The sequence below is a fragment of the Amblyomma mixtum genome, chromosome 3 (assembly GCF_055824585.1).
Source record: "Amblyomma mixtum isolate Tamu chromosome 3, ASM5582458v1, whole genome shotgun sequence".
Classification (NCBI taxonomy): domain Eukaryota; kingdom Metazoa; phylum Arthropoda; class Arachnida; order Ixodida; family Ixodidae; genus Amblyomma; species Amblyomma mixtum.
In genome coordinates, this window is record NC_143014.1 from 176,810,614 (window position 1) to 177,098,971 (window position 288,358).

A 288,358-nucleotide genomic window follows, 5' to 3' on the forward strand; every position below is an offset into this window, starting at 1 on the left:
GTCAATATTCAGGCACTGACTGAATTGACCACAAAACCGCAATACTTTCTAAATGTTCTAAATGAACATAATTAAAGGAAATTTCTGTATTTTCCCCGTAGCGACCTGGCTTGTGTAACTAGAAATAAATTATTTACTGCTCGCAGCTTGTCAATCTTTGTCGCATTGCAAGACAGCTAGTGGAGAATGGTCTCCACTGCCGCGTTTCTTTCCTCTGCAGCTGCTCTTCACAAACGACCTACATTTATTATTATATATCCTTTCGACGCACACTTTCCATGAAAGATATTGGATTTACAGTGGTAGTCTGCTTGTAACCATCTATGCCCACAGCCCAGGAAAATTGGTCCGCTGTGGGAGTCAAGTAAGCGAAAATTAAGCACGCACAGGAGAAGCAGATCACTTATCAACGAAGGAAAAAAATCTTTTTGCATGCAGTGAACATGCCAACATTTTCCCTTCTTGTCTTAACTAGCATAGAAGCAAAGTTCTTTGAGGCATTCACGATAATCTCTCGGGCAACTCATTGTTCTGAGGTAAATATATGAGATGGACTAAGAACCAATAGTGTTGTTGATCTGCCATGTACAGGATGAATTCAGCAGATAAAACAAGACAAAGGGCTGAACCACAAGAAAAGCTCGCACATTGCACTACTAACAGCATTTCATATTCAGTGTTTATAGGCTAAGTAGATTACAGGGCTGGTTACAAATTGGTTGTATTTTCTGGGAGATAAGTAAGTTAGGCAATAGAGCAGAAGGTTTGACAGCCGTCGCCGTAGCTCAGAGGTAGAGCACCGGACGCGTAATTCGGAGATCGTGGGTTCGGATCCCACCGGCGGCATGTGGTTGTTTTTTCTTCTGCTTTCCTAATCAATTAGCTTTAAGCGATGACATATTAAGTAATATTCTAAATTGATCAACACCACAAAATAAATAAATAAATTTAAAAAAAATCCCCTGTGCCCCTTGGTTTCTGTGGCTGTTGGCTTCTGTCATATTTACAACGAGCCCCTCATTCCCCTTCCTTGTTTGCTTAATTGCTTAGCGAGGGCCTCGATTCTGGCAGCCTTGATGCCATAGGAAGCATAAGAGGGTTCTCACACAGCTTCCATCCTCTCCGTTCGATGACGTTCTACGTCACACCTGCGGTAAATGAGGACGTTCCACGTCCGCCGCTTATGAACGTGGGTGGCGCTGATGAACACTCTCAAGGTTAGGTTACTTGTAAACATAAATACCCCCGAAAGCAGAAGGTTTGACAGCCGTCGCCGTAGCTCAGAGGTAGAGCACCGGACGCGTAATTCGGAGGTCGTGGGTTCGGATCCCACCGGCGGCATGTGGTTGTTTTTTCTTCTGCTTTCCTAATCAATTAGCTTTAAGCGATGACATATTAAGTAATATTCTAAATTGATCAACACCACAAAATAAATAAATTAATTAAAAAAAAATCCCCTGTGCCCCTTGGTTTCTGTGGCTGTTGGCTTCTGTCATATTTACAACGAGCCCCTCAATCCCCTTCCTTGTTTGCTTAGGCAATAGAGGGTAGACAAGATGTGGCCCGCTTATGCTTGCACTTTTTGAGAAATCAAGATTTGGTATGCTCGAAATCATGGTCACTCATGTCACAGAGTAAAATACTAAATGAATTCAGCAAGTACCCTCATATTCTTTCATAAAATGTGTCCATAATTAGGAGAAACGTGTTGAAATGACTAAGTGGGTACATCATTTGGTGTGCCATTCCTTGTCGCCTGTATGCACAATGATGTGTAGTGGAACAGCTGCAGATGACCGCCATCCCGGGCTAGTAGACTGAAGCGGCAAGGCAACTGCGTATAGGCAAGAGAGGAAGATTCAGGCCAGAGAGATGAAGCAACCACGGTCGGTATAATATACGATTCTTTCCCGAATCGATGAAATTTTTAAATTTCCCGCCCTTCGTCATTGGCTGAAGCAACACCACTGCCTAGGCTTCCGTCAACAGCCAAGAGCAAACGTGGCGTGTGGTGTCACTTCAGCCAATGTGGAAGACCGGGAATTTCATAAATTCTTTGGAATCGGTTAGGGAATCGTTAAAATACCACCCTAGTCACAGTGATGTAAACAGACGCAACTGTCAGTTAAGCGCCCCCCCAAAAAAACAACAGCACCCTGACAGGGAAACTTTGAAAAAATTTGGGCTGAGTAACAGCGTATAAAGTAATTTCAGATGCAATAGCAATGCAATAAAAGCATGAAAAAAACAATACTTTACTTTATCCAGCTGTGTCTACCACTGCTAAAATAAAGGCAGGTTTCATGATATTAAGAATGTATGATGCTATCATCGCCATGACAAGTACCGGTTGGTACATATGGATAGTATTTATTCTCATGTCAACATGACCGGTTAACAACTGAATTCAAAAGTTCTGTCTTTTGTTTCTGCATCGGAGGTGTTAAATAGATCAAAAGCTTATATATATTGCACGCTGTACAAAAAGCCATCGCTCTCAATCCGAGTAGCACCGCAATACCGCTTGCCTTTATTGCAGTCCCTTTTGGAGTTGTAGCTCGGAAGACCTAATCGCACTCGTTTGATAATTGACATCTGGGTGATGACTACAGCTCTAGTTCTCAAGCCAATCCCTTGACTTGAATGTCTGTTCTCGACTGCATGCTGTCGTCTCAATTGACTATGTATTTACATTTGTTGCTTTCCCGGTTGACTTCGCTATTGCGTTGACATTTGATGGGTACGTATTACTTAAATTTTGCTCTAAAATACAAATCGCGATTTTATGTCACAGTATGAAGGCCCTGAACTGTTTTAACGTCTCATTAGAATTCCAAGCTATCTACGCTAAATGCATACTTGCATTGCGTATACTTTTCAACAGGTAATGTTTTCTGAATCACGTGCAAGTGGTATTATTCTGTAGCATTTAGTACTGAAACAGGCCAAATTTCATTCAGTGTGGCAAATGTCACTCTGCGAAATGAAAATAAATCATTCTGTGTGACAGAGCTAGTGCTTAATATGTATTTTCTATTTCTTACATCTCGCACACTAAACTCTGCGATGCCGCGGTCTAATAGGCCGCGAAAACTCACTTTGGTTACAAAGTGCTTTATAAATATTGGCGCAAACTTTTTTCAGACACGTAAAGCAAATAGCTTGAGTAAATTTGGTATGCCACCATATTACAACATGAATGCCGGTCCTCACCGCGCACCTATCAGGAAGTCATAAATATGTGGCGACTCTGTAAAAGACAGTATAGCAAATGAAGTCCGTAAAAACATAGCAGAAGAAAAATGTAATAAATCAAGTTTTTATGTATAAGAAAAGACAGTGCTCGAACGAAGTGCTCGGGACCTCCTAAACCCTTCGTTTAAAAGCCACTCCGTTCTAAAGATGCGCTATATTGGTATATCGCGCGCAATACAGTGAGTTAAGCACGTTCAGCAAAAGGAAACCTTTACTTAGCGTAAATTGAAGAGATACTTAATGAAATAAGTCGATAATCAGCATACAGTCGTAAGGAAACGCAAACACTAGGTTCGCTTTTATTCGCCAAGAAGCAGCGCGTTTTTGTGGCCTGCCTCAATTCCCCGTAATTCACTCTCCATGCTTTCGGATGAAATTTTATTTTTCTTTGCTGTAGACGTCACTATCTTATCGCTTACTGCTGACGTCATGCGAAACGATGGTGACGTCACTGAGCGGTTTTCGGACCACTAGTGCTGATCTCGTGCCGATGTGCCTTATGTTTTTGGTTTAAAATAATACACAGTCCGCTCAGCTTATCTGGAACGTAAGTGGAATGGATTAAGAGTGTAGCTATAGTGCGCAAGAGACGGGTCACAGGAAAGAACGCCGCACAACACAGCGCCACACAAAACGGTGAGGACTGCGCCATGAGGAGCCGTGACTGCTTGGTAAGGGATATAATTCGTTGTCACGCTACAGGAAGGCTTCAGGCTTAAGAATTCGAGCGACATTTTCGTCTTTTCCTCGGCGGTCGCTAGGGGTTCGAGAAATCGCCTTCTGCAACTTCATAACATCAAGGACCGGTCAATGCCTGCCCGGTGTTCACTCGCCTGCAGTGGTCAGACCCTGTGCACAATACTCTGCGACAGGCCCCCCTTTGAACATAGGAGTCTTTATCTTGAAGGAGCTAGACACCGCAGCGGACACGGGACAGGGAAAGAAGACGACACAGGGCCGTGTCCGCTGCGGTGTCTAGCTCCTTCATGTCTCACCAACTGGCCTACACATCTACCCTCCTGAGTCTTTATCTAACAGTCACTCTTCTTGTCTCCAGCCGGTTTGTTCTTCTTCCGTTTATTCTTCGTGACGTCACGTGACGCCACGGGCACCATCTTTGGGTCTGTGGCTTTGCTTCTGCAGCCTACGCGGGAACTGGTTGTCGATAAGCGAATTAGCATAACTCCAAGGCTTTCACTGCGACGTCACGGACGCCATATTTGGGTACCGTGGCTAGCTTCTACAGCGTAAGCATGTACCGGCTGTCGATAAGCGATTTAGCAATTAAATGCCCAGTCTTTTACTACGCTTTCTGGTTTCGAAGATGGTGGCCGCGGTGAAAACTAAGCCAAAAGTTGTACAACTTTGCAAGCCCTGCTGTCTCGCAGTAAATATACAATATATACGTAATGGTCATCGCAGGCCACGCTGATGTCGTGTCAAAGAGCGATAAACTATGCCGTTGCGGCATTGAACTGAAAATTGAGACACCCGCATTTTCTAAATATACACTTGAACCTTCGGGACTTCGTCAGTAGTTTTATGTGGTGACAAACGCACCGCAGGAAACGCCGACCGTAGAGCAGCTGACATAATGTACAGTGTAATCAGTGATTTGGTTGGTCTAAAACGCATTAGTCCTTCTGAAAGAATGTTTTAAGCGATACGGTAAACAATTCGTACTATTACTTCGCCTCCTGTCCAATAGAAAGAAATGCACCTTACTACACAATTGCAAAAGCAGTATTGGGCCCCGCCGCGGTGGCTCAGTGTTTACGGCGCTCGGCTGCTGACCCTAAATACGCGGGTTCGATCCCGGCCGCGGCGGCCGAATTTCTGTGGAGGCGAAATTCCAGAGGCCCGTGTACTGTGCGATGTCAGTGCACGTTAAAGAACCCCAGGTGGTCGAAATTTCCGGAGCCCTTCACTACGGCGTGCCTCATAGCCTGAGTTGCTTCGGGACGTTAAACCCCAATAAACCAAACCAAAAGCAGTATTGCGTCATTGCTCTGAAATAATTTTTGTCTAGATCAAACTGATACTCTCGGTGATGAAGACGCAAAGCTGCAATAGTACGTATACTAGTTATTCCATGTACTACGGCACCATGTAAGTGAATCAAAATAAGTGGCGGTCATTTTTTATCTTCCGGCATAATAAGCCATTGTACGGACAGATCTGCCTTGCGTGAGTTTTTCGTCCGGTGAATTAAAATACAATAAGCTGCGCTTACACGAATCGTCACTGCGTTGAGGCATATCGATCTTTCGAACGCATGGTAATCGCGCTGCTGCATGAGGCCTTCTAATTAGTAACAAAAAAAGATTTGTTGAATGAATGGACCGTTACGTGCTAAAGCAACACTTCGAGCTAATTCACGAGGTAATAGAAATTTAGTGATTAATTTCTACCGCATGGCAGCTAGCAGATACGCCCCCCTGGGCAATGAGATTGCTGAAAGACTCGCCCATCAAGGGTTGCCTTCTCAGCTTACAAAAGTGCCTGACGACGCCGGGAGGTACTTCATCCACTAATTTTAGAGCGGTTGGGTCCCTACCAGACCTGTATGACGCGTGTCCAACATCCTTGGACAAAAAAATTTAATATTGGAAAGCTGTAAGGTACTGCTATGGAAATATTGAAGATAATAGTCCATTCTTCTGATGTGTAGCAAAATCTTCCATCGCTCGCATTTCCATCGCTTACCTTGAGCATTTAAGGCTGCCAAAGAAAACCAAGGGGTACGCTTTTGAGGATAGTAAAAACATCAATAGCAAAAAAAAGCAAGCTGCCGAGGGGAGATCTGCGGATGTATTGATTGTTATTGTGAAATATTACAATATACGAAAAAATACGTTCATAAACTCTTTACCGTTCAAAAGTGCTTTTGTCCAGAATTGTTGGGTATGAAGCGGCTGAAGACACCAGACGCCGCATTGCCGTACCACTTACGCACGTGCTCGGCAGGAACTTCAGCGCGGATGCACAAGACAGGCACTTGCACCGTCTCGTCTGTGTTCCACGTGAGGTGTGATGATGCTTTGCAACATCACCTTCAGGGCTGCCCAGAACATGACGCTGAGAGGCGTGCCCCTGCTTACCGCACTCGCTACCATTCAATGAAGAAGGCAAGAGTGTCATGCTGCTCAGTAGAGATCGCTTTCCCGTGCGGGAAACTGGTGTCTAGGAGGGAGGCTTTGGGCTTCTTCTTCGATATCTCCATGGCACTTAACTGAGCGACAGGTGGCGACAATGGCCGCTAAAAAGATTTCTGTTTCTAGGCGCTCATTTGCGCCACGAACAGTGAAGTTTATTATAAAGCGAACGCTTTACTAGTCTAGTCAAACCCAGGTCATCGGTGCCGCAGTTTGACCTTCAAATGGAGGAGCGGTGGAGGTGTGGAAGCCGCGTGACATATCTTCTCTCATTCCCTTCTTTATCCCTCCCCTTAAGGCGTGGTTCATGTGTCCACCGAGATGTGAGACAGATACTGCGCTATTTCTTTTCCTCAAAAACCCATTTTCAATTTCTTCTTTCTTCCTTTCTTCTTTCACTCCCTCCTTTATCCCTTCCCTTACGGCGCGGTTCGGGTGTCCACCAAGATGTGACAGTGACTGCGTGATTTCCTTTCCTCAAAAACCAAACCAAACAAATCAAGTGAGTGGGTCGCCGGCGTTCATTGGGTTCATTGGCGTTGGCTTTGACAACGTTGTAGAGTCCGTTGATTTTGACGAAAGGAAAGGCGCACAACTGGCTCCCTGGGTCAGCGGACACCTCAATCTCGCTTACATGTACTATCGCGCTCAATATGAGTTGCAACGCGCGGTCATCGACCGGGGCTCGTTCCGTGGTGTGCCTTCTCCAAACAGTTGCTCGGAATTCTGGGAGAAACTGCTGTTCCAGGAAACAACAGCACCCTCGCTCAGGAAAAAGTTTCTCCCAGAATTCCGAGCGACTGTTTGGAGAAGGCACACCACGGAACGAGCCCCGGTCGATGACCGCGCGTTGCAACTCATATTGAGCGCGATAGTACGTGGCATTGGTGTCCGCCTGAAAAACTTGCTTTCGCTCAATATTCCGTGCTTAGCAATGCTAAACTGCCAGCAATTTTTTTAAGCGTCTCTGTGGCGAGCAATTTTAGGCAGCACTCGCAATTAAGGCTTGTCACACCCATAACCAGCGACCATTTAAAGCTTAGAATTTGCCCAGATAGTCATTCTTCATTTCTTGTTTTCGCACATATTTGTCCTCCCTTTATTTTCCCAGAGATCACTATTTATGAAAGTACTCATATCGTGCGCACATGATTCGAAAGTCCAGTCTACGAAACCCAATGCGCTTCTGCGGGTTCAGCACTTGCTTCTCGCAGTTTCTTTGCTTTCGAACTCTTTTCAGATTCTGTGCTGCTAAACGATCACTTTGAGACAGTCATAATTTTAAACGTGCGCTACAATTGAACGTCAATATCAAGTGCTGAAGTAAAGAAAAAAGGCGCCGAGGAAACGGCTTTCAGTCCGCCATCTTATGAGTTAACGTGTTTACATTTTTGGTTGGTATTGCCATTTTTTTTTTCAAGGGAGCCTGACGAAAGGTCGCGTTGCTACTTATCAGCCTTGCCTCGACTAATGTCAGCTACGTGATATTAACTATAGTTGGATACAAATTAATAAAACAGCAGTTGGTAACACTGGGCCATGGCCCGCTGCATCCTGTATTACTGCGCCGGCCGGACACAACAGTAAATAAAATGAACTTTTTAACGTTTGACTATATTAAACAAGCCAGGTACGAAAATTCTAGAGCTTATATTGTTATCTTCCGATTTGCTTCCCGTTTAACTAACAGGAAAACTTTCAAGAACGGACTGCTTATTTGTCGTGGAGGAATGCTGTGCGGCGGTCCTGAATATAGGCGGAGCTTGACTGCACACTTAAGTTGTATCCGACTATGCGTGATGTCAACTCAGGACAATTGTATTACGACGTGTGCCTGCTGTTCCTTTAAAGACATGAATAGACGTGTTTTAATCCGCTATAATGGCGTGATTTAAAGGTGCACTGAAGAGGAATCTGAACTCGTATTTTTGCCGCTGGAACTCGATCAACATGTTCCGAGCGTTCTTCGAAACTTCGAATTATTGCCCTGTGCGGCCGATTTCCCTAATTTAAATTTGATTAACGTCGGGCTCCCGTCTTTTTTTTTTTAATTCCCCGCAAACGGTGGAAGGAGTCGACCAACCTTACACCCAGTCCCGTGGCGGCTTGCCGCTCTGCTATCGGCGGAGTGATACGTAGTAATCAGCGAAAGCAAAGACTCCACGCATATTTTTATTTTCGTGGACCGAATTTGCAGCTATGAAGTCTCTGACTAGACCTATTTATTCACGGAAACCTAAAAAAAACAAAATAAAAGCGAGAGCAAAGTCGCCACGCGACTGCCTGAAAGGCACTCCATGCGTTGGTCGACTCCTCCCACTGTATGCGGGGAATTTAAAAAAAAGGTGGGAGCCGGACGTTAATCGGATTTAATTAGGAAAATCAGCCGCACAGAGCAATAAATCGCAGTTTCTACGAACGCTGGGAACGTGTAGATCGAGTTCCCGCGGCAAAAAGACGAGTTCAGATTCCTCTTCAGTGCAAGGAGCTCTGTGAAATTAGTTATCAGTGTTTACGGAGAACTTCGCGGGCTATTTTTGCAGTAAATGCTATCTGTGTTCTCCCAGTATCAAAAATTTATGCTCGGCACGTAGCACGTCCTCTCGCATTGTAGTCAATTGTGTAGCGCTTGCCAACCATGCTTGTGCTGCAACAATCCGTTGTTTTTTTTTTTGTTCTTTTTGCTTCCTTGGTAAAAAAAATCTCGCTTTTACGCAATGATGTGCCAGTCCAGCAGTAACAAGAAATCGCACTACCTCGTCTTTGGTTACAGCGGCTTTCACAAGCTCTGGGATAGTTAGGGAGCGTTTGCTGATCGAATAATGAAATCCAGCATTGAAAGATTAGAATCGTTGGATCGCGTCAAAAGTTTCGCCGAGGCAATACGGAGCAGGCAGCCCGAAACGGTGAAAAGACAGAGGGCCGGGCGTGTTTATACCCTGCCTTGTCCCGTGTTACCGAGCCGAAACCTTTGGCAAGAAAACGTTTTGAATTTATTAGCCCTGCTTCTTACAGTAATTGAAAATCATAACCCGACACATTTCTGTCCGCTTGGTTGTTTGCATGCGACTTTGTAACTCCTAATATTCATGACATGGTTATACTATGCTCTAGCTATGTCTAGATATGTAGCTAGACTTCGATAAAGGGCATGTAGAGTTTACAGCGCATATACTAAGAGACATTCCTTGTACCCGGCAGGAACAAAAGGCTGCGTGTGGCAGAAGTAGGCTAATTTTGTTGTACTGGAGAATGCTTAACTACAGGAGAAAAACCATTCCAGTATTCTTCAGAAATATTTATTTCTCGGCGAAATGCATGAATATATAAATAACATGAAGTAGCGGCAGAAATGTAAGCACTGTAAAAGACATGTCACCTGAAGATGTATATTGAAGCACTTGGGAATTGTACTGCAGGCTCAGACCACAGGGAAAAACAGATTGGACTCCAGTTTGTTTCATGGAAAGGATGTTATCTTAATCAGCTGCATTTTCACGCAGCGTCACTCGACAGTTGGCTTGTAAATGTTCATTCGGTAATCTTACATTCACGCTCGATTAATTAACGGTTTAACCCAGCTTCGATTAGGGGTAGGAGTAATGTTGACTTAAAGTTAGCACTCTCCTTGGCATCTTAATTTGTTTTTGTTGCAGCACGCAAGGATTTTTTGAGCTGCGAGAGCCAGGGCAAGCATGAGGCTACATTTACAGTTTTTAGTCGATTGCACAAACAAAAAAATAAAAAATCGCTCGCAGAGCGGTTCTTTACACAGCTGCAATGCCTGCTAAACTCGTTCACAGCCCCGCATAAGTAGGGTACACGGGTATACACATCGCCGTATAAAAATATATATTGCTGTACTCGTGAGTAAAGAAAAAAAAACTATTAGTGCATCTGCAAGATTGCCACAGTGTCCACGTCATCTTTATGAAGGCTCATGTAAAGGGGTTGCATTATTTTTGGCACCAAACGACAGTCCACGCATTTACATAACTCGCCCCATCTGTGTCCGCTCGGAGCGCAACGTTCCCTTCATTTTCGGACTGTCCAAACACACACTGTCCACACGGGGGCCTTTTGAAGAGCTGTGGGCGCAGGCGTTCCTCATAAGGTCTCGTAAGTCGCGAAGCCGCATTCGGAACCAGAGCACGACGAGTCTGAAAAGTCCACAGAGCTAGCGGGTGTCGAAATGGGCACAGAACTGGGACAGGACGACAAGTTCCACGGAGTTGAAGGTGAACCGAGGCACGCTACTGAAGGCGTAAGTTGCCTCACGGAAGACGGTGAAGATGTGACGGACAGAGGTGGCGTGTAATAACCGCGTGGCGTCGTGGGCCCACCAGCGGCCATCGAGGTCAGCGGTGCCGTGGGCGACGCGGTCGTAGACTCCTGAAGCCCGGCGGGTGGCGTGGACGTCCCCAGCGAATCCTGACTAACCTGCTGCGACTCCTTCTTCTCTGCTTTAGACTCGACCAGCTTGAGGGTCTCTGAGAGAGCCCAGATGTAGTTGTGCGCAAAGCGAAGCGTCTCGATTTTTGTCAGCTTGGTATCATCAGGGAAAGTAGGCAAAACACAACGCAGCCGATCAAGGGCACTGTTGAGATTATGCATGCGATTTCGCTCCCGGTCGTTGGCCTTAAGACGACGCGTCTTCTTCATCTTGGGCGGCGCGGGAGCCTTGAGTCCTGCCGCTGCGTTCGCAGCAGCTGTTCTGGATCGGGCCGATGGCTTCGGTGCCCGCTTGCGTCTGGAAGACGCCTGAGAGGCTGCAGTGGTGGAAGAGGAGTCGCCGGACTCAGCCTCGTCAAAATCATCCGCGTCCATGTAGGATGAGGGACACGGACTGAGCAGGTCTTGAGAAGAAGAGGTCGGCGAGCGGTCGTCCGGGAGGTCGTCATCTTCACTGAAACTGCCGGAGACACCGTTGCGGAAGGCCGCATCTTCTTGAGGAGACATCGGGGCCTCTGACTTCAGGGAAAGCATGGCGGGCGTCATTCGCGAGCCGGATCCGTCTCACCAATGCCGGGAGCTATCTTTTACGCCCGAGCGGAGCTGAATATGGCTCTTGCTTCAGGACGCCGGCAAGACAAGCCTGCAAAAGTAAAACAGAAGAGGAAATGGTTAATCGTCTGTTATTTAAAGGCGTATGTTTGTTTTATTTTGGGTCAGAAAAAAATATACACGTCACACACCGAGGTAGAGAATCGAAATAGTACCTGCTAAAATGATTTCAGATTTTTCGCCTTTTCCTTATTCAGTACCTTTCGGGTAACTGAATGCATATTCTGATGATAATCCTGCACAGTAATTCCAGGCACTGATCCCCTACTGTTTACGAAGAAACTCCGAGTTTATATAGTTCAAGACCTGAGCCATCGAACGCTAACAAAAAGCAGTCCTTACTACTGGTTTGAACTTCAGCGAACTGGTATACGCCGATGCTTTCACAGCACTTGTGGAAATACAAACTAAGAAGTGCAAGGCACTGAACAAACAAAAAGTTCTCATATTTAGATATTCACAACGTGAAAACCGATAAAAATGTTCTGGCGAGCATACTATAATCGTTTTATATCCGCTCTCAAATTTCTTCACTGCAACATTGCAACTAGAGACTACAAAAGTAAGAATTAAACTGCCAAAGTTATACAATGAACCTAGCGTGTCGTTCTTGAAGGAGTTCCTCTTTCAGAAGCACATACTGCACTGTGCATATCCGTGTACGCATAGAAAGAAGACTTCTATTCTTGAGCGCGGGGCTCCAAGCACTGCCCTTGTGAAATTCGATCTACTCTTGGGCGTGAACAGAACTACTCGGTGACGGAGCACTTGTACTGGACACAGCGTAGCGGATCTTGTCAAGAACTGTTATTCAGGCATCCAAGTCTTACAAAGCAACTGCACGGCAAAGGTACAGACTGCTGAGGCATTGAGCAGCTCAGGTGCCGGTTCTGCAGTATGCCTCCACTTTAATCTGCGGCCAAGCTTCCAAAAACGACAGCCACCGCTAACAAACCCTCTTCAAGGCTCACACATGGTACACGGGCGCTCGACGACGCGTGAATGAGTTGTAAGCCCGCTCACAATGATCGGTCTGGAACTGCACGTCTCAAGTTTCACAGCCTCATCTTTTCTTGGGCGGCGTCCGGATGTCGCACACAGGAGCCGACTTCTTTCCTCTAATCATGCTCACTGTTCTTTGAGGTTAGAACTTCCTTTTGTAAAGCGCCGCCAGTACTGACCAGTGTGCATCCGCCAAGTCTAACCTGCACACAGACGCGTCACCAAGCCTGACTCTGCCGGCAGCATGCGACTCCAACTGTGTCTTGAACGAACGAGTTATGGCGACAAAGAGACCAGCTCTATTGTGTTCCTGTGTGCGAGGGGCGGGGGAGTTGTGGAGGAGGGTATAGACTGGAGCACACAGTCAACCCTGTTTGGCTGCCAGTGCGAGTTCACTGGCCAGCTTTCTTCAGGTATATGCCGGCCGCTGGACTATACCGCGCCCACAATCCACCCAAGTAATTTATCTTCTGGCCAGTTGTCCTCACGTCAGCTCCACTTTGGCCCGAACAGTCTTGGCTCATCGGGCCGAAAGAAAGGCCGATCGAGAGCACAGAGAAGCCCCGGCTGGGGAAGGACTCCTTCCTTTCTCTGCCAGAAAGCTTTCTCCCTTCCTCACCTAGAAAGCATTATGCAGGCAGCGAACGCTTTGTGCGCCGCGGAGGTTGACTGCGGTCAGCGGAGGGAAGCACATGTAGGGCTGGGGAGCCCTGGCGACCTTTCTACTTCGCCGAGATCATTGATCACAGCACGGCGCCGTGTGCCGCTCGCTGTCCGCGGGAGACGGCTAGTGACGGTCGCCGTGGGGACCCTTTGATAACGATTGAGGGACAGGGTGCAGATATCGCGGTGCTCGGCCGAAAATGGAAGAATCTGTGGTCGCTCGCCACTTGAACAGCACAATGGCACCATGGAAGCAGACGCTTGTACTCGGGCGTCGCGAGCCGAAGCTCCGGTCGCTCTTGAGACCCGGCCTCTGTCTTGGGTGCTTCCGCTGCTATTGAGAAGGCTTCACGGTGCCCCATTGACGCCAACCTTGGCACAGCACTCCGTAGTGGGTGCAGTCCGTTTTGTGCGCCGCGCTGGACACCCGATCGCAACGCCGAGCGATAGTTCGCGCACTTCGCCCGCCCAGAGAGTGTCCGGTTTCGAAAGGAGTGCGCAGAAATAAAAGGTCGAAAGAGAGGACTCCGGAACGAAGGAACAGCTTGGTTGAACCTTTGAAATTCAAATTCTGATCTGCATACCCAATAGGATGTGACAGTGGTTCCTAGCATTTCTGATAAATAACGCGTCTCCGGTGGTACCGCTTCCTCTGTCATTTTATCTGCTCTTTCTGTTCAGTTTTTTTGGGCGGAACACTTACTCATGAATTAAAGAACTCAGGTCCGTACAGAAAGTAATTAAGCGTCACTGTTAATGTATTCTGCCGACTCAAACGGCGTTGCAAAGACGGTTCATACTGTCGTGCTATTGAACAGGAACGTTCCAGGCTCACGGCATCTTTCTTCGTGCCTGCAGTGAGTACAAAATGTTCGCTTCATAGCAGGCGCGAGAAAGAATCCATACAATAAAGGAAGCAGAACTCGAATTTGCCACACGTCGCATTTTTATTCCAAGGATTTTCTTTTCCTCCACCTCTCTTTTGTGAGCGCTAGATTACAGTCAGTGACGGCCAGCGACTGGCAGTCGTTGCTTCGCTTTTATACAGCGGGCGCAATTTTTACCCACGGTTGAAAAGATGCAAAAAAAGAAACTGAAAAAAAAAAGAGGTTCTCATGACACGCCTAACATTCTCTTTCGGGGCGAAACACATCCGTCCAAACCCACAACGCGCCACAGGCATAACGGTCAGTCACTCAGGAATTTCCCCAAATATACAACGCCCATCCCCAAAAAGAGGAGGCCAGCACCGGATAGCGAAGAGACACCACTGCGTTACGTGGGGAATAAGGAAAGGCAGAAGGGGGAAAAAAAAGGGGGGGGGGGGCGCAGAGGCGGTGAGCGTAAACTGTGCATTCCATGGGCGCCCCCTCCCTGGTGGATCGCTTTAAGTTGTTTCCCTCTGCGCAGAAAAGCAGCAGGAGCAGCCTCGCCCGACAACGCGCGAGCGACAAAATAAACGCGCCGCTGTAGTAGTATTTGCATTTCCAGGAGCCGCGGCGCCCCTTTCATTTCCAGAGCGAGCGGACTAAGTGCGGCGCGGGAGAAAAGAAGGGAACGACTCTCTCCCTCTCTCTCTCTCTGTCTCCCTTTTGAGCCGAAGGTGAGCTCCCGTGTTTCTTCCCTTCGGCCGCCTTTTTTATTTACGTCTCGGAAGAGGGTGGCTCCGCGTTGTTACCGGTCGCCGTTCTGCAGAGGGCGTCGGCCGCATTCTTAAGACGCGCCGGCTTCTTCACCGCTTGTTGCGAACTCGCGTCCGCAACTCATGGCGCGCGTCTCGAGCTTCTCTCGCGTCGCAGCAGGGCGAAGGCGCTACCCGCTCTCCCAGGTAGCGGTGGCAGCGCCGGAGCGAAATCATTCTTTACCGCCTTCTCGCGCTTTCCCCCCGCGCCGACCGCGACCCTTCCTTTCGGCGTGCGTTGTTATTCCGCATCTTTTTTCTTTCTTTTTTAAACCCTGAACGCCTTTGTCACGGCGGGGGATCGTGGCGAAATGGGGAGCGTGGATCCTTGTGGTGGTGGTTCTGTTCATCACGCGCGTCCCTTCGGACGTCGTCTTAGGCTATCAGGGCTTCCATTGTTTGTTTCTGCACATTTTTTTGTGCGCTCCGAATGTTTGTCCCAAGGCTCACTGTGCCGAAGTGCTGCTGTTAGCAATGCAGTTAGTTAAGATTTGGTTGAGCCGCCGCGGTGGCTGAGTGGTCATGGTGCTCGGCTGCTGACCCGAAAGACGCGGGTTCGATCCCGGCCGCGGCGGTTGAATTTCTTTGGAGGAGAAATTCTAGAGGCCCGTGTACTGTGCGATGTCAGTGCACGTTAAAGAACCCCAGGTGGTCGAAATTTCCGGAGCCCTCCACTACGGCGTCTCTCATAGCCTTAGTCGCTTTGGGACGTTAAGCCCCACAAAACCAAACCAAACCTAAGGTTTAGTTGATCATGACAGCGCTCAGAAGCGCGGCAAGCTTCCTCGACATGCTCGCCCGCGGTGAATTAAATGATTGACATCAAGCAAGCGCTGACCATCTTGCCCCAGCGCCTCATTTTCCCGCGTGAAAAACAACGCTCGTGAAAGCAGACGAGTGCGCAAGAGCAACCGCGGTTTGTGCCGTTAAATTCTGAAGCGACCAATTCAATACATTTTCGCTTGGAGAACCGCTTCGCCACCAAGGCCACTCTATGCCATCAGTCCTCGGCATGAGTAAGGAGGTACAGCTGCGCGGTTTCGGCGTACTTGTTTTCCGTCTTGCAAGAAAAATCGAGCCATTACGCGTCCTTGCCCTTCCGCCGCACTGCTCGTAACTATTCACGGTACGCGGATGAAGCGCCGGCAAGCTCGGCTTGGAGCATGGCTCAGTCTTCTGGGACACTCCGCCGTCGCCTGGACATGAATGGCGCTTGTGAGGCGACGTCTCGACGGGCATCGCGTGCTGAGCCAGCGGGACGCCGCCAGTCCGTCCCTCTCAAGTTCTAACCACCTGCGGCGCGCGCGTGTGCCTCCGCGATTGTACAACTCCACGAATGCAGTGCCCCTAGCGGGCGCCTCTATCCGCGCTGATGCTGGACAGATATGGCAAGTGTGTCGCTGATCATGAGTATTATTCGTACTCCTTGGGTTGTACTACTGAGGGATCGGCTGGCACACACGCGATAGACCTCACTCCCCTCCTTTCCTTTTTTTTAAACTTTCTGTGGTCATCTGTTTGCTGCAGACTTTGCCGCAGGCACTGCATGCAACGACTTATAGTGTCCCCTATATTTTCTTAGCTTCTTTCTCTCAGCGATCACCGAGCGCTTTGTGAGTTGGGTTAGGTTAGAGTTAAGAAAAAGGACTGGCAGCGAGTAGAAGGTGACCAACGAGAGCAGGCTGATCCGAGAGCAGTCGAGTGCACAGGTCATACGAGTGCTTTGCGAACGGGCTACTGCGCAAGTGCCCGCGTTTTGGATGCAGGCACGCGATATGTTCCTATCGCATGTTTGCGGAACTGATCTACGGTGGATGGTGCACTAACTGCTTTTCTAACCGCGTAGGTGCACAAGTAAAACTGCTCTGGCAGTTCCGCAGAATCATGAAGAAGGCGTGTAGAACTCGGTGGGAGAAAGTCGAAAACAGGTGACGGCAGCAATCCGCTCACCAAAAAGGCGAATGACATCTTTTACGGAGAAGAGCCACGATATACGTACAAAAAGTAAGCTAACAGCAGGGGAGCCGAACTGGAAAGAAGAATGGAGTCAAGCATCAGTGCGTCTATGTTGCGGTTGCGCCGACAACCATCATTCTACGGGGCCGTAGAATGATGCAGGTTCGCGGAAGACGTACGCACGCGCTAAAGAAAAAAAAAAAATGTAAGCGAGAAATCTATGCGCGCATCAATGGCCAGCGGAGATGCCCCGCACGAAACCATAACTCAGGACCTCTTTTCCGACGCCTTTATGGGGCCTTGTCAGCGCCGTCTTTAGATGGGGCGTTCTCCACCGCACGGCGCTTCGATCGCACCGCAGCGACGGAATAAATCGAAGCGCGCCTTCAGGTGCGTGCCACATAATAGGCCGAAGCCTTGCGCACAAACGACGGACGTGCATCACACGCGCCGGTTGCTCCGCCAGCTATTCTCACAAGCCAGCACTTCGTAGCAGCGCGCAAAACAATAAAGAGATGGATGGAAGAGTATTCTTGAGACGTGTTGCCATGCGGCATTGATAAATGATGACTTTCCGGAGGGCGCCCTCTCGCTCTCGTCTACGAGAAAAAAAAAATATAGAGAGAGCTCGATCGCCTTCCGAAATGGCCACTTTACTCCATTAAATAATGTCACTCCCGAGGTGTATATCTATAGCCCTGTTGAGGAAGAAAAGTACACATGCACCTATACAGGCTTGCGCGAGCAGCCATTATGCGTCGACACTTGGGTGTACGCGCAAGCGTATGCGCTGTAAAGAAAAAAATATATATACATGAGGCGAGCTAGAGGAGAAAACAGCGAACGGTGAATGAACGCTGAAAGCCAGTGAGTGCAGAAAAGAGCAAGTTACTGCTCTAGGGCACATACACGCGTTCCATTAATTTTCTCGCCCGGGAACGGCTGGTTCACTTATGTCTGTTTGCGGCATGTCTATAGCTTTGCAAAATCGTTTCTCCATCATTTTGTTCCCGCCTGAAGGTGAGCCCGTTATTAAAAACAGAACGTAAAGAGAAAAAAAATAACCAAAAATTGCTCATAAGCAAGCCTTGACGCTTACAAGCACGGCTTTGCCGAGTCGGCACTGGTTCGACATCGAGGATCCCTGCTCAAAAGCAAGAAAAAAAAAACGTCGAATAAAATAGAAAAAATAAGAGGGAGGAAACACGAAAGCTTTGCATCCCAAACAAATCGCGCTGGGCATGAAGCATCGAGGGGCTGGGGACGGGGGGCGACGGGATGCTGTATAGTGAACGGAAAGGGGTGGGGGCCATCGGGGGTTGGTGTACGGAGGGGTTCGCAAACTTTGGGCCGACCGGGAGATGCCTTGTGCTCCAGTGATGCGAACGTCCCGCGACCTTGGAAGAAGTGGGCTTCCGAAAGTGATCGTGGGGAAGGAAAGAAGAAAAAAACGTGCGCCGCGTTATCAATGAGCCTTCAGAGATAGGAAAAGGAAAGGCAATAAGCACTTGTTCTTACGTTTCAATTTTTTTCTCACTCTCCGCGAGTATCTGCGCGTCTTTTTTTTTTTTTCTGTGTACGCCAGCTTCCTTTCATCCCTGCTTCCTTTCATTTTTTACCATCGTATCAAAAAAGCAGCTCTATGAGCGAGCAAGTGGAATGGTAGCCGCATCCCATTTTTCAGAGCCACCATTCAGCAGTGGCTGCCTTGAAGAGAACGCACGTAAAGAGAGAGAGAGAAAGAAAGAAAGAAGCAAAAGGTTTTAAAAAAAGGCGAAGATGCGCTAGCAGAGCTTCTTTCTTGGTTTGCGTGGAAGGAAACAGGGAGAAACAACTCGTGGGATTATTGTGCGCAAACGCGAGCCCCGGAGAACGGCGTGCTCCTCAGACGCAAGTAGACCGTTCTAAAGAAGAGAGAGAGGGCTGCTGTAGAAAAGAGAGCGATTGAGGTGGGCGGTGGAGAGGCATGCAACGAAGGCACGGTTCAACAGGTTTGGAATCTTTGAAGCCTGGGCGCGTTTAATTCTGCCCGGTGTATTCAAGAAGCACTATGAAGTAATAAAAAGATAAAAGAAGCCAGAAGGGAGATGGGGTGCAGAAGGAAACACTTGGTTGCCGTCCCTTTCCTCCTCCTTTTTTTTTTTTGGGGGGAGGGGGGGGGAGGTTGCCAACCACCCTTGATACCAGGAATGATCATGATTCGTCTCCTGGTAAAAAGTAACAAAGAAAGCGGAGACAAATGGCACATATCAGAGAAATCAGTATCGAGTGCAGTGTGTATGCCTCAACCCTTTATGCGTTCACGCTGAGTGCTTTTACTTCTGGGGCATCTTTTTTATTATTATTAATACTGCAGCGATTCGCAGTGCATGCCGGTTCGCTGCATCGATGACGCAGCGAAGAAGTGTAAAGGGGTCCGCTGCATTCAAGCCCGCGTAAGCCTGCGGGAACACAAAGAAGGTTTGAGCCTCGCGGCGTCGTAAAGCATACGCAGGCCCGGTAGCGTTGCGGCCCATTGGCACAGGGCGTTGAAAACTTCAATGCGACGTCTATGGGAGTTTATGAGTGCAGGCCTTGTGGTGCAGGTGAGTAATAGCTCCCGCGACACAACCGCCGGTCGTTGTGCTGGCTGTAGCCAAAGGGTCGATAAACTTGGTTGCAGCTTGTGGCCCCTTTGCTTTTGTTTTTCGTTTCTCTTGCAAGCCGTATGAGCAACTAAGTACAAGGGCGCTACTTGAGCGGGTCGAACAGTGCGGCACTGCTCATGTGGCGGGTTGTGCTTTTACGACTTCTAAAAATGCATTTAAGCGTGAGTGACGTGCTGCCTTCATCAGTACGAGTATAATCGAATCATTCGTATTTTTTTACTCCATTTTCGGTAAGTTAAACGAGAAATAGTTGGGGTGTTTGTAGCTTGCTCGTGCACCAATGTATCAGCTAGAGTGAAAGCATACCAAGCAGGAATGAGATTCTTCGGCGCTTGGTTAACAAATGAAACACCGAAAACTGGAGGAAGTGCGCCGATTCTGCAAACATTCCAGCGAATAGTATGCGTGACCTGAGTGCTTCTGCTGGTATGGAGCACGAGTTTGCGAGGATATTTGCGAGGCGAAGCCGAAAGGCCGCAAAACGAGCGTTTGTTGAGCAGTCTCGGTTTACGTTCATCGCCTCGTTGCGTACGGCGCCCATTCCTGTCATATGAAACACCCTACCATGACACACACATGAATGTCGTGAAGCTACAAAACATCGTCAGGAACTCACCAAATATTGGCACAAATCTTAATTAATGAACAGCCTTGGCTGTTAGTTAAAATGGCTGTTAGTTAAAGTTAAAATGGACATGGGTAGAACACGGGATGCGCAGACCTGATGACTGACCGTCTCATTTGGTGGAGTGACAGAGCAGTCGGGGGCAGTAGACTGTCAGAGAGAGAGTGACGTGCTTAGGAATGTTAGTAGCATATAGCGCGCCACAAGCGGCGCAAAAAGGTAGTAACTGGGTGGCGTTGGGAGAAGCTCCTTTGACCTGGTGTGAACACAACTCGTCTAATGATCATGATGATTAAGGCATGTGCAAACACTTTTCGATATATACGGGCTCCTTACTGATGTCGGATCGCGCTACTAACAGCAGTCTCACTTTAAAAGCTTAAAGGCCACAGAAGGCCCACATATATGTTTTTTTATAAACACATAGTTACCTTTAGGGACATGCGCTTTCGTTATATTTGCTTTGAAGACGTTTAAGAGCGTTCGTATACGATCGAGCAAAACGTCCAAGAATCTACAGTGACGTGAATAAAGCTGGATTTCCTTACAAAGTTAAAACTAAATAAATAAATAAATAAATAAATAAATAAATAAATAAATAAATAAATAAATAAACCTCTCCTAGATGCCTGGAATTCGAAAATAATGGGGCTGTCGTAAGTGCATAGTTATTCCCCTCACCACCGAGGTTCTATACGCCTGTGCTACGAGAATTTCAATTTCTGACTCGATGATCGACAACGCTGGTTGAAATTGCTTGCTCATAAAGATGAATCAGCCAACGCTCTGAGGGCACATTAGTTCAATGAGTTCAGTAGTGTACTATATGTAATGTAATTACGATAGTATGGGAACCCGGTGAGCACGAGCCAGTTTGACTCCCGGCTGCAAATTTTTGTGAGCTGAATAAAGCCTCAGGTGGTGGAAATTATTCCCGTGTCCTCCATCGCGCAGCGCCTTTTAGCCAAGGTGTACCTTGAGCACGTAATCATCTAATAATTTTTTTTTTTCAGAGAACCTGGAAATGCTCTCAGAGATTAGGTTAAAGCACGATTATACCTTTCACTTTAGGGCACGTTCTCAGCGTGACTAAATGAAAACGGCGTATAAATAGCCGTTGTTTCGCCGCGAATATAAATTCATCAAGCCAGTCGAAGATGAAAATAGCACAGCCCTTCCTTGAAGATATCCAGTTTTCGATTTAAGTTTCTCTTGCTGCGTTCGAGTCTAAACAAAACTTGTCTTGTTACGTTCTTGATTCGATGATTTCACACTTTAACGCGCAAGTGGGTGGAGCTTGTCTGCGTCCATAATCATCATGCTACTTTTCGTTTTCGACGCAAGCTGCTTCATGTCTGCAAATGCCTGCAGTTTTGCAACACGCTGCATGGTAAGCACATATAGTGACGGATATCGTATATACGACGCAGGCATGAATGCGTTCGGTCTAAAATTTTCGGCTGCTCATCCTTCAAGAGGTGTAACGAATTCAGCGCTGAAACTCTCCAAAAGTTAATGCGTAGATCTTCACTGTCACGCCGCATCATAGCCACTGGTAGCACGCTGCTTGCTTGAGACGCCAGCGAGGAATGCCTCACTGAACGGATCTAGCGCCACCTGTCGTTGGCGGTGCCCAGTACAGACTTCACTCGTTATGCTTCTAGGCGCGCAGATGATGGCGTTTAACCATTGCAGATGTGTACAGTTTTAACAAACCTGTACCGTACGTGATCGCACCCGGTAAATACTGAGTGCTTCTATAGAAAAAAAAATGACGCGCGCTAACACATTTGACACCAGTAGCTGGCTCAGCGTCGAAGATGTTTTCTTGACGGCGCGCGGAGAGACAAGTGGATCATGAAAAAACAAGAAGGGGGAAGCCACAGACAAAACGAATCGCCACCAGGTCATTGTAGTGCTTCCACCCATGAGAAATCGGTGGGTATAAGGCAGCGCTGGGGATCGAACACCACACTTCCCGCAGATGAGGCGGATGTATGCAATTCCTGTATGCCTTTCGAAATGAACAGGAATAAGTTACACAAATGAGATAGTCAGACTGGACGCCACTGACGCACACTTACCTGCTAAGTTTGCGCCAGTTTTATAGCGTTTTATGAGTGCCTCATTTGCGCAACCCTCTTTGTTCAAGTCGATATGCATCAAATGGTCCAACAGCCTACCGTGCTGAACTCTTTTGTACCTATGTCAGTCCATCCTTCTTTGACAACTTGTTGGCAGCGCTAAGATGGTCTGCGTGATGTCCTAGCTACGACTATGGCAACTGTATCATCTTCTCTCCTTGATTAGAGAAAGTGGGGAGCAGAAGTGTCTGCTTGCATGTAAAGCTTCCTTTGCACCAACGCGCTTTTGAGTGATCTGCGATCACAAAGGGGTAGTCATGCACTGGCGAAAGCTGAGGACTTGCCTGGCCTTGATTTGTGGGAGATTCGGGACTGAATGGGTGAAAACGATAAGGAAACAGAAGGTTATCGCCGCGACCTAGGACGGCAGCTTTGAGGATGAGGAGATCGTAAAGTGTTGGGAGGAGATAAAGATGAGATGAGAACAGAAAAGGAGGTAGTGCAAAGGAAATGAAGCTAGAAATGAAACAACTGGATGTTCGACTAATGAAAGCGCAGACGTAAATTGCAAATGCGAGCATAATCACTGCTGCGGGCAGTAAGGCACCCAGGCAGCACAAAATGGAAGGTGTTTTTTCCATCTAAAATAGGCGTAATGCATGACGTAGGCGGCTGAACTCGGGGAAAAAAGGGAAAGATCTGACCCCAGAGCAACAGGCCGAAATGGCAAAACAGGCTGTGGCTGAGTTGTAAAGTCGTAACACAGCGAAAGAGGCCACAGGGAAGGTGCCCACCCGGGGCAGAGGAGAAGGGTAACAGCTGACCTATGCACACTGATACCAAAAAAAGACCAGAAAGGCAGTCGTTGTGTTGGTCAGTCGCGACGTGATACGGATGCGAATGAGTTTTCGTCTGCAAACGCTGTGATTCCATGATGTCGGGCATAATGGCATGTCATTTCTGAACCGCACAAACGCGAAAAGCGTGAACATAGCGAGAGCAAGTCAACGCGGACCAGGGCACTTTATTGTGGAGGAATGCGACCAAGAGGAAACGGTTGAGAAAAGGAACCAGCATAATGTGCAAGTGAGTCGTCAGAATCTCAGTCGGTCAATTCGAGAGTGCCGACGCGCTGTTGCGTGGACAAAGAGAAGGTGAACCCATAGAAAGCTACCCCCCCCCCCCCCCCCCCTATATGTTAAAAACTAGAAAATCTGTTTTTGTCCACGGGTATCACACGGAACAGGACACAGACTAAGTGGGAAGAGATCAAGCGCCAGGCTGTAGATCCGCTGGTACTGAAAGCATATTGTGAGGGCAAAGACGGGAAAGCCATAGAACCACATGAGAATTAAGTCTCACCGCGCAGCGCCTCGAATGGTTTGACCGTTAAGCCGCACAAACAGAAATGGAAAAATGTGTTTTCCAAGAAAGAGGCACGATGTTCTTGAAAGGGCTTCTGCCTGCGAGAAGAGCCAGACAGCGCCGACCTGACGCAATGGCAATAAGAAGGGCAAATCGGCCCGAGAGCTAAGGAAATGCAAGGTCGCGAGACATTCCGCTTACGCTTACGCGGGCAGCAAAGAGGCAGCGGCGGACGCCCCTCAGTTGCGGCCCTCCAGCCAATGGTGTCCACCGGTTCTCATGACATCGTAGTTAATCCTTTAGCATAAAATCGCAGGTCACTGGCAACTAGTGACGAGTACATACGCCCAATGGGAATAACGGTGACGTCATGAAAATCGGTCGGCGTCATTGGCTGGAGGGCCTGGTTTGAGGGGCATTTGCTTCTGCACCCTTGCTTGTAAGTTGTTTCCTACTCGTATAGGCATATTTGCCGGTGACACTGCCCAAATGCACGTCTTGCACTATCTGAGCTACCTACTGGGCAACGTTCGACTCCCCACGTGACCCGGCTAGCATCGGTTCCAAGAAGTCGTCCAAAGCTGCTAGCATGGTTCCGCCAGCCATGGGGCCCGCGTGCTCCGGCTGTCGTTGATTTCATTATAGCTCGATCACAAGAGGAGGCAGATCTAATACATGTTCGAGTCTCTCGTCGTTTCAATTTGTGACACTTAGAGTGCGACCAAAAGTTCTTGTAGGCCGCCGTTGGCAATGATAGCGCATCTTGTAAAGAAGACATGTCTTTAATGGGAAAGAATCGACGGTGAGTTGTGACCCTTCACATATCGTGGCGTAGTTGACCCGTATATAACTGCATGTGTCCCGTGTTCCTCTCAACGGACAGCAAATGAGGTCAAATAAGCATCCGTGAGAAGACGGAACGTGGTCATAGACGCACCATATAGATTCTGCCAATTCAACTCAGGGCCGGGTATTAAATAAAGTTTGCCCAAGCTTCTTTGCGGAGCATAAAGTTGATGCAACTTTATGCTTCGCCAACCGCCTGCTTTTTCCCCTGTGTGTCTCAAATGTCTTCGTACACTTGTAGTGTGTCTCGCCTCAAATCATTTACGGCACTTACAGTGGAAAACCTTGGAGCAACTAGTAAACGAAGCATGAGTGCGCACTAACGTGACGGACCTCACAGCGGAGCGCAGCGTGAGGTGCCGGCTGTCACGACGGCGTGTCACGTGCCTGACTAGGCAAACGTGAAATAAAGCAGCAGTGCTTCGTGAAACTGACCTGTTGAGTGCTCTGGTAATGAGCCAGCCGATATTCCAGAGCCACGCCGCCACCACCACGAACGTAGTCTCCCCTTCGCGACGGCACGCACCACCGGCCGGCAGGAGTGGAGGATTCCGCCAAAATGTCCGCCCAAAGCACAGTCCTTGCAGGAATGTCGCTAGCGACCAACGCGAGCCGCAGTTCTGGAGAATTGTGACCACCGAAGCCCGTGTGTAGTGTTCGGCACTCCTCAAATCAAGACGGTCACTCGCAGCTCCGACCACGATGCGCAACGTGTTGCCGCTAGCACTGATCTGTCGGAGTCGTCGAAACCAGGCGCGCTGTTTCGCGATTGACTCGCTATCCTGCTTCGACTCTGGCTTTTATAAAGCCACCCCGGCCGGCGGCTCCACCTTCTTTTTCACTAGCCCCCTCCTTCACTTCTTTTCTCTCGGCCCGCGCTACGACTCAACCCTCCTCTCCCTTTTTCGTGCTTCTGGGCCCTCCGTCGCATGTACCCCCTCCGGCGGCCGGCTCGAGTCGGGAGCCGAGGCTCGTGCCACGAGGCTGTTTGCGAGCGTCCCTCCTCACCATTCTCCTTTTGCTCTCTTTAGCTTCCGTTTTTATCTTCTTTCGTCGCTCTAGTTTTTTCTCTTGCTTTGCTCTTAGGGACTCCGAAGCAGGGGGATCATCCCCTTCCCGAGGAGCACGATGGAGGGAAGGGGGGGTGGGGGGGGGGGGGCGACTTTTACAATGCCCCCTTGCCGGTGAACTCAAAAGGGGGGTTCGAGCGGCGGGGTTTCCTGATTGGACACCCCGCAGGGACTTGTTGGCCAATGGGGAACTCTGAAAAGAGATCGGCTCAGGGGGTGGTAAAGGGGGTTTGGGAGGGGGAACTTTTGGCGGGAGACTGAAGGGACTTGGCCGAGGCGGTTAGGGGGACGACGGCTGGTGCGCCTGTTTGTTTCGGCGCGCACCGCCGTTTAGTCGTGTGGTCCGACTTCTGCGCTTACGCATACGCGTTAACCCCTCCCCATACGCGAGTTTATTCCGGACGTTTAGAGGGCCGTAAGTCTGTAGAAGACGTGTGACCTACAAAACTAAAGAGCCCACTGCGTACGTGTCCTGAGGCGACGCATTGGGAAGTTGTGGAGGGATAGAGAGAGAATAGATTTTGTTGAACTTTTAGTCCCCTGTCCGTGGCTTTTCAGTAGTGGAGTTCTTTTGGCGCTTCAGGCGTTCTGAAGCTCTTGGAGAGTGGGGAGAACTGACCTCGTCGTTGCCTAGACCTTTGGAACGTCGAACGAGCTTCAGAGCGCCAGGCAACCCAGAGCCACCTTCTCAAATGCGCGAATACCCTGCTTACTTTTGATGAAGACTCCAGGTGTGAGATTAGCAGAGATTTGCAGTATGCAGTAATTATGCAGTGCTGCAATGAAAGATGGGCTGCAGAGCGTATCCCAGATATGCAGCTCTTTCCCGAGTTTTGCTTTAAAGATCATCTATCTGTCCTTGTGCATTACACGTTATTTAGCCGCTCAAATATCCTGCTCTTGTGCTGCTGGTCATCACTAGGAAATTACTTGCGCTAAAGAGGTTGTGCAGATCGCTGAATTCAGTGTGTGCAGATTGTTTACCGTACGAGGCAGATTCGTTTCTTTTAGTTACTGCGTTGTTTTTCTTTTCCTTCGTTACAACTCTGCTGGCTACTGAGTGACGTAAAACTGAAGCAGGGGCGGATTTATGGGTCACTTTTGGAGGGGGCATTCCTCAGATTTTTTTCGCCGAGAAAACGGGGGTCAGGGTGGTTTTCCTGTGCAAAATTTCTCGCCTGTGTGGGGATCGCCTCCTCCGCCCTCCCTCACCATCCTTAAATCTGCCCCTTTCTCAGCTGAGCGCCCCAAGAGACTTTGTGTATCGTGAGATGTGGACCTTCACACCTGCCGTTTCCATTTAGTTCTACTGCACATCACAAAATAATATTTAAAAACCATTGAGCTTTTTCTAGTGCTCTCTTAAACAGAAATGAAGAAGCAATGATTAAATGACATTTAAATGGGTGAAAATGCAGAGAAGAGCTGGACTTTAAACAGCCAATTCCGGGCGTGTCCTCCTACCCAAACGTAATACTGCAAGTATTTTGGTAATCGCGTTGTACGGTCACGGCCTAGAAGGCGACTGATCGATATCGATAACACGATGGTCTCATTGCAAATTACAGCTAATAATGAGCCAATGGAATGGGGATTGTGCCAATGCTGCGGCACTGGAATAAAGACTGTGTAATTGATCAAATGTCTTCTTAAAAAAAGAAGAAAAAACTGGCCTTCTGACGACGTTAATTTAGCAAGTATGCCCTCCGTGACCTCGTAACAACTAGACTTTATTTTTTGCATCCAATGCGTAGAAATGGTTCTCTATGTTCCCCACCAAGATAAAGATTTGTTCGTTTTATGCTCGAAAATAAACTGCGCTGTGACTGTTAGGGAAACCTCGAATAGAAAAGAAAAGCAAACGGCTTCTCTTGTAATCATCTGAACTATGTACGATTACAACTTTTTTTTTTAAGTCGGTGAAGTTTAGTGCAATACCTAGCGGCGTCAACATGCTTCCAGTTTCACAAATGCTCCACCATATATTAAGTGCTAATAAAGAAGCAGTAAATTCTCAGAAGATGAGGATTACAGAGCGGTATTAAAAGCAATAACATACTGTTACAGGCAACTATCGTGTGTTAAGTGTGGATTTTTTCATGGTGAAACGTTAAACGTTCGTTGGAAACCTGTATTCTGTCAGGCGCCGTAGCAGTGAAATCTGCACTGTCTATTCCTAGAAAAGCATGGTTATTTTGAAGGAGGATTTTATCCAAGCCAGAAACCAGAACTTTATTCAAACAAGGAACTGCAAATGACAGCTTTGCCATCTTCAAAATTGTCACAGCGGCGCAATGGCCCTGCGACGTGAGAAGGTTTGGAACGCATGGCAAAATCCTCCTACTGCGCATTCTGAGAGCCCGTCGCCGACTAAAGCCGTCTGCCCGTGGAATTTACGCGACCTCGCGCGAGATGTCGCCTCTATCGCCTGCCGCTACCAGCTGCTGCCGGCTCCTCCGCCGCCGACCGCTCTCGCTAAGTGCTATGGAGTTCTGTTGACTGTGGTGCCATCTCGCGGAGCGCGGAGCAGTGAAGACGCATTCGGCGGCCATCCCTCTTCCTGGAAATGTGGCATCTGACTGTAGCTTTCTATTTATTTTTTTACAACTTGCCGCGTGCACTCTTTTGAACCAATCCCCGTATGTCGAGATATATTTGTGTATGTTTATGTTGAAGTTCAGGATCGTGTCCCCATTTGCAGCGCACAAAACATATATTCACCCGTCTCCTGCCTGGCCAAAGCGAAGAGATAAAGGCACCTCGCTGCTATATTCATCAAGTCTGGATGAATTTTTCTCTTGTTTGGCCTGCACCAAACTGTGGGCAATTCCCGACTGTGGCTTTGTGCCATCGCTTCAGCGGCAACAACAACAACAACAACTTTTAATTCACACTGCAAAAATTTGCATTACTCTTTCTCCTGGAACCTAGCTCTCTGCAACCCACTTCGGCTGCTTTGCGTCCATTTCTTGGATTCAATGATTTCCTTCTTGTCGCTGCTGCGTCTGGGCTCCTTGCATATACGCTAAAAACCGTACAGTGCACGTCTGTGCTCACAATTATCTTCAGAGAATCCTACGTGCTTTTCACAATCATCATCCCGCTTCCATCCCCGTTCTCTCCCACTTTGTTGAAGAGGCTTTAGCGCGCGCATGGCTGGCGCTCCAAGGAAGCTATAGCTCCCGTCGTTACTACAGCGTGGAAGCGGAAAAATCGGTCTTGTACCAGACTATGGGCGCAGGATGCGGAATTGGAATGAGAGCTGTAGTGAGCCGGCTAAGAGGGCACGGCTGAGCCAGCATAAAAGGGTTTAACCGCTTCTGCGTGCATCAAACCCTTTGGCGCCAGATCATTGATTGGGGATGGGAGTGAGCAGTGATTCGAGAGATCCGCCCCAATCTCTTTTTCAAAGACTCTTCGAAAGGCTGCACAGCGCCGCGCATCGGGTGTGCAGCTAGGTCGTCCATGCGAATGGAAATATAAAAGACGTCAGGTAAGAGAAAAGGGGTGTCACAGGCAATGCCGTCGAAACAGCGTGGTTCCACTACTCGCCCGAAATCCTTGTCAATGCGAGGTAACGTTCCCTTCTCTTTACTTTTAATAGCTGATGTTCCAGATTTTAAACCGTTTCAGATCGTTATTAGCTTTCAGCAGATGTATACACTTTTCGGCAATCACGGCCAGGCGCTCAGCACACTGACGAAAACAAGACAACAAAATTTCACGAGAGCAAATCCAGTTCGAGGCCACTCAGGTACGATGTATAACTTTTAAGCAGTTAAATCCACTGACAAAACCCGGAACGCTGCGTGATTCGCTAAGCTGTTCGAACATGAGCTCCACAAATGATACGGCGGCGTCCTATTAACAACGGTTGATTGCGATACCTATCACCCGGCTTACAAGGTACGGGCCAACCTCAGATGTGTGTTGTGCTTATAAAAATATTTGGAAAATTCTGCACGAGAACTTCTGCTACAAATGATACGAAGTCGTTAGATGCTGACGTTTGTTTTAAACCTTGCAGCTGACAGGATTAATGTAGTCGACTGTGGACACTTTAAAAAGCGTAGTATTGCACAAATACCTTTTTTTAATATTTGCTTTCACATACGCTTATCCGTTCGTGCACTATTTTGGCTACATATTTCAAGTGACAATCATCTCTCTGCACTCTCAAAGCAAGCCGACAGCGGCTTAACCATGGTTATTTGAAAATGTCTCATTAAAAACCTCTATAAACCAACTCACTTCTGTATTGCTTCAGGCTCAGAGGTCATTTAATCCCTCCAGATAGTTTGAATGGAGCAATACATGTACAGCGCTGTGCATGTACTCCACACGTACACTAATTTATCTTATTTAGCGGTACAGGCTTTGTCAAAAGTATACAGCCCAAGCTGTCTGCTTCTGAACCCTTCAGCGCGGCTCGGCTCGTCTTGCATACTCCGGGACAATCTCACGAAGGCGGGAGGAACTTAAGCCCTCGACCCTCCCGAGCTTAGGATTATCAGATATGCTTAAGAGGCACGCTGCAGGGCTTGAAAGCAAACCTTATGGGCTGTATATTTTTGACAAAGGCGCGCGAGAGCAATGTACGTTATCCTCAAAAATACTCTGCTGATCAGCGTCCCTATTGCTAGCGAAAGGATTAGGCTCAAAAAGAAAAAAAAAAGCCAAATTATACCGTCTGCTGGTATACTTCTTTAAATGTTCTAAACAATTCATTACAGACTTACAGCAGACGTGAAAGCACTTCTGTATTAGAGCAAGAGCTGCACGAGAACGCATGATTTCTGGGCAATGTAAAAGGCTGAAAGAACAACAGGAAAAATACAATACTTCTAGGGACGAAGAGGCTAAATCTAAATCTGGGGAACTCCTTTTCAGGTTGTGAAAATGGGCGTCATACAACGCGTATAAAGAACTCCGCTGTGCAGAAGAGAATCGTTCATGGCTTTTTCACGAGCGCATCGGAGCGATTTCGAGGGCCGATGGGGTTGTGAGGAGCTCACTGAATGGGATGAGTGCCGGCCCGGGAAGGAAGGCCCGAGTGCTCGATAGCTGAACCCCCGGTTCCCCTCGTCGAGCTTGCCCGGCTGCTGCTCGCAAAACGAACAAAAGAATCAGGCGGAGACTATTTTTGCTTTGCCGTTTCGTCGAAGCGTTCGCTTGCTTATGCTATCAGCGTATAGAAAGTATCCGATAAGTCCACAGCGGAATTCAGTCACGAAAACAGCAAGTTTTGATTTTTTAGTACGCCGCTATTCAATTTATATGTGAGAAAGAAGGATTTGAAACCAGAAGGAGGGAGACAACGAGAAGGAGAGAAGTGAAAAAGCTTGCAATGGTCAAATTTTAGCACAACTATGCACTTCCCTGCGCAGCAACCACGCTGCTTCAAGGGGCCGACTCATTTCTTGGAAAAAAAAATAAGACCACTTGTTGTGGACCTTGTCCTTCTATTTTATACCTGAACACGTGAAAGTTTAGAAAATGCTCATTCGCTTTAAATCGTTCGAGCTTATGAATATAGCTGAATTCTAAACTCACGTCCACTTTTTGCCCAATTTATTCGCATTATGTCCTGTTTTTCTTCTAAAAAAGAAAAACGAGAATAATTAAGCCCATAGTTATCACTTTAACAATTCCCGAATTCAAGCTCCAGTAGACTGCGCGAAGGTTCGTATTCGCTGCTGTTCTGGCCTTTCACGGCTATGAAAACCCGAATGTGTCTTCAGGAACCATGATTTAAAAACAACATAAGCAAGCGATTACGTTAGCAAAATGAGGGGAAAAAATGAATGACAGCGCGCATGGCAGTAAGTGGAAATCACTTTCAAAAATTTGACAAAAGGACAGTTATCGAGACGTGCCTCTCACCAGCGTTTCGTCAGTCGTATTCCGTTCTCCGAGTCCTCTAGAATAGGAAAGCAGTGCATTGCCTCCAAGGCGCCGAAATATTTGCGAACACAGTATTTTGGCCGATCGGGTTACTACAGCGGCAGTAGACGTTATGTCATGGGGGAGTTCTGAAGCGAGTCCGTGGTCCGGCAGCAACGTTCCCCCACGCAACGGCTTTGAGTACGGCTCGCCGTTACTGCTTGCCCTTTCAGCACAGAGCGGACTTTGGCCGCAGGTGCGCAGCACGCGCCTGTGATCGTTTCGCCACGATACGAACAAGGCGCTGGAAAAGGCGCCGTCCGGCAGCTGCCTAACGTTCAAACGTGCTGCTGCAGCCCAGTCGAGTTACGTACACATCGGGCTGAACGCGATTTCTAATGGGATACTTCCTTTCCGAAATGTAATATGCTACTGGCAAGAGTTGGGCTGAAAAAAGAAACTACCTTTGATTCGCATCAGAATTAAAGGTATCCGCAATAATATGTTCGCAATTTTTAACACCCTTTTAGCCTTTGTTACTAAAGGCAAGATTGCACTTCCGCATGTTGTCCAATAGTACACAGTTGAAAGGAAGGTTCCCAAGCACAAGTTGACAATACTATACTGGGTGTTAACCTTAGCAGTCCTGTACACGCTGTTCTGAAGCGTCTCAGAGTTCCGCAGCCGTGAAGATTAAATAATGTTTTCGCAGCCAGAGCGCATGCGGAGGGTATGCTTCTTTAGAATGTTTTCGAAAATGCGCTGAATGTAGACTGGAATGAAAGCGGAGGACAGTTTTTCAAAACTTAAAAAAAAAGCAACTTGGCGAGTTGGTAAACGTGTTCTTAGAGTAGCTTAGCTCAATTTGCTTCAAGAGGCGCTCAAAAACAGAATAGAAAAAGAGGACTCTGACGATTTTCTTTATTCGGACTTCCAGTGGAAATTTTAACATTTTGCCAAAGATCAGATCACAGAAGTTTTTACATACTCGACAAATACCCCATATTTATGCCGCTAGTCAGGTGGCTGAAAAATGTGAGGTATACATGTATAATCACTCACAGGGAAAGAAAAACGTTAGAGATCACTGCGGCACCTGCACTGGAGAAATGCGTAAGCATGACGCCACACATTATGACGTCACACCACGTCGATATAACACTCTTCTTAATTTTTCATTTCACGTCCCTCAAATCACGTGACCGGAAGTCTCAAACTGAAACCGGAAGTCGGCTGGCGGCCATCTTGAACCCCAATTACACACTTAGTTGGCTCTAATTAATTTCGCCATTAACCCAAATTGACCATTTTGGTGCTGGTTCAAGTTTTTTTGATGCTCTATTCCACTTTTACAGTGCAGACAAGTTCCCGTCTACGCCGTTCAGGAGTCCATATAAGCGTTTTTCGATTTTTTGGTTCCAATTAATTACCTAATCAACCCACATTAATCATTTTGTCACATGCACATCCTCTTTCGATGCTCTATCCGATGATGCATTCTTTTTTCGATATACCAACTAGTTCCTCTGTTATAGAACCGAGATTATCCAGTCCAGGCCAAAACCGCCTACAGAGCCGCACAATGCTTACGCATTAAACAAAAATATTAGATATAAGCTTACCGTCTTAGTCCGTTAATCAACGACAGCTGATTCGCATTAGCGACTGAAAGGTCTGGAGTGGCAGGCCCATTTCAACCTTTCACTAGCGGTTGACCGGTTGATATCGTCTCACAGGCCTGTTTTGGAGCCTAAACGGTCACGTTCATACTCGCATCCTTCTTGCGCTTGCGGTCTTCGGTTCGATCCCCCCCCCCCCCCCCCCGGCTTACTTCACGGACTCCAGGGTCCGTTTTCACGAATCAAATAGTCTAGTTCCCACTTTAGTCTTATTTCCAGTCTAAACCCTCCTTTGGTTTTGACGAAAGGAATGGCGCATAATTGGTTCCCTGGGTCAGTCGACACCTCAATCGCGCTTTGTGGTACATGGTGATGGTGTCCACCTAACGCGTTACGCATAATGCATTACGCGTAACGCCTTACACGGGTGCCGTTGTACCACTAAATTGCTTCTATGAAATTGCTTGTACAAAGGTATCACAGCTTTCGCTGTACAAGAAAACATTAGATTCGGCTAAAACATTAGCAGTCATGAAGTGAAGCTGCATGCAAAAAAAACAAATGCCGCCACCGTCTGGAAGACGATGAAGTTACGAGCGTTAGCTGTTCGGTAGCGCCATCTATCCTCCATGTGATGTATTGCAACGTGATTACGCTACTTTTCGATACCTTACGGCGAGCGGCCGCCTACCGCCTTGAGGTCGGATGTTTTTGACCAATTTGGGCCGAAAAAGTTTTTCGACTCTTTGGACGGCCATTTTCCCTTACCTAAAGGCGATAGGCGCCCGGTCGCCATGAGGTATGAAGTTGTGAGCTGCCGAGTGCTGACGACATGGCCGCCATGTCAAGCCTGACCATAAGTTAATATTAGCCTAATTAGACAATACTGGTGTCTAACATGTCCTACTCATCGACCCCGTTACGAATATTCGTTGATTAGATCATGACGTTATCGGTTAGCTAATTATCAGCAATAAATATGAGCATAACCACAAGTAAATATTAACTTCATTAGTTAATTTTTGTGTCTAACCTCATCTACTCATATAGAGAATTCCAAATATCTAATTTGTTTTATGGTGCCTCGTTAATTACTGAGTTAAAAGCGACTAAACATAGTCATGTGACTAGTTAATTATGGCGTCGCAAAATCAGTGATGTCACCAATCAATCACCAATTGGGTTGCTGTATCGATATACTATGGGGGCCTCGATCTTGAATTCCTCGGTCTTAGCACGCAGAAGGGAGGTGGTAGCAGACCGCAAGAAATCGAGAAACGTGACAAATAAGAGCTAACGCTCTTAAAAAGCTTTACAGGGACTGCACATGAACTATTGACCTTTCGGGACCGCGGCGGCCACATGCCGATGGCGGGGAGATGCAGTAACCTTCGTGTGCTTTGCGATGCCAGTGGGCGATCAAGAACCGCGAGTGGTCGAAACCATTCCCAAGCCCTATTCCACTACGGTATCTCTTTATCACTCCCTTCTTTCCCTCTCTTCTTTGCCCCTTCCTTACTTCCTTAGTGCACCTTACTTTTCCTCACAGTCGCTCCCCCACCTCCATTTCCCCTTGCCGTTGTTTGCCAATATTAGACTAAACACGTAGTATGCTCGAGATTGCTACGAACACGTGGTCTATGGCCCTCCATGACAGGAGGGAGGGTATTACTCAGAAGACGTGTCAGACACGGTAACACAATCGCGCCTGCAGGTTATTCACAGGTATGCCAGCGAGATGGCGTAGAACATGCTTACATAAGACATTAAGCATGAAGTTCTTTTAGCTTCCACTTTCGGCAAACTCAGGCAAACATCGCCCCGAAACAGTGGCAAAGCCGACGCCAAAACTTAGGGCGAAAAACACTTCGAAATTGAAGCAGAAACAGTCCGAGACCCTCAAAAATTTTTTGTCAGACGGCATGCAGCAAACGAGTGTTCTCTTATACTATAGTCGGGAACCACTTAACTCCGCAGTGAGGCCCCGCCAACATTCAGAATCGCCACACGGAATTTCTGCACGACAAAAAAAGTAGTCGGTTGTTAATGCTTTTATTGTTATGTAAACAAGATGCTAATTGCAAGACAAAATAATGAGCTCAATAATTTGATGCCTCTGGCTTGTTTGATATAGTCAAACGGTCACATAGGTCAGCAAACTCACTCATGAGCCGACTCACCCTAGAGCTCACTCAGGCTCACATTCAGATCATTATCTGCGTCGTGAGTGAGTTTTATTTGGCTTATTTATTTATTGACTACTGCGGACATTTTCCAAGTAAAAGCAGGAGACATAAGAATACATTAATGAATACCAGTGATTATGACATGATACAACAGAAAAGGAAAACGGTAAGTGCATTTGTACAATCCATATAGCCGTACAGAACAATATGGCTAATGCACAATACAATACGATTCGGAAAGCAATGGGACAACATCATAAACAGCTGCCAAGCTAACAACACATCGAGGGTCAAAAAACGGGAAGTTATTAGGTAGAGCGTTCCATTAGGAAGTTGTCCTTAGACAAAATGAAAACGTTGCGCATTGGTGTGCGCTAAAGTTTAAGGCTAAAGCTACCCTCAGGGCGGGAAGCTCGTGTGTAATTCTTTATGATGTGGTTTTCGGGTCGGATACCAAGTCGGGAGAAGTATAAAGACTGTAAGAAGTTGATACGGGCTTTCTTTCTTCTGTCTATCATTGGATCCAAATTTGCAAGCTTCAACGCGGCAGAAGGAGTGCCTGCGCGCCTATAACGATTGAAGATGAAGCAGGCCGCAAGACGCTGGATTTTTTCGAGTTTTTGAGTGTCACCTCTTGTGTATGAATCCCATGCAATGCAGGCGTATTCGAGGCTGGGCCTTACAATGGATGTACATATGCCTTCAGCCAATGCACTAGCGCAACTGCCCATCCAAAACTAAAGGAAGCCGAGCTTTTTGCGGGCGGAAGAGCATATGTTATCAATGTGTTTCGTCCATTTCAGCCGGGCAATTATTGTAACGCCTAGATACTCGTATTATTTAACATCTCGAAGTTATTATTTATGTTATACGTAAAATTAAGTTGCTTTATTTTTTTTTTTACTGATGCACGGGGAGGCTGTTTTATTAAAGTTAATAACCATGTCCCGTTTGTCACACCATTTTGCTAGTAGTTGCATATTCGCGTTCAAAATAAGGTGATAATTCACTGTTATGATAGTGCTAAAGATGATAGTCATCAGCAAACAGCTTGACAGATAATAGGGCTCAAGAGCTTGTGCGAGGTCATTTATATAAATATTGAACAGTACTGGACCCAAAACTGATCCCTGAGGTACACCTGAGTAATCCTGTAAGAGACATGAATCGGCAGCGTCGGTGTCGACAGTAGGCTTCAGTTTTAATAAATATGAAGCGGCCCAATTAATTATATCATCCGAAATGCGTATCGTTTTCGTTTTTGTTATTAGTTTATTATGTGGGGCTGAATGTGAGTTCATGCTCATATTCAGGTTGTGATCTGAGTCATGAGTGAGTCGAATAAAAAAAAAAAGAGTCCGGGCTCAGTCTCAGATCATGGTCCCTGTTTTCGTGAGGACGGCGTGAGCTTAGTTTTTGAAGGGAAAGCTTCACTACGGGACCTCGAAACTTCAATCGCGGACCGTGTAAATTTGACCGTCAGCTGAGTTATAGGTCAAACCGTGAAAAAGAGAAAACGAAATTGAATCAATATCCTTTACTGGGAGCCGAGCCCGCGGCTGCGTGATCAGATCTCCTTTAAGGGCCGCTGAGCGAAACCACTAGGCTATCACCACTTTCTTTTTCTTCAACGTGATATCTATTACAATGATGCGATGTTTTATGTACATGAGCTATCTAAAAACAGTGGCACATCAACACACAAGCAATGAAGGACGAGAAAAGAGTCAATTCGGAGCACATAACGAATACATCATAACACGACACATCTCAGCAACAAATAACTGGAAAAAGAAGGCAATGAACAACACAGCACTCAGAGTGAGTACCACTCCGGTTCATACTCGGTCTGGGCATACAATTCTATAAGATGTACAATCCTTTTGCAGAAATCGTCTTTGGCAGAAACAATAGATTCACAATATCGGTCCATCATGCGTGTTTTCAACAGGCTGTGCAATCCAACTAAAGATAACATATCTAAAGGCTCATCAACAAATGGTAGTGCAGTCAGAAATCGTACAGAATGCGGCGTCAAATTAAGCCTTTTTTTCAATGTCCGTTGCATGATGTCCCAGAAGAGTACTGTATCTTTACAATGGATGAAACAATGATCAATCGTTCCAGGAGCATCACAAAGGCGAAAATTCACCGTAGACACGAAAATACCTTTTTTCTCTAGCCATGTTTTAACTGGTAATGTTTCAGTGTGTAGCTTAAAGAAAAATGTTTTTCTACATGGCGAGAGGGGCATTTTACGTACTCTCTTGAGTATGTCATGTCCCGATAAACCAACATACAAAGAGCGATACATTGGCGGAGGAAAGAGCATACAGATCAAATCCTTGTATAACCGTTTCCTCGACACCAAAAAAAGGAACTCAGGGGAACAATGAACAAGTAAGAAACGAACGGACAAATACACGTCATGCATGAATACCCACAAACACGAACAATCAGAAGCATTAGAAGGCACAATGATGCTCGGTGAAGTATGAACTAAATTTACTTGCAGGAATGCCCGCATTATTTGGTGTGTAGTGTCCCGGAAAAGTATGAAACGTGAAACCACCTGTCAAACATAGAGGTGGACTAAATCGAGGCCACCAGCGCTTACAGGCCGGAAAAGGTTATCGCGCCTCGTTGGTTCAAAAGACGAGCCCCACACAAAAGTTGCGAAAACTCTGTGGAAAGGTTGGATATAAAGTCTTGTGTAATGAATAATTTGCAGTACATAATAAATTTCAGTGGCGAGAAACGGATTTCATGCGGTCGCCCTGCCAAAAAACGAGAGACCATGGGGCACAGTCTGAGAATAGCTCTGAAGAGTTGGCACGCGGTCTTTTCAGTAATGTGCACTGTGCTTATAGGCACTCAAAGGAACGCCAAGGTACTTTGGTGGCGTACGTGTCCATTGTATACCAGCATATTCGGCATGTGTCAATTCCCGCATACCAAACCAGGGACCGAAACTCTTAGAGCGATTAATTCGAGCCCCTGACACTGAACCGAAGTCTTCCGCTAAACGAATAACCTCATCGATGCCTGGCTAATCAGAGCAGAAAAACGCGAAGTCATCCGCACAGGCTAACACCTTCAGTTCGTGACCCATAATACGAAAACCATGGACAGCTGCACTGTTTATAACACTTAGACAAAGTGGCTCCAAGTGTAATGCGAACAGAAGCGGAGACAGCGGGCAGCCCTGTTTCACAAAGGACTGAATTTAAACTGGTTGTGAGAGATATCCATTAACAATCAAGCATGCTGAACGGTTTTTTTAACAAAGGCGTATCCCAGTAGAAAGAACTACCAAGATTGACGTGATTTAGAAGAGAGAAAAAAAACGAATGGGACAACCGATCGAACGCCTTTGCCAGGTCAATTGCAGCAGTGCTAATTGTTCATGAGCGTCACTGCAGTACTACAACACTGTGCACGCTATATGTAGTTTAGATTGTACGGACCGACCTCGCAAGCCACATGTTTGATGAGGTCCAATCAAAGTAGCCATTGCAAGCTCTAGCCGATTTGAGGGGACTTTAGCGAAGATCTTGCAATCAACATTATAAAGCATGATAGATGTGAAGCCATCTACAAATCGTAGTTTTTCCTTATCTAGGCTATCGCCGCAGCCAGCAGGCCTCGTGTTTAACTGCATCACACTTTCGCGCGGTGCACTGGAGAGCGTCGTCTTCATCAACTTCCATCTGTTCCGTACCACGGCACTGCCTGCTCACCGTCGTCCACAAATCTGTGTTTTCGCTCCCAATCGAATTTAGCAAACATTCTCTGAAGTTTTTTTTTTCCTTCTTTACTGGTAGCGGAGGGGAGCAACAATTTACTGCCGCGACCAAGCACGCTTGAGGGAGAGGCAGCTTGGCGACGTAGAAGGTGGACCGAAAAGGATTCCGCGGAGGCGAGGAAGACGGCGTCTTGTTCTTTCCCCATTGCTAGTTTACGCGGGTAAGGGTGCGGTAATGAGCCACGCGGGGATGTGTCAGAAGCTTTGTCAGAGTTTCACCCCGTCGCTGAGCGGAGGTCCGTTTGTCGTGGGCACTTCAGAGAGCCCATCTGTTTCTTGCGTCGAAAAGAGTGAGTGAGCCCTAATGAGTCGTGAGTTGAAAGGAGCGAATGAGCCCAAATGGGTCGTGAGTCGAAAGGAGTGAATGAGCCCAAATGGGTCGTGAGTAGAAAGGGGTGAATGAGCCCAAATGAGTCGTGTGTCAAAATGAGTGAGTGAGCCCAAATGATTTGTCAGTCGAAGTGAGTCGTAACGAATGGCCGACCCCGGACGAGTCGTGAGTCGGAGTGAGTCCACATGTGCTGTGAGCCTAAATGAGACTGCGTGATTCAGAGTTTAAGTGAGCCCGTTGGTTGACCGAACTTTTGTGAGTGATCCTGTGTGAGCACGTGTGATTTTGCCGAGGGATAACATTGAAAAGCTGATTTAGTTTACTGTTGTGACTTGTCAGCGGAGTAACTACAGGATGCCGCGGAACATGGCCCACTGTTACCCCCTGCTGTTTATTTTTTTTTAATTGTATCCCGAGTACGTTTCGCGCCAACTTCGGCCCAAATAGAGCAGCTTCGTTTCCCGACTTCTCAGGCCACTCCACCATTACCGCAATGTTTAAAAATTAATTTCTTGTAAAACTGCATCGTCTCTGAACAGGTTCATGCCTCACGCACGGCCGTGCCTCATGTAACCGGGTCGCATTATGCGATCCCGCCATACGCCATTACTCTGCCGCGAGCATTCACATCAACGCCTCACGCTATGCGTTCTAATTGGTACATATGTGTTCTAATTGGTAAGACCTGGTTGACATCCGAGTGGGACTGCCATTCCTATAGGCCGTCCTGTTTGTTGCGAAAGTTTACAGTCCACCTGGCCGCAGTGCCGTAGAGCAGCACTTAAATTCGTGGTTTAAATTCATGATTGCTAAGGTGTTCTCCATTGACTCTGATACCCAGTCCAGACCACCGCGCTGTTACACTAACTTGATACGCAGCCTTTCTGTAGAGATGTCCCGACGTGCTGGCCGGTGGATATCCCGTTCGGGTGATATTACGGACATATATTTGGATCGCTGTTCATTACGTTTGCATAACGTTCGCGACAAATCCGGCAGAGTGAACTGCTACGTTTTTTTCTAATAGAATATATATATACAACGTGGTCTGCTGATTTTTATTTTGCCGCCGGGCTGGCTCAGTGGTTATGGTGCTCGGCTGCTGACGAGAATGACACGGGTTCGATCCCGGCCGCGGCGATATAATTTCGATGGAGGCCCGTGTACTGTACGATGTCAGTGCACGTCAAAAAACTTCAGGTGGTCGATATTTCCGGAGCCCTTCACTACGGCATCTCTCATAGTCTGAGCCGCTTTGGGACGTTAAACCCCATAAACCAAACCAACCACCATTTTCATTTAGTTTGTTTGATCACAGGTTTATAACTCAGTGAAATAATATTGCCTAATGTGCAAAAGCCACTGGCTCCAAAAAGGAGTGTCTTAGATTCGTTGCTCGTGGATTCGTGGAGATTCGTCGTTCTGTCGACGTATGCGCATTATGTTGGCGCTGCATGACTTGCGCTTTGTAGCGTTTCTGAAGCCTGATATTTGTTTCTCATATGCGTGCTGTTAGACATGTTCGCTTTGACAGCCGGTGACGCTATGTATATTTTAACCGTAAAAATGTCAGCACTAGACCAAGCATCTACAGCACTGTAATAAGCTGTAGGCATTTCTTCACGTTTAAATCGCAGAAAATTGAGATCAGTCTTTGCGAACATTTTTCACTTAGGTCAAGCAATTTTTTCTCTTGGGCCCATAAAAATCACCAGGAAATTCCGCAGGGACCTGGACCTCCCTTGGATACAGAAAGTGCGGCCAAAAGGAAATGCGAGGGATGTCCGAGGTAGTTTCTGCGCCCTTCCTGAGGATATCCGCAGATTTCGCAGGGACATCCCTTGGATGTCAGTATTGTCACTGGGTGGTGGCATTCTTTATTCACGAGTTACCCCGCATTTGCCCGAAGGCGTTATAGCAGGGGGGTTACAGATTGGCAAAAAATACATCTTCACTTCCAGGGGCGGAACTCGCGCCCAATACCTGGTTGAAAGCAAATCGCTAGGTTCTAGTGCGCATGCGCATGGCAGGTGCAAGCGACAGATGGCGGCAGCTGATAAACACACACCGCACACACCTGCCACTTTTCATGGGCAGTTGTTGGCGCCTCGTGGAAGCAAGCCGCGCTGCGTCGCCTATGTGCTTTTTTGTTTTCAACTAGGAAAAAAGTTTTGTGGATAGCAGACGAATATCAAACACTTCCCTTAACGCTATCTTGTAGCAGAAATCACGATAAGAAAACTGATTCACACGGGAAACAAGTAACGCGGAGACCTGCTAACCGATGGCCCCCGAGGGAAGATGAATGTAGTCGAGCCATGCCGACAGTCAGGCAGACAGATTTGATAAAGAAGTTTTATGGATAAGATGCACTCCACTGGGGCAAGACCGAGTTGTTTAGAGATCACTCTTCTCCTGCTGCGGAGGCTATTTAAGACGATTATGACAGCGTGAGTAATGAGGCCTGTCCTAGCTAAGGACTCTGGATTTTTTTCTCCTCTGTGGCTCTTTGATGCGCGCCGAAATATCTATGTACAGGCGTTTTTGTATTTCGCCTCCATCTAAATGAGGCCGAGACGGCTGGAATTGACACCGCGAACTTGTGCTGAGAAGGCGAACGTCATGGCCACTGAGCCTCCATGGCAGGCTAAACTGAATCGAAAACAACAAATTATAAGACATGGCAGCATACGGAAACGTCAACAGTTCCCGTAAACCAGAATACACTCATTCGGTTTTTCTGTGAAGGGTCATGCATAGCCCGTGTTCATCACGTGTTGACGCATCAGTGGCGCACTACATACACGAGTCATAATGCATGAGGGATGTCCACGTTGAAACCTGATCCATCAGGGCAACTTACTAGTCAATGAAGGGAGCTAAAATTGATGCACAGTTCCTCCTAGCAAAAACGTTGTAAGGAAAGTTCTTTTTGTTTGGTTTCAAAACAGTTTCGTCTATTCTCGGTCACTGACATACCGGAAAATGCCTCGCTATTTAGGATTAACGCCCCTTGTTTGCAGACGTTGTTCCCAATTGCAGCGATAACGCTTTGACAACAATCTCACCAGCAAGGAGCACTTAAACCTAACTGCCAGTGTCCCTGTGGGTACGACCCCGCTTTCCTTTCTTTGGTTCCGCACTGCTCCGTCTTCCAGCGTACCCTGGCACGGATACGTGCCTTTTTGTTCCGAACAGACAGTAACAAACTTGACAAGGCGGGGAACATACCTCGTGTGCAGGTAGGCTTCACAAAGTGAGCGAGACAGTGACCCCTTTGGTCGAAGCGTGTAGAACATGAGATCAGAGATTTTTCCTCGATACCATCCGGGGTTCTGTTTGAGTGGTTGTTGACCCCACTGGCTGAGAATGTAACGCGATAGGCACTTTGATAAGCCTTTGACCGTGGCTTTGACGGTGTCCAATCCGTCCCAGCGTTTCTACTCCTTTTGTTTGGAAGAGCTTTTTCAAAACTTAAGCAAAACAAAAAGCATAGAGTGTCAAGCTCACTACAGGCAGACTGCAAACTACAGCCAGGTCACCGGGCCTTGATTATTCGGGGTGGAAGGGGATTCGTTGCAGTGATGTTGAGGCAATCCAGTGCAGCAACTCAACCAAGAATAGGACTTCAGCGCTGTTGGCCGTGTATATGTAGCAAAGGAAACGTGTCACAATGGTTTTACAATAATTTGTGTTCCCGCTTCTAGGTCTGTAATTATTGTAACTGTCCGGCAATGTTTGCAAGCAGGGTGAACGAAAAGGAAACTGTTCACAGAAGCAACCCAACTCAGCCACATTGGGCTTCCTGCGATGACATTTCGACCTTCGCACGGAGACCAAATTGAACATGTGTGCAACGAGGGGACAAGGACATGGCGCATGCTGTGCTTGACAAACGGAGTGCTTTCTGTATTCTTATTTTCCATAGCAAAAACCGTGCCACTTTCAGCCCTGTCCGGCTGCACAAGCCCGTGCTACAAATCGGGATAACCTTGACAGCTGATAGGCTCTTCGTATTTGCTTTTTTTTGGGGGGGGCATCACCTAAAACCAAAACCTCAACCAGGCTACGGCTTAGTTAAAACAATCGGCAAGAGCCGCTGCTGTTGCTGCTTAGTAGCTGCGTGACCAAGACCAGACGCTTAATTACACGGAGCAAAAACAATTAGGCATCCACGGCAAGATCACCACAGACCGCATCCACAGCGGCGTCCTTCCATTTTAGCACGACAGGGTTAAAGGCCCCGCTCACCCGAAAATCTGGCGTCGGCGTTGTCGGCGTTGAAAAGCCATGGGCATGGCTCTGGAAGGTGGTCCTCAGTGAGCATCCTAGGAGGCAGGTGGGCCACCCGGGTCACGTGATCTTGCGGCGTCACCACAAGCTGCTCACCGGGTAGTGAGCAAACTGCCCGTCATGACAGTCGGCAGTTAAATTAATGACCGGTCGCTCGGGAAGAGCAACCTGGACCGCACAAGGCCCACCGCAGGGAGCACCTGCCATCGCAGGGCGTGGCGCATCGCTTAACCGCTGCACCACTGTAAAGTGAGAATGACATTCTCCACATATGGTAATTAACCCATTAGGCTATTGCGTCATGCCCTTAAGACGGAGCTCAAGTGCCCCCTCCAATTTTCACCTTCTGCTTTCTCTCTTGGCCACTTGAATCGGCTTGGAGCGGTGTCAAAAACTACAATGGCTTCCGTTACACTACGGCTCAAGTAGGGTTCGCAATAAAGGCTCCAGTCGTAAAAAAAAAAAAAAAAAATCACGTAGTGACGGTTATCACAATACAAACCACTACTCAGAATATGCACGCAAAGTCACAAAATTTGCGGGCTAAATAATGCCATGCCTAGACTACCCTATTGTAGCAATGCATGCGCGCTACGCCGTGTTTTGTTGCGTTCGAAGCAATTCGTGCTCTCCCTGCTCGTCTGCGGTCGAAGTCTCGCCTGCCCCTGTTTGTATGTGTGCCTCCACCTAGTTTCAAAACAAATAGACGCCGACCAGTAAAATGAAAAAATTGTAATTGACGTTTCGGCGCCTAGAACCCCCCCCCCCCCCCCCCCCGTTCTAGGCGCCGAAGCGTCAATTACAATTTTTTCATTTTACTGGTCGGCGTCTCTTTGTTTTGAAATGTATCCCCCCGGCCAGACGGGATTCCGTCACACTCTCGACTTCTCCACCTAGTTTTGCACAAAAAGACAAATCGCATTTTTTGCTTATTTCTCTACTATAGAATTGAAAATGAGTTTTGGATATTTTAAACCAAGAGGAGAACTACTTAGAAAACAGGGGAAAGTGTGCTCGCCACACACAATTATGGAGTAATAATTAACTGAATGTTCAAACTTTGTTCCGTTTCACGTTGGAGGGACCTGCACACAGAAAGACACTTCTATTTGAAGGGAACCAAGTGCCGCTGTCTTATGAAGATGAAAAAGTTTCGCACCTGATCCAAAAGCTAAAGCCCTTTCTCCTCTCCACTCTGGGATCGCCACAACTTTCTATGAGGCGTGTGCATCTCTTTCGCGCCATACTGAATTCTGTTTGTTCGGTGATAGTTTCCAGCGCTGCGTCATTTCCTAGTCTGACTCGTAATTACGATTCGTCAAAGTGAAATGGCGAAAAACGCTTCCACATAGCGAGAGCGCAGTCATATCGTATCCAATGAGATTTGTACATACGATCAGCAATGATGCGCTTCAAAGCCTTAGTACCTTACTATTCGTGCCTCTCGCCACTGGCGCCCCATGCCACCTTTCAGGCGGCTTCGACGGGAGCGTTTTGGGTACCTGGTTTCACTGCGTGAGAAGAAAGTGCCTTAACTTATACCCCACGTCATTTTCACACTGACATTTCTTTTCTCTCATTAAGCTCCTCGCGAGGCTGTCAGTCACACTGGCATCCTTTTCCGCGGCACGTCCGTGGTCACCGCCGAAGGTGGCTGCAGGCCGCGGCCACCTGGCGCGCAGCGAGGGAGCAACGCGTGGCCGGTGGCGGCGCGGCCGTCTGGGCAGCTCCGGAAGTGCGCGCATAAACTCGGTATTTATCATCGGGGGGGCAGAGACGCAGGACAAGAAGGGGACGAGGTGCGCCGCACGCTGGTACCGACAGGCTGAATGACAGCGTGGAACATGGCAGCACGGCTTCGCCGCCTGACGGGAAATGGTCGCGCCGACCGGTGACGCGAAGCCAAGCCGCCCTGCTCGTGCATCCTGGAAACGAAGAGGTCGCAAGGTCTTCGGGTTTCGTTAGCCAGCTTCCGCGGCAGCGTCCGATACAGAAGCGTTCTCTTTACGCGACTCGACGCGGGTGGGAAATCTCGCTGGCATATTGGTTCGGTGAACGTGGCTGAAAATGAAGCGAAATCAGGGCTGAATCTGCACGTGGTCTGGCTTACTACGCTGGCGTGCTACAAAGCGGCTGCGCTGTGGGCTTATAGTATACACTCTTTGTGCAGAGAAGTTCTGGCGGTGAAGCGAGCCAGAAATGAATAAATACACGAAACAAAAATAAAAGGGAAGCCACCGCTCTCTGGCACCCTGAAAGCGCTTACTTTCATATCGTTGAAAAAAAAAAAAAAAAGCTGCTGAAAGATGAACGCAGCACTAGTGGCCATGCGACAAAGCCCGATGCGAGCGAGCTGACATTGCACCGTCGCAGCAGATGGTTCGACCACGACATTATACAGTAGGTCGTGGGTTCGACGCTACATGTCTCTGCAGGTTTGCGACAGGTGACGATTCCGAGAGGGCAAGAAAGAGGGAATTCCTGAGAATACAAAATTAACGAGAGGCGGGACGGGAGCCTCAGTCCGCCAGCCAACGTTGTCTTCGTATAGGACTTGTCTTCGCCCAGACGAGTACTTGTCGTTCGCTTTGTGTTGACGCCACCCAGTTTGGGAGAAAAAGTGAACCGGGCGAGTGTGATCACCCGATACCATTAACTTCTCAGTCATTAAAAAAAAATAACTGAAAAAAGAATTGTGAATTGTGGGCCATATGTCCCGAAGCGGCACACGGGGAGGGACGTACGGCGTAATGGAAAGTTCGACATAGTGGCTAGCGCACAAGGAAGACGCACACAGAAGGAATCCAGACAGGACAAACGCTTCTGTATGCGTCTTCCTTGTTCGCTCGCCACTATGCCGAATAATAGCAACCAACTAGCCTAATTAAGAGCCTTGGTAGTGGAAAGCTCTGCGCTAATTTAGCCCACCTGGGGTTCTTTAATATGTGCTCACATCTCACAACACACGGGGACCTTTTCCGCTTCACCTCCATCAAAACACGGCAGCCGCAGCTGGAATTGAGCCGGGAACGCGACTGACCGACTATTCTATACCCTTTGACCCTAATGCCATGTTCCCTTCCTTGAGTGCGTAAGGAACGATGCGACCTCAAGTGCAAGCATGTTCTATTTTATGTTCGTGCTGCTTCAGAGCAAATAGCACTGCTGCAGGAAGTCCGGGCACTCTATCCACCGGATCCAAAGCTGAATAAGAAAAAAAAAAAAACCTCATATTCGCCCGCGCCTGAAGTGGCAAGAGCCGAGCTAAAGTTGAGAAGCGAAATGAAAGCAGTTAAATCTATACGCATACATGTTTTATAGCAGTGCATAAAGCTCTGAGCCGATGTACTTTCATGGTCTATTTAATTAAATAATTTTTATTTATTTATTTATTTATTTATTTATTTCTGAGCGGCTTGTATTCCTCTCACGACATTTCTTACGCGCTTGAAGCACGTATCCAGCATCTAACTCACGCACGTGCACCACCTGTCGTTGCACCTGCAACACTCTCGCCATTCAGCCGACCAGATCCGGACGTGCTATTTCGTCGCAACTTGCATCCTGTCAATGCCATCGGTGAGCGTCCTCTCTTCTCGTTCTCTACATGAGAACCAATCAATGGTTGCGCTTCGCCTTGGTTGACAAAGCACAATCGAGACTCACACATCGCGTGCACGGAAGTAGAGTTCTAAATGAAACACTAAGAGGGCCCGGTGAGGTCCTGAAAATTTTTAAAGGAACGCAGAAGCGGGAGTTTCCAAAGACACCAGTAGCAGTGTCTCGTGACAGACACCCGAGTGCATGCCTGGGGTAGGGGTAGGGATAGAGCGCCGGTCTAGTCACCACTCAAAGGATGCGTGGTCATAATAATTGCGCGCAGGTTTCACAGTTATGCATGGGCGACACGCACCTTCGTTGCCTAGTAACCAATTACACAGCGGCATCGGTGAGGTCACCTGCCGAGTGATAATTGGTGTCGACAAATTTTATGACCTGATGTCGGTAGCTGCTGCTATGCTGACAAGTTCGACTCCCTCTTCAGGTGCCTGATAACAAGGAAGCTTATATGTGCCCCATGGCTGTTGGCGCTTCGCACGCATGTTGCCTTGAAGATAACGCCACCGAGCCTGTCCCGAAAAGGTGCTACGTTTCTTTCTTTGTGTGTGTGTGTGTGTGTGTGTGGGGGGGGGGGGGGGGTGCTTAGTGTTCTGCAGAATCGTGGTCAGAATAGAGGGGAGTGCAGCGTCGCTCACATTTCTTATCCGTAGGAAATTGGGACATTATAGCTGAGCTTGCCACCGCCATTGACCCTGTCAAACATAAAAGCACAGCACGCATTTTAAGGGCGGTTTTCGTTGTATTTCAAGAATAGTATGCGTTGATGTCGCCATACTTGTATCGTCGTTTATAACGCAACGCGCAGCGCTTTTAGACCTGTGCGTATTCGGAGTCATTCCGCCAGAAGAAAAGGAGAAGCAGCGTGTACTTGTAAGAGCGCAGTCTAGGTCCTTTTGCTTCTGTATTAAATTAGGCGGTGGGCGTTTACTCCAAAAACGAGAGTAACGGCACTCACTAACTGAAACTACTAATGGGATATCAATTACAGGTTGGCATTGTTTTCATGCGAGCTAGCGGCAAGTGGTAAACATAGAGCTTTATGTACATGAACGCCTATGGTGACTCGGAAAGTGTTAAATGATGTAGAGCACTAAGCTGCAGTTCAGTTTAGTGAGAGTGATCTGCGGGGAAAAACACACGAGCTCCAGATTTCATTAGCTGAACCCCGCAGGATCCAGAAGGTAGAGCGCCAAGCGCTAAGGAAACTCCTAATCGGCTACATCATGCTACCCGCGTACATACGTCGGGGGTGTATTAGCATGCTAAGCCGATCACGCAAAGAGCCCGAGACACTAGCAAAATAAAAAAAAAAATGAAATGACCATGAAACGTCGGAGCAGGAGAGCAAAGCGTGCCTCCGAACGGTGCGTCCGACCTGGTCCCTGGGGATGCTCCCGAACCCTTCGGGCGGGGGAGGGCTTCGCGCTCATTTCCCTACGTGGCGCGTGCCCCGTCCCGCGTTCTTCCTTTTTACCTCTACGCTTTGCCTTTACATGCGCCCCAGCCTCTCCACCGCTCGGATCGTGCGCCTTCATTCCTCCTTTCCATCGTCGCCGCCGCGCCGCATCCACGCGACAGATGGCGCGTCGTGCACTGTTGCCGTTTACGTGTTCCGCAGTCGTGTGTGATTTATTTTTTTCTCTCTCTCTCTCTTTTCTTCCCTTCTGATGTTGGACGCGAGCCCGTACCTCCGCCTATAGTTAGTTGTCGGGACGGACGACGAGTCATCGCGTATTATGCGCGTTAGCATGCCGCACGCGAACGATTGGATTTAGTGCAGATTCGCGTGGCGCTAAAAGTCAGCGGCAGTGGTGCCTCAGCTCGTCCAATATGATTTCAAATGAGTAGTGCCCAGTTGCGTTGAAAGAATTCCGCTCTTCAAAGGGAGGGGCTACAGCGTGGCACATGGATAGCGGTGTTAATGGCCTTGGCTGGTTGAGTACAGAACTAAGCCTCTTCGACCCCAGCATAGCGTACACCTCCGGAAGGGCGCGCAGTCGAACGTATTCTTTAAACTGAATTTCGTGGTGGGTATGGCAAGTTAAATAATATAGCCCGTTCTGCTTCTGGACGCGGCCCTTTGCTTAACATCAAATGCCGTGCATTAATCTTTTGATATTACATCTCAGCCTTCCAGGTCTGTTCAGCGTTTTTCTCGTCTGGAGGAAATATGGTACGGCAGTTTTTAATCCACTGGTTTACGTTCTGTTAGGCTCAGACGTTAATTTTCGCTAGGAACGTTGCGGGCTGCAATGAACTATATACGTTTCCTCTTTCGCTGTTAACGCCACAAATGCCTTTGGAATGCGATATATAACGGTATCTTATATAGATGAAGTTGCTAGGAAAACTGTTGCGATATTAAATAAAACTTTCCTTTCATGATCGATGTGTCAGGAATTCCCGCTTGAATTCACATGAAGGCAAGGCGCGAAAGGAACAGTATACGTTGGTAGGAAGAGCACAGCACGTGCGCACCTGTTTTTCTGTTATGTCGCGTCATTCTTTCATGTGAAACTATGTACTCACCAGCCCAAGAAGCCGCTCTTCTCCTGCGTGAAGTTTTTTTGTCTTCACCCGAAAGGTCACGGCAGATATCGCGAGAGGAAGCAGCAGTTTTTTGTTGTATTCACGTGATAGCAGCGCTATGAATAGAGGATGAGGAGGAAGAAGAGGAAAGGCAGGGAGGTTAACCATTCTGTCAAAGGCTACAGCAACAACAACAACAACCGGAAGAATAATCGGTTTGCTACCCTACACGGGGGGAAATGGGTGAGGGGATAAAGAAATGAAAGGGAAAGGAGAGTAGCAGAAAATTGAAGTCACATGGAAAGTCAGCGTTCGTTAAAGTCACAGCCTATCATGCAGGTCAGAAGTTCGCAAGAAGCGGAGCAGTGCCTTGGAGGCCTTCACCGCCGACGATCGCCGCGGCCAGTGGCCGAGAATCTTCCTTTCCGTCAGTGGGCGTGGTTCTAGACGCTCCAGCACACGGCTGAGAGGCTGCCTTTCGGAGCTGTAGGCAGGGCCGTGACAAAGAATGTGGGATATAGTCTCGTCATAACCGCAGATGGCACATGCAGGGCTATCAACCATAGCGATTAAGAAAGAGTAATGGTTGGCGAAAGCTACACCAAGCCACAGGCGACACATCAAAGTTTCTTCACGTCGTGGTAGGCCGGATGGAAGCCGGGGCTTCAGATCTGGGTCCAAGGATTTTATTTATTTATTTATTTATTTATTTCGAATACCCTCAGGGCCCGGGTCGGGCGTTACAGAGGGGAGTGGAATACTCAACATAATTAAGATAAAAGCACAGGCACATATATATATATATATATACATATATATACACATATATATAGGGGTGTCAAAAACAGTGCAAAAATAGTAAGGAACACCAGAAGGTAACAATAAACATCCAAGAATTCAATACAAGTACTACAAGTAAGGAACACCAAAATATAACTGTAGAACACAATACAAGTAGCAATACGGGGGTAAAAAATAAATAAGCAGTGCGTAACGATTAATCAGGAACACCAAAATGAGCTTTTAAGGCATTTTTGAACAATGTAACATCAGTAATAGACACAAGATCTTCGGGAAGGTGGTTCCACTCTGTTATTGAGCGCGGGAGAAATGAATTATGAAAGGTATTCGTGTGGCATGCGAAAGATCCAATTTTATGACGATGGTCCACGCGATGTGACACATAAGAGGGCCGGTGGAGTAAAAGATTGTGAAGTGTGTCGTGGTAGTATATTTTATGGAGCAAACAAAGTCGCTGTATCTGACGTCTCAAGGAGAGTGGAGGTAGGTGTAATGTGTTTTTCATGTTAGTTGTGCTGGCAGTACGATGATAATTACTGAGAATGTAGCGAGCAGACCGATTCTGAAGAGCTTCGATGGTTGTTACCAGATGATCAAGGCCGGGATCCCATACAGAAGCAGCATACTCAAGCTTTGGACGGATAAGTGTTTTATAAAATTGTAATTTAAGAGATGAAGAAATGTTCGCAAAATTACGTTTCAGATAGCCTAGAGATCTGTTAGCGTTGCTAGTTATATAGTTGATGTGCTGTTCCCATGATAATTTGGATGAAAATAAGACGCCCAAGTATTTGTAAGATGTTACCTGTTCAAGCGGGGAATCCTGAAGAATATAAGAAGAAACATTAGAGTTAATTCGAGATACATGCATTAAGTTACACTTGTTAGAGTTAAGAGTCATTAACCAATCCTGACACCATGCAGTTACTGCGTTAAGGTCTGATTGCAGAATCTTTTCGTCATTGGGATTGGTTATTTCACGATAAATTACACAGTCATCTGCGAAAAGGCCAGCGCGAGATTGAATTTTGGTGGGTAAGTCATTTATGTAAATTAGAAAGAGCAAGGGAGCAAGAACGGAGCCTTGTGGCACGTGAATCGAAAATTGGCCGGAATTCCACGCAGCAAGCGTGATGCCTCGCATAAGTGCGCGAAGCCTGCCCGCTGCGTCTGATCGCGAAATGGGGATCGACACAAAATCGCCGTCGTGGTGAGCAGTTCGCGCGACCTCATTCGCGCGGTGATTGACTGGTAGATAATGTGCCCTTTATTGATGGCAGAGTGATGCAGTTGTCGAATTTCCGTGACCAGTTGTTCATGGGCTCCACGGCGAAGAGCAGCTTTAAAGCGTTGAAGGGCAACTTTGGAATCGGTGAAAATAGACCACAGCTGAGGGCGCTGCTGATTGATGTGTTCAATGGCGACACGAAGAGCGGTGAGTTCTGCACCCGTCGAAGAAGTCTGGTGAGCTATCCTAACTCTAATTTCTGTAGTCCTTGCGGGGAGGACCACGGAGCCCGAATAGAACAGAGGTCTATATTAGGCTCCAGGCTTTGAGGCGCCCGTGATGGTGACTGCAAAGAAAGTTGCAGCAGCGTTACAACAGATCTAAAAACTACCTTATTTCACTTCTTTAGGAGTATCGCTTGACGCGGTCAGAGCATGCGACTTCATGAAATGCAAGTATTGAGGCTTCCGACAGTGCTCCCCCTAGAAGGAGTGCAACAGCAGTGCTGGGTGACAACGGCGCTGGACGGTCTCCTCATTAGCTCTTCTGCACTGGGGGTGGTGATTGACGGACAAAGGCCACGCTGTGTTTACGTACGTCAAGAAAGGAGAGACAGGCCCTTCCGCGCCAGTGAGTCCCGTGACAAACGCCAATTGGCCACCCCTTGGAGTAGAGGGCCTTTGCGCTTTCGATGGCTTCGTTTTCTGCCTGCACTGTTGTATGCGTCCGTCCTCTTCCCCGCGTGATAAGTCCGTGTGTCGAATGCGGCTCGCGCACAACGCGCTGTTCGGAACTGTGGGCTTGTGAGAATGACACTTCATGTTGGCCCAGAGTGACGGCTGCCTGTATTTGATGTCTGTGCTGTTCTCTAATATTTCCTTTTGTTCGCAGGGAGACAGCTACACCTGTGCCCACATGGGCGGTGGGGAACCGAGAACAAAACAGCGAAACAGATCGGACATCTCGGAGTTTGCGTCCATTGTCACATTACGTCGTCAGCGATTCCGTGCCCGATACGCGGTATAGCGAAATTAAATTCGTTCCGTTTACAAGCTCGCGATCGACTTTGAGCGTGAACCATGGGCCGGTTTGAACCATGGGCCGCGAAGAGGGTAACTGATTCGCTTCCCCCTCCCCCGACCGAGGAACTGCCTTCGGAAAAGTTACGCAGGGTCCCCTTTTACGAAAGAAACGTGTAAAGCGCTACGAATTCACCTGGCTTCATTGCGGTACCTTTAATTAGCACTGAAAAATTAGTCTATGTTCTCAGCTATTTCTTTCTGTACTAAGAGCCCTGCTTCGTGTTCCTTCCCTATAACAAGCCCGTTTTTCTACGTTACGTATGCATCGCAACGTCGCATTGTTCTTTGGGAGTGTGTGCTATATATAGCTTTACACAAAAGGTTTACTGAACCTTCCCAGGTTGAGCATCTAATGGCTTCCTCTCCGGACTCTTCTGCTGCTTCACGGATCGGACGGCCACTTGTTCAGGTGTTTTGCAGCCGCGGTACCGGGGACCAAGGATTGAATTGTGTGGTACAGTAGTTTGTTTTATAGTCATTGTCAGATTGAACACGAGAAATGGTTAAACTGGCTTCTGGCTCGAGAAAGGTAGGTTTCACCGCGAAGCGAAAAAAAGGCGCAGAGAGCCCGAGGGGAAGAGCCTGGAGCCGCGCTCCTGCTTTGCGACGCAACCTACTTTTCTCCGCGTTAACAGCTGTTTTAGCCATTTACTGTGTCCGCTCGAATTATGGCCCATACTGCAGATCTATGCGAGCCGGTTGTCAACTACAGCACCACGGTTGGCGAATCTTAACCCAGTGAAGAGCCCTCTTAGTCTTTTTTTTTTTTTACAGTAGCACCTGCTAGTGCCTTAACTGTCAAGGTCGTGGTCTTGTCAGGATCTTCTGCATAGAGGAAGCGAAGGAGGAGAGGGGAAAAGCCTTGCTAGGCGCGCACCGCTAACGTGCTCTTCTTGAGCTGAGGCGATCACATGAAATCACAAAAACACACACACGAAAAAAAATCCCAGCGCTCATCCCCTAATGCGGCGCTACCTGGTCGTGCGACATGCTTAATCGATATTATTGAATCCCCTGGGTTCCTCGTGCAGCTCACTGTTTACTCCGCTTCTCGGCGCGAAATGCGAAGTCCGGGCGAACGTGCCGTTTTCGATCAGTGGCGTGTTCTTGGGGTAGCGCATTTAACGCCATAGCGTTAAGGCTCCCGCTCTGCCGAAAATATGGCGCCGCCGCGGTGGCTCAGTGGTTATGGTGCTCGGCTGCTGACCCGAAAGACGCGGGTTCGATCCGGGCCGCGGTGGCCGAATTTCAATGGAGGCGAAATTCTAGAGGCCCGTGTACTGTGCGATGTCAGTGCATGTTTTTAAAGAATCCCAGGTGGTCGAAATTTCCGGAGCCCTTCACTACGGCGTCCCTCATAGCCTGAGCTGCTTTGGGACGTTAAACCCCAATAAACCAAACTACTTGAAAGTCGAGAATTACCCATTCCGCATGCATGGGCACTCTCCCATGAACGCTATCGCGTCATACCCTTAAGGCGGAGCTTAAGTATTCCCTCCAAATTTTTTAACGCTGGAAGGCAGGAACGGAGTAACGGACGCTCTTTTAAGAGCTAGCTATAGCGCTCTAAACAACATCGTTCTCTCAGTGCCCGGTTGCCGGCCGCGCTTTGCTTGCACGGCCCCATCTGCCGCAGAGGGGCGTGGTTCGCTCCAGCTCGTGCTGGCACGCAGGTCGTCCGGCAGCGCAACGTTCTCACCCTCAGATACGAGGGGAAGCCGGTGATAACAGACCCTGCGTGGTGCTTCACAAGCTTCAGCAAGGTGATGCGGCGTGAAGGCCTTGCGCGGTGCGTGCCGCGAAAGTGGATTTAGCGTCATGAACACCGCACAAACCGAAACAGGTGGCGCCGAAGGCAAGCGAAAGCCGAGGGAGCCATGAAGACATTTCACTGGCAAACTACCCTGCAGTAGGCGTTTCCGGCTACTGACCTCCTACATTCAAACAGTTCACTGGCGCTTGCTGAACTTCCGATTTCATTGCCGTAACCATAAGGTTAGTTATTTGCTACTGCTCAGTGACTCTTTGGACCGCTGCGCTGGCTCAGTGGTTATGGCGCTCGGATGCTGACCCGAAAGACACCGGTACGATCCCCGATGCCGCGGTCGCATTTCGATGGAGGCGGAGTTCTATAGGCCCGTGTGCTGTGCGATGTCAGTGCACGTTAAAGAACCCCAGGTGGTCGAAATTTCCGGAGCCCTTCACTACGGCGTGCCTCACAGCCTGAGTCGCTTTGGGACGGTACACAACCGCATAAGCCATAAATCAGTTGCCCTTTGTAGTTTGGTTGCACCCCCCTAGTCGCCGGATCTATCCGCCTGGATAAGTCGCACCTCACAGGCCCTGTTTCAGGAAGTCGACACTATAGGTATCGAGTATCGAGCGACATATATCCACCGCCCAATAGCACATTTAGAGCGTCAAACTACACCGACATATTAAGGAACGAATAACTGGCTCATTGAGCAGTACTTCTCAGGCCCTATTTTCATGTCCTGTAGCATTTATTCACATCAGTGTACTAATGTATGTGCAGCAGATTAAAAAAAAAATTACCCTATATCTATCAGAATACTTAATATTGCCACAGCATCAATTAGATTCATAATATAATCCCTAGGCATAATTAAGCATTTCATGAGTAGTACGGCTTGGCAAGTAGCTTCGAAGATTTACGTTTGCTTTTGTTAAGAAAATATTTACGACCATTGCCTTCGTTAGTCCGCTTAAACCGGGAGTTTTATGCAAGTACTAGAAATTTTTTCTTGCCGCGTAGTGCTATTACGTTTTTTTTTGTTATCTCCAAACCTTACTCTGAAGAAAGTAGAACGTTTCAGACAGCAAAAAAAAAAAAACACCATTGCTACAGAGAGTGAAAATGAGTGAAAGAGAGTGAGAGAGAGAGTGAAAACACTGAATCGCATCTCGCGATTACCGAGGCAAATTTAAAGTGGTTGAAAATTAAGTGCAAGGCTCTTACCCTCGTATACTAATGCATGCAGGTAGTGAATGATGAACAGAAAAAGCGCCTTTGGTTTTCTTCCATTTTATTTCTTTAGGCATACGTGTTAGGCAAGTGTGGCAGCAAGATATGACTTTTTGCGTTTCATTGAATGACACCTAGGGCAACACTGACAAAATGGCTATAAAGTTCTGGCTTTATAGGCAAGGAGCTGCAGCTAGCGGCTCAAGTTTCGGCGATATGAGGCGTGAACTTAACGACCGCCTGTCTGAAACTAAAAAAAAAAAAAAATGAATGTCCAGGATACAGATTTCCCCTGTGAACTGCACCTCACCCCGCTGCATCTATCCCGCCACTTCTCTATTCAAAAAGGGTTTGGCCTTGGTACTGCCTTGATTACCACGTTGTTTGGCACGCAATACTTAATTTGCATTCATGAAACGAACTCATTGTTTGATTGCTGGTTCGCGTAAGTTACTTCGGGCTCAGTGGAATGCCAGAGACACTATGCCGTGATGCTTGGACAAGTGACGTGAAGTGACGTCTAAAAATAAAACTCGTTACCCCAGTATAGCAGCCCATTACTTACAGTAGACTGGTGTCGTTGTTGAAAAAAAGGCTGGAAACCGTGACGATCGCCTAACCACTTACGTCAAATTTTCTACCTTCAGATCATCACGCTCTAAGAACTTGTACTGTATTTGATCCAGTATCTCGGTTACTGTGCTCACTCTAGCAGCAGTTCACCCCGCTCAAATTTCCCAAGGAGTGAAACTTATCCTTCTGCAAAGAGTAAAACTGCCGGGGCACTTTGTTTATAGCCAGAAGGAGTTCGAGTTGTCTGTACCCTTCACTTATGTAATGCAGGGGTGCTATATAAAAAGAGAACGGTCATGGGCTTGTGGTCAGCGACCAATGGGAAGGTTTCCAATCAAGTAATATCGGAACTTGTTATGGGAACGAAAACTAGGAATTGGTTTTCTAATATTGAGTAATTGCGCTCAGACGACGTCAACGTTTGCAAAAAAATCTCTGCCTCTCCCGTAACCGAGAGTAGAGTAAGCATGAAATGTTTACGGGCCTAATGTCATCTCGGTGGACACCCGAACCGCACCGTACAGGAAGGGAGGAACGCCACCATCCGTTCGGCGCGATGCCTTGCCCTTTGAACGCAGCGCATCTCCCCCGGGCCCCTTTGCGCCTGCGCGACTTTGCTTCGATGCGCGAAGCCCCTAAGAGATCACGTATGACAACTCAAGTGTATCGTGGCATTTATGTGCTTTTTGCACGCGTTATTAGAAATCGGAAATTATAATTCCGTGCATTATCAAACGCACAGCTCGACTGATATCTTGATAAACATTGAGAAGGCACTGGCAGCAGTTATTTTTTGTGACTCGTTTGGAGACCAACCGGCGCTTGCATGCCGGTCGCGTAGGAGGGCTTAGAGAGTCTCGTTAAATCTCGTTAAGTCTCGTACGGTGCCCGGATGTTCTCGTTTCAGAGCCCGGATGATGGCTCTCGGTCTCGGCGTGACGTCACCACTCTGCCGACAACGGGAGCTAAAAGCATTTCATGCTTAAAACGGCCGTGTACGGATTTGACACCGCAGCCTCTTTACTGCCCTGAAACATATTCCTGAAGTCTCTCTTAGCATAACACGTGGACGCAGGAAAAGAGCGGACAGAACCAGCGTTCACTATGTAGCACTTTCCAATCTTTGTCGTTACACAGGGTGTTTCACTTAAGATTTTACGCCAATTTTAAAAGTAGGCTTTTTTAGTTTAGAAGAGCGTTTTTTTTTTCAGCATAGGATTGCCAGCGGTGTACTACATTATAGAATACAGCTAAGACGTGCTAACTAGCAGGCTGGTTACCTAATACTGAATAGTTAACTTCCGAACTATTACTGTTAGGCTTCGTAATTACTGAGAGGCACGTTGCAAACCATAAGTAAAATACATATCAGATTTTAGAATTTCGAAAAATCGGTTACCATCGGCGCTGTGGCCGAACAAACTTTGGCTACATCGTGCCAAAATGCATGCGCTTTCGAGAAGCTTGCAGGCAAAGAAATCTCTTCGGTGCATGTAACTCGTCGAAATAGCCAAAATTTGTTGGGCCACAGTGCCTAACGTAAATGCGTTTTCAAAATTCTAAAAACTGATATGGATGTTAGTTACAGTGGGCTTCACGTCTCTCGATAATTAAGGAGTCCAAGGGTAATAGTTAGAACTTTAACTATTTATTATCAGTTAACCAGCCTGCTAGTTAGCACTTCTAACTCAGAAAGTCTGTTTTCGAAAATTATCACGCGAAAAACGACTTAACGGACACCTTTCCATTTGTAATTTTTCGAAGGTGCTCAGCATGGTCGTTTAAAATGTGCTTTTTTGCGAACTACTGACACGCGCGCTGATATCAGCGAAGGACCACCAACAAATTTGCTTTTTAGGCAATGTTTAAAGTGCCACTGGAAATCGAAGTCGATCATTATGAGCTTAGAGAAGGGTCCTGCGTGTATATTGCGGCAATATCCGATGCTATGTGATTAAAGCAATGCATAGAGACAGGGTATGCACCTTTCCAATAAGGGCTGCCTGGGCGTCGCCACATATCTCGCTGGGCTGTTGCGCGCACCTGACGTAAGTACAGCGGAAGCGGCAGTTAAACGGGTTTGTAACAGCGCAGAGAGGAAGCGTTTCGGCATCCTTCTCGCCCGATGGAAAGGTCTATAGGAAGAAACTCGGACTACACTGATGTCCCGTATTCGTGGGTTGTTTTCTGTACTAGCCGAAGTTCAAACTGCCGTCAAGATAACCAAGGCTACCTTTCATTACTATATCTCTCAAACGTTCGCGAATTTGCGATGACTAACTGACGTGCTGCAAGCACACAGAAGCATATACGTAGAGTGTGTCCTTGTCCTTGGAATAGTGTTAGTAGGCTGGCTTCTATAGTGCGCCAACATGAAAAGAACAGCATACTTGACAGAAATTATTGTGTGTTCTGGCTTTGACAGGCGTACATTACGCGAACTGCCATGGGCTGCGGCAAAATTCTGCACTCCCTAAATATCACCGCCTGCTGTGTAACCAATGGTTTTAAATAGACTCGCTCCATATTAACATTTCGCACAATAAGCCTTTGTCTACAACATCACCGGCTACAAAAAAAAAATGGAAATAAAGTTACGAATGATCGCGAAGATCATGCGCGGCCAATTAGAATAGGTCACCCTGACGGTTGGGGGGATAAGGATGTAGAGGAGCACCTGTGCGCATTCGTAGAACGCTAACCCAAGGGCTGTTAGCGTCTTGCGCATGACCAGTGGCGCCCCGTTATTCAGATACCCCTAACCGATAGGGTCACCCTGTTCTAAAACTCCCTTAAGAGCTCGCTAGCGGTTAGGCAACGGTCGCTTAATAACATCTAGGACTGGAAGAATCTGCACTCATTTTGGCCTCGATGACTTCTCTAGCTGGCATGCAGTGTGTCACGCTTCTGTACCATCAGGACACCTTCACTCAAAGCAAGCACACATTAGACCGATTCGGTTTGCTCAGAGGGCGATGTTTCAGCGCAGGCCGAAAAACCGTACGCAACAGTGTCCGTAATCCTATCGCCACTTCGCTTTCAGAGGATTTAGATTATGGCAGTGAGCGCTGCGCTTTCTCAGTGAGCTTTCTCACTTTCAATACAGATCAGCAGAAACATAACAAGTAAAACGGCAGCACGATGTGTTAATCACGTCGTTCAGCGTAAAGGAAGCAAGGCGGCTCATGGCAACAGCTCCGGGCTGCCTTGGCATTTTTTTGCTTTTCTACAGCCACATTTTCGTTACGCGGATGGAGACAGGCACATGGAGCGTTTACGATGCAGAACAAAACCTTCACTTGACGCTCGAAATCGACTTTGGGAGGAGGCGTATACATTATGGCGCCGCAACCGTCGGCCCCAGCTACCCTGACGCACGAGGTGATGGCTTATGTCCGCGGGGAAAGAGGAGCCAACAGGCAAATGAAACGCCCGAAAGCGGATGAAGACGTCATACAAGTGGCGCTTCGGACGGGTGCGCGATACTCACTCTCCGCTGCTACGCGGCGCTCAGCGTACGCGCGCGCGCACGTCGCGAGCTGCGCGTCACGGATTAGCTGCGATCGGGCGCGTGCCTCGGCTCCTGTGGCTGCTGCAGCCCTGCCTCTCCCGGTGGTGCGCGGGACGGCGTGCGAACGGCGTCGCCGCATCGCGCTACCATAAGCGCCCCTCTCGTACATGATGCATCCGCCCAGAACGTCGCATGCGGCCTTCGGCTTGCACATGCGCGTGCATGATTTCTGTTCCGCGGGCGGGCGGACAGATCGCGGGGCATGCACGCACGCGCCCCGACGTTGAACCCGGCGACAGGAACCAGCGCGCGACCCTGTGCGTGTGTCTGTGTGAGTATGAGCGGACGCGCGCGTTCGCGCAGGTCGTAACAAAACGCTGTCGCCGCCGCCGGCCATTGGGGGAGGGGGGCAGCCTAATGCGGCTGCTAATCCGCTGTGGGAACGCCGCGAACCTGAGTCCTCGAGACGGCGTTGGAGCGGATCGAATTTCGTCGCTACCGCCATCGGTGGGCGCTGCATTCGCTCCCCTGTCTTTTCTTTACCTCTGGCCCCCTCTATCACACCCCCATGCCTCACCCCTCTCCATCTTCACCTCCTCACTCCCCTAGTTCAGCGTTTCTGTAGCCACCCTGCGTAATGCTGCTGCTACTGCTGATACACGCGATAAAGTTCGATAAAGCGCGTTCTCCCGCCCAATGTATGCTTCGGCGCAGTAGAATCGAGCTTTTTTGTTGCTTTAGTTTAGCTGCCCTATCTCGGTCTCTCTCTATCTGGCAACATCAGCACATTTCTCTCTCTCTATTTTTTTTAGGGGTGCGGCCATGCATCGTCGCCCCGTGAAACTTGAGAGAAAATAAAGAATTAATCCTATGATTAATCAGGTTGCGGCCCAGTAGGTTCCGACGCCAACGGTTCTGCCGAAGGACGCGCTAGAGAGCTACTCGCTCTTATGTCGTCGGCGCACGAAGTAGTACCTCTTTACGGTGGCACTGCTGCACAAGAGTCGCTATGCAAGGCTCCCCAATGTGCGTCAGTTCTGCTGCCATGGTGACGTGAATTATTTCCTTTTAGTGGTCTCACGCTTTTCTCACGTACGTGAGGCACTCATATGCAGCCATAGGGAGAATTAACGTTTCATTGGTCGACGTATCTCGCATCGTGTACTCTCAGGATCACGAACGCAGCGAATAACAGTGGCAGAAAGACTCTTCAAGCTTATAGCGGACACCGGCTTTGTGGGACAGAGGTAGAGGCATTTTCATTTAAGTAAGTGACTCAGGCACAACAATAAACACCATCCCCACCATCACTGATTTTGCTGAATTTTAGAGCAGAAAGGAGCCTCAAATGTGTGCATCAGTAAATGTCCAAAGTCGCAATGTGCGATATGCGGATGTGTTTCTTACTAACGGGTTGATGGCATATAAATAACGGTATCGACATGAAAGGCCGGATATGGTTCAGAACCAGGCCCAGGCAAATGTTTTTTTTTTTTTATTTTGGAATATATGTACAGCCATGGACCGAAGTTTGCGGGATGCAGATTCGCGAAAAAAAATTAAAAAAATTAATTTCTGCGTTGCCTCGCTAGCCAGTCAGATAATATTCTTCTACCAGATGGAATACGCATGTCTCCTCATGCTGCAATGTTTTTCATTCACCTGTTGCGCCTAACCGCTCCGCAATAAATCCACATCCCGGATACTTTTTCTCCGTGACTATAAGTATTGCATTCTACATGAGGCGTAAAATGCAATGTACTATTTATTTATGTTCAACATAGCAGACTTGGGTCCTCAGTTGCAGCTGGCAGGTCATAGGTATGTTCTAGATCAATGTTTTCACCATACTAAAGTGATGTTTGCATCGCCATCGAGGGTTTCCAGTATGTACGGCATGTTGCCTAAGAGGGAACAAAGTGCTTTGAATGCCAACAGTGATTGTGGAGTCAAGAATTCGTCGTGTTTCCTCCCTTGTAAGGCCTCTGTGTTCTGTCCGCTTCTGCTGTCATGCCACGAAATGGGCTGTCGAGCAAAACTTTACAGGATGCGAACCTACCAGGAAAAAATTATTTCGATGCAGTCGCGCAAGCCTGTCGCTTGAAAGATCGGAAGGTATGTTCCAACAGCTTGTGATATGACCAGCCGATCGGGTCACGAGTAGGGGTATGCTTAGCTTATTGGTTTATTGAGGTTTAACGTCCCAAAGCAACTCAGGCTATGAGGGACGTGTAGGGGTATGCGAGCGCTCCTTCGTTGCACGTGTCGATGACTTAGGCTTCTTTTTTTCTCCCCTTTTTATATGTTTTCTTTCCAAAAGTTATCCCCGTGTACAGATTAATTATTCTTAATTGTGCCTATAAAACTCTTCTTTCCGTCCATTAAAACCTTCAGTGCGAAACAGCGCTTGCCCCTGGTGATCCTACATGTGTGTATTGTCTGCGCTGAATACGCGTTAAATGTGTATGTCCATCTCTCAGCATGTCCCCTGACTAAAAGAAAAGTATATATGCAAAAATAAAATGCAACAAAGAGTAGCACTATTCTTATACTGTTACGCTAAACCAGCCGAGTAACAACCTTTTAAAGAGTTTAGTCGAAATGAATTATATGCTCCATTAGTGACCAGTCGTGAATACGTAATGCACACGTTGCTAATAAAAACAGAGGCCAGAACAGATAGCCGACGAAATTGCAAATCGTGCCAATTCTTTTCTTTGTTTACCTAAAGTATCTCTTTATAAACACTGGGAGTAAAGTGAGAATATTTCAGGGCTTCTGAATACTCGCTTTCATTCATCACTTCCTGTTATAAGGCATCAAGGGGCGTCGTCTACAGGCCAATCTAAAAATTAGTAAAAGGGTCGAAAATTGGGCGAATTGGTACTGATACATGTTATTGTGGCACCACAAGGACGAGGACAGAGATGTGGAAAGACAGAACAGGTGAAAATTAGTGCCGGCTTACAAGAAGTGGCCGATGAAGTGCTTTTCTCTTGGTCCTCACGAAAAATAGCCTTGTTGGGACGGTGCATTCAACCAACGGGACAAGGCTTCCTCGGGCTTCAGGAGAGCACTAGTCGACTGAGGAAGTCTTAACCTAAAAACAATACGGCAAGGATGTGTACGCGTTCCAATTTCCTTGATTGCCGGTCGAACTGAACTTGGCACCTAATTTAGCGCATAGGGGCTCGGCGTACGCGTTGGGAATATGCTACGGCTGCTAACGGCGGGGTTCGAGGCTCGATGGCGAACCAGAAAAGACCTCGCGTACGTATCGAGGGCGAAGTCGCGCATTTCCCCTTCTTAGGCTCCACACGTACGACACGTGAGGGGATGAGCCAGGAGGGACCACGCTGGATCGAGCCCGGCACGTGCCCGACCAGCAGCAGCGGCGGCACGTGCACTTCCGAGGGGCAAGCGCACGCCCCAACACTAACGTTTGCGCGCCAGCAGCCGGTCGCCGCTGCCACGTGCGCGAGCACACACGCGCGCAAAGCGGCGCCGGACGGGGCAGGCCGCGAGGCGTGGCGCGGCACCCGAATGAGTGATCACGTGAGTACGGACGGTGGCGTCCTTGCTCGGCTATGGACCGGTCGGAAAGGGTCTTCTCGTTTCGCTGCGCAGAGATCGCTAAGCTGGCTGAACACTACCGATAATCTCGCAAATGTGCCTCTCAGGAAAGCGGGCTTTGCTCCAGAATGCGTCGAATGCGCCCTTCCAGAGTCCGAGTTGCGTCGATTGTAACTTTACGCCTTTTCTATGGGACACGACCTTGCAGAAGACGAGTTTCCTCGACGAAACCAGGATTCCCTCAGCAGTGATTCTTGCGCTGGGGACGTCCTGAATGACCGTCACCTAACGTGCAGCATGGCGTGTGTCCATACAATTAGTTTATTCAGGGTTCTGTAATGTGAACGTGCCTCGAGGCGCCTGACACCCACAACTACGCAAGCAGTAGATACGTTTCCATGGAGAACGCAATGTGAGAACCTAGCGGCTTAAGTAATGCATGAAGTTTTTGTTCCTGTAATACGGCCGCCGGCGAATAACGCTCTGCAAGAGGAGGTTCAGCTGGACGAGTTGGAATGACGTTCTATTTCTTTCGTCCTCGTCTGTTCGCGGTGCATTCTAACTGCGAACAGCGCTCTAGCTGCCAGCATGTCGTTGTCTGAAAATCACCGCGTCCAAAGTGAGGGTGAGACGCCGCGGAGGTTCACTGGAAACAAACGTTGGTCAAACACGAAAGAGAAGGAGAGTGGGTGTCAGTAAGCAGCCACGCCTGAGCGGTCCCCCGAGCTAAGCTCATGTTTCAGCCTCGACGGCTTTCTACGTGTGAGCGGCAGGCAGGCCACGACGGTTGCCGTGCGGCGCCTCAGAAGTGCTCGCCGGCGTTGCTCTGGCAGAGGGAGGCGGAACGGTGTGCCACGCTGTGGTTTTACTGCGTCTGCTGGCACACAACCCCTGGGTCCTGAAAAAGTGGAGGAGAGAGAAAGAGACCAGCAAAAAACTAGTCGAAACCGAGAATGAAAGCAAGGAGACAAGGCCGTTGGCCTCGTAAGGACAGCAAAAAGAAACGAAACGCCCAACGTACCGCCTACCCCTCACTGTCGTAGTAGAGTTGGAGCCGAGAAAATCCTCGCGTCTAGACTCCTTGAAAAGAAGGTGAGGCGTTTCTGGCGCCGCATCCTTGATGTCCTATCCTGCAGCGAGTCTGTTTGCAAGACCACGTTGGTTTTTGGAATTTTTCGCAACTCAAAAATTCCTTCCACCCATCAAAAGTAATTAAGGGTTGGAATTACAGCGTATTGCTTTTTTGAAAATTCGGCTGACTTTTTTTTTCGTCTTTATTTCAGAACGCAACTTCCGTTTCTTTTTTTTTTCAGAGAATGTTTCTACGTTGGAATTTTCGTTTTTTTTTTGTGTGTGTGTGTGTGTGTGTGTGTGCAAAATACCGGGTGATTTTTTCGAACTTTCACAGATTTTTTTAAAACCTTCGAGAGATACGACGGTGCGGTCTGTACAGGTGGATTGTACAGCAAGGCGGACATCATGCATGTTATAGAGTTCAATAATCAGATCCTTAATTCTTACTATTATATTTCAGGGGAAAGATTATATTGCCAAATTAAATCCGTTAACATCGGAGGTGAGCCCACTTTCGAAGTTTTCTTAATTGGCAATATGGTTCAAAATATATCGGTTCAAAAAGAGCTAGATTTTCTGGGTGCGTTGACTAACGCCGAAGGTTCTGGTGCGCCACACACAGCTGATTAATTCACGGAATCCTCGTTGCTACCGCTTTTATCTTGCTTTTAGTTCCACACCCCCTTTTTGGGCACGTTTTTTAAAACTTTTACCTTCTTCGCGTTTTTACATTTGTTATATTTTTATGGTTTCACCTGTATAATGTTCATCTGTTTCCTTCATAGTTTTTACCTTTCCCCGCCCTTTTGGCTACTTTTTCATAGTTTTTGTTAATGTTACCTACCTGACCACTGTTACGCGGCCCTTTACACCCTCTTTTTATCGCTTATAACTTTCTTTTGTTCCCTGTTGTGTTTTTGTGTCATCCTGTGACGCGACCACACTGATTGCCGGTTATCGCTGAGCAGCCCTTTTACCCACCCCCTCATGTTTTCTATTTAAGGGTATTTCCACCAGAATAAACTTTCAGTTGTGAGTCAGCGCTCGTGTGTGTGTCATTTCTTCGTGTGTCCGTGTTTCGTCGCGCTGTTTCTTCCTTCAAATGCATTACCAACTAGCCCGGAACCTTGCTCTTCTGCTCTTCAAAATATCTGACGTCAAAAACGCAAATTAGAAAGCTGGTGGAGTTGTTTTACTCGCATTGCATATTTATCAAATGGAGTCACTGTGCGTAGTATCGCCGCCGAAATCAAGTTAGCTTTCTACATCATTAAACACTCAAATGGCTTCTATATACGATGCATAAAAAATGCGAGCAACGCCATTTTATAAATATGCAATGCGGGAAAGCCAGCTCAAGGAGCTCTCAGATGCGTATTTTCGACCTTTGATATTTCGAACCACAGTGCCGACTGAGAAAATTTAAAAGGTAGGCTCACCTCTGATGTTGACGGCCTTTACTTTCGCAATATATCCTTGCCCTTTAAAATGAAAAATAAAACGATGATTAGTTACTTTAATTATTCATACTGCAGTATGCACGCACGCTTAACTCTGTTACACTTATATTGCAAACATTCACGTTATTTGTTAATTGTATTGTGAAATTTGTGCTGTGTTTACCTATGTCGTTGTATTGACCCACTCCCCTCTGTAATATTTCCACCCTGGGGGTATCAATAAATAAATACGAGGGTCGTTCAATAAAGATTTTCCCTGACCCACTTCCTTTGGACGGAGAGCAACGAAACTTTGCAGATTTATTAGTCCTTCTGTACATAGGTGCCACCCAGGGACACACACTTCTCCCATTTTTTTATGCATCTGTAAACACCTGTCTTGTAGAAGTCAACACGTAGCTCCAAAAGCCATGTTGTGACTTCGGAAATCAGAGTCTCATCATCTGGAAAATGCTTGCCCTTCAAATATGACTTCATTGTTCGAAAGAGGAGGCAATCCGATGGTGCGAGGTCGGGTGAATAAGGGGGATGCGGTAGAATTTCAAAGCCGCAGCAGCGTGCTTCCATCTGGGCAACATGAGAGTTGTGAACTGAGGCATTATCTTTCAGAAAGCGGACACCTTTGGTGAGCATGCCACGTCTCTTGCTTTCGATGGACTCCCGCAATTTCCGCCGCAGTGAAGCATAGTATGTCCCAGTAATCGTGGCACCATTTGCTACGGAATCCATCAAGACTACTCCGTGCTGGTCCCAAAAGACTTTGAGCATGACCTTGCCCGCTGAGGGCTGGGCGCGTGCCATCTTTGTAGGCGGTGAGTCCAAGTGCTTCGATTGCACCGACTGGACACTAGTCTCCGGATCATAGTAATGGACTGAGCTTTCATACTGTGCAATCAGTCTGTTGAAAAAGTCCTCCTGGTTTCCATGGCACATGGTCAAAAGAGAGTGGGAGCATTCGACTCGTTCCTGCTTTCGGAAAGGTGTGAGCAGCCGGGGAACCCAGCGAGAGGATACCTTACGCATGCGAAGATGGTTCTGAATGGTTTTTTCCACGAACCCCACACTAATCTTGATATTTTTGGCTAGGTCTCGAACGGTTACGCGGCGAATTTCTAAAATGGCGGCCTCTACTTGCTGGATGGTGTGTTCATCGATAATGGAGTGAGGTCGCCCTGCAATCGGAGCCGTTTCCACGAATGTCCGACCACATTTTAATTGCCGATGCCAGTTCTTTACTACACCATATGATGGGGAATCCTCCCCATAAACCTGTTTTGTCTCATCGAACGTCTCCCTTGGAGTGCGGCCTTTCAAGTACAGGAACTTGATGACTGCTTTGTATTCCACTGCATCCATTATCACACCTCACACCACTTCAGCACCTGTGAAAGGAAGACCGTTATTAGTTAAGAGTTGCATATTAGCACGTGACCTACAGGGACTTAAGTCATTACACATGCGCAGTTTGAGCATCCTGCAATAAGTAGAAGTGAGTCAGGGGAAATCTTTATTGAACGCCCCTCGTAAATAAATAATTTATCATCTAATTATTGAGCTCTGTAACGTACATAATGTCTGCTTGCCTGTACAACACCTGCACAGACCACACTGACGCCTCTCTCTAGTTTTTAAAGCAAATATCTGCAAACATTAAAAAAATTGCCCCCCCCCCCTCCCCCCAAGAAAAAAAAAAGTAAAGAATGCCCCTGTGGGGACATGCTGAGGACAACTCTATGTCGGCTTGATATGGAGTTCAGCTGTGTCTTCTTTTTTAACCACAAGCAGCTTATGTAACTGTATTTAACACATAAATGACTGTATTAAGAGCTATCCTTGCAGGACGAAGTCGCACTGTTGCAACAAAAAGTTAGAATGTTGGAGTTAAATAATGCGGCCTTGAGACAAAAACGTAAGCGGAAGCTTAGTTCTAAAAATTTGATTGCCATGCTCAGGTTGTGCTCAGCGTCGAACGAGTGGACCACGAATCATGTGGTCGGTGGGCTGATGGCAGTGATGCAACTGCCGCTTAACCGTCGTGAACGCCGGAACATAACTTTATAGTCTTTTATGCATGCTGCCGCGTTGACGGCTGCTTGTTACGGTTCCAAAAGTTGCCAGTGTACTTATATGCGGCGGAAAACCTTACTTAACCAAGAGATAGCTGTAAGCATGTGATAAGACTGAGCAGACGGCGCCACGCTAGTCGAACTGAACTGCATTGGAAGTACACCATCATGTCTAAATGAAGCGATGTCAGTGGCTCTGACGTGCACGCCTTTTTAGCGCTTTTTGCTGCTTATGGCCATGAGGATTTTTTATACTGTCGTGTAGGTTACGTTTAACACTGAGGTCATCCCCCCCCCCCCCCCCTCCATTTTTTTCCCGGAATCAAGCTGCTTCATTGCAAACAAATGGCGCCTCAATTTCTCTAAATCTGGGATCACCCGAGAAAATAGCAGTATATAACTGCAACAACAGCAACAGCAACAAAATACAGTGGCTTGCGACCAGCCTGCATTTTTATAAGGAGACTTCCCTCCCGCTTGCGTGGCAAAAGGAGCTAGGCGAATGATTATACCGTCACTATTGGCACAGAGCCGGTACCTATTCCAAGGGAAAGAGACGGATACAAACTGTTTAACGTTTACACTACAAAGCATTGAGGGAACTTAACGACACCTCTGAAAGCTGTCGCCAACAACATTACTTAAGGCCCAGGAATGTTTTTTTTTCCTCGTTTGAAAGCGAAAAAGCGTCGTTCTTCGATGAATTGCCGGTTGCTCTTTACGTTTTTTACTAGCGATGCACCCACAGGGTTTTTAACAGTCGTCGCTGCACAAAAAGCCTCCGAGTACGTTTTCGTTGCTTAGAAAGCCAGCGCTTCCAAGAAAGCGGCGCAAAAAGGAACGGGGGGGGGGGGGGGGGGGGGGGGGGGGGGAGAAAGAGAGAGAGAGATCGGGCCGCCGCGGCAACTTGCTGCACGGCCGTTCTGCGGCTTCCTGGCGGCCATAAAACACGGCTGCAGCGACGGAAGGGGTCCTTTGAAGCGGGGCGCATTTCGCGCTGCGGAGAGACAAACTTGCCATGAAACGACGTGTTAGTTATCGACCTCTCTTCGAAGTCGTGCGGCCGATCTCGGCAGCCGCGTGCTTGGTGTCCGCTGTGGCAAACGCGCAACGAGCGCGCACACAAGGGTATCGAGTTATGTTCCGAGAGACGACGGTGGCGTTGCGGTCGGCTCTGTGGTTTCGGTGGTTAGCTGCGGTTTATTATTGCCTTTTTTTTATGAAGGTTTCCTACAGGTCTATACACCGCTGTTGGAATGGCGCAGTTGAGGCAAGCGCGCACACGGGCTGACGGTATTATCCTCTTGGGCAGCCCTGTCGGGAGAGTGGTGGTGAGGAACGGCAAAAGAGACGAGGCTGAAAGCGGAGCACGCTGTTTCGGCATCGCTCACAAACGCAGCTTTCCTGCCGACACACGTTGCTGAACAGTGTCTGAACGAAGTCTGTCTGAACTCAGGTTGCAGCTGCAGCTTCTCAGCATAAATGACTGAAGTTTAGCAGACTTGCGGTTTGGGATGTGTTATTGCAATGAGAAGGAAAGACAGCTGCAAAAAAAGTTTCGCTTTGTTACTTTTAATGATTTTCAAGTGATTACCTAACATAAACGGCAGGAGCGTTATGAGCGTTGCTGGGAACTAAAATATACTGTTCTGCCTAAGATGGGTGAACCGTTGGAACTGGACCGCAGTAATGTACTCACACAGTACTTCGGGCTTACGTTGTGATATGGCTTTCAGCATATCGGAGACGTATTTGTGTAGATGTAGAACTGATTAACGTATGCCCGCTGTGCAGGCGCAAAGACAGGCGTGCGTCCCACCTTGCTCGATGCCGTGTAACTGGACGTGCGTAGCAGGCATGCGTCCATCCGAGATACGTCTTCGCTAATACGTCTCTGCTATGCTAAACCTTCTCATATATTTTATGCGTTCTTGGGTGATGAACCTGAGGAGTGGCTTTTCGCTGTTTGTCTTCTGCGGTGATAGACCTGAGCAGTGGCTGTTTTCTGTTTGTGAGTTCTGCTGTCACGATCCTAAACAGGGCCTCTTATTTCGAAGAGTCACTGCACTGGAGTTTGGTAGTATTTCTGCCACAGTGCTAATAATAACACAGAAACAAACCATGTGTATTCAGAGGACTGAAAGTTGCAACGGGTTTACTCGCGGAAATGGGTATCGCTTCAACCCTGACATATGGCATCACTCAAAGGAAAGTGAGGTAAAGACGGGAATCTGTATAGAAACAAAATAGGGCGTTCAAGGAGAAGTTAAAACTATGAAAAGTGATCCATCAGCCTCACCTGTAGAAGCTATTTCCGTAAGAAATCACGGAGCAGTAATAAATTTAGTTGGAGATTTAAGTCGTATGTTCTGCATGTAGTCCAAAAGGAACAGAAGATATTTGCTTTTTAGAACAGCGGAAAGGGATACATATATCAAAGAAACAGTAAAATTTCCCTGGGGAAAAAAACAAACAAACTACCTCTGACAACTGTATCTGCCTTGGTTTGAAAGCTATTGTGATCTCTTGTCTGAAATCAACGCATATGTGTTACAGAATAAGCGTTGTTGATATTTCATTGTTTACCTACTTAATTTTCTCTCTTCCTCTCTCTTGGCTAGCAGTTGAACGTAACCATTTAAGCGAGGTGCGTTAAACCACGATGTTTGTTACTGTACTACTGAACCAAAATGGATTGTTACGGCTCCTACAGAACGGCTAGGCCTTCTGGCAGTGTATAACATTTGATCTTGAAATCAAAATGCTCCACAGCGTAAACTTCATTAGCATACAAGCTACATTCAAGACATACAAAGTGCCTTTTTTTTCTTTGCGCCACTGAATACAGTACGGGGTCATTCGACATTTTTTTTTATGTAGCGATCAGTGGGAGGTGTTCCAGCATATATAAGATACCGATCAAAATTAAAACATACAGATGCGTGTAGCATCTGTAGGACCATTTATTCGTCCAGTGGAAATGTTTTGGCGCTGGCCAAGGCAGTTCCCGAAACACATGACATTGAAACTCTGTCTTGGTCACACACTGAACGCTTTTGGAGCTGAGAACAATATTGCACGGATGCGAATGCCACGAGCTCTGTATACTTTACTCTCGGACGATGCATCATTCGCACTAAATGGACAGCTAGAGACGTCAGGGAGCAGTGCCTCGGTTGTATACTTGCTGTGTCATTTGATTTTCTTTGTTTACTATGGACCTTTTACTGGGAGTAGTCGTTTAGTTGTCACTCGCGGCGACTTCGCGACTTGAGTGGCCTGCTATAGGAGCAGACGGCTGCCGCTGATGGCCGCCAGTTGCCTATCTCGGCGCTGCATCTGCAGATCTTTGCTAAAGAAATGTGGAAAAACAGAAGAAAAACGTGTTCGATGCTTGGGTGTATGAACTGGAATGCAGACTTGAAGGTATGAAACACATCTCTTTGTCCAACCCACGCCCTTTACTTCACGAAGACTGCCCGTGTTCTATGCCTTTCGGAATGCATTCATTCCCGCAAGGAGAAAACAAATAAGCGATTCGCCAACATTGGATTTCTAACATGCAGAGAAAGGGCTTCAACCCTACAACACCGGCTAGAGTGAGACACTGTAAAGTAGCAATATCGCTATGGTCGTTTGTTGACGGCAGCTGCAACACCAACTGCCATGAGTGACCGCGCGCTCGGACACCAGTTCCGACGAGCTTCTGCACGTGATTAAACGTGACAGCGCATGCATGCCTTGATTCGCCAGTGTTGTGCGCTTATTGTTCATCTGATTGTAGTGTGATACGATTTAAACACTGGCACTTTCTTAAGTACGTCACCGGCCCCGCCGCGGTGGCTAAGTGGTTACGGCGCTCGGCTGCTGGCCCGAAAGACGCGGGTTCGATCCCGGCCGCGGCGGCTGAATTTCTTGAAGGCGAAATTCTAGAGGCCCGTGTGCTGTGCGATGTCAGTGCACGTTAAAGAACCCCAGGTGGTCGAAATTTCCGGAGCCCTTCACTACGGCGTCTCTCATAGCCAGTCGCTTTGGGACGTTAAACCCCAATAAACCAAACCTTAAGTACGTCCCCGTTAGTAAATGCCATTCGAGTAAGCTAGACATTCCTTTTTGCAATGTAGGTCAGTTTCACTGCAAACAACGTATATGATCCAAATTGTTTCGATATCACCAAAATGCTTTACATGCGTCGCTGCATGCATTTCGTCCTCACCACAACGACGGGGCGTTTGCGAGTGATGTGCGCGCTCGAAATAAGCAGTTCTATCAACTCATCATGGTCGAGGCAATATGTTCTTGGTTTCCTCGAATAACTGCAGACGCCGGTTGCAGGTCATTGCAGCCGTGCTTCTGCCTTACGGTTGCGAAAAAAGTTCAGGCATGCTAGCGTTTTCTTTATGCCAGCCAGCCTCGCTAATGCGCTCCTCAACTGTGCTAGCGGGAATCTGCGTGTCTAAATGTCATGCTTTTCAGGCAACTGGGGCAAACATGGTGAGCAAAAGCACGTTTCAGGGATGCAATATGCTGCGGTGAAAATGACCACACTGAAAAGGAAGCACCTTTCTCAAATACACCTTGAAGAAACGTCAGCAATGAACTATGTCTTAAGAGGATAAAGGAGGAGTAAAATGCCTGGACACTTGCATGGAATGACTCCATTCAATTAAACGTGGGCTTATGTTAATATTCCATGTATTTCTGGCGTTGCAACGAGCCTGCTTACACAGGACATGTTGCAGCCTTCAAAGGCTTTTTTTTTTTCGGGCATGGTCAGTTCATTTTGTTGATGGGCGTTCCACTAAAGACAACCCGTACCAACGCTGCACCTTGGGACATCGGTATGACTTTTTATGTTTCGTTTTGAACTTCATCCTTTTTATTGTCCTTTTGTATTTTTGTTCATTGCGTTACCTAGACTGTCCAACACAAAATGACGATGGAAGCTGGTGCGCCGGTGCCGGTGAAACTGCTCCACCTGTGCCTTGTAGCGGAACGGGCACACACTAAAACGAAGACAGCACCGAAGCTGAATACGTTCCTGGGAATATCGCAATAGTTGAACTGGAACACAAATGCCGTACAGTAGTGTTTACCTATGACGGGTACTGCTTCACACGATGTTGTGTTCGTCTTTTGAGCAAAAAATGTATGTTTGCTTTCAGTAAATATGTTCAGAATTTTAGAATTTCAGCAGCAGAACCAGTTCACACCATATAATGTAGTCGATGCTGTGGGATTCTCAGCAAAAGCTTGCATGTTGGTATTGCCAGCTCTAGCATGATCATGTTCGGTTAACAAAAAACTTTCCTGGGGTCACTCATCCAGAGCCAACCTAATTACAACGGATAGTTTCGAAATAGAGTGTGTCTCTCATGGTGCCACTTGTAAAGTTTATTTTTAAAAAAGAACACGCAATAGCGTTGAATAGATAATACGTATTACGGTAGGAGGCATTAAAGTGAAAAAGGGCACTTCCTAACAATAAGCGCATTAAAGAGAAATAAAAAAATGGAGCAAACAGCGATAACTTGAGTACAATGATTCTATTTTCAAACTAGCATTCGAAAGCGGGTGGCCGCATACGGTAAGAAAGAGCTTCGCTCATTAGACATCAGTCAATTTACTCATGAGATGCTGTTAAATATGGTGATGAAATGAACGTAAAGCCGACTAGGATTTAATTTGAAAAGGTAACGTGTTCCAAAGTCGTATGCAAGCAAGCTCAGTGGTAAATTTTTTATAGTTTATCCTAGCTTTCCAAAAAAAAAAGAAAACAAGTGTTATTAGTATTATTAAGATCACTCATGGAGAAGTGTCAGCGGCAGTATCACGATTTTTTAATCAGTACATGATGAGCTTTAATCGAAAAAGTGGGCAAAAAGCAAATAGATGTGTAACACCCGTGTTCCACGAACAATTCTAAGGCCTTCAAACTCATAGTCTATCGATTCAGCGGCCAGTTGAACGCTGCTGCTCGGGCAACTACAATGGCAGCCGTTCCAATAGCCTATTGAGTTAGCGGAGCAGTCTTCGAGGAACAGCAGCTTGTACTGTTGGATGCGGAGTGCTCCCAGGAACACGCTCGGGAATAAAATCAGAGCTATATAATTGTTGAAAATTATACAAGGTCAAAATATAAGACATAAATTGCAGGGAAAAAGACAGGAAGGACTATATAGAACAGCGCAGCAAGTACATCATTGCTGTCACTGATACGAATAAAAAGAACACCAAGTTTCGTTTGCTTCTACAACTTGTACGAAACGATAGAGTTGATTTCAACACTGAATAATATTATTTGCAACGTGCAAACGTCGTTTTTTAATATTTTCAGAATAAAATTGTGGTCTGACTGCTTGCATGGCTGCAAAACTATTTTCTGTGACGTGATAGAACGCCTCGTGAGTTGGCTGTGTAGCAGCGGCACAGCTCATTCTAGTTCGATCACCACTGAGAATCTTAACTCACTCCATAGCCATTTGAAACTGGCCATGTGACAGGGGTGTAAAGTATGTATTCCACTAGGAAGACAAGCAGTTAGAGGAACGACAAATAATATAAGGCTGAAAATATTGGTGCATTCTGATGAATACTTGTAGGGGGACAAAATATTCCTGGTAATGAACTGTTAATAACTGAGCATGTTGTCTAAATTTCAAAACTTCATCGAAAACTACACCAAGTGTATAGGAGTTGTACTTAGCAGCATTGCAGTAGTTGTACATATTACTTAGAGGCGCAGAAGTACGTAAGCTGCTTTTCAGTGGAGCAGCCACCATCACTGCATTCTTTTTCCCAAGCAATGCTAGTTGTCACATGCAGTTTGTGCTCATTCTATCTTGCATGATGTTTCCCGTGGTGCACGTTCTCCACAAGCGACATATACCACAGCAGCCTCATTTTTAGTCAGTGTACATTGCAGAGCCATCTTATTGCACAGTTCCATCTATCTTCTACTGGAAACTTGACATTTGGCTACATTGGTACAGTTTAAAGCCTTCGTTACTTCAGCAAGTTCACGTCGTTCGTTGTGCAAGGGTGAAAAACCTCAGGATGTGGCCCACGGCTGGATGACCTGCGGCTGCATATTGAAGAATGCCGAAACATCGGGATAGAGAATTCAGGTTGCTCTAGAATATATTCACGGCCACGCGTATGCAACCAGCCGCAAGCAGGCCGCTATTGCTTCTGACAGTGCTTGCCAAAGTGCTTACTGTCTACTCAGTCATTGCACCAAGCCAGTTTCGTTTCTTTACAGGACCGTCAAAAATGACTTTTGACAAGGTGGGTTGGACTCTTTTGACTGTTGTGAAGAGCCTATTTACGATTACTTTTGTAGAGTAGGTCCTACTAGCACTGATGAGGCTGCGCCTAAATCCCTTGCTTAAAGGGGCCCAGAAACACAATCTTAGTTAACTGTTTTGCCCGTTGATTGCATACTGTGAGTTATAATGGTGCTATTAGCGTCGGTAACACCGCGTATATTCCGTTTTTTAATATTTTAATGTCCTCCCAAAAACAACTTCATGGCTCTGATGGTGTCGCCACACAGTGGCGGGTTTTAGCAGCGGATATGACATCACCTGGCGCGAGCTTGATGATCGGACAAACAGGAAAGATACTGCAAATTGTGTGAATAAATAGAGACACATTTTGTCACCTGTCTGCGTTTTATATTAGATCAACAAAAACAACTAGTTTGTCTTAGATGAAAGCCCTGAAAAGCAAGTAAAATAAAATACACCACCAGGGGCGCTCTGGCATGGAAACGACGCTGCCAGTCTCAGCAAGAACGAGTTACAGAGAGCAGGCAACCATGGAGTACAAACTTCCGCGACGTGCTCTGGCTGGCTGTTTTGATTGGTTGCGCCAGGTGCCGTCATTGGGAGAGCGAAATAGGAGTGGGAAGCCTCGCCAAAATCGAGTTGAGGGCAGCGTTTTGTTTGCTTGTATTTTGAAATTTCTTCTCTGAATAACTTCCGTTCCTGTGCATCGATTCCTGTAATTCTTTTTAAGTCAGCATCTGTGTGACATAAAGAACCCACCTGAAGTATAGCCGGTATCCCCCCAAGCAGTGTTTCGCAGCCCCTTTAACGACATCAGCGTGCGTTTTGGCGTATCCAACAAAGCCGGGAGCAGAATTTTCTGCTTTATGGTAACGAAGCTTGCTATGTTACTAGAGAGATTTTAGTGCTCTGGCTGCCCCCTAAAATAATAAGGAGGACATTGTCTGACTCTTTTGAGGAGAATTTTTCTGCAATTTGGTTGGCTTTGAAATTTTCGTTGAGAGGATAGGCCATTTTCTCCGACGAAACATAACCTACGGTGTTTATAAATCGCACAACACGGCCAAAATCCTCCATGTTTTCGCAATTAGTGGGTTTTATTATAATCATTTGAAAACCATCATGATAGTGGACGTGAAAGTGATAGTGGCCGTAATAGTGTCAGTACGGTTCATGGCACTGGAAAGCGGCTTTTTCGAGTGATGAAGGTGACAAGGTGATGAAGTCTTTGCTGACCGAGGCTTCGCCATCGCTGCTCTATTTCCACCATGCGTGAGAGTTTCACTGCCAAAGCTTATCAAAAGGCCAGCCCCAGGTGTGTCGTTTAGAACTTGTAGCCTCGCGTCATCTGGCCAGACTTAGAATTCGTGCGGAAAAGGTCAGTCAGACGTCTGAAGTGCATCAGTATCTTGAAGCAATTCTCAGCGAGCATTTTTTTTGGCGAATAAACCCCTAGCAAACGCCATGCCCATCGTCATAGCTGGGCTCTGCAACCTTCAGCCACTTTTGATTAGAGATCAATGTAATGTAACATCTGAGCCTGACGCTCGATCTCGATCGCATTCAGGCGTGTAGCTAGGAGAGAACACAGTTTAAGAATCACGTGGAGTAGGTCTTATTTACTAGTCTCGTTTCCTTTTGTAACTCTTCCATGGTCTTATGGTGTTCTCAACATCAGCCTAGCTACATTCATTGTATGTCAAAGGCTGATACCGCTGACTTCCATTTAGCCTTTTTCTACCAGCAGTGGCCACCTTATCCCTACATACTTTATATTTTCATCTCCCCACTTGACTGGCACTTTGATATCGGTTGTTTTTGTTTTGCATTACGTGCCTTGACCGCACGCACTGTTCCTTGATTTCAACTCTAGTGCCATTAATGCACCAATATTACCTTATCCCCTTTTTTCTCTTCTTGCCCTTAGAATTAAAGCTATCCTTTTGAATAGCTCCATGTGCTGCTATAAACTTAATTACAAGCTTTTTCGTTAGTCTCCAAATTTCTGTCCTTAAGCTAGTCCTTACAAAGGCACTACTGTATACTTCCCTCTTGAGGGATACTGGTAAACTGCTTTTCACGATGCCAGAGTCGTTGCCGAATGCACTTAATCCTATTTGTATTCTCCAAGCTATTTCACAATCGAGGTGGCAACCAGTAGCCACTACCAACTCCAAGTAGATGTATTCGCTCGCTACTTTCAGTGCTGCGCTGCTTGTCTAGAATTGCTGCTCCTTTCCCGCACCGGCGCCGGTATGTTTTTATACTCACCACGTTGTTCTTTAGATCTTTAATCATCTCGGCAGTTTGTTGCATTACTTATCAGCATTATCAGTAATTTGCAGATTACAATGGTATTTTTCATTATCTTGGTTTCATCTTCGTCGAATGACTGCCCTGCAATCTTCAGATATTTCCCACTACTTATGCATGTGCTTATTCTACACTGGGATTGCACAGCGCCAGTGTGACAGCCAATGCTTTGACTAAATCAAATTTCTATTGATCACTGCAGCCTACCTCTTTTTTCATTTTGTTTTAGCAGATTGGTGCACTAGACCTTCTGTTGGCCTCTGGTCTTTTTGGTTGGTTTATGGCTCGTGAGGTTTAACGTCTCAAAGCGACTCAGGCTACGAGGGACGCCGTAGTGGAGGGCTCCGGATAATTTCGGCAGCCTGGGGTTCTTTAACGTCCACTGACATCGCACAGTACACGGGCCTGAATAAATAAATAGCAGCGCAAGGAGACAAGGACAAGAAGAGACAACAAGGACGGGCCTCTAGCATTTTGCCTCCATCGAAATGCGACTACCGCAGCCGGGATCGAACCCACGTCTTTCGGATCAGCAGCCGAGCACCATAACCACTGCGCCACCGCGGCTGCTTAGGGGCCTGCATATTGCCACTTTGCATAATGATGTCATGAAATCCATGCTAGTAATTTGTGACAGTGCTGCTGTACCTAAAATGTTTTCATTTATATGAAAGCGTGGCGTTGCAACAAATTTGAAATCGGCATCCCAAGCGAGTTGTTACCAACGTTTCTTGCACAAGGATCTAAACTTGCCATAGTATTCATAGATCTAGTGTTTTAGAATTAGAATTTCCTAGCCGTGCAGAGTAAATATGACCGGATACACTCAAGAACGAAGTGTGAATGCCCTTTATAAGAGGCCCTCCAGCGAATGACGTCGACCGACTGTCATTACACTGCAGTCTGATCTGTTAGTCCAGGGTTAATTCCCTTACATCTGCCAGCCCCCTGCTATGTCGTGCTAGCAGTTGTAGAGAGATTAACCGCGGTGTCATCACAGTCAGTTAGTACCATTGGCTGAAAGGAATCCTTTGAGGAGCATCTGACGCTTCGTTCTTTAGTGATATGCAACTGTAGATCACTTCATCAAGGGCTGCAGTCAGTGAGAAAGTTTAACGACACTGAATATTTCTGTGCCGCTAAGAACTTGGGGATCTTATCGGGTGCTGGCGTAGCCACAAAATTTCGGCTGTATGTGCCTCGACACCCACTTCTCAGGGGCAGCCTTGACATGAACTGTGCGTGTCTCACCCGCAGTTATTCTGAGCGAACGTTCCTTTTGTCGTGCTCTACTTCCTTGAGCGTATTTTGCTAGTGTTCCAGCTTGATCAAGAGACAGCAGCACATCGTCCGTGTAGAAAGCTTAGCTGGCACAGCAATATGCCCTCGTGTTGCCCGTGCTCTTGCTGAATAGCTTGAAGTTATGAAGAAAAATGCTTTAATTAATGAGTTCTTTCTGTGTATATTCAGACAGAGCACTTTTTTCTTATTCCTTTTTTTTTAAGCCCAAACTAATATCTGTGTATATTCAGAACGAGTTTCAGGTGGCTCAGACGTCAGCTTCATGCATTTAGCATGAACATTGGGGAATCATGTGTTATGTGTATTTTCAAAGCAAACTTGAGAAAAAATTAGCCAGTGGCCCAGGTTTGTGGAAGGAAATGGTACCAATATGCCAAGCGCAGCCGTTGCGAGGTGATATCGCATTAACACATTTTCATCGCTGACGATGCATCCTATTCTTAGTCAGCTTAGTCTGTGTGTTCGATCCCGGCCGCGGCGGCTGAATTTCTTTGGAGGAGAAATTCTTGAGGCCCGTGTACTGTGCGATGTCGGTGCACGTTAAAGAACCCCAGGTGGTCGAAATTTCCGGAGCCCTCCACTACGGCGTCTCTCATAGCCTTAGTCGCTTTGGGACGTTAAACCCCATAAACCAAACCAAACCTTAGTCTGTGTGCATCAGCGTGAACTAGGTCTGCTTGATGCAATACTGCGTGCCCTAAGATCAAGATGCGCGCTCTACTGTAAAAGTTAATACTGAATAAATTTAACAGCAGTTTCATTATTTCGATAGTTTTAACTGAAGAAACGTTACCTAAGAAACGTTATCAATATAATGTGAAAGGCAATCTTATGTGCACATTGATCTTCGTCTGCAGGTGATTTCTTTCGTGGCGTGAGGATAGGGTGCAGCATGGTGTTCTGAAGCTTGCTGATACCCAGGGGGCATTTTTCGAAATGTTCCATCTTTGCTCATTCGGACAAGTACTGTAGCGTCTTTGGAGTTGATTTTTTGCGACAATAGACTTTCTCCATAGTTGCCAGGGTCACATTTTTTGATGTCGCTTTATTCTACATGCACAGTTTATCTGTGAACGGCAAACCAGTAAGCCCCCTGAATGTGGCTTCAACCATCCTCATGCAGGCTGCATAATTATGAATGCATATTTCGCTCAGTCCTGCTTTGCACGTGCAGCTTGCTGTAACTGTCTGTCCGAAATCAATCTGAGCCTTGTACATCCTGCTGACTGTTTGTGATCTCCAGCACAGTCGAACATTGGGAGTTTCATCTGTCCTTCTGCCATGTGTCGTAGATCGCAGAGCAAGACTCCAGCCGGCGATGAGGCACAGGTAATCAATTCTCACTTTGCGTTGCCATCTTGGGGGCTGTTGTGAAAAATTTCTCGCAGTTTGGGGCAGTTACGCGACGGCTGCATAAAAGTGCGACCTTGTAAAGCGTAACCAGACTAGCGCTGTATCAAGAACTCTTACATCATGCATGCATACTCTAAAACAGTAATAAGCACCCAACTGCAGGTCTTCCAGCTTTGCATTTGAGTTTAAAAAAGGTCAAAAACAAAACGAACCGCGAAAATGCCGTTGTAATCAAACAACGCGAAGGCGTGAAGGCCTACACGATAGCCCTGCACAAATGCGGCTCGAAAACCAGACGAAGGCAGCGCACTTACACGGACGCTGGAGCTTTGGCCAAAGCTTCGTGCAATCCACCCACCGCGTGTCCAGTTTGAAGGCAAATAACAATATTCCAGAGGTTGGCAGGTCCAGCGCAGGTCCAGCGTCCGCATCCTCAGGCAGCGGAATAAGAAGGCCACCAATGGCAGGAGATATCACATGATCAAAATGGCAGCTTACATGAGCCAGCTCTGTAAAGGGTCTATGCACGGTTTTGTCGAACGTTTTTTATTCTGGCAACACTGCGATTTTGCCTATAGAATTTGCCCTATAGAACTTCCTGCTTAAAGAATTTGGACGGGCCCGTTTTTCTTGCAAGCAATAACCCAAAGGAAAAAGAGAGGAACCGAAAGGTGGCACGTCACCTGCACCGGCGCGTTATCAAACACTGCGCGGATTGCTTTGCTCGGCGCGCTGCCTTATCAAAACCAGCCTGACATGCGTCGTCTGCACAGGCTCAAACCTTTTCAAACGCCGCGCCATCGATACTGAAAGCGCCTTGGGGCTAGTGTCATCATCAGCAACCATGTTTGTCTACCAACGTCAAAAAACCGTCCCTTCACAATTTGTAACATATGCATGGGCACCAATTCCATGTACGGTTTTTCGCAGCACTTCGTACAAAGCGGGTAGACATGGGTCGCCTCCTACAGACATGCTGTGGATAAGTTTTCTGAACGATTTCTTCCACATGTCGCCCCTTTTATCCACTTTCCTCGTGCGGGGAAGCCAACTACACGTATTGTTTACTTCTCTAATTATTCTTTCCTCTCTTCCTGTGCTGGTTCTTACGTCGGAAACGCAAGTGCACACTGACCAATAGTTGCTTCCAAAGCGAGACAGCGAATCCCGACGGAGCCTACTGACAAGGCGTTTAACAGTGTGAGGGTCATAGACCTTACCGTCCCTGCCCAACTCGCCACTCCATCCATAATCATGTCCACCTGCTTCGACTATGATAGGCCCAACTGTCACTGAGAATTCAGAACAAATAAAAAGCGCGAAGTAAAGACGGCACTTCTGCATAACAAGAGCCACTGTAGTTCTAAGCAAGTGTTCCGTTCTCCCCACCCGTTCCCGCGACTGACAGCCGCCGGGAACGCGAAGCAGGCTGACGCTGGCGAATGCGACACGCTTGAAGCGACGCCGCGCTGGCCCTCGCTGGATGCGTTTTCTCCTCAGCAGCGCGATTGGCGCATCCAATCGCGGCGTCATGGGAATGCCGCGGGGAGAGTCCCGGTCCGCTCCGATGCATGCTCTATCCGAAGGCCATGGCACGTGCCAGAACGCGAAGGGAACTTCCAGATGATTGCTTTTCCGACGGTGGAACGAATGGTGGCCAGTGCGGGGACACGTCTCGGCACTTTCCGGCATGCAGAATGGAACTGCTCTGGAGAGCGTAACACTTCGCGCTGGCGCGCAGAAGTTGACTTTGCGAGGGTGGCGCTTTCAGCAAGTTGTTGCGAGGTGCGGGGCTTCCGCCTGACACCTTTTGTTGAGAATCATTCTTTTTTTTTTAGTGTAACGACGTCGGCTTTTCAAACTTTCCGTTCGATTGGCTTATTTTATGGCAGTCTCAGAGGGTGGATAAGTTAGCGTGTCGAAAGGTGGCTCGCACTCTCTTTCTAGCTTGGTATATACTTCATATGCCAAGCGTCCTCTTCGCCTGTCGACTGTCGCGTTCACTGCCCAAAGAAAGACCCTCCCGTTTTAAATTGAACGATAAACGCAGGAACTTGCGCGTTTGCGAACACGTGACTTCTTATACACCGCGGCTGAGTCTTCCGGTTCACTTGCGTGAGAACGCCCTGCGCGAGATCTCTTGCGCGGAGTATCATTGAGACCGCGAACGATGGGCGCTGAAGCCACCCGCGTGGATTGGTTGGTGCGGCAAATTACGTCAGGGGCTGTCAGTTCAATTTTTTTGTCGACAATTTTTCGGTGGAGCAATAAATTTTCTCATTTTGTGGTTACCTCCGATGCGTTTTTTAAGGTCCTCTACCGCGTTAACCATCCAACATTAATCACAACAGATGGCCCGAAATCTGTCCATCGAAGAAAGGAAAAACAAAAAAAAAACAAAAAAATTCGCGGAACATTACCTTCTGCTCAGGTCCCCTGCTCATATAGCCTTTGGTGCGAGGCCCGTCGTCCAAAATGTCCAAAGGACAGCGTTTTCTCAGCAGTTGACTACTGAACATTTCTCCTTTTTTTTTTTTTACCTTGGCGCCTGTCTGTAGAAAAAGGTGTATTGAAGTTTCATACTTACAGTGCATTTAAACCTACCGCCTGTTTAATGTATCTGTTTTCTTTGTCTGCGTCCTTTTGCGAAGTGATTATAATTTACCGGTAATATGTGGGCGTACGGATAAAGAAACAATGGTCGCAAGGAAGAAATGTTCTTCATTCTCTTTCACTTGAACTTCGATTTTGATGAAGCCATCTGGTGAATAATTTAGTCAAAACATTTAGATACCCCACTTCAACGAAAGCCGTTACTTCAAGCGCACTGAAACAATTGTATACGAGGTCTGTTAGAAAAGTGTCCGACTTTGTTTTTTTTTTTTTTGCGAACACCTGATGGATATGAAACAAGCGCGCTTGCAACAGCTGACCTTGAACCTTCGTGCGCATGCACGAATTTTTTCCCGCCTGCCGATTGCGTCAGTCCCTGGGACGCAGCGTTTGAGTGAGGCAGTGCGCAGTGCTCTCGTCGGTTTTTTATTCCAAGGAAAATGGTGGAGTGACAGGAGCAGCGCTACTGCATCAAATTTGCCAGAAAGTGGGCGACAGCCAAGTGGAAACCATTCGGAATATTCAGACGGCTTTCGGTGGCGATGCTATGAGCAGCACACAAATTAAGCAGTGGCACAATTGGTTTAAAGATGGCCGCACGTCGGTGGAGAGAGAGTCACGCTCCGGTCGGCCATCAACATGCCGAAACGACCAGGTCATTGCCGAAATGAACGCTGTGGTGATGCGGGACCGTCGTGTGGCTATCCGAGAAATTGCGGAAGAGGTGGACATCAACAATTTTTCTGCACATTCCATTATCACCGAAGATTTGGACATGGAGAGAGTTGCGGCGAAATTCGTGCCGAAGCTGCCCACGGTGGAGCAAAAGCAGCTTCGTGTTGAAATCTCAAAGTACAGTCTTTGTCAAAAGTCTAGAGCCCAGGGGGTTCACTTCCAAGCTTCATACTTGGACTCCAGGAGCATTTATGGAAGTGCTACCTATTGCAGGAGGCAGTACCAGAAATCTTCTCATGTCCAGGAAACATGGAGCGCCAGAGATCCATTAGGAACGACATAGTGTGGCTCAAAAGAAAACACCCTGGGCTCCAAACTTTTGACAAAGGCTGTACATGCTGGATTCCACAAACAGTGACCCCGACTTCATCGACACCATAATCACTGATGACGAGTCTTGGGTATACGCGTACGACCCGGAAACCAAATCCCAGTCGTCACAGTAGTAGCATTCCACGTCACCAAGACAAAAGAAGGCCCGCGAAGTGCGCAGCAATGACAAAGTGATGCTGACTGCTTTCTTCGACTCCCTCTGTGTGGCACACCACGAGTACGCACCCCACATGGTCAAACAATGACCAAAGAGTACTACAGGGGTGTCCTCCGTCGCCTACGTGGTGCTGTGCGTCGCAAGAGACCGGAGTTGAGGTCAACAGGAAATTGGCGCATCCATCACGACAATGCTCCTGCACATTCCAAGCACTTGACTCAGACTTTTCTGGCGAAAAACCAGACTACTGTAGTTCAACAGGCTCCTTACTCACCTGATATGACGTCCTGCGACTTCTGGTTGTTTCCCAAAATCAAGAGGCCATTGAAAGGGGCGCGATATCAGACAAGAGAGAACATTATGGCTGCAACGACAGCTGAGCTAAACTCCACTCCGAAAGGGGCCTTTTCGGAATACTTCCAACGATGGCAGCACCGCTGGGAGAAGTGTGTGGAGTCCCAAGGAGACTACTTTTAAGGTTATTAGGTTTCTAACGCTCCAGCTATGCCAGTTTTTTTTCTCCGGCCAAACGTCGGATACTTTTTTAACAGACCTCGTAGTTGTTAAAGTTAATGCTGTTGCGCCGCATCACGGAAGCAGCCGCTTTAGTCAAGTTTACCCATTTCTGTTTTTGGCACTAAATAACTGAAATGGCTTCCCCCTTCCCCTATTATAAGCGGCAATGGTTATTTGAGAATTCTAGATTATTCAAGAATTCAAATCTATGAAGGTTCTAGGTTAAGGATGCAGAGTATTTTTGTACTAGCATTTAAAATGGTAAAATAATCGTAGATTAAAATCGCGATGATGTTCAGGCTTCTCCTGATTGCGTTGTAGAATGCGGGGAAACTCATAGGGACGTCATTATCGCCGAAAATTGAGATGTCCGTTACTTTCGCCTGCATGCTGCTGAGCGTTATCCGGTGTCGCCAAACAATGCTTCGTGAGCTTCTCCTTCTATGGCATTGGTTTTCTTCTCTGAAAAGACTGTTTCTTCGCTGGAAACGCCACGCTACACTCTCATACGTGACGTCATTATCGGGGCCTCCGCCCGTCGCTGTGCACTGGACAGAAGCCTAAGCGCCGACGCCACTTTATTCGGCGATTACGCCGCCATTTCAAGTGGTAGCACTAAATGATTTCGCAGGCTTTACTTGCATGTTTCTCCCATTTGGTCCATTTAAACTCACCGTATTCTAAAACCACTTCAGTTGCCCTTTAAGTAATCATGATGCACACCTGAAAATGAAGGTGACACGATGCTTTTCAGAGGAGCATTATCCTGAAGTGCACTTTGTTTCTATATTTATACCGCTGTGTTTCTCCAACTTTCAGTACTTACTCGAAGACAGATGATCCAACCTGCATTTCTAACAGCGCTGATAAGTGCACTGAAAGATGTAATATACATTTTTATTTCCAAGTGTTATGCGGCCCAGCCATTAGATTAGAGGTTTGAAAACTGTGCCTGGTTCTGTGCTGTTGGCTCTCTAGACGGTGTCACAAAACGAGATGCTCTTGTGTTTGAAATCACGTCTACACTTCGTTCCTGCCCTTGGCCTGCTTGGCCTCACAGTGAAATTTGATTTGCTATGCTTGCTACGCCTGATGTGTAGCTGCCAGGCTTTTAACATTACCTCATCACGGAGTTGACTGCTTAACGAAGTGTGTTATTGAGTTTTTCGCACTTCTCTATCTCTCTCTCTTTTTGTTGTTGTTGAAAACGGGGGTGCACTAACGACGCCGCTACGCCCACAGCCCTGCTGACGCATACACATGGCGTTCAGGGCCGACGTCGCCGCTAGCACGGCACGTGACGCAAATCCAATAACGTTCCCTGCTTTCAACGCTCTGTGGGGGGCCTCGATGCGTTAAACAAACCTTTAGATCGCTCTAACGTAGGTTTTCCAGGATAAATTCGTTAACTCCATTTTATAGCCGTCGTTTCAATTCTGCTTTACGACGTGCACTGTCCTCGAACTAAAAATCAATAAGAAATCCCCATGAGTCGTCCATTACCGACGGCTCACGCCCTGTCGCAATGAATGCGTTTGGTTTATTCGGGCTCATGGGTTTGAGCTGTTAGCCGGTAAGGTTGATAGACTTATATACCAGTACGAGCGCGTAAAATGTGTTCTGCTTACGAGTCTGATATTTGACGCCCCCTGTGTTGTTAATGGCAAATCGTTAAAAATTATTAGTTGCATTCCGGTAGGCTTGCATCCCGGCGCATGTGTTTTATCTGCTTTTGATTCTTTTATTGTTAGGAAACACACCAGCTAGCTTATGTTTAGTGCCACGCTTTCCTCGCTTCGTAGCACACTGCTCGCGCTCTGCGTGTATGCGAAGCTAGAACATGTACGGGGTGTGTCACCTAAGACTTTACACTATTTTTAAAAATAGGCTTTTTGAGTTCTCTTTTCAGTATAGCATTGTCAGCGGTATACTACATCACAATACATCTAAGACGGGCTAACTAGCAGGCTGGTTAACTAATATTGAATAGTGAACTTTTAACCATTACCATTAGGCTCCTTAGTTATTAAGAGGTGTGTAGCCCACGGAAAGTGACATCCATATCAGTTTTTATAATTTCGAAAATGCGGTACCATCGGCGCTGTGGGCTAACAAATATTGGCTAAATCACGCCAAAATACATGCGCTTTCGAGAAGCTTGCCGGCAAAGCAAGCTCTCCCGTGCCAGTAAGTCGTCGGAATAGCCAAAATTTGTTCTGATATCAATGTACCTTTGGCCATTCTTGAGCAAAAGCGTGTTCCACCTTGTGCTGTAACCGGCGTCGCCGAAGCCGACTTCCCGCTTTTCAAACGAACAACGGATCTCAGTTCATTCCGGTCGCACGTGCACAGGGAAATCGCGGCCGCTGTGCTTAATGGGACGGAACCAAGCAGGCGCGGTGTTTACACTCCGGTCATGACCATTACGCGTCGCTTAACGGCGTCCTCGTAACGAGAGGGCCGCCCGCGTAACTCAAACCCGCACGTGCATGCGCTTCCATCATCGAGCAAAAGCGAGAGTGACGAGCGGTTTTTCTCTTTCCATCTAGATACGAACGAATTGAGTTGCAACCGTCGGATAGGCGTGTACGCATCCCACCCGTTAATGGTTTCAGGTCTGCGGAAATGCGCAACCGTTCTTCCCCGCTCTGGCCGAGGACGGTTATGACCTCAGTCATGCTGGTTTCCTTTTCCCTTTGTTCTTTTCAAACAAGCGCCCATGTTTGTTTGTGTGCGTGCTCAGGGGCGTGTTCAACGTTGTGCAGTTGTAGCGGTGAAAAGAGGACGAGAATAGCTGGGGAAGGGGCCTAAGGGAAAGCTCATGTACTTAAAGCAAGTTTGTGTACCGAGGCGTAATATGTGGAAGGAAGCAATGCACCATGCGCCCAAAAGTACGAGGACATCCTTGCGAATATCTTAAAAGTATATAAAAGCATATTGAAGGCTCTGTATGAGATTGCTCCCGTCGAAATGAGGCGCCCGCTGTTGTTGATAACTAATGAACTGGTTTTTTCCTGCTTGGAATAGCGGGAAGTCCCGGTGGGCGTTCTTTTCCCGTCTTTCTCAAAGAGCCTTCTCCGAAGGAAGCTCCATGAAATCCCTCTTGACCAGCGCTTAATATTTCTCGCTTCATAAAAACTCATTTTTTTATTTTCCTATGCGCGGGTCTATGATAGCTGCGCGGTGTCTGCGTGGCTACAGGGCATCGTTATAGGTAGGCTTCTATCTACCAGTATACTATACAGGGTGTTTCACCTAAAACAAATAACAATTAATTTTTAAAAATCGGCTTTCTAAGTTAGAAGAGCGCGCCCTTCGGAATACCATTGTAAGAGATGGTGTGCATCAGAATACTGCCAAGACGTGTTAACTAGCAGGCAGGCAGGTTTAACTTTGAAAAGCTAACTTTTTAACTATTACAGTTAGGCTCCTCATTTATTCAGAGGTCTGTACGTAACCCGCCTTAGGCGTATCCATGTCAGTTTGTAGATTTTCGAAAATGACGTTCTAGTCACCGCTGCAGCACAAAGAATTTATATTCGGGGCTGCACTCGGGTGAAATCGAAGCCGCGCGTCCGGCCCTGAGAGAGCGCTAGCCATGGTTACGAGTACGCGTCAAACAGCGGCGCGGGTGTTACACGCTCTTTTCGCGGCGCCCCTGGTGGGAGCGGCGAGAGTACAGAACGCGTGACGGGCGCGCCGTTGTGTGACGAGCGCTTACAGGCGTGGCGGCCGCTCGGTTTCGATTTCGCCTATGTGAGGCCCCGAAATTCCTTGAGCTGCAGCGGTGATGAGAATGGCATTTTCGGAAATCTACAAACTGATATGCACATTATTTTTTGGTGCGCTACAAGCCGATCATTAAAGGAGGAGCGTCAGTTCAACAGTTCAAAGTTATTTATTTTAGGTTAATTAACCAGCTTCTGTGTTAACTAACCCGTCTTGGCTTGGTTTGGTTTGGGTTATGGGGTTTAACGTCCCAAAGCGACTCAGGGTATGAGGGACGCCGTAGTGAAGGGCTCCGGAAATTTCGACCACCTGGGGTTCTTTAACGTGCACTGACATCGCACAGTACACGGGCCTCTAGAATCTCGCCTCCATCGAAATTCGACCGCCGCGGCCGGGATCGAACCCGCGTCTTTCGGGTCAGCAGCCGAGTGCCATAACCACTGAGCCACTGCGGCGGCTAGTTGCATTCTCATTCACAGCACCAGTGACAATGCTATGCCGAAGAAAGTGCTGTTCTCGTGTTAAATTTGCAGTTCATTGCGTTAAATTCGTAGCTAAATAGATAAAGTTTAGTTCGCGCATTTAGAGTTGCGCTTTTTCTTGCCCTGTCAATTTTCGCGCGTAACGTGCCGTTAAGTCTCAGAACATCTGAATGGCAACTTTTCACCAAGTGACAGCTCCTTTCCTTCCAACCACAATGAAGAGTGTTCCTAAAGAGCCAGAGATTTGTAAGTAATGTCACTCTCATTTTCATAGGGGGTATACTGCGAAGGCGCGTGAAAACGAGGCCGGTGGCAGGAAACTCGGCGTTTCTAGGAACGCATGATCGCTGCTCGTGCTTCAATGGGCACGACACAGAAATAAACAAATATACAAGCGCTCGGGATCTTTCAGCTCTCTTTAGCTTTCTGTTCAGGCGTTGAACATATCGCACCATGAACCCGCTTTACATTACAACGGCACCAGCGCAGGAAGCCGATTTGCTTCTACCTTCAGCGCTTGGCTCAAGCTCCACTTCCGCTATACTTGTGCGGGCCCCAAGAGCCTTCGCTGCCTTCGTTGAGTTGTAGACAGCTTCTTACTTCCGATGCGTCTAGCGCTCGGCACAGCGCACTTCAAGTCAGTTGCCGGAAAATGTCCGAGCCCGCAGACGAGAAATAAATCACGCGGCCGTCGAAGCGAAAGCTACCCGTCAGGGTATCGAGAATGGCTCGCGCAGTTCTCCGCGTAGGGGTCGCTCTGGGCCGCCTTATTTAGAAGCCATAAAGACGAGACGGCTCAATTGGGGCGGGAGTCAATGTTTTCCTTTCTTCTGCTGTCTAATCCCATAAACCACGCCGCTGCGAGTCCCAGGTTGAACGCATTCAGTGGACACAGTGAGCGCTGTGTGAGCACACAGGGCTGCCTTGGGCCGAAAAGGGGAGTGAGGGTCATTCAGAGAGCGAAACCCGCCTCCCGGGGTTTTGTTCCTTTATTTAGGATCGGGGAAAAAGACCTGCGCGACCTTGACTGCTGACCAGCGCCCTGGATGGCGCTGTCAGCGCAAGTCCGGCTCGAAGGGGAGGATATATACGCACTCTCCTGGAGCGGATGCTGCTATTTCTGGGTTGCCAGCAAGTTGCCTTTCAAAGCACCCGCATTTGCTCGAGATTCCTGGCACTGTCCGAGTGTCGCAATCCACGTGGCGTTTTTAGCTGGTCAACTTTTGAACGAAGTTAACGATAAAAAATTTATTCTATTCGATATTACTCTCCCTAATAACTTAGTTCTTCTTCAACTAATTATTTGTCAGATAATAATACAGGCAGGACTGTATTATTTCATCAGCCACTGCTCATTAGAGGTCCCAAATAACTTTCCACTAAGGCAGGTTTTATTCGTGAGAGTGGAAAACACAGCGTTCATCAAGAGCACAAGAAGCATATGCCCAAATTTCGAAATTATTTAACCCATTGTTTCTATGTAGGGCGGCGCGAATGAGTAGAAATAAAGCAGCTCCTGCTTAAATTTTCCATCAAGTACAAGACGAAAAAGAAGAAGTTACACGATGGGACACACGCACTCGTCTCCGGCACCACTCCAGTGCTTGAGCTCGCACTGCCAGTCCGAGCGCAAACGCATCTCGCCCCAGCGTAATCTATGGCTTGGCTCCTCAAGCTGGTCCCTCCGTTCGCCAGCTTTCTGTTCAGGCTGCCTCAGCTGGGCCACGCACAAAAAAAGTCCGATAAAGGAGAGTCGAGCTGCACGTAAGCAAGCGGAAGGGACCTGATTTATAGGTGTAACGTGCGCGTCTTTGTTATTCCTTTTTTTTTCCGCGGAGGTACGTGGGCGCAGACTGGCCATTTCTTTCGTGGCCATATTGTCTTTCCTGACTGCGCAGTGGTCACTGCTTGCTGCCGCATAGTGGGCCGAAACTAGACTTTGGAGACAAGGATACCCGCAAGCTGCCTCCCCCCTCCCCCCAGTAGCGTCTACACTATAAACAAAAAGGTGTAAAAGGGAGTAAGCTGTCCTTTCGCGCACTCCTTTCTATAATCACAGCGCTCATGGTGTCTCCTTACGGTGTCCCGTCCTTGCGCTGTTTTAAACTTTGATCGCCCAGTTCGCAACCCTTAAATAAAAGGGCGCGCGATAGAGGACAGCTTACTCGCTTTAAACTCCCATATAGGCGTATTCGTGTGTACTCTTAGCTTTCATTTTCTGTTTACCTGCATTCCTGCTTGATTTCATCAGGGAAGGTATAGTGCACGAACATGGGGCATCTTAACTTCATATCTCATAGCGTTATCGTCTGCCATGTGGAATCACAATTCAAAGCCAGATTCATAGCCCTTTGCCGGTTAAGGCTTGTGTTCAAAAGAGCGTGTTGTCGGGCTAGTTGGTTCTGCATAGTATATAAGGGAATTGCGCAACAACTTAGACAGGACACAGAAAGAAACACATACAACAGTCCACAAGCGCAATGCGCTTGTGGACTGTTGTATGTGTTTCTTTCTGTGTCCTGTCTAAGTTGTTGCGCAATTCACTTATATACAAGGCTTGTGTTGTCTCTTTGAATTTAGTCAGAAATGTGCGACGGGCTCAAGATAGAGTTCTTGTCATTGTATTTGCAAGTACACGTCATTGCGTCTAGGACTTCGTTTTCTGCCCACGACGTGCCTTTCCAGAAGCTGAGTGATTTTGAAAGACTGGTGTAGGTTGTCCACTCGGTGGTGTACAGGCGATTGTCAGGGTGTTGCAACAGTTTCTCACAGCCTTGTTTCTCAGGATGCTGAATTAATAATTCTTGCAGAGTGAGTAAATAATAATAGCGGTACCTTATATTACATGCTATTCATAATTATATGTCGCCTCTATGCTATATCATGGAGCGAAAGACGCGTTGACGTGAGCTGTAGAAACTGAAAGCAGTTTTACTGGACCGCGTAAGCTTGCGGCAAAATCATTACAAAGAATGTTGATTCTTTTAAGGGCGCCAGTAAACGAAAAGTAAGCTTCGGCTGGGTTTCCATTATTTAGACGAGACGACGTGAAACAGTTTATTTAGGCTATTAGTTCATCTTTCTTTGGTACGGAAAATTGGCCCGACAGTTCTAAAACTCGTGCCGTAAGCTGCCCAAGTAAGAGAGAAACACCTGTTTTTATTTGTTTGCTCTGCCGTCTTTTGACGTCCAGTCCCTTCAAACGGCAAGAACCATGCAGTAAGAATGCGCATTGTGTGCTCGCGGGGTCCCACAGAAAGCCTGACCCAAAACAATCACAATTATGGCCACCACGGACATTGGAGAACGGCAAACACATAAATCTGGACCGAACCACGCGAACTGGTCGAGCGTTCTTTCATTGTGTCCGAGGGTCATATAGCGTGGTCCCGGTCCATGCATGGCAGGTCGCCGGCGGTTCATGCAGTCGTCGTACACACGGCGCTCGGCCGCGGACCACAGATGGCCGTTTCTGGGAGGCTGCATAGGAAGCGACGGTGCGGGGGTGGTGTGCGTTGCGGCAGGGAGGAAGTGACCGTTCGCTCCTATTCTTCATTCTTTCCTCCCCCTTTTTTTTTTGCGAGCATCGGTTATTACGATAGGTTCGAGCGCACGTGCATCACCGGCCGGAAGCTCGGTCTTCAGAAGAGTTTGGTCAAAATATAACGCCAGAAAAGAGTCGCGTCGCAGCGCTTCTGCGGGGATTTCTATGGACTAGCTAGCTGCACATTTAATTGCGTTAGATCATTTTACCGTGATGACTAACTCTACGGAAGAGGAGGAAAGGTGAAGAAGGTTAACCGGGAGGAGAAACCGGCCTGCTACCCTGCACTGAGGGAGGGGGATGAGGAGATGTAAAGGTGAAGGAGAAAGGGATTTATGGAAAATTGAAGCCAGCAGGAAAAAAGCATGCGGCTAAGTCAGAGCCTATCGTTAAAGTTACCTTATGGATATACAGGTAGTGAATTTAATACAGCCTCTTTTTTATACTGGCACGCTGACGCTAATAGTCACCAAAGAACGCTCAAAGTTTTGGCTCTTTTTCGAGAGAAAGCAGTGACAGCAATAGCCATGCTCACCCCTCTCAGAGGATGGTCTATGGACTCACTTCAGCGCAGGAATTGAGAGGAGGTAATGGCTGATGCAGTCGAAATGCGTAGTGCCGCGAACACATGAGACTGACACTTAAAACCACCAAGACACGCAGTCTCTCACAAGCAGGGAGTGACTTAGCAAGAATCATGAACGGACTGCAGTGCGGATAGAAAATGAGGAAGAAATATCTCTTAACATCTCAGCCAGCCTCCCTTTCCACTCACGCTACAGTCCTTCGTAGAGGCCTTCGAGTCAATGGGTCCTGGTGAGGCGTTGGCGAGGCGGTGGGCTGCTGAGCGTTAGAGCCTGCTGCGCAGCTCTATACCAGTGCTATAGCTGGAAATCAAGGGCGTTGTGAGCGTCGCGCACCCGAAGCACGGTGCACAGTCATCTCATGCGTAATAACGTCGAGGGAAGGTGGACCACCAGTGAAGGCCCTAACACCCGACCGCCCCACGCCCCGCCTGTCGGAGCTTCCCCGCCGCTGACGTGGCCTTGCGCTCGGCTTCTTGCGGCGACTACGCTCTGACAGCCTCCAAACAAAAAGCCCCTCTCTTCTCGTGTTCCTCGCGTTCATAAACTCCCAAGGGGAAGCGGCGTTTGTTGATAGGGCGTCCAACGCACGCGTTGCGTTGCGACTTCTTTGTGTTCCCTGCGTCCCCACTCTCAGTTTCAGTGTTTGGTGGTTCGGCGAGCTTGGTTCCTTACAGTAGCGCTGCGACCGCACCAGCACATTTTCGCCTCTCTCCTGGGGTGTCTCAATTTCTCAATTTTTTAGTGCAATAGCACAAATAGTCGGCATTCCCCGCATTTAGCCGTTGTGTATTTGTCTGTTTGTCTGAAGCTATACTTTGTGGCAGGTTGCTCACCTGCCCACCATGTGGTGGGCAACCTGCCGAGGTGTGGGGTGTGTGTGTATACAAAGCGTCCTGGCTAACATTAGCCATTGTTTTCAAATATGCCGAAGCACTCTAAGACAGCGTGGCCAAATGCATGTCGCTGGATGTAGTATGGAGGAAGTCACCCTATATGTTGTATTATAATAATCAATAGTTCGACGAAAATACGTCTGGTCAGGCATTGAGTTAAAGGAAAAAGAATACGGTCACTGACCAAGTCAAGAAATTTTAGACGTTTCGGAACCTCGTACGGGTTCCTTGATCACTGAGCGGGACAGGAAGCGCCGCCACTTATATACGCAACACATGACGTAACGAGCGTGCGTAGATTGGTGGCATATTTCCTTGCATCCGGTTCATGGTAGCTGGTGTCGACTGGATGATTAGAGATTCCAGTAGGCGCCGAGATGACACGTTCCTTTCCTTCGCGACGATAGTGGCGTGGTCCCAGTCAATCGCGTGACCATGTTCTTACACATGCTGTGCAATGGCGTTAGTCGCGTGATTATTATTTCTTTGCGAGCTTCTGAGATTTTGCCTTGGCAACACGTACTTTTCTTACGGCGGCAGCTTCTACCAGCAGACACGGGGCACGGCAATGGGAGCGTCGATATCCGTTACAACGGCCAATTTAGTAATGGAAGCCTTGGAAGAAAAGGTACTGTCCACCTTCAATCCTGCACCGAAAGTCTACTACCGGTACGTGGACGACTGCTTCTGTATTTTGAAGAAGCAAGACGTCTCACGCTTCTTGGACAGCCTGAATGCCCAGAATGCGCATATACAGTTCACCCTGGAACTTGAGAAAGACGGCGCATTACCTTTCTTGGATGTACTGGTCCGCAGGGATGAGGGCGCCCTCACCTTCTCGGTCTATAGGAAGCCTACGCATACAGGTCGCTACCTCAATTTTATGTCTTGTCATCCGGCCGGCCACAAGACGTCAGTGGTATCATCTTTAATAACACGTGCCGTACGCATCTGCTCAGATGACAACTCATTAAAGAACGAACTGAAGACGGTCCACCGGGAGCTGACTTGCAATGGCTATCCTAGTCGCTTTATCTGCAAAATTGAAAAGCGGATATTGAAGCCGGAAACACAGACCGACAAGACGTTCCAGGCGCGTGCAGCCATTCCTTACGTGCGGGGAATCAGCGAGGCACTATCGCGCGTATTTTCAAAATACGACCTGCGCATTGCCCACATCCCGACCAGCAAGCTCCGTAACCAGCTCGTGAACGTGAAAGATAGACTGCAGATTGAAGAGTATCCAGGCGTGATATACCAGATACCATGTGCTGACTGCCCCCAGGTGTACATTGGTGAGACGGGAAAGTTTACAAGACGGCTCAGTGAACACAAACGTGACGTAAGAAATAATAATCACGCGACTAACGCCATTGCACAGCATGTGCAAGAACATGGTCACGCGATTGACTGGGACCACGCCACTATCGTCGCAAAGGAAAGGAACGTGTCATCTCGGCGCCTACTGGAATCTCTAATCATCCAGTCGACACCAGCTACCATGAACCGGATGCAAGGAAATATGCCACCAATCTACGCACGCTCGTTACGTCATGTGTTGCGTATATAAGTGGCGGCGCTTCCTGTCCCGCTCAGTGATCAAGGAACCCGTACGAGGTTCCGAAACGTCTAAAATTTCTTGACTTGGTCAGTGACCGTATTCTTTTTCCTTTATATGTTGTATTCTGCTTAATTGCAAAATTAGTCAGATAATTAACCAACTTCGCAAGCAATGAAGTTAGGCGAAAAATTAGAGAAGTAGACGAGTCCACAGAAAGTCGAATAGAACAGTTTCTAACTTTCTGTCTATTACGTATTAGTTTTTCCGCTCACTGAAGATGCCCGCGAAATATAAGAATAAAAATAACACCACGTGACATGCCCACTTGCACGCTATGATTGCAGTGCTCTCAAACGTTCCGCCCAACAAACAAACAGCTCATTTAGCCCGGTGTGCTGCCGCTTAAAAGGCGACAGGGCAGCGACGCAGGCGCTGGCTGTATGATTTACGCCGGCGGTAGCTTCCCTCGCGGCGGTTCATGATAGCGATAAGCCGACACAGCCCTTATCGCTAGCGTTCATGAAAAGAAGAGGAGGACCAATTCCGCATATATGGGCATTATCTCTATCCGAACAACTGTCATCCGTGAAAATTGGGTCTAAGCGCCGGAACCGAAGTGAAAACTGAAGTGCTAGCGTACTTAATTCGAACTTAGCCTAACTACGCAAATCGACCATATTTTTTTTTTTTTTTTGCCATCCCGACAACCTTCAGAGGCCCTCATACCGCATCAGACCGTATTCTCGAGCGAACTTCGCCGAATAGGGTGAAAGAACGGCCCACAAGCAGAAACATAAAACGCGAAATGCTTTCCTCCATCGTATCTGCACCATGATTATATTGCTAATGAAGCGCTGGCTCGATGAAAGCTCGGCAGACAGTCTGGTTCCACGAAGCTTGTAGGTGAAAGTGTCCACAACCGTCGTGTCGGCCTGTCCTTTGGCGAGTCGACTAGCGGCTCCCCGCGGGGTTGTCCCGTCTCGGCAATCTATCGAAATGGCCGTGCGAACCCGCCAGTAAGCCCCGGCACGTGCCTGCAGCTAATCCAGCGTGGCGGCAAGGCGCCGCGCGCTATACATCTACAGAAGCGCACTGCTTGCGGAGACGAAGCGAGGGTGCGTCATCGGATTCGTTCGCACGAAGTTGTGTGCAGTCTGGCTACATCCTCTAAGACGTGAACGACGAAAGATTTCACCACCGTGCAATACGGAGTGCTGTGAGCAAGAAGCTTTTGTATTGCCCAGTGTATGTACCTGCGAGGAACTAATCTAAATGAAATATATAGAGCGTACTTTCAAGGTTCGTTAGGAGCCAGTGACAGCACGTAGAACAGAAATCTAAGGCGAAAAAAAAAACAAAAGCTTGTTGTCCTGCAAACTGCATGAGAAAAATGGGTTTCTTAAAAAGCTGAAATTCAAAAATTCTTTCCAAACCTTTTCCTTACTGAACACGAGCCAAAAGTGCAGATGGCGATCAGCGCTAAAGCTTGAGCTGGAGCTGTCGAGAACCCGCAATTGGCCCATATTTTTTTTTAGAAGGCCGAGATATTCGTGACAGCTAGCAGAACTCTAGCGCTTCAGGTACGCTGTGAGCTGCGCGTCAATGAGATCCACTTTGTCGAACCAGTCTACCGCACTGTAGCAGCTTTCTACGGACTAGTTTACCTGCCTTCTTGCGTTAAGCACATGAAATGGTCTGGGATTTTAGATTATCGCTGTGATTACTCGCGATGCTTGCCATTTCAAGGACACGAATTATAACAAAACTCTCACCTGATACGTCGAGTCAGTAAGCCCGAGGCATTAGTCACCTGAGACGGCATTTTTTTTATCTTATGGACCTTGACTGCTGTAACAGTCAACGACTATTCATGTTTTCTGAAAAAATAATGAATATTCCGTTTCCTTTCGGCTTTCAGTCGTGATAGTTTAGCTTTAAAGATGTGTTAAAAAAAAGATTTGGCGCCCTCAAAATGTGAAAGATAATTTCGAAAGGTGCAGTAACCTTGTGCTGAGGCGCAGTAAAGGAAGCCTGTTGCGTTTGTTGAGTTCTTCGTAACGTGCGGCACATTTTTCAACAGTTGGGGTGAGGGAAGGTCACCGACCACAAGTCTCATGTCACTCTTTCCTGTTGCAGAGTAGCGGGCCAGGAAGTGCTACCTCATGGTCGGCCTGTATGCCGTTCCTTGTAAATGAAGCTTTCTCACTGCCTCAACAAGTGCGGTACCAACTCCAGATACATTACCAATGAAAATAGGTTTCGCTCTGCTTTCTAAATCAGCCAATAATCTTCAGCTTCCGCTGTAGTGCATCAAATTGCGCGACGTAATGCGCAGCAGTTGGAGTTCCAGTGCATGTCATCGGACACGCGGAAACCCTCCGTGATTCTCTTGACTGAGTTATCAAATCAGGCGCCTGCCATTTCGTGCGAGAATGGACCCCCGCGTGCGCCCGAGCTGCTCCCACCGTCGGACACGCGCCACAGTCGCCTCCGTGCCGACCCCGCCTCCGAAAGCAATCACTTTCTCCTCGGCACCCGTGAGAATATCCTGGCACGGTGGTGGAAAACCCAGCCCCGGGAGGATTAAGGAGACGTGCCTATTACGGATTTACGGCTTGTAATCCTCATTTTATGGGAATGACACTACTTCTTTGGAACCGAAGCGTTCCTCTGTGTATATCATGCCTCATTTAGTTGCGCGCACCGAAAGAGTGTTTTAGATCGCACGGCGGCAACACGTTGCTGGCGAAGGGACCGAAAACATCGCAAAGGAAGTAATACATGCCCTTACACGGTTGTATATATCGTTGCTGTCTCCTGTGGCCCTGTGGAGTGAAGTACGAGCGACAGGCTTCGAGCCTTAAATGCTGATGGCCTGTTGCGTATAACTGAAGCTGTAAGTCACGGACCACGGTAAGCATTCAACTCCACTTGCTACAGTTGCTTGTCGGTGGCAGATCAGTGTGCGTTACACACCAGGGACATAAAAAATTGACGTTTTTTAGAGCTGATGTTTAAACATTGAAGAGAAGCGCATAAAATATTCGTCAATAGCGGCTATTCGTCAATATTCGTCAATCGTTAACTTACCTGTATAAGCCAACGTCAACTGACGATAAAGTGCCGAAGTAGAGCTGGGGGAGATGGGGTATGTAGTAGTCTGAACGCCTACAGGGTGAACGTTTCATGATGAACTAGACTCGTTACCTGAAAAGGTGCACCGACTAGCCCAGCAACAAATTTTACTACAGTATCATATGCTGTTATTTGTGCACTCCCTATGCTTGAAACGAACTCTTTTACAAAGCTTCCTACTATGTGCAACTGACCTTGACCTTCAAATATACCTTTTCCGTGCTAAGTCCAAAGGAGAACTAAATGACTACATGGTCTTGGCAATGAAGAAGTCGCTTGAGACAAAAGCCATGCTTTAAAGTTTGAGTTCCAATTTCCTCCTCTAGTTTCGCACACGTTCATATAGCTTACATTTCGTGTGCTTACATTTATTCTATCCTGAGTTGATTGAAGACACATCTAGTGAAGTTGCCCTCATATAAACTTAATTCTTTGCATGCATTTAAGCATTTTATTAATCACTCTATTTCTCATCTTTCAAAACAGGATGTTTACGCCGCTTTCGACGAAAAAAAAAATCGTCCTTCGGCCAGCCAGGGTAGTACTGACAGACAAACGTCCAAAGTTTGCATTGTTCTCAAACAAAAAAAGAACATATCTTAAGTGAATTTACAGTGCAGCACGCCGCACATGCAGGAAATAATGCCTATTTTCCCCCTAAAATTCTTTTGCTGTCTACAGCCTCCCTAACTTCCGCATACGTAGAGTGCTTTGATCCTTCAGCAAGGTAGTCCCCTTTTCACAATCACGTTTTCATCGCCTACCTTTCCTACTCACCCAAAAGTAGCCGACTGCGGAAATGTATTCAATCGGAATTGAGCCGTTCGATGGAATGAAACTAACAGTCAAGAGGCTAGACGCCTTCAGAGCGCTGTATAACTTCCTCATCGTGAACAGTAAAGTAACTGCAACAGTTTCGTCGGGTCAAGCTCGGCGGTAAGCCGCGGTCGAGTGCTGACACGCTCGATTATGCTGCCCAGCGGAATTTACTACATCCAACCATTTCAATTCAATCATATATGCTCTCTCTCTCTTCTGTCAAGGCGGCACCACAGCGTCCACAACACACGCGGGACTACATCGAAGAGAGGGCGCGAGCATTGGGCAATGGTGATGGATGGTGATACGGTGCGCGTTGATGAATGCGCGGATTATAACGATGGGACTATTGTAGTGGCTTGCTGTCGTCCGCGTTCGCAGACGTACAGTGTTGTGCGCGCCGAGAATGACCCCGAGGCGGCCTTCCGGAAGAAGAGCGTGCGTGTCTCTCGGAAGCGTCATAAAGTACTCAGGGCTTCGGCGCACTGGAGTGCGACGTCACTTCCGGGAAGGAGGTGTGCAAGAGTAGATGCGCGCTTTCACGATGCGTGGCGGAAGAAGAGGCGGCGCGAAGGGCTGACTGACGTCCCGCGCCAGTCGGCGTGACAGGAGCGGCCTTCGCCCTCCCTCTTGGACTCTGGCTGGGCCCTTGGGTGCCTTCAGCTGCTGCCTGCTGCGCGCTGTGGATGGAGGTGGCATGGGTGCGAGGGGTAAGGCGCGCGGACTGTAAACGCAGGGCTAGGGAGCGGGAAAAAAATGGGAGAGCTGGGGAGCGGACCGGTTTGACTGATGACTCCCTGGCATTCGCAGAGACGTCTCTCTTCCCCTGGTGGGCTCAATGGAGAACGGGCCTTGAATGCCGATACGAGGGCAATCCATCCACTCGCCAATTAGAGCGAGGTTTGTTTCCATCCGGGGTCCTGAGGAACGCTGGGGACTCTACATACTCGTGAAGCATCGGCATGGGTGCGGCGGCTCGATTGGGTCGACGGGGCGTGGTTTGGTTCATTTGTCGTCGGTGATGCTTGCAGGATGCGGGCCCCGCACGACGCAGAATGCGAAAACTTGCGTGCGCAGATACGCGTACAACACTGTCACGATGAAAATGTCTATATACTTTGGCACAAGTTCTCAGAGCGTAATTGTGGAGGATGTGTGAGGCTGTCGGTTCGGCCTCTTGGCAGTGACTTTGTCAGGGCATCATTGACAAGTAAAGGGGCGTGCGCCCAGTGTGGTTGACGGTGTGCTGGCGCAATGGACATTGAAAGGAGACGTGGTTCAACGCCTTTGGCGTGTACACGGGCAGACTCTCGCGCAGCCTCCTGTCGCATTTTACCGCTGATGCTTACTCGATCTCCTTGCACTTTGACGTGAAATGGAGAGAATGAAATGCCGTAGCGTACAACGAGGAAGCTCAACAAACTTGGTTAACGTGCTGACGTCCGGTCTGTGAACTTTGACCCCATGGGCCACGCCAACATATGGCGCTCTATGTACGCGGGGAAGTGTCCTATGGTGCAGGTTGCAGATGTAAAAGTAACGCGTTGTCACCAGCAACAGAAAAAGACAGAATTTGCCTTTCAGAATAAAGAAAAAAATTGGAGGGGACACTCAACCTCTGCCTTAAGGGTATGACGCGATAGCGCAAATGAGTTAATGAATGTCCGCATATGCGGAATGGGTCATTCTCGACTTCACACTCATAGATCCCTGGGACTCAACATACCATTCCTGGCGCAGTGGTGCAGCGGTTAAGGGATGCGCCACTGCCCTGCGATGACAGATGCTGCCATCAGTGGGTCTTGTGTGACCCAGGTTGCTCTTGCCGAGTGACCAATCATTAATTTAACTACCGCCTGTCAGTGTGCCCAGTTTGCTCACAACCCGATGGGCAGGTTGTGCTAACGCCGTAAGGTCGCGGGACCCAGGTGGCCCACCTGGTTGTTTCTCCGGGTTTTTTTTTTTTTCGCTCACAATGACGACGACGCCGATGACGCCTATGACGACGACGCCGGAGTTTCTGCAGCACGGGAGCCTTACGCTGTCGCGTTGAAATTGCGAGAGGGGCAGAACTTAGCACACAGATGTGCTAAAGCAGGAACGGAAGGCTTCTATTTCAGTCTGCCCTATATTAACATCATCAAATACCCCAGGTTAAGTGTGTAATATGAGACCCCTCAAATAAATGTGTGCATCGAGGCACTGTCCTAGAATACATCCGTTTCTGCACGTGAATGTTACTTTCCTGTCACTTCCTGGTCAGAATTTGCTTACTTTTTTTTCTTTCATATTCTCACTTGCTGTAGATAGCACTTGCTCTTTCTAGTTAGCGGTCTTGTTTCGCGGTCAGTCAACATGAGCGCTCCTTTCCAAACACACAAGAAGCCTTAAGATTCTGTCTGGTGAGTGTGCCGTTTCAAAGCGAGTCGGAAATTAAGCGTGGCCGAAACGACTCCGTCGAAACCAGGCAGTCACGTTTCGACACACCCCGTAGTAGGGGTTGAACCACCGCTTCGCCGACGAGCGCGTTTCGCATGACACACTGGTTTTGGCGGTCGCGTTCCGGCTCGTGAGCGTCGGGCGCTGATCCGTGCGCGTTCCACGCGCGCGAGTGAGTTCCCTCAGAGCTAACGTTCCTCTTCCCTCACGATAAAGAAGCACGAAGATGAAAAGGGAGAAGAAACAGTGATTTGTAAAGTGTCGAGAAACGGGGATGTGCACGCCGCGCTCGCTTCGCACCTCGGGCCACGAGCAAAACGGGTTGTCCCGGAAGAACGGAAAGAAAGCCCGCACGAGGAGCTCATGAATCATCCGCCGACTTGTCGGGTGTCACCGTTCCCAACGCCTGCGGGTGGTCGCCGGACCACCGGCGACGGGTTTATTGAGTCAAAGTGCTTGTGAGGATCGTGTTTGCGTTTTGGGAAACGGCGCGATGAACGGGTGCACACAAGCTTGCAGTTCAGAAATGCGCCACTGCTTTCTTTTCCCGAGTTTCCTATATTTTAGAAAAGCTTGGAGCTGCATTGAGGGGGGGGGGGGGGGGGGGGGGGGGGGGATCAGCGTGGATCGGCTCGCGAATCTGAGGCGGTTAACAACTACAACAACGAAACACGGTTTATTTCGTGGAAGGTCGCGGACAAATGCTAATCATTTCACTGTAACTCAATGGCGCGAATCGCCTTGAACAACTCAGTGTCCCGGCATTTCCAAGAAAGCAAGCATTTTATGGCAGTTTCAGTTTTCAGCGAAAATAGTGATTAAACTTCTTCAGTTATCCAAACACAAGCGTTGACAATATTTAAATAATTTTGATTCATAGCACTTTTTTTTATGTCCTCGACGAAATGCAGAATTGGTATTACAAGGATTCGCACCTTAAAGGTTATTATTATATGGCATAATACTAAAAGTACTTCACCCCGCCTATTCCAACGTGTACATGTCTTAGAGAAAAATCAATGCCAATTACAAAAAAAAAGATATAGATATTACTGCGAGTGACCTGAAACAAAAGTACTGACTTAAGAAAACGCAGAAACTGACTGCCTCTTACTAGGTACTCCAACACAGTTGCAAACATACCAAAGGGGAGAAAGACAGCAAAGTGCAATTTAATAGATTTCATTCTGCTGAAAACATAAACACCGCAGAGGTAGGTACGCGCACATGGATCCGTAGCCAAACAAGCTATCGTCGAAACAAGTGTTTCATTTGCCACGAATCCTCATGTTTCTGATAAACCATACCCCAAATCTCGATCGAAGCTAGCACATGTCCTTGCAGCGCCTGAGGCCTCGTTCGAAAAAGGACGCCGAGAGAACTGCGACGATTTCTGAAGTGAAGAGAGTGCGAGTTTGTCGTCTCTGCAACGGTTCAGGGACTCGCTCCTTGTAGCGCAGATAACATTAAGAACAATCACTGTTCGCACCTCAGTTGTGACGCGGATGCCTTCATGACATCCGAATGCGAGTAAATATGCTCCGACGATCTACGTGGCCGTGGCTGGTCGCCTGCAGTAGCCGCCGATGTGTGTATGAACAACGTTGAGAATCATGCCAGGTGTATGAATCGTGTGAAATGATATGTCTAGTAAGGCTAACATGAATGACGTGGTGGTGATGGTTACATAAACTGACTACTGTGGCAACAGGCAACATACGTAGCGGCCGGTCGAGGTAGCATACATTGGCCCGGCTGCTGCTCAAACATATGAACGGTACTTTTTTTCTGTTTTTTCATGTTTTTTTTCTGTGTTCGCGTGTATGAAAGCCATGCCGTCATGCGTCATGCCTCTTTGCTCAGCGCTATCTCGTTCCACCCTCTCCTTTTCGGTATCGTGCCGTTGCGCTGGTTAACTAACAATTACGTCGGAACAACTCGCCCATCAGTTCATATTATGGCGGTTCCCACTGCATTTTTTCTTTACGCTATTTTGTCTGTTTGTGTGCCATATTCTTGGCCGTCTGTTTTGCGCCTGCAGCCACTGCGAGTAATGGCGTCGTCGCTGCGAAGGCTACACACAGCGGTGGCGCTCGCTCCATCCTCGCATGGAGCATTGTTTTAATTGCTGGCAAATCAAATGCACAAGCTGACACAAAAGCTAAGGTAAAATACATGTCACTTTTTGCAGCACAGGAATACCCCATTTTATCACCTAAAAAAAAACCGTTAACACATCCATAAGAAATAGTATTCGCCGAAAAAACAAACTGAGAACTGCACTATAGAATAAACACCGAAAAAAGCCCATCGAATTTTCGAATAATAAAAACCGGAACGTCAAACCCTTAACTATGCGCAACAGTCCTGCGTTAAAATGCTTTTCGGCCTTAATCAGTACAGCACATGCGAAAATTAGGTTCCTTCATCATACTTCAAAATGAGAGGAACCATCGGAGCCAGGTATCGAGGATTACTCCTATATAGTTACGAACACTAACTTTGGGTTGTTCACTAAAACGACTATGTCGCAAGCAATAACGCGAAATTTTCACACAATACCACTTTTTAGGCTTTGTGCGTGTCACTTAATGCGTCGTAGTTACAACTTGATATATGTTCAACAGAACTGGCATTCATTTGCCTTTTATTCGGCAGCCATCATGACACGGAAAAGTTACATGCCGCTGTAGCAGCCGTTCCCGCGTGTTGCGTTTCTTCTTTCGCCCTCATCTGCAAGCGCTGTCCTCTGCTGAGCACCCTCTGTTGTCTCCGAAAAGGCTGCACGCCGTTCCACAACAAGCCGGTTGTTGTCTCCGCAGACACAACAAACCGGTCTTGTTACCCGTTGGGCGCAGCTGAACTGGTCGCATGCAGGAGCAGAGCTCACCAAGAGCACTCTAGGTGACCGAACCGGTCGGCCGTGCTGTACCTTGGCTGTACCCGCCCGTGCGGCTATGTTGGCCCGAAAGACCGGCACAGGCGCGTGTTTATTTTGATTCCGAGACAAACATGCTCTCCGATCGTGGCGCGCGGGCGCGACAGAGGAGTCCCACTTCTCTTCCCCCCTCATCCCTTTGTCGCCCGCGAGAAGGGATTAGAGGCATGCGAGTTGAGCGCTCCCGAAGTCGAGACACTCGTTTCACGAGCACGCTTTCTGCGGGGGTGCGGCACGCATATTCTTTCCTACCTCGCGTACTCCCACTTCGTTTCGTGGGCGCTGCGCAAAAAAAAAAAAAAAAAAGGTGAGGGGGATTGGAAAGAAGGAAAGGAGGAGGATAAGACAGGAAGAACCGAGGTTCCCGGCCACTGGTCTTTCTCGGAGAATACCTGATTTGGTCTGCTCCAAACAGTGCACAGGCCGGTTTCGATTGATCGGGCCTTGCTGCGCAGCGGTCAAGGGAAGGAAAACCAACAGGCGCCGGCCGATTCCAATTGCCTGGCCGGCGGCACCACCGCGCCCGTAGGGTCAGTGGACCTGCGACCCGCGCACCTGAAACAACTTGGGGTCGCGCGTTTCAGACGGGAGCCGCCGGGGTCGATCGACACCAAGAGCACTTTGCGTTTGCACGTACACAGTGACCGCGTCGCGGTACAATGGCCGAGAAAATAACTTGGCGAGGGGTGGGTCATTCTGGCCGCTTTCAGAGCCGAGGAGAGATACGCGAGGAAGCTTCTCTTCTCGCCATTCCTCCCCCCTTTCTTCGCGGCACGCCGTAGCTAACCCCGACAGCGCAAGGGAGAGACACCTTTGAAGTTGTGCGCTGCGCGCCTTTTGTCACCACGGCGTCTTGGCTCCGAATGGTCCTCGCCTCGAGATGGCCTATGCGCACCGCTGCCCCCTGCTCTGGTATGGGAGGTGTAGAGTAAACGACCTGGCTTGCGTGATGCGATTTGTATGAGCAGGTTTGTGTAGGGGGTAGCTTTCTTTCGCTTCTCCTTCGGAATTTGTGTGTTCTTTATTTTCCGTAGATTTTCTTCGGACTCCTTTAGGGAGCGGTAGACTAAAAAAGAAAAAAAATGAAGCGTACGTGAGAATAAAGAAAAAGCAAAGATAGGGATTATTTTTCCCGGTTTTAATCTGCAATTGACCCCAATTTCTGATCTTCCGCTTCACTGCAACTGCGTGCACAGCCTGTAGAAGGAAATGATGGTTACCTAGCGCAGGCACTCAGATTCTCAGATTGCTATTAGCAGGTTGGATGGAATCTTCAGAGGTCATCGCCCGAGTGCTGGGCTGAAGAAAGGAGGAAGAAGAAGAGAAAATCAACAATGTAGCTTGTGCTTCACAGTGTGAAAATCGCGCACTATAATGCATGTTCTGCTGACACGCTGTGACTAGCTAGCTCACTGACAGAGAGGAGAAATTTTGATTGCTTGTTTTATCCCAAATGACAAATCTCAAACTTTGCCGTTATACTTGCAGACACGGGGCACATAGCTTGTTTGAAGTTCAGATGGGAGACGATATCACATACGAAACCATAACGGCTATCAACTATCTATCAATAAATTATATCAATAATCAATAAATTATAATACACTTTTCATACCTTAGTTCGTGATTTTTACCACATTGTCCCCTAAATTCTTGCCGTTTCTTTTTGCTTGCATTAGCTACTGTAGATAATCATATCATTGATTTTTTTTTTAGCGACCATTGCTTGTATATGCGCCATTTAAAAATCACCTCAAATTCCCCCCTCACCTCTGGCCGGAGTGGAGGGGGGCGCATTTAAGGAACAATAATTCCCTTTCGAGGGGGAACAGACAGATGATGATCGTTGTCATGATTTTGTGTCAGCTCTTTAAATTAGAGCTTCCGCATTCTCATCGTCGGAGTTCAGACAACTGACGCTGCCTCGAGTGGCATATGGAGGCATCATTTCTCTCCCTCAGACCTGCGTGACAGAAATACGCCTCTCATCGCTTTCTGCCCGCGACGCACACCCCGCCAATGTTTCCACGCTCAGTGCACACAGCGCTGCCAACTTCATTTAAAGTCCATAAACTCTACATCGCGGTTGCGCCCGCCCGGGCGTTGCAACGCGAAGAGTGAAACTCGCTTGCTTGGATAGGCAAAACTTGGACGCACTGGAAACGACGCGTTTGTGCGTTATGGCCAGGGGCGTTTCTGCAGCTTTTGACTGGGACCAGCCACGCCCACGACCGGGGCTGGTTCCTTGCGTCCTGTGCACCACCACAGCCGAGAGCGCGGGCGTCTTTCTCCCGGGCGGCTACAGGACCGGCCAGACCGGTTTCCGCCGGAACACCGAGCTCTTTTCCTCCGGGCTTCAGGACCCGGTGCTCACCGGCGACTCACGTATACCGTCGCTTCGTTGAGCACGACGCTGCCATACAGTGACGTGTTCCACGGTGCGTAACGCAACTGGTTTCCACTGCGGTGACGTAGGAAATGGATTGCCTCCTTTTTTTTTTTTACCGGTTCACGTTATCAATTGCTCGGCTATAGTGCTTAGAATATACTATAGCTCGGCGTTGCATTGAGACAGACGAACAATGACTTCAAGCTTCAACCCGTGTACTCGCCTTTTCCCGAATACCCCAAAAGTCTGCACTATTTCGGCGTTCTTCTTTTTCTTTGCGTTCCTTTTCTCTGCTTCATAACTGTAAGCAGTATCTGTACTGGATATATCGCCTGCGTTGCGGAAGGTATATAACTGCTAGTATGTAACCACCCCATATAACTGCGCTGCGAAAGAGAGGTCAGTGGACAACGGGTTGGGTGTTAGGTATAAAGAACCACTCGCCAGTGGGTAGCTCATGCCAATATTACTACTTACAGCCTACCATTATCGGGATATGAAATTCGCCGTCCTTTGAGGTCCATGCGAGTTTGTATGAGCGAAAAAATGTGGTTCGAGCCAAATTATTCAGCTTCTCCCCTTTATCCCGCCATCACTAAACAGAAAACTGGAAACGTTCATTCATCGCTTAAAGTTGGGAATAGCCCATATGAAACATTTTCTACATAGAACTGGGCGTCCAGACATCCCACGATGGATGCGTGTTCACGAGAACGAGGCATGCGATTCATATATACTACTGGATTGCCGGAAGCATGACAATTTCAGGACACTACAAAACGGGATTGACAAAAGGCCTTTCAGTTGCCAAAAATATTAGGTCGATGGCTAACGCATGCTCTATAGAAACGGGAAATCATAGCTCTGAAATCATTTCTCGAAGACCGCTGCATCTTTGCGTTACGTTAGCAATATGATTTAAAGGAAGGAACATTCCAAATTGATCCCTGTGAGCACTTTGAGAACGACCCCATGCCGTTTTAACCAAGTCGTGTATGAAAACCAAGTGCATAGGCGTAAAATCACAAACAGCTGAAGGAGCGAGATCATTTGTTTTAAAGAAAGGAACATTGTTATTCCCTGGTGCTGCCAGGAAATGAGAATGGATCGTGAATAAAGAGAGCATCGCGCCCTTTGCGCGTAGAATAGCAATTACCAAACTAGTACGCTGCACAGTTCCCCAACCAAGGTTAGCTTGCACTCTAGAAGCACTCATACGCTAGGGTCCGCGACCTATAGTTGTAGCGAGTTAGAAAATCTAAGGACGCAGTTGCCATGTCAGTAACTTTATATGTGGCCACGGATCAGTACAGCTTTTGCGAAAAGTACACTGGCCATATACCGTCGGCAGCAAGCCCCTGTAGTGTAACTCTTGCAGCACGGCTTCGCTACAAGACTTTGCCGCATGTTCCAGATATTTGGAGCGCAGAAGATGCAAAAGCCGCAATAATGCATCTATCAGAAGTAGGTTAAAGTCTCGTCTATTTTCGACAAAGGAAGCAGATCAAACAGGAGCCTTGTCTACAACGTCCAATTTAGCCTATAGCTTTTCTTTGTGCGTGTGTATATGTATGTTAGCAAATACTAGAGGTTATTCGAGCGAGTTTCAAGTCAAGTCAGCGACTGGCTCCCACACTGAGAGCACTGCGTGCGAGCCAGTAACAGCAGCGAAACTACTGTCGACTTCTGTTAAGGACAAGAGAGCGGAATATCTGGGGCGCGAAAGGCAATAACGCCGGTCTGTTCCTATCCTCATACAAACTCAAGTCAGGTAAATTGGGCTTTAACGAGGAAATTCACAAGCTGAGAAACCGTAAATGACCCCCTCTCACCCTCCCCCAAGACTGCGTAATACGCTTGCGCACTCGACTCATGTGCCTGATCAGACAGAGACGCGGCAGTGAGTGGTTGTAGCACTCCCGTATAGCAGTACTAGTAGTGAAAGTAGTAGTACGTCTGTGGCGAGCAGAGGTAATATAGTCTCACTAGCCTTCGTACTAGTACCAAAAGCAGCGATAAAAAGGTAATTGTAGGTCTGTCGCTCTTAGAGCCGTTTTCGAGTGTTCTCAGGAACTACATGAAACCTGCTAGGCCTCCGAAGACCTCGTAAGCGGAGGCTCCGGGCCTTCTTTTTTTATTGGCAATTATAGTCGATAGTTATGGTAGTCGCTATGGTAAATGAACCTCTTTGATTGTAGATTTTGAGAGCTGAAAATTATGGGTCACTTGGTGCACTACGGTGTTCTTGCACCATGGAAGCACTCTTCGTATACAGAGGACTCGTTTACTTTAATTCGAGTCAAAGAATTTGGCACTTCGTCGCAGCCACCCATGTCAAAATTTAACGCCCATACGATAGCTATGTTTCGTGTGGGTATTCGTTTGCAGCGGGATGCCCAAACGTTTAGTATTGTACGCAGGTCTATCCACTGTGGGCAGCCGATGAGGAAATTGTTGGAACTTTCATTATATTTTAAGGGAACTTAGTGAAGAGAATTTTGCACCTGTAATTTGGCGCTAGTAGTTAGCGCAATCGCAAAATCTAGAGCAATGAAACAAGAAACAAAAGCTAGCGCTGTGATATCTCTCTGCTTTGACGGCGAAGTTATTGAGGGGTGCTCGAGCGCAATCGCTGCGGACGCTTCACTGCACTTATCTTCTACGCGTGGAACCACGTTCACTTGGGCAAAGTCGAGATCAGCCAGGAGTCTGTGCGTTTGCCAATGTTAAACGCAAATTTCAGCGACGCTTCGAAGGCGACCCGCTCGCATATATACGTGCACTTCGTGTGATTTCTTGAGCCGGAATTGTGTGGCATGGGAGGCCTGTTATACTTGCTGGATGTATTGTTTTTCAATGTTTCCACACTGCGGGACAAAAAAAAAATGGAAAAATACCGTTTCGTCTTCTCAAGCGAAGAAAGCAGCTTCTCAGCTTGCAGGGTTTACAGGTTTTTACACTGTTTGGTTTCTCACCAATCGTCGGAAGTCCACTAGCCAGTATTGCAGTAGGCTTATACATTACGCACGTGCCGTAAGTAACTGAACTACTGATCACGGTATTGAAGAAATTTGTGGAGAATTTGAGATTTTTCAACTACAAAAATGTAAACGTTTGTTTTTATGTTCATATTTAGTAATGCCTGCACCGCATGTAAAAAAGTTCAGCATTTCAGCCGACGAGAACCGCCGATCTTCCTTTTTAGCGTCGTTTTCAGCCATAGGAGCCGAGTGGTAATGCCAAACGACAAAGGATCCCTTTTTACCGCACCAAAATGAAAAGGCGACGAGAGAGAACAAGAGACTCGCATCTATGAAAAGGCGCTAAGGTGGTCAGGAAGCCGTAACGACTGAGCACGCCCCTCACTAAGCGGCCGAATTTCCAGCTCTCGCGGCGCGGACAAAAGAAATGGGATGCTTTGTATCGAAACCAGTTTGTCACGCCGCTTCATTGGCTGGTGCACGTTTAATAGTACGGCTTCGTGCGAACAAGGAAAATCGCAACGTGCCGGAGCCGCCGGACATCAAATCGAACAAAAGAAGCCAAGACTTTGCGTACGTGTATTGGCGCTGGCTTTAGTTTTGTTTTCTTTTCGTTAATAACTTCTTTCTTCCAAGCTAGGGTGTGGTTGAAGCATGAATAAGAGAAACTGACAACTGACTAGGCTAGTACCAACCTGTTTAAACCACTCTGCTTGAAACAGAGAGAGACTTGACAAAAAAACCCGTGCCCATCGCGACTGATAGCCCTGTAACGGCGAAAAATTAACTTGACTTGCAACGATTGGCACTCGTGAGTAGCGTGTGAAACTCGCTCCGTCCGTATTAATTCTTTATATTTCTGCATCCCTACCATCCTGATGGTTCCCAACTGCTGATGATGAAATTTGTGTGAACGAGTTATCTTCGGGTGCGCGTGTGGCAAAACTCAAGAGGATAGGCTTTGCATTCCTCTGTGTGCCCTAAATGCTACAGACGGACATTGAAAGCTTAAAACGCGTAGCTAGCTTTTGTAGGAGAGTGCATCATATCTACTGCGCAAGAACTCGCATGATTGATGAGAAACAAATGATAATTTCACTTTAGTTCGGCATTACAGACCGTCATCTAACTACTGTAATGAGGTGAAACTAAGCGTTCAGCCTGAGTGCAAATTATGCGAAAAAATTGTTGTTCCTTCTATTTTTTTTTTATTCTGCATATCAAAGCACGGACTCCATCACTTTTGAACTTCTATGTCTTCCGGTGTCGTATTTGTCGTTCACTTCATGCACTATTTTCTTCAGGAGTGATTATAGCCATAAGGCGTCGAAGGGATCATTATATGAATGGAAAAATGTTTGTTGAACGAACGAAGTCATGAAGGGAGCGGTGATGGAGTCTCTGTGCCCAAGTAACACAGGACGTTGCATCGTGCAGCGAAAAATGTGCCGCTGCCAGGTGCCGGATTCTGGTTGATCTCAATGCTGGGCAGACCCACACCAAGTGGTGGACGGCGGCTTCGACTTCTCAGTAAAGCCACAAAGGACACCCAGTGCCACTTCATGCACTAATTCTGTCAAGAGAAGCAGCTACTGGCTCAGTGTTGAGACACAAACAGCTTCGTTCGCGCATTCATAAATTCAGCGAGAATCAACGAAGCTTGAGGGTGCTTCCAAAACAAGCCACTATCATTTGCAACCTGCCTATCGCATAAGTTGCAGCAGCAAGCGCACGGTCTACTTACCTGTCACGCAGCCGCTAGCGGAGGATGTACTTTTGTTGCCATAATTACTGCTCTAGTTGGGTTTGAACTTCAGTAATGCCATCATATTTTTTTTCTTCGTGTTGTCATCACAATATAGCGTCGCTTTTTCTCCGTAAGTAGTCATAATTATGCGGTTGTGCACACTTTGTCTGCGCGCTTAAAGATTTTGATGCATGGGATTCATTGCCAAATTCGCATGTTTTTTTTATTGTTCAAGCGAAGCAAACGCGCAACTAAAATATTTTCCATATTGATCACTTTTTCTGGCTCGCTAAATTAAATTTCTTTAGACCTGGGGTCTAGTACCATTTCCATAGCATCTTCATTGTACAGAAGTGTGCGCTAGGGACAACTCCGTCCTATTATTGTGATGAGTAAAAAATGATTCTCTGCCTCTTTCTGGCTATGTTGACGTTTGACAGGCAGCAAAATACGCGTATATAGGCCAGAAAGAATGAATTTAAAAACATTCTACCGCCAGCCGATTCAGACTCGTGACGTCCTTACCAACATGGACGAGTTGCCACCGCTTGAAGTGAATGGCGGTGCAGCATAGCCTCCGGGATTCGCATTAGGGATGCGCTGTCGACGCACACATTTTATTTGCCAAATCGGCCGCTGATGGCGGCACCTGTGTTTTGTTTTTTGGTCTTTCCCAGCTTATAAAAAATCCGTCTTCTGTTAGAGTGGTCTTTTTGTGACCAAAACGTGACAGGCTATCGACACAGGCCAACATCTATTTGTTCGCAGTGTCCCTTTAACCCGCCGAGGTAAGTACACAGGACATATATGTCCCCTGAATTAAAACTGGTGTAACTAAAGTAGCACGGCGTATACAACTGTATGGCTTGCGCATGCGACTCTTTTAGGCACACTTTAACGGAGTATAAGTTTCGGTTGGAACAAATGCAACGAAACCCCGCCAAACGAGGCAGTTTTGCAGCCGATGCGCAGCGGTTTTCGCCCAATGCAGCAAGCCAGATTTATTTCGAGTTCCATCAATCAAACAGCCAGCGAAATGAATTCGTAAGGCCGTATAATTGCTTAGAAAGCAGAAGAAATGGTATCATACTTTATTTGTAAAAAAACTGGCCTCGGACACATTTGTCTCTACGTACCATAACGGAACTTCGGTTCAGCTCTGAATTCGTTGACGTGAGAGCAGCTGGTGCCCTTTCGCCTTCATAAAAGTGAGATCAGAAAAATGTATCATATTTTTTTTCCCTCAGTGTGCGTCGGTGAACTATTCTCATTCTAGTTGCTAACCGCTGCTAATTGCCTTGCAGAAGGACAGCCGGAAAGTGGCGCAAATTTTTAGTGTCGGAGGAAGAGGTACATCAGATCGTGTTTGCCGGCGACAAGGATGACGTCACCCTATTAGAACTTGTCGACGACGATTCGGGCTTGTCGGAAAAGAGACGTGAATAACGCTGAGGCATAGATTGACACTGAGCACCCCCTAAAAAAAAGCAGCCTTCAAAAATCTCGCATAAGCGCATCAGAAGGCTCAGAGAGAGGTTATTTACTTTATCGTGGCATGTACACCGGGAAGAACACTGAACGCTCGAAGGAATTTCGGCAGTCAGTGTCCCGTTCTTTTATCGGTAGTTTTTGTGGTCAGCAACGAGCAGTTAGAGTTCGTGTGGGGACGCAGAGACGCGTCGCGACGTTGACGTTGAACAGTGCGTGAATGGCAGGGGATATAAGATCTCCATTTTGAGCAGACTAGAAGCGCGTAGGTTAGGGTATGCTGTAATGACGTCCTTATGCGCCCACACCTATTGTACACAACAAACGGAAACCAATCAGACGCCACGCGACTTCCGGGCGTGCGCACGTCTTCGACGTGGAGTGGACCTCGCGCACGTGCAGCTCGGGAGGGCACCGAGAATACGCACGTGGCCCTGTAGTACCACCCTCCGGGCCTCATCTAGGAGTGCTCGCAAGTTCAAACCCCTTCCTTCCGTTAGAGTGAATGGGTCATAAATGGCGCAGGGTACTCTTGGACCGAGCAATTGCGTGCAGCACTGCTCGGAACTTCAGCGGAGAGGAGCCTTAACATGTGGACTCTAGTAATAAACAACAACATAACCGTGGTTAATTCAGACTCATATGCGGCTCAACGAAAAAGACCAAATATGCGAGTCCGAGAATCCCTGCATAATCCCTGCGATAATCCCTGAAAATGACTGCACGCTGTCATTTTCTGCCATACGCAGATACTGAGCTGTTAATACAGATGTCAAGTACAGAGATAGTCATATAATGCTTACAATCAAATAGTTTCACGGAAGCTAGTCTGTCGAATGGTGGATTTGGAAGAAATAAAACGGCGCCGAATAATATTATAATGGAACGATGCTTCGGCTCGCATGAAGGAGCCTTGTTCACAATCTTTACTGGTGTACAAGGTTCCTCTGTGCGAGAAGAAACGTTATTACACTTGTAATTTCGTCGGCGTCGTTTCGTTTTGTTTTTCTCAGGGTCTTATACGCATTGCAAAACGCTAGTTTGTGCAAACTGGGTGCTTCCGGGAGCGATGTCGGCGCTGTAGAGTAAGTCCCGCCTACGACAAGCACGCTGTTCAATGACGACAGCAAAACTGCATATGGACCTAGTTGGTTTTTCATGCTTCACTTTCTTAGTGCGCTGCTCTGGGCACGAAACAAGGGACGAAAACAACCATGCAGACAGACAGAGCGGGACAGAGCGCAGGATGCGACTCTTCGGGACGACTGCGATGAGTAAACTACGTTAATGGGAAGACCTCAAGTAAATCCCGCCCAGCTCGCAGGGTGCACACACGCTGCTGTGTCATGCACACAGCCGATACTGCTGATTTGGGGAATGACCGGAGCCCACTCATTTCCATTCTAAAAGAATGGACATAAATGCCAAGCTGTAGAGATATCTTTATTTAAACGTTGTGTCTCGGAACGTGTAGACTGCTTTTAATTGTGTCTGCGCGAGGTTTGCTATGGCCGCGCGACCTATGCACTGAAACCTTAAAAGCCTAGAGGAGGGGCCACTTTCGGCACTTCCCGCCCGCTTCGAGTTGTTCGAATGCAGTGACCTGGACAGTGTACGCGAATTGACTGACAAATAACATCTTATTGGGTGCAATAAAAACAAGCTCGGTTTTTGCAGGTGCGTAATGCAGCCCTCATCCGCAAACAATGCACCTTCCAACCAACTCTGAACTTACCCACTACGTGACCATATTTCTCACATTCGTACAGCATGATTCTAATGACAAATTGACCCGTACAAGACTCACACAAACACTACGATCGTCGGCATGCGATGCACGGGGCGCAGGGAGTCTCGTTCCTTGTCACTGCGTGCGCGTATATCGTCGCTGCAGCACGCCCTGTGATGACACTGGCTCGCCAACGTGAGGCGCTTGCGCGTGTCGCGCGGGATTAGAGAAAGCCTCCCGGTCGCTTCTCCGCTGCGGCGGGGAGCACAGCTCGTATCCTCTTGACCATTGTCCCTCCTGGCTTGCGTGGAGAGCACCCACGTGCCCCTCCTGCATCCCTTCCCGCTGCTAGCCGAAACGTCAACGCATGGTGCGTCAGTGGCCCGCGAACATTTATAACCCTTTTCGACCATTTATCAAGCGGATCCCTGCCTGTCTCCTGCCCAGGGCCCCGCACGCGTCACTGTGCACGCGCGACCCTTTCTCCTCGTTCGCGTGTGTACCTTGCGTGCGGGCCGGAGGCGATGACTTGCCCTGCGAACGACTACGCTGGTTCCGTACAGCACTGACCAAGCTTAGTGCGCGAGAAGTCGCCGTCAGCCGCGCGCCACAAATCGTATACCAGATTTTAGCTGCCTGGTAAGGCTCTGACATGACGTTTAGACAGAGGACTCAGTCCCATAACTGAGCTTCTTCAGAAATATTGGGGACTTCCCATGCGCGCAACGTTTCGCGGTTTTCAGTTCGCAAGGCCTGCGGCGCAGTATGAAACATGCCATTATTAGAGTAACTTTATCCCTCGGCGTCAGATACGAATGTGCGAAGCAGCCAGGGCACTTTCTCAGCGCTCGAAGAGCCGCCGTTTGATGCGCAGCCTCCGGGACCGCTTTTGTATAGATTATGCAGGAAGCAACAAAACGCCACGTAAGAACTTCTCAAGTGCGTCGAAACCTGGACTTGCACACTTGGAAACTTCTGCGCTGACTGTCATCTTGCGAGTCATTTACGCATCGAAAAAAAGAATGAAAAAAAAATAGATTCTGGAGTGTCTGCGAGGTCGCTATAACATGAACAACAGCATACACCTCATCACACGTGAAATGCTTGTTCCGATCGCCTGTTGCACAAACTGTGCCCTGTTTGTGCACTGGAGTTGTGAGTCGCGTCAACAATGCTTCAGACCAAAATTGTTTAGGGACGAACGGCGATACTCCGAGACAGCCGCCAACAATTTTCGTCACGTCTTTGTGGCTGATCGTGCCGGCGATTTGAACAAGGACGAAGCCGAAGCTGAAATGTGCTGCACGGAACTGCGAGGACGAAGCCGAATCCCCGATCGCTGGTAGTTCTAGTGCGCGCGCACAGTCGTCGTTCGGCGTCCGCTTTTTGCTCTGGGGAGCCGGGGAATGAAAGAGAAGGAAGGGACGGCTCTCCACAACAATGGCCGCTGCGCGGCGCAGCGACCTGTTACGGGTTTGGAAAGCGGAGAGCGTTGGAAGAGGAGCGGACCTCTCGATGCCAGCGACCGGACCATAAAACCGTTGACCGGTCCGTCGAGTCGGCTTCACCTACCCGCAGTATAGACGGACATACAAACAAGTACGGCCACTACTCGGTTCGCGTGCGTCTCTGGACGCGTTGCTTCTCCCGGGGTGCCCACGTCTACCGAGGTTCATAAATCTGGCCGTTCTTTCTCGTCCCGCGTGTACGCATCCCGGGACTTTCTTCCTCAGCTGCGTTTGTGTTTGTCCACTCGCGCGACCATTATGCGCCTGCGTGTATAGCGCGGGCGTTGCTTTATATTTTTTTGTTCGCTTGACGAACCCCACAGGACGCGGTACAGGGCCGTCACGGCGTGCATCAGCGTACAGACCAGATCAACAAGCACAGCGGGAAAACTGCCCTGGCAGCCCCATCGGCGATTCAGGATCAATGATTTGTTGTGGCATTTTTCCGAAGCATCCCGATTTTATGCTTGCAGTGGTTGGAGGCTCCCGTTGAGTGTGCTCGGGACACTTTAGTTACATTACGCCATACTGGACTGCAGTTACACCACAGATGTGGGAGTAAACGGTTAGCGGCACGGAGTTAATTTAATTTCTGCCAGTAGGCTGAAAATCAGTCAAATATTTTGACACTAGATGGGATTCGTTTGTCGGACGTGGTTAGCATACGTCCCAGCAGTAGAACAGCTAGCGCGAAAGGCTTGCCTAAATAATGGCAATAGCGGGGGAAAGGCAAAACACCACTTGGGCTCAGATTTTCTAATCTGAGGCCGACTTTCTATTTATACCTACCCCCTCGGCCTGGGGTGTCTGTAATATTAGCTAGGTCGACCTTGCGTTTTTATTTTATGAAAAGACATCCTCCAGTACAAGGCAGTGCATTTCTCGAGCTTATTAAAGTATCGAAGTTAACAAGAGGTATACTGGCAGTGCACATTAATCCTAGCCTCACAGATGGAGCCTTTGTCGGCATCTTTCCTTCAAAACCTGCCGCAAGAATTCATCCTTAGAGCCCACTGAAGTTAGACGTGCGCTGGCAATGCTGCATAGTCCAGCCGGCCTTGGCGTGTTTGAGTTCAGCATTCGCACGACGTACAAAGATTTTCATCCGTAAAAGCAAAGACTCTATTTGCTTTAAAGTTTGCGTGATGCTCACGTGTAGCGAAGGCACCTCGGGCAATTAAGTGGGTGCTTTCACGTGGAATGCACGCAGATTTTGTACGACTGACCGTTGAAGAGTAGAGGCGCGGAGTAAAGTATACACAATTCGCTACTGTTTTTTAACTTCGCTAGCACCGTTGGTTCCGACATGCATAAGCGCATTTTCACACTTCCGGTACACCAAGAAACGCATCGGTGGCCTAGTGGTTTGTCTTAAGACGTTTTGGCGGGCTAGTTTGTTATGAAGCATCATGAAGTGAACAGCGCAATCTGAGACGCACGCGCACAGTAGGACTAGTAATGAGACAAACAGAGAGCTGTGTTCCTCATTCTTAGTCGTACTGTGTGTGCCTCAGACTGCGCTGTTGCCTTGATGATGCCGGTGGTTTGAGCATCCGCCTCGCGTGCACGAGGTGCGGTGTTCAATCCCCAGTGCCGCCGAGTACCCACCGGTGATGGATTTGGTACAAGCTTTTGCCCTCGCCTGGCGCTCGGTGGTTCCTTCGGGGTCAAATGTTTGGGAAATGGGTCTCTGACCCCACCTTGCGTACACGAAAATAGCATTTGCCATGACGCTCTTCGACCGCAGATGCCCTTGCGTCATAAAAATGCGTAATCATCATCTTCACTTGCAATACACTAAACATGGATGCAGTGGATAAATCACAGTGCTCCGCCTGCTTTTGTTAGCGTCGCCACAGCACGCGCAAAGTTTCAGTGAGCGTGTCTGATAATGCTCACGAGTATATATTCATTTGATGCGAAACTGTTTGTAAGCATTTTTTCATCCGCAGTGTTATGTACCTAAGAAATTTGGCGCAGCTAGCTTCATGTCAGCATCTCACGAGACTTAAATGCGAATTCGGGTAAAAACATCCGTTTTTACCCGTGAAGATCTCCCTCTACCTCCTATTTCTGTCAGCACTTCTAATACGTCAATGTCCGAAATATGTATCAGTGAGACCGGTATCTTATCCTTACTAGGGAAGCTTAAAACAACATCAGTATCAGATCACCTTGGCTTTAATAACAAAATACTCAAAAATTCATCTGATGGTATTCATCGCATCTTGTCCGATATTTTTTCACAATCACTATCATCAGGCGTGATTCCGCTGGACTGGCGCCTAGCTAAAGTTGTGCCAATTTTCAAGTCTGGCGATCGTTCCTCACCACTAAATTACCGACCCATTTCATTAACTAGCACTGTTTGCAAACTTCTTGAACACGTAATTCACTCGCAGGTAATTAACTATCTTGAAGAACATAATATTATCTTTAAATATCAACATGGGTTCCGTAAAGGTTACTCATGCGAAACGCAACTTGCCGGATTCATTCAAGACATACATTCATCGATTGATGCTGGCATTCAAGTAGACTGCATATTTCTTGATTTTTCTAAAGCTTTCGACAGAGTACCTCACAACCGGTTATTAATAAAACTAGCACTGCTTAATTTTCACCCTCTTGTCATTGCATGGGTTAAAGATTTTTTCTTTTCCAGGTCTCAATTTACAACTGTCAATAACCACAATTCGTCTTTCAGCCAAGTACACTCTGGCGTCCCACAAGGAAGTGTGCTTGGCCCCTTACTTTTCCTAATATTTATCAACGATTTACCGGATTCCATTTCTTCCCATATCAGGCTTTTTGCTGATGATTGTGTAATTTATCGCGAAATTTATTCTAACACCGATTGCCAATCCCTTCAATCTGACCTGGATTCAGTAACAGCATGGTGCTCAACCTGGCTTATGCAACTTAATCATTCAAACACTAAATTGATGTCTTTTACTAACCGAATGTCTCGAATTCAAATAGCATACTCCTTAAATAATAGCTCACTCGAGCTAGTCACCACGTATAAGTACTTAGGACTTCACCTTCATTCAGACTTAGCATGGAACCACCATATTAACCTTATGCTTGCATCTGCTAATCGGTCATTAGGTTTCTTAAAACATAACCTAAAGCATGCTCCTCCTCACCTGCGTGCCCATGCCTATACCACTCTAATTCGACCTAAAATTGAATATGCCTCGGCTATTTGGGACCCTTACGAATCTTACCTAATAAATAACATTGAATCATTGCAGAACCGCGCTGTTCGTTTTATTTACTCCGATTATTCACGTAACACCAGCATCACAGCCTTCCTAAGAGGATGCAAATCACCCGCGTTGTTCCCGTCTTCAAGCGCGGTGATAAAACTGCACTGAATAATTACCGGCCTATATCAATAGTTCCAGTATTTTCTAAGGGCATTGAGAAGATAATTCATGAGCGATTACTCTCATTCTTCAACCGCCACCATTTGATTGCAGACTTTCAACATGGTTTTAGAAAGCATCGCTCTACGGAAACAGCCCTCCTGAGCCAAAAATAAATAATTTTAGACACGTTCAGGTGTAAGCATATGGCGTTAGGCATATATATAGACTTCTCTAAGGCTTTTGATTTAATTAATCATTCCATTCTTCTTAACAAATTAGAAATGTATGGTGTGCGTGGAATCGCCCACTCACTTTTGTCATCTTATCTGTCCCACAGGTCACAGTTTGTAGATGTCAATAACGCAATATCTTCACGGAAGGCAGTTACCACTGGTGTGCCGCAAGGAAGCATTTTGGGCCCACTTTTATTCTTAATTTACATAAATGACATTGCAAGCTGCACAGATAATGCTACATTCGTTTCGTATGCCGATGACACAACCATTTTTATTACAGGCAACGTGGAAACAGATTTAGAAATAAAGGCTAATAAGACGCTGTCTGACTTAGAACGCTGGTCCGCGATAAACTGTTTAAAAATCAACCCGAAGAAAACAAAAGTAATCTTGTACACGCCTAGAGGTAAGATGTTGACAACTAATATGAATTTGTGTCTGGGCAGTGAGCAGTTAGAGATAGTGGACTCCGTTAACATCCTTGGGGTGCATTTTTCAAAGCACCTTACCTGGAATGAGCATGTTGATCACCTACAATCAAAATTGTCATCTGCCATTGGTGTCATTGCTCGTCTGCGTCGCATTCTCCCGACCAAGGTAAAATTAATGTTGTACAATGCACTGGTGGTATCTGTCATGCAGTATTGCATTGTGGTGTGGGGCACAACTGGCGTGACAAACTTGCAGAAACTACATTTGCTACAAAAAAGAGCTGTACGTTACATAGCTGATGTCCATTATACATACTCCACAAAACCACTTTTTCCAAAATATGAAATTCTTCCTGTGTTTTGTTTTTATAATTACAGGTTGATGTTGTGCTACAAAGGTTTTGTAAAGTTTGGCATTGATTACATAACTCATCTGGCAAAACTACAAGAAAACACAAATATTCGTCAGACCCGACATAAAGAAATGTGGTTTGTACACACCCCGAGAACCTCCTATGATGAACAATCTCTATCTTATACATTACCTTCGCTGTTAAACTTACTAGACCGACAAAATTTTGATCCCTCCAGAAACCGAAACTGTCGCATTAAACGTTTTTGTCAACTTCTTCATTTGCGAGACTAAACCATGCCTTCCTATTCGCCTAATTTTGTTCACTAATGTTGCTTATGTGTGTTGATTTAGCTGTATTACCTTTTGTTGCTTCTCCGATTGATTGCCATCTTGTTTCATTCTGTATTCCCCGTTGATTTGTGATATTTTTTCATTTTTGTGTAAGACTGGCCGTCATCCTGCTGTCATGCCAACTAACAAGGGGTCGGGACCTCGTCAAGCTGCTCGAGCTTTTAGTCCCGTTCTCCTCCTTTTCTAAGGAAATAAAATGATTGATTGATTGATTGATTGAAGAAACGCGCAGGTCTCCAGGATTTATGTCTCCGCCGCAAAGTTGCACGACTATCACTTTTTCATAAACTTTATCATCATCCATCACTTCATAACGACTTTTTCTCTTTGCCTCCTTCGATTTTTGATCGCCGCGATCATCCCTTTAAAGTTAGGCATTTCACGTGCAGAACATTTAACTATGCGCATTCATTCTTACCACGCAAAATATCTGACTGGAACACTCTGCCTTCACATATCGCAACCACCACTGATCCTGAAAAATAATTTAATCTTATATCTTCAATAACTACTGCTTAACTCTTCGCATACATTGTTATTTTATTTGTTCATGGCTTCCTTTTTTGCAGGGTAAGTTACTAAAATGATTCATTGCATTAGTGTTCTGTTTGTATAATTTTAATACTGCAGTAATCTTCGTTCTTTGCCGCGCTGCCATTCTTTTGATTCTTTTGCTTATTTATGTCATGCAAAGTGTCTTATTTGTGCTTTGTTGTTTTGTATTTGTGGCTTTGTTTTATTCTGTTCAATTGCCTGTGCCCCCCCACCCCCATATGTAATATCCTCCCGAGGGCCTTTAGGGGTATTCTGTATAAATAAATAAAAATAAATAAAGTAGTTTCTTTCCCATTTCATTCACAAGAACATAGCGAAAAGGTTTTTTTTTGTTTTTTTTTTTCGCTAGAGAGCGACCAAAACTTGCTTCGTGTTCCTGTTAACTTCTTCAAATGATGTGTCCGGCCTCGGAGGCGACATTTCAATGGAGACGAAATGCAGGAACGCCGGTGCCTGGAGTTTTTGGTACACACAAAATAACCAAAAGGTTGCCGAAATCATCTCAAGCTCTTCTCTGTGCCTCGCTTCATAGTCCAGGCCTTGCTTAACATGTGCTGATACCCCCCCCCCCCCCCCAAACCTTCCCAACCTTCCCAACAACGCTCTTTCTGTCATTGATATGAACATGTAAATGGCGACTGACAGTATTGCCGGCTATTCTTGCAATACATCGGGACTGCGATAACCGACAAACAATAAATTCACAGAAAGCACGTGAATGATACTGTTAGCAGGGAATGCTCGATTCACCCTAAAGAACAGGGTGAACATTAATAGCCATGAAAAAGACAACAAAATGCAAAGAGGAAACGTAGGTTGTTTTGCTCAATGAACAATCATAATCACAGTCATAAGAAGGCGCTGGCGTTTTCTTTCGTCAACTGATGCGAGGCGGATATAAGACGCGAAACTTGGTTGGTGGTTATCTCTAGAGTCAATACTGAGTAATAAATATTTCATGAGAGCATGACCTGTCGGAAATTATTGAAAATTCATGATAATTTTGTGGTTTATAAATTTTGATCCCTAAGGTATCATCTAAAATATAAGTCCGCTAAAAGAAAGCTGTAAGTAGCTAGGCGTCTTTCACTCCGTGGAGTTAAGCGAACCTTCTTCGCATGTGAGCAAACCCGTTCCATAAGAGCTTATGCTGCACGCACACGCAACAAGCAGGTCGCTTCGTATTCAATAGGAGCAGGTTCTTATGACTAATAAGGTCAAGGTAGAGCACGAAACATATGCGAACACCCAGATGACCCACACCAGAAATATCTGGACGCACGAATATAAATGCTTTAGGCTCTTTCTTGCCTACGTACGGACGCTTCGAAATTCGTGCTGTACGGCTGGCCGATGCCGCAAGCTATACAGCACCAAGCACGGCGTTTGCTGTTGGCACGCGATTCGTGCGTGCACGTGTCCGCACCGCCTGCTTGTCGTCGCTGAGCGCGGACACGGAAGCAATTGATTTTGATCTACGTTCGCTGCGCGCAGTTGCGCTCTCGGGTATCGTGTATTTAAAAAAGCTAAAAAGTATAACGCAAGCGCCTGTGCTGCCTACAACGTGCTCTCCGACCCCTTCCTGCTCTGCACGAACGCTGGAGACCCCTTCCCTTCATAGCGAGCAGGCTGGAAGCTTGTTGCATGCGCCATCTTCTCCTATCTTTCATCTTTGCGTTAGAAAAAAAAATTCAATTAAAAGTGGAGAGCCGGGCTTTGCAGCTGCAGAGAGAGAGTTACAGTGTGCCAGCGGACGCATTCACGCCGGTGCGGCGGCCGGCGCTCGAGAGCGGCAAAAAGACCGGCAAAAGGGTCGCGTGTAGGACAATGAATGGCCCGGAGGGTGTAGGGTTACTTGTTCACCGAGGAACGGCTGCTTCGCCGCGCTGCCATTTTGCAGCCTTTCACCGGGAGCGCGAGCTGTGCGGCGAGGGTTGAAAGGAGGCCGAGAGGTTACCCGCTCTCGTGCGTATCTGCGCGCACTCCCCAACTTTGTCGACGCGCAGACTCCGAGCGGAGCTACTCGAGGGCCAGGAATGCGCACGCCGGCTTGAACGGCGGCGCAGAAGCACTGTCGCGATAGCGATGAAACTAAGCCGGCCATATTGCGCGGAAGAGGCACTGGGGATTTACGACGAAACGCAGCAGGCGAGTGTAGAGAACGGGTAGTCGGCAGAAGCGAGCCGAGGGAATTCAAGAGGACGGGAGGTGCGCTTTTTTGAGTTATTTTTCTGTGTACCCTTCTACCTTTTAGTACTCTTATCTCTTGGCATCAGTTTTGTTTCCATTGTGCGTCCGGGGTTTCACCGCGTTGCGTGCTCACGGCGGAACGTTAGATGTAAATAAAATGCGGGAAATGAACGTGAGAGAATTTAAAATGGCAGTCCGTTAGGTGTTCAATGGATCACAATAGCCGATGTTACGCTGTTCGTCTTAGCCCGTTTCATCTTTATTTCTGTTCTGGCTTTCTGCGGCCTACTGCATTGCGTGGTAAACTATCGAAGATATTCGTAAAGTAACGATGGCCTGGGACTTCGTTGCTCTGATACGCACTTTCGTTTCACTCTGACGTTTGCTGATCAGGACGCTGGGATTTTGTCTGTGACCACGACTTCCTATTTTAAAATGGATATATTTGTCCTTTCTCGTTGAAAGGGAACGGAAGAGAACGGAATGTGCATATTTTAAGCGAAGCACTAAGAAATACTCATGCCATTGCGCTCTTTGGCCGCAGATGCCCTCGCGCCATAAAAATTCACTATCATCAAGAAATACTCGAATCAAAAAGTAGAGTGCCAACCTTCACGACTACTGAGGTCAGTTTTAGCGGGAATCCGACTATATATTGGCAAAATCTGATCAAGGACTGCCATCTTATTCATTTTTTGACTCAAATCCACACTGAATTTATTGTTGCAAAGTAAATTTGAGTCTTCCGGCTGTGCCTTTTTAACAGAGGACTTGTGGGAAACTACGGGGAACGGCCGGTCCAAGATTCATATGTAATTTTGATATTTAAAAATATTATATCTGTCTGGCGTCTCTACAGCCGCGCTGCGATCTGCCGGTCCCCCGCTGTTCTCCTTTGATTATTATATACAAATACACTGTATAAGCAAGCATCAGGAAGAGGAGATTTTAAAAACAATGCATGGGCGTCAGAGATGTGAGTTGTTAACCGGGCGAAAACGAAATTACTGTGTATTGCCGCCGATCATTGTGGTTTTGTTTGCCCATGTTGAAAGCCGCCGGCACGCGGGTTTATCACTTTGTGATGCTAGATGCGGCCACTCTTACCTCGAATGATCGAAACCACACACACCTGAGTCTACACTGTTCAATATTGTTGTAGCTGCTTTTGGAACTTTATCTCGAAGGCTCTTAGCCAGCTTTAAATTGAGCGCAGCCGAGAGCGGCGGTAATCCTTTCCTCGATGACCGTCGAGCGCGTTTGTCGCTATCGCCACCGCCCAGTTGTTCAGTTCTTTGTGGGTGCAGGTCACCCAATAGAGTTTTTCCAGGGAAGCCTTTCACTCTCTTCCTGACTACTGAACTGACGTCACTACTACGTGACGTCTGGTGATAGTGCTGCATCGTCAACCCTCCATGATTACAAAATGGAGACTGCACCCCAGTCCTCGTCGATGGTCTTCCAACAGTACTGGGAGCCGCCAATTTTCCGCGGCTTAGCTCTTCAAGACGTGCAAGAATGGTTGGATCAGTTTGATCAGGTGGCAACGTTGAACAGGTAGGATGATCAGACCAAACTGCAGAACTTCTTCTTTTCTCTTGATGGCGCAGCACGAACGTAGTTAGAGAATAATGAGAATTCCCTGCTAACGTGAAAAGAATCTAAGAAGGAACTCTTGAAGACATTTAATTCAAACATCCTTCGCAATGGAAGAGCCGGATTGATGCTGCAGGTGCGTATCCAGAACCCAAATGAAAGCGTCCTTGCATACGACGAAGAGATGAAACAACCTTTTTCTGGCACGCCAACCCTGAAATGACTGAAGGAAAGAAGGTCGTCTTTCTAAAGGAGCAGCTCTTCGCGTAAAGGAGCAGCTTTTCGACGGCCTGATACGAAATCTATCCAAAAAATCTTGCTGAATTCGGGGAAGAAGCTTTTACCGTCGGGAAGATCCTCATGCGGTCCTGTCAGTACTACCCACCACATCAAGTGATGTCGGCAAGCTACTCAGACGACACACCTGCAAGCGGGGACAGCTCGCGGGATGTTATCCGACACATTGTTAGAGACGAGCTGTGTCACCTGCTGCCACCTTCTCACAACCCTCATGTAGCGACGCCATGCACATATCGAGAATGAGGAGGTAACCCTTACAAAAACTGGTGTTTAAATTCTGTGGAATTTTTGTGAAGTTGCCTCAATAAGCACCGTTTAAAAGCTGCGGAAATTCTGTGCCATTTTTTTTTATGAACATTGAGCATGTATTGAAAATTGGCCTATCTGTTTAAGTTGTAATTCCGTTGTGGATTTTGGTGTTGATTTTCTGTTGATTATAGACGGAATACAAACTTAAAATCAAAAAAGAAATCCGAGGAATACATTCGTATTGCGCTAGATGGACCGACTACCGATGCAATTTTTGGCGGTATATTCACATTATTCTATTCACATTAATTAACGTGACGCTGACATACCCAGTTGTGTAGTGCTCCACACATACACACGCTCTCGCCTTATACATCCATCAGATGAACAGCATGGAGCAGTATTTCACCCGAGGCTAAACTAAGAGTCATACCTTTTCCATCTTAAGCGCAATCTCGGCTTTACCCTTATATAGTCCTACCCAATGGTGTCCGGATCTGCGTAGGTAGTGGCCTACCGATCAGCAAAGTTATGTAAGTTATTACTATTAATATTTATTTATTTTATGTGTAGTAGAAGTAATCAAGTTCACATGCAGCGTTCTGCCGGTTGAAGACCTTGATTCATTCATAAACAATTAACAGAAATAAAGCACTAATTAAGCGCACTTTTTTATGAGTGCACATACGAATCCTCCGAAGTAGGTATGCCTGATAGAGCATATTGCACTACTAGCACTTTGGTCTATGCAAGAAAATCTCCATGCAGCGCCACGCGTGGCGCTGGTACTGTCGTGTATATATCTCTTTTGTGCCCGCATTTCGCGCAGTTTTATTTGTGCATAAATCAAGAGTAGCAGCTCATTTCTAACATCGCATTACATTCTCCTGTCAGAACAGCTCATAATCGCACACAGTGCCATGGATGGTTGCAAAGCACTTACTGTTGAACATTTTTCTGGTGGGTGCCCAAAGAAAAAACAGAAATTCAGCAGAAATTATGCACCGTGTTTGTGTTGAGTTTTTGGGCACAGAAATTCTATTGAGTGAGTGTTGTGTAAACTCAACACAACTTGACTTTCCATTGAATTTCTGTTGGCTCAGCACATGCTCAACATTGCGTCAACAGAAATTCAAAGCTCATTTTTATAAGGGAAACAAGCATTTGGAACTCCGGGAACAACGAATGCTACGGCTACGGTGCCAGCCATAACGTAGGACGCCCCAAGCCCTCCTCAACGTGAATCTTCTGCGCTAGAATGCCGCCCCATAGTCCACAGCCCCTAGCCGCACAGCCTACGAATGACGCTCCAGCCGCAGTTAGTGCAACGCCTGGAAGTAATCCGACAACCTTCCGCTGTATTTCACCACGGTGAAGCCGGCCACATCCTCCGCCGCCACCCATACCGAAGAATGGGCCTACAAGGCTTCTTCTATGAAGCACCGTGACCACAGCACGGCCAGCTATCTCGCGAAGTCAAGAGTACCTATGTGATGCAAATACACGCCAAGCAGCTCATGGAAGTCCCCGTCGACATGTTCTGCATGGTTTGCATCGCAACGCCACGATTACGCAGCGGCAGTGTGAGGAAGGTCCCCCAGCCCCCGCAGGGAAAATTAAAAAGAACAAACTTTGGAAATAAAGTTGCTTCAGACGAAACCACGGAGATCTTCCAACAACGAGGACACATGACCACCCGGCATCCATAGCGATCGTCCTCTACGACGAGCGACGAAACATCGAGATCATCACGCCTCGCAACGAAAGGACAGCGCCGAGCCCCAGCCGCAGTATCCGACGAAGCCTTGACCCACTCCAAAACCAACCTGTAATTCGCGGACATGAACCACTGTCCTTGATGTCACTATCGACAGCCGCATGGTTAAAATGAGAAAAACCAGAGAAAAAAGGGCGCAGGACCAGGAGAAGACACACACAGACTGTCGCCGGACTTGCAACTACTTTATTGTTGGTGCAACCATGTATTTAAAACCACTTGCCTAGTTTGCCGATGAAGCTTGGACGTCAGAGTCTTACAGGTGCGCTTCCAGTGTCTTGTCGAGGGAAGAAGGGGGCCAAACAGCTGGAGAGTTTCCAAAGGTGGAATGCCAATCTTGAGGCAGTAGGACACAGTGAGTGCCCTACAGGTAGTTAGGGCGATGGCGCTGACGCAAGAGGACAAGACGTCCGTGGAAGAAGGCACATGTAGAAAGGAGCCCAGGGTACAAGAATAGTATCTCAGAAGCGCGAACTGCTGGGCGAGTTGGTACATATTCAAATGAGAAAAACCAGCGAACAGTGGGTCCTCTCTTCTGGTGGGGCCCTCCTGGTGATTTCATGGTTACTGCCTTGATTCGCATGGTTACTGCCTTGATTGACGCAAGCGCAGACTACAACGGCATCAATGGACGATTCGCCGCTCAGGTGAAGAAATTTACTCTACCCCATGAGACTGCCCACAAATCTGCACCGCGAAACACAGCCTTATTACGCCAGCAGGACAATGCGTCGCAAGGGTTATGGTCAACGGACATCCTTACTCTGTCAGCTTCGTAGTCCAGCTGTAGTGGTCGAGTGACGTAATCTTGAGCATGAACTTCCTGACTGAACATCAAGCCATTATCGAGCTTCGATATTCGTGCTCGCTTTAAACGGACGAAGCGGTACGTTTCGAAGACAGCACTATACAATCACGTTGCCCTGAATGCCCTTGAGGAAGAAGTGAGCGTCTCACCCCGGTCAAACATCCTAGTTTCCGTAGGAGTCGATAGTGCCAAGAATATACGTAGATGATGTAGTCGAGGGGAACACGCAGTTACTGTTTGACCGAGTACTCGGCATCGAAAGAGCGAACTTCAGCAAAAAATACCGATATCTCAAGAAAGGCATGGCGATTGTTTCCGTGGGCGAACTAAAAGACATTTGCAGACGTCTTTGCCCTCGCCGACCAATCAGCCGAAGAGCCTCCAAACCGAGAGCATAAGTCCACCTTCGACATTGAGTGGGAAGCGCCACAAGTGGAAACCTTCAAAAAACATAGGCGTCGTTTACTCGTGGGCCAAGGAGCCGTCTTCATTCAGAAAAACGACGGACAGGAAAAAATAATCGCGTAAGCTAGACTTCCCTGTCGAAGGCTGAGGCTAACTATTCGACGACAGAGAAAGAATGTCGAAATTCCACCCGTATAGCTGCACAGGCGACCATCAATCACCACGCTCTGTGCTAGCCTGCCAATTTGAAGGACCTCTCCGGCCGCCTCACTCGTTGGAGCCTGCGCCTCCACGAGTTCGACATAACCGTCGTCTAGAAATCTGGATGCAAGCACATTAATGCGGACTGCCTACCTCGATCCAAGACACCGGAAGAGGACGACGAGGACGAATTTTTGGGACCGATAAGCACCAGCGACTTTGCGCTACACCAGCGCTCGGACCCCGACTTACAGCGTCTCGCTCAGTATCTGGAAGGCAAGGCTTCTCACCTCCGGCAGCATTCTCGCGTGGTTTACCTTCTTCCAGTCTGTAAAACGGCATCCTTGTGAAAAGCTTCGCCCCCCCCCCCCCCCCCCCACCAAAAAAAAAAAAAAGACCGCGCATCTTCTTGTCGTTCCGAACAGTTTACGAGAAGAAATTCTGCAGGCTTCGCCCGACAGTTGGGCGCCTTGTGTTTACCCGCAGTTTACGCCGCATCTAAGATAAATGCACTGGTCACGGCTGGCTGCCGACGTTGCACTGTACGTCAAAACATGCCGTGATTGTCAACGACAAAAGATGCCACCGGTCAGGCTAGCGGGACTATTGTGCCCATACCGTGGATCATCGTGCGCCAAAGCAAAAGCCCTGCCGAATGGTACTGCAATAGAAGTCGCAATTTTTTTTTGTGGAGCGGGTCCTTTTGCGCCACGGCGGAACAGAAGTTCTCATCATAGATAGAGGAACAGCACTTCCACCCGAGATTGTCGAAGTCATTATGAACTACAGCCACACAAGCACCCGTGCATTACTGCATACCATCCGCAGACCAATTGACTTACAGAGCGTCTGAACAAAACTATCTCTGACATACTCGCCAAGTATGTGGACGCCGAACAAAAGACCTGGGATGCTATCCTCCTCTACATAGTCTTTACATACAACTCCGTTGTGAAGGAAGCCACCTAGATGATCTTGTCCACGGCAGGGAGGAAACCACAACGTCGACGCCTTGCTCCCAAACGTCACCGGTTAAGACAACTTCGACGTCGCCGCCTATTTTCAGCGCGCAGAAGCCCGACGACTTGCCCAGAAGCGCCCCGAGGGCCGACGAATCTACGCCGACGCTAGACGGAATACAAGCTCAGTTGAGCGTGTGGGGGTGTGAACACCCGTTCGCCGCCGCGGATTCAGCGAAAAGCTACTGCGCCGCTATTTCGTCCCGTAAAAAATTCTTACGTCGAATCGGAACTTGACAACGAGGTCGTCCCAGATGGAGTGACAGAATATCAGCGGCGCCGTTCAATCCCAGAAGTTTCGCATGTTGTCAGCCTGACGCCTCATTATGGACGCTAATGGACGCTTTGTGCTTGCATTCTTAGTGTTTATTTTTGCCCGCCTTTCTTTTTGTTGTAATAACATCTGGCTGACGCTTTTTTGTGTGGGGAGTAATGCCGCGAAGCATTGCATGTATTTTTATTTGTTCCCGCTGAAAGCCGCCGGCACACTTTAACACTTTATGACGCGAGATGCGCCCAGTTTTATCTCGAATAATCGCAGCCTCACGCAACTGCTTCTTCGTCACCGCCTAGTTGTTCAGTTCTTTGTGGGCCCAGTTCAGCCCCAATAAAGTGTTTTTTTTTTTGGGAAGCCTTTCACTCTCTTCCTGACTGCTGGAATGCCGCCACTAATACGTGACAGTATTCATAACCTGCATTAAAAACCTGAATTAGGAAAATCCCTGCATATTTGCACACTGCCGAATCCGATACTTCTTTTGCGACACTAGCGTAAAGCAAAACTGCAAAGTACTTGGGCATTATTTTAGACAGCACACATTTATGGACGAGCCACATGAACTATATTTGCATGACGATGCATGCTGTTAGTGCGCAGCTCCATCGCAATACGTTTTACGCCTCGGCACTTCAGAAAACTGAGTTATCGGTCACTGGCAGAATCCATAATAAATTACGGAATGTGCGGCTTTACCTAAAATCCACGAAGGAATCAAGTAAATCGAGTAATATATGTCTGAAAAATATATTAGTATTGGTATGGACAATGAACATTCGATAAAAAATCCCTCACCAGGGCATTAAACCATCAAGGGAGGACGCGGCTTTCAGCGTTTGTTTCTATCTTTTGATGTATTTACGTAAAACCTTTGGATCATATTAGAAATAATTTTATCACTGCTCCCACAGCTTCACTGTTACATTTCCAGAAAATTGTTTTCTAATACATACTTTTCCTCTGAATCTTGTGAAAAGGCTTCACAGTCAAGAAAATGCGGCAGAAGGCAGGTTCAACATTCACTACGTTCGTACTGACCTGCTACAGGTGAAATGACTCGTAATTTTTTTTTTGTGGAAAGAACATATTCTGGTTTTCAGTTGTTGCGATCCAATGTCCGCTGACATATCTAGAGGGAGAAAAACATTTTACAGAAGAAATTTTAAATTCACATATTTGTAAAACAAAGAATGTCTTGAACTGCACTGTGGTCCTAGGAGTGCAACAAAACGAACGGGGTCAAAATAGATAAACCAGTAGTGAAGAAATATGCTCCGCAAGCTCAGTATTTTTTAACAAAACTTCTGTTTGGGCTAGATGGTGCATAGCTTATTTTGAAACGAATTCAAGCGCACAACAACACGCACACAAGAGAGGAAAGACACAGGACAGGCGCTAACTTCATCTGATTTATTCGCAGGTAAGAGAGCAGATTATATACATAAATGGAGACATGCGCAGTAAAGAAACACATCGTCAGTTCACAATGCGTGCTCGAGATACCTGTATTCTGCGTGCAAAAGATTAACAGACGTGTCACTCACACAGTCATGCCCCCTCTTCCTGATGTGAAAGGCTTCTAATAGTTCACGTGCCGTCTTATCACCGCCTCTGCCAAGTATCTTTATCTCTTTCAGCCGCGGCTCGCACGCTCTGCAGTTCGCACAATGCTCTGCCAAATGTGTCCCTCCGCCCCTTAACGCCCGCAAATGTTCCCCTGCCCGGTCATAGCGCCTGTCCTGTGTCTTTCCTCTCTTGTGTGCGTGTTGTTGTGCGCTTGAATTCGTTTCAAAATAAGCTCAGTATTTAGGTGGATTTAAGTAGAAATCGCATATCCAGCCCAATACAGGAGGCTTAACGTGTAATCGTGAAAGTTTAAGTCGAAGTCATTGATGGGGAACATTGTCAAAAGCCTTTCGAAAATCCAAAAAGAGAGCTTCTACAGGTATACTTAAATCCAGGTTAGATATATAGAATATGACGGAGGACGCTGTAGTGGAGGGCTCCGGATTAAAGGGAAGCTGAAACGGTTTTTTGAGAATTCGAGGTTATTCAAGAATCAGAACCTATCAAGCTTCTAGATGAAGCATGCAAAGTGTTTTTGAACTAGCATTTAAAATGGTGACATAATCGTCGATTAAAACCGCGACGACGTTTAGGCTTCTCCTCACTACGATGGTGGAGTGCGAGGAAACTCGGTAGTGACGTCACTGTTGCCAAAATTTCAGATGTGCGCTGCTTACGCCTGCATGCTGCTGTGCGTCGTCAGATGGCGCCAAACAATGCATCGTGAGCTTCCCCCCCCTTCGATGGCGTCGGTTTTCTTCCATGGAATAACCGTTTCTTCGCTGGAAACTTAGTGCCGTCATACGTGACGTCATTATCGGGGCCTCTGCCCGTCGCTGTGCGCTTCAGAGAAGCTGAACGCCGACGACGACTTTATTCGGCGATCACGCCACCATTTCAAATCCTAGAGCAAAACGATTTCGCAGGCTTTACGTGCACATTTTCAATATTCGGCAACCTTAAACTCATCCAATTCTAAAACCGTTTCAGTTGCCCTTTAATTCCGACCACCTGAGGGGCCATTAAAGTGCACTGGTATCGCATAGCACACGGGTGCCTTTGGCGTTTCTCCTCCATCGAAACGCGGCCACCGCGGCCACGATGAAACCAGAGTCCTCCGGCTCAGTAGCCGAGCGCCCTGCCGCTGAATCCCCGCGGCGGATTGTTGTCGTATGTTGATGCGGTATTAACAGTGCGTGGACGCAAAGGAGAAACTGATGGTTGTATATGCATGCAGCACCTCCGTTGAAATGAGTTTGGCACCGTAATATTTTTATTTCAGCTTCTCTGCATTCGAATTAACTGTGCTGACCTCCACGCCTATTGGCTGTACCAGATGTTTCAGAGAAGCCGTTCACTGATTTTTTAAAACAAGGTTTTTGAGGTAAAGTGAAGCCTTTTGCGGCATAGTTATACCTGTTTCGGCGAACGTCAAAAAACAGGCGAATCATGTTAACTGCTAAAGTGATCAACTAAATTCTAAGAGCTGACTTTTTAGCTATCATCGACAGGCGCCTTATTGCAATTAGAGATTTGCAACCGGCCGTTAGTAACAGACATGTCTGTTTTTAGAATTTCGAACAAACGATTACCCTCGCCGCTGGGACTCAGGTAATAGTGGCCACTTTTCGCACCATTCGAAAACCGCGCGCCTGCGAGAGGGTGCAAAGCGACGTCAATTAAATCGCCTTAGTCCGTGACGCACGTACCACACAACAATCGCTGCCCCGCCCCGCCGCTTCGCAGCTCCAAAGCGGGCAGTACAGAGAATGTCATGTACAGTGGTGAGCATCCTTGTCTAGAGCGCTTGAGCAGTGCGCACTTGGTAACAAAAACCGAAATTAGAGAGCAGCCCCTCATTACAGGGCAAAGTTTTCGTGCCTTCTTTGTTTACGAGGCTATCTGGCGCTACTTCCGTGCAAGCGTTGCAGCTGGACCCTAGAGGCTGCCACAAAATCTGGATTTGTTTGCAAGGAAGTGCACCGCCCGAGCGCTCTAGACAAGGCTGCTCACCACTGTACGTGCATCACGGAGTGACTCGATTTTATTGACGTCGCTTGTTAGCCCTCATGCAGGCGCAGAGTTTTCGAATGGCGTGAGAAGTGGTCTAAATTAGTTGAGGCAGAGCAGCGAGGGTAATCGTATGTTCGAAATTCTAAAAGCTGATATTGGTATTACTAACGGCCGGCTGCAAATCTTTATTTGCTGCCAGACACCCATCGGTGTTAGTTAAGATTTTACCTATTCGAATTTAGTTAATCACACCAGTTAGCATTATTCGCCTGTTTTTTGATGTCCGCCAGCACTGGTATCTTTTTGCTGCAAAAAGTTTGTTTACCTCAAAAACCCTAGTTATTAGTATTAGTGCCTGGCTTCCTTCAAACACCTGGTAGTTGGCTTAATTCTTTCAAAACATGCACCTTTCTAGTAGGGTAATTATTCACTGAGAAAAAGTAAGAAAGAAGATAACAAGACTTGTGCTGCCATTTTTAGATCGATATAATCTGGCAGTGCGACGCCGGACTGCAACTTCTGACATTCGGCTATTAATGTATTTCAAACTCGGAAGATAGACAAATGAATATATGCTATACGATCACATAATTTAAAACGCAATGCTGGCGTAAAATATCTCTGTCGACCGCTGTATTTTATTTAATAATAATAAATGTTTAAGCCGCCATATTTAACGCCAGCAAAAAACTTGATAATTATAAACTCCCATTATGTAGTTTTTACACATTTCTGCTATATAAAAGCAGATTAAATGCTCCTTTATACTAAAGCATCGATCGATGATGTACTTGCGTTCCTTCTGGCATCTCTGAATACCGAATTCCCCGGGAAGGGACATTCGCATTGGAATACAGGTGGAATGTGTGCCATTCCTGCACATCCAGGTGGAATGTGTGTAATTCCTGGTTAGACTTCCGCGGCCTTATACCAGTTCTGCAAACCTTCTGAAAACCTTATTTCATTTGGCACCCACACTCCTTCCTGTCTCACTGCCTTGCACTTTCTGCCTTTTTAGCTGATTTAAGGGCCTATACGATGTCATGTATATTGGTGAGGCATGCTTCGGAGAAGATCTTACGTCATGATTTCTTCAGTTGAAATAATGTCCATGTAAATGTCCCATAGTAAAGTTGAATATATAATTTGTTTCATTCGGCTCTTCCAGAATATACTGCGTCCCGACAGTAAACGAAGGAGTGCATTTCCAAACGTAAGCCCTCCTGCCAAAGGCTCATTGAGAACCTCGTATTATTTTCCCTTCAAATTTAAGTTACTGCTTGTCGCCTCCTTTCTCGCGCCCCTACATCCCCATAAGTCCTTTGCGTGCTTTTGAATACACCGGAGAAGCGCACGCCTATACTCTAACCATTTGTCCACTTTTGCCACTGTGTTTAACTACTATTACTTGGCACTACCATCTCAGCTGAAAAGGTTAGCTGGTACTAACTGGTTTATGGAACACTTCCCAGTTGGTTCTAACTGGAACCATTTTGAACCACTGAAGTGTAAAAAGCCTTTATGTAACTCTCAGCATAGAAATGGTGATGTGTCTAGAGATACGTCCGACGGACCCATTTCATTCTTATTAAAGGTACGGCGGACGTCACTGTAGGTCCATGGCTAAAGTCATGTGCAGCACGTGTATGCGCGTCATGTTGCCAGTGCCAGTTGCTTGCTACGCGACTTCTCTGGGAGCGTTTGCCTTGCAAGGTTCACGTCACGTTCTCTACTTTCGTGGAGCTGCAAAGAGAAGTTTGCCCATTGTTACATCTCCGGTTGTAGCTCAGTTGATGCGGCGACGAGGAATCATGTCTAGCTCCTCCGCTGGTCGCGACTAAAAGCATCTGACATGAACGAAGGGTCTGCGATCAGCGCTCCCAAAAGTCGCACAGACAGGCGCTTTCAGGCCCGGTTGTGCGCGTCAAACAGCAGCGTTACTTGCACCACGTCGCATAAGCAAGCGGCAAGCGAGGCGACGTATGCCACCAGATGTGTATTCGCTCGGTGCCTTCGTCCAGCTCAGTAAACAGTCTCGTAATCTGTCACCTCGTTTTGCTAGTAATTTAAGCAAGTTATCGCCAGTATTTGTACCGGCGGCAATTGTGCACCGACCTGTGAAACGCAGTGGCATGCTTTCTGGGGATCGAGTGCAAGTACTCATCACAACGCATCTCACCCTGCAGAGCAATCGCCCGTAGTATGCAATAAATATCATTCAAGCTTTTTTGCCGTCAAATATTTACAATTTTTATATTCCGCCTCGCAGCCATGACAAAAGAAATAGTATGTAGAATTTATTTGAGGATTAATGTTACTAACGGGGATGAACAGGCCAACGCGGATGCAGAGTTGAGGATGTACTCCACCACGATACACGGAGACGCTGGGGAGGAGCACACGCAACGTCTGAAGCGTGTATGGGTCACCTCTGGGCAAACATCGACATTTTTGAGAAGGCGAGGAAAGTGAGCTGCTCGCAGCTCGGTCTTTTGCACGGAAGTTCGCGCACAATGAGTTTAAACGCCAGCTGGTTAGAGCGTAGCGCGAGCAGAATGGTCTCCAAAGCCATCGCCACACGACACTGAGCACGGATGCGGAGTGCAACTCAACTTTGACTGGATGACAACGACTCGCCGCAACGAAACAAGCCTGAAGTTCACGAATCTGACTTCGTCACATGGCAAAAAAGCACATGAGCCTCATATACGTTGGCCTGCAACTATGCAGGAAAAAATTTGGAGTTCGCACGACGCAACCAAACAACGTGCGGCAAACAGTGCAACCAGAAGATCCGTCATGGTGTTTGAAATGCGCGTAGAACATGTGAACAGTTCATTGCATGACACTCTCAAAGTATGTGCACAATCCGAACGCAGATCAGGCTATTCCGGGCAACGAGTAAATATTCTTGAACCAAAGGTATGCCTATCCTTGTAGATATGGTAATCCAAAGGAGCGCAACGAGAACAAACCGAGCAGACCATCGAGCGAGAACCAAATGGCCGGAATTTGAAGCATACTATCAGATCTGCCCGACGTATTCGGGAAAAGAATGCTCGAGGTCCGCCCGACGCACCTCTAGCCATGCCCTTGAAAAACACTGGGTCGGATCCGCCTGACGTACTCGAGGAAGAAATGTACCGGGTCCGTCCGACGTACCTTTAGCCACAGCCTAGAAATAATAATTTCTGCGACAATCGGCTGATTGTTTGTGAATATGTTTACTGTCGCTATCATAGGCAGTTTCGTGAGGAGGAAGGGCGGTTAAAGGAGACCTCCAACCTCTTTCCACGAGCAAGAAATTTGCCACTGAAAAACCACGCGGCGGCCTTTTTTTTTTCGCAAATAAAGAAAAAAAGTGCATTTCTCATGCGAAACTGCTCCCTATTGCTTCTGCTCAGCATTGCTCCAGAATGTGTTCAACTGAGACACATTCGCATTGGCTACAAGACGTCTTCGGGAGACGTTGCCCCAAAAGTTGAACTTGAAGTAGTGACGTTCGTGCAAGTGATATTTCAATATTTGCTTTGGGACTGCCAGGTCTACCCTACTCTGCCCTGAGGAAAAATAACTAAGTAGGGAGCGTGATGTCACGCGGACAGCGTTCGCAAGCCGAGTGTTTAGGAAGCCGTTTTCTCCCTCAATTTTACGCTCTCCCAGTTTAGTCCTTTATGTTTTGGTTCTGATATGTTTTAGTGCGTGCGTATGCGCGGCTCGTGGCGCGGCGCGTCTACAGCAAGGAGGTTGATCTACAGTCAGTTTGCCGCGCTAATCCACGCATGCGCGCGCGCAGCGGGGCTAGATTTTACCGCACGCTATCACGTGGTGTGATCACGGGAGGACAAACATTACTTTTTTTACAATATTTTTACTTGTTAAGACTAGGCTTCAAGGCTGTCGCCGGACGCTCCCTCCTCAGTTTTTTTTTCTCCATGACCCTACTCAAAGCAACAACATAGTAATTGGTGGCGCCATCTAGCCATAGCATACAATTCGTGCGGCGTACGCAGTGTGCAACTTCAACGTGTGATGGCGCCACATACCCACTTTATCTAAAATCGCTTCATTTTTTCTGCAGTTATGGCCACCGTTGTCAGTTGTCATGGTCGTATTGTAGTCGGATGTTACAATGTTTTTATCTTTCTCCTCTGACGTTTCCACCTGTTGTTGTTTAGAACAACGTGCAAGTTCACACATGTTCACGTTGGGTTATAATTTGTTCGAGCCCAAGCAGCTTGCTTTCGTGCTACAAAGTTGTCTGAAGGGCCAATGCAGGCATATTTTAGTGGGTCGTTATTTAAAGAGAGACGGTTCTGACACGACTTCGCTTGCGTGCAGTAAATACTATGCGAAAAAATAGCTTTATCTCAGGGTTTACGATTGGACTGAGGTAGCTGGTTGGAAGCTGTCATGACATCAGTGCTAATTTGTAATGCTTCACAAAGTTTAAAAAGAAGGACATTAATAGTAATGCATTAACGTTTTACTAAAACAAACGAGAAACATTGTTTTAATGTCGCGGGTAATGCCTGGACGTGTATTCGTTTACCTTTTGCTTGCGTGTGCGTGCTTCGTGTGTCTGTTTTTCTTGCATAAATACTTGTAAATGGTCTACCCTTCATCCCTTCTACCTTTTCTTCCCTATTTTCTCTTCTCTGTGTCTAAATATCTCTCCTTTCCTCCGTTCTTAGTTTCTAGCTTTTTTCATCTCCTCCTGTCTATCCTTCTACTCTGACCCCTTTCACTTCCTACCAGCTGTCGTTTAGGTGTCCGGCAGTTTCGGTGGCTTAACATTTGGTCCACGGCACCTCGGACAAAAATCTAGTGCCAAAGCAAGTAGAAACTGTTGAAGTGTTGTCAAGTACTAAGAAAAGCAAGACGACGAAGAAAACGAAACGAAGCAAAAATTGAAAAACTAATGACACTGTACACGACTTATGCTAATATACCTAAGCAACGCGCACTAAAGATGGTCTCAAGTGCTAGGTTAGTAAGGAAACAGACGAGATGCAGTAATGCAGTGTTCCACAGACATAAATGCATTCTTGAGTACAAGACGAAGCAGCCAGCTACGAAAGGTATAATGATCAAGGTTGTGTGCAGACATGTCAGATATAGGCTCAACGATGGAGGCGAAATTCTAGAGGCCCGTGTACTGCATGTGCGGTGTCAGTGCACGTTAAAGAACCCCAGGTTGTCGAAATTTCTGGAGCCCTTCCCTACGGCGTCTCTCATAGGCCGAGTCGCCTTGAGACGTTAAATCTCCATAAGTCAAACCATACCAAACCAAACCAACGTATCAAGAAGCCGAGGCAGAGCTGAATGCCGCTGATGCGTTATTGTTTCGAGGACACGACCCTAAGTATTCATAAAAACGAATTTTTGGTATACCTCTTGGACATGACACATACTGAAAAAAGCGCTATTTCCATCTCGCACGTATCCAGCCCTCCGGCACTCATAGTGTGCGGAAAGCCTGAGTTCGCGACAGAAAAAAACAGAGGGTATACTCAGAAATGCGCTACCTAAACAGGAAAAAAAAAGAAAAGTCTGCTCCACAGAACTTCTCGCACGTAAGAGCGCAACTTTGCTGGTCAGCATTTGAACACCAACCATTTGCAACAATGGTTGGTTATAAAATCTGCCGACCTAACGGTACCCTATTCCTGGTAGGGCCAAACGCACTGAATTGTCTCAACGGGCAGGTATGTGACTTACAGTCAGTGAAAAGCATGCCAGAAAACTTAGAAAGCGTGCTGCGCTGTGTTTTATGACGGAAAACCAACTATGGCCATCATGCGGCAAGCTCAAATAAGGAAAGCGCGACCGCGTTGTTGGAAGAAGGTACTTGCACGAAAATTGTGTGCACTCCCAACGGCTGACCCACCACCTGAATTTCGGTGGTGCTATGGTGCGCAGCCGACTGAGGACAAATGAGAGCAACCGACCAGTAGAATAATAGTTTAAGGTTATTAATCATTTTTATTGCGATTAATTAGATACTTCACTGTGACCTTCTTTCCGCTTGTGGCGCTGCTGTCACTATGCTTGGCTGTCACGTGCCATTCGCTACGACGCGCCTCGCTGTCCGAAGGGGCGATGAAGAAGAAAAGCCAGGGAGGAGGCCATGTCTTTGTCGCGGGCGTCCAAGTCCTCGCGGTCGTCAGCCAGCTCCGGAGCGCCTGATTTGTCGGTGAGCAGCGTCGCTGCCACAGGACCTATCGACGCGGGTGGGACCGCACCCGAACACTCGGAGAAGAAGAAGCGGAAGCATCGAGGAAGCGTCGCCAGCTCCAAGCTCCGTAAGCGCCAACGACGCAAGCCGCAGGACATGGCCGAGCCTACAGATGGTGCGAAGACCGGGCACGTACGTGCATACCGTTTTCCTGCTAGTGCTCTTATCTAGCACACTGCACGTATCTCTAGCTGACTGATTGTGATTTGGCTTAATTGCTAGTAAACAACTGGGACACAGTTACATTCTGGATATTAGAACTTCATGCGGCTACGCACATCTGTGTGGTGCTGAAAAATATCCTTAAAAAAAAAAAACGCGAACTAAGCTGACCTGCTCTTATTTTGCTACTAACAACTGTCTTTTGCAATCGCTGATGGTGCACGCAAATACGTTCGCTCATATTCAGTTCTATCTTGCACATATGTCAGTCTCGAGAGTACGTTACGTTGTCCTTGGTTGTAACTTTCGTTATTATTAGTTGTTATATATCCCAGTGTTCTGATTTTTTTCCGCAAATAAATTAAGAACTTGAAAGTCAATTTGTAGGGTGTTGACAGAATTTAGTAAGCACTTCCACGTGCTCTTTCATCAGCTTCTGACGGCAGATTCTTAGTCTATCCGTCTATCATACAAAAAAAAAAGTGAAACGGTTGTGTGCTCCACTCCCACCCTTGCTTCTTTAATACGCCTCAGTATTCTTGGATGCACACAGAAAAAGAGCAGGTGGGAATGCTAGAGGCCCTCAGCCAAGGGGGCCTGCATACCACTTTCACAGACGAAAGCGGCAGCCTATTCCCACAGACTTCCATGAAGTACCGGTGGGTTATTGCAGGGCAACAGAGACGGTGGCAAACGCGGTAACTGTCAGAAGCACGAGGAGAAAGCGTGGCAATGCCCCCGAACAGACAATCACCACTACCCGCATAGGGCGTGGAAGAAAAGTTAATAAACGCGTTTCAACTATTTAGTTGCCATTTCATCGCCGCGACTATATAGTTTACACCGTGCAATCGTTTACTGTTAGTTAACTGGCTGATTTCTGGGGCTTAACGTCCGAAAGCGACTCGGGCTATGAGGAACGCCGTAGTGGAGTGGTCAGGATAATTTCGACCACCTGGGGTTCTTTAACGTGCACTAACATCGCATAGCACACGAGCCTTTGGTATTTCGCCTCCGTCAAAATGCGACCGCTGGGGCCGGGATCCAACCCGCGTCTTTCGGGTCAGCAATTTAAGAGAGCACGTTGTTGGGCAAGTCGGTCGTACATACTTAAACAAGGGAATTGCGCTAAAAAAGACACGGACGAGAAGAGGAGCACCGAGCACCATAACCACTGAGCCACCGCGGCGGCATTAATTAACTAGCGCTGTGCGAGTAACTATATTAGGTTTATACTGATGCACATTTTAATTGCCGGTGTGATAGGGCTTGAGCACCGCCTACAAGCAGCAGGGCGGAGGGAGGTGGCTGAAGATGACTAAAATCGATAGTGACAAGACAAAATATTCCCGGGAAAACAATGCCAGTCTACACAGTCGTAAAGGTGGGCCCAGCGTCTTGTGCTTATTTTTCTTGCACGCCCTGCCACGCTCATGTCAAAACCTGCATCCAGGCATACCTCGCAGTAATCCTCGCCTGAAACAAAATAAGGAGATGAAGGGGAATTAAAGCAAAAGCGATTACCAACAGTCCTGGGGCCATATTTTGTAGAAATGCATTTTCCGATACATGGTTTCCGGTTAAGTGGCTCTGTTTCATGAGGAAGTGGTTTCCGTCAAGAATTATCGTCTGCTCCGAGACATAGTTTGTCTTTGTAGTGTGCAGCAGTATAGTGCAATTACGAACAGAAGTAAACTGAATACGTAATTCACTTCAGTGCGAAAAAAATCAGGACGCACGATGCCTTCCTGTGTCGACGTATATGTAATACCACAGCGTTTTCCCAGAGACCATATAGTATCCCAGTTCCAGCTCGGGAAAGCGTGACGAAGGTTAGATCGCTGCAGTGTGCCCATAGTGTCATTGCACGAGCCCGGCAGGGATGGGCTGATTGTAAGTTTTGGGGCAAGTAAAATGTATGTTTCGGGGCAAGTAAAGTCGTCCCAACCCTACTGTTTTGCCCGTTGTATGCGAACGCATCACTAGCTAGTCGTGATCGCAGTAGCGGCGAGCGGTGCGACTGCCGGTACTGCCAGCATGCAGACGGCGCCTGCAATGGCACGAAAAGCTCTGTTAAGCGCAACACCAGTCCCTGTTTGTTGTGTGCCCTTCCGCTAATCCGAGTTCCTTGTTATACCACGTTTACTTCTGCTTCACCAAGCGCATTAGGCAGAGCGAGCCTCTCCTGTGCAAGTGTGCTGACTCAGCCGGACCCGACGCTCGCTTTGAAAGTTGATAACGTTTACGTGAGCCCTATATGACGGGCAAACTTCAGCCCGACAAATCGATTCGGGTCGCTCATGTCGGCTTCGCGTTTGCGCAGGGCATTTAAATGCCTCTTATGTCCAGACATATCGCCAAACAAAAATTCTCTGAAACATTCCGCTTACGGAAAGGTCTGCGTGTGCAAAGTGCATTTCTGTACAAGATAGCCGGGCGAGCATGCCAAACCAATCTGAATGCCCGGGAGATGACGGCAGAAACGGGCGACTTTAGAAGGTACCGCTAAAGTAAAGACTGGCAGGGAGAATACAAAGGCACTTAATGGCTCATGCAGCAAGAGCAACTCTTTTTTCTTTCTGAATCTTCTGGACCAATAATGACGTTTACAATAACAAGAGAGAGAGAGGAGGTTCTTCGTTTTCATCAAGAGGAGAACGAAACGAAGGTAGGAAGGCCCGTAAGCGTCTCTAAAGTCGCCGTAAAAGGGGACATTAAAGGGACATGTCGAAATGACAAGAGCGGGACTTTGCGAGAGACACGGAGCGAGAGCGCATGCGAGGTGGCTAAGAAGTATCATGCCGTGAGGTTCCACGAAACGGAAGCAGCTGTGAGCATAAACCTCAGAGTGAGAGCATTCCTTTTATTTCAGGGGGAAATACATTCGCGAGTTACAGCTCACAATTGAGGCGCGGTACTCGCAGGCTGATGAGACGGGGGAAATCATGGTGGCTGGCGCAGGAGTGGCGGAGGATGCGTCGCAAACCCCCTCGCGGCTGCCAACGCCAAACGATCCGTTGAATCCGAAATCCTCCGACCTCATCTCCCCAACTGAAGCATCAGCCTCGGCGGCTTGTTCCACCCCGAAAGGTACGTGGTTGAGGGCGGCCAGAGCCTTCTGACATAGCCTCGCAGGCGCAGCGGCACACTGCTCAGCCCGCACAATACGTATTCATGCTGCGCCTTGCTCAAAGAGGGCAGTCAGAGCGGATAGTGCGAGGCAACTAACTGCAAGGATATCATAAATACTTTCTTGTATCTGTCAGTGTTCTTTGCACCTGCAAGACCCCGCTGTCTTGCAGATGAAGGTAAAACTCGTGCCCCTCTTTCAGCCGTGTAGTCAACTTTGTTTGCCACGAATATCTTTATTGTGAACCGGGGTGTTTCCAAACCCTCATCTGTACAGTAAATGTCATCCGGAAGTCTTCAATCCTAGATGTACGCATTGCAATAGCATTGCAGACCTAGTCCACATGGTCTAGACCTGCCCTTCCAATAACGACCCGAATAGAAATGTAGAATCTTGGGACACCTTGTCACTCAAGCACGGAGCAGAAGAGCAACGCAAATTCATCGGCGTCACCCTGACCGCAGCCGAGTCCCAAGGGATTCTGGCCGACGGTTAGGGGAATGAATGGAGGTGTAGGCTAAAGCCTTATCCCACGTCACTTTTGACGGGTGCAAATAAAAGTTATTTCGCTCTCTGTCGCATTTTAGAACAGAGGATATCAGATCTGAAACCAGTTTTTTTACTAGGAGTGAGGTAGAGTAAGTTGGTGTATGGTTTTTGGGGTTTAACGTCCCAAAGCGACTCAGGTTATGACGGACGCCGTAGTTAAGGGCTCCGGAAATTTCGACCACTTGAGGTTCTTTGACGTGCACTGATATCGCACAGTATACGGGCCTCTAGTACTTCGCCTCCATCGAAATTCGACCGCTGCGGCCGGGATCGAACCCGCGTCTTTCGTTTCAGCAGCCGATCGCCATGACCAGAGAGCCACCGCGGCGGCTGAGACAGAGTAAGTTTATTGTTCAGAGGCTCTAACCTGTTCACCCTATAGCTTCTGTGGCTATCGGACAAAAACCTTACGCGAAAGATCGATCAAACCTTCATGTACCTACCAGAGGAGCTCCGTGACTTAGTGCCACACAAGCGCACTGTGCTTAGGAGCAAGTCTATTCTTTTATACAAAATTTCATAGATCTACAAAAGAAACATACAAACAAACAAAAGGCCGGCGAAGACAGAGAGGTAAAGGAGGCAAGAACGAGCCCAAGTTGCATCGTTCGTCCCATCTGTTTGCTCCTCTGTTGTTTTCTTGTTCTTATATTCACTGTTCTTCTAGTTCCTGCGTCTGAATTAAGCATCGGCTAGACCAGTCGGTTGCTATAATTTTTACACATTACTGGTGCGCTAATAATCAAATCTCTATTTTATTCTATTGGACCAATGAGCACAAAAGAAGTAGCTAAAAAATTGGAAGAATTTTTAATCGAGCCTCTCAAACCAAATGTGCCTGAGAGGTACGAAAAAAAATTTCACAGACGATTAGTCGGTATTGCGAAATTTGAGCGCAGCTCTTCACGTATTTTAGTTTTGAGATGCTGAGGTAAAGAATTTCAGAGAGACATGTTTTTCATACGTTGCCACCCTTCTCCTCGCCGCGGCAGGTGGCGTTTCGCTCTGCTGCTACCTGCCACGGTTGTCAGGTGGCGTGTTACGCCGAATACACCGACAACGTCATTACTATACGACGCGGAATGCAGGAATGGGCGCCTAAGAGCTGCGCTAAGAACTTTATTTGCCAGCCACAATTGAACGCTTGCCAGATCAGAAACCTATTGGTTTATACCGTATACGGGTGCAGAGATTGACCGCATAGAATTAGAATCCGCATAGCCGCTTTGTGTGTACAAAGAAGAGAGCGAAAAAAACCGGGAATCGTTTTCAGTGCATATTAGGGCTATACTACGATAAAAGAGAGGAATGTTTAGCGAACAACCCTGTGTCTTGGGAAACGGTGGCCCTGCGACAGTGAGGTGAAAAGGCTGGTTACGATCCTTCCATGTAAACCCGTCCTCAAAGCTAAAAAATGAAATTAGCTTTGAAATTTTCGGATGCGCAGCGGTTGAAGAAGCTGCGAAACTGCCGTTTGAGTTGAACCATCTGCTGATGGTGGTCAGTGCGCTTGCTGAGAAAGTAGTACGATCAGCCGATGTCCTGCCGGACGGTGTTGATGCTCAACATTCTTAACCTCCCGTCATTTGTGAAATGTATCTAGTGACTCAGTAAAACGACGTTTTGAGCGAGTTGGTTTGAATATGACACATAACTTCAGTGGGCGGGGGGAAAAGGAAGCCAAAGAAAAGGTCGTCAAGGAGGAGTAGAAGGCACTCACGCTAGTTACCGTTAAATGTCTGGGACTCCCAGCAGAAGCGCTGCGCTGCTGCCACTTTCAGAGCCGTCCGTGGTGGCGACGGGGCCTTCAGCGGTGACACCTCCCCCCGAGGAACGCCGGAGGCAGGAAAACCGCCCAGACTCGCTGCGGCGCACGCAGCCCCTGGCCGCCATGGCGAAGTCGCACCGGTCGCTGAGCAAGGTCAACCCCGACGATCTGCCGCCGCCCTTTACTCCACCACAACCGGGGGACTCGGATGAGTTGTCAACTGCGCCTGCGTGGCTGTTCGCGCGGGGGAGCCCCGTGCTGGTGACAGAACAATCGCGGCCATCGCAGCAATCGCTGCCGTGGGTTATTGCGCCAGCGGCCCCTTCCACACCGCGAATGGGCCAACGTTCGATGGCGGCAGCTTCTGGCCGCCAGAAATGTATGCGACCTTGTCCACTCGCTTGCTTATGACACCTCATCTACTTTCTCCGTGCTTAGTATCGGTTCCGCGATCGCATTGACCGTAGTTTAGGGTAACTATCCGCTGTTGTAGTCCGAAACTAGCAGATATAGTGCTGTGAAAAGGAATTATAGTGTGAAAAATACCGATATAGATAACGTGTGAAGAAAGCCAGTATTGGGGGCTTATTTGATGCAAAAGCAGAAAGATCACGCCGCTCGCGCCTCTGCATCTATTCTTTACAACAGTTGTCTAGCGTTGCCCTAAAGTACATGATATATAAGCTCTTATCTCCATGATAGAGTTCCGTTCATACTTCCATTTGAGTCTTCATGTTCTGTAGATGCCAGTGAAAAATGAATTTAGGGAACATTCTGCCAGGAACAGGTTTATAGACAACCTTTAGAGGCGGGGGGGTGGGCTCTCCGTACGCAGTGAATTTCTAGAACTTTATTCGATAAAATGAGGGCCAGTGCGCTATTTCCATACCAAAACAGTTATATTGGGGAGTCCTTTGGCATATTTTTTCAACATGCATTACAAAAAAAGAAAAAGGAAAGGTACAGCGGACGCTGCCTGCCGTTCAACTGGCAGAAATTTCTGCACCTGTCATGAACCGTGTATTTCTCGCTTCTCGGTTTTAATGCGAAAACATTATACCGTATTGTGCGTTTTTATCGTAAAGACTTTCAAAAATTTTCCCGCCTCAACCGCTCGATCGTTTGCGGTGAAACTGCGCACAGAGCTTGCGCAATATGGTAACTTTTGTATCGTAGCAAGTTTTACAACGGTGCTTACTTAGTTGAGCCGTGCATGATGCGAAATCGTAGTTGTCTGCGTTGAGATCGTCGAACCAAAACTCGCAGACGCCGTTTTTTCGCTGAAGAGCGGCAGTGGCGCCATCTGTTTTCAGCAGTGAAAAGCGTCACGACAAAGTGCCGCGGCGATTTTGCAAATAATATCACCTGAAAGGTAAAGCCTCGTTAAATCAGTTGTTCTGATATTTTTTTCGCTCAGTTAGCCGAAAAAGCGGCATATTCAAAGGTCACGCGTACAGTGTAGGCACGCGCTTCATGCAACGCTCACCTCGGCTACCTCGGCGCCTTGTCGTGACGCTTTTCACTGCTGAAAACAGATGGCGCCACTGCCGCCCTTCAGCGAAAAAACGGCGTCTGCGGGTTTTGGTTCGACGATCTCTACGCAGTCAAGTACGATTTCGCATCATGCACGGCTCAACTAAGTAAGCACCGTTGTAAAACTTGCTACGATACAAAAGTTACCATATTGCGCAAGCTCTGTGCGCAGTTTCACCGCAAACGAGCGAGCGGTTGAGGCGGGAAAATTTTTGAAAGTCTTGACGATAAAAACGCACAATACGGTATGTCCCATTAGCATAAAAGCCGTCCGCCGCCGTCTATGGCAACAAATTCGGATAATGCAGTACGCCGGTGTGCGATGCCACAACACATGCAAGCGAACACGTATACCTAGTCAGGAATGATAAAATGTAACGTACTATGACCATTGAAAGTCATGACTTTTAGTTAGTCGTGACTCACTACCTTAGTTATGATGCGTAATCATAGTCATGACGCACGACTCAGCACTTTACTTCTGCAACGTAGCACGACACAGCGCTTTACAAGCACCGCAATGTAAGTTGCACAGAGTGTGGACAGAGTATGCAGAGTCATTCCTCGCAGTCATAGTCATGACTCATAGTTATTCTGCAACGCACATGCCTGCCAACCTGAAGGCTTTGAAATCCGTAAAACCTTCGCGACAAGCACACATTTTTTTAAAAGAAAATTTTCGCGTTGCGTCGCTGCTTTCGACGCGATAGCGCTGGAGCTTCTTCACACGTGGCGTCGCACGTGACGAAACGCACGAACGGCGAACAGCACGTGACGAGCGCGGACTTTGACCGCGCTGTACGAATGCAAGTATCATGCGGACGGAAGCGAGGGGCGCCTCCAATAAATAAGCTAGAAAACAAAAAAAATTGTCCGCGGCAACGCAGTCGTAGTTCTAAACGGCGTGTAGCTCGGCTGGCTGAGTGATAAGCGCAGAGGATCGCCGCCGCTGCTCCGGGCTGGCGGCGAAACTCCGAAAACGAAACTACGCGGCCAGACTGTCTATCGGCCTATCACCGGGGGTCTGCCGATCGTCAAAACGTGTGCAGTTGCGCGCATGTCAGAGGGACGCCGGAAGCAATCTAACATGCATTTGAGGCCTGGGGACGGATATATGGGCGATCTGTTCGTGGAGCACGCCATACGGCGACATAGCGGCACCACTTCGGGAGCTCGTCCTAACTGACCGATGCCAGCCTATGGGCGTCCGAATAAACGAGCTCCTGAGAGGCGGGCGTTTGGCGAGACTCAAGCTACAGTCCAGATTATCAGAATTAGGGTTGAGGATTAGGAGTAAACGTCGATTTAGGCGGGTCGAATTAACCATGCTTTAATGTACAGTGTTCCAGCTGGTGCTTCCAATTTCACAGATGGTACTACATATTCCTCTCTGGTGACGGCGCAGTGTACCACCAGCAACGCTGTGGCACTTTTATAGAATTTCAAAGGTTTTCCGTGAATAAGATTTATGTTACGTAAAATTTGAGGCAAGATTCGCAAAATTGTAATACGCAACCAAATTCGTACGTATTACGGAAGATTCAGAAGAGTTGGCAGGTATGCAGTGGCAGCTCAGCATTTAATGGTTTCGCATTCTCACACGTAAGCAGTCTTCAACCGTGGACTCAAGTGTCTCTGCCGAATTTGATTTTTTATTTCTTGGAAACAGCCGGCTTCAACACTGCTTTTTTTATGTAAAATTTCCCTGGTAGGATGGCGAAAGCTCATTTAGAAAAATGTATGCACCTGAGGATGAGGCATAGCACAGAGAGGCCGGTGCCCCTTCTTCGCAGCCGGGAAGTCTTCCCGTCCGGCCGGCATTCTGAAGGTCCCTTCGGTGGGCCGGCACACCACCTCCGCTGGACAGCAGGCTGTCCCCGACATGGGCGTGGTACCGCTGCCTTCTTGGGCCGGCACACCCGATGGAACAGCGGACAGGAAATGCATGCCAGAGCCCGAGTCACCCGCAGCGTGCACTACAGGCGTTCAGTCGTCAGACACGTCGCTTCTAACTCACCAAGGAAAAAAGGCCCGCTTCGGAGTGCCGTCGCTTAAGGTACGCACCTTTTCCTCAGAGTCATGGTGCTAGATAATCATGAAATAGGTCAGCCTTCTCTTCCTTGTCGTGAAAACGGCTTGTGCCATGAAGGACTCCGGCCATACCCAGCTTAAAGCTACCAGAGTCCTGCGTAAGTAGAATGCATGGCGATTTCACGTAGCACGAAGCTTAAACATGATTAGTAGTATATTTTGCAAAAATAAAACTGTACCTGTGTACCCCGCGGTGGCCCGGCGCAGTTTGTTGTGTTCCTTTTTAGTGCGAAAACACTACTGTTATTAATTACATAGGTATTTCGTAAAGCTAAGAACAAACGGCTGTTGGTTGAAGTCGATAGCGAGAATTCCATCATTCATTTCCTGTTGGTTCATCGTGCTTACTCACGTTGGACACAGAGTGAACGCTCTCCAAAACGTACCACGTCTTCCCGGTGGACTGCTCGCCATAAATTGGGCGCTGTTAAAGTGTAGGGGTTAGGCTTAAAGGACCGCGGTACTGCTGTCGCTGTTATACCTTCGCTCTAAGGGAGGACGGAATGCGTGATAGTTTTTCGTAATTGCCAATGTGCGATAAACTTCACTGAGAAAGGTGCAGCTAGTCGCAGCATTCTGCTAATGGCGTACCTTTTATAGGAGCTAATAAGGAAACAAGGGAAGGGGAATGAGGGGCTCGTTATAAATATGACAGAAGCCAACAGCCACAGAAACCAAGGGGCACAGGGGATTTTTTTTATTTATTTATTTTGTGGTGTTGATCAATTTAGAATATTACTGAATATGTTATCGCTTAAAGGAAATTGATTAGAAAAGCAGAAGAAAAAACAACCACATGCCGCCGGTGGGATCCGAACCCACGACCTCCGAATTACGCGTCCGGTGCTCTACCTTTGAGCTACGGCGACGGCTGTCAAATCTTCTGCTTTCGGGGGTATTTATGTTTACAAGTAACCTAACCTTGAGAGTGTTCATCAGCGCCACCTACGTTCATAAGCGTCGTGGTGTAGCGTTATTCTTAGCCCTCTTTCCCGCCTAACGTAAACACTCATAGCAAAGTATGCTGCATAAGCGCCTCTGATAAGAATATCGCTTTGGTAAGCCATAGATTTGGAGATGAGTGGAAATCCGGGCCACCTGGTATACTATGAATAGGAGAACCAGTCATAAAGGAGAAGGACGAGAAGAGCGACGCACACAACGACGACTTGACTAGCAACTGCGCTTTAATGAAGACTGCAACCTCCCAGCAAGGCTAGCATAACAGAGGGAAGATAAGCAGCGTATCTACCGCCGGCAATCGAAGAAAGCAAATTGTTTTAAGCGCACTGAAACATTCTGATACAATTATCGCCATGCATACCAATGAAGTATGTTTGTAGAATTTCGCGCTCTTCTTTGCCCCTATCTGTGCCAAGAATATCGCCATGCGTACCGATGAAGTATGCTTATATACTTCGCGTATTCCTTTGTCCCTACCTCTGTTAAGAATATCTCTATGCATAGTGACGAAGTGTGCTTGTAGAATTTCGCGCTTTTCTTTGCCCCTACCTCTGCCAATGATGTTGGCATTCTTGGGAGAGGTAGGGGCAAAGAAGAGCGCGAAATGCTACAAGCATACTTCATCAGTATGCACTGCGTTAACTGTATCAGTACCACTTCAGTGCGCTGAAAAGAATTTCTCTTAGATCGCCGCCGACAGATGCGCTGCTTATCTTCCCTTTGTTATTTCCCGATTGTTGCGATGGTTGTGCCGCGCATTCCGATGGTAGCCTTACTGGATGTTGCTGTTTTCATTAAAGCACAGTCGCTAGTCCAGTCGTCGTGGTGTACCTTTCTTTTCTCGTCTTTGTCCTTTTTTTGACTGAATCTCCTCTTCACCATAGATTTGGTGGCCGCTGTAGTGGCTCGTTCAAGTTAGCTCAGTCACGGTCGCTGTCATCATGAGCGAGCAGCAGTAATATTAAGCGCCTCTGTAGTGTTGCACATTTCATCTAGAGCGTGCAGACACTATGAGAATCCTTTTTTTATTCAGGAATTGCACTGTTTAGTGCTTCTTTTAACGGTCTTACAAATTTCTCTAGTAAAACTTTTCACGTACGTCCAGCGCTTCAAAGGATACACAATAAATCACCTAGCAGATCTAATTCAGAAAATACAAAAAAATATCCGTGCGTTTGTAAAGCGAACGTCAGTACTACTACTTGAGTTCCATTCTCATGATATGAACCAAGGCATTTTTAAACCTTGGTTCATTCCTCCGTTCTTGCATGCAAGTAAATACAGCAGTAAATAAGGAAGTATGATATTCCATTTTCTCGAACGTAAATGTTTTTTTTTTACCAGCTAGAACTTTCGCACGAGCTTTATAGAAATACAATATCAGACATTTCACGCAATGAAAACAGTATTTATCACCATGCTACCTCACAATTCGTTCTCAAAAAAATGTTTTTTGGTGAACTGCTTTTTGCACTACGTGAATGCACCAGCGATGAAATTGGTTTTTATTACAAAATGATGCATCGGTGTCAAGAATGCCTTCTCTAAATAACGTAATGGCGTCAGTACTTCACACTCAAGCCTTCTACGTTGATCACTGTTTGGCACAGTCGAGGCATTCAATCCAGGAAGCTATCAGTGAACTGCTAGTCTATATTTCCCCGCTCTAGCCATATGTAGCCGAATTTCTCCTCGGCGCAGTTGACTTTTTTTATCCCTCGGACGACGTGCGAAACCTAGCCAAAGATGTTCAATTGAATTAATTAATGTCACTAGAACGAGTTCGCCTCTCCATAAGCTCCACCCTCTTTCTTCTTCTTCAACCAATTTTTCAGAATAAACGTACAAGTGCTTCGGGTGGTCGTTCTTTTGAAACGCATACAAAAATCATAAATTCTGAGGTGCCTAGACAAGCATAATCTTTTCAATAATTCCCAATAAACCTCTTCGCTCATGGTACCTTGGATTCGGTGAGGGGGGCCAACTCCATGAGCGGAGAATCAGTCCTCTGCTATTAGGCTCCCACCTGTATGGTTTAACGTGCCAAGTTGATGACAAGGTCCAAATCAAGTGCACTTGGGGCGACTTAAATAAGTTATCCCATCACTCCCAGAAGACAAGTACTTCAATTCGTCTAACGAAATCATTGTTTTATTTCTCACATATCTAACCCGTTGTTCCTTTGCGCGCATTATCCTGGCAGCCAAATTCTTTTCATTGATGTACAGCTTTTGAGCTGGGCTCCAGGCGTTTAGCTTAGCCCATTGCACATGACGCCTTGCAGTCCATAGAAAGACTATATAGACCATATGCAGCGTGGAGTTCTTCCGTTAGAGACCAGATGGCGCCACAGGCGCGCTCAGAACTCTGCGCCATTACGGGCCTCGTAAGTCGCCGGCGCCAACGCACCCACGCAGCTGTAGAAATATCGCGGGTGGCTGCCGAATGTGCTCTTTCTACGAAGATGTGAAAAGGCAGAGAAAGTATGTGTTGTGTTCTGGAATGAGATCATTTGCAAGCTAGACGGCCCCGAACAGCACAGGGGACGTACTGCGCTGTTCGGGCTCGTTCGCCATGCACCCTTTCCGAACGGGCGAACGCAACTGCGGCTTATTGGATCAAAATATACTCAGAAAGAACAAATAGGCATACTATTTCCAGGATATTTAGAATTTATACGCAAAACATGGAAAGTATAATATATTTTTGGCCGCTACTGATACCGTGCAATTCTTTTTGTATTCACAGCTTTTTACTTTAAGAACCGCGAGAGCTGGGTTAATTAAATTGCGAAATTTGTAATAATTTATTTCTGAGCCATAATGTAATTACACAAGTTCTTATTGATCAGCAAAAGATGAGAAAGAAAGCAACATTCCCCCATGTTTTCTTTGGGTTTCAGTGGCTGCGGGTTTGCTTCATTTGTATGTCCTAAGAAATCCCTCATATTCTTACCTTTGTCTGCTCAATCGATTAATAGACTGAGTTAACTAAAATGAACTAACCAACCTTTCAGTTATTGGATTTAGAGCGCAGGATTATGCTGCGAAATTGAAAGCCGTCAACACCGAAGGCAAACATAGTTTTAAATTTTCTGAATAGGAGCTGTGGTTCGAAACATCGAGAGTCAAAAATACGGTTTTGAAAACTCGTTCAATTGGCTTTTCCTCGTTGCGCATTGACAAAATGGCATCGGTCTCATTTTTATTGCGACAAACAGAAATGTAGTTAGTGTATTTTGTGATGTAAAAGACGTTACGTGATTTCGACGGCATTACCACGCGCAGCGATGCCACTTTATTAATGTGCAACGCGGCTACGCCCGCACAACAAGCTTTCAAAAGCGTGTCTTGACGCTCAGGATTTCAAACAAAGTGCCCAAAGTTGCGACCGACGTTCCCAGTCGACTCCGGTTGGAGGTACGGCGGATGTCGCTGTAGGCCCGCGGCTATGGTGAAGTCCAGCGTATGCCCGTTATACCGCGTCATTCTGCTTGCTACGTGTACTTGGAGCTCAGTCTCCGCGGTTTCTGGGGAGCTGAAAAAAAGTATTTCGTCCATTCTTACATCTCCACACTCCAACAAATGAACACAGTTCGTCGTCTTTACGCCCCGTTGCGCGCAGCGAGCACCACTGTCCCTCGCACCGAGTTGCATGCAAGCTACGCGACCCGGCAGAGGTACGCAATCGCTCGGTGCTTTCGCTACGCACTTAGTGAAGAGTCCCGTAATCTGTCACCTCGAGCTTCTGGTCATTTAAGCAGCCGGCTATCACTCTAGTATAGCAAATGTGTCGTCTGCGCTTCTGCACCGGTCTCTCGCCGTGCAGAACAATCCGTAAGCAATAAATGCCATGCTAGCTTCTCTTTATCGGCAAACAGAGCAGATAGGATGTCCATCACCTATTTTTTTATTTTTTTAGATTCTATCTTATAGCCATAGGCAAGGGCATGTAGAAGCGGCGATGAACAAGCTGGCGAGCCTGCCGAGGCGAAGACGAGCTCCACCGCAATGCACAAGGGAATGACCGGAAAGCCGGAAGCGTGAACGATCCGCTTCCGGGTAAACAGCCACGCCATGTTTGGGTAGTTTGCGAGAGACTAAGCCGGCACCATGCCCGAAGCTTTGTCTCCTCGCGTAAGTTTGGGTATGTGGAGTTTAAACCTCGCGGGTTAGACCTTAGCGCCAGACGAACGGACCCGCTCAGCCGTCGTCACACGCGAGCGGAGATGCGGCGCGCGCACTCAACTTGGACTGGTGTACACGGCTCGCCACAAAGAAAGCCACAACGTTTATGAAGCAAACTTTGGAATACACAGGAAGTCACATGTGCCTTATATACTTTGCACGGAAACAGCCAGCAGTAATTTTGCAGTTCGCACGCTGTAACCAAAGACGTGTACCATATCCGAAGCTCCGTCGCGACTAAAACCACTGACATACGCTTAGAATCCGCGTTAATAAACGCGCACGATTATGTTATGACGCAGGGAAACACTCGCAGTGCTCTAAAAAATTGTACACATCGGCGATTTCACAGCCAGTCGTGCATGGCGCGCCGTAACTCACTTGAAGAGGCGGCGGCCTGGCGACGCGACGGCTAACAGAGATATGTATTCGGTCGGTTCTTACTTCGGCTTAGTAAAGAGTCTCGTAATCTTTCACCTCGTTCTGCTGGTAATTTAAGGAAGTTATCGGCCGCATTTGTGCTGCCGGAAATTCTGCGGCGACCCCTAAAGTATACCTTATACTTGCCAGGGGTCTAGCCGTCGTACCCGAAACAACGCGCATCTTACTCTGCAAGCCACCCGAAAGTAATACGTAAGAAATAGCATGTCCTAGACAAACAGAATGCTCATCTTTAAAGTTTTAAGAATATGCCTCACAGCCATGACAGAAGCAACACAAATTTTTTAGGCCTACGGTTACTGGCACAACGGCAATGACTAGCTCAGGCTCCTTTCGAGGCGAAGGCGCGCTCCACCACAATGCACAGGGGAGGAGCAAACGCAAGGCCGGAAGCACTTATGAGCCACTTCCGGGCAAACATCGATGCATTTACGGTGAAGACCAGAAACGCACCCTGCCCACCAGTTGTCCCCGCACATGAAGTTTAAACCCCCGCGGATTTGAGCTTAGCGTGATCCAAAAGGCGCCCGCTCAGCCATCGCCACAACTGTGTATTTGGAGAACCGATGCAGCGTTCACTTAACTTCGAATCGAGGACAGTGGCTTGCCGCAAGGAAACAAGCCTCCATGTTGTCGAAGCGCATTTTGGCAACGGCAGAAAAGCACATATGTTGACATGGAAATAGCAGAAGTAATTTTTTTCAAAATTTGCATGCTGCAATCAAACGAAATAAGACAAACGATGCAACCGGTGTAGTACAGTGGTGAGCAGCCTTGTCTAGAGCGCTTGAGCAGTGCGCACTTGGTAACAAAAACCGAAATTAGAGAGCAGCCCCTCATTACAGGGCAAAGTTTTCGTGCCTGCTTTGTTTACGAGGCTATCTGGCGCTACTTCCGTGCAAGCGTTGCAGCTGGACCCTAGAGGCTGCCACAAAATCTGGATTTGTTTGCAAGGAAGTGCACCGCCCGAGCGCTCTAGACAAGGCTGCTCACCACTGTACATGGTGTTTGTGATGCGCGTAGCATGACTGCCGGGGTCTCGAAGTGCGCGCACCGAACTACAATCGCGCCATTCCGGGCAGTGATCGTAAAATTCGTGAACCAACTTAAAGTTTAACTAACCCCGTAGATGGTAAACGAAAGGGGCCCAGCGAGAGCAAAATCAAGCAGATCGCCAAGCGAGCATCAAAGGGCCGAACCTCGAAAAACACGTTGGTCAGATCCGCCCGACGTACCCGGGAAAAAAATGTACCTTGTCCGTCCGACGTACCCTTAGGCAGAGCCTATTTCGAACCATAATGCCGATTCAGAAAATTTAAAACCTGGACTCGTCTTTGGTGTTGACGGCCTTAAATTTCGGAACATAATCTCGCTTCCTTAAACCAAAAATAATGAAATCATTACTTACTTTTAATTGAGTAATCGTCCACTGTTTGAACTCTATTACGTAGATAATGTCCGCCTTGTTGTACATTCCACCTGCACAGACTTCACCCACAGGTTAATCATGGTTTTTAAAATACAAATTTGCGATTGCTAGAGAGAATCACTCATTATATTTCATGCTGGAAAGGCAGGATTCATGAACCAAGGTGTAAAAATGTCATGGAATAATAAATCGGGTTCACTTTTTAATTCTCTTTTCGTTGCGCAGCTTGTTTCTCCTTTGACACTGACATCGTCCAGGAGGGGAGTAATAATCCTGAAAATGGCAGCTGTTCTCGCCCTGCTCACGTGCGCTGTAGGAGCCACACTCATCATAATCTTCTGGCTGCGTGGTGATGGCCCACCTGATGACATGTACTGCAACAGCGCCGACTGTCGCCACCATGAGGCACTGATAGGCGCCAGGCTCAACAGGAGCATCAACCCGTGCGACGACTTTGGAGCATTCGTGTGCTCTGCCTGGATGACATCAAGCGCCTATCACCGCGGGTCACCTTCCACTCAGCAGGATGTCGTGGACGCCTGGTCAACGCGGTTCGAGTCCATCCTGCAAGCGGGACAAACTAAGATTAAAGCGCCAGGTTCGAAAGCCTTCGATATGTTCAAGTTGTGCAAAGAGATGCCTCCCAGCACCTACGTTCCCGCGATCAAAGCCCTCCGCAAGTTCATGGACGACCATAACATTAGCTGGCCGCAGCAGCCCGTGCCAAGTGCCCGGCCACTTGCGCTCCTGCTTGACTTGGAGCTGAACTGCGATGTGACGCTATGGTTCCACGTCCGGAACTTGCGGAACGAAGGCAAGCGTGAGCGCGCCTTGATTCTTAGGCCTGCTAAGCGCATTTCCGATTGGCTGCAGCTTCACAGAGAGCTCGTGGCCAGCGGCGGCTTCTTCGAATACTGGCGCAGGCACTACGAGCTGCTGGCTCCGCCAGGAACTGCCAGCGCGACGGAAAATGAGAGCAGAAGGGTTGCGAACATGCAGACTGTTGTGCTGCAGAAGCTCCTAGATGCCGGCCGCACGGAATCTCCAGCACAGGTCTTGCTGAAGGACATAGAAAAGAACATCACCAGTATCCCTTCCCAAGAGTGGATTGCTTTATTGAACAAGAATTTGAAAGCGGAACGACCGTTCGCCGGCGAGGACCGTATTATTGTGACCCACTCCGCGCTTGTGGATGCTCTCGACGAGATCACCCGCACCTATGGAAACAGGGAGATAGTTGACAGCCTCGCCTGGTTGTTCGTGCATGCGTTCGCTCCTGCCACAGACATCGGGCTACTGGCGCCTGTGCGGGGCAACGTAACAGGTGGACCCGGTGGCGCAGCAGCGGCGGCCGCAGCACAGCACGCGGCCTTCTGCGCGGCCCGAGTCGAGTCGGCGTATCGATTCCTCATCATTTCGCTGATCACGCTGTTAAACTTTTCCAACGAGGAGCGTCAGGAGATCGACGCGCGGCTGCGAGCGATCCGCGGGGCTGCTGCCGACAAGGTCGCCGCTGCCGGGCGCCTGGATCTTCTGTCCAAGCGGCGTGCCCAGGAGAAGCTGAACAAGACCACGACGCAGCTGTGGCCCATTGCAGAGCTGTTTGACAAGACAGCAATATCCATCATGTATGCAAGCTTCCCCGAAAACGATACTAGTTTCGTGGCATTCTGGCTGCGCACTCTCACGTCTCTCCGTGGCCTGTCTCGCAGTTACGTGCACGACGAGACGCTGTATCTGCCAGCCAATTTGGCACTGCCGCTTCTCGACTATGACTATGTGCTGAATGACGTTCGCATCTCCATGCAAGCACTGTCGCCGCCTGTCTTTTACTTGCAGGGCACACATGCTATGTTTTACGGAGGTTTGGGATTTCTCTACGCCAGCCAGCTAGTGCGTGCGCTGGACTCCCGCGGGATGCGGATCGGCAGCGACGCCCAGGTCACTGGACTGTGGCTCTCGTCCACATGGCGTCACGCGGCCATGGATGTGGATGGCTGCTTGGGCGCTGGAGAAAGCCACTTTCCCGAAATCCCCGCGCTCGAGGTCAGTTACGGCGCCCTCGAGCAGGCCCTGGGCCAAAGCGATGATCTGCACCAGCGCTTACGAGACGGCTTCACTGAGCGGCAGTTGTTCTTCATCACCCTATGCTTCCTCATGTGCAGCCGACCCGGCACGGACCCCACGGGAAACTGCAACAAGGCTGTGATGAACTTCCCGCCTTTCGCCCAAGAATTCGGCTGCTCGACTAACTCGAAAATGAAGCCCGCCAAATATTGCCCCTTCTTTGACCAGAGCGTTATGTAGTCATGTGTGCTGTTTGTGACGGCTGTAAGTTGCTTAGAGCCAAATCAGCACCAGCAATTGTGACGCTTATTTATGGAAGCAGTGTGTAGTGTCTCCGTTGTTTTTTTTTTTATGGGTATAAATTATAACTGTGTACGGATTTTGATGCTTTGGATTGTGAGAGTTAGATAGATGGGGACAGCGACCTATGCAAAGCCTGCCGGTTTCGCAAAGGAATTGCTTATTCTGCCTATTTCATACCCTTTCTACATGTTTGTTTTCTGGTTTTGGTGATTTTTGTGCCTGCGGCATATGCGTTTCTACCTGCGAGAAATTTACGATTTTTTGCGGCGCTTGAAAATTGGTGGTTTGTTACTTGTGACCATGTTTGAACACAATTTGTTGCAATTTTGTTGAAAGCTTTAATTAACAGATTATGCAATAAATGATTACAAACCTTTATTTTTACTTGATCACCTACAAGGTCTGTACTTTGGATACCCGCACTGGGTCTGCGGCAGGGGGAAAGGCCAACTATTGTGCACTCGGGTGTGTATAGTTCTTCCAGTGGTGCTCTTTCATACAGTGTTCGCAAGGTGTCTGAACTGATGTTGAGCTGATGTTGATGTTGAACTGATGTTGAACTGATCATGATGTTCCACTGCTGGTAAGCACCTCTGTGACGAAGTAAAAAAAAAGAGGCCATGGTTAGTATTCTTATTCATGAGTCGTCGTTGCTACTGTAAAGCCATGGTTTCATATCAGCTAGTAGCTAAAAATAAAGTTCCAAACAATATCAATAGCAATAGCAGTAAAGCATTCTGCCGACCTGTCTGCGTGAAAGAATATTAATGAAGGGATCTTGCATTTAATTTCTATACCTTCATCTCTGGTGGCGTCCTGCTAGTGTGTGCTCCTATCCATGGGTGCCGACCCGGGCAAGATTGTGAGCGACAGAAGCGAAAGTGGCGATGAGGGTCAGGCAGTGCCACAAACACATCGAACAATGCCAAAGCCTCATCGGTTAACAGTGTTGTCTCCAGCTTGTGCAGGCACAAAGTTTACTAAAGCTGAGGCAAGTGTAACGATTAAAATGATGCATAGCTGAGCCAAACTGTTAACACAGCGCGGGGTACCCGAATTCATGACCACAAGGCCATATGCGCGCCTTCTCGCGGTCGCGGTTTCACGTTAGGCGTAACTGCAAATGCTCGCCGGTGTTTCTTTTCGTTTTTACGACACCTGTATGAAAAGGAAAATTTGCTCTTCTCGAGCACCTTCTCGGGACCAATAATTTAACTGCTACCTGCCACACTGGTCAGTTTGCTCACAATCGGATGGGCAGGTTGTGAGGACGCCACAAGATCACGCGGTCTAGGTAGCCCATCTAGGTTGGTTCTCCATGGATTTTTCGCTCACAACGCCGCCGCCGATGACGATGCCAGATTTTCCCACATAACGGGAGCCTTAACGCTATCGCGTTAAACTTTTTTCCTGAAAACTGTGTTGACAACGTCGCTATATATCGTTAAAAAGCGCCCGCGTTCGCCTTCTGGCCAGGGAGAACGTTGTAGACCTAGGCCTTGCACACATTGGCATTCCAGCATTCGAGGGAGGTATTGCTGCCATTTGTTCGCCTTGCAGGGGAGAGGAAAGCCGAAATTTATTGCTCACACCGCAGTTTTTTTTTGGACTAGCTCCGAAAAGAAAAGGGAGACTAGAAAAGTGCAGTTATTACTTGGGCTAGTTAGTAGGCTGACATTCCATTCCTATTATTTAGCGCAAACGGACAGAACACAACATCCGTGTTCGTCTTCCTTTCTGTTGTCCTGACCGTTTGCGCAAATTAAGATGAATGGCTTCTTACCTGCCACCATGTGCACACATGCAAGAGAAAGAAAAGGGACCCTTGCATTGATTATTAAAAGAAACAGACAGAGAAATCTTTAAGGTCCTGCAGGACACTGTCTTGAGGTTGTCTTATATGTTCTATTGCATATCGTGCTCTCCTCGACTGTGTGCCGGCGTAACTCAGAGGTGTTATCTCGCTTGTGCACGCAACGCTGAAGTGCCCCAGTTTCTGACATTTCAGGCACTGCAAATGCGCATGTGGGCACAGTGGACGCCGTACGAACCCTACTTTACATGCGACGGTAAACTGGTCCCTTGGAACGCTAGTTTCACGTAGCTGGACCGCTGAAAGCTGTGAATATAATTGATTTGAACAATAGATGACAGTAGATCCGTCAAGTGCATTTCATTTCACTCCACGCAGAAAATGAGACCTGGTGTTGTACTTCACTGAGTGAAAAATGAGCGCAACCGTATGCTGCATATAAGCTCGACATGGACTTCAGGGTTTCCGAGGTTGCCTGTTCGACACGTCAACAGAAAGGATATTATTACTGGCTTGGATCTGGACGTCACTGACTAGACCAGAAACCAGTCTTTCAAGACAGTTGGTTTGCCTTTTGAGGGAGTTCAAGTTCTCAGTGGCTGCAACAGGCGCGTGGGAGACGTGTGTAGAGGAGTTTACTCACTGGAATTTTGTTTGCAAGGACGCTTAGTGAAATCCAGGCCCACGCTTTCACTCGGAGTCCCGTGGAGCTTCCTTTTTGAGCCGCCGGTTCACGACCCCGGTGTACCCACCATCGTATTCAGTGTCTACCACTGAGTCAGATAACCTCGACTACCATAGGATCTCAAAAGTAAAGCATTCAGTTTCTCCTCGCTGGCTTGAGGCTTGAGGTCTGCTGCCATTGTGAGCAGCCGAGGCAGACAGCCATCCACCATCGTTTCGGATTGTGAGCCCTTAACAGTTCACTTAGTAGAAGAAATAAGGCATAAAAAGGAGGGGATGAATGAAAAGCTACCGTTAATAGCCTCATCTTCTTCATCCTACTGATTCCTGGAATTCATATTGTGGATCAGCGCAAAACGGACAAGGGACCAAGGAAAGAGAACACGACACAGGCGCTGTGTCGTGTGTCGTGTTCTCTGTGTCGCCTGTGTCGTGTTCTCTTTCCTTGGTCCCTTGTTCATTTTGCGCTGATCCACAATATGAATTACTTCCAACTTGCCCAGCAAAACGTATTGTTAAATTATTGGAATGTTCAAAGTTCCCATGGCAGAATGTCAGCCCTATTTCAACTGATAGCAGTTCACCGGCACGTTTGGCGCGCCTACTAGCGGCGTATAGACCTGCACGAAAATCGACCACTAAAACAATTAGGAATGTTGGTGACTCAACCACGTGACCCCATTTAGTTTGAATCCATGTGCAAGTGGCCGCGACCAAACAAAGTCAAGATGTCACGTTGCATCCGTTTAGTAGACCGGTTGCGTACTTGCTTCAAGAGGGGCCGCGGTGCCATTCATTCGGTTCGAACAAAGGACGTCCCTAAGAGACAAGATCCCTCATCATTGTGGCCTTCGTGCCCATTGCCGCAGTCCAACAGCCTGCAGACCAGATCCTGGCCTCGTTGACACGCAGTTGGTAGCTGTTGTGATGTTTTTTCGAGTAGCACTGAGGGCTGCGCGCTAACCAAAAGGAGATAGACTTGAATGAGGCCGTAATGCGGATAACATAACTGATTATCTTGATAGTGTACTCCACTGTGCACTCCAAGGGAAACGGATCAAAGGGTGGCAGAGAGTCAGACTAGGAAATATGGCGGGATGGAAGGGCCGCGGCTGACGCAGGGTGGCTGCTGATTGGAAGTAAATTGGAGAAGCATCTGTACTTCAGTGGAGGTAACATCTGGTAGCATGGCTGCTGCTGATGATGACACATGATTTACTGTACAACCAAATGCGCGAGATATACACGTACGTAAGAGCTGTTCTGGTCTCATAGCACCGGACTCAGTGTTTCACTAACAACGTTCTCTGTTTCTCTGCTGCCCAAGAGCAGACGTCCATCAGTACACGGAGAAGTGTTACTGCCTCGACGATACGGAGTCAATAGAGAATTCTAAAAAAAACAAAAACAAATATGAGCTTGCAAGTAATGCATATAGGCGAGTACCTTCTGTGTCAACTTTCCCTCCGGTTTGTATCAGGTGTGCATGACAGTTCGAAGCCCGCGAGGGCAATGTGGCCAATAAGCTAGGCGGCACGCAAACCGGCGAACGAAAGATGTTACTAAAGCCCCGTGGCTGCCAAAAAAGAAGCCCTTAAACTGTACGGCTGAATTGGCGCTATGTCAAAGGTAATCACTATAGCCCCGTGTATGATAGCCAAGACGCCGGCCATTCGCAGCCCGTTGTATATAACCCTCACTCTGTGCATTAATGGCGTTATGCTGCCGCTGTGTAGAGACAGCGTAAGATGGTAACCGCACCATGGTGGCGTCGGCGTGAAGGTAAATGTAGAGTGGTAGCGTAGATTCCATAGAATCCCATATGTTCAAAATATGGCGGCTTCTGGCGCAGAGCCAGCGCCCTCTTCGAAGTCAGTGGACAACTACATAATGACGTCACATCCACAGACAGGTGGTTTCTGGCGAGAAAAATAAAATTCTTGAATATCTCGATGTTCAACATGGTGTTGTGACCGTACTTCGGACAACGTGGGCCCGATCAAGCAGCTACCGTGAACAATCAACAAGGCCGACAACCTCGCGACGACCATGGGAAGTGGGATGCTTGGAATGCCCCTCCGAGCCTCAGCGGATTAGTGTAGCAGGAATGTCTAGGGCCATTGTCAGCAGTAACCCCAGCGAAATTCCTTGAGCGGAGGTGACCACTATAGCGGCGAAGGCCGGGGACGCGCAGGAGGTATTGTCCGAGCGACCACAGCGGAGGCGACGTGCCGGCGCCGGTCACGCTGGCGGATAATTGAAGAATTCTGTGTCCCCGACTCGCGTTCTGGGCAATCGGCGGGGAAGCAAGTTCATTCACCTGCTGGAAGACTTCGGGAGATTCCTTTCCCGCAGGGCTGGATGAGTCAGCATCTCCCCCTCTCATCGACCCAGCTGCGAGAGAGTGAAAAAAACCCGCACCTGCCCAGCCGTGGGTGGTAACAAGAACGTCCCCTTCGGTCCATCCGATTGGACAGTGCTCGTCGACCATTATTCCCCAGCCAGGGATCTGGGGAAACCGAACGATATTTAACTCGGCCGTGAGTGTGGCCGAGAGAAGCCTGCTAGCTCCAGTCGACTACGGTTGACGAAGACGTTCCCCTTCCACTGAGATCCATTCTCAGTCCCGCTCTATGTAAATAATGTAAATAATCATGTAACAATGTAAATACAGTTTTTCCTTCACTTCCCCTACTCCCCGTCTCCGGCCCACGTTCCCTTCCTCCTTCGGCACTGCGGCGGTGCTCCTGGACCCGATGCCTGGTGGGACACGCTACAAGCACGGCAAAACATATCAATGGGACAAGGACGAAGAAACGGACGACGAGTGCAGACTACCGGCGCTATTTTTGGATAGTCAGCGCTCGTTGTGTCATATTCCTTCCTTTCGCCTCGTGTGTCGCACTGCATTTCAAAGTGTTGACGTGCAACAAGCCCAACTATTTGTCTTAATGCATTAGAGGTACAGTTACTAGTATAGTTGTATTTCCTTGTTTGGGACCTCTTCTTGAGCACCCGATTTTGCGAGCAATGGGTTGTGAAAGAATTCTGTCGATCGAATTTAGCTCACAGAAAAAAAGACAATAGGTAAAATTTTCAATCATAGTCATAATTCAACATTATGTACAGCGCGAAAAACTAAGACAGGGGAAGAAACACGCAAACAAAGAAGCGCTGACTATCAACTGAAAATTTTAATAGGAAACTCGTGGTTATAAAGGCTTCAACCCAGCACGCGCAGGCGTACAAAGCATGAAACAACAAAACAACAAAAACAGCAAAACAGAAACAGCAAACCAAACCACACGTGCGCATTAGCCTCATTGCACTGCCGCAGTACTATCAAGATATTCCAGTTCTACCTGGTGTAACGCCACCGAAGGTTTTGCAACGCATGGAATGCGCGATGTGGCGATCAGATACGCCTCTACTATTTCCCGGCACTTCTGATCCCTGTGCCTGAAGACGACGTCAGCACGCCCCAAGTCAGGAGTACACACGCTGTCATTTTCCTTACTGCTGTCACGGCAGTGCAGAGCGAGATTAGAAGAAGCGGCAGACGTCCCCAGCGACCTCTCGTGCTCTCTCAGGCGGACGTTGAGGCATCTTCCAGTCTGCCCATAATAAATTTTCCCACATGATACGGGTATTCTGTACACAATTTGTTAGTTGAAATCCAGAGCACACAATAATCGGAATAGTGGCACAAGAGGTTGCTGAACTAACCCACGAGATGAATATAAAATTTGCACGCGCAGAGAACGAGCTAATTGCCTGATGTACACACATGACATAATCATGCCGTAAGCTGCACTTTCCCAGTGAAACTATGGCTGCTTTACAAACACATGGAGGACAAATATTTTTACCAATACAATGAAAAGCTATGCACAACAAATGAAATAAAATTAAGCGCTCACAGAATGTGAAAGGAAAGGAAGGCACGGGAGAGTGAACAAATACGAATAGTGAGTTTTGCAGTCATAGGAAACGTGCAAGCAAGCACTACCTCCAGAAGATCACTCAGGAAGATTTCAATAAATGAGCTGACCTCTTTAAAAACTATTCTGTGCCGAACACACATGGAGGAATAGCATACATATTCCATATTACAGCTGTAATAGAGCTCATTGTTGAGCTAGTTGGTCAAGACTAAAACAATAGAAACGTGCAGAGACCCGCGCACAAGGGAGATAATTGAAGCCCTGCGGTTACATCAAGAAGGAGACACTTGCGTCTGCACACCTTCGATATGACTAAAAAAAAGAAATCATGTACCTTGGAGGCTAGGAGTGTTTTGTGCTGTGTTTTATTTTGCTTTAATTCCTTTGACACGTCACTATTAGCCACTCTGTTATCCATTCAAGTAGTGGTGATGGTGGGGTATGCTGTAGTGTCGCTCATGTATCTTTCTCGTCACCCTTCTTTCTTTCCTGCAATACATTTCAATGCGTTCGAATAAAAGTGATCAGTTGTTAGTCAGCGTGCGTACGTGTTACTTTCTTCCCGTCCTCATTTTTTGGGCGCTGTTTCCCACATGAGCATGCAAAATTTTGCAAAGGGAGAGACCATGACATGTTACATACAGCACTATGAGAACAACAGGGCAGTATCACGTCGTCGTAACGTCTAAAAAACTTGGTCTGTACAAAATTATTTTCGGTTGAAGCTTCAAGCACTCAGTAACATGTAAGTTGAGCAAACCTTCAAAGCAGCATTCACTTCGTATTTGCATGAGATAGTGCTACATATCTCTCTATTATGAAAGCCGTGTTCAGAATTTAGAGGGATATGAAGCATGTGTATGCTTCAAATCACTGCCGAGTGCACGCTCGTCATAGCATTTGTTCGCCACGAGGACAAATAATCCTAATGCATTATTTTACTAAGTAAAGTCAACACAAAGCACAATCATTCAGAATGAACATAGTCCACAATGCAACAGGCTCTTTCGTGCGAAATACCAAGTGATCATCCGAAAGTCACATCTGACACCTCCCATACTGGCGTTATAAGGCAACTTTCTAGTTTTTATTGCCACATAGTGAAAACGGCATGCCAGAGTGATTGTAATACACTACCGTCGCAGTGTGAGGCCAGCAGAGCAGTTCGCACTCGGACACTTTCAAACAAAGCATAGTTCTTAGCGTGATATGGGCTGTTAGTCTCGAACCACACCATCCTTTCGAAGGCAGCAGCACCAAAACCTACTGGAACTGTGGCTGGTATGGCAAAAAGCAAGCGCACAAACTTACCCGACGAGAACATAGTGGACGACAAAAAGCAACCAAGCACTTAAAATTGACGCTGAAAAGGTAAGCAGCCGCATACAACTAATTCATGAAATGATGAAGACCTACACAAGCTAACTAAGGCCGGCAGCTAGCTGTAAAACAAATCGACCTCGGTCAAAGTGGATGGCATAAGAGCCGCTGCCGCTGCTTTGCGAGAACGCGAACGTATATATAGTATATATATATATATTTCTTAAACAGACGTATTTTCTAGCAAAATGTACGCAACTCTGACATTCCAAAAACCCTGAGCTAGGACAGTTTTAAATGGTTAGAAAATAAAAATATGCAACCAGCAATTTATCTCTTATTTATGTTTGTCCACTAAACTCATTTCAGTGCTTCAGTTCCACAGCCCTAACTGATGTCACTGGCGCTTGATTCTAGACCATAATCGAGCTCTGCCTTTGAGACCTATGTAAACTGACCTTGTCGGCGTCATGTGTACCGTAATTCTCCGCTTTATCCTGCCTGCCAACGAGGGTGTTGTACAGGTGGGAATGGAAGCCCTCGAGGATGTGCGTTCATTTGGGCGGGCTTTTGAGTGCTCAATTTCATGGGTAGGGGAAAAAAGGGCGCCGTGCGGCTACGATTGCAGATTGTCCTTCAACGCCAGTACAGTGCACATAAAGTGAACAGCAAAAACCCCTTTGAGACACGCGAGATGCGGTATGTCAACAAGTTCGTGGTATGCACAGGAGTAATGGTACACAGAATTCCACCTTCCAGTGGTTAGGAATATGTGGGCCAGACACGCCGTTGCCTGAATTAAAGACTCAAAGCGCACAAGCTGGGGTGTGCTTAAGAGCGCTCCGCATCCCCACAGGTAACAAATTTCCTGCAGAAAATTACATTTGCCCGGATGCTTTTCGACGAAAAAGTTCCAGGAAATAGATTACACAAATAGGACGGCTCCCTCTAAGAGCCGCCGATAAATCCGCCCGTGAGCAAAGGCACACATGCACGCTTCCAAGAAACTTCACAGTGCATTGAGGCAGATGATCCCCAGTTCCCGGAAATATGCAATGGTCGAAGGATAATGGGACTCGAGAGGTGTCATATTAAACGACTTTAGGAAAAAGAATGGAAGTGCGTATAAGTGAGCTTTCGGTTTTAGTGTCGATGCAGCAGATCAACTTTTTGTATGAACAATGATAAGGTCTTCACATGCACCAGTTGACGTAGGATAAGATTTTCATTATTTCCGAGTGGATGTATTTTTTTCTAGTGTCTTTAAGGAGAAGTTCAAATGTTTTAGAATTCGACGAGGTTTAAGGGATGTGTGAAAGTTGGAGGTAAAGCAAGCGAAGTCTTCCTGTGATAGCATTTGAAATGGTGACGTAATAGTCGAATAAAACGGCTTCGACGTTCTGGCTGCTCCGTAGCGCACAGCCCCGGGCAGAGGCGACAACGATAGACGTCATGCACGGCGGCGCTACGTTTCAAGCGAAGAAGATGTTGCTTGAACGAAGAAAACCAACTCCACCGAAGGTGAAGCCTACGAAGCGTTGTTTGGCGGTATCCGACGACCCGCAGCAGCATGTGGGAGAAGGCAGCGGCAATCTGAAATTTAGAGAACGATGATTTCGCCACCGAACTTCTTCGCACTTCTCGGACGCTGTGAGGGAAAGCAGGAGACTCATTAGGCGAGTCGCCATTCCAAATGCTAGCGCAAAACTACTTGGCATCCTTCACCTAGAAGCTTCATACTTTCGAATCCTTGAATATCGCCCAGTTCGCGAATTATATTTCAATTCGCGCTGTATTACACAATGGATTAGCAACTCGCTCAAGCCTCCGTTCTACGCTGTTGACTGCTAATTATAGAGATTTTTGTTCAGAGCAGAAAATCAACGATTCTTTGCCCACGAATCGATTAGCATGAGCCGGCGTTTGAGGAAAAACGGCGGTAAACTTACTTATTGCCATGCTTATTGCTATTGGAATTATCGTGTTAGGACTTGGGAGCACGGTCAACGTTGGGACTGTGTGCTTGGGAGTAATTTGCTAGAGTGATTTCTTCCTTACATAGATGGCACCACGGGGATTACGCATGATCCATTTTTCACCAAGTGTTCATGGTAAAAGTGTTTGTATTGGCTTGGAGATGGCGCCACTGGTACTGGTGCCGGCGTTTCTGGAATGCTGCTAAAGGGTAGGGCATTGGTTCATTGTGGCCTGTGGGTGGCGGCTCACGATGGTATCGACTCGAGGCTAAATCGAAATTCCAATTTTTGAAAGCAGAACGGAGTGTCTGATCTGTTTTTCCAATGGGCAAACTTTTGTGCCATTCAACAGGGTGGGCCAACATCCAACAGTGGATTTTTTTTTCTCTCCGCACTTGGTGCATGAGGTTAACACTGTTTTTTTTTCTTCTTCGCGAACAAGTATCCTAGCAGCGGCAGTAGGTCGTGGAATACTAGCTTTCCTGTCACGCCAGTTTACCAACATTCGGATTCGGATGACTTTCCAACCTTCATAACTTACAAGAGTTAGCAGGGCCTCTGTGGCATTCAGCCAATTTCACAAAGAACAGAAACTTGTCTTTGTGGTCTCACAGTAGGAGCTGTCTTGCTCAGTTGGGTTTTTCTTTTCTGCGGAACAACTGTATTGCCTGAACGTTTTTAAAGACGTTAGTACTCCTACATAGGAGTTATGCGTATCGATGCGCAATGTGAAATAAGTTTTTACGGCTGCACTTGTATTTGAAAGCTCTGCGGGGACCCTATAATTAGACATAAATTTTAAAAATCGCTGCTCGCAGAAGCTCGCAACCGATTAGGGCGACACAGCTCGACGTGCGTCCCCTGCCCCAATGACGTCAGTGGGCAGAAGAGCCAGCTTTCAAGCTCGCCCAGTCTGCCCACTGACGTTATCGGGGTAGGGGACAAGCAGTGAGGTTTGCTGGCCTCATCGGTATCGAGGTACTACTACGAGCAACGATTTTTAAAAATTATTTCTAAATTATAGGGTCTATGCAGAGCTTTCAAATTTGACTCGAGTGCCCACATAGACCACCTCTACGGATCTGTTCCACTAGAATATTCCTATTGAAATCATTAATCATTTGAGGGCCCCTTTAAGGTGCACCTTGCGTTGTGTACACGTTTATTTCAGGGCGAGCAATTGTCTAGCCTCAAAAGGGGCTGTCGGAACGTCGCACGCGGACGTAAGAGCTGTCATGTGACGTCCATACTGCACACGCGCATCGTTTAACGATAGCGTTTACATGATCAGTCATCCAGCTTTACACTTACGTTTTTGCATGCAACCGATCTCACTTCAACGCGGCGAAGACGCACCTCGCAAGTACAGTATATATTGAATTTCTACGAAACACCTTGCCTTAAGCCACGTTATGTGTTAGCTTATGTTAGTCGATGTTTTTGTCTATGCTAGCCTATGTCGTTAGTCTATGTGTTTTAAATGAAGGAGACACAAACTGCCTATCCCGTCGATCTTCTTGCTCGATCTGCTTCCTTGTCTTCCTTGTCTTGTCTTGCTTCCTTGACAATTATTAGTGTCAACCGCTACAGTGGCTCGCTACAGGTGCAGTGTCTCATGGGTGTTGTGTTATGACTGCAGCTTTCTACTGCATAGAATGATAAAGCAATGAGAAGCGAAAAAAAGAAAAGTGCATAGGCAACATTTCTTTATCGCTTTATTTACCGTATTCTCCATTTTTCTTCCCGGCATAGCGTCTGCATCTTTATCACTTGCTTATCCAAGAATACTGGGCATATTTTTCAGTAAGCTTTACGTTTAGAAGTATAAATTGGGAATAATTTTTTTCAGTATTTATAGCAATGGAAAAACCGAGGCCATCTCATGTACTTGTTGTATTGCTGATTGATGCATAGATTGCTGATTGGATTGGAGAATGGTGTATCGATTTTCTTCTGCTCTTCTGACCTCATGTTGGATGCGATTTTTTATAAATCGCATAAGTAATATTATAATATAATATAAAGTAATATTATAAATCGAACAACAGCACAAAACAAATAAATTAAAAAATCCCCCGTGTCTCTTGGTGTCCGTGGCTGTTGGCTTCTCTCATATTTGTAACGAGCCCCTCATTCCCCTTCCCTTGTTTACTTAATTGCTTAGCGAGGGCCTCGGTTCAGGCAGCCTTGACGCCATAGGAAGCATAAGCGGGTTCTCACACAGCTTCCACCCTCGCCGTTCGATGACGTTCTACGTCACGTCACTCAGGACGACGTGCTACGTCCGCCGGTTAAGAACGTGGGTGGCGCTGATGAACACTCTCAAGGTTAGGTTATTTGTAAACATAAATACCCCCGAAAGCAGAAGATTTGACAGCCGTCGCCGTAGCTCAGCGGTAGAGCACCGGACGCGTAATTCGGAGGTCGTGGGTACGGATCCCACCGGCGGCATGTGGTTGTTTTTCTTCTGCTTTTCTAATCAATTAGGTTTAAGCGATAACATATTCAGTAATATTATAAATCGAACAACATCACAAAATAAATAAATTAAAAAATCCCCTGTGTCTCTTGGTTTCAGTGGCTGTTGGCCTCTCTCTCTCTCTCTCACACACATACACACACACACACACACACACACGCACACACGCACACACACGCACACACGCACACACGCACACGCACACACGCACACGCACACACGCACACACGCGCACACACACACACACACACACACACACACACACACACACACACACACACACACACACACACACACACACACACACACACACACACACACACACATATATATATATATATATATATAATGTGCATGTATGTGTGCCTGTGCACGGGTATGTGCGCGCGCATTTTACGGAGGTACTCTGCATCTTCGCGGCTTGAGCTCGGTCGATAGTCTTTACGACGCATCCCACCTCGCGGAAAACGCGTGAGCGCACGGATACAAGCAAAAATGCGCTTCCTGACCCGCCAAAAAGACTCCACTTCCACCCGCGCGGTACATGTACTGGACTTCTGCTTAGCTCGTTAGTCGAGACAGCGGCGGGTCGTCCAGGCGCGCCGGGTCTCATGCCGTCCGAAGTGAAGGGAGCGTCCTTCTCGCACCGTGCCCCTCAGCTACTCAGGGAAGAACCCCGGCACCCCACATGGATTTACGGGCGCCTCCTTCCTGACTGCGCACATTTACGACCGGCCGTTGATCGCGACGCGTAGCCGGACACCGCCAGCTTCGTTATCCCGCCACTCCGGCGCAGCTCGCGGGAAGAAAAACAGAACAGACCGGCCGGGTCAGAGAGCGTGGCTCCAGAGCGGTGCGCGTACCTGTTGACCACCCTCGGCGCTACCGTTTGTGGTATGCCTCATTCTTTCGAAAGCGCTTGCGCTTGCCGGTGGTTCGCCGCCTCGCTGCGATTTCTCACTTATCTGCTTCCTGTGTGCAGGGGAGTGATATCTTGTCGAAAGTGCAAGGCCGCGGCCACTATCACAGGCAGCGCATAACTGGGGAGACCTGGCTAGGCAACGGTACCTCATCAGGCTCCTCGCGGAAATATAAAACACACTCTGCTCCAAGCTGCGAGCAGCAGGAATGACAAGAGATGATCAAGGCATAAATTATGGTTTATTAGCGCCCGTGAAGCTAACTTGCCCAAGGATTCTCCAGAGATAACGGGAAGGTGGGCTAGTTGGTTTCGCATATACATGGCAAGGCAAGACTACCAGGACGACAGACTAGAAGACGGGATGAGCGCTAATAACGAAAAAAAACTTATTTATCGGATATCACAGGTCGGAGGTTTTTAGGCGCCACGTACCTTGCAACAGGTGGGAAGCTCCAGCGAGTGCTGCCTCCTTTCTAGGGCTTCATGATAGCTGTCAGGCAATGTTGATCTTCCTTGGCGTGTCGGGCGATGTCCCAGACAACGTCTCCAGAGGTTGCACACGTGGCTCGATGCAAAACTTTGGGCCTAGCGCGAGGGTTTTCTGGCAGGAATCGACAGCAGTGGCATACCCGACACCAGAATTTTCCCAGAGGTAGCAGCCGAACGAGCGCTCGGTCCGTCTTCTAGTGTGTCGTATTTGTCTTGAGCTACCATATAGAAGGTGATCACTTAAAACTTTACAAAATTTTTAAAATAGGCTTTTGTGTTAGAAGAAGCCTTTTCTCATAGAGCGTTGTCAGCGGTGTAGTACATCAGAATACAGCTAAGATGTGCCATCTCTGTTGCACGAACAAAACCAAAGCTGCAGTACGCAGTGCAAGTAAAGGGCTTATAAGTTTGGGCTTCCTGCTCTAAACGTGTCCAATTCTATAGCATAACGCTTTAAGAGTTGAAAGCGCAGGCAATATTATGCAACATGTCACCGACCTCATGGACAGGCGCAGCTTCCAGTGCGATTGTTAAATGAGGTTAATAACCGCCTGGTATCCCTGAAACTACTTGACACGGCTCCTGGCTTTCGACTGGCAGAAGCCTGCGAAGCCTTAAAGAAAAGCTTTCCTTTTCCCAAGAAAAGCAGTCGTTTCCCGATGTGATCACCGCCATTCATTAAAGGCGAGTGTGTTGCTTGCCCCCTCCACAGTAAAGCGTCTGTTCTCGCAGTAGTGGCGGCATGTGCGCTTACCGCTTCTCTGATTGCTCTCTGCAGCTCCGTATTCCAGGTATTATTTTCTGATTTAGAATGAAAGCCATTCATGCAAATATATTTACAGTGGTACAACCACCAAGAGTGGTTACCACGCCGATATTTTTAAGAATGGACACAATGATTTACGACAACAAAAAAGGAATGAATAAGGTGGCACCAATTGATCAGTCAGTGAGATCTGTTGTTTCATTATAATCGAGTCTGGAATAGTGCCCGGGCAAGTATTCGCACACTAGAGTAGGACGAACTGCGAATCACAGAAAAATTGTAGGCTCGAGTGATTGCTTCACATACTCGTCGCTTCTGGAAGGATAGATAACATGGCACTTTTCCAAAAGACAAAATAAGTTCAAATTGCTTGTATTGTAACGTGACAGGTAAAGTGACACGTAATTGTTTATGCAATCCGTGAATCGTTATAAGTATTTGGGAGTTAGCGCTTGAGTTGTCTTCATATTTTTTGTGTGCCTTGTCCAGTTCGCGCTGTTTTCTACCACTGTCGTGAAAGTACACCAACTAGCCCAAACCTCTGCCTTGATACTTCACTGTAACAGAGCGACACTCCGAGAAATTAATTTTTTTCGGCCGAAGATTTGCCGATTCAGTGCGAAAAATTGAAGGTCCCAGTTCGGTAAAAAGCACACAAGTGAGCTGTAAACATGATGCGGAAAGCAGTGGCTAGCTCTCTCTATGGACCAGGAGGACAGCGTTTCTGTGAAGTCGAAGGGAAAACATACAGCGTGTCCGTCGTACACGAGACCTGCGATATGCTTTTTCGCTGCCCACGTTGACGAGGAATCATCATAAATATTGCGGAATCGGACTCGTTTCCTCTGTCCACGCCAACATGTTCCTTTGGACAACAAGCTTCTGACAGCAGTGTCATAGACGCACCACAAACAATTAAGGGCAGCTGAAGCAATGAGCCAACGCATAATTTTCAATGGGAACCTAATGCGAACGTAAAGAGGCTTACAGATAATGACGAGCGATTATGACAATGTGGTTGCCAAATTTTCACTTTCCAAAGATGCATTGAAGAAAGCGACGCCGTGTTGGAAGGCTCCGGAATAATTCTGAGCACCTTGGGTTATTTAACGGGTGCCGGAGTCACAGTGCACGGGCTCTTGTGCATTTCGCGCTAATCTAAAAGCTGTCTCCGCGGCCGTGTTCCAACTCCCGAACGTCGTGCTCAGTATCAGAACATCGCGGCCTCAGAGCCACCTCTGGGGGTCGTCCATTAAGAGGAAAGCTGGGCTACTTTTCGGCGGGTTTCACACAGCAGGGCTCTATTAACGGAAACTGATCGTCAGTGGCCACGAAATGAGAACGAGCCGAGTCCCGCACTTCGTCAGCGGCCCTCACATCGTCTTCGATTTGACAGGAACGCCGTGACGCACAGCCCACACATTAGCGGCTTTGCAAGTGGAAACCTTATGTAACTCGGAGCGCTGGAAACAAAAAGCAAAGAATGCGAAAACGCGTTCATCGCTTTTGAACTAAAAGCAAAACGCGCGCGTGCCAAGCTAGTACCTCTACACCGGATATCAGTGGCTTAATTCCTCGCTGGAGCTGCGTGCCAGCCGTGACGCTGGGAGTGCGCAGTGCGCAATGGGAAGTTCTTGTTTATGCGAACCGATGGTCCTTGTTTAGTCGGTGATTACCTGAGCGGAAACATCGATCCCCATGCGTATTTCAGGTGCTTCGCTTGAAAAAAGGGCAAAAGGGCGAGGAGTTCGGAATCGGACGCTTTCCGCTTTTGCTTTGTTTCTTTTCGATGGTATATTAGCCCCTAATAAGCATGAGTGCGGAAACAGCACGCGGATGTGCAGCTGGCGTGCTAATGCGCGCCGGCATTTACTTTCCACCGCGTTATTTCCGTCATTAGCGCCTTTAGTTGAATACACGGTGTGACTTCGTGTGCGGCGCCAGTGCACTCGAAGGGTTTATTGGACAAAATTAGTCCAGGCATGTGCACGAGCACCCAGAAACCTGCATAAGATTTTTTTGCACCTTTTCATTAGCAAAGAGAGCGCACCTAATTAGTTATACGGACTGCCGCAAGTGCACTTGGAGCGCGTACTCTGTGTGCTCCGTCTGCATTGCAGACAGCTACATGTGGACTCGAGATTACATGTCTGTTAGCATATAAGCGCACAGTGGTATGGAAATAACGGGCTCGTTGTTGTGTACGTATGAAAGAAACTGGCAGTAATGGAAATCACGAAAGCATCGGGGATTTTTTTAAATGATGGTGTTGATCAAAGTGTGAAATTAGTAGCGTAATTGTTTGTTGCATAATCAACATCATCATCATCATCATAAGCCTGACTACGCCCATGCTGGAGAAAGGCCGCTCCTATATGTCTCCAATTAACCCTGTACTGTGCCAGCTGCGGCTACATACCTCCCAGTCTTCTTAATCTGATCCACTCAACTAACTTTATGCCGCCCCTGCTACGCTCGCCTTCTCTTGGAATTCAGTTCATTACCCCTAATGACCATCGGATATCTTGCCTTCGCATTACACGCGCTGCCCAAGTCCTTTTCCTCTGGGTTTCGACTAGGATGACTTTAACCCACGCTTGTTTCTTGACCCACTCTGCTCTCTTCCAATCTTTTAACGTTGCACCTATCTTCGTCCTTTTCGTAGCTTGGTGCGTTGTCCTCAAATAATTTTAAGTTGAACCCTTTTCATAAGCCTGCACGTTTATGCCCAATAGGTAAGATACAGCTGTTGCATTCTTTTTCTCTTGAGGGATAATGGTAAACTGACATTCATGACCTGAATGGGAGAACCTGCGTAATGCGCTCCACCTCATTCTTATTCGTTTATTATTTATTTCACTCTGCTGGGTCGCATCTGCGGTCAGTACCTGCCTTAAGTAGATGTATGCCCTTATCACTTCCAGAGCCTCGCTACCAATTGTAAACTGCTGTTTCCTTCCGAGACTGATAAACATTGCTTTAGTTTTCTGCATATTAATTTTTTGACCCATCGTTCTACTTTGCCTGCCTAAATTTTTATTGAATGGGTAATATTGAATGGGTAGGTTGAATGGGTAATAGCGGGACCGCTTAGCGAGGCGTTGTTGTGACAGCCATCACGTGCGCCTGATAAGCTGCGCCCGGAAAGCTAGCAGTGGGCTAAAGAAACACGATGCTCTCGGAAATAAACACGGTTATTCTGTTAGACAGCGTATTTATTTATACTTGACAATGTATTTATACTTGTATGATCAGCAATAAACCCTCAGTTGTTAGTCAGCGCTGTGTCGTCCGTTTTCTTGTCGTTTGTGCTCGTCTTCGTTCGCGCTGTTTATTCAAGATGTTAGACAACGCCATTACTCCTCGTAGTTATTTGAGAATGGAACAGCGTTAAAGACACAGGATAAAGAGAAAGGCGGATACACCGGACCGCGTTTTTTTCCACACCTCTATTACAATGTTCTTCCACCAACTCGTCCAGTTTTTTATTCTAATTACGCATCTAGCTCTCATGAACTATAAAAACGCTTGAAATAGTACGTCTAGAGCCTGACCAGCATTTTTCTCCCGTCATTATTTAAACATTGATGCGTAGTACATGGGGCGCGCAAAAGTATTCCATTGACTGCGCAAGCTTCTTTATAACCGTGCACTTGGCAACTGTGCTGACTGAACAGTGGCGTAGCCAGAAATTTTGTTCGGGGCAGGGCTCATGTTGCAGCGCGGCCTCCTCATAGAATTTGTGGAGGGATCAAACGCAAGAATAATAACTGTATTGCCATTGACAATGCCATTGTGTATTAGATAACGCTACGCATTGTCTAGACAAGTGAAATATGTATTTTTTTCAACAAAAGAATGTATTCGTATGTCTTAAAAATCATGGCAGAAATAGCTGATACCAATGCTTCCATGTTTTTGCGTATTTAATAAGTAAAGAAAATATCGCACGAGGTCTAGAACTATACGAGTCCGAAACCAGCAAAGCAGTGCATGCCGCTGATATGAAAAACTTAAAGGCCATGAAATGAGCAAGTACAGGATAAATATTTGAATGAATCTTTGTCGTTCAAGAACCTTTACATTTTTGTACATATGCAATGGCCAGGGAAAAATCTCAGTGACGCCGTCCTTCGTTCCAGTGTACTGCGCAGCAGCAGCTGTCACCGGTCATGTATTGCGAGTAATTTCACCGAAATTTTAGTCGCTACAGCGAGCACATGTATAAACGAGGAGTTCTGCAAAATATACATTAGAAGTGCGAAGAAAGAAATGGAGTATTAGAGGTGCGAAGGTACAACTTGATAAAGCACAGAAAAGTGTCACTGGAAACAAAGTCACTGTATGTATACACAGAACCTCGCAACAAGATATTTAAATACACGTATGTCTCTATTAAATCTACGTATCTAAGAAAAAATCACTCTATTAATGCGTCAAACGAGGTAAATAAACGTCTTGCGCAATCACAGATAGTAGACTTTACACACGGAAAGACAGACGATCCAGGCAAGAACAAAACTGTGATAGCAGAAGTCGCGATATGTACTTGGGCCATGCTGCGGTCGGTGACAGTTCGATATTAATTTCGGGGCGGGGCTGAAGACCCACAAGCACCCCGGCTACGCCCCTGTGACTGAATGAGGAATGAGGTGGAATGAGTGTCCACCTTCCAAGGCACATCACTTTAAAATATTTTTTTAAACACACGAACACAATTAAGTGACTGTTTCATAAAGTTGTCCTTTCAAGCTAAATGAAGTAGTGAGTGACCATTCGCTCTGAGCTCTGTAACCGTAGTGATTTTGATGATGCGCGAACGAAATTAGACAAAAAAAAAGTAATTACAGGCGAGGTCTATTTAGTATGAATTTCTTACTTCTTATAATCTCGAAATGAACAATGGAGGGGAAAACCTCAGGGTGCTTCCCAACATTTCGACAAGAGAACTTGTCTTCGTCTGGGCAAAGGGTTCATCATTGCCGGGGTTTCACTTGCCTCCCTTACTTACTTCCCTTACTTAACTTTGTAAACACTGCAAAAAGGAAGAACTGGCAGTATGATGCGTACTTGCTCAGCGCCCTTTCTTTATGAGCTCGTGTGTGTTCTCTCTGGATCCTTGGTAAACTTTTCAGCCAGTTCATAAGAGAGGAGGCAACTATAGCCAACAAAAAGGTAGCCACAGTTTCTTAGAATAACGCACATAAAAAAGAAAAAGGAAAGAAAAATTCAAAGCAATAACCGGACAGAAGATCGAAGGCGAAAGATGTGAACTAAAGCATATTTCTCTTTGAGAAGCCTAGAAAATGGCGCATGTCCAAGGCCGGCAAAAAAAGAAAAGCGCGTGGTTCAATAGCACAATGTGCACCTGGAAGTCTACCTATTGAGTGGACCTCCCAGGAAGCGCGCTCACCCCTGCGAAGGATCTCTGCTGCCGAAGAAGCAAAAACAACTGCGTGCTACGCCACCCAAACACATCTGGAAGACGGGTGTTAAGCTCTTGACATTAATTGTCACGCCTGCAAACGCAATTCCACGACATCGATTTGGCCTTGAACTTCAGCAGCGCCCACGGTGGCGTGACGAACAAGCTGCCTATGTATGGTTGTGTATTATCCGTATTCCTTGCCATTTTTAACACGTCGGAAATCAACAAGAAAATTTGGCGCCAGTGTTTTTTTTGTTTCTCGATAGCTTTGTGCTCGAGCTATATACAGTAGTGAACACAAAGGAAATACTATTTGAAATTTCTTTTCTATAAATCTAAAGTATCACGGATGTAAAAACCTGTTTTTTATTTCTTAAGGTATTATGATGCAATAATGCCCTGTTCTTCCTAGAGGAGTTCTTGGAGGCATAACGGTTTGCCCTCAGGCCGTTTTTTTTTATTTTTATCCGTTCATGCGCTGTTCGCATTGCATTCATTTTCCACCTGTTCTAAATTCATGTCCAACATTCTCGAACAAAATTTTTGAAAACTGGGAAATTGTAAGATACTGTTATGGAAATATTGAAGGCAATGGTTTATTCTTCTGATATGCAGCAAAGTGTTTCGTTTAAAATGTTTCCATCGATTTCATCGAACATTTAAGACTGCCATAGAAAACAAACGGGGAACGCTTTTGACGACAACAAAAACGTTAGTCGAAAAAAATGCAAGACTGCCGTCGGGTGATCTGCAGATATATTGATTGTTATAGTGAAATCTTACATTATATGAAAAAATTGCGTTCATAAACGGCTTCCCGCTTAAAAATGCTTTTGTTCACAATTGTTGGGTATGTATTCACTTGCTGTCATTTTCAGATGGCATATTCTGCGGTTACGTGTATCTTTATAAGCAGTGGACGGAGTGTGAGGCCAACATATAGTCATGAAGACAGCTGAAATGGCAAATTATCCGCGGCCACAACCTAGAATAAAACACCCTCTGCTTTCACTGGATTTCAGAGTAGCGCAGTCCATGCCTTCGCCTGTTTTGAAAAGATACAAGTTCAGAGGAGCCCCGGTTTTTCGGTCTTCGCAGAACAGACCCCACAATGACCAAGTTGCCGAAAAATATCGCGCGAGCCTAAAAAACTGACTGACTTTTGCCGATATTTCCTAATATTTGCCTTGTTATGAGGCTGTACAATACCATGGGCTATGAGACGTTATGTGCAATCTTCAGAGGACGCCAGCTCTAACTCTGCACATCTGTGAAAAAAATTGAGATGTAGGGCAAGAAACACCCGGTGTGGACATGTCATCAATGGAAAAGAGTGATTTCATTAGACGAATCGATGTTATTGTTGTGCGGGAATGATGGGACTCGTTTTATACGTCGCCGTAAAGGCATTTATATAGACGTTGTTATAAACCTCCTACGTTAAACCAGAGCCGGGAACATAATGGCACAAGCTGATTCTCCGCTAGTGGAGGTTTTCTCCTTGACTGAATTCAAGGTACCGTGAGCGATGAGGTTGACCAGGGCATTCTTGAAAAGGTTATGCTTCTATAGCCACGCAAGAATCTGGAATTGGATATGTGTTCTAACAGAATTAAGACCCGAATCACTTTTCTACTCTTGTGAAAAATTTAATGAAGAAGAGATGGTGGACCTCATGGAGTGGTCAAGTCGGCCTACTGAGATTATTTCAATTGAATATATTTGCATAAGCATCGAACATTGTATCAGGAACAAAAAAGCCAGTAGCGCCGAGCAGAAAGTTCAGAACCTGCAAAAGTCTACATGGACTAGACGTTCACTGACAGCTTCTTGGACACTATATGGTTTTATATATGCGTATAAACTTTTACTTCTGCTTTGTAATCATTCATCTTTAAGTGATAAACACACACACACACACACACACACACACACACACACACACACACACACACACACACACACACACACACACACACACACACACACACACACACACACACACACACACACACACACACACACACACACACACACACACACACACACACACACGCGCACGCGCCCGCACACGCGCCCGCGCACGCGCCCGCACACACACACACACACACACACACACACACACACACACACACACACACACACACGCGCGCGCGCGCGCGCACGCGCACGCACACACACACACACACACACACACACACACACACACACACACACACACACACACACACACACGCACGCGCGCGCGCGCGCGCGCGCACGCACAAAGACGACCGATTTCCGGTGCAGGAAAAATGTAATACAATATCTACGGAGCGAGAAAAGTAAACAGCGGAGAAAAGCGTGGGGTGGGAATGTGAACAATGATTTATGTACAGTGAATGAAGCCTCATCGGAATGGCCATTAGCAGTTGTTCGACCTAACGTTACCAGCTCGTTGTTCGCTATATTTAGCAAATGATATTTCTCTGCACTTCTTAGTGGCTAGAGCGCGCACAATCTGGCGTCGACGCGACTTTCCTCACCACGAAAACAAACGATCGCACTATGAGGGAAAACCACGGGCTACAGTTTTTCACTTCGAATTGCGATCTCATATAGCGGTGTGCGCCTCTATTAATGCGAGACAAAGCATCTTGCAACCAATGCGCTGCCCTCTGCTTTCACCGAAGGCTGATTCAAATGCCGGGACGGAAGCATCGGCCGCTATCACTACAACTGACATTATCTTTTTAGTTGTTGTTGTTTGCCTCTTAGTTGAGCAGCCTTTCTTTCTTCGTTTTCTTTCTCTTTCTCACTGGCCATCCTGCTGCTTTTTTTTTTACTGTGTTATGCTGCGGGAAGTAATAATTCAACGGCACCAAAAGCTGCCGCTGGCTGGGTGCAGGGGAAGGCGAGTCTGATGGGCGGGTGGATGCAGAGGCGCCGCTGGCGGAGTTGTGAGGAGAGGGAGAGCGGACATTGCTTGATGGAGTGTTTTCTCCCCGGGCACGCTCAGCGGTATCGATGTAGTGAAGCAGAAGGTACCCTCAGCCCTCAGTCTCCCGAAGAACCGGAAGACGGGAGAGAGTGAGTTGCTCGCGGGGACGAAATACGCCGAGGAGACGCACTTCGCTTTCTCCCTCTTCGAACTCAACCTCCTGGCATTTATTTTTACACCTGCGTTTTACCATTCATACATGCCATTCTGGCAGCGGTCATACTGAAAGTGCGAAGAGTCAAGGTCAATTTATGGCTCCAGTTTGTTGTCCAGGGCAGCGAAAAAAGACAGCGGCTGAGAAAAAGCAAGGGACTTCGAAAGGGACCGCCGACAGCGGAAAGAGACACCGACAGCGCAAGCACAGAAAGTAATCAGTGGCCGCACATCTCTTTTAATGAAAGTCTCTTCATTGATGCCCCCACTCTTTCCAGCGTCGCATGCACGTTTTTTTTTTTAAATTTAGTTCATTTAACTTGCGCATGTCAGTCTATGCGTCTATACACATTGGAAAACCGATAAGCAGAACTTCCTAAAAAAAATATCATAAAACGAGGTGCTTGGGTTGGGGTGGGTGTGGAGGGTGGCACAAAGAAAGCGGCCTTAGTCTGAACCCGGCACGCGCACGGATCAGACTTCTTTAGAAAGCAGGAACGCTTTTAAGCGCCCGCTTATCCGTCAGAAATGAAGGAGCAGGCTTTCTTCTCGCCTTAAGCGCCGCTTTGTTCCTACCGCGCTCCGCTTTGAGCGCCGCAGCCGAGCCTCATTGGGGCTACGAGAGTGTTTGCGCAAGCCGCCGCTGAAGTGGAAGCTGCTCTACCGTGCGTCGGCTGTCCTCCCTAAACGAGACGCTCGGCAGGTTTCTGCTGGCGGAACACACACACGCACACGCAGACGCTAAATCGCCGAATCAATTTACCTGAAGCGCGGCTTTACAAACAAGGACACGCTTGAAAAGTCAACGCCTCACATCTGCGCACTTCATGTGCCCACAGCCTACAGTATATCCAGTATGGATCGCAACTTTTGAGGTGGAAATGAAAATGACAGGATCAAAAGCAACTTTACAGAGTAAGGAGAGGCTACATGCAGAATTCTGAACGGCACTTTCCAGAGCCTACGGCAATAAATGGAAAGTTTTTTCTTGGTGGCGCGGCAAGAAAGTAGTGCACTTTAAGCACACGCTTGTCGAAGTTTTAAGCATGAAATGCTTTTAGCTCCCGTTGTCGGCAGTGTGCTGACGTGAATGAAACGGGCAATGAAACGAGAGCATCCGGGCACCGTACGAGATTTAACGAGACTCTCTAAGAGAGAGGGCCGCGCTTCCGCGCCGTCCCCAAGGATGGCGCTGCGGTCCCACACTCACGCACGTAAAAGACCGGCCGCTGAGCCTTCAGCTCATAAAGGTTCCCCCTTTGGCAGGCAGCTCGCGGAGTATTCGAACGCGCTGCAGATACATTCCTGTCAGGCCTGCGTCTCGTCGTGTCCGCGTACGCTTCTGCATCATCCTGCATTTCATTGCCGCCACCGTCACAGCTGCTTAAGCCGAGCAATGGAGCCTGACGAAAGGAGAGATAGGAAGCGTCTTGCGGAAAGCGATCGCTTTTCAAGTGATACGCCACAGCAAAAGACTGCTCGCCCCTGCCGACAACGCCATGATTATGCGGCCGCTCCCGAAAGCGACAAGGGCGCCACGGTTCGCGGCTGCCTACCTAAGCCCGCACTATTGCAGGCGATCGCTTCGACGCAACAAGAAGAGTGTGGTGTGGTGTGGTGTGTTGAACACTAGACCCATTTCAAGATTTTGACTAGTAGCATCTACAACCAATGTGTTATGCCCGTAAACATTGCATGCTTACTCTAATCTCGGTTACAGGAGAGGCAGAGATTTTTTTCGTCAACGTCAGTTCCTTGTAGATGTACCTGATTTGCAACAGTGAATACTGACGGCATCCCCTTTACTAAATTTAGCTCACGAAGGGAGCAAGAAACATGATTTGTGGAGGTAGTCTTGCATCGACGTACAAAAATCTATGCTGAGTTCGCAGAATTCTCAGAGGGTGCATTTTTAAAATAGGACACTTTGACGGGTTTTTTATCATCACCGACTGACCTACGTGCAACCTCTGGTTTGGTTTTAAAAATGTTTACCGGGAGGGTTATCAAATGCAGTAGCGCTACTCAAATGCTACATTTTAGTGTCCTTTTCTACTTGAGGCATTTTTCAGTGGCATACGAGGGTCTCAATTCATCCGCACAAAGCTTTCACGAAGGTTGATTTAGAGCTCGCCAAAATTTCCTACTATCGAGGTTGAACCCATGATCGTACATGTAGGGATGAAGCCGCGTTGCTTTCACACTCAAGGTTAGGTTACGTGAAACATAAATAGCCCCGAAAGCAGAAAATTGGACAGACGTCGCCGTTCAGTTGGTAGAACACCGGACACGAAATTCGTAGTTCGTGCGTTCGGATCCCACCGGCGGCATGTGGCTGTTTTTTCTTCTGCTTTCTAACCAGTCATCTTTCAGCAGTAATATAGTTACACTATTATTTATCATTGATGAACACCACAATTAAAAAAGGGTAGAGACATTCCCTTGTCCCCCTTAGTTTGGGTGACTGTTGGCTTTCTTAGTACTTATTCCGCTTGCATTTTCACAAAGGGGTAATGTATTTCAGTTTTTCTCGGAGAAATTAAGGAACGAGTGATTCTTGAAACTCATTTGCTTAGTTAAAGTGAAGGAAACGTAAACATTTTTGGTGAGAAACACTTAAGGTCCTCTATATGCCCCGTGCACGCCCATAGCGCAGAGGAAATGAGGTAAGCAGATATTTTGAGAGCTCCTTAGCTCCATCAGTTGACCCAGACAAAAGCATAACTTCCGGCCTTCCTCGGCAGGTGCCACGGCGAGAGCACATACGGGGAGCAGCTGTCAGATAGCTCTTTGTAAACGTTGCAAGGCGCCGTAATTCTAGACATAATTCGCAGTGATGGAGTTTACTTAACCTGTGTGTTTCACTGAAGCCATTGTGTCCATTGGCGATTGCTTTTGCAGTCATTATTGCAGCGCAACGACGGCACAGAACAAGAGGGGACACAACAGCGCTGTGGAACACATGTAAAAGAGCCCTTTGTACTAGAAATAAAGTTCTATAATACGACATTTTGGGCGAGTTGGTTACCTACATTCATTATTACAGCGCAACGACGGCACAGAACAAGAGGGGACGCAACAGCGTACGAACGCGCTGTTGTGTCCCCCTTTTGTTCTGTGCCGTCGTTGCGCTGTAATAATGAATGTAGGTAACTAACTCGCCCAAAATGTTGTATTATGGTGCTTTTGCAGACCCTTCGTCTGCAACCGGGGCAAATGCCTCCGATATGTTCAAGAACTTTGCATGCGATTTTTTCTCAAAGCACGTGTTGTTGAAAGTCCCGACAAGATGAGGAAGGGTTCAATAACGCAGTGAGCATTGCTAGAAGCCATTAATCTGCATGCGTGCCCTTTGGGCGATCATGCGGGAATACCAGTACAAATAGAAGGTCTCATATGGTTTCCTCAAGGTTGTACCTCAAACGCTCCGAGGCTGGCACTTGTTGCGAGCGACAAATTGCGAGCAGGCTTAACCACGAGATTCTGAAATTTGGGATATACGATGATTCGGGGGACCCTGACGGACGAACCGTTACTCAGTTATGTAACACTTGAACGCTCAAGCTACAAATGCAAGCGAGGCGGCTGCAACGATCAAAAGGGTCCCATGGTGGATCGCCCCACTCTACCGAATTCGTTTGCTCCTGTCGATCGTACTGATAGCCACCGCCTTATTTTCACTGCCGCCACATACATTGACGCCAATAACGTTTTAACACATCAAACCAACTCTGTAGCTGCGGGCTGCACTTGTCTGTCTTCTATAACAGAGATGCAGCATTGGTACAGGGTTTCACACGGTCGGTATTTTGTCGACAAAAGACTCCAAGCATACCTGTAGGTCCCCATAACACGTTCACTGATTGCTAAAAGTATTGGGATGACCGCGCAGTTAGACCGACTGTTTCAAACACGGTACTTACTCGCGCGTTCTTACTTGGCTCGTAATTCTTTCTGTGCACCGCAGCAATCGATTTTTGATGGAGGTCGTAATTTTTAAGGCCTGATAGGTAACGATGCAGGCTCAACAGTCTGCAGCGGCAGAGCTCTCGACAAACGTCTTGCTCGCCGCACGCAGCACTCTAAAATCCAGCTGCTTCCTTTCCTCCAGTTGTTGCTGGATCCGTAGACAACGCAGTAGTGTCCAGATGCCTTCTTATACTTCGAGGAAGATGACCCGAACATGCTTGAAGGAACACTAAGTACGAACAGAGGTTAGCCTGTATTGATAGAGTACCCGGTTCTAATCACAAAAAGACGCCACTCTCACCGAAAGCGGAGTTTTTATAGAAAACGAAAAACAAATACAGGTGTTCCCGCCATCACCTGATTCCGCAAGTAAAGTGCTTGCGTCGACACCAATTTTTGGGGCGGATCTCAGAGGCTACACACACTGCCACACACCTGAAAACGGTGGCAACTCGTCCTTTTTGGTAAAGACGTCACGAGATTGAATCGACCAGCGGGAAGATTTCTAAATTCGATTTCCTCGCCCATAAGTGCGTCTTTATCCAGAAAAAAAGCAAACAGGAAATTCATTTCTATTGAAATCATTAATTGACTGGAGTGGTTCTCCGAGGTTACAACATCTGCTTGCTCTGCATGGCGCGAACACACTTCGTAGAATTTTGGCAGCTTGAGGAAAGATGGCGCCAAGCATCCGGCGCCTGCTGATGCTGCGAGTCGGTCTCGGTGCAGGAGTCGTTATAGTGTACTCTATAGCTCCGTCGGATTCTGGTTCATAGGGGAGCCACTGAAAGCTGTCTAGCAGTCGCTTTCGAAAATGCGCTCAAGGCGGCTGTTGCCACCGTCCATTCGTCGCTACTAGGGTGGCCGACGTTTGCGGATGCTATTAATAGTTTTTTGACAGCTTCTGTAGTATGCAGCAGCAAAGGGGTGCCCTTGTATAAAAGTTAGCGCGCTCATGACGTTGCAGACATTTGGGAGAGTTCAATGCATACATGCGCCAGCGTCAACAAAAAACAAACTTGTATGCCAAACGGTTCCTCATCCTTTTTTATTTAAAATTCTGTTTATCCTTATTCCAAATTCGCAAATGGAAGGAACGCGATAATGCGAGCTCTTGTCCTTCGGCAAATTCTGCGCATAATAAAACCTGCATGCTTTGGAAGGCAGCCAGAAACATTCGAACGACAATAACACTGAACAAAAATCACAGTATTAAATACATGTAGCGTGAGCTTGGCGCCCTATATTTCAAATCGTTTACCTATAGTTATAACAAACGACCATCCTGCCAAACATTACTTCCCAAGTAGCGCAGAAACATTACAACAATGACAATTTTTTTTGTTTTGGTGAAATGTTGATTCAACGTTCTTCTTGGCATCCTTTTTTCTAACGTTCCTTTACTGGAACTCATAAGTGTTAGAATGACCTTTACGGGACATTAATTTAATGTTTAAACAACACAGTATATGTAACATTCTCGAAAAATGCTTAAACCAAGCCTGTACCGGCATGCAGGACCACCACTTGTGAAGGCACACAACTTAACTCTTTCCAAGGACCGTCAATGAAGGCAGCAGTTGAGCTCGACAATAGATCATAACTCATACACTCACCTCCGAACAGGTACAGTGGATTCGAGCTTACATATGAGGGGTGTCCCATGAACAACAGTGGCGAAAGGGTAATAGGCAAAGATTTCTAACAAAATAATGGGCTGTGCATGTAATCCATGCCAGGCACAATGTAACTGATTTAGTTGTAAAGTATCGTTAGTTCAAAAACATTTTTATTATTGTTTTATAGTTATGATTATACCATTATAGTCACGTTTAAAAGATTATATTAAAGCAGTGTTTACTTTAAAGCTAAAGTAATCTTTATGTGACACCATTAACCTTATTTGATAACTTTTAACATTATAAAAATGTTTAAAAGATCATTCGAATAAGGTCTGCTTGGAATGTTAAAATAATGTTTTCATATAACATAAGTATTAATTGTTAATTTTGAGCATTAATCTAACACTCTAATGCAACATATAACTTTACTGCCACTTAAGCACCCTTTCTAACATTATCTTAATGTTCGGTGCAACCTGGGTTATTTGTAATAAAAGCGCCGCAAAATATGCAGCACTGCACTATATGAAAAAAGTCTTAACAGTGATACGTACGAACCAACCATTTTTTTTTTTTTGCTGTCTGAAACGCGAGTGGCAGCGAACGTTTGGCGGCTCATTATGACCAGAAGATTGCTTCAAATAATTTTCGACATAAAAAAATAAAGGCGGGAATAAAAAGCCAGGTAGTAAAGCGAGAGACAGAGAGAAAACTCTAAATTAGAATAGATTAATTAATTAATTAATTAATTAATTAATTTATTGAAAGTACCTACAACGCCCATGAGGCATTATTGTAGGGGGGTTATCACTATATACAATAAAACATGCAAAGAAGATATTGGAAAACATGTCAGCAAAGATAACACAACATATTAAAAGAAGACTAAATGAGTTTACAACTAGTATGAGTGATGGCACAGTGCTGGTAAACACACGAGACCTGAAAAAAAAAATACATCAGACTATCGCTTCAACAGCACTTTCGAAATCAGGTGCACAAACCACATCATTCGGAAGCTTATTCCAGCCCAGGATTGTGTTAGGGAAAAACGAATACTTAAATACATTAATGCGGCATTGATAACTATTAATCTTTTTCGTGTTATCGAGTCTCTCCGAAACGTAATATGGCTGCTTTAGATAAGTGTTTTTATTAATACCGGTACAATCATTGTAAATACTGTGCAAGAACTTCAGCCTGAAGATTTTTCTTCGGGTTGCTAAAGTCTTCCAACCAATACTGTCGCTAAGTTCGGAGCTCTTTATATGAAAATTAAAATTTCCAGTCACAAACCTTGCAGCGCGTTTCTGTACCCTTTCTAACTTGTCAGTGAGTGTACCCGTGAAAGGGTCCCATGCTACACATGCATATTCTAATACTGGCCTGACATTTGTTAAATATAATGTTTCTTTTAGTACCTGGGGAGAGCTTTTGAAATTTCGTTGGAAAAAATACAAAAGACGAGAAGCTTTGGCAGTTATCATGTCAACATGGGCTGTCCAGTCGAGGGATGCTGTGAGTATAACACCAATATATTTAACCTTATCAGTAGTTTGGATAGTGTCATGGTTTAAAAGGTACGATCCAAGAATTTTCTTTTTTTTTGTTTGTAAATTGCACATGGAAACACTTAGATACATTCAATTCCATGCCCCACTTCAAGCACCACTCGCAAACTCTGTCAAGGTCAGCCTGTAATACACAAAGATCATCAAGGCACGTGACAGGGGAATACAAAACGCAATCGTCAGCATACAGTCTGGCAGTGGATCTGAGGCCGACAGGTATGTCATTGATGAATATGAGGAACAGTAATGGACCGAGCACCGAACCCTGTGGCACTCCAGATAAAACATCCACAGGCGAGGATGACGCACCATTGATTGCCACCTGCTGCTGGCGTGCCCTTAAATAATCTTGTAGCCAACCGAACAGATAGTCAGGGAGACCAAGGCATGAGATTTTTTTTAAAAGTAGGTGGTGCGGCACAACGTCAAAGGCCTTCTTAAAATCTAGAAAAATAGCATCTATCTGAAAACAGTCGTTCATCCCGGATGCAATGTCATGAATGAACTCAGTTAGCTGCGTTGCACATGACAGCCCTGATCGAAAGCTATGCTGCGCTGATGTGAAAAAACTGTTGTCTTGAAGGTGTTTTACAAGTCCAGAATAGATTATGTGCTCCAGGGTTTTGCAACAAACAGATGTCAAAGATATGGGGCGGTAATTGGAAACCTGGCTGCGATCACCCTTTTTGTGAACTGGTGTAACATTGGCTATTTTCCAGTCTATAGGTAGTTTCGCGGTCTGTAGTGACTTGTTGAATAAAGTAACCAAAAAGGGACTGATATGTTCTGCACAGTGTTTTAGAATATAGTTAGGAATGCCGTCAGGACCTGGTGCGGAATGCGCATTTAGGTTTTGTAGCAATGATTTGACACCTTGATCGGTTATAACCATATCTGGCATTGCATTAAGCTGTTCCTGCTGTTCCGTAATTGCGTCTGAGCACCAAGCTGAGAAGACGGAGTGAAAATATGCATTGAAACACTCTGCTCGGGCTATGTCGTCTTTCAACAGATTGTCGCCATCCCTGATGGCCGGAATACCAACAACATCCTTTTTGTTGCATTTGATAAAGCGCCACACTTCTTTTGGGTTCGTTTTTAGTTTGTCTGCCAATGAGGATAAGTACAAGCTCTTTGCTGCCTTTAATTCGCTCTTAAGGTTTGCAGTCAGGATTCTGAGTCGCGCGTACGGAGATGGGTTTTTTGTTTTACAAAACCTTTTATAAACCTGAGCTTTCTTTCTAATTGATGCGCGCATTCTTTTATTGATCCACGGTTTATCCGCTCGTTTATTAGGTGATATCAGCCTTCCGGGAATAAACTGATCAACGAGAGACAACAGCTTATTCTTGAATGTTGTCCACAGTTCATCTACATCACAGGAAATGGAACTATCTATTAAAACCATAAAAAATGAATCAAGTTCCCTAATTATGGCGTCATAGTTACCTTTTTCATACATATAAACTTTTCTGTGACATTGTTTCAGCACTTCTACTCGTTTGCATACGACTGTGGCCGTTACCACTTCATGATCGCTAATTCCAGGTGTGGCGACTACGTTTTGTACTAGATCACTTCGATTAGAAAACAGCAAATCTAAGGTATTGCCACCATTCGATCCAACACGCGTAGGAAAGGCCACAAATTGACTTAGCCCGTAAACATTTACAATTTCATACAGTGCGCAATGATGTGCAGAACGATTCCCTTCAGGATAATGGTTGTTCCATGTAATGTCTGACAAGTTAAAGTCGCCCCCTAACAGGATAGGTTCAGAAGCTAGAATGGACAGCGAACGGGAGAGGCCAAGTAAAGGGTCTTTGCTAGTGGAAGTAGGCGGCCTGTAAAACGAGCCCACGGTAAGACTGCTTCCGGCCGAAAGGATTAATTTGCACCAAACAGATTCTGAACGGTCATCACTACAGTCCAGAGGCACACACTGTATTCGGTTATGCACGAGAACAAAGACGCCCCCGCCATGTGCATTACGGTCCTTGCGATAAGCTGTGTACTCGGACGGGAAAACTTCAGCGCTTGAAATATCGGAGTCGAGCCAGGACTCCGTGCCAATGACAACATCAGGCTGCGAAATGTGAACTAGGTCAGAGAATTCCACAGTATTATTCTTTATACTTCTGCAGTTAACAATAATGACGGACAGTTGATCATAAGAAACAGAGCAATGCCTTGGAGCAACACAGTTTGGTTGCTATTGCGCAAGTTCCCGAATTGACCCAGTAGTGTCATCGTACACACAGGTTTTTCCCTGCATTGTTAATCTGTCGAGTTTAACAGTGTATTTGAATTCGTGCTCCTTTGCATAGGCAATTAGCTTACTCCTCGCTTGGCGGATAGTTTTAGAATAATCTTCACTTACAGAAAAACCAGTGTCCTTAAATTTTGAAGCGGCAGACAAAAGGCGCTGCTTGTCCCTGAAGTGACTAAATTTTACTATGATCGGCCTTTTCTTTTCGCTCGATTCTGTTCCAATTCTATGGGCTCTTTCTATTGCAGCGGGGGTAATGGTTATGCCCAGGTATTTTTCGCAGATACCGAGAACTTTCGTCTCCGATTCATCCCACGTTTCTTTAGCAGTGTCAGGGATACCATAAAAAAGTAAATTGTTCCTGCGCGAACGGTTCTCCAGTTCTTCTTGGTTAACTAGTGCATTACGCATTGCAACTGCTAATTCATTTCTCTGGGACACTAATTCTTTCATCTCAACTGTTGGTATCGGAGGCGAGGATTCTATGAGACCATCAACTTTCGAGGTGAGTTGCTGGATTTTATCCTCCATCACATCCTGCTGTGTTTTCACGGACTGAAGTTCCTTAAGAATACTTTCGTTTTGTTCTAGTATTTTTGTTAAGCAGCCCAATGCTTCAACAAACTCCTGAGCCAACGTTTCAGATCGAGGACCGGGGTTTTCTTCCACATCGCCGGATAGGCAGGAGCCGGGTGGTCGGGGCCCCTAGTCCAGGGCTCCGCTGGCGGCAGATGACTTGCGGACTACCTGGATAATCCAGGCTTGTTGGTCCAGGTTCTTGCTGGCCAGGGCTTCAGGGCTTCCTCCCGCCGCTCGAGTGTCGGGTACGGTACTATTAACTTTTTGTCTGGTTTCTCCTGGCATTCCCAAGATGTACGGTAGAGCGTGGGGCTTGCTCCGCACCCAGGACAGGAACTTGGGTATTGTGTGGGTCTGATCTTGTGTAAAATGTGAACACTTGGATATGTGTTTGTTTGTATTCTCCGCCAGTCAATGGTATCCGAGGGGGACAGTTGTTTGTGTGGTGGTGAGAAATGTCTTCTTTCTAACCTGAGGTGGTCTAGCCTGCCACCATACGGTCCTAGGAGGTGGGTGGGGTAGGGATGGCGATCCGCTCCGTTTGTAAGATCTCGGCCTAGATCATTCGCTGCCTCGCTTCCGGCTAGGCCTTCGTGACCAGGTGTACATGTTATTCTGTGTGAGTGTGAGAGTGCACTCAATAGTGTGCCCGCTCTTCTGTGAGGTTTTCTAGCAAGGTAGTCCCTACAGGCTTGTTGGGTTCGTCACTATGTGCGATGACTTCCCCCGTTGGTCTTGAGTCTTCATGGTAATGGCTATGGCTATGGCCAGTGATTCTGCTTCTGCAGGGCCTTTGGCATAGAATGCAGCCCTCATGATTGACCTCCAGAACCGTCTCCCTGAGCTCCTCGATGGTGGTGTGTCCTCTGAGTGCCCAAAGACGTTCTGTTGATGTCATTGATGGGATATTTAGGGCAGTTTTATGGGCTACCCTTATGATGGTATCTTCTATCAACGAATATGATCTCTTGATACGGAAGTCCGTAGGTAATCCTGCTTATGACTAGAGCTTGGACTAGGCGGAGGGTGTCTGCCTCCTTCATCTCTTTCCGATGCCAGTTTACCCTTCTAATCATTCTTGATATTTGGTTGACCGTAGCCTTGAGAGTTTTGACTGTATAGTCCGCTCTGAGATTTCTTTGTGATCAAACTTTGCGCTACTGGTCATTTTGCCAGCAGAATAATGAACAGAACAGCGTTAGCATCTACGATAAGTTTTGTGATTATATTCTGACAAAGACGAAGCTGGCAGTGGCGCGCATAGAGTTTCTTACTATTACCTAGAGGGAAAGCTGGCGACCCCTCTATGGGAGTTTACATGGAGACCCTCGAGACCACTTCAGCCACCATGGGCGCTCAAAGCATCATAAGGCGGTGAGCTACCGACTGCAGAACTACAACTTTTGGCCAAAAAATAATAAAAAAATAAAGCTGTTTGATAACTACGAATGTCCTAACATTCAATATCTTGTCTTATGATTGCAACAAACGAGCAGAAAAGCATTTAAGTGCAAAGTTTGCCCAATATAAGAGATGACTAGCTTTCCTATTGGCCAAGTGATGAACACTAAAAAAACTAATATTTCGTAATTAACAGGCGCACTTTTAAAAGTAAATATGTTTAAAAAAATGCTGTTCCTTAGATACTTTAAAAGGTTTTTTAATGGCATTTTAGAAGAGTAAAACCTTTTATTGGCGTCGTGTGTCGTCGCGTTTTCACTACTATGGCTTTTGCACACTGCGTTCGCGCGAAAGTCGTCTGCGCACACACGGACAGCGTTTTTGAAATGAAACATCTTAGTAGTGCCACTCTGTGTTCCCGAAAAAATACGACTGTCCCGCAACAAGTAGCTCACCACCCTATGATGCTTTGAGCGTCCATGGTGGCTGAAGGGCAGCGCCGCCAGCTTTCCCTCTAGGTAATAGTAAGAAACTCTATGGTGGCGCGGGACGGAGCGCTCGCGCTAGGCCAGCGGCCATTAAATCATCTCTTGTTCATCGTTCATCGCGCCTCATCATTCGGCTGGCCGCCACGTAACGATATTAACATACAACTCGAAAAAAATAAATTGCTGGACATGCCTTGAAGTTCGTGTTACAGCGCATTGGCAGCGAAAGCTGCTTATATCCCAACGTAAACGCCGAAGAAACTTAATTCGCCTTGACACGGCTGTTGAAACGTACGACGAGCGACCGCCACCCTCCCCGGGTGTACTTAGCAGTGCCGCCACCAGAGGCGCAGCCGTCGTTCTGCCCGCGCCTATATCGGTGCCGCTCACAGAAACGCGGAGGTAATCTCCGTACACATCAGCGGGCAGGTAGCGAATGTATGCCCCATATGCCTGGTAGGTATACATTCGGGACTGCAAAATAATATATCCTAGATCGAGGACAGCTGAAAAAGTGAAAGGAGGTAGTAAAGTTTAAAAAGTTGCAATAAAATTAGAGCAAGAACTAGAAAAATACGCCGAAAGTATCAAGCATAAAGAGAGGACTGCTAGCCTCTTTGGCTCCTGTCATCATTAGCACTCATTTTTTTTAATGCGCAGATATTTCCTTCGACGTAACAGAGTTACAGAAACGGCATTCAAGGTGAGCAAGTGTTTTGGCGCTAACGACACAACCTGCTGAGAGTGCTAATCTATTGTAAAACAGGTACCGTGCAGCTCCAGAGGTCACACCCTGGAAACGTGGAGCTGACTGTATTATATACCGCATGCACGCTACTATAGCTTGCTGTTCGCTTCCAAAGCGACACCAGATAATTATTTTTCGTCTACATGAAGGCATCAAGATAGCGAATTGCGTTTAAAGTTGTCGCAGTTAGGATGGTTCTTAGAAGAGGGTAGATTGCCTCGGGCGCAGTACAGTGTGTCATTAATCTTTGTTATCCGTCTTTTTGTTTATTGTGCTGCACTTTTCGCATTTTTTTCCTGGCCAGTCTATACGTTTGCACACTAGAACCCGTTTAATCATGAACATGCAGTCATAGCTTGATTTACTTTGCAACGCGAATCCACTTAAATCAGTAGGCGTATACGGTTTCAGACATATAAGAGCTCGTAAAACATGAATTATGTTTGTAATGCTGTTAGCTCCAAAACTAGGAGCTGTAGTAGAGTTGGCGTACAAACCAAGAAATTAAGAGAAAGAATGTTAAAACAACGAAATGCTCAGTAAAATATAGCATTCATATATAGCAGCATACTTATTCATATAGCAGCATACTTATTCATACAACATGAAACTGGGGCTAATAGTTGACGCTATAATCGAGAAACAGAACATGACTAAGTTCAAACACAGAACTAAAAGAAAGAAGAGCGGCAGAGGGAACATAATTGAGAGAAAAATAATTGTTAGTTAAAACCAGCAAGTATATGAAATGAAAGAAGAAAAAATCCATGTGAAAGCACAGTTTCGAATCGAACACAGAAGAGGCAGTAAAATGTTTTCGTAGAGATACGAGTAGCTTATTCTCATGTATAGATTAGCGCTTGCCAAGCAATAGCCTTGCGCTAACATAGACAGTCCCATATCGTAGTGAGCATGTCGGAAATCGTTACAAGATACTACCGAAGAAACAAAATTGAACGCGTAAAAACTGCGGAAACGCGGTATTCGCACATGAACCCCAGGGAGCTCGTTCAGCTACGCTGACAAATCGCTACACGCGGTTTCCACACCCGTGACGCACCCATGCATCCACGGTACACGGCTGAAAGTGCCCCGAGCATGCCGCTTTATCATCGCCTGAGCTCAGTGCACACGGAATTTGTAGGTGGGTACTGGCTCACTCCGTACCGCCTCCCGAATCGCGTTCCGCATGCCGAACTTTGCGGGGGGCTAACACAGGTTGTCGTTGTGTTCTGAACAATTAATCGGAGCTAATGAGTCGTAACTGCACAGTGAACTTGATGCCCACGATCCCAGCACGTGGTTCACATAGGGAGGCGGAGGCGCAATTTACGACGTCGAATCGATCGTTCGATTAAACTGGAAGAAAGCTCATCGTAGGAGAAGAATCGCCGCACTAGTGGTGGATACTGTAATGTACCGCGGAAATGAAGGCAGGGATCTTTTTGATGAGCAGCGGCACTGGCACCTACAGTGAGAGAGTGGGATAGAGGGAGAGAGAGAAGAGAGGAAGGTTGGGAGAGAGTCAATGGGGTTTCATAAAAAATGTGTTTGAAGCGGAATATGGCGCCAGTGTCTGCGGAAGCAACCAATACAGCAGCTGAATCAGCGTAGGAAAGGCACAAAGCGCATATATCTTTGTAGAGTTGGCCTCGAACATACTTGTGGCTAGGTGACTGCTTCGGCACTATCTCTTGCAAGCCATCCCTCTTTTCTTCCGATCATTTCGATGTCGCTAAACTTCTAGTAGCACCTGGCAGCTCATTGTCGACGTTGTTCTAACAACGCTAACAATGAGCTCCATCAGTAGATTCTAAAGAAACCGCGTGCTCCCGTAAATGATCATGAATGCACATACCAGTTTGTCCAATACAAAAACGACCACCGTCGAGCGAAAACATAACTTCTGTCAAGCACGAAACGTGTGTAGATTTCGGAGTGCTTCTTAATACACACAATTTGTTTTGAAATCCGCTTTCCCAGTAAGGTGCACAGTTTTTACACGGTGTAAAAACGATAATAGTAAAACCGTACCTACCCGAAATCTTTTCACGATTATGAGAAATGTTGCGAGGGTAATGAAGAACTTCAACGTTTCTCTGGCTACTCGGTTATTGAGAAAGGTGTTTTCTTTCTGGCTTGTTATTCCCCGCAGCCGGGTGACAGTATTCGTGCGCCTTCCGCTGCCATACCGGAAAAAGAAGTGCTCATTGCCACGTGACAACTGTTAGTCTGTTTTTTTTTCAGAGATTTCTTCCAAGTGGACGTTGTCATGCATGTGCTTCTGGAAAAGTTTTTTTTTGCTTTTTAACTTCATTTTCGTTTTAACCCTCTCGCCATGGCTCCTTTGCTATGCACACCAGCGCTTGATGTACGTATAAAAGCTCCGGCGGTGTTTCAGCAAATGTTCAGTTACCACTTTGTTGCCTTTTTTTCCACCGTCCTTTTGTTATTTGCTATTTTTGGGTCCATTGCCCTTTACGAAATAAGGGGCAAGTGTGTGGGTCAAAGAGCACAAGAATGCGCACGAGAAAAAATTATCGTCCGCGTCCTTGCGTTGTTTTACCTCGCTCAAAATGAACCAGCCAGTCTGCTTTGGTGTTCTGCCATAGAGCTTATTCATTCGATATGTTAATTGTATGTGTTCGGGGTGAATGCATGGTTTTCGAGCGCTCTTTTTAGGTTTCACTGTTTTATCGCAAAATAAGAAGTACGAATTTTCAAAAACTTAATCATAAAGGTATTGTAGGCTCGCGCATTGGCTATGGTTTCATGAGCGGTCATTATTGTCCTTATATCGACACAGTTCTGGTTCAGACTTACTTTTGATTTGATTAGTGAGCACGGACAGTAAAAAACCTCTGGATAATCACTGGAAAATGTAATTATAAACATCTTCACAGCTGTGTAACCGTGCAGTCTCGTGTCAGCGGCCATGTTCCTTCAAAGCCGATGGCGAACACATCATTGGACGTACGTGACAGACATTGATATTAAAACCTGTTTCCTTTAAACTACATTGCAAACACTATGGTTGCAGGCGCTGATTGGACTTAAGAAAAAACCAGCCAAAAAGACGGGGACAAAGGAGAGACGAGGCACACACAACGACTGTGTCCCTCCAGTCGTTGTGTGTGCCTCGTCTCTCCTTTGTCCTTGTCTTTTTGGCTGGTTTTTTCTTAAGTATGTACCAACTAACCCAGATTTCAACTCTCCTGCAAGGCTGATTGGAGATTTCAAAGGGCTTTAAATCATCTAGGAGTCCTTTTGAGGCGGGAACAGTGACTTTGCGTTTCAATATATAGGGCTGCGTTGCCGGGACGTTGCTGTGAAGGCATGCCACTCTGCCATATTTTCAAGGTACTCTGCTCTTCTGTCAGGAATAGGTGTTATGTTTTTGTAGTAGACGGGGTGTAGATATCGAGAGAAAATCATTGCTACATGCCGCGCATCCCTAGTGTGAGTGTGAGGTAGTGCGCTAAAGCTCTTGCATTATAATCGGGCGTGAAGTTCGTTCACCCGTGAAAAATTACTGTAACTTCTGGACTAGGCCCCGCACCCGTTGTTTAGTCAATGGGCCCAGATTTTTGTTGGAAAACAGTTGTTACTAGACTGTATGCACTCGGTATATAGTCTGCAGAAGCCGCGTGTACAGTCCGCGTAGAAAAAAAAATGCATACCCTCGCTTTTTGCGTTAGATACTTTACGAACGCAAAACCATGCCTTATTTCACTCATTATCAGTTGCCACTACAAAAATTGTCATTCCCGTCATGTTTAAATCTCAGAACCCGTCATGATTACAGTCATAAAAACTGTTGGAGTATAAAAAGGTCTGTCCTTTCTAAATCGACAAACAGCCGTGTTCGCTCTCTTCTGTGATGTAATTTCTTGGGGGAAAAAAAAGCGCAAGAACAGGGACACAAGAAAAGAAGACGACGGGACAGGCGCTGACTAGCAACTGAAGGTTTATTGCACGGAACACAAAAAAAATATACTCTACAAACAACCAGGAGCACGCATGATCGACGCCAACAGCACTGATAAGATGTCACAATCACCCATGATGTTCGAGAAACGATATCTCACAGTCATGAACGAGGAGGGAAGGGGTGCTTACGCATGTGTCGCGGTTTTTCTGAATATGAAATGCTTCGCTAATTTCCCTAGTTAATCTACCTTTGTGATTGTACAAGACCTTTGTGTCGTTAAAAAATGGAACACATTGTTGGGCAGCAGGCGCGGAGGTGTCTCTACCACATTCTTTGTAGTGCAAGGCTAGGTTCGAGGAATGGGCCCCTTTCAAAGAGTTGTGTTCACGCAGGCGGGAATTTAGGCATCTTCCCGTCTGGCCGATATAGTTCTTGCCGCACGTGAAGGGAACCCTGTACACCACACCCTTGGCATAAGGGACGAACTTGAAATCATTTTTTACTTCACACTTTTTTGTTTTGTGTCTTTTTTGTTTTCGTTCTCTGCTTTCCCTATCAACCCTGGTGCAAATTTTTCCCAGCTTATTAGGTGCTGAAGAAAGCACATCTACCCGATATCTGCGGCCTACCTGCTTTAAACGATGGGACAACTGGTGAACGTAGGGCACGACAGCAAATTTCTTTTTAACCTGACCTGAAGGCTCCGGTGTCTCGTGCCTACAAGAGGACTTGATTTTTGTAAGTATTTTATTGCATTCCAGTATTATAGCATCATCCGGAAAGCCTGCCGACCTCAGCCTCTGAACTTGTTGACTAAAACTCGGACTGATAGCATGCACACATGACTTGTTAATCGCAGAACCTAAACAAGAGACGGCTATACCACATTTGACTATCTTAGAATGGCCAGAACGGTAACTGAGCAAGGGTTTCACGGACCTCTGAAAGAAAGACCAGCACACATGGTCTAGCTTTAAAACCAATCTAATATCAAGGAATTGTAGCTCATTCTTTTGCGGTGTTTCAAAGGTGAATTTTAAGCCTTGTCCGCAATCATCAGAAACCTTTAAAATGCTGTCTATCTGTCCCTGGAAGTCACCGTTCTCAACAAGAACAAGGTAATCATCTACATATATGAAGACGCGTTTTGTTCGCGAGCCCAAATTACTTTCAATGGCCTTATCGACATAACAAAGAGAAATATTACTCAGTACCGGAGCCACTTTTGACCCAATACATACCCCCGATTTGTGAGTAAACAGTCTGCCTTGCCATTCAACAACAGTAGCTTTTAGATAAAATGACAACAGCTCCAAAAGGCTCCCACCGAGATTCCGCATTTTGAAATGAATTCTTCCTCATCGTTAGCATCTATTATACATTTGCTGACACGCTGCAGAAGGGTATCGTGCGGAAGAAAGTGAAATGGTCTTTCTTTCAGAGGTCCGTGAAACCCTTCCTCAGTTACCGTTTTGGCCATTCTAAGATAGTCAAATGTGGTATAGCCGTCTCTTGTTTAGGTTCTGCGATTAACAAGTCATGTGTGCATGCTATCAGTCAGAGTTCTAGTCAACAAGTTCAGAGGCTGAGGTCAGCAGGCTTTCCGGATGATGCTATAATACTGGCATGCAATAAAATACTTAAAAAAATCAAGTCCTCTTGTAGGCACGAGACACCGGAGCCTTCAGGTCAGGTTAAAAGGAAATTTGCGAGACACCGGAGCCTTCAGGTCAGGTTAAAAGGAAATTTGCGAGACACCGGAGCCTTCAGGTCATGTTAAAAGGAAATTTGCTGTCGTGCCCTACGTTCACCAGTTGTCCCACCGTTTAAAGCAGGTAGGCCGCAGATATGGGGTAGATGTGCTTTTTTCAGCACCTAATAAGCTGGGCAAAATTTGCGCCAGGGTTTATAGGTAAAGCAGAGAAGAAAAACAAAAAGACAAAAACAAAAACGAAAAGAAAAAAAAAAGAGTGTGAAGTAAATCATGATTTAAAGTTCATCCCTTGTGCCAAGGGTGTGGTGTACAGGGTTCCCTTCACGTGCGGCAAGAACTATATCGGCCAGACGGGAAGATGCCTAAATTCCCGCCTGCGTGAACACAACTCTTTGAAAGGGGCCCATTCCTCGAACCTAGCCTTGCACTACAAAGAATGTGGTAGAGACACCTCCGCGCCTGCTGCCCAACAATGTGTTCCATTTTTTAACGACACAAAGGTCTTGTACAATCACAAAGGTAGATTAACTAGGGAAATTAGCGAAGCATTTCATATTCAGAAAAACCGCGACACATGCGTAAGCACCCCTTCCCTCCTCGTTCATGACTGAGATATCGTTTCTTGAACATCATGGCTGATTGTGTCATCTTATCAGTGTTGTTGGCGTCGATCATGCGTGCTCCTTGTTGTTTGTAGAGTATATTTTTTTTGTGTTCCGTGCAATAAACCTTCAGTTGCTAGTCAGCGCCTGTCCCGTCGTCGTCTTTTCTTGTGTCCCTGTTCTCGCGCTGTTTTTTTTCCAAGATGTACCAACTCGCTCAATTCGCCGTTTTATTGATGTAATTTCCTTCCTCGAAAGCATACTTCCTTACCAATGACTCCATTATCTTGCGGCAAGCGAGGCAAAACAAGCCAGCAGCGCATTACTTTGGCCTATAGTGATATCAGCACGATTACACGCGGGCGTTATGAAGTCAGTACCTGATGATCAGCTACTTGCTTTATGTTTATTAAAGGGACAAGACGAGCAATATTTTTTGAAATCAGGATAGCAGCTAGTGCCTGTGATATCGGTTATCAGTTCAAGCACGTGCCTATGACGTAGGACCGTCTCGGCACATGCTATAAAAGCAGAGGCGTCGTGGAATAAAACACATTCGTTCCTGCCCTCGTTCGTGCGTCGTGTCTTCTCTTGGCCACGATAGAACAGTGCCAGTAACGGGGTGCGAAAACAATGAACGGAAATGTAAGCATAGCACTGGTATGACTGCGAAAATTTTCGCGGTATTTCGAAGTACATCGACAATTAAAAAAAAAAAAAAAGCTTACACTTATAGCCAGCACCTATAGGTAGTCCACACAGAGTAAAATGTTAACCTTTAAACATGCATAGTCCGCTGACTGTATCGCTGAAAATACGGCGCATTTGTTGTGATATTCTGGTCAGAAACGCAGTCCTTCACTCGGCAACTAAATCGCCACAGATGTTTAGGGAGTGGAATTTTTGTGGAAAAGTGCACTGGAGAAGACTCGATTGTGACCAATACTACAACGCCTGGAATGCTTAATCTTTCGATAGGATGAGTCACCCTGTCTGTCCCCACACGCCATGATAAAAAGTAATGAGAATTATGTCCAAGTTACGGTCCTTCGAAACATCTCGTTTACAAGATTTGATCCCATTTCCGTAGCTATTGAGCTCGAGCAGCAGAGGCGGCCGACATAAGAAGTGGAGCACGTGAGGCATGCATGAACAAAAGGAAAAAACAACGGGTTCTGACATGCCTACAGCCAAACAATACAGCGCAGTGTCAAAATTAGGAAATGACCTTGTAAAATGTTGTATTGTCCCCAACAAGAAAATTCAGCAGCAACATTTCTACTGTAGATAGCTGCATCCTTTTTTTAAACGTACCCTGGAGTCGTATTACATAAAAATACAACCATTAATATAAATGGAAGGCGCGGAATGGCTCTACCGTGATTGCATGCGTAGTGTCGATGCCTGAGGCATAATACCTATGACATGCGAACTGCATGAGGATCGAGAACTTTTCTTGAAGTCAGCGTTCCTTGAATGGGTGCAATTCCCGTGCAAGCCCTTTGCTGAACTCACTCGTCCTTTTACGGTGGGACAAGCACTGGTCGCAACGCAATATCTTGTAAAGTGTCTCGCGCAGAGCTGAGCCTGCAGCGTCGAGACAACCAATCTCAGTTCTCTTCAAAAAAAAATCTCGCCTTTGTATACCAGAAAACTGTATGTGAGGCCGTGTATTTGAATTTCCCAGAAAAGAGTTTTTTCAAGTGCAGTAAGAAGCGTTGCAACCCTTAACGGTCTCTTTCTCTGAGTCGCTGTGCCGTCCTTCAAGTCAAAAGGTCGGCTCTTTGAGAATTCTGCACAAGAGAGTCCCTCCTTCGACCATCCACGCTCGCGGACACCGTAACGTGAACAGCTTCAGCGCTGCATCGCTCCATTGAGACACACGAAACCACGACAGGATTGCGTGGTGTGAAAAAGTGGGCGGCTCTAAGAACTGCGTGAGGGTCATTAGGCGGGAAAGTTGAACGGCGTCTTGGTCACCGCGCTGAATTCTCTTGACGCGTTCTCTCACGCGGCGCGCATAACGGTAGCCGCTCGCATACATGAAGAGGTGAGCTTCTGGCGCCAAATTAATGAGGCGCCGCAAAGCGCTGCCTCGCCGTGCGTGCCTGCTTGCGGGTGCGTGTATTACGTACGGATGCGCGCGGCAGGCCCTCCCTGAGCCCCTGACTAATTTCGCGCAGTTCAGGAGCCCTACTGATGCTGGAGCCGCGAGGGAGCGTCGTCGCTGCCAAGTTCGCACGGCTCTTGACCGCTACATTCACTACGGTCTGCCCCCCCCCCCCCCCCCCCCCCCCCTTTAAAAAATGCAAGGAGGGGAAAACGCACGTGCATGCAAAGAGGAGCCGTGTGTAGCAATCCAGGCAGTCACGCTTCGAGCCTATGTATATGTTTTTTTTTATTAACAGAGGCTTGCTCGCTGCGATGAAGACGCCGAGCGGATGCCAATGGGCCGTCACCAGCACGCCACGCGGTTCGTTCTCGCGCGGCATGCGTGCATGGAGGAGCACTCTTTTCTATATATGTTTCGCTGAAAATGAGCCACGCGTCCGCAGAACGTTTTATGGCGGCATTTGTTGTGAAATGAATTACACGGAAGGTGCAAACGGCTGGTCTGTTTTTCCTACACAGTTCTTTAGCTCACCTTTCTTGCCTCCGCCTCCCCCTCCCCCTCCCCTCCCTCCACTCAAAGAAAAACAAGTTGAATGACCGAGAAGAATACAAGAGTACGGAGAGCGAAACGCTCATTTTCACAGAAGGAAGTGCTGTTGACGAAGTCTTAAATGGTCTGACCGCTTGTGGGAAGCGTGTGAATGGCTCTGGCTTGGTGGTAGTTTAGTATAAAGAAGAAATTCGAATGGTGCATGTAAAATACGTAAAAGAAATAAAATACCTAGGAAGGAAAACTTCGAAGGAATCAAAACATAGCGTTGTGCATTAAAAAAGAATTGCTCGGCATCACGGTTTTCTTTAGTGGAAACCACAACTACTTTTCTTCATTTTAACGCAGCGAAGGAAGATGAGGACACGAGGGAAGGGACGATACAAAAGCTGTGTTTCAGTTGAAAATTTTTGGGGAGAACAGGATGAATTATATACAGAAGAACTTAAATAAGCAAATGAGCAAAGACCTTAAAAACAAGCAACTAGCACAGGCCAGAGAAGTTACAAATGATGAAGAAAGTCCAGCTCAACTTTTTCCAACGTGATGGAAGTATAACCAACGAATATTACACAACTGTTCGCAGCCTGGAAGATATTTGTTGATTTACGAATATTTTTTGTCGATCTGCCTCATAGCAGTGGAAGTACAGTGCAAAACCATGAGAACAGCAGTGACTTAATAAATGCAAGTTTCACAAGTACACGTATTTTAGATACTGTAAATGTCTCTCGAACTTACCTTCACCCAGCGTCCTGTTTGGTCAATGTACATTTTCCAATAGGCCAATTTTCCAATGTACAATTTTCCAATTTTCCAATAGGCCTGAAAAGCATTGGTCGAAAAGCTGGCGTGAATGTAGTGAAGACGGCTCCTAATAAACTCTAAAGTCTGTGCAGACGAGTCAATTCCGACCCGACCAAAAAGAAGCAGGGATGCACGGCAAAGCATCGAACCCCCTTTGTGGAGTGTACTGAAGGCCTTGTTTATTCGTTGCCAGTGACATGTGGTAAACAATACATAGGGCAGACTGGCAGGTGCATGAACGAAAGGCTACTAGAACACAAAACTAATTTCGAGCAAGCTTACAGGAACCTGGGAATTCATTGCAGAGATTGCCCTTCAACAAGTTGTGCACCTGATTTCCAAAAATGTAGAGCTTTGGCTAATCACAAAGACCAGTTAGTCCGTGAAATAATCGAGGCAGCTTCGATAGCAAGTCTGCGCGACGATTGTGTCAGCACGCCGTCTGTTGCTTTGACAAAGAAAGAATTTGACATGTTAAAAATGTGATTATAAATCTGTGATTATTTGTCGTATGTTGTAATTTTTTGGACACTTGAACGATATGGTTGTGACGAATATGTTTTTGAGGGGGTGAAGAAGGTATAAGAAGCAGTGTTTCTTCGAAATAAAAATCAGTTGTAAGTCAGCGCTTGTCTCTTGTCCCGGTGTTTTGCGCTGTTCCGTCACAAATGAATAACCAACATGCCCAAGCTAGTGTCCTGTCCAATAGACAGAGCAGCTTGGTAAACAATATTCATTCGATACTGAGTGAAAGAGGTGGCAAGATCGATAATATGATGCTTTTTTTTCCCGTCCATCCCAGCCGCAATCACTCCTTTGGATGGCCGCAAATACGTTACCTAGCTTGTTTTTAGATGACAAGGAAACAACGACTCTTTGCTTGCAGCCGACCTTCTTAAGACGATGAGCTGCAAAATGCAAGTCCTTGAATGAAGGCGACTTTTGCCCTTATTCGATGCGCAGGCGGTGTCTTCGAGCTTTCTACTGACACCTGTTCTTATTTTCTGAAGGGAGCGTTCAGTGGCACGGACAAGAAAATTGACAGCGAATTCGGTAGGCGCAGCCATCCAACCTGTGCGTGAAAATTAGCGAAAGTAGAACGCATGTAGGAACTTGCGCAGGACACTGCGCAAGGCAATGACGACGCATCTAAACCCTTGACAACAATGTCGAAGTGTGCTGGACCTAAATTCAGAAAGGGTATGACGAACCTCAAGGCGTAATCCAGCACTCATGCTTTTCATGAATGGATGGTTGGTTTGGTTTGGTTTGTGGGGTTTAAGGTCCCAAAGCGACTCTGTCTATGAGAGACGCCGTAGCGAAGGGCTCCGGAAATTTTGACCACCTGGGGTTGTTTAACGTCCACTGACATAGCACATTACACCGGCCTCTACAATTTCACCTCCATCGTTTCTCATGAATGATGTAGTGTTAGATTCGAGAACCGGAGGCAGTCATCGTTGTAGGCTGAAGCGTGAGGCTAAGGAAATAGGAAGAAGTCAAGAGCGACAGCTCTATTTGAAGGCTTTTACGACCTTGATAGTGGACTTTGTGCATTTCCCCTCCTCCGACAAAACCGGGTAGGTCCGCCTTCAAGACTCCGCCCCCATGAGTATACAGATTACCGAGCCCAACTGAACCACCTGACCACAAGCGGTATTCAGTGGGAGCTAGCGACAGCGTCCCGGACTATATGTGCGTCTTATGAAACACATCTAAGCACATAACATACTTTATGGTCAACACGAAAACGCAGCTGTTTTAGGTTACCACATAGGACGTCAGCAGGAGGTGCTGTTTACCGTGGCGAAAGTCCCTCTTGCTACTATCTTTGTAGAAGTGCCATGGCAAAGCAAATCTCCGCAGGCGTAGCCGCGAAACTGTGTTTCAAGTGTAAAATAAGTAATATATAAACTTATGAGGAACGAATTTTCTGCCAGTTTAGCTAGAGTTTGTCGAGGCGTTCTACTTTTGGGAAGCATCTAGTCTCGGCATGCAGCTAATGCAGCACCAGGGAAACAGCATGCAAAAAGCTGGTGCGTAGACGCCTTTAGCAATGGCATACAGACGCACAAACATGTGGCGCTCCGTCCGTAAGCGCAGTGCCCCGACTAACACGCACGGCACCTACACCGCCAATGTGATGCATAACATCTCGGAATGCTTCACCTGTGCTCCACTGATGACCCGCGATCCCCCTCCGGGCACCCTTACAACGTCAGAAAAGGGCCCTTGTTCTCCCTTCAGTCCGCTCTCCTAGCACTGGAGCTGACACTACAAGCCTCAGCAGTGCATCACCACCGACGTTGAAATTTCTTGCTAGGTACTGGCGCAAAGCTACTACCTGAAATCTACCTCGTGCTCATGACCCTTCTGTGGCAGAGGACGATTGGTTGGTTGTGCTGCAGTGCTTGACGAACCCCTATTAAAGTGGCTCGAGGTTGGTGTCAGATCCAATTGGCCTACCGCTGTCATACGGCCACGCACGGGAGCTGACCTGTCGTTCATGAGAATGGTGATTTAAGAACTTTTCTCGTGCGGAGATTCCAGGTTAGTCTAGCGTGCGCTTGACACCGCGGCAACTCCTCTGACTGGGGAGGTCGTTCCGCACTGATGCATGCTCGGGTCGCATCATTCTCGCTCGACTCAACTACAGCGGTGCAGGCTGCACGGACCGCCAGCCCTCGGCCTCGATTTCCAAAGTCGATCGTAGCACGCTCCTTCTCCACGCCATGCGTCCGTCAGCATAGGGCGCATATTTCGGCACTCAGGAACTTCTCACGTTCAGGGGTACTTTCGACGGAACCGTACCCTCCTTGAACGCCGGCGCTGACGACCTGATTCGTTCTTGTGGTGACAGCCGCGGACGTAGCTGCTATCACACGTTTTTCGCTGTAAATCCATCCGGCACTGCAGGTGTTTCCTCCAGCTGCTCGCCACGCGCTTCTGCCGATATGAATGCTCCTACACAGGGCTCAAAGCTGTCCGTTGCAGCACAAAGTGCCGTGTGAGCCGCGGTCACCTTAACGCGTTTTGGTGCTCCCAACTCTGAAAGCACATACGCCTAATCTGTCTTTATTTGTTCTTCGCAGGCACCAAACAGTTCAACTTTTGAATCCGTAAGTATTCTTGTATTTCCCGAAATGTCCTCTCAGCTCAAATTTGAATGCCCCATGAGTTTGACTTCCCCACAGCCAAGTGAGGCCGCGTCAAGCCCATGAAGCTGACGCAATAGCCATTTTTCACTCTCCAATTTAGCCCCTTCTGTAAATGCGATTGCACTCTCTCATTGTGCCTCAGTCTTCGCTGGATCTGTCTGGGCCGGTCCGAGCTGTGGACACTCCTGGACTAGATGATCTGGAAATCTACGCGCGAAGCTGCATATGCGTGCTCGTCTGCATTTTTCCTTTGGACTAGTTCTCAGCGCTTCGACACCTACCACCTTTCTTTCAACCACGATCTCAGAGGCACCACTCGCTGCTTCCAGTCTGCGGTCTACCTTTTCCGTTCTCTCGCCTTCCTTGAAACACTCTACAATGTCTGTCCCTTTCTTTGAGCGCATCATCGTTTGTTCTGCAGAGGCCACCGCTTCCCTGACCCTTCTCTCTTAAAGCGATTTTGATCTGGCCAGTTCGGCTCGTTCCAATACCACTTCTGCTTCTAAAATCATTAGTTTCATTAGTAAAATCACCTTGTTAAGTTACATGAGTTGCTCCCTCAACACCATAGTCTTATCAATGCACGACAACCTCGACTCTCCGCTCGCGCATGCTTCCTCGGCGCTTACATCCAGCTCCATCTGCCTATCTCGGACCTTTCGGTCCCCCCCCCCCTCCACCCCCCCCCCCCCCCCCCCCCCCCCCCACCTCCCCGCTGCGGCTCAATGAACTATATGCCGCTCAATTCTCATAGTGCTCCGCGGAAGAAGGATCAATGAGACACCAACCTGTTTAATGTCGCGCTCCAGGAGATGGTTTGGCCCGCTGATCAGCGTCTGAGATTCTGGTTGCTCAGTCCTTATCCTTTGTTGTCATGCCATCGAACTCGACCGTCCGGTTCCGATCGGACAACCCTGTGTTGTATGGCTACCGGAACTCTGCTTTACAGGCCTACCGGTACCCCAGCATGGCAGAATGGACCTCCTTCTTCAGCAGCTCGCTGACTTAAGCTTCCCTTGTCTTGCTGGTTATGTGGTTCCTGTCTTGAACCTCCTCGACGCTGACGCCTGGTTCATTCCGCAGCTCTTTTTACACTAAAAAAATTTACACTAAACATATTAAAACGGAACGGAAGAACAAGAAGGAAACAATTTATAGATGGTTGCCGGGCAGAAAGACCTGACGGAAAGACCCAACTGGGAATCCATTGGGTTTATCCTGCGCTGGTTTCGTGAGGTCTTTCTGCGAAGCATTCATATGCAAATACTTTTCTCCTTGTTGTTCTTCCGTTCCGTTTTATTTTTTTTAAGTGTAAATAAACAGCTTAAATGACCCGAAGTTGTCTTGCAGTTATGTGATCGACCAAGTTCGAACCTGGAAGACGTTCTGTATCCTTCTACGCTCAGCAACATTTCTCCCCTATGAACAACACCTGAGAGAGAGGAGAGAAAGCACACAACTGTACATTTTCCGGCTTTCCTGGGTAACATTCTCATGTGCGGTCAGGTGGACACGGGAAATTTGAATACTTGGGTAACGGCATGGTAAGCTATTAAGGACCACGGTGCTAAAGACCCGAAAGAAGGTCCTGTATGCAGCTACAGTTGTAAAGACGTGATTCGGCTAACAAGGACGAACAGTACACGCATAAATGCCTTGAGTCAGAGGATGAAGAGATGAAGATCAGGACGTCAGTGGCTCCTGGAAATTAATGAAAAATATAGCATGGCCACAAACGAACCGAGGAGCCATTTTCTGGCCAACACTGGCCACATGCTTTAGGCCCGGATAGAGAGTGTTCTCATAGGATCTGCAGCTCACCTTTGGACTTTTAGACTACAACATACTTCACCAGTAACAGCTGTGTCACACGGTTTCACGCCAGTGGAAATGATCGCTCTACCACCCACGTTGCCCGCACGCGCGTACCCAGTGGCAGGCCTGCCTGAATCACATGTTATCATGGACCTTATTCTCGTTAGTGCCGCCCGGGAAACATTGTCATGGGTCATAGTTTTAGTTCAAGACACGCTACGACCGCTACGCCATTTGCGCAAAACAAGATCTTCTGCAGAGCTATTGTTGAAGAGGTCGAGTACTTTACGTCCTTTCCCGGGCCGAAGAAGGCTCAGCAGTAGCTTCAGCGCCTCCTCCACATCTCCCACGTGGCGCACTCCCCGGACCGTACACAGACCACATGGCCCAAGCTCATCATGATGTCCTTGATCAGCATGCTCCTTGCGAAGACGCGGATCTTTCACTGGTCAAAGGGGACTAATGGGTACTCCGCGATCTGTGCTCCACTTCTCTTACAATTCGTTGTGCCTCTCAGGCATTGCGAAGTGTCTTTTGGGCATCGACCTCTATGAAACGAACCAAAAGCTGCGTACTATATATACCGTATTTGTGTAAGGAAAAATGGGATGGCAGGCACGCAGCCAGCGAATGCTCGTGTTGGTGCGCGCTATGACACGGTCTACTGTTAGACCAAACGTTTTCCTGACAATCCGGTCAATTCGGATTGTAAATGTCAATACAGAGAAAAAATTCGTAAAGAAAGAAAGGGTGATGAGTGTGATATGTCAGCGAGATAGAATTCACATCACTGGGGTGAGAAGAATCGAGCCGACTTCCTTCTTTAATCATTACCTAAGTAATAAAACGAGGGCATTCCTAGAGAATTCGAACCCCTTCTTTCATGTTCTCAGCCTTGCCATCTCACTCCAATAAAGTGCCAGATACATTTCGCCGGTTGTCTTGCGCGCGACCGGCGGTCGCATTCATCGAAGCAAATGCTGATGTGAAAAAAAAAAGAACCGACAGATGGGATGGAAATAAGAGAACAAAAGAAGGAGTGAGAGCATATATCTACACGGACAGACAGGGTCGCTTGGAACAGGTTGTGTACCCTGGCCGCATGCGCTAGCGGGAATGAAAGAGCAACGACACACGACAGTTCTACATGGAGCACAACATAGTGAACTCGGAGAGCGACAGTTGTTCCCTGCTGCTTGTGCTAGCAGAAATGAGAGAGCAACGACACGCGACAGCTGCACATGGAGCACACCGTGAACTCAGGAGAGCGCCAGTTGTTCTCTGGCCGCAACTTTTGTCCCAGCCGCAGCTTCGTCGTTTTAGCGCAGCGAAATTGAAACCTGTTGAGTGGGAGCTCCACTACCGCAGCGAACGGCGCTAGCGTCGATCTTGCGCCGCAAGGGGGATCACGTGACTCATTTTGCTGTGGGAGCACAGGGTGCTGAAATGATGTTTGTTTGTTTATTGGGGTTTAACGTCCCAAAGCGACTGAGGCTATGAGAGACGCCGTAGTGGAGGGCTCCGGGAATTTCGACCACCTGGGGTTCTTTAACATGCACTGACATCGCACAGCACACGGGCCTCTAGAATTTCGACTTCAAGAAATTCAGCCGCCGCGGCCGGGATCGAACCCACGTCTTCCGGGTCAGCAGCCGAGCGCCGTAACCCCTGAGCCACCGCGGCGGGGCGGTGTTGAAATGAATATCAGTGTTTTTAAAACACCGATGGCGTTATTCTGTTTATTTTTTTTTGTATTAGTGTGTTCCGGCGTTCGACGTAGTGGTCATATGTCGTCGTAGTAACAGCGATACGTTATTTGTGCTTATGTCACTGGGTTGTACAGTCTAACGTGATTTGCAGGTAATCAGTTCCGGCTTAACCTGCTCAAACTAAACTCCTCTAACAGTTTTTTTTTGTAAAGAACGCTGAAATGAATGCACAAGTTTAGTTAGCCGAAGGATTTCGCTATCCCGCACCGTGATGTTTGTGCGGACTAAGTTTGAGCCGGAACTAATATGATAGCCTTAAAGTTGTTTTAGACAGTACGCGACCAATATTTAACCATTCCCCTTTGACTATTGGCGAAGCAGCTTGAGTGTTGTCCCTAACAGCTGCAGCACATGACCTGAATGACTGCTGCGAAATGTTATGGTGTCTTCGACTGGCCGCCTAGATCCTCTGACCGAGAGCGCGTAGATCGGTAGCAAACTTTGAATCGGAGTCGAAGGAGGCACTGCCCATCCGAATAGGCCAGGCGCTTTCAGAGCGGTCACGTGAATGAAGTAGACCCTGAGAGCCTTTTGGCTGGGACCGACAGATAGCAACGTTCGGCACATTTTATTTACCCATCACCCCTTTTCGTCAAAGCACATCTATACTCCAACCCCAGAGCACTCGCTCACAAAGAGAGGTCTGGTCGGTACAGCAACGTGACACTCGAGCTTGATCAGTGTGGTCACCACCAAAAATATTCCCTAGCTGACATCCACTATCAACCACGAAAATGGTGTTCACCACTTTCGCCGTGCACACACAGGTCTTCTGCGCTGCACGCACTAATAAACACCAACGTCGCATTTGCACAGCACAAACGTAGCCGCAAAGATGTATCTTCCAAAATGCAGGTGCAATATACCGTACAATGCGCTTCGTGCTCAGACTTTCTGTACTTGCAAGCGCCACTGGTGCGTTCATCGACGTTACCGCGTTGGTCACTGCTGCCGCGCAACGCGAAGAGACGTTCCGAGGCTCGACATACTGGTCAATTTCGTTGGATTGAAGCTAGTGCGGAACTTCAGCAGGACCGGCGCCTGCGCCTTCGTGTAGCGGCGGCGTGCCGTCCATGCAAAAGAGTGGTAAGTACTCACGTGACCCAGAGCGCCCGGTCGCATTGACTTCTTTTTTGAAGCGTGTGAGAGCGCTGTGCGCTGGAGGCCGGCGCTCCGAAAGAACCAGTCGATTACAAAAAGTGCGCCTGGTATCGACCAGCCGAATTGGAGGACTCGTGTCGGGGCACTCTAGAGCGGTCTAAAGCGACCAGTCGAAGACACCATCTGTCGCGGCACTGTTCTAGCGGCGGATAAACTCACCGCGTTATTCTGGGACAACTCGTTCACTCGGTGTGGTGGGGCTTTGTTGCTAAGAAAGCCCATGTAATGGCTCAGATGAACAATAAACCGGACCACAAAGCCATGAACGCATTGCAAAGCAGGAGAATAATACACGTGATCACACTTCCAGCATGACGGCGGCGCTGCCGAGAGATGGCGCCACTTTATGACCTCGCACACTATACAGGGTCTGTTCTGAAAGTAGTAGGACTGGTTTTCTCGTGGGCGAACGGGCGGACGAGAGGTGGTCTGCGCGTGCAGGATCGTTGAAGGGGGATGTTGGGAATGCTGGGGAAAATCGGAAGTAGCCTCTAAGCCGTTGAAGAGAGGAGGTCGCTTGTACTGTGAACCCCTGTCGAAACGTCTCGTCACGCAGAATCGTCGAGCGTTTACTGGATCAGCGATACGCGATCAAATTTTCAGTAAATCTTGATAAAACGGGCAAAGAGACTCCCAACATGATTCAGGAAGCCTACGGTGACGCTTGCATGGGTAGATCAGGTGTTTTTTGAATGGAACAAGCTTTTCCGAGAAGGTAAGGAAAGAGTGGAGGAAGACGACCGCTCCAGACGCCCTTCGACCAGCAAGACCAACGAAAATGTGTAGCGAGTGAAACATTTACTTAACAGTGATCATAGAATGAGTATCAGAATGATTGCTGATGACTTCAGCATTTCTCAAACCCAAGTTTTTGAGATCGTGACAGAAAACTTAACCATGAGGAAAGCGTGCGCGAAGTTGGTGCCGGGAGTGTTGTCAGAGGAGGAAAAGGCCAACCGGTAGGATCTTCATCATGTGAATGAGGACCCCGATTTTTTGCCCAGCACAAGGCGGCAACGCTGCCTCAGCCCCCCTACAGCCTCGACTTGGGCCCGCCAGACTTTTTTCTATTCCCGAGAATAAAATCGACGCTCGAGGGGAAACATCACGGATCGGTAGAGGTGGTTCAACAGGCCGTGACGAGGGAGCTAAACAGCATTCCGGTCCAGGCGTTCCTGGAGGCGTACGAAAACTGTAAAACTCATTGGCAGCAGCATGTAGGTGCGGATGGTGCTACCTTGAAAAATTGTAATCGTTTGTACTATTCTCTTGAATAAATTTTGTTTTAAAAAATGAGTCCTACTACTTTCAGAGCAGACCATATATTACAGGATGTATGCAACACAGTTTTAGCGGGTCTGTTGAAATTTATAATGTGACGGTGCGCAGCGCAGCGGCGCGTACGCACTGATGCCCTTCCCGTGACAAGTGCTCTTGGCGCACCGTATAACATGCGAAGCGAAACAGCCCAGACTGTGCGAAGTATACAACAGATAGGCCTATGTCTAAACTACTTAGTTTGACCGACAACAGGTTAAAATATCAGCCAAAACCGACCATTGTAACTTTTGGCGTGATTCGTGTAGGTACAAGGACAAATACAATTTGATTCACAAGCAAGTAAGTTATTGAAAATATCCCAACCGTCTCTACGTGGAACAATTCTTAACAATGAAATAGTTGCCGTCTGTTCCTTTCAGCTCTTGTACTTAGAAGAAGTCTTTGTGTTCGAGAAAACGCTGCCTGCAGCTATGTCCATAGCTGCAAGGAGCAGTAAGGTCGCCTCAACATCGCGACATGGCAAGGGCATGCGTGCTTTCTGACTGGTGTGAGCTGCTGGTTTTGTTGCGTTCATCAGAAATTATCGTTTATTGACGGGTTCTATACGTGCACGAAGGGTGGAAGTTGCTGCGCTGGTGGTCATAGCCCGCAGTTCCGCATGAAAAAAGGAGTACCGGAAAGCCACTCGTTTACGCAGCATGCAGAGACTCTCCTGCCATTTCCGTGTGAACATATATCACTCAGGGTGGCTATGTGGCGATGTGCGCAAGCGTGCAGACAAGAAGGGTGCAGGAAGGAAAATTATAGCGTTGCCGCCGGCGAAGGAAAAATGCAAGTTTCATAACAAAAGCTGTCAGGAACCGGTTCTGTGCTGTGTGAAGACTGACTCTGAGAAAGGCGACTCACAGAGAAGCAGGCGACTGGACACCTGAAGAGACGAAGAAGGCGCACGTCCATCGTTTCTTCAGAGCGTGTCGTCCTTTCGTGCTTCAGTCTTCGTGCAGCAAAAGAAAGAGATTTGCGTAGTAATCCTGTAGCTGACCGGGATTTATGAGGAGGCAAAAGAAGGCATGGTTTAAAATTGCATTAAACTGTCGCGTGCCAGACCGCGCACCGACGGACAGCGAAGGGGCTGCTTGGACACGCTCCGCGAACCGCATGCTTTGCGCGGCCAAGCAAATAATTCAAGAAGCGAGGTTTTGACATGATTCAAGGGTTTACCCATGATTAACTGAACATTCTTGTGAGACGTCTTCTAGAAAAGGCCAGTCAACCGTCGAGAAAACGTTGTTCCCCACTGCTGGTCGCGGGATCGAATGCCATGCATGCGGCGCGTTGAGCGTACCCAAGAAGGCGCTTCGCCGGCCGTCAGTGCGTGGTCTGGCACGCTACAAGCCTTTTGGGCTGTTTTGTTGCTCATACCATACTTGCAAAGGTGGCTATACAGTATTAGTTTTACTTGGAATCAAAATAACGACTAGGAATGCTGCAATATAGTATAATTTCCATATCCATAGGAAAATAAATAAAATCATAAAAGGAGGGCGATGAACTTGCTTTTTAAATTTTTTTTTGCCACGCTGAGACTGCGATACTAAACAAAAACAAAAATGGTCGAAGGCATGCGAAGTCTCTCGGCACCTCGCGTCAAAATATACCGGATAGCACTTGAAACTACCAAGAGTATTGTAAGCTCGTATGTAATATTTCACAGAGAAAAGTTGCAAGCACAAACTGCTTACTATAGAGACTGCCTATCTGAGCCTTTAATCCAATATGTTGGTTTATTGCAAACTACTGCACACGTACAGGGGTGGTCCGGATAGTCTTGCTCACGTCATTGGCAATATTTGCCCACAGTATAACGCATCACAAGGAGCATTACAGTTGCGCTAATATTTTCTCTACGGTCACAGTCTTTTACACGACTCTGAACGCCCGCTGTAATACACCGCTCGTTTCACCTAAGATGTTTTGCATTAAAAAAAATATTTTTGAGTTAAAAGAGCGCTTTTTTCGGCATAGCATTTTCAGTGGTGTAGCGCATTACAATACAGCTAAGATGCGCAAACTAGATGACTGACTAACTAACATTCAGTAGTTAACTTTTTAACAATTATTGTTAGGCTCCTTATTTATCAATAGGCGTGTAGCCCACTGTGAGTAATGTTCATATCCGTTTTAAGAATTTCGAAAGAAACGGTTCCCCTTGGCGCTGAAGCCCAACAAATTTTGGCTATTATGACGATTTGCGTGCACTGGAGAGTTAGTTTGCGTGAAAACTTTACGAAACTTCATGCACTTTGGCGCAATCTAGCCAAATTTGTTGGGCCGCCGCGGTGGCTCAGTGGTTACGGCGCTCGGCTGCTGACCCGAAAGACGCTGGTTCGATCCCGGCCTCGGCGGTCGAATTTCGATGAAGGCGAAATTCCAGAGGCCCGTGTGCTGTGCGATGTCAGTGCACGTTAAAGAACCCCAGGTGGTCGAAATTGTCGGAGCCCTTCACGGCGGCGTCCGTCATAGCCTGAGTCACTTTGGAACGTTAAACCCCAGTCAACCAGTCAACCAACCATATTTGTTGGGCCACAGCGCTGAGGGTAACCGTTTTTTCGAAATTCTAAAAAAATGATATGGACATTACTTATGGTGGGCTACATGCCTATCTATAGATAGGGAGACTAACAATAATAGTTAAAATGTTAACCACTCAATATTGCCTGGAATCTTTGAACTGCTTGTTCGTTTACGCTCAAAGCCGCCGGCACGAGGCATTATCACTTTGTAACGCCAGTTGAGACCATATTTACCTCGATTGATCACGGCGACGCGCAGCTAATTCCACATTTTTCCAGATCGTTGTAGGTTTTTTATGTCGAAGGTTCCTAGCCACCTATATGTTGAGCGCGGCCAAGAACTGCAAGCATTCTGTTCCACGATCGTCGAGCGCGCTTGTGGCTATAGCCGCCACTGAGTCATTCAGTTCTTTGTGGGCCCGAGTTAACTCAATAGACAGCTTCTTGTGGAAGCCCCTTGAAAGCCCTTTTCGCTGTTTTCCTGACCGCCAGACTGCCGTCACCACTACTTGACAATGCTAGCTCACCAGCCTACTAGTTTGCAAGTCTTAGCTGTACTGTGATGCACTACATCGCTGACAACGCTATGTTGAAAAAAGAGCTCTTATAACTCAAAGAGCTTGTTTAAAAAAAAAATGCAGAACCGCTTAGGTGAAATACCCGGTATACCACGGGTAGGCCCCGTATTGCGCTTAGTTCTAGATCAGTTGTATCAATAGGGAGACAGACAATGTCAACCACGGTATAATGCCAACATATGTAGGGAGCATGATGCGCGCACCCCGTTCATAACAGCGACACCAGAAAACTTTAGCTCGGTGAGCAATAAAAATCCAAATGCGCTGAAGCCACCTCTAGCATCTTGAGTTTGGTGACAGCAAAACAGCTGCAGATGGCTCTGAGCTCATAGAACCATTACATCAGTCGGTTCTTAACTGTTTCCTCGTCGCATCAGTTCGAATCGTTGCATTTGAACGATGCCGCGAAACGGCCCGTTCGGCGTGATTCGGGCTGTTCCTGGACACTAACCACATCCAGTGTGTGGCAGAAAAAATGTACGTCGGTTTCGGATACGTTTTTTTTTTTTAGGGGGGGGGGGGGGGGGGTTAAATGGAGGAGTATTTATAGACTCTCCGCGAAACCTCTCAGCAAGGAGCAATCACGGCGAGCATGGCATCCACGGTGGCGCCCTCGTCCCGCATCGATCCTGCTCAGCAAAGGCGGCGTTCTCGCCTGTCAGCAAAAGCGTCCCTTGACTCTGGATATGCAAGCGACAGTTGCGCGCGAAAAGATGACGTTCATTCGTCTGATTTCAGCTCGAACAGAGATGTCCGCTCCGCCCTGCACGGGCTATCGACAGAAGTGTCCGTCAATAACTTTCGTTTTAGCCACCGCCGAGGAGATTCGCTCCTTTCCGAGCCCCTCTTAAGGTTCCGAGGAAGTTTTTGAACGATTCCGTGCCACCAGCAGCGTAGTGGATCAAGTTTTCTTTATGACAGCCCGAGTTCGATCTTGGCACTGCACTGCGGAGTAGCCGAAGACTGTTCGCGCTAGCGGTTGAAAACTGATAATAACCAGTCACAAAAGACAAGGGACAAGAGGAGGAGCGTTCACGCCACAACGACAGTCGCTGTGGCGTGAACGCTCCTTCTCTTGTCCCCTGTCTTTTGTGACTGTTTTTTTTTTTTTTCAATTTACAATGTACCAAGTGGCCCGCATTTCAACCATTAGCGATTGAATTTTTTTTTATTGATGAGGAAGTATAGCATGAAGAGTTCTGTAAAATGCTAGTTTCTGACAAAGCAACACATAAACCGTATGTTCTCGACTCTATATTCTCACATTTTCTGGCTTATTATACTAGTCATGTATTTGTGATTTTTTTTACTCTTTAGCGTCTTTAAAGTTTTGTTTTCTTCGCCAACAATACATACGCAATTTTTGTTTGTTTATTTATGAAGACAGCTTCATTTCTACACTATGAGTTGTTGCAATAAAGCGAAATATTTAGTGTTTTGAACAATTTTTCGACACTCACCAGCATGGAACTGTCTGTTTTGCCACAGTAAGGAAAGGGTTGAATCCAGCAACTGCAGCCTGGTAATAAATATATCGAGGTTTTGTAAATTGTGGAGATTTGACGCCCCGAAATGACTCATGGGCAATCAACTCCGTAGTGGAGGGGTAGGTATTAACTTAGGCCACCTGGGGTTGTTCAACGTGCGCTAGAACCGCAAAGCACAGGAGCGCTCTTCATGTGGCCTTTATGTGCCCTCAACAGGCCATGCACTTTCTTACCGGCTGCAGCGGAGGACATCCTCTACGACAGCTGAGCTTCACGGCATTAAGGAAGCTGTTTCTTACATCCTGCGCCGAACCGCCGACCGTTGGGTTATCTTCACCGATTCGAAAGCATCTCTCCAGATCCTGGCCAACCTGCTGAAGAAAACGAATCACCAGCCAGTTTCCCTGGACATCGGATATCTACATCATTTAGCTATTGCCGCAGGCCACTGCATAACATTTCAGTGGGTACCTGCTCACTGTGGCATTCAGGCTAATGAAAAAGCAGATGAAGCGGCCCGTAAGGGCCATCAACATCGGAGATACATTAGAACTTTTTTTACGAAATCTGATGCGTCCCAGGTGGCCAAAAGTTTTGCTTCCGAAGAAATGTATCGGCTTTGGAGTTTGCCGACATATCAGTACCAATTTCTTCACTCAGTCGACCCACATCTTAGATCAAGACTCTCACCCAGAATTCCTCGACATCTGGAAACACTTTATCATCGACTTCGTCTTAATGCTGCATATACAAACGGCTTACGATACCGTTTTAGACAAATGGACAGTCCGCACTGTGACAACTGTGCCGCGATAGAAACTGTGGAGCATATCTTGCTTGAGTGCCCTGCATATGCTAACGAGCGTGCGTACTATGAACATTGCATGCAGAAGCTCTGCTCAGTGCCCCTTACAATGGACAAAGTTTTAGGTCCCTTAGCCTGCCTTAGGCAACAGAGACTTGCAATGACTTTTCTATTCACATATTTAAAAGACATTGGACATCTCGATAAGCTTTAAATTCACTTGCACGTCACCTTCATGCATTCTTCATGCAGTGAACTTCGTCAGCCCATTTGACGGACTATGCACTCCATCACTCCATAGGTTACATCAATACTCGCCATTGCATCCTTAGTACCCATTTCATGGCCGCATTTTATCTTCGTTTTTTTTTACCTCTTCCACTCTGCTCTCCTTCTGTCTTTATCTCCCAAATTCCCCTCCCTACGCAGAGTAGCATGCCAGCGATTTTTAAAACGCCGGCTAAATTCTCTGCTCTTCATTAAAGAGTCTCTCTCTCTCTCTTTTCATATTTCACCGCTATACAAATAAAGCTACCGCGGTCAGGATCGAACCCTCGACCTTGTGGTCAGCAGCCGAACGCAAAAGCAACTGAGCCACCATGGCGGGTACCAGGTATTGTGATATGAAGTTTGTAGCTTTCTGCTCTTCGTGGAAATGTGTGCATGGGCAGTAGGTGGAATGTATACCTTAGTGCTGTATACTTATTTTAAAATACTTTTGATCGTAACGTGTGGGCTTCCCCAGAGCGCCCCATAGGTACTTTTATATAGAATTAAAAGAATGCGGCAATGAAACTGATGTGCTCTACAATCACGAAATTGAAAGGCTGTGGTAAGGCATTAAACATTTAGGCTCCTTTTGTGCATGTAGGTATGTGTCACCAATTAGTCTTTTTTTATTGCTTTTGAACTAGTAAACCCAACCTATATATTTATAAAAGACAAAAAAAGGGGTGCGGTTAGATGACTCAACAGTGCAAAAACATCTCAGGCACAATCTAGTCTTCATTCTTCCGCTTCAAAACCTTACGTTATTCAAGAAGAGCTCGCATGAAATGTTGGACAGGAAGACGCCGCGGCCACTGGCAAGAGATATTCCATAATCTGGGCGCCGATACCATGCCATTAGTAGGCGGTCCACTATGCCTTATCTTGCATGCCACGTATTATTAAAGCTTTAAGATTTTCCTTCGCAAGTATGTGTAAAAAAGAAATTAACACGATTGCAAGCCATCTGCAAGCCATCCCACATTGCAAACTTTTCAATAACTTGAAATCTGACTCTGACGCGTGTTCATGTTTTACGAATATGCGACTTATCGTTTTTTGGCAAAATGTTGCTGAAGAATAACGCAACATTATGTTAAGGCTCATTGCGGAAGGGAAACATTAATACCGAAATGGAGGGTCTGAAAACTGGAAGGCAGTCGTCTTAATATTTCGGTCCTATGATGGCGCAGTGAAGCATTATTTCTTAGCACGGGAAAAACCGCCGAGGCGTTGGATGCAGAACATTAGAACTAATGTGCATCGAGTAACTTAAAAGTAGTGCGGCGTTGCATCAAAAGAGCGGTCCTCAGGCGCACGCAGCTGCGGTGAATTCTGAACGTTCGAGAAATCAAGTTGATTTCAGCACTCGCGAAAAGAAAAAAAGTCGTGATCGCATTAAAGTCGCGGACACGTACGCCACCCACTTTAATTTGATTTATCTTTCCACTCATTTCATAAGGCGCAAAATACGCAATACCTGCCAGTCGGACGAAGATCATGCAAATACTAGCTTAATAGCATCCCTTGGAATAAGCCGGTGCTATTCATGCGCAGACTGCGCAAGCGTAACAGTGCAGCGCGTCGCCATGAACGTGTAAGCTGCACTTCACTGCAAGTTGCCGTTAGCACGCTGGTCACGGATCCAGCCTGGCTCGAAAAGCGCATCAAAAGTACTGTAGTTTTAGTCTCCCCAAACAACATCCCACGGTCGCAAATACGGGCAGAGCGCTCTTTCGCGACCCGCTTCCGGTGTCAATTCGAGTGGTGCGGATTCGTGCCCCTTCGCCGCGTATAGCTCCGTTTTCGCCATCGGCTGGGCAAACGAGATTGCCCGGTCACTTTCGCCCCTTCTCGCTCTCATTTCCCTGACCTCCGTTTGCCTTGCGCGCTATATCAGCGCAGCCTGTCTTGCTTTACGTGCAACTGATACCAAAAGAACAGAAGGACGAAGGCTGAAGAGCCGACGTCGGGTAAGCGGGATGCAGAGGGAGGAGGGGGAATGGTTTTTCGTATGCGTTTGCAGGGAAGGTCGCGCTTCCGTCCGAGGGCAGGGCGCAGTGCTCGAGCAAGGAGGGTCATGATCATGCGGTCCACGCAACACACGAGCGGGCGCGATGGCCGCGGGCGAGTTCCCAGGACCTTTGACGCCGTCGCGTAGGCCAGCATTCCCGGGGCGGGCGAAGGAAGGAAGTGGTGGAGACGGGAGCGCCTTTGCTCTCGAGCGGAGACCTCATTAAGAAAAACTCCACCTCGGCGACGTGCCGCTCGCCGCCTACCAGTTTTTTTTTTTTCTTGCTCCTGCGCGGTGAGGAGTGACCGACCGAAGTGGCTCCCGCCGGACGGACGCACCCACGTCATCGCGGCTTGGGCACGATAAAGCGTGCCTCTTATACTCTCGCTTTTATCTATCGTGTTGCCGGATGACGCGCGTAATGGGATCCCCGTGCGTAGGATTTCTTAATGGGCACCCGCACTGCCGGGGCCCAGTGGGCACCATTGAAGAAAAGCTGGACACAGCCTACTACGCTACCGTTGGGAATTCTATGCGTGCAGTGAGGTGAATTTCCGGCCAATCCACACTTGTGATGCTATGCATCGCTTTAGTTAACCAGAGCGAAGCCATTCGTTTCTAGTCAACGTGACTTCATGGATCACATCTAGTACTACTGCGTTACATCAGAGTCCTTAGAGGGTAACGTAAAAGCCTTAATACGCCTAGTGAGCCGCCATGATATGATAGTACGATAACAATGAGTCTTCACGTGCCGAAGCAGAAGGAGCAGTTAACGGAGGGGTCCGGGTTAATTTCGACCACCTGGTGTTTTTCCACGTGCATGAAAATCTCAGTGCATGGGCGTCATCGCACTCCGCTCCATCGAAATGCAGTCGATGGTGCCGGGGATGAACCCATTGACCTCGTGCTCAGCAGCTGAAGTACACAGCCACTGATCTACAGCAGAGAGTATCGCATAAAAACACACCCCGCCATTGCCGCAGTAATTATTAGCGCCACTGCATAGCTGTGCATTTGATATTGGACATTTTCATTGGCCAACCTTTTCAGCTTGAAACAAACTAGAGGGAACAGCGTAAAAGACGTTAGCGCAGAAGTAGTTAGCTACTTTAGTATTTTATTTCCCAAACTAGAAATTACTGCAGGGCCACAGATTGGTAAAAGCAGTGGTGGACAGTTTACACAGAATACATTTAGGTTCAACAGAAAAGCAAAGAAAGGGTGCAAGTGCTAAACAAAAAAAAAATAATACATACTTTCAAATCAGCACCAGGTGATTTACACGAAACTAAATTATAAATACACAAAATAAGCATCAATTTCTGGAGCCATGCACGGTGACATTTTATGCAAAAGAGAGAGAGAGACAGAGAGAAAAGTTTTTAAAATAGAGTATTTCGAAGGAGCTGGGTGGTCACGACCCCAGGAACATTCTCACACATGAATGCTGGCAGGAACAGCATGCCAGTCAGCAACAACTTCCGAAAAAAACAACAACGAGTATTTAGAAAGATTTGTGCGGGTAAAAACGCTCAGGTGATGCTTTTTAGCAAAATAATCAGTCGATATTTTTTTATTTTTCACAAATGATTTGTAGCTTAAGGAGAGGTGACTTGGCTGACCTCACTTCTTACCCCTTTCTCTTTTGGTCCGTTTATACTGAAAGTAGCAAAGTATTGTAGTGGTGTAATCAGGCCTACTTCAGACAGCGGGATACGTGTTGCCATATGTTCTTTAGGGCAGTCGATGCTAAATGAGCGAAGTGCAATAGTGTTTGCCGTTGCCGATGACATTTTACCCTGTCAGCAACTCGGCTTCTTGATATGCGTTCGGTCTTGGTGTCTTAAGAATAAATTATCGCAGCAGTTCATACAATTACCCCCCTCCGCCCCCCCCCCCCCCCCGCCCCCCGCCAAAAAAAAAAAAAGAAAGAATGCAATGCGATTGGAATGGAATCGGGTGGGCTTCTATCAAATTGCAAGCTGCAACGAAACGTCGACGTAATGCGTCGACGACAAGCAAACTCGGCCAACTTCATCGCCGTGCAGCGAGAGGGTCAGAACGTTTGCGGTATGGAGCTCAACCGATGCGCAAACACATGAACAGTAGAAAAGAACTTTAATGCAAGCCTAAACATTACGTGTAAACAATGCATCCAGGGACAGTAACGCTTTCGCATTCCGACACGTAAGCAGTCTTAAGTGTCTCTGTGGAGCTTTCCTCTCCAGCAGCTATTTTAACGCGCGAGCGTTAGTACCCCCACGTCGGAAAAAATTGCCCGGCGCCGGCGTTGGAATCGGTGTGGCGGCGCCGCGCTGGAGCGGCCGGTTGCTCCGGCCGCTCCGGCAACTTAGGTGGGCCACCTAGATCGCGTGACTTTTTGACGTCATCACAACCTGCCCATCGGATTGTGAGAAAACTGAACAACGTGGCAGGTGGCAGTTAAAGAGTCCTCGCGAGAGGTTGCTCGACTCCTCGAGAGAGGTTGCTCGGGAAGAGCAACCTAGGTCTCACAAGCCCCACCGATGGCATCAGGGCAGCACGTAATCGCTGCGCCACTGCGCCAGGAGTGGTATGAGGACTCCCAGGGATCTATGAATGTATGACCAACTCCGCACGTATGGGCATTAACCCACTAACGCTATCGCATCATATCCTTCAGGTAGAGCTTAAGTTTGGTTGGTTCGTTTATTGGGGTTTAAAGCCTGTTTCACATGCAAGCGAATATGGTAGCGAATTATGCCGCCGCGACGGAAAAACCTGTTTTGGGTCGTCGCTGCGACGAGCGGCGAGGTTTCAACAAGTTGGAAATTTTCGCAGCGACGCGCCGCTCAATCGCTCAGTCGCTTGCATGTGAACCGGCCTTAAAGTCCCAAAGCAACTCAGGCTATGAGGGACGCCATAGTGGAGGGCTCCGGAAATTTCGACCACCTGGAGTTCTTTAACGTGCACTGACATCGCACAGCACACGGGCCTCTATAATTTCGCCTTCATCGAAATTCGGCTTAAGTGTCTCCTCCAGATCTTGATTGACTCTGCTCGTGTTTCCGTTGTTTTGTTCGCGGTTCATTTGACGCTGATGTTACAATTTATCCAGGGTTGTTGTAGTGCCAGTGTCGTTTTGACTGGCAGCTTGAGAGTCGTTTGATTTGGAGATACTCAGAACTCAGAGCTCGCTACACAGCCGTGGCTTATACGCACGAATGCTGCCAAAAGCAGACCCTTGGTTCGGTACTGCCGGCGTCACGGACAAATTGGATCAGAATGCCTTCGGAAGCAGCGAGCAGTTATCTGATTGCAAAGCACCACTAGCATGTTCAGAAAATGCAAAGGGCGCTATGTTTTAAAACGAAGTATCTTTAGGTAGCACAGCTTCTGGAGCCGGATTTTTAGAGTCTGTTCATATTCAAGAGGTCTGAACAACCTTGAAGTGTGATCGTCTTCGTGCCGTGCGTGCGTACGCTTGCTGCGAAATACATACAACGTAATTAAAGCAAGCTATTTCTGTCCACCCGACTCTGTGTTCGACGCCCCGTTCATGCACTGCAGTATAAAAAGGCCTCATCATATTAGGCTCACCTACCGCGGTTTCGGGCTCCGCGCCATACATTTATGCTCCCGAATGTTCTATCTTGTTTCTTCACTTCTGGTAATATGATACTGCGTGAGCTGCTTAGCGTATGGCTTATAAAGAGGGTCTCAGGAGCGTATAACCATGGCTGAGCAAAGCCATGGCCCCGTTAGCATTATGTGAAGGTCTTGGTATACTAGTGCTTTGCATTTTTTACCCTCGTCGTTGGAGCTGTCTTTGACGTTTCACGCCATTCATTGCCACATCCACACGCCGCGAATCTACTGCACGAAAACGTTGTCAGTTGTGCCCTGCTTTGTGCACTCTGCCACATGCGCCGTCTTAGCAGCCATGAATGGCACCGTGTTGTCCCGTTCCTCTAAGAGGCCCTTTCTTTGCACGTAATGGTGGGGGGCTGACTGCATGCCGTGAACTTGCCCGTCTGTGCCTCAAGCCCCTCACTGAATCTTGTATTCGTTGCCTGTTCTTGAGGGAAAAGGAAACAAAGAAGGTTGCCCTGGCATGCTGGGCATGGCTATGTTCAGTATACTCGTCCTTAGAAATACCTGTACCTTCACTCCAGCTTGTAGCAAGAAGTCTTTTACCTGGTTGAACCCTGAATCCTTAAGGATTATTAGGGAGTATTTTAGCAGTGCAGACGCATAAAAAATTCAGGGGCACTTTGAATGTCTAAAGTGCGTAGAGGCGAAAGCGTTTTCCGAACCACTTTCGCTGCTTCTGTGGCACTGGTGGCGTCACATATAATTGAGTACTAATTACTAAGTGATGACAGATCACTAATGAATGGTTAATTACTGATTAATGCCTGAATACTAATTAACTGCTAATTAATGACGCTTAAGCTTCGCCTTTAGGAGTGGAACGCGACAGCGTGTTGTAGCGCTGCCAGGGAGTCCACGGAACGCCACCACCCGTTCGGCGCGATGCCTTCCCCTTTGAACGCAACGCTTTTTGAGGAAAGGAAATGGCGCAGTAATTCTCTGTCATCTCGGTGGACACCTGAACCGCACCGTAGAGAAAGGGAGGAAGTGGGAGTGAAAGAAGACAGAGAGGGCCCGTAATGAAGGAAATGAAGATTGTATTTGAGGAAAGGAAATTACGCAGTAACTGTCTCACATATCTCGGTGAACACCCGTCAAAATTCAGGGGGGCACTTTTTTTACCTAAAGTATGGTCACTGATGTGTGGTTAAGATGTTAAGCTTCGTCTCTAAGAGTGGAACGCGACAGCATCTTGCAACGCTGCCAGGGTGTCCATAGAACGCCATTGCCCATTCGGTTCTACGCCTCGCTCATCGGTAAATTGGTTTTTGAGGAAAGGAAATGTATCTGTCTCTCATATCTCGGTGGACACCTAAACCTCTCCGGAAGGGAAGGGAGGAGGATGAGAGTGAGCGAAGACACCGTATTCACTACACGCGCCTTTGTTCATTCCAAACCATCGAGCTGGCATGGCGGAGTGGATAGCATACTCGTCTCGCACGCCGAAGACCGGGGTTCGATTCCCGAGCCCGACCAATTTCCTACTCAGTTTTATTTATTTATATGGTCTGACTAGAAAAGTGAATTCGGATAATTGGGTAATTAAGCAATTAACTAAGCTCAGTCTCACTTACTTGGAGCATCACTATACGATTCCTTCAATTGGTTGGATGGTTACTAGGCAAAGTACAATTGGCCCGTTTGAAATTCGCGCACTGTGACGTCACGGCCATTTCGACCAATTGAAAAGCTTGACATTTTCTGTCGACAACTGCTGCTTACAACGATGAGGCATTAAAGGCTTTCGCCTTAAAATCATGTCTTTGTGTTGGTCACGTTGGGAATAGTGGTGCGCAGAACGCCTCTCTATGCGCGTCTCCTGTAAGGTGGTATCATGATGAATCCAGTATACCCCTTATAACCTGAAAAGAAAAAAATAGTCATATATTTTCACAAGTTATCCTTTTGCTGTTTCATGGCACCGTTTTGTGTTGTTTGCGAGAATGCTCTTGCATGTAACTGCAAGTCAGGAAGGCAGTTCACAAGACCAGGTTGCCTGTATATTCTTTATTCATCATTTGTGACGCATGAGTTGGCTGAACCAAATTTTGCTGTTAGAGACCCTCCGTCTGTTGCATTTTTCAACGCTGCTTTCAGTTCCATCAGGATTTCAGTGGCTTTCTGAAGAGTTGAGTCGTCCTTAAAGAACAAAAAAAAAATCATCAAAACGAACTACTTGACCCAGCCTTGACTTCAAAAGCTATATAGGCTTCATAATGCAACAGTGGATAATTCGAGGTACCCGTTTTATCGCATAATTTACTAGCCTCGCTCAGCAGCTCAAATAGCATGCGCTCCACCCATCGGTTGTCATCTTCAGAACGCCGACTTGACCATACAAAGCTAGAAGAGCCATTTTCAGAAAGCTGATCCTTGATCAAACTAAGGTCATTTCTTCTCCTGATAAGGCCACATAATAAAGTTACGTAAAAATTTTAAGCAGGCAAACTAACTTCCTCCCCACTCTACGCAATTGCGCAGACTATTTACGCGGTAGTAAGGCGAGCACAATGGAGATGGAAAATACTCCAAACAGCTACACGACAACCGTACTACGCAAACAGAATGCCCCCCCCTCCCCCCCCCCCCAAACAAAAGAAGTTATAATGAAGCATTTAAAAGTAAATATTGAAAATAGTACTCCTGCTACGGAACTTTTGTATAACCGTATAACCAACAAAACATAGAGTGGGCTGTAAAAAAGAACTAAATATAAAATGACCGGGCAACGGCAAATATATAATGACCGCGTTTTTTAGCCATCGGGATGGGGGACCTTCCTTCTTATTGCCCCCCCCCCCCCCGTTTTCCCCTCAGCGATCTGCTCGTTTCCTTACCTTGCCGAAGCTCATTGGCTAATCTAACCAGGATAGGACAGCAGTTGGCGCTGCACATTAACCTTCCGCCTTGATTTTATTGCGCTGTCCTTCTAGATCCACGCTCCTTGAAAAGACAAATCGTGGACTTTTGGAAGCAGGCCACGCGGAGCGTAATCGCGCGTTTTGAGAAACAGTGAAAGAATATATGAACCGCAATGTAATTTTGTAGAAGCAATATTAAGAATTTCTTCCACGTATCGTACTCGGCGCCTCAGTGGTGCACAAAAAGCGCTGTCGTTCTTTTCTGGATTCTCTGGTTGCACTTCAGAAACTAACGCAGTTCGTTATACAGATCAGGGGTAAGGAGGTACACGAAACCTATTGTGGAGGGGATTTCACTCGAGATTCTGCAGAAGTGGCTTCGCGGCATGCTGCAGCTCGATTGGAGATATAGGCTTGTGCGCTCGCGGAGCGTTATACTTGAAGGTGCACTGAAGAGGAATTTGAACTCGTCTTTTTGCCGCGGGAACTCAATCTGCACATTCCGAGCATTCTTAGAAAATTCGATTTATTGCCCTGTGTGGCTGATTTTCCTAATTAAATCGAATTAACGTCCGGCTCCCGCCTTTTTTTTTTTTTAATTCTCCCTCGTACGGTGGGCGGAGTCGACCAACGCGTGGAGTGCCTTTCAGCCAGTCCCGCGGCGGCTTGCCGCTCTGCCATCGGCGGAGTAATACGTAGTAGTCCGTAGAAGCAAATAGTCCGCGCGTATTTTTATTTTTGCGGGCTTATTTCGCGGCTATATTATCTTCGAATGAAACTATTTATTCACGGAAACCTAAAAAAACAAAATAAAGCGAAAGCAAAGCCTCTACGGAGCTGGCTGCAAGGCACTCCACGCGTTGGTCGACTCCGCCCCCCGTACGAGGGAAAATTAAAAAAAAAAAGCGGGAGCCGGACGTTAATTCGATTTAATTAGGATAATCAGCCACACAGGGCAATAGATCGAAGTTTCTAAGAATGCTAGGAACGTGTAGATCGAGTTCCCGCGGCAAAAAGACGAGTTCAGATTCCTCTTCAGTGCACCTTCAAGTGCCGCTCAACACTAACGCAATCTAACGGTACCAGAATGCGTTAAAGGAAAGAAAGTGGCAGCTCAGGAACAAGCTGAAGGTGGGTCACCATATTTGACAACCATCTTAGAATTTCGATGGCTTTCACGACTGATGCTGTATATCAAGCGGCATTGTCAGTACTTACCTTGGCAAAGCAAAATCGTACCATATACTGGGCGAAGGGCTTTTGGCGGTCGCTAAAGAAGGAACTTCCGGGAAAACTCTTCAGCTTCTGGAAAGTTTGCGCATCGCTGCAGTCACTATCATACTCTTCCTTTTGCTGCGCAAGAACAAAAAAGTGGCAAAGAAAAAACGCGTAGGAAATGCCGTTTTCTTTTCTTTCATAGCGAACACACCGGTTTTATACTCGCACTTTATTTATTCTGCACCTAATTGCATGTCAAGTTTTATTCTGATAGTTCCAGCTCTAACGTTGACTTCTTGGAGACTTGCCGAAACAAATTAAGAAAAGAGCACCTTGGCCCCGTCGTGCCCATTTCGGTATTGTTTCCTTGTGATTTTCGCAGTTTTCATTTGCTGAGGCTATGAGCCGCCTAATAATGTTTTAGGAGACAGTTAGGGAGGTAGATATTCTATTTGAGCTGTTTCTTTCTTCAAGCCAATGCAAGGAAGGGCACATACGACAGTGCACGGGAGAGACGTTGGTTCCGAGCACTCGTTCCTTTACCCCGTACCCTTGACTCTGGTAGAAGAGCCACACGAGAAAAATCCGTCAGGAACGCAGAAAATTTAAGTTTCACGCGACATCATAAAGCTCCCTTTCTGAAGGAAATCCGCCGTTGGCGCTGCCGTCGTAGTAGTTGTGACAGAAAAATTGGCACACAAATTCACATTCAAGCGGCGGATTTCCAAATCAAAACAATAGAACGATGGTGATTAGAAGCTCGCAACAGGACTCAAGCGATACAAAGGATATTTAAGTATATATAGGAAATGAATCGCGCTTAAAAGAAAATTGGAATGGCCGGGAATCGAACCCCTGATACTTGGGTTACTACTCACGAGTCAGACACGCTACCATTAGGACATGCAGACACTTTTTTTTTGTCTTTATTGCCTGTTTTGACAGATTACAACAGATCATAGAGACATCCATACGGCTATATAGGCTACATAGGCGTTATATGCATGTCGTGTGGTATCTGACATAATGATTGTGATCGTGAAAGAGTAAACTGTGTGCGTGTCTACACGGGCAAAAGGAACCGCTGTCGTGTAATACCCTTAATGGCGGAGCTTGAGTGTTGCCTCTCTTCCTCCCACACTCTCTTGTGCCCCTTCCCCCTGTTGAACAGCTCTTCTGCATCGATTATGCGAGCATTGTGGAAAGACGTTATCATCACTGGTAAAATTCTCACCGGGAAGTTGTAAAGGTGATAAAATTACGTCGATATTATGACGACTTCATGGTACAGAATATTTCAGAGCATGCTAAAAATTACAAAAGAGCTGTACGCCCTTATAAGCGACTTTTTGTGCTATTTAGTTGTTGCTTAAGAAAAAAAAAATGCAATGAAATAAAGAAACGAAGCGAGAAACAAAATAGAAGATAAAAACCTTTGTCTGGTGCAGCCAATAGCAGAACTGCAAATGCCTGGGCTCAGTGTCTTCTAACTTCAACTTGGAAGCTTCAAAGACAAATACAGACACGTTATTGAAGACTTCCTTAAATGTTTTGCGAGAAAACACAGTTGAGGTCAATCAATACTCATCGCAAAGCATTTCTTGATGTCACTCGCTTAGAAAGTACCAAGAAACATGTCTAAACCAGCTTCATATTTTCGTATTACGCTGCTGTATACGGTATAATTTCTAGTGAGCTAGCGCCATAAATGGCTAAGTGCTCACCGCAAAGTCCCCCACTTAGTTAACGAGAGGCTTTCGGCGAGGATTGATGCCTTTAAGTTTTTTTCTTAAGAGTGATCTGCGCGTATATTACTGTCCCTCTTCGATTATCCACTTCCAGCTTCCCGCGGGTTACCAGAGCGCGGAGCTAGACATTCGTTTTTTATCGGATTACTTCGCCCACTTCCGGTGGCTGGCCAGAACGCGTTCATTTTTTCTCTGGCAGGGCGGTTTTGGGCTGCGCGCGGGCAGCCAGAGTAGTTGGGGCATTTTTGCGCTGGTTGCGCTAGTGCAGCTAACAGACGACGGAGAGGTGGTATTAAAGCGGGGAGCGCCATTTTTGTATGAACTATCAGGACCGTGGTGCTTCAGCCAACTTTTGTTCGATCTCTAGCGTGACGCAGGAGCTCGTTTCGGCTTCTCCACGGTGCACATCGTCGCTGTCGCCTACAGTGGCGTCTTTTGCGGCAGCTCTCGCTGTTTATTTGCTTATTTTGTGTGGATGTGGGATCGTGCCTCGCCATTCGCAAGGATAAATTCTCGCTTCATTTTGCGCTCACTTCATATTCACAAAGTATTTCGGTTTTCAGGTCTGTGCACCCGATTGATGTGTCATCATGCATGCGGGTCATCATGCATGCAACGCAGTACTTCAGACACCGGCAGTCAGCTGGGAAGACAGAATCGGCGAAGGTGCTATGACGTTTTGCAAACAAACATGTATGACTCGGAGAGCACAAAAACGCCAGAATAACAATGAGTCATCCCGCAGCAACTGATACATATGTGCTCACGAAAAAATGACATTCCTATTGTAAGGGGACTACTTTTAGAGCTTTCAGTAAGACTGCTCTGGGGCTCTGGTGGATTCTCGTCAAGCTTCCGACTCTGCCAAAACTCTGCCAAAAGAGTAGAAATTACATTTTAGATCCTGGCAGAAGGTGGAGCTTTACCGATAAAGCCAGCACTTCACATAGGGATCACCACGTTTTAAAAGCAAGAAACATATAGGTGAAGAAAACACGCTTATTTGCTCCAAACCAAATGAACATGAATGAAGCCATACCTCCACAAGGACAATATATCACTATTTGTGTAAAAACTGAACATTGGCTGCCACAGTTTAGACGAACTACATGGAGTTTTTTACAATTTATTGCAAGACGCAAATGTGTTGCATGTTAGAAGCCACCTGTACAGTAGCTAGAGAACAAAAAGATTAGATGTTTTCAAAATTTTTTGGCATGAATTCAAAATATCACGATATAAAAAAAACCTATTTGTATTTCTGAATATAATGTGATACAATACTGCCCTCTTTTGGGGGGCGTAACTGTTTGCCTTTAGTCCGTTTTCATTTTTTCCCTTTTCATGGGCGCTTTTCGCACGTTCATTTTCCGTCTGTTCTATATTATTATTAACTTGCTGTCATTTTCAAGTGACATTTGTGTGCAGTTACTTGTATTGCTGCATATTTTTATAAGCAACGGGTGGAGTGTGGGGTTAGCATAACACCATCAGGACTCGTCAAACAACTGTTATCTGTGGCAGCAACTATGTGATGAAACGCCAACAAATTGCACTGGATTTCCGAGTAGCGCGTCCACGCCTTCACAAGTTTTGAAGAGATATAGGTTCAGAGGAAGTTGGGTTTCTCAATCTTCAAAGAAGACATGCCAGAACGACCAACCTTGCGGTTGAGAAAGACATTATTCGCGCGAGCCTAAAAACTCTAGACTGACTGTAACCGAGATCTCAGAAGATTTGACTCTGCTATGAGGCTCCACAGTAACTCCATGGACTGTGAGACGTCATGTGCAATGTGCTGAACTAAACGAAAGGAGCCAAGCTCAAACCCAGCCCATCTGTCAAAGGAATTGATTAACCAGGATAATGTAGGTAGAGGAACACCCGGTGTGGATGAATCGAAGTTCTTGTCGTGCGGAAATGATGGGATTCCGTTGTATACGTCGGCCCAAACGGAACTTGTGAACCTCATTGTCAGCTTACCACGTTAAACCGCAGAAGTAGGAATGTAATGGCGCAGGGCTGACTCTACGCTCGTGGAGTTTGCCTCCTTGACTGAATTCAAGGTACCATGAACGAAGACGTTGATCAGGGCATTCATGAAAAAGTTATGCTTCCATAGGCACGGAAGAATCTGGGATTTCAGTATGTGTTTCAAAAGAAATACGACTTGAAGCACTTTTCTACATTAGTTAAATATTGGATGAAGAAGAAGGCGGTGGACCTTATTGAGTGGTCAAGCTATCTTACCGAGATTATTTCAATTTAACATATTTCGATAAGTGGAATGTGCCGTCTGGGCCACAAAAAAGCCAGCAGCGCCTATCAAAAAGTCTAGAAGCTGCTGCAAGAGTGGGTTCCCCACTGACACTGACAGCTTCCTGGACCTAATGGTTTGGCGGTATCAAGCAGTGATCGCCGGAAAAGACTTACGTGTGAAGTATTGATGCATTATGTTATTATGAAAAGGCATTCTTGAAATTGTTGCTTCATTTTGTAATAACTTTATAATCACCGATACCTTCATGCAGCGCAGAAAACAGTCGTTCCATAAATTTGCTTTGCGAACAACTGGTCGCTAATACGATGATAAACATTGGTTGCTATAGTGCAAAAAGTCTTATATTGTCGTCCCACCAAACTCGTGCGCAAATTTTAGTGCGCTAAAAAATGATAAATTAGGAAAACTGAAACCTTATATCTTTTTGTTCGCTACTGTATATGACAGTAATGCGTGATGAATGCTAGCGGGAAAACACAGGAGAGCGCACTGTGGACTACAAGATTCGAAATAACGATATTATTTATAACACACTTTTTGGTGGCCATGGAGTTTGTTTCAATCCGAAATACTTTTTTTCCCCTCCAACCACGCAGTGTCCGCGGCGCGGTCATACTGGACGCGTTTTATTTACTGTTTCTGTTTTCTCTTCATTTAGCAACATTTTCCTATGGTGCAAGTGGTATTTCTTGCGTAGTGCGTGGCCACCATGCTGCTTATCCGTTCTTTTCTGAAAAAAAGGTTTACAGTGACTGGCCAAGCCAAAAAAGTGTGAAAGACGTTTCAGAACTCGTAAGGGACATTGTTTTTTTTTTCCTGTGGCGTTTTAGAGCGAGAGTAATACTTCACAACCAAAGTTGCACAAGCCGGTCCATCGCTGAAGCCCTGACCTTGACCCTGAACAAATAAATGAAATATTGCCAGGACTGGGTGTCGAACCTGCGGTGGCACGAACAGATCAGCTTCTCTGATCTGTTTGTGCCGCCGCAGATCAGAACAGATCAGAACAGATCAGCTTCGCTGACCAGTCCTAGTAAACAGATCAGCTTCGCCGACCAGTCCTAGTAAACAGATCAGCTTCGCTGATCTGTACACTAGAGTTGGCAGAAGGTGGGTCCATCTAGGTGGCGCTTTATTTCTGCTTCGGTCATGTTGGCAAGCGTAGCCGGAATAGTATTTATGGCTACTGCTAGTACTGCTTATATTTGCAACGACAAGAACCACGACTAAAAGAAGATGAACAATGAAAAACTGATGACTGCACAATACTTCTCATTTTGGTGTTAAGGAAATGTGCTGTGTGGTTACCCCACATTTCCACTCATCCGGGTTTGCTTTGCGATTTTGCTCCCTCCATCGCATGTATCAGCGAGCCCTAGCTGAAGAGGTGCTGAAAATAGTCACAGATAGTCAGTGTGCTAGACTACAGCAGCACTTCTTACCTATTCCCGAGAAGTCGCAGACGATGAAGTAGCTTCCTTGCGGCACGGTGGCAGTCACGCCCATAGAGCTGAGAAAACCGCAGAAGTAGTCCCTTTTCTTCTGTAGCAAGCTCGACAGGCCGTTCCAGTATCCTGACGGGTCTGCTGTTCGCTCCATCTCTCTTTCGAGGCCAACAGCTACTGCCTCCTGCCGAAGGTGAAAGGTGAAAAAAGGCAGAGGATGAAGCGAAATGAACCGATGCACTTTGTGATTATAACGGCATAATCTTTAGTCCCTGTCGACTTAGCGTTTTCTGCCCAGAAACGACATCCTGAAGCTGGGTGGTCAGTATCACACAGCAGTGCCGGTCGTGATCAAGTCGCGATAGAAATTGCAGATCTAGTACGTGGTAGGCTTTTCAGCCTTAACACATGCCATAAGTGTACTATATGGCGTATTGTTTGCACACCTCTCCATCCCATTTTGACCTTCAGTCGCTCAACTGTGTGCTCCAAATCATTCCAAATCTTGAGGTGGCCCCGGTTAAAATAAATTTATTTTTGCTGTGTGTTCCGGTCTTGTTGGTTTCCGAACAGAACTGCTGCAAAACATAAACGTTTTGCTGGAGCTGGCACGGGAACGGTTCGTTTTGTCTTACCTGCAGGATAGTGCTGCATGCGTAGACACCGCTATGGTGGACAGGCTGCAGTGCTTTCAGAAGGTGCTGAGGGCCGTAGGCCCAGCCCACCTGTGTAAACATTTCAGGTGTCATTCTTCGATGCTTAAATGTGTGAGGAACCAAACTTACGCAGCTGTATTTTGATGCAAACGAAAGCTGAACTGCTAAAAGTTAGGTTAAGCTGAAGGTATTTTTGTTGGAATGCTGATATTTTATTCTTTTTATAAGTCTGTTACATGTGATATTGTGACGTTAGACTGATTTTGTGTTGTACTGATAAGTTATTTTCTGTATTTTATAACCGTCCGCTAACTATGCTGTTATTTCTTTTGTTGTAATGTCCTATCGAGGTTGCCGTTAGGGTAATCTAAACGCTAGGGTAATGTTCAAATCGGGTCGGACAACACAAAGTGACGAATGGTCTGATGACTCCTTGATAGAGCTGCGATAGCTGCCCTTCGCCTTTCACTCCGCCTGTGAAACCGTGTGCACAGCGCCCGACGTAGCGTGAACTGTTGGTGCCATTGTAGTTTAAGCATGCGAGAGAAAAGCTCAAGATGGTGTTAGCCCTGCATGTGTGACCGGTACGTCCACTCATAGCCGCCTATATTATATAGGAGGCTATGGTCCACTGTCCTCGCTTGCTCGTTGTCGCTAAACGGTTCGTAGCTGTCAGCCCTTATTTTCTATTCCCGTTAATGAAAAAATACTTCACCATGAGATCTTTGCCTTCGTAACAATTTTTGTGGCCAGCAGAACCAGGTTTCGTGTCAAACCAGTGCGACGGCGCACTTCAAATACAGCATCTGACCACCTCGCCGATGAGGGTACTATGAAGACGCATTCACTCGCGTTTTTACAAGCCGGCTTGGCATGCGGTCATAAAAAGTGAAAAATAAAATCATCCACTAAAAATTACGTTAAGTTACGACTACATCTCGTTGTAGTTGCCCATTGAGAATTCATTTTCGGCATTGTCCTCAAATTTTCATATTTTGCTTCAGTATCTGTTCAAGCATTTTCGACACAACATCGTATTGCTTGATATAGATTAATTTGAATCCCTTAAGCGCCATAGATTTTGGCCCGTGCTTTTATGAAACGGCATGACGATATGAAGCGCTCTGACCCTCCAGCCAGTAATGCTGAATGCTTTTCCAGCGCTTCCAATGGTGATGGTCCTTTCCCACATGTCAGGAAGGGTGTCTGAAATGAAAGTAGGAATTTGCAGAAATGTTTGCATCACAAAAATAGTCAGCATATTTTGTCGCTGTGAAAACCTCTAAAGCAAGAAGCGCTTCCTTTCTGTGAAATTCCCGGAGAACCCGTCGAACCCGGTAACGTCACAAGGCAATCATAGTGTACCTTGCTTACGTCGGACATGGAAGCAAGAGTGCTAGAAATCTTGTACATTACCCGTAAAGTTTTTGGACGCGTGAATTCCGTCATAAAGCTTCTATTCCAATGCTAACATTGATTATATGAACGCTCATTATAGCACGTGTAAAGGCATGTAGAGGTCTTAAACACGCAAGATGCAGACAAACTTTGTTAGTCCTAGTGACCAACACATAAATTTAGCGCGGCGGAAAAATGAAGGAGCTATAGCTGTCGATTCCAGTATCGATAAGTAGTCAGAACACATTACTCTAGCTTACGCATTAGGTGCCAGGCGTATTTCTTGCCTGATGCTAAGTCTTAGATGGAGGCGATGAGGAAACACCCGCACCTGAACTCGAAATGTGCTTAGCTCTGAACTGAGAAGCTTCTTAAGTATATTACATACGAAACTTTATATAAGTATATTACATATATTGCTTTAGCGGTGCAATCAAATAACCACACAGGCAAACTGCGGTGTGGAAAGTGAAAAAAAAAAACTAATCCACGGAGTGTACTCGGTCTCCTCGACATCATGCTCCAGGTTTTAGGAGGTTCGAGCAGTCATCGAGTAATAATGAGACGAAATCAAACGGCGCATCTCGAACTAGTGTGGTTCATGATTGGCTGGCAGCCGTGTGCTTGCCGTTTACTGATTTCCACGGCACTGAATCTTCTACAAGACAGCTAGCCTTCTAACGGCGACCAAGTTTCACGAGGCACCTGTGGTCTAAATGAACGCTAGTAAACCACAGGTAAGAAGAGAAGTTGGTAAAAATTATGAATGCTTTCGCATGTGCGCACGCAAAATCACGTATGCAAACAGAAGAGCGGCAAATTCGCTGCCGTCCCTCCGTTGGCAGGTAACTGCACGCGACGTGCTCTTGCGTCTCATTCTCACCAGTTGCTTGTTGCCGTTTCTGTTACTGTCCGTGTCGATAGTGCAAACAAAGATCTTTACAATTTCTTACGATTAAAATAAAACCTAGCATTCCTCTTCGCTTATGCAACTGCTGGCCTGTGGCTGCTTTGCGTTACTAAAATCATCATTTTTCTTTGTTGCGGAAGCAACACTAAGCTAAGTGTGAGCAATTTCGCGGATCCCTGGAGAGCCCCAACTGCGCATGCGCGAGGAGTGAGTGACGTCAAAGCAGCCCGGAGCCGCCGCCGACTGCTCAGCTGCGCGGGTGACTCACAGGTGCCGTTGCCGCTGCGCCAGCAGTACAGAGGCTAGAAGGTTTTCCTAGTGTCGCGACCGGGCCGGCGCAGCTGAAATAACTTGCTATGCTCAAGGCAGATGGCGCTGCCGCCCGCTGGCGGGCGGGCGGGCGCAAGAAGCCCCTATGGGTAGTGCTCGCTGGTTCAGTCGGTTGATCGTGTGTGGGTTGCTATCACTGCTTTGACAAGGCGTTAAAGTGTTAAAGACGGTGCAAACACTGGCATAGGTTCTCTTCTCATTTAGATTCGACACGGACTAGCTGTAACACCGACAGTGTGCCGCGGCAGGAGCAAATGCAAGCGTCACGTCGGGCCTCACCTACTGCGCCGTAAAGAAGCGTAAAAACGCATTTTGTACATGATACCGAAATGAGAAAAGGAATCGGCACAAATTGCAGGGTGGAACGTCTTTATTACGCAAGATTCCATGACAACAATGTACTAATGCCTTTTTTTGTGCGAAGTGCCCTGTGCGAGGCTACTGACAGCGGCTCATTTTCAACAACTTTTTCTTTTCTCGCTGCGCGCCGCGCTCTTTGTTTACCGACTTTACAAGGAAATGCATCCTAGTCAAGGCGTAAAACTTGACCACTTCTGTCGTAATTCGACGTCCATGCTCCGCGCAGCCCACACCTTGAAGCTCACGTCCCTGAAGAAAATGCAGAAAGCTGACCATGCTATCTGCGTGTAGCTCATTGCGGCTGAAAAACACCGTAAATGCGTCCTCAAGCTTAGCTATGGGCTGTTCAATTGGCCTTGATGGATAAACTAAGCCTCCATGGTCAAAATTTCGAGTTAGTGAGGCATTGTTGTTTGACTCGGCTTGCAAAGGCGAAGTGCTGAAACAAGTTGCACATTCGGGGCAAGGAAATCTTTTAAGGATTTTTCTTACAATATACCCAGCTACATAAAAAATTAGTCTGCAGTCACTTTTTTTGTCTACACAGCCCTGATGATCGCTCAGGCTGCTGTGCTCCTCGAGCAGCTCTGCAGCAGAAGCCAAGTTTCCGCCATCCAGTAAATTATCGACAAGTTCAGTTATTCGTTCATTTTTTTCTTTGGGAACATCAGATGGTTGCAAGAGGGCAGTCACGACTTCTGCAGGTACGTTTGCTTCTTTTGGAGGCTCTGCGAGGCTGTAGAAAGAAAGGTTGTTGATAATTATCAAAAACTGCCCCGTTGGATGATCATTGCAACCGAAGAACTGGCGCACAATCCCAAATACTTTCTCCATCCTGTCTTGGCTTAGGTTTGCAGTCAACAAGTGCAGCGACGTGGTCAGGTATTTTACAAGCGACAGTGTGCTTTGCAGCGTTACACGCAGCTCAAGGGCAGTTCCTGCACTTAAAAAGCCGCCACCATACTGTGCAGCATGTTCCTCCCATTCCTTGAGAAAAACAATGAACTCATTAAAAAACTGTGCACTTCTTGAATCAGCACGAAGGCCTTTTGATGGGATTCTAGATGACATTATAAAAATTAGTCTTTCCATTAGTTTTACAAACCGTTCTGTCGGTTCGATGTTTCGGACGTTGTCCCTTTGCAAATGGTCCCGGTAAAAGAAAATACCCTTTAGTACCTCCTGATTGAACAGCTGAAATGCAAGGTTTACTCGCATTTTTTCGAATGCGTTTGGATGCACATGTGATTGCGTGATGTGTGGCATCACCTTCAATGTCACAAATCGCCCGCGCGCACTTGCCAACAGGCTGGGCGAACGGCGCGGCTTGCATAGCGCGCCAAAAGCCGCACGCCTGGCAGCTGCAGCGCCACCTACGCTGTGCATCCAAACCGGTTTCACAGGGGCCCCTTGAAACGGCGGCCGTTCACGACACTAGGAAAACCTTCTAGCCTCTGTACCAGCAGTGCATTCTCCAGGAGAAGTGACGTCACACGGCGCACAGCTGCGGCGCTGGGGCCACCGCCGATTCCTCCGCTACGCGGGTGACTCAGAGGTGCCGCCGCCGCTGCGATTGCCGCGCCGTTGCTTCCGCAATTCTACTCGGGATGGCCATTGGTAAAACCGCCGCAATTTTTTTTTGCTGTGCAATTGCTTGCTCACAGCGGCGAGAAGCAGTGCGGTACACAAACTTACTCATTCTTACGTGCTCGACGCCATCGTAAACGATCCATTCGTAAACTTCGTCCATTACGCATACAACGTCGTGCGCCCGGCACAGCTGCGCAACCATCTCGAGCTCTTCTCGGGAGTAAACCTGTCGATTTGAGGGCATGGAATAATCATAAACCACTATCAGTGACTGCCGTTATCTCCGTGGTAGGAACCGTCAGGCTTCGGGGAAAAAAAAGAGAAATGAAAACGGACTTGCACGAAGGTGCCGTAGCTTATCATTCATAATCCTTGGGCTAAAGAACAAGACGTCAGGTAGTATGTACAACACCCAGGCAATGAAATCATTTATTCTATATTTGGTAGATTGAGCTCAAGCCGGCTGGATGTAGTTTTTTTCGTCATGCGCGAACGAATCTCTGTAATACAATGCCACTCACGAATCATATGCAGAACGACCTCGGTTAGATAGGTGATTGCTTTGTTTTGGTCTTTTTGACTGTTTATTCCAACGCCGCGACACTCGCATTCACATGTATACGTATACAAGGCGTTTCACGTAACTTGAACCAAGGATTTAAAAAAAAAGTGGCGTACGGGAGCTGGGTAAACCCAGACATAATATTTCCCGTCATGTGACGCTCTTCTTAGTATTTTTTAAATTCCGCCTAATTAGTTAATTAGTTTAGATTAATTATGCAAAATTTTAGTATTCGCTTTAGCTTCACGTATGTTTCGATAAGTTTAGAGGGCGTAACTAAACAACCGATCCAGTTTTTTTTAGCAACGAATCTTCCACGTGGTCTTTTTTTCCGTGAATTTAAGAGAACCCGCAAAATATGAAAAAAAAAACACGTGATTGCGCTCCAATGCTACCGTATTGCAGAGCTGCCAAGCGCATCCTGAGTGAGGAAAGCACGTGCGCTCGCCTTCTCGAAGTGAGTGGGCGATGCCGCTGTAAGAATAGTGTTGAAAGTGCACATTCTTCCTAGACATGGAAAGCACGAGCCATGATCTGCGATAAGTGATAGGCAGGCCATGGACAGCCAGTTCAGACGGAGCTTGTACTGAACCGTCGCAAAGACAAAACTAAAATGGAAGCAAAAGCAATGGGCACATTCGATTTTCAGTCCCGGACTGTCCGAGACTGCCTCCAGACTAGAGTCCGGCGTACGATTTTCTCGGGCAGCCCGAAAGCACCGCTCACCAGGTACAAAGTTGCCCGCATCAGCAACGCGTTCGTTCTTCGCCTCTGTCAGTCCGCAGGCTACTTGGTGCTGCGAGGAAGGCAGCAGTCGACAGCTGCCCGGAAAGTGAAGCGCCGCGCTGGCAGCCTTATTGAATTAGACTCTGTGTGGATTCTGAGTACTTTTCGTGTTCCTGGAGGCCGATATCGTGCGTTAAACCTTCACACGGGCTCCGTAGCTGCTCTCTGAGCTATCGTAAGACTTTTCGTTCTTGCATCGTCATTTTATTTTCCTGAAATCAACTACACACGGACGCGCGTTCGGAGCTGCGAGCGCGTATTGTTTGCTCATGAGGTCCTTGTTCGCTTGTTTTGCGACATGCTGTCTGCGCGCTTTCCTGAAAGCATCGCAGGTGAACCACTCGTAGTCTGGAGCCCCTAGCGCTTGTTGTCAACCTTTTTTCGAAGGCTTTACTCTGTCTGCCTTTCCGCAACTAATTGGGCTACTTTGTGCGAACTTCGCCGCGAGCAGTAGCGGCGAGCACACCCCTGAAGATGAGTTCTGTAATCACCTATGCTAAGCTGACAGTATGGTCTTCAAATCGACCAAGTGATCGTGATCGAAAACACGACGTTGCTTCTGCGTCGTGGTGGCCGTGGCTTGCGTCGTCTGCTAGCAGATGCCAGCGGCCTGGTACGATAACCGAGGAGGAGCCCAGCTCCGGCAGCGAGTCCGCAAACAACCCCCGTCAAGTAGGTCATGTGACCATTACGGTTTTTCCTGTGATAGCGGAAGCCGAGACCTGTCAGCAAGTAGTCCGGGACTGGAAAATGGAATAGGCCCAGTGAGGTCGCGTATTTCATGATAGGCTCCGTTTTCTTTTTTCTTTTTATCATTTTGCAGCCCGTCGATATGAGCGACGGCCGCTCACTTGGACACGGTCAGCGCGCACGTTTCGTTCGTTAGAAACATGGTTGGGAGCGCTGGAATATGGCAGCGCATGAGCGCGGTCACGTTTTTTTTTTAATATTTCGCGGGCTGTCTTTAAACGCCTGTAGGCCCACGTAGGAGCTACGTTGCTGCAAAATATTGGATCGGTTCTTTCTTAACCCCCTCTCTAACTTAACGAAGTGCAGGTGACCCTAAAGAGAATAGTAGAAAATTTGCATAATTAATCTTAGCTAATTAACTAATTGAGTGCAAGTTAAGCATAGCTTCAGGAGCGCTACATCACAGGAAACAATATGTGGTTGGTTTAACCCAGCTCCGGTACGCCACTTCCTTTTATTCCTTGGTTCAAGTTGCATGAAACACCCTGTTCGAAGGAAGTTGGACGAAAATTTTTGAAAGTAGGACTTCTGAGATATAGTGGCGGCTTCTGCGGATAGCTTTTGCGGGAAGCAGTTTTGGCGAACAGTTAAAACAGGTGAATCAGGCTAAAAAGTGAGCCGGTTAACTGAATTATAATAGTGAGCGTTTTAACTATTACATATGTAGTCGGATCCAACTCAAGAACGAAGTGGCAAATGCCCCTCAAGCCCATCTAGCCAGTAGCGTAGACCGATTCACCCCCTTGAACGATCCCTTTAGGCCTGCTAGCGTGAAATCGCAGGGGGTTGCATATGAATGGTGAATAACTACGGCTTAATCCGGTTAACCGTGGCGTCATGAAAACCGGTCGATGCCATTGGCATGAGGTCCTCCTTTGAGCGGTATCCACAGCTTCTTTCTTGAGTTTTACCCGACTATATCGCCTGGTTACAATGAGATTCGTAGCTGGTCGTTAATAACAGCCATGCCACTTTTTAGCATTTCGAGAACGCGATTGCTCTCGGTGCTGTGGCTCGTCAAATTTCTGCCGTCATGGGCGCGTTTCAAGGATCGCGCGTCCGTGTTGCTCGCGCTGCAACGCGCACTATCTTACGTCACTCCGTGGTGCACGTGCCACTTGACCTTTCTCTATCCTACGCGTGTTGCGCAGCTTACCCAACTAAAATTTATCCTTAAAAACGCGCTTTCAACTTTGTCGCATACTTTCGCAACAGCCAAGTAGAGTTATTCCCGCAATATACTTTCCTCCCTGTTATACATACATATTCTACCTTGTTATGAATTATCTTACATGCAAAAAATGATTACGGTACTAATTTTTGATTGTTGAACAGCACAAAAAAAAACTTGTGTGCTTTCCTTGGTTTCAGTGAGTGCTGGTTTCCTTGACACGCACGCACACACATGCACGCGCACGACGCACACACACGCACGCACACACACGCGCATTGCACGCAGCGAAATCCATTCTCCCCAAAACGTGCGGTCTGACTTGCCTTCCCTAGTGGATTTTGTGGAGTGTTGAGAACAATCATCTTCGTTTTGGAGTTGAACTTTGAAGCCAGCTCGACCGGATCAAGAACCCAGTCCGCACCGGATATGAGTCCCTGCTTTTTATTCTGGGAGGAAAAGAGGGTAAAAGTTGGTTAAGAGGAGGACACGAGGTTGGAAAGTGTGAATCAGCTGCTTCAGTGAGTGTCATTTAAATTATCACTAAGCGTTGAGGATAAAAAAAAGCTAGCAAGAAAGTGGGCCCTTTTGTGCGAAGGAGAAAACAAGCAGATTTTGTATTTTTGCAGAAATGTCTGGGCGGAAAGGTTGATATTCATGCTGTCAACCATTGTATTGAAGGAATATCTTCAGTACATTATATTGCTTCACCAAATAAAATCCAGTGTACATTACCGGCCGGAGGGGGATGAAGACTGGTACTCCTTGTGCGCTCAAAGCGATTGAATGATAATGTGGGAAGAACGGCTCCACGATAATCACCTGCAAAGTCAGTACAGTGCCAAGTCAGCTTCTCGCCACGAATCAGTGAAGGTATAGTGAGGTTCCCTGGTCCCGCAATTAACATTATCGAGCATCGTAGCACGTGCCAGCACCATCACAATGTGAAATTAGTTAGACCGTACCATTCCATGAAGCGTAACGAGCGGCGTTGGAAGCCCAGCACTTGACGGTCAGTTTACTTGAGCTAACGAGTTCTCCAATGAGGCACTGCCGCAAGCAATCGCTGGCGGCAAGAGAGAAAGGATAGGTTCTTAGTAAAAGGCACCACATTGCCTGTTTAAAAATGCTTTTAGGGTGGCCTCAGGTTCTGCGTTGTAACAGCAAGGAAGAGTATATCTTACGACATGCAGACACTGTCAGGTACCGGCACAAGCTGGCAGGCACACTAAAATTTTGGAAGTAAACGATTCACTCAGCTAGCTGAGACCCAAACAAGAAACTCGACCGTCCGTCCTTGTAACGGTGCACACTCCTGCTATACGCCATGAGCCCAGCGCTGGTTGCGCCGCCTGTCGTCGCTCTTGTGAAGCAGCGACGGGGCTGCCTCCGCTGCCTTGCTGCTTGCCGCGGGCTTGTTGCTGCTGTTCGCTGGGCATATGCCTGAGCGTCTATCTCGCAAACTCGACATAATTGCATGTGCCGCCATACGAAGGCTTTAAGGATTCCTGTGCTAATCGGACAAGCATGCCATTAATCTCAGAGGCAGGTTTAGTTTTCGAAATCGCGATTTTCCTTCCTGCGCAATTCGAGCGCGCTGTCTTGTTTTTGACGTGACTCCCAACCGATCCATGGCTAAATATCAGAAATAAAGAAATTGCTCTGGGGATGTGATCAATTTGAGTCTATCCCTGGCCCGCTTTTCTCCTTCTCATGAACAGCGTTACTCTGTTCAGAACTCCTAACCGTGTACTGGTATAGCAAGCTTCGTTGGTTGCTCTAGGTGACATGGGATGTCTGCTTTTTATGCTGCCTATTTACCTCTGCCATGTACTGTGCAGTGTCACGCTGTGCTTCTTGCTCATTCCTCTGCGCTCTGCTCAACGGCTACATTATCTTTACAATATGCGGATGTTCTTGCGATTTTACTGATATAGTCTTCACTACGACACCTGTGCACAATTCTGCGAATGGTACCTTACGCTACTGATTAGCTGAAAAGGTAAATTTACTGAGGCATGAAACGTCATAGTTTCATGCTTTCTTTCTGCAGCTCTCTTACTGCACCTATGGAAATATCTTTCACTGAAAGACATGATGGTGAAATCTCAGCCACTAACTTGAACCACTGCGGCGGCTAACGAGTTCGGCAGATGCATGCGGGGGAGCGCGGCCGGCGGACCCCGTTGTGTTCAGAACCGGCCGCAAGAGGGATTTCAATGGCGCCTCTACAGGCAGCGCTCATGGCGTAAAGTCATAAATTCCGTAGTGTGCGGCGCTTGGCCGTGCTTGATTTAAGACAGACAGGCCTGGAAAAGGAAAGGAGATATTTGAAGAGCATTTCAGCTCTCTACCTGAACCGGAGGGAGGAAAAGAAGGCTTTAAAATGTGAAAGAAGAAAGAGAGGCATGAAGCAAGTGAGAATTGAGAACCTAAATGACGGACGTGGAAAAGTGGGCAGCAGTGTCACAACCTGTTTAGAAAGCTGGGCATCCTCAGGAAGCGGATCAATGCATTACACGCTTTCAGGGCTGACGATTTAAGCGTGAAGTATGCATGTAACCCACGAGCATCGCTCTCGCCATAACCAAGAATTCTGGACAAAAGCATTTTTGAACGGGAAACCATTCGTGAACGTAATTTTTGTCACATAGTGTAAGATTTCACTACAACGATCAATATATCCGCAGATTACCCAACGGCAGTCTTGGAATTTATTTTATATTAACGTATTTGCTATCTTCAGAAGCGTTTCCGATTCGTTTTCTGTGGCAGTCTTAACTGTTCGATGCGATCGATCGAAACACTTTAAAAGAAAGATTTTGGTGTACATATAAGAAGTACAGACCATTACCTTCAGTATTTCCATAACAGTGTCTTACATTTTCCCAATTTTCTAAATTTTTGTCCAAGAATGTTGGACATGCATATTCCTGACGATCGTGGAAGTCTGCGCGAGCGATCTCTAAACTTCGTGATCAAGGAACCATCTGCAAAATTAGCGCGGTGAAGCGAAACAGAAAAATAAAATTTAAAACTCCTGCAAAAGGCAGTAGAAGGTTAGCACGAGAGAAGCGCACGGCACAAGCGCTTGTCGCGTGTCCTTTTTCTAGTGTGTTCTCTCTTTTTAAAGCGCTTCATCCCCCCACCCCTCTTTATTCCCCATTGCTGGCCAAAGAGGTGATCAGCAAAATTACAGGCGCATGGGTGAACTGATTTTGACGCAAGGCCGTATTAAGCGCGATTATTTTTTGATGCGCATCGAATACTACAACAGGACAATGCATTTAGGTAAAAAAGGGCCGCTACACCGGCACACACGGGTACTCCAGCATAAAAGCTTGTGCGACATTGTCTTCACCCACCTCGTCTCCGGGGTCCAGCAGCCCATGAAAGGTGGCGTAGAGGGCTCCGATGGCACCCACGGTAACGAGCACCTCATTGAGTGGATCAATTCTTCGACCCGTGAGGGAAGAGTAAATATTAGCCAGAGCAATCACCAGGCGCGGATGACCCTTCACGAAAGGAAAAGAAATGCATACAGAGAAGTTCCTATCACCACCGCGGCCAAGAACTGGCAATGCCTAAATGTATTCTAAAGCACGCGTGCTTCATCGAAACGCAGCTTGTGTCGACGGCGACGGCCGTACGTTCCCGCGTTTCATACATTGCGAACAACGTATAAAATTGACGCTTTTAAACCGGACGTCAACGTTGTCTTTGTAACTTAAAATTGCTGACATTCTATATTCGGACAGCGTGCTGTTTGACAGCATTTGTACTATTGTAGTCAAGACTGGACAAGTGTTATGGCGCGCTGCTTGAGTGGGATTAGTGCTGACCAGAGAACTCAGCAGTTCACGGCCCAGCGAGACGATATACACAAGCGAAGTAAGGTTTGTGGAGGTTTAACGTCCCAAAGCGACTCAGGCTGTGAGGGACGCCGTATTGAAGGGCTCCGGAAATTTTGACTACCTGGGATTCTTAAACGTGCACTGATATCGCACGGTACGCAGGCCTCTAGAATTTCGCCTCCACCGAAATTCGACTTTAGCGGCCGGGATCGAACCCGCGCCATTCGGGCCAGCAGCCGAGCACCATAAGCACTGAGCCACCGCGGCGGATCAAGCGAAGTAAAAAGAAAAAAAGAAACAAGCGGTAACATAAGCACGCCTCGTTGTTTCCACGGCGTTCATGCCTCTAGTAAAACCAATTAAGACTTAGTGGCTGTAAGTGAACGAAAAGGGTTCAACTTAGACTGAGGACAACTATGCGAGCTATGGAAACGAAAATGATAGGTGTAACGTTAAGAGACAGGAAGAGGGCAGAGTGGGTGAGGCAACAAACACGAGTTAATGACATCCTAGTCGGTAATCAAGATGAAGAAATGGGCTTGGACAGGGCACGTAATGCGAAGGCGAGACAACCGATGGTCTTTAACGGTAACGAACTGGATACAAAAAGAAGGTAACCGTAGCAGGGGGCGGCAGGGTGCGCGGATGAGATTAAGAGTTCTGCGGAGATAAGGTGGCCGCAGCTGGCACAGAACAGGCTTAATTGGGGAGATATGGGAGGGACCTTTGTCTTGAAGTGGGCGTAGTGAGGCTCCTGCTTCTGATGATGGTGACTGTACAAGCGCGCCATGCAGCGACACTGTCACAGCATCCTCGCGCCAAACCCCCCAACTTAGGGCACAGGTATCGCGTGAAAAGAGTCAGAACGCCGCAGAGTGCTTCTTTTTCTTCAACACGCGCGTGTTCATGGGGCTCTCCTGCGAGCACGCGTTTGCACGCGTAAACACGCAAACATGCCACCACACACACATACACCAACCAAAACCGTCAGTGCAAAGCAAGGGAGAAAGGCGACTGTACGTTCAGCAGCGCCGTCTTCTTCTCGGAAAGACCAGCCGTTATCACAACCTTTTGGCTCTACGCACTATAACATGGTCTGATACGCACATGGGAAGCTTAAACGCAATGCGGAGATTGTAGTGTAGTGCCTATAGTCGAATACACTCCAGAACGAAGCGGAAAACACGCTTCAAAGTAGCCGCTCCAGCGAATGGCATGGACTGGTTCTCCCCCGTGACCGATCCCCATCGACCTTTTGGCGTGATATCACAGGAGGTGGCAGGTGAAAGGGGATCAGCCACGGCTTAATCGAATTAACCGCAGTGTCATGAAAGTCAGTCGACACCATTGGCTGGAGGGTCTCCTTTGAGGGGCACCTGCCGCTTCGCTCTTCAGCTGTATCAGTCTCTAGTAAGAGTGCAAAAAGGGAGTCATTGAAAGGCATCCCTTTTAAAGTTAAAAACAATATGCTGGACAATGGAAACAAGGGCTCTTGCACCGATGTTTATCAATGTACAAAAGTTCGAGGTAATATGTGAATGCAGTCTTAGAATTCTTTACTCTCTTCCCTACCACTCAATGGCTCAATGGCTGTTAGCAGACTGCGTTTTGGATTACAGTCGTGGCGGCCTCTTTTCGGTGGCGATAGAAAGCAAAAGGTTGTCTGTAGCGAGATACTGTGCGCATTAAAGGACACCTCGGGATCTCAGTCAACCTGGATCACTACACCATGGTATGTACGTGTGCCTCATAAGCCACATAGTAGATCTGGCCAGCAAAAATCATATGATTTTAATGTTCTTCGTGTTTACATCTGGAGAAGCACGAAAACACTTGAAATATGTTAGCTTCGCGTGGGCAGTGTACTTCGACTAACGAAGCCCGTGTTGTTGTTGCGTGCCTTTTCGCATGACTCACCTGCTTGTTTTTTTCTTTCTGTAGACTACACGGGCAGTTTCTGTGGGCACCAGCGCCGTTCAGGCTCATTGGCAAGGCAAGGAGGAGGAGGAGGATGTAGAAGAGGAAAGGCAGGGAGGTTAACCGAAAGAATAATCGGTTTGCTACCCTACACGGGGGGGAAATGAGTGAGGGGATAAAAAAAAAGAAAGAGAAAGGAGAGTAACAGAAAATTGAAGTCGCTGTAAAACGTCACTGTTCGTTAAAGTCACAGCCTATCGTGCAGGCCAGAAGTTCTCAAGAAGCGGAGCAGTGCCTTGCAGGCCTTCTCCGCCGACGACCGCCGCGGCAAGTGGCCGAGAATCTTCATTTCCGTGAAAGGGCGCGGATCTAGGCGCTCCAGCGCACGGCTGAGAGACTTCCTTTCGGTGGTATAGGCAGGGCAGTCACAAAGAATGTGGGTTATGGTCTCATCATGCCCGCAGATGGAACATGCAGGACTATCAGCCATACCGATTAAGAATGAGTAGTGGTTGGTGAAAGCTACACCAAGCCAGAGGCGACACAGCAAAGTTTCTTCTCGTCGTGGTAGGCCTGATGGTAGCCGGAGCTTCAGATATGGGTCCAAGGATTGTAAACGGGAATTGCAAAATTGGCCGGAATTCCACGCGGCAAGCGTGATGTCCCGCGCAAGTGCGCGAAGCTTGCTCGCTGCGTCCGATCTCGAAATGGGGATCGACACAAAATCGCCGTCGTCGTGAGCAGTTCGCGCGACCTCATCCGCGCGGTGATTGCCTGCTATGCCGCTATGCCCCGGTAGCCATTGGTAGATAATGTCATGTCCTTTGTTGATGGCAGAGTGATGTAGTTGTCGAATTTCTGCGACCAGTTGTTATTGGCAAGGCAAGTAATCTCATTAAGTCTACGAGAAAAAGCGAGCATACATGCGCACATAAAACAAAAAATCTAGCTGTGAGCTTCTTTTTAAGCCTGCAGTTCTCTTCATCGGCAGAAGTACGCTTTATGAGGCGTCATCACTCAAAATCCTGATCATCGCAATCGACTGCAACAATAGGGCCTAGAGCGCACTATAGGCAATTCGATCACGGCCACGCGAAGGTGCGCCGGCATGTCCTCTGAAGTTTCTATCATAGAGTGCAAGGTAGGTGCCTCTCGTTTGCTGCGAATATCAGTCTTGAAGCGCGGAATGCAGCAACAAAAACGTGGTAAGGATATAAAAAGAGGTCTACGTCAAACAACCTCTGCAGCATTCATCAAGGCTCCGTGACTTTTACCTCAGTGGCGCAGTCCATGGCTTTGGCACTCGGCTGCAGACACCAAGGTCACGGGATCGAATACTGACCTCGGCGGCCGCATTTCGATGAAATGCAAAAACGTGTTTGTGCTGTGCGATATCAGTGCACGCTCAAGAATCCCAGGTAGTCGAACTCACGTGCAGCTTCCGAGTGTTATGCCCTACATCTCATGCCACGCCATGCCATTCCATACCATACCATGTTTGCTGCTCACAATTTCTCGCTAATTTTTGTGGCTGATGCAATTTCAGGATGGTTGGCGCCGCAGACCTAAACAATACAACCAATAGTAACGTTTTACATAACAAGGCAGAGTACGTTTATGAACGGATACTTTAAACATAGAAAAGGAAGACAAGGACGATGAAACAAGGACGATGGAACGCATCGGCGCATTGTGAGTAGAAGATTGTGGGCGTGGCCCGTACTGCGTGACATCTGCCCCTCTAGATTCCAAGGGGGTTAACAGAATATTAAAGCTTAAGCCACTCGGACTGCACCGTGAAACGAGGGAGATTTAGGGAGCCTTGGTTGTTTGCATATTTTAACTAACAGCAAGAGAGTTGCTGTCAATGCATGCGGTCCAAAATCAGGACAGTTACTTACAAATGCTCGCGTGTACTGGTGAAGGGCGCTTCCCAGTGTGGCTTCCTGGAGAGCTTTGACAAGGAAGTCGGGCGGAGGGAAGTCGGGGAAGCCCTGGCCAAGGTCAACAGTTCCAGTAGGCGAAGGAATAGCTTGTCTGGCGCGTGGGAGAAGTTGAAGAAAGAAATTGGCGTTTATTCGCAGTTTTTTCAAGTACTCTATTATGAAATAAGAGAGGAGTTACTCATTAGAATCAAAACCTTGTTTCAAAACCTTCTACACATAGGTGACTCCCCCTAAACACATTGTACTATATTCTGATGTTCTCATAGCTCAGCAACGCTAGAAAGAAAAAGAAAACGGTAATGTTTGCGGCAGGGAGACCACTGAGCTGGATAAGTCTCCGAAGGTTACGAAGCACTACATATAGATTGTTTCAACACTAAACGTGCACCGTAAAATTCTTCTCTCGGTTAAACCGCTCGCTAATTCGCACTGGAATTTCACGCACAGATAGCATACGATAGTCTTGCTTTTTGAATGCACAGTTTGGATGATGAACTTTCCTGATTTGATCCAAATTAATTATAAATCCGCATTGTCAGCAGCATTGGCCGCACCCATTATAAGCAGCGTTTGCATAGTGCGCGTTTAGCGTTGCAGCAGTCAGTATAGAGTATAGACCAGAACACAAAAAAAATTGGATGCCGCTATTTTGAAAGCTCTGTGGCGTCATCTGTTGAAGGCGGAGAGAAACACCACTTTCGGGCGGCCACGCGAGGCACCTCCATGGTGCGAGGCGACACGACGGAGGGCGCATACAGGAGCAGCGGTCAGACGGCACTTTTTAAACGTTGCACTACGTCGCAGTTCAAGGCATAAGTTGCAGTGATCGAGTTTATTATCTACCAACTTTCAGCGAGGCCGTTCTGGCGACGTCCTTTGCAGGCTCCTTGTCCACCGCTGGGGCAAATGCCTCCGGTGAGTGCAAGTGCTACGCATGAGATTTCCTCAAACCGCGTGTCGTTAGAAGTTCGCGAAAAGATTTATCAGTCTTGAATGACGCAGCGAGCATTGCTACAAACTATTCATATGCATGCCTGCACTTTGCGCGATAATGCTGGAATACCTGTACACATAGCAGGTCTAATGCGGTTTCGTCAAGCCAGTCTCTGAAAGACTCCAAGGATGGCACTTGTTGCGAACCACAAATTACGAACCTCCGTAACCACGATGTTACGAAACGCGGGGTATACGATAATTCAGGGAACCCTGACGAAGCGCTACACACTCATACCCCTGTCACACGGGCGCATTTAGGGTCACTTTGAACGAGTGACATTCACCTAAAGTGTCATTCGCGCAGTGTCGCGCGATGAGCTTTAATTAAAGGTTCCTAAAATCATCATCGTATTTACTTTACATGCTTTGAATGAGAACTAGTTTTAGGTCATAAGCAACTAAATAGCGCGCACACTTGAACAGCTACTCTTGCTTTACCAAATAAGGACGACTCCCTTCCGCGATAGGCCTAACGAGTCCGCAGGGTTCGTATGTGCAATTTCGGCGATTGTGGAGAGCGACTTCACAAAATTTAGTGAATGGAAAGGCAGACGAGTGTAGTTTTGAGAAAAGCCACCTGAAATCTACTATTGCTTATACATTACAGGACGTGCCTACAATGAACGGAAAGCACCGATGGGACCCAGAGTGTCGCTGAATGCTTTAGGTAGCCAGCAGCAGTCGTCGCTGTCGCTTGTGGACAACAATTAAAGCCACTTCAATGATGGTAACGGTTGCCGAACATACTTTCGGATAAAGTCATTTAAAGTTAAGTGTTCGTCGCATCGGAGAAAGCCGGGACTATTAGCGAGAAGCGCCGGTCACGCGATGTCAGCAACCCGGCTACCAAGTGTTTCCCAGGTGCGCGATCACATCGGCGCTTCCTGCCGAGTTGTCGCACCGCGCAAACAAGCAACTGTACAACAGGTACAAAAACATATTATGTAATATAACTAAAGCGCAGCTTGCTTTTTTATGTCATGCAAGCGAGCACTAGCTCTTTGTACACGGCGATGTAAACAAGAGCGCTGGAGTCCAGTCGTGCTCATCGGTGCATTTGTTTGGAAATTTCGCGCTTAAGCGGCAAATGCACGCTGGTGTGCTATGACCTTCAAGCACTCGTTTAGCTAGTAATCGAATTATTTGCTAAATAAGCAACAGAAAAGAGCCAGCAACACACATCAAAATCAGCAACCACAGAACCGAAGCAGTGGTCCGGCGTTGGTGTGGGCTGGGCGAAGAGATGGCGACGGCTGTTGGTCAATGCGGGCTGTGTTCGCGTTTCGAAGGCATAACGAAATTTCCAATGTCTTCGCGGAGCTACGTTGACTCGAATGTATCTCAGCCGAATGCCGTTAAAAAATTCGTTAGCAGCACAAGGCGCCTGTAGAGTCGAATGGCATTTGATTGGAAGGCATTCGAAACGCCCATGTAGCGTCGGATATTACTAGTTTCGAATAGTGATGCTTTTTGAAGTTAAGAACGTGTATCCATATGTGGAAATAAAAACTTTGAAAATTTGGTTTGGTTTAGAGGTGTTTAACGTCCCAAAGCGACAAAGCTATGAGGGACGCCGTAGTGAAGGGCTCCGGAAATAAAAAAAAACATCTGAAAATTAACTTAGAGTAATTAGGCTTGAGATAAAATTGTATTATCAAGCGAAAAAACTAATTTACACAAGGTGCTGCAACATCCATCGCACCTGCCATCATTTCCAATTACACTTCGTTTTGCCGTGCGAGAGCGCGCATCGAAAGTGACATTCGTGAAAGTGTCACTAAAGTTGCCAGTGTGACAGGGGTATTCATAGTATTAGAGCACTCGAGCTACAGATGGAAGCGGGGCGGGTCCGACGACAAAATGGGCTAATGGCGGATCGCCCCACTCGACCAAATTCATTAGCTTTTGTTGGCCATACTGCTAGCCACCGCGCTATTTCAGCGCCACCCCATAGATCGACACCGCTAACTTATAATCATAGAAAACCAACGCTGTAGCTTCGACTGCACTTGTTCTTGTCTAGTCGTGCAGCAGCATTGGCACAGAGTGTCATTCGGTAGGTGTCGGGATTACTACGGTGGGTCCACCAAACGCCGCCGGTTCGAGCCCCCGACCAGCCTTCCCCGCAAGTATACATACAGTCGAGCACCGCTGCGGCGCACGCAACCTCATCAGTGAGGAGGGTGGCAGAGTGGTTCGCAGCAATGAAACAGGCTTCCGAGTCCACAAAGGAGGCGTTTATTCACGCCGTCCTCAAGCGACACACACACACAAACACAGATACCCCATCCCGAATTCTCCGCGTACACCTGCACTTTCCCATAACACGGTCACCGAATGCTAAACGTATCGAGAAGGCCATGCAGTTGGCTCGACCGTTTCAAACAAGTGCTCGCGCATGCTTTCATACTTGCCTCGTAATTCGTTCTATGCACAGCGGCAATGCATATTTAACGCAGGTCGGCATTTTTAAAGCCTGTTTGGAAACTATGTAGGCTGAAAACTCCGCAACGGCAGAGCTCTCGACACACGTCGTGCACACCGCACACTGCGCTCCACAACCCAGCTGCTGCTTTTCCTCTGGCTGTCACTGCATGCGTAGGCAAAGCAGTGGTGCCCAGATGACCTTTTGTACTTGCCGGAGGATGACAGGGACATGCTTAAGCATTCTCAGAGATTATACAGCCCCTTGTTGCGCATTGCGCAAAGTCACTTCGTAGCGTTAGTAGCGTTTTGTCAGCCCGGCAGAACATGGCGCCTGATGCTCGGGTTTGAGAGTACGTGCGCACCAGTCCTAGTGTGAAAGTATCCTATTCTGGTCTAAAAAAGTGAACACCGTCCTTGACAGCTGCGCTGTGTTTCCAGCTGCACGGAACAGTTTGGACGTGATTTTACCGCCACGTGCAATTTTAGCGTCGGCCTGTTGACTAGCTCATCACAAAGCAACTGGAAAAATACAGTAGATGATCTCAAATTTCACGGATTTCTTGCTTGCATGTGATCAAAGAATCCGAATTTCGCAGAAGACAGCATGTTTATATGTCAGTTTCAAGCATTTTTTTTGCGTTGCACTACCACGCTTTACAAACCATAGCCACAACGTCCCCTTTCACGTTGCAAAAAAAATAAATCGAGTAAATTGACGTCTTTGGCTTGATGTCCGCGCTCTAATTACTTTATTAGACATGGTAGTAATTAGCGATAAAACGGATACGACCGTGGCTATTTCTCACCGTATCATTCTCCCCAACCCTTGGAATAGTTGCGACACTTTGGTTTGGGCCATTCTGTACCTGTCAAAGTAAATAAAATAAGACGTGAGTACTTGGCGTTCACGATAGAGAGCTCTTGCACACTGAAATCAAAGCATTAATAACTGTTCCATGGTCGGAAACTGGACACACCACAACAGTGTACCACTGGAACATCTTGGGAAGTTTTTGCGAAAAAAAAAAGCATGTGGTCTACATATTTCTCACGACTGGAAAGAGAAACTGAGCTCCTGTTTTTGTCTCGCCAGTTAACGTTCAGCATAGATCACGCCTGTCGGCTACATTCATGCGTGTAGGAGAAGCAGGTGCTTTCTTTGCTTGCACCTATATCGATATCATAAAGAATTGCACCGTTGTTTCTTGTGCATAATTCGGCCGTGGCATAATCATGCGGTGACACTGTGTACGCAAGCGTTCAATGCCAAAAAACTAAGTATTGTGAATATTTATCCCAATATCATACGAAAAGCTGGCAAGAACTTAGAATTCAAATAGCAAGAAGGACAAAAAAAAGTTCCTTTGCACTTTTTAAGGTGAAAAAGGGGTGCGCAGGAACAAGACAATCAGGTTTATTTTCACATCAAGGATGTGGGGAGCGGGGACAAAAAGCCTATAGAGGCTTGACGGAGGTCCCCGCCCCCTACAGCAACTACATTGTGCACAAAAACCCACAATCACACAACGGTACATTATATGTTATGCCTGTGACATATTTAAAACAAAAGCACATTTTATCGAAAATGAACACGTTCAGGGCATCAAAAAACACATAACCATCAAACATATCACGTAAAGAGGGAAGGCATAAAAGCAGGCTGAGTTAGTACACTAAAGAAAGAAACTATAAGCTGTTACTCTTCACTAATTACAGTTTTTCACAAATTGTTTAAAATGGACGGGATATTATAGGACAGCATTTGTCTGCCGTAGTTAGTTCGCGTTCGCGGTAAATACCAGTTGTCTCCGATGCGCGTATTGTAGGGGCGTTCTCTGCATGTTAGTCTAGACAAATCAGCGAGGAATGCAGTTCTTTGATTAATATTTGATGTGTACTTTTTGCGCAGCGGGACAGAGTACAATTGCACAATAGGTACAATGTGTAATGCCTCAAAGACAGGTTTGGTGTGTGCATCATTTGGAATGTTGTTAATTGCACGAACTGCTTTTTTCTGTAGTACATGGAGTTTTGTAATATTGGAGACAGTGGTTGTACCCCAGACTAAGAAACAATAAGTTATAACACTGCTGAACAAAGAGTCGTACAAAAGTTTTTTTATGCATTGTGGAAAGTAGTACCGAAACTTGGAGAGGTACCTACTACTCTTGAAATTTTGGCTGCTGTATTATCAACATGAACATCCCAAGATAAGTTCTCGTGGAATGTGACACCAAGGCTTTTAACGGAAGAGGATACGTGTATTTTTGATGAACCGATTGATAACATTAACTTGTCCTTGACTAAAGAAGTGTCAAGGACAAGCGCTACACTGTCAGCTGCTTTATTCTTCTTGTATCAACGTATATCAAGGCCTCTAAGGCCAGCCGCGCGTTTCCATTTTTACTTCTTTCGAGAATCGAAGTGTGATCATACCGCGGTGCACAATTGCGGCAGTTATCAACGTGAGACACAAGATGAGTGCCTTTTTCAACGTCGTTCCTTAGTTGTTGCGCATTTTCCCCAAGTCCCTCGTTTATGCAGCGTCGTATTTGCCCGATGTAAGTTTTTTCAATGAGAGTGGGAAGGCATAAGCAACACTGATGGAAGATGGGATGTAGGGTATCCCGTGTCCGATTTGGCAGCCACGTCTATCACCGCACGAGCGGGAACACAGCTTAACCAGCTTATTCGGCGTAGAAAACGCCATTGGGACGCCATGCCCACTTGCAACTCCGTTACGGTGATGAGAAACCTTGTGAAGATAAGGCACTTCCACAGGCCCTCCTACTTGGCGATCTGGCTTTTTCTGCTGGATCAAGTCCTCGGCGACAGCTGTCAAGAGCGACAAAGGGAAACCTGCTGCCACAAGCTGGCGCACCTTAAGAATACCATGCACCAACTAGCCCCAACTGACGTTTTGTTGAAATAACTTAGCAAGTATTTTTAACGACTGGGGTAATATACCTTACGACCTAGTTCATGCTTCATGGCTTATCAACGGTTTAGGCACGTTTCGCGGTTTATTCTTTAGGGTTTCAAAGTTTTCACGAAGTCGTAGTTGGCTGTTTTAGGCTATTCAATTGAGTAAAGCATCGACAGCTTTATAACGGCCCCATGGTTATTCGTTTGCAGTTGTTTAAAAATTGAACAAAAAGCTGATATCTGGTGGGAGTTGGTGACAATGAAACCTCTTCGGACTTGTGTAGCCGTGACTGCAAAGCTGCTTATAGCCACCCTAAGATGCGTTAGCGGCCGGGTTCAGCTCTGGTATACGATCGACAGGAAAAGCACTGGCTAATAACCGTGCATAACGCAAACTTCCGTCGGACAATGAATGTTACGCCATGCTGTAAGCTCAGCTGTGTTATGCGATGAGCCAGTTCTCTCGCTACGCTAAGACACGCAGTGCTGCAGAGACCAGAGTAGACATTTGTTAAGGCTACCGAACTCGAAGGACTATAACCAGGGCTTGAAGATAAACCACGGTTGGGTGCCAAACTAAGGCCACACCTGCTACTTGGGTGGCTTCGCAAGTCTCGACTCATCGGACAACAAACACACGCGTAAAAAAAGTAAATCACACAGAAGGCACCGAATGACAGAACAGTGCGCTGGCCCCGGCGGCACACTACTAAACATCCCCTCGCGACCACTGAAGCACTTTCCCAGTACGATACGCGTTAGTTGCTATACAAGCAACGCCAACTTCACTCACGTGGAGCCCTTGTGCACCAGAGTTGGTTAGTGGGGCTTGAATATCGCTGTCACGTCTACGAGACCGCTTCGTGCGACTGCGCCACTGCACGCTCCAGCCTTCAACAACCGGCGCTTTGTCGGCGGCACAAATGTTCCCTTTCCTCCGCCACCTTTCCTCCTCTCTCCCACCGCAAAACGCTTGTTCGCCTCCCGTTTGTTTTGACCGCCACGATGCACTGACTGCACATGCTCCTACAGCTTCCCCTGAAATCTCGTACACATTGGCAGTGCTCCTGTTACCGCGCCGTAGACTCGCCCAGCTCACCAACGATGGGCCCCGGGACGGGCAAAAATAAAAGCGAAGAGCACTGATCGCTTGCGGAAAACCCTTCCTCGGCACAAGCCTGCCAGATTTAGCTACAGCTGCGAGGCATTTTCCCGCTCTATCCGTGGCAGATATTCCCACCGGAACCGACGTGTGGCCGGCACCTGCACGCCAGGCTGTACAGAGCCGCAGTGATCGTCGCCCTTTACTACTTTAGGGCCTGAAAATGTCGAGGAGAAAATTTCCCCTTTCAATCGAGCTCGTGAGAGCAAAGTAGCATAGGTAGTTCGTCAAAACTCAAGTGCAGCCGGTTTTGCATGGGCATACTATTGTGAGACATTCCAGCGGCTAAAAAGACAGGGACGAAGGTAGACGAGACAGGACGAACGCCGGACTTCAGTTGAAGTCCGGTGTTCGTCCTGTCTCGTCTACCTTCGTCCCTGTCTTTTTAGCCACTGGAATGTCTCACAATAGTACTACCAACCAACTAGCCCAACTTTCTACGCTTAATTTGCATGATCGCTATGGTCTGCAAACTTTTGAGGCAGAAGGTGCTTAGACTGGGAGAGCGTTCTTTTAGCGTTGCAGCTAACCACCTGCTGTGCACGGCATCACTGCCCCGTGCATAACCTATAAAGGTTATGCACGAGGCAGTTATATTAACAAGACATCACGTTAACGTTTGCGTAAAGAAGTAAAAAAGGAAACGAAACCGAGCAAGCTGGTTTAAATTGGTGGTTTAAGTAATAGCACGCGGAAAGCGAAGAAGGGACGCCGCAAACAGCACTAGCACCTCGCATCGCTCCCCGTCTTCGAGATGTTCTTGTTTCCGTAATGGATCAAGATTAATCTTTTCGGAATACTAGAGTCAACCGGTGCTTTTGAATTCCCAGGGGAAGCCTCGAAGAGGTCACAGGAACAATAAGGGTTTATAATAATCATACTGCTCGCGGAGCAGACTTTCATAAATTGCGCCCCTCTGACTTTCGAATTTCAACCTTCAGAAGTTGGCGGAAAAAGGCCGGTTTTTCGGGGAGAAACCAAGCTCTGCTCGAGTAGCCAAAAACTTGCTCGGAGAGCAAAAATTGAGACTAATCATGTTATATCCGAAAACGAAACGCCCTATTCTCGTAGTTTCCGGAGGTTAAAAATGCGGTAATGTGTTCTCATTCGCAACATTTGCGATCGCTCTTCGTTAGGAAGAACAAACAATACCATTTTTCAACACAGTTGCCTTCACATACGCTCCCATTTTTGTGCACATATTGAATGACCTTCTGTTTGCTTTTCAACAATGAAACACTTTGAAAAATAATCCGGCAATGAAACTTGCGTACACTGGAGTCGTAAGTGCACATTATTTTGATCGAAAAACATGAAAGTGTGCAGTCCCATTAAGTTCCGGGAAGACTCTCCAGAAATTAACCAAGCCACTTTTTTACTGTCTTGCATCTTTCGTCCTTTTCAACAGTCTCCCTGCTGCAGTATGCTTTCGTTCGCTATTGGAGTGTGTGGGTTCTGTTTTGCTTCAACTGGCTGTTCCCGCTTCGCGATAAGAATTTGTTCGCTTATCTTTGTAACGGAAACAGCCAACCTAAATGCAGTCAAACGTGTACTTTACTGCATCAAGCTTGCGTTGTTTGCGTTTGTTTTAGAGACTGGCGCCGGCACTCTGGGTGTATATGTCAAGAAGCAATGTGGTCATCGTGCATGAAGCCAGTTTTCAATGAGGACAGCGAGAAACACGACAGTCATGCGACATTTTGTTTACCTTACAATTAAAAGGAAAAGCATATGTTGTTGCAGGACCAAAAAGTTCAGTGTACCCAATAATCAACACTTATTTCTCCCAAAGCATGCGTGTAGCCCTAAAGAAAACTTTATACGTCGGAGGAAGGTAGCGAGCTTTTTGCAGAAGAAAAGTTCCTCGGAACAGCAGCGGAAAAAGCGAGACAATTGTGCTAAGAATAATTTCGGAATATCTGTTGCTAGACAGAAGATGTGTTGTCAGATCTCTGGTGAACGAAGTCCGGAGATAACACAAAGAGGTAAAAAAGCGCCTGAAGAACAAGTGTTATGTTAGCGTTGGTTTCAGGTGCATGACAACCTGTAAAAGTTCCCGAAAAGATCTCTTTGATGAGTCGATCGCAAATTTCTTGTTTTCGTAAGAGACACATATCGTTACACTGAGTATGCTCACTTCACTAATTTGTTGATTAAATCGTTCTACGCATTTTTCAGCTATAACTAGCTCTCTTTGTTTCTGTATTAACAATCTGAGCACTGGAAGCGTCCATTATCGGGGATGAACGGAACATTCGGTCGCATATATCCTCAACAGAATGGAAAGCTGGGCTAGTTGTAGGTTATTCATGATGAAAATTTGTGGGCGCGAACAAACAAAAGACAGAGAAGAAACCACAGGACAAGCGCCTTTTTCACAACTAGTTTAATGGGAAGGCAACAAACACTTAAATATGAAAGATATCACAGGTAGGTACAGATAAAAAACAGTTAAGATTTCACGTTATGACTAAACAAACTCAAAATTTACGCAGATAACCTATTTCCTTTTTCGTGAGCGATACTGACGGCTTACTCACGCAATTACCATGCGAGGCAATGTAGAAAGCTTCCATCAACTCCCTGATTCTTTGTTCAGGGTGACGGAATAGAACCTGTGGTGCCACAAAGATAGGCCGGCAATTTTTGTATCTTGGAGGTGTTCCCTCACCCGTGAGGCACTGCCATTGTTGTACTCTTTAAGGCGAATGTTCAAACAACGCCCAGTCTGCCCTATGTACACCAGACCACCGAGAAAAGGGATCTTGTAGACCACTCCTGTTTCACAACGCACAAATGGAACCCGGTGTTTGACTATGCATGCGCGGGAAATACGGTCAACCTTTTCCGCCTTTTTTTGTACATGGGGGCATAGTCTACCTAATTTCAAAGAGGCGGATAAGGCTACTTTGGCATCGTAACTTTTTGCCACGTGTCTTAGGCCATGTGATAAGCGGTGGATGTAGGGAATGACCGTATGCTTCTTCAAGTTCCCTTCAGCGGGTGGTGAACTGCCTTTGACCCGTTGGTCTACAAGGTCCCTTTTCTCTGTGGTCTGGTGTACATAGGGCAGACTGGGCGTTGTTTGAACATTCGCCTTAAAGAGTACAACAATGGCAGCGCCTCACGGGTGAGGGAACACCTCCAAGAATGCAATAATTGCCGGCCTATCTTTGTGGCAACACAGGTTCTATTCCGTCACCCTGAACAAAGAATCAGGGAGGTGATGGAAGCTTTCTACATTGCCTCGCATGGTAATTGCGTGAGTAAGCCGTCAGTATCGCTCACGAAAAAGGAAATAGGTTATCTGCGTAAATTTTGAGTTTGTTTAGTCATAACATGAAATCTTAACTGTTTTTATCTGTACCTACTTGTGATATCCTTTCATATTTAAGTGTTTGTTGCCTTCCCATTAAACTAGTTGTGAAAAAGGCGCTTGTCCTGAGGTTTCTTCTCTGTCTTTTGTTTGTTCGCGCCCACAAATTTTCATCATGAGCATATATCCTCCTTACTCTAGGAGAACTCGGCTGCGAATACCCCAGAAGAAGACGATCATTGCATGAATGGCTGTCGGCTAAGTTTACTCCATCCCTTTCATCTTCCCTATCGCCCCTTAACGGCTCGCCTTCACGATGACACTTGCAGACATTCACGTCCTTGAAGGCTTCCATGTGCGGTGGCTCATGCACACGTGCTATGCCATGGCGATGGTCAACTGACAGGCATGCTCAATGAGAAAAAGCTGTTCGCCTATTCTTTCTCTAATGCTAATTTTGAATAAAAATGAAGAACAATAATAAGAACACTGCAAGCGAAGTGGCACCGAAGTTTTAAGCGAAAGCGCATGCTTTTATACTTGTCCTAAAAAAATTAATGGCGATTATACACCCATAGTAATGATCTTCTGCGCTAGACCTTGTTCACATTGTGGTCTTGCTATTGATGAATTCGCTTTGAATGCTGCGGACACACAGGAGTGGCTGACGACCGTGTTTTGATTTTGGAAGCGTCACGAGTGCTTCATTGCGTGGAAATGTGTTGGCGCGGACTTTAGAATCTTGTCTAGCAGCGCGTTTGTAGTCGGCGTTCCAAGAGCACTTGTACTGAGATAAGCACGCTTATCTCAGTACAAGTGCTCTACGGCAAGTGCTCAGTACAAGTGCTCCAAGTATACGGCGAAGCCAATGAACTGAAAAAAATTAACGAAACTGTTTTGCTAGAAACCAAGTGATTCTGCGAAACAGTTTTTGCGGCTGCGCTGGAGTAAAATTTTTCAGTTTCATTCTTGCGCACAGCTCGGCTCAAGCTCTCAATAGAAAAACATGCTCACCTCTGTACTGTGTTCTATCCCACATTTGACAGTGACAGCGACGCATTTTTTCGCTATAGTCGTATTCACCGTGCAAATGGCCTCTCAAAGTGCGCAGATTGAAAAAGTCCGTAAGATCTAGCCAACCTAGGGTGGTGCCACTTGCAGAAATCTATGCACTACCAAGGTTGTAAACACGTTAATTGCTGGAACTTTGCTTCGAAAACCAATTATGTCGTGAGAGAGCACGCTGGCATCAAAACTGCTCTCCTCATTCCGTTAAAAGGAAATTACATCACGGCGCGCTTATCTAAGGCGTTTTGGCAAGCCAGAATGAAGCAGATATTTTAAAGAACGACATGAGAATTGCTGTAAAAATTGTGGATTCGGTTTTACGGGGCCATTGTTAGAGCTCACTCACGTAGACAGACAAGCGCAATGCAAAGTACAGCTACACAGTCCTTCGCCAGGGGCCTGTACAGAATAAATTTTTTAACACGCTGTCGAGGAAAGACGCCAATGACCCCGAAAGAAACTGTATAATACGTTATCTTGAGATTGTGCACCCGGCCGTTGTCCCCCACAGGGTCGTAAAGACGGCGTCTCCTTTCAGTAGTGCCTTCCACTGCGTGACTCCCTTCAGTAACGTGAGCCCTCGTGGAGAGCCCGCGTGCTCAGTTTCACGCTCGCAACGCAGCTACTTACAACAAGTGAATGATCTGTCGCACCGTGGCTCCAAAAGGAGGTACAAATTTGCCACGGTAGGCACGCTTTCTGCCAGTGCGTTTTCTTGTGGTGCAGACAATAATAATGAGATGGATGGCAGCGATGGCGTAGAGACAGGGCACCCACCTCTCGTGCAAGAGGACCGGAGTTCGAATCCCAATGCCGCGCAATCCTCCACCAGATTAAAAAAAAAAAATCTGCGTCTCAGTGGACTTGCCACCTGACCTGGGATGCGGCCTGATCTCGGTGAGCAGAACCGAAAACGCACTCCCTCGCAGCATGCTCCCTCACAGAGCAGGATTTGGCCACCCTGGTATAGTACTTGGACACAATCTTTTGTCAACAAACCAATTAACCCTCGGCCTTCAGTCCCCAGCAGCTCCGGAGCAACTGACCAAGGCGGTGGTGAGACCTGTGACGCAGTGGAGGATGCTAAGAATCTCTGGCTCAGGACAGGCCGCCATTGGAAATTGAACCTGACATTTAGAACTTTACCCAGTGAGGCCAGCCTAGCAGTGCTGTTCGAGGAACTTGCGGGTATTAAATGGGATGTCATACGGCTTAGTGAGGTTAGGTGGACAGATGGTTGGTTGGTTTATGGGGTTTAACGTCCCAAAGCTACTAAGGCTATGAGAGACGCCGTAGTGGAGGGCTCCGGAAATTTCGACCACCTGGGGTTCTTTAACGTGCACTGACATCGCACAGTACACGGGCCTCGAATTTCTCCTCCAAAGAAATTCAGCCGCCGCGGCCGGGATCGAACCCGCGTCTTTCGGGCCAGCAGCTGAGCACCATAGCCACTAAGCCACCGCGGCGGCTAGGTGGACAGATGAGGCGTATACAAGACTAAGGGGCGGGCACGTACTGTGCTATAGTTTATTACAGAACAGACGAGAACTATATGTGAGATGCCTCATCAATCAGTATCTTGTCACGTTGTAGTGACGGTAGTGCAGAGGTCAGGAAGACAGCAACAAGACATGCAAACGAAGCTCTTTATTTGGGCTGGCTTGCGGCCGCAAACGAAATAACCAGCACGGCAGCGGCGTAAGCAGCAAACGTGCTTGTCAGTCATCGAACTACGAATGCCCGCCGCTCGCGCATCGCTCAATTTAAAGCCGGCAAGGAAACTTCGAGATAACAGGTCAAGATCATCTACAGTAATCAGGAAAAACGTAGATGCAGCTCTTCTTGGCTGTGATCAATCGAGATTAGTCCGGTCGCTTCTCACGTCACGAACGAAAATGATAACACCCCTTTCCTGCGGCCTTGAGCGCGAACGAACGGACACTACAGTGATACGTGGCAATATAGCTGGCAACGTAGAGGAGTTCTATAGTTTTAACGAGAGGGTGGCAGTTATCGTAATTAGGCTTAATAAGAGGCCCAAGCTGAAGATGGTGCAGAGCTGCACCCAGCCATGGTCATCAGATTGTTGAAAACTTAGATGAAAACGTGGAATCATCAATGAACGAAGTAAAATCACACTACACTGCACTGATGCGCGACTTCGCTGCGGAGGTAGGCAAGAAGCAGGCCGGAGACCAGGTGGTAGGCCACTACGGCTTAGGCTCCAGGAATAGCAGGAGGGAGTGATTAGTAGAGTTCGCAGAGAGAAATAATTTACGGATCATGAGTACCTTCTTCCGGAAACGAACGAACAGGAAGTGTACGTGGAAGAGCCCCGATGGTGAGACTAAAGATGAAATAGACTTCATACTATGCGCTCACCCTGGCGTTGTACAGGATATGGAGGTCCTCAGAATGTGCGCAGCAGTGACCACAGAACACTAAGGTCGCGAATAAGCAAGACTTCAAGAGGGAATGGAAGGAACAAGTGAAGCGGAAGCCCATTAACAAGTTAGTGGTAAGAGGGAAAGTAGGGGATCCAGTAATATACGTTGTGGTAGACAGGACGTTGCGCTCCGTCCTGTCTACCTTGTCTTATTGTGTCGTCTTTTTGTGCGCATAACAGAAATCTGAGAAAGTAGGTCAATTCAGGGTATCGCTGCAGAACAGATATTCGGCTGTGAGGAAGGCGAACAGAATGCTCAAACTATGAACAATAATCTCACAAATATCATTACGGACTGCGCATTAGAAGAAGGTGGTAGGATGGTTCGACAGGATAACGGCAAGCTATCTCGCGAGTCGGACACCAAAGAATTCTGGACAAAAGGATTTTTGAGCGGGAAACCTTTTACCACGTAATTTTTTCACATAATAGAAGATAACAATTAATGGTTTGGTTTGGTTTATTGGGGTTTAAGGTCCCGAAGCAACTCAGGCTATGAGGGACGCCGTAGTGAAGGGCTCCGGAAATTTCGACCACCTGGGGTTCTTTAACGTGCACTGACATCGCACAGCACACGGGCCTCTAGAATTTCGCCTTCATCGAAATTCGGCCGCCGCGGTCGGGATCGAACCCGCGTCTTTCGGGTCAGCAGCCGAGCGCCGTAACCACTTAGCCACCGCGGCGGGTTAGATAAAGATAACAATTAATGTATTCGCAGATCAGCCTACGGCAGTCTTGCATTTTTCTTTCAATTAGCGTTTTTGTTATCGTCAAAAGTGTTTGCCATTGGCTTGCTATGGCAGTCTTAACTGTCCGATGCGATCGATGGAAACACTTTGAAAGAAAGGTTTTGCTATATATCAGAAGAATGGACCATTATTTTCAATACTTCCCTAACAGCAGCTTACAATTTTCTAATTTTCAAAATTTTTGTCTAAAACTGTTGGACATGGATTTGGTAAAGAATCGCCGAAGCATTAAAGCGTCTACATTTTTACAGACAGATAGAACTGGCAGAGCTATCAAAGTTAAAAAATAAGCTCAAGGTAGCCGACAAAAGGAAGTTTATACGAAGAGTATAGAGCATGCTCTAATGAACCGAGGTAGCCTAAAAGCGGCGAAGAGGAAACTAGGCATAGGTAGAAACCAGATGTATGCGGTAAAAGACAAAGAGGGCAATGCCATTAGAAATATGGATAATATAGTTAAAGCAGCCGAAGAGTTCTACACAAATCTATACCGTAGCCAATGTAATCAGATCGTTAACTAGAGCGGCAGTAGAGCACAGCAATGAGACATCCTGCCAGTAACAAAAGAGGAAGTAAAGAAAGCCTGAGCCGGCCGCCTCACGTGCGGGAGGTGCGGGGTTCGATCCTTAGTGCCGCCGGGTACCCACCGGTTTCTTTAATGGGTGCAAGCTTTCCCCTGGCCTGGTGCTCGGCTTCTTTAGGGTGACATGCTTGGGAAATGAGTATTTGACCCCACCTTGAGAAGAAGAAAAAATACCTTGTGCCATGGCGCTCTTTGGCCACAGATGCCCTTCCGCCAAAAAAGTCCATCATCTTCATCAGAAAGCCTGAGGAGCAATACAAAGGGGGAAAGCAGCTGGTGAAGATCAGGTACCAATAGATCTGTCGAACGACGGAGGGGAGATTGTGCTATAAAAACTAGCCACCCTGTGTATGCAAGACATTATAACCTCGAGCGTACCAGAAGCTTTGAAGAACGCTAACAGGATCTTAATTCATAAGAAAGGAGACGTCAATGACTTGAAAAATTACAGACCGATCAGCTTACTGTCCGCTGCATACTAAATATTAAGGCGAAAGCTAGGGGTGTGCGAATATCAAATTTCTCGAATACGAACCGAATACGAATACTTGGTTCCGAATATCGAATCGAATATCGAATAATGAAGGACAGACGCATTTAACCACTTCAAAACATTTATTTCAGCACCCAAGAACATCACAGTTCAACTATCAGTGGTGAAATGAGCACAAAAGGTGTGTGTGGCTGCACGAAAAGTATCAAAGTCTCGAACATTGTTCTTAGAAGAGTAGAAATAGTGGAAATATCAGAGAAGATGGCTAGTACACAGCATTGATCAAGGCTAGCTTGCCATAAGCACAAAAGCGCGTTGCTGGGATGAACATAAAAGGTTGTCGTGAAGGAAAAACCGGCTGCTCCACGTGGTCAGGCAGAAGTAGTTCCCTTCTAGCTGAAACGACTTCTCCAGCCAAAGAAAATGCCCTCTGAATTGGCACTGAACTGACACGTATTGCGAGGTATTTCGTGCACAGCTCTGACTATACCAGCTTCGCAGGTATAGCCACAAAGAAGTTCACCAGCGCAGTCAGCTATTGCATGGCCCAACGTTACGATTGCTCTGGGCGCCGCCCTGTTGTTATGTCTCTGTCGATAGGACTTGCGGACCGAAATGAGCGCTGGTGCTCGCAATAGAATATTCGGCTAGATACGAATATTCGCGTCGTGTCGAGTATTCGAAACAACACGAATACCTGGATTTCGAATCGAATACGAATACTAAAAATATAATATTTGAATTATATTCGAAAATTTCGAATATTCGCACACCCCTAGCGAAAGCCTTTCAGCCATGGCTCATACTGTCGTGACCAAGACGTGTTAGCAAATTTGTCCGCGTTTCAGATTGGTCGAAATGGTCGTGACGTCACTGCGCGCGAATTTTTGACGGGTGTCAACCGAAATATGTCAAACAGTTACTGCGCAATTTCCTTTCCTCAAATACAATTTTCGACTGGTGTCCACCGAGATATGTGAGACAGTTACTGTGCAATTTCCTTTCCTCAAATACAATTTTCATTTTCTTCATTACGGCCCCTCTTTCTCTTTCTTCTTTCACTCCACTTCTTCCCGTCCTGTACGGTGCGGTTCAGGTGTCCATCGATATGACAGAGAATTACAGCGCCATTTCGTGTCCTCAAAAAGCTTTGCGTTCAAAAGGCAACGCATCGCACCGAACGGGTGATGGCGTTCCGTGGACTCCCTGGCAGCGCTACAACACGCTGTCGCGTTCCACTCCTAAAGGCTAAGATTAAGCGTCATTAATTGGCAGTTAATTAATGCACCAACAGAATGTGAAGTGACCAATCGCGTAGCAGAATGCCGCACTCAGGCTTTCGCCTTTCACCACTTTAGCTGCTAAAGTTCCTCGTAATTTTTTACTAAAGTAACCACTCATAGATCCGGACAGCATTATACTTCAATCAACCAAATGATAAGGCAGCCTTTCGTAAAGAATACTCGACAATAGATTATGTTCACACTATCAATGACGTGATACAGAAATGCGGAGAATATAGCCAACCCCTATAGTATACAGCCTTTATTGATTACGAGAAAATATTTGACTCAGTGGACACCTCAGAAGTCATGCAGACATTGCGGAATAAGCGTGAAGAAGAGTCTTATGTGAAAACACTCCAGTGGAAGATATTATAATGAATGCACAACTGCCGGAATCCTGCATAAAGTCAGCAATAAAATTCCAATAAGGAAGGGTCTCAGGCAAGAAGGCACGATCTCGTCAATGCAGTTCACCGCCTCTTTACAGGAGGTACTCCGATGCCTGGATTGGGGACAATTGGGGATAAGAATTAATGGAGAATACCCAAGTAATCTGCGATTCGCTGATGGCATTGCCTTGCTAAGTAACTCAGGAGATGAACTTCGAAGTATGATCAATGAGTGAGACAGGCAGAGGAAAACAGTGGGTCAAATAACTAACATCCTGAAAACCAAAGTAATGTTCAACTGTCTAGCAAGGCAACACACAATTGGTAGCAAGGTGCTGGAAGTGGTAAGAGAATACGTCTACTTGAGGGAGCTAGTAACCGCTGATCCGGGTCATGAGCGGGAAATAACTATAAGAATAAGAATGAGGTGGAGCACATATGGAAGTTTCTCTCAGATCATGAATGACAATTTAACAATATCGCTCTAGAGAAAAGTATGTAACAGCTATATCTTACCGATACTCAACTATGCGGCAAAAATGTGGAGGCTAACAAAAAGGGCTCAACTTAAAGGGGCTCTGAAATGGTCTCTAATAAAGTTGCGGGATGCCTGGGATGTTAAAGCACGCCGCATGACGAATACTGTCCAGAAAGGATTTTTCTTAATTCGCTTGTAAAAGCTGAGTTATCTGCAGTCAAAATTTGAATTTCAGCGTCTTTACGCCTTTCCCTCTCCTCTCGTCACATTTTGCACGCCGGAAGGCTGGCACTCCTCCGCCGGTCCCACCTCCGAGGGCAGGTCTTCCTTCCAAATGCACTGCACGGGCTCGGGCCAGCCCGAAAGCCCGGGCCCGGCCCAGCCCGCGGGCCGGGTCGGGCCGGGACATGATTTGTTTTGCCGGACCTGGGCCGGGCCTGGGCCTGAAGTTGCGGGCCAGGGCCGGGCTCGGGCTTAAAGCTGCGGGCCCGAGCCCGGGCCTGGGTCCGTACGGAAATGGCTGGTGTCCGACTTTCCATTCACTATTGCAGGGTGAAGTACACAACTACGCCATTGAAGCAGCGACACGGATGAGCTATGAGTTATAGTACGCGCCGAGAAAAAAACTAAGCTTTTCATTGACTTATTTATTTCCTGATTTCCACGCCGCGGTCCAGTAAGAGTAAAATTAAACCGGCCTTAATTGGCCATTGATCGTTCGTAATCCCAAAACATACCTCTACGCTATTAGAAATGCATTTGGGAAGAACATATTAGTTTAGTACGCTTATAGGCTTCAAACACGTACCGTGAAGTACTCAAGCCTTTTAGCTTGTCGTTTCTGCTGAAAAGCGACCAGTTCGGCTATGAGCTCAACCTGTGAGATCGTTTTCTCTAAAAAAATGCCATCGTACTGATTGCTAGGCAGCTTTAATATCTATACTTCGCGGGCGGCAGAATATAACTGATTAAAATCATGGGGGAACGCAAAGTAAACTACTACGCGTGTGTGCAGCCCTTTTTATTTAGCTCTCGGAACTTCCGAGTTTATCCTTGCCCACCTACACGAGATCACTGCCCAAAAGACGGGCCTGGCCAGCACTACTCTTCATCGCTTCCTTTTGGGTTAAAAAGAAACAACTTTCTGGAAGCCAAACTGCGGTTTCAGAACCTTTGTCGGCCAGTTCCTTATCGGTGTAGTAGCAGTCTACTTGCTCAGAGTGAGCAGTATACCTCAAGCGTTACTGTGAAACGGGCCGTGCCGGGCCCGGGCTGGGAATCAATCCGGGATCCACGGGCCGGGCCGAGCTCGCTAGAGCAATAATTTAGCGGGCTCGGGCCGGGCCCGGGCTTGAAACCGCGGGCCTGGGCTGGGCCCGGGCTTGAGGTCTCGGGCCCGGGCCGGGCTCGGGCCTCAGATTAAGGCCCGTGGAGTGCTCTATTCCTGACCTGTCGGAGCTACACCGTTTATTGGCCGCGGGCATGGTAGCTGCCCGAAGTCTGAAGGAATCTAAGCAATAGCCACTTCTCATCTTGTATACGCAGGTGGGAGCGTCGGAGGAGGGTGCGAACATGAAAAAGTCACCGGGAAGGGCTAGCCAACTTTCGCGCGTGATTATGGGTTGTCTGCTGCCGGTAGAAGCGTATTATTTGGCACAGGTTTTCATGACAACACAATGCAGTGATTAAGCGACTTTATGAGCTCTCCTCGGAAGGTGTTTCAGAGCCTCCCTAAAATGAGGACAATGCAGGAAGCTATGGAAAGGAAAATGATGGTGTAACGTTAAGTGAGAGGAAGAGGGCAGAGTGGGACAAAGAACAAACCTGGGTTTTCTAGTCAAAACCAAGAAGAAATAGGCTAGGGCACGGCAGGTAATGCGAAGAGAAGATAATGGTTTGGTTTATTAGGGTTTAACGTCCCAAAGCGACTCAGGCTATGAGGGACGCCGTAGGGAGGGGCTCCGGAAATTTCGACCACCTGGCGTTCTTTAACGTGCACTGACATCACACAGTACACGGGTCTCTAGAATTTCGCCTCCATCGAAATTCAGCCGCCGCGGCCGGGTCGAACCCGCGGAAGAGAAGGTAATCGTTGGTCCTCATGAGCGATGGAGTGGATGCCAAGAGAAGGCAAGCGCAGAACTGAGCGGCACAGAATTAGGTGAGTGGATGAGTTTAAGAGGTTTGCGGGGATAGGGTGGCCGCAACTGGCACACGCAAGGGTTAATTGAAGAATTATGGCAGAGGCCTTTGTCCAGCAGTGGACGTAGTTAGGCTGATGATGATGGTTAATTAATGCATGAATATGTTCTTTGAGCAATTGACGACTGAGGATGAACATGCACGTGTTTTCTGTGAAATAAAGCAGGTGTGAGTGGTGCTCTGTCCGGTTGTCCTTCGTTCTGGAATGTGTAGTTTCTTTGGTGCCCGTAAATAGTGTGACGACCCCACATAATGCGCAGGTCCACACGGGACGGAGAGGCAAGAAGACACCGTATGGCTCAGTTTAAACAAAATGATGTAATCAATAATTATACATGGTACATCAGAGGCTGGGTGTCCGAGCTTACGTGGCGACGCCGTCATGGGGGCGATGGATGGTCTCCGGAGTTGCGATCCGTCGGTGGTTGGCAGAAGCTGCGCGCCGTCCGGCTTCGGCGCTGAAGGACCCTTTTCCGTGAACGATCTCGTCCTCTGCGTGCCTTTCGTCCGCACTCGCCAGCTATATCTGCTCCGCCGGCCACGCCCGATCTCCTGTCTTCCCGACTGGAATGTTTCTTTCTTCCTCCTTTCCACGGCGGCGCCTGCGGCCCCCCGACCTCCCTCGTTGGAATGTCGTTTGTCTCCCGCCGGCAGCTTTCTTCTCTTGTCCTTGTACGGCCAGGCAGCCTAATTGGGCTGGCTTTCCCTCCCGCCGGCGCCTTTGTACCATTGTACCCCTTCAGTGGCTTGCCGCCGCTAGGGGATCCATCAACGCGGCGCCGCTGAACGCGGACCGTACCCCTTCAGTGGCTTTGCCGCCGCTGGGGGCTCCGTCTAGGCGGCGCCGCCGAACGCGAACCGTTTAAGGGGAGACAAGGGAGTAGGACGGTTGAGCACAGAGAAAATTCCACCGAAGATATGGGCCCTGGTAGCTCACGCACGGAACGTCACACTCGCTCACCCTCCAGAAGAATGTTCTCCGAACATTTGAGTCCAGGCAGCTCCCCTTCTTTTTCTGAATCGCCTCGCACATTCCGTCCGACAAAACACTTTTCGCTGCACACAACACCACTGCACTGCACCATATGCCGCAGCTGTCATAACTGGCGTCTCCAGGGGCAGCACTGATCTTCTTTCACAGACAAACATGAAACTCAGCACCCAAGCCTCTCCTTGCTAGTCCAAACTGGACGAAATAAATTTACCACAGTTACAAAGGAGCTCCCACCTCCAGCACAATCTCGGCACAGACAAAAAAATATATAGATAACGAAAGGAAGTCGGGCATGTTCTGCATCCTGTGTAAAAGTGTTACTTAATGACAGAAAGGCTTAACTAGCAACTCCGATATTTTAACACATAAGCACATAGCAATGTTATGAGCTGCAGCATTACACAGTCTTAACCAGTCCCCAACTCCGCTCTGTTTACGCCATTAGTCCGACTTAGCTTTCCGATTTCGAAGCGGATATCGGCGTTCATGAGTCGTACCAAGTAATTCTGTGACCCCTTGTCTGCTTTGAGACTCGCGAGGGCTCGTGGCAGGAGCCTCTCTTGGCGTTATCTGCGCGGCAACCTCGCGCGCTCCTTCCTCCAGCAATGCATGAAGTAAATCCGGTGGCATTCCTGCCGTAACCTCTGGCGCTTGCCGAACAAATGCAGGAGAGGGCGTTTCTTGCAAACAATCTGCGCGCTCCGCTTCACTTCGGTCCCCATCAAAATCTGCGCTTTCCCCCTCCTCATTTCGTGAATACTGAACCGGTGCCGACTTGAGGCGATTTGCGTGTATCCTTATCAAGCGGCGGTTCACGTCTCGGACCCTGAAGTTTACCGGAGAAAGCTTCTCGACAACCTCGCACGGTCCTCTCCACCTCGTCTGGAACTTACGAGCCAACCCAATCTGTCTTTGGCAGTTTTCGATGTACACGCTGTCCCCCACATCAAACGGCGCGTCTCTAGCACCGCGATCGTGCACCTCCTTCCTGCGCTTCGCCGCTTTCTTTAAGGCCTCCTTTGCGATGTCCCTCGCCACTTGCAAGCGCGATTCTAGCTCAACCTTATAGTCGTCCAGTGAAGCGTATGGGACACGACGGGGGCCCTCTGGCACTTCACTAGGCTGGTCCGGGTCTCGGCCGTAGAGAAGAAAGAATGGCGAATCGCCCGTGCTCTCGTGTGCTGCGGAATTGTAGGCAAACACTGCATACGGGAGCCACAAGTCCCAGTCCCGCTGGTCGCGCGAAACAAAACGCGACAGGAACCCGGCCACGGTTTGGTTCAGTCGCTCCACCGCGCCGTTGCAAGCCGGATGGTACGGTGTTGTCTGCTTCTTAGTGATCTTAAGCAGCTCGCAAACTCTCCTCATTAGCTGCGACACGAAGTTCGTTCCCCGATCTGTCAAGAGTTGCCTCGGAGATCCATGTCGGAGCACGATCTGTTCGACAAATGCTCTTGCAACCGTGTCTGCTTTCTGATCTGGGAGTGCTACCGCTTCCGCGTATTTTGAAAGGTGATCGACAAATACCAAAATGTACCTGTTTCCAGAAGTGGTCGTGGGCAATGGGCCCATTATATCCATACCTGTCCGCTCGAAAGGAGCCGAAACCTCAGGGAACGGCTGAATTGGTGCTGGCCTGCGTCCCTTGGGTGTTTTTCTTTCGAGACAGGAATGACACTTCGCACAGTAGTCTCTAACATCCTGTCGCATGCCACTCCAAAAGTACAAACGCTCGACGCGCCTGCGTGTCTTCGCTACGCCAAAATGACCGGCGCACGGCGCATCGTGGAACGCGCGAAGAACCCTTTCTGTCCACGACCGAGGTATGACGACTCTCTCCCAAGCGGTTTTCTCTGGTCTCCCTTTCCTGGTTGGCCTCGTGCGCCGACACAGGGTGCCGTCTTTGCCAATGAAATAACCTAGCTGTTCGGGGTGAGATGGTGCGCCCTCTAAGCTTTCGATTATTCGCTTCAGGTCAGGATCTTTGCACTGCTCTGTGCGTAATTCGGCGGGGTCGACTACGGGGACAAACTCATCTATAGCTGACACGGCAGCTGTACGGCTGAGCGCATCAGCATTCAGATGTGTCTTTCCTGACTTGTGCTCCACCTCAAAGCAGTATTCCTGCAGCTGTAGATTCCATCTAGCGAGTCGCGAGCTAGGGTCCCTGACACTCATCACCCATTTCAGAGGATGGCAGTCTGTGACTAGCTTGAATTGGCGGCCGTAAAGGTAGCATCTGAAGTGCTTTACTGCCCAGACAACGGCGAGGCACTCCCTTTCTGTAGCTCCGTACTTCTGCTCTGTGGGGCTCAGCTGTCGGCTAGCAAAAGCCACGGGATGTTCTTTGCCCTCGATAACCTGAGATAACACAGCACCAACTGCGAACTTTGACGCATCTGTGGCCAAAACGAAGGGCAAATTAAAATCCGTGTGGCGCAATAGCGGTGCACTCATTAGCTTCCTCTTCAGGGCCCCAAAAGCATCCTCCTCGTTTTTGCACCAGCGAAAGGCGACATTTTTGGCTGTTAAGGCAGTGAGCGGCTTAGCGAGCTTGGCGAACTCCTCTATGTGCCTTCGGTAGTAACCGATCAGGCCGAGAAACTGCCGGACCTGGCGGACACTAGTCGGGGATGGAAAATCCGAGACACACCTTAGTTTCTCACGGTCCGGTCGCACGCCGTCAGCTGAAACAACGTGCCCGAGGTATTTCACCTCGTTTTTGAGGAATTGGCACTTAGAAGGCTTCAGCTTGAGACCAGCTCCTCTTAGTCGCACCAAAACCTGCTCAATATCGCGCAAGTGTTTCTCAAAACTGTCACTGTATATGATTATGTCATCCATATACACGAAGCACAGCTTCCCCAGAAGACCCGCCAGGATAACATCAGCGGTTCTCTGCCAGACAGCAGGGCTGTTGACCAGACCCATCGGCATTATTTTCCATTCATAGTGCCCTGAGGGCGTGTTGAATGCCGTTTTCTCAGCATCTGCCGGATCCATTGCTATCTGCCAGAATCCCGCCGCCATGTCCACTACCGTGAAGTACCTGGCAGAGCCCAGCTGAGAAAGCGTCTCCTGTATATTGGGAATGGGGTATGGATCGATGCGAGTTACGGCATTTAGTTTGCGGTAGTCCACCACCAATCGATACGAGCCATCTGGCTTTTCCAGCAATCGTGCCGGTGCTCCCCATGGTGACTTTGAGTGTTCGACAATGCCGCGATCAATAAGGTCCTGCACCTGCCGCTCCATCTCCTCACGTTGGGAGTAAGGAATCCTGTACGCACGTTGGTAAACGGGCGATGAAGTGCCGGTTTCTATCCTGTGCTTTATAACGCCACAGCAGCCCAAATCCAGGTTGGACGCGGCGAATACCTCTGAGTAGTCGTTCAGCAAACCAGCCAGAGCCTCCCTCTCCCTGGATTTTACGTGGGAAAGATCGAACAACGCATTTGGAGGAGCCGAAGGACTAGCATGCTCTACAGTTGCGAGTACCGTATCGGTGGGCTCATGTTTCTCTATCGCAGAGGTGAAGAAAGCCAATGTTTTGCTCTTGGGAAGGCTCAGTGGCTGCTGGCTACAGTTAACCACTCGTAGAGGCACTCTGTGGGCGTCATTAACAGTCACGAGGCACGCGGCTGCCTTCAGGCCATTACTAAGAGAGTCGACCAGTTCAAGCACTCCCACGGCGCCGCTCTCTACATCTGCAGGCACATAAGCGTACAAAATGTGCTCCGACCACGGAAGGACGACCGCCTCATCGACCAGCTTTACGGCAACCCGCGAATATACCTTCTCTAATGATCCCACTGTTTGACGGGTGTCAATATCGGTACTGCGAACCTCAGCCCTGCTCCTGTTCAAAAACGGAACTTTTGAGCCCCCCGCATTAACTTCTTCTTCAGAGAATGAGACTACTACCTTCCCTTTTCTCAAAAAATCCTGCCCTAATATACCTGACACTCCGTTTGGCAGAGAAACCGTGTCCGGGCATACGTAGCAGGGGTGCTCCAATGCAATTCCGCCGAGAGTGAAGTGTAACCGGTAGAGCCCACTTATGCCAAGAGGATCCCCCGTTATGCCTACAAATTTGGTTGCCATACCACCAGACGCTTCCAACACCTCGCGATCCCCTTTCCTTCGAAGCGTGTTAAAGCTGCTTTCCTTAAGCAAGGTCACCTTTGACCCCGTGTCTATCAACAATTCCATGCAACAACCGTTTAACTTGCAACGCACAACAGGGCATGCCTCGTCGGCCACACAAACCACCACCACCTCATTACCCACTGCTCCCTCCCCACACTCATCAGGATGGGGAGGACAACCTAGTTTTTTGTCCCTGTATCTGGAGCCTCGCTGTAGGCTTGCTTAGGGCGTGTCTCGCCTGCTTCTCTTTGTGGCTCCCCACGGCGCACGTTTGGGCAGAACCTTGCGATGTGTCCGCGACCCTGGCACGCAAAGCACGCGATTTCTTCGAAATCTCGCATACCGCGCCTGTAGCTTTGTGGCGGTCTCCGGTTTCCAGCGAATGGGCGCCGTTGAGCGCCCGCTTCAACCTGGCGTTCCACCTGCTGAGATAGCAGCTGCTCTAAGCGATCTAACCGCTCTGTCAAGAGAGCAACCTCAGGGTTGGGCACCGCTCTCTCTATGACGCGTACTCTCGCTGCGGCCGCCGTTAGCGCCTCATTTCGTTCCTCATCCAATGCGGCCGCCACGGCTTGGTCGAAATTGCTCGGCTTGCGCGAGAGCACGAACCGGCGCACGGGGTCTTGCAGACCAGCCACAAACAAAGCGGTCATTTCCTCTTTAAGTAGTTCCTCCGCGTATTTCTTCTTTAGCTGGTCTCCTTCCTCCTCCCTACTCAGCGTATCGCGCGCTAGGCGCTGAAGCCGCGACGCAAACGTTCGCACGTCCTCCCCTACCATCTGTCCGGCGTCACGGAACCTCTGTACCCGCACATGACGTGGTTCAGTGTCGAAATGCTCGAACGCGAGCTTCTTAAATTCCGCAAATGATTTTGTGGATTTTACTTTTTCGTCTCGCCAAGCAAAATCATGAGCAGCTCCTGCCATCTTACACCTCGCCATTCCCAGCATTTGAGCATCGGGCCATCCCCCCATTTTCCCAATCTCTTCTAGCATGGAAAAGAAATCGCAGATTGGAACCCCTGTCTTATCCCCCGTAAACGTCGGAATGACGCTTCCTAATGCCAGCATGCTTGCTCCGAGCGACGGCTGTGGAGTGGGAGCTCCGTCAGTTACAGACATTTTTTCCGCTCCAGCCCTCCGGTGCCTCAAGCCTCTCAAATGGGGGTCAAAGTCCCACAATCAGTCCCGTGATTCCCCTTTCATTACAATTTTGAAGTCATGAATGTCGCAGCATTCAGAGGACATTTGCTTTTGAGACCCCACTTCTGACACCAGTGTGACGACCCCACATAATGCGCAGGTCCACACGGGACGGAGAGGCAAGAAGACACCGTATGGCTCAGTTTAAACAAAATGATGTAATCAATAATTATACATGGTACATCAGAGGCTGGGGTGTCCGAGCTTACGTGGCGACGCCGTCATGGGGACGATGGATGGTCTCCGGAGTTGCGATCCGTCGGTGGCTGGCAGAAGCTGCGCGCCGTCCGGCTTCGGCGCTGAAGGACCCTTTTCCGTGAACGATCTCGTCCTCTGCGTGCCTTTCGTCCGCACTCGCCAGCTATATCTGCTCCGCCGGCCACGCCCGATCTCCTGTCTTCCCGACTGGAATGTTTCTTTCTTCCTCCTTTCCACGGCGGCGCCTGCGGCCCCCCGACCTCCCTCGTTGGAATGTCGTTTGTCTCCCGCCGGCAGCTTTCTTCTCTTGTCCTTGTACGGCCAGGCAGCCTAATTGGGCTGGCTTTCCCTCCCGCCGGCGCCTTTGTACCATTGTACCCCTTCAGTGGCTTGCCGCCGCTGGGGGCTCCGTCAACGCGGCGCCGCTGAACGCGGACCGTACCCCTTCAGTGGCTTTGCCGCCGCTGGGGGCTCCGTCTAGGCGGCGCCGCCGAACGCGGACAGTTTAAGGGGAGACAAGGGAGTAGGACGGTTGAGCACAGAGAAAATTCTGCCGAAGATATGGGCCCTGGTAGCTCACGCACGGAACGTCACAATAGTTACAATGAACAGCTACCAATCCACCCAATAAGAAACTCTCTTGAGATGTAAAGAGAACGGCGTTTCTCTGCTTTTACCTTTAGGAGCACGGAATCTCGCCCGTACTAAAGAACCTGAAAAATCAGCTGTACTTACCTCCTAATAGTCAGCGTATCTGAACCTTGTCGGTGTGTCTGGCGGGAATGAAGCCCTTACCTTCGCCACAACACAGGCTGGCAAGATGAGGGGACGTTTTTTTTTTGTCCAGGCGACGCCAGAGCCACCGAACAAACTGTATGCTGTGTACCGATACCTTCAGGGAATAAACATCAAAAGCACTAAGTGAATCATGCACCGTAAAGACAGCAAACAGGTATTCATATGCAATGCCGTGCGCCGGAAATTAACTTTTTTGCTGTGCTTGTAGCTTGAAACGCCTACGCATAAAAATATACCTGAAGTATGATCTAGTGTAAGATAACACATTCGGCAAAAGGAGTACTTTTAGCGCTAAACAACTAAGAAATGACGAGGACAGAACACAAGACACGAAAGAGCGCTTAGTTAGTTTCGCGCTAAAAGAATTCCTTTTCCACCATGAACCAACTCGCCCAACAGAACGTTTTAAAGAACATTCGGGGATTAATGACCTGGAATGCTAAGCAGACTTTTGTTGCGAAAGCAGCACTACGCGAGTCGCCGAGTCATTTCGCGGAGCTGACGAAAGGCCTTACTGCGCACGCGCGAGGAGCAGTGACGTCACACGGAGCACAGCTGGCGCGCCGCCGTCGTTGCTGCGCGGGTGACTCAGAGGTAGCGCCGCCGCGCTCGCCAGTTGCGCATGCGCAGTAGCGGCGCATAGCTCGCGTGCCGGGGCCGCCGCCGCTGCCGCGCGCTCTCCTTCGCCTCTCTCTCTCTCCACGTTGCTTTCGCAATCCTCCAGGTTTAACTAGAGCTAAACCACTGCCAATCTTTCCTTACGCAATGCGGTGCACCGGAAATTGAGTGCGTGTAGCACAAAATGTTTACGCACAAAAAATAACTGCACTATGACCTAGTGTAAAATAAGAACATTCGGGGATGAACGCCCCGGAAGGCTAAGTTGTACCGTATACGCGCAGCCTAATGCAGCATCGAAGGGGAACAGAACCTCACTAGTGGATATCTTCGCTTATAGTTTCCTGCTGTGCGCGTAGCTCGAAGTGAGCAACGCGTTGCACGGCGATGTTGAAGCATAGAAGGCTGAATTCCGGGTGATTCGTGATGCAGCCCTCCGGCTGAGCCGAGACGACGCGGTCTATCTCACGGCAGACACACACTCGAGCTCCTCTAAGTTTGACAGAACTTGGCACTCTCCACAATAGCACCTGAAACAACCGCAAAGTTATGGCGCAAAAAGAAAAACAGCTGAAAAGCTGACTGGGTACGGTTATCTGCGGTAGCAATGGAAATTTCACTCGTGAGCCTAGCGCTCATCCGGTAAATGAATAGGGGGATTTATTATCAGAGCTCCTCGTGACGGTAGGCGACATAGCTGCTGCCAGCTTTTAAACGTTCTTTTCGTGCACCTTGCAGTTATATATGCTTCGGAGAACGGACAGCAAAACGCCTATGGCTGGCTAATGACGCACGGGCCTCGGTATTAGCACGCGCACCGCTTGGCGTGTTTGCTTAGTGAACGTACCAAGATGCTATTATTACAGAATTCCCATATGTCCGCACGTACCAGTCTGTACTCATCAGTCATGAGGATGGCTCGGCGATAACTGCTCCCGCACTTGGTGGCGAGGTTCCGTTGTCTGGTTCGGGAACGGGATCCATCGTAACGCTTGGCAAGGCGCCGGTGTGAACGTAAACGAAGCGACGGTAACGGTTATCGGTAGAAGCCTTCCACGTGCGGCAAGCGGTAGCTTTCATTTCGGCTGCTGCTAGACTGCACCGCTAGCCGCCAGAAATCACGGGTTCTGCGTTTACGTCATGTTTCACGTCACTTCGTCCTATGTCGTCATCAGAGAGTCCCGAGTGTGAATCAGAGCGGCGGGAAAAACTCATTCAGCTTCGAATTGAAATCTCTTAGAAATAAATACATCTTTCGCTGCCGAACACGCGGCAACCTAGCCGTGAAATGTCGAACTATCGAATTTTGCTAACAAAGAAAAAATGATACAGCTCTCTTCACTGTCCTTTTAAATGCGATCTGATTGACACGGAGGCGAAAGACTCTTCTAAAATGGTTGCCACTGCCGCTAACTTGCCAAAATATAAAATTTCAGAGTCTTTTAAGCCAATTATTGCAGCAGCGTTTATTTTCGCCAGGAATATGGCCCAGAGATTGAAATAAAGTGAAATAACAAACGTGACACAGCGGCGCCATCTAGTCAGCGCAATGCTAAGTACCAGCCGTTCGACCAAGAGTAATTTCCATCACATGGCAAGCAGTGGTCAAAGAACTTTTGTTATTTTAATAGAAACTATTGTGCTACATTATTTAAGTACATAAAACACTGCGACAAAGCTCGAGGTCTATTTTTGTTACGTCCGTTCCAGACGTTTGAGTTACGTTCCGGGCAGTTGCAGACGGTTGCAGAGCAGTTCGAGATCCCATTAGGTTTGAGCGCGTCAGAATCGAGAGCATATCTCAAAAACTGGGCTGAATTGCAGTTTAAACTTTATCGTCGAAGCAAGGTTGGCCATAGCGAGAAGCAACAACGCCAGTAGTTGCTGGTAAACATGCCGACCGGAATCGCAAGGACTGCCGAATCGGCTGAAGTGGGAGGCTCTATGTTGGAGGGATGCCGCCATGTTGAAGGGCACAAAATCCACAACTGCCGCAAAGCTCAATTCTGAAAAATGCGTGCGTACGCTAACGCTATTTTCCCGTTAGTGTTCTACTCATGCGCACTCTGGACCCGCTAATCCGCTATGTACGCAGTCACGCAAAGCCCGCAATACTAAAGCTCTCTAATTCCTGGGGCTCAAGCGGAAAAGTAAGAAATATAAATGAAAACTTACCCTGTTTGGAGGCTATTCGGTGGGAAGCGGGGCGTCATGCAAATGTAGAGATTCAGTCGTAACGCTGTCCATAAATTAGACTTTTGAAGTGACTGCCTACTACTGAGAGAATTATATTTGAAATGCATTTCTGGACACTTCTCGTACCCTATTCCCACCCTATGCATATGTTCGTTTATCTTCGCAAAACTCGTAACTGCGTGCTGTGGACAAACAGTTTAGTTTTATTGATTAGCAGAACGAGGCAAACCATTGATATGGCAGCCTTATGGGATTTCTTGCCGTGCAGCTTGTTTCCTTCAATTGGCGTTTTTGTTTGCATATTCTCTTTCGCAACACACAGTGTCACCCTTTAGACAGACGCACTATGGTCCCGCCGAGTCTTTTTTTCTTTCTCCGTTAGGTTGCCATTTCGTCCCTACATTTCATTCGCGCAGCTCGCGAATTCATTCGCAATTTTTTTCGCCTAGACTAACGGCAAGACCAGTCCGGAAAAGAAGACCATCACCAGGAAGCCATTTCTCGAAAGGGAAAATGATACGAAATTCTGGTATAATCTGCGATGCCGAACATATTCAGTGACAAAGAAAGCGCTTCTGGCGAATGAAAAAAGCGCTTCTTGCTTCGCTTGCACTGTATTGCAACATGAATAAATATATTATGTTACCCGTGCTCCTGACATTGACCCGATATTTGCCGTCATCCCCCCCCCTTACACAATGATTCGATCTTTGGAGCCTGTGAGGTGAGGCAACATGAATAAATGCAAAGTTTGTTTTGCGTTTGGCTGTATTCATCTCGATGTTCGCAATGCCAAGTAATTCTTCTCAGAGTGTTGGACGAGCGTGAAGCAATGGCGAGTTTTGCCGTGCGTAAAGCGAAGCGCGGAGCCTCGGTGCCCTCTGTGTCCCTCCACAGGTCTCGATTGAATTTAATTGCTCATACGACGCGCTAACCGAAGCACCTTCCAACGCGCACGCATATCGGCCGCGGCATCGGCGTCACTGCAAAAAGCTGCCATTTCAGCGCCACGCCTCCTGCCCTCCCTCCGCCCCCACCGTTCCCATCCGCTACATTTGCGGCTTAGGACAGCGCCAGCTACGCGCCTCGAGCCGTTTCTTTAATGGGTCGACCAGGGTCCGGCGCCGGACACTCAGGTTTCTACTTGTGCTATGGGTCCCTCGCATCCGGACGCCTTCCGCAGAACGCCACCGCCGAGAGGCCCCGGTGAGTGAAAGGTTGGTGGTGCGGCTGTCAGGTCTTCTTTTTCTGACTCGCGTGCTCGTCATGCGTGCTCGTCCTACGCCGATATTTCAAGCCCCGGCCTCTTTCAAAGAACAACTGTACCTTTCTTATGTTTACCGTTCTCTAGCGCTTATGACTTACCGACGTGCAGCGAGAAAACTTTGAAGCTTTTTCAAAGGTGGAAATTTTGAAGCTCACGTGGCGCAGGTATTCATAGCCTCGAGGGAGACGTTCTTTGTCCGTTCAAGACTGTACACCAGGCCGATGGCCTCAATAAATGTTACGACGTCTTGTTAACCCGAAAATGGTTTATCACTACCCAGCTTTTTGCCCACGCAGTTGATCTCGGGGATTTAGAGAGTGTTAGTTAAGAGACGTCTTGCATGTTACTGTCTTCGTCGTTTTTGCCTGCGTCTATTGCTTATACAGAAGACAAATGTAGTGGCTGTTTATGCATCTTTCAAAATCAACAGAGCATACCAGTGACAACCGTAATCAGGATAAACAACCGCTACATTTGCCCGCTCTTAATCCCTCTTTTAAAAGTCAACGAAGCATACGAGTGACAGCCCTAAAAAGATCTCAAAAACCTTCTTCGCGCGGAGCCTGTTGATTCTGAGCCGTCGCTTTCTGCTCCTATAGCTTTCCACCCATCTTAGCGCAGCGCGTGAGTGAAGGAGCTAAAATATTTTTCTCAAAGCCACGTCCTGCATGTAGAAGGCGACAGAAGTGCAAAAGAAAACGCATAAAAACTACAGACTACACATTTTCTTTTAGAAGCAAGAAGGGGAAACACCGGCTCGGGGGCACCCACCTTAGTGAATGCGTGGGAAGCAGCCACCCTGCAATTTCAAAGCTCTTGTGTGCCGTATGTGCGCCACTCATCTGTGTGCCAGGGCATCATCAAAAGTGGATGGCTGTAGAGCTGAAGGTCCGTTTGCCACAGCCTACTGCGCATTGTTCCATGTTAGATGACAGTGCACTTGGGTCGCGATCCGTAACGCTTAAAGGCGACTTTGGACTTGTGCGGGACTTTGGGTATAGCTCGCGACGCCAACATTATTTGTGCCTAGAAACTTTGTACGCCTGCTCTGACACTATGCCTGTTAGGAAAGGGCCGTTTGCAATGAATTAGATTTGATGTCCCGTTCTGAGACAGTATACGTGAATGAAGTGGCATGTAATTGGTGAGTGGCGGCGAAACTTCAGTTAGCTGTGATATTTCTTACTTCAATTGAAAGGACTTGTGAGCGGTATATACCATGTGAACCCAACCAGCGCCGGCGGCCTATTGCTCCAGTTCCGCGTTTCTGCCAAAACGTTGTCAACGCAAACGGAAGCAGCGCACATCTTTCTGTCACTGCCACCACATAGCTCAAAGCCCGATTGAGGTGTCCCCTGGCCTAGCTCGGGAGCCAGTTATGCGCGTTTCTTTTCCTGTCGCGACTTTTTAGCACAGACAGAAGTTAATGAAGACGCCAACGTACAATGCGCAGCGCGAGAATGGGTTGCAGTTAAACACGAGGCTTGATTGGCTGCGGCGATAGCTATAATGATCTCGTGCAGTGGCCAGCGAAGTTGTTCTGTTCTCGCCGCCATGGATTCGAAATCCAGTCGCGACAATATTTATTTTATTTCTGTACGTATCTGAGAGGCTTTAGAGAGACATGGGCTTTTCCAGGATTGCTAGTGAAGCAGTGCTTTCGCACTAAAAAATGGCGCATTCCTACTATCACTGCCATCGAAAAATGAGTCACCATGGTTTAACAAGGGGATGAAACGTCTGAAAAAACAAAAATAATTTTTTTACAACCACCAAACGCTTTAAAAACATATGAGCAGCTGCGTTCAAAACTCTCAATACCGAGAAGCGTAATCGCGAGCCAGTTTTAGTGCGCAGCTCTTTGGCGCCCGTTCCTGCGCAAAAACTATTATTCCCGCAGGAAAATCTTAATATCAATAGCAGAAAAAACCAAGCGCTCTTCTTTTTTTCAAATGAGTTATAACATCTATGCTGTGCTTTAACCCCCCTAAATACTGAAAAGCAGTTAACCATACACGCTTCCCAACTATAAGATGAAATGACGAAGATAATAATCTTACACGTAAGTTACGTTTAGTAACTTTTCTCTATAGTTCTAGGAAAGAACATACGGGAGATTACCGTACTTTTCATCTCTCGATCAAACATTACGGCAGACGCTATACATGATGCGAATGGCATTATGAAGCTAATCAAGTCATCGAAACTTGCATCCTCATCAGGCATTGACAGCTGCATCCAAAAAAGTATTAAAAGATACTAAGGACCGTGAAAGCGTCCCTTTGTGTCCTCTCGTTCAAGAGTCCTTGTGACCAGGCGTGCTGCCACAATATTGGAAAGTCGGTGAGGTCATTCCAGCCCCCCTAAAATGTTTTTCACTTTTGCGCAAAAACAATCGTCCAGTTTCTCTCACCAGCCTCTGATCGAAACTAATGGAACGTGTCTTTTATTGTTCCATTGTGAAATTACTTCAGCACAGCCTGAAGTTGGAAAGTTGATTCATGGCAAAGAGTACTAGCACAAAAACAAGGCTAACATAAGGAGACAACACGAGCATGTCGTCAGTCTGTGTTGGTTCCTTTTTTGCACTAATTCCCTATGTCGAACCTCTTCCATCGGTTAAATTCTTTCATTCTAAGTAATATGGCTTTTTAAAAGGACTTTTCAGCGACACCAAATTTGCATGGTTTGTAAACAATTTGAGCTCTGTTTTTGACATAAGAATTGCTATTAACGCTGGCTTTCTAGATTTTGAAAAGAACCCCAAAAAGATCTCTATAAAGGCTACTCCTAAAACTCTCGCGCTTAAACCTTAACCGGTCCCTAACTGCATGGACTTGGAACTTTCTCACTAGCAGAGAGTAATTAGTCTATGACAACAATTATTCCTCCATCCGTTCTTCGGTAAATTCAAGTGTTCGGCAATTCAGACGGCTTGAACCCCTGCCCTTTATCATTTACATTATTGATCCTCCTGCCACTATTTCCTCTAACATTCGATTATTTGCCGATGACTGCGTAAATTACCGCCCCATCACTAACAGCACTGACACTGACATCTTTCAACTAGATCTTGCCCTAACTAGAGCTAGGAGCAAGAACTGCTTGATGTTTACTAATATTACCAGGGAATGTTTGGTTTACTTCCATCGCAGGCAGTCGTACGTTGCTTCCAAACACGTTCTGTTCGGTTCTTAAGTGTCATCTGTTTCTTCGGCATTTCTCTAATTCATTACCTAACATGGTCATTGCACATCATGAGCACAGCTTATAACGCCAACCACACCTAGGTTTTTTACGCTATCTGCTATTTGCTACACCAACGATAAATTTATTAGCAGATATGGTAATAAATTTATGGATGGGGGAACAAATAATAAATTGATGGAAGGGGTAACATTTGTTCGTCTTAAGTTAGAATACGCGCCGGCAGTACGGAACTTTCACTAGTCTAACGTCTGTTAACGCAGATAGTTGGGCAATCTGGTGAAGGTGCATTGTTAATAACAGCGCTGGAAGGGCAGACGCGACACAAACGAAAAGAGACTGTACTAGCGATTTTACAGCCCTTCTACCGTCTCTTTTCGCTTGTGTCGCGTCTGCCCTTCCTGGGCTGTCGAATATAATGAGTTTCACCTCTCTCTAACATAAGAAAACTACAAAATCGCACTATCAGTTCAGTATCATCTGATTACTCGTTGTACACTAGTGTGTCTATTTTAAAGTCCAGGGCCAACCTATTTATCCTTGAAACAAGACGGAAAATTTATCGGTAGTGCCTCTAACATACGTTCTATCATTCGCCATTAAGAGCATCATGCACAGCATTACCCCATCGTCTTTCCAGCCGAATAAGCCGCCGCAAGGCCGCCTACGCTCCCCCTGCAAAAACCACTGCTCACTTCCGGTAATCTTTCGTCAAGCGATCTCGGGACTGGAGTGGTCTGCCATTGGGCGCCGTACACAATATCAACGCCATAAATTTCAAGAATGTCATCGCGTCCATAATTAAAAAGCTGACATGGCCATTTCTCATCTAATGCCGCGAACCCAGAAAATACATTAATAAATATCTACAGCCATGACTCTACCGGCACTAATACGACGTCATTTTCTCACTTCGCTAGTATTTTTTGTTTTTTACTCTGTGCCGGCATGTTAAGACATGTCTCACTCGAATGGGCGAACTGTGACCACTGGAAACGCAAAGCCTGTAGGAATCCGCTTTTTTTACCTTTTTGGTAATGCATGCATACACGTAAGCAATATTTTCCGTAAACTCAGAGGTAGCGTAAAACTGGCTGGTCTCCTGACTTTGATTTTGATGCGTCTAGTTGGCGTGCTATAAGTAACAACTGAAACATGATCACGACAACTGAAACACGAACATCAAAATGAGAAGATAATGCTCGGGAGAATATCAAAACTAGCTTACGCTAATTTCCCTTCGAAGGCGCGAAGACTGTCCTTTAAATGTGTTAAATCAACATCGTCTGTGTTTGCTATTCCGGAAATAATATGCTTGTGTTTTTGTATAACATTGCAGTTTTCTTGTTCGCGTTTCACTTATTGCTGATAGGTATGCAGCAGCCCACGCAGTTTGAATACTGTAGGACTATTATTGCATCTTGCCACTTTTCTTTCACCCATTCTCAAAAATTTGTACACGGTTACGCTTCTCGGCATTGCGAGCTTTAAGCGCAGCTGCTGCAGTAATTAAACTTGAGGCCGCCGCATACAGAACAGCACCGCAAGAGGCGGCTCTGGGTTTCGGCTTGGGCAACGCACAGCGGTCCACCGCTGCTGAGCTTCTCGGGCGAATGGACGACGGTGCGCGCTACTGTGGCGCCATTTCTTAGCGGGTCGCCGCCGCGGAGCTCCTCTTCTGGCTGCCGTCGTACTCTGTTCCTTCGCTTTCCTTCTCACACTCCTTTTCATCCTCCGCTGTGCTGCTTGTTCACTGTGCTGGTTACGCCGACGGCGACTGGTACGTCGAGGGAGGCCGCTCAACCCACGAACGTGCACTTAAGAGCTGCGCCAAATGCTGTGTTTTCCCAGCCATAGCTGTACGAGTGGCTTCTTTCATTGAAAATAGCGTCGCTGTCATTGTAAGCACTGGTGTACTACGTCGTAACGTAAAAGGTGACCATTCACTCATGGACGATGAGACTTTCATCTAGGCGGCCGAGCACTGCCGTGTGCACTGTACTGTGTGGTCACGGATCCATGCGGGCCAGCGTGCATCAGCATAGGTATATGGCGGGGGGCGTGTCTTGTGGTGTCGCCATTCTAGCGATCTGTTCGCTCCGGAGCAGGTCGAAATGTATGGCAGCTTTTTTTTTTTTTTTAAATGCGACCATCTGCCAGTTGAAATGAAACAGGAGTGCCAGAGCCACAAACACTGCCATGCAGCTGTTACCGTTGCCCCCTCGTTTCTTCAAAAACACTAACTGCACAAAAAGAAGTGTAGTAGTAGAAAGCAAGGTGAGTGCCCCATAGTGGTGGCATCTTCGTAACTCTATGGGAACCCTTCTTTGGTTATGAATCAACACTAAAACAGTTGAGCTCGGGTTGTTGTGTAAATTTTTTATGG

The 288,358-nt window shown here is 47.3% G+C and overlaps 4 protein-coding genes and 1 pseudogene across 10 annotated transcripts; 1 reads left to right on the top strand and 4 right to left on the bottom strand.

The window, feature by feature from the left end:
- Nucleotides 1-10,274: 10,274 nt before the first annotated feature.
- On the bottom strand, nt 10,275-146,359 carry LOC149352829 (uncharacterized). Of its 7 annotated transcripts, none has more exons than XR_016289559.1 (3): nt 146,127-146,359; nt 65,949-65,990; nt 62,562-64,333 (listed from the first exon to the last, which is right to left on the bottom strand). XR_016289559.1 is itself a non-coding variant. In XM_089577248.1 (2 exons), exon 2 carries the CDS (start codon nt 11,406-11,408, stop codon nt 10,518-10,520), a length of 891 nt encoding a protein of 296 aa, XP_089433374.1. In that variant the 5' UTR covers nt 11,409-11,505; nt 146,118-146,359; the 3' UTR covers nt 10,275-10,517. The 7 variants fall into 7 exon arrangements, 1 of the variants encoding a protein (XP_089433374.1); XR_016289558.1 differs by having other exon boundaries at nt 146,118-146,359; XM_089577248.1 differs by lacking the exons at nt 62,562-64,333; nt 65,949-65,990 and adding an exon at nt 10,275-11,505 and having other exon boundaries at nt 146,118-146,359.
- On the bottom strand, nt 36,856-41,862 carry LOC149352830 (uncharacterized; annotated as a pseudogene).
- A 3,221-nt stretch (nt 146,360-149,580) lies between the features above and the next one.
- Nucleotides 149,581-159,116, top strand: LOC149352831 (phosphate-regulating neutral endopeptidase PHEX-like). The gene is made up of 2 exons (XM_089575726.1): nt 149,581-149,754; nt 157,035-159,116. Exons 1-2 carry the CDS (start codon nt 149,581-149,583, stop codon nt 159,114-159,116), a joined length of 2,256 nt encoding a protein of 751 aa, XP_089431852.1.
- A 33,153-nt stretch (nt 159,117-192,269) lies between these two features.
- LOC149352832 (kynurenine aminotransferase-like) lies at nt 192,270-240,059 on the bottom strand. The gene is made up of 7 exons (XM_089575727.1): nt 239,943-240,059; nt 236,379-236,455; nt 235,229-235,318; nt 234,591-234,777; nt 230,553-230,623; nt 229,120-229,206; nt 192,270-192,497 (listed from the first exon to the last, which is right to left on the bottom strand). The coding sequence occupies exons 1-7, from the start codon at nt 240,037-240,039 to the stop codon at nt 192,270-192,272; spliced, it is 837 nt and encodes a 278-aa protein (XP_089431853.1). The 5' UTR covers nt 240,040-240,059.
- A 6,352-nt stretch (nt 240,060-246,411) lies between these two features.
- Nucleotides 246,412-255,082, bottom strand: LOC149352833 (kynurenine--oxoglutarate transaminase 1-like). The gene is made up of 3 exons (XM_089575728.1): nt 255,053-255,082; nt 250,779-250,914; nt 246,412-246,621 (listed from the first exon to the last, which is right to left on the bottom strand). The coding sequence occupies exons 1-3, from the start codon at nt 255,058-255,060 to the stop codon at nt 246,412-246,414; spliced, it is 354 nt and encodes a 117-aa protein (XP_089431854.1). The 5' UTR covers nt 255,061-255,082.
- Between the last annotated feature and the right edge of the window lie 33,276 nt (nt 255,083-288,358).

Excerpts from the sequence above, each read along its gene's own strand:
- LOC149352829 (XM_089577248.1), bottom strand. The coding sequence starts at position 11,408 with ATGACGCCCGCCATGCTTTCCCTGAAGTCAGAGGCCCCGATGTCTCCT.
- LOC149352831 (XM_089575726.1), top strand. The coding sequence starts at position 149,581 with ATGGGCGTGGTACCGCTGCCTTCTTGGGCCGGCACACCCGATGGAACA. Across the intron at positions 149,755-157,034 it reads TCGGAGTGCCGTCGCTTAAG|CTTGTTTCTCCTTTGACACT; the intron begins GTACGCACCTTT and ends TTCGTTGCGCAG.
- LOC149352832 (XM_089575727.1), bottom strand. The coding sequence starts at position 240,039 with ATGGTTGCGCAGCTGTGCCGGGCGCACGACGTTGTATGCGTAATGGAC. Across the intron at positions 235,319-236,378 it reads TCAGCATTACTGGCTGGAGG|GTGGGCTGGGCCTACGGCCC; the intron begins GTCAGAGCGCTT and ends ATGTTTACACAG. Across the intron at positions 229,207-230,552 it reads ATTGGCTGCACCAGACAAAG|AAGCTGAAGAGTTTTCCCGG; the intron begins GTTTTTATCTTC and ends CAAACTTTCCAG.
- LOC149352833 (XM_089575728.1), bottom strand. Across the intron at positions 246,622-250,778 it reads ACCAGTACACGCGAGCATTT|GGTCATCCGCGCCTGGTGAT; the intron begins GTAAGTAACTGT and ends CCTTTCGTGAAG.